The sequence below is a fragment of the Ischnura elegans genome, chromosome 5 (genome assembly GCF_921293095.1).
Source record: "Ischnura elegans chromosome 5, ioIscEleg1.1, whole genome shotgun sequence".
In the NCBI taxonomy this organism is placed as follows: Eukaryota; Metazoa; Arthropoda; class Insecta; order Odonata; family Coenagrionidae; genus Ischnura; species Ischnura elegans.
The window spans coordinates 127406482-127694839 of record NC_060250.1 but is presented as its reverse complement, the minus strand read 5'-3'; the positions used below and the strand labels follow the sequence as shown (position 1 = coordinate 127694839).

General features: G+C 38.4%; 6 protein-coding genes across 7 annotated transcripts; 5 read left to right on the top strand and 1 right to left on the bottom strand.

The window, feature by feature from the left end:
* Positions 1–53962: 53962 nt before the first annotated feature.
* Positions 53963–55537, top strand: LOC124159777. The gene has a single exon (XM_046535694.1). It carries the CDS (start codon positions 53963–53965, stop codon positions 55535–55537), a length of 1575 nt encoding a protein of 524 aa, XP_046391650.1.
* Positions 55538–72292: 16755 nt separating this feature from the next.
* Positions 72293–74687, top strand: LOC124159537 (UDP-N-acetylglucosamine transporter). Its single transcript, XM_046535417.1, has one exon. The coding sequence runs from the start codon at positions 72756–72758 to the stop codon at positions 73746–73748; it is 993 nt and encodes a 330-aa protein (XP_046391373.1). The 5' UTR covers positions 72293–72755; the 3' UTR covers positions 73749–74687.
* A 19968-nt stretch (positions 74688–94655) lies between these two features.
* LOC124159535 (b(0,+)-type amino acid transporter 1-like) lies at positions 94656–187544 on the top strand. The gene is made up of 12 exons (XM_046535415.1): positions 94656–95086; positions 132689–132804; positions 134572–134739; positions 138082–138183; positions 172399–172728; positions 174973–175098; positions 176619–176718; positions 177671–177715; positions 183492–183615; positions 184459–184809; positions 185509–185677; positions 187353–187544. Exons 2-12 carry the CDS (start codon positions 132768–132770, stop codon positions 187415–187417), a joined length of 1617 nt encoding a protein of 538 aa, XP_046391371.1. The 5' UTR covers positions 94656–95086; positions 132689–132767; the 3' UTR covers positions 187418–187544.
* On the top strand, positions 128345–128689 carry LOC124159776. The gene has a single exon (XM_046535693.1). The coding sequence runs from the start codon at positions 128345–128347 to the stop codon at positions 128687–128689; it is 345 nt and encodes a 114-aa protein (XP_046391649.1).
* LOC124159536 (ZZ-type zinc finger-containing protein 3) lies at positions 185932–196607 on the bottom strand. The gene is made up of 9 exons (XM_046535416.1): positions 196513–196607; positions 196073–196404; positions 195878–195994; positions 195619–195804; positions 195416–195518; positions 193749–193870; positions 190862–191038; positions 190207–190344; positions 185932–188083 (listed from the first exon to the last, which is right to left on the bottom strand). The coding sequence occupies exons 2-9, from the start codon at positions 196349–196351 to the stop codon at positions 187769–187771; spliced, it is 1437 nt and encodes a 478-aa protein (XP_046391372.1). The 5' UTR covers positions 196352–196404; positions 196513–196607; the 3' UTR covers positions 185932–187768.
* Positions 196608–196892: 285 nt separating this feature from the next.
* LOC124159534 (next to BRCA1 gene 1 protein-like) lies at positions 196893–223139 on the top strand. 2 transcript variants are annotated; one of them, XM_046535414.1, is made up of 12 exons: positions 196893–197185; positions 197494–197556; positions 197725–197766; positions 201068–201502; positions 202993–203219; positions 207656–208058; positions 211568–211685; positions 212834–212943; positions 213064–213154; positions 214886–215212; positions 216933–217546; positions 222154–223139. In XM_046535414.1, the coding sequence occupies exons 1-12, from the start codon at positions 197042–197044 to the stop codon at positions 222382–222384; spliced, it is 2805 nt and encodes a 934-aa protein (XP_046391370.1). In that variant the 5' UTR covers positions 196893–197041; the 3' UTR covers positions 222385–223139. The 2 variants fall into 2 exon arrangements, with proteins under 2 accessions (XP_046391370.1, XP_046391369.1); XM_046535413.1 differs by having other exon boundaries at positions 196894–197185; positions 216933–217639.
* The last annotated feature ends 65219 nt before the right edge of the window (positions 223140–288358 follow it).

The following is a 288358-nucleotide window of genomic DNA, read 5'->3' as shown; positions in this document are numbered from 1 at the left end:
AGTTAATTAGCCAGAAATTTTGTTCGGAGGGGGTCCAACTAGGTAGGAAAGGTTGAAAAAATAAAAAACAGGGTAATAAGTACATGGTGTACAGCTAATTTTAACACTTATCATAATCGAAAAAACTTCATTTTTCATAGAAAATTTTGTTAATTCATGATTTTCCAATATCTTGATATATTTTATTCAGCGAAGTAATTATTTTTTTAATTTACGGGGGTTTCCGGACCCCCTCAACCTTCCTCGTGGCTATGCAAATGTCATTTCCTTTTCCCCAACCTCGGGAACCCCGTAGTTGCCTAGGATATGCCTGACGAAACGGCTACAGGGTAATCAATATACAGCAAAACGCACTTCCGACCACTGACTGACTGATTCATAGAAATGTTTTGGAGTGAACGAGACAATATACAAAAAAAGTCGTCGAATCGATTCCCTCCGAAATGGTCTCGAACCCTGGGATAAATTATGAAAACACTACCAACTCTTTCTATAACATTGTTGCCTACCCCTGCCTATAATTTTTTAGAGTCAACAAAATCGTTTTCTAACGTAATATTTCGATTCCAGACCACGTGATGCGTCGATAATCCGATTTTCAGTCCAATAGGAGCAATTCTGGCCAAATCGTGCAATTTCACTATTTCGTGAATTTTTATCTCAACAATGGAGGCAGGTAAGCTGTTGCGTCATAGGGTCAAACAATAATTATAAAAGCTGGCGGAGTGACCGGAAATGCGGGAAGCTTTTTTCAGGGGAAGAGGGTCTGGGGGGAGCAGACCCCCTACAACGAGAGAAAGCGATTACAGATGAACGAATGATTTTAAAAATAACGTATTTTTCTGACAAGGAGACTTTGCGTAAGTGATGTCGAGAAAGAAGACGAAACCTTTTTTATTTGAAAGTAGACGCTTAGATAGGAATACTGGTGAAGGGTTTTGTCCATGTTAGCCCGGGTTTGAGAGAGAAAAGCATTTAAAAATTTAATAATTAGGCTTTAATTGGATTTTGGCAGCAGCCCCGACGAACACTAATATCACATATGTGCTAATAGTAGGCCTATTGAAACACGAAGTAAAAATGAGGGACGCGATTCGCATCTGTTTTGTTGTTGTGGCATTAGTCGTGAGTTTTGGGAGGGCGGTCAGTCGTCTTGGAGACAGGGAGGGGATGGAACCCGTACAACGATTGCAGTTTCACATGAAACTACACGGTAGCTACATTCTTTCACTCACGTAATCACGAATATTCCTGTTAATTTCAGCAAATAGTGAAATATGCGAATGAAAATAATTAACATGGAAGTGAAATATATGAATTTCTGCTCCGCGGGCATTCACGTATACCAATAAGTACGATTTTAATTTTAATAATATGCAAAGAATGCTCTTAGAAATATTAATAATAATATACAGAGCATATATTAAGGAGTACAATAAGTTGGTAGTCTACAATATAAGTTAACTAACCTATTTCTAAGTAAGTCCTAACGCTGCCTCTATAGCCTCGTCTTATCTATCGTGGAAAAACCGACATTCTGAATCAATGTGTCCTACAGTCTATATATCTCTGTTATTTTATTTTTATTATCTGATCATCCGTAGTATGTTGGCGTTCGTAATATATCTAACTCCCTCTATAAACATTCTCATTACTTCTTTACATGGATACAAAAATTGTGGGACCAATAAAAATAAATTGTTTTAGATAAAATTTGGGGGGTTATAACAGCCCCCCCCTACATACTTGGTTAGTCGCATCTGTTTTCGCAGGATTTGGGCGTCAGTGAGGGTGAGTTGTAGTACAGCTATGGGGTTGGGGGGTTGGCACCCCTGTGTAGATTGCAATTTCAAATGAAATTTCAATTTTCTTCACTCACGTGTTTACAATTATTTTCCCTGAATTTCTGCTCCGATGCCATACTCGTACCAAATATGGACACCGTATTTTCCCTTGCTTATTTCTCATATCCGTGATAGCAGCCCAGACCAACACCAGGATCAATGCCCAGGAAAAAGATTGGTACTGCATCACTGTAAAATTACACCAAAGAAAAAATACAGCATTAGGAAGGTTTTTGGAAGTAGATATAAGTATTGGACCTTGCACGAAACCAGTAGCTGGATTAAATGTTACAGAATTATCGTAAAGACACAGCAGCTTATAGTGAGGCATTGAATTGTTGCGTTGGGGCATAGAACTATATTTGAGGGGATTTACGAGAATATAATTATAATGCCATCGATATCTCAAACGCTGCCTCAAACGGGAGGTTGCTATGGATAGACGTAAACATGGAGAGGGCATACCACTTGAACAGCTCATTCCGTACTCCCAATTCTCTGTAGGCAGTAAAGCAGATCAACCTTAGGATCATTTCCCGGAAAAACGGCGATGAAGAATTTACCTGTAAAAATGCACACAAGAGACCGACACGTACAGCCTGTTTTCACGGAACATCAACCATTACGACTTAACGTCTGAATGTATTTGAACGCGTGAATGAACACGAAAGTGCACCGGATAAACACCCAACTTAAACGAATGCATGTACTGAATAAAGAACCTGTTGTAATTTGGTTCATTCATTCGTGTATGTTCCGTACATATCGACCGAATTCGTTAATGCATTCACACGTTACCTCGTTCGTGTTAATGTACCGTTGAAAGATGCCTTTAGAGAGAAATTCCAATGAAAGAGAAACCGATTTTCCCGCAGATAAAAAGCAGGGCAGCCAGATATTTGTGATGAGATGTCACGTCAAAAAGTGCAGCAAATTGAACCATATAATGCCAACAGTTGACCGTATTGATGTATTTAGATTGGCAATTTGCCAATCAACGACGAATCAAGCAATGGAATGCATATTATACGATGGCAACCATAATAATAATACACATTAATAATATTTTACTCTCGTACCCAAAGTCTTTCAATCACGTTAATGTCGTCGCAGCAAGCCGCTGTTTGCACCAGGTTTTCTTCCAACTCTGACCTCGCATGCACACGTTATTTCACTGTTTTTAAATTTCTCCATCAAACTCTGCGTGTACGTAAAATAATCACGATTCCGCATCCGTGTGTCCATTGGGTTGTCATACAGACGTCAATGGAGTTAGAAACAGTTGTCCGTTGATGTAGACAATGTTACGCTATCGGTGAGCAAGCAGTTTGAAATGACACAACGAGTCCTATGGTGTGATGACGGTTAAGAAGACCGTTGAGTTGTGGATGGGGGAGGAAGGTCAGGGAGGTGGGGAGGAATTGAAAATGGAATGAGGAGTTGAATAGAGCATTTAAAAAACCGTCGGAGAGTCATGAGGGCCCAGACACTGAGACAGCAGAACTTGTTCACAATGAAAGCAGACGTGACGTCAGGAAAACAAAAGCCAATCGGTGTTCGAAAGCGTTGATCAAAAAGTGGCGTAATAGTTTTTAAAATTATTTTAAACGATTTTCTTTAAAAATATTACATTTTAAAATTAATTTAAATTGAATACCACTTATTAGCTGAACACTGATACTCTTTTTTTTTATTTTTTAACTAAATAAAGCAGACTCAAATTTTCGTGACGTCATAAACGTCCTTCACTCAGGTGACGAATCGCACCCGCGGAGCTCCTATCAGTTTCCTGCTAACCGCCGTGGAGTTAAGACGTAAGTAGGCAAGCCATTCATAAGTTTATGTTTTTATTGTGTCATACATATGTCATTGCTATAACATTTTATTGTTTAATATATCAGTGAATCTGCTTTTATTAGTGCTTATAATAGTTCAAGAGTTTCTGTGCTTTATTGTGATCTATCCCGCCGTTGATTATATTTATTACCCTATGCAAAGAACCTCAAAGGTTTGAAGGTAGCGTAATTGTGATATATTCGCCAGTGATTTCTGTGTTTCCATTGTTCCTGCCAAACGATAGGACTTTATTGGGGATATATCCTCTCTTTTCGATTGTCAATTCGTCCCCTATTCATTACCGCTTTTTCGCTTTCACGACTTTGAGAGTTATTGCGAGTTTAAATTGTTCATAAATTGAGCTCGATGTCTAGTTATCTAATTTAGGTAATGTCGTCAGAATGTCTCGCATATCAGATGTTCGTAAATAGTACGTTGCAGCGATCATATTGCGATCTTATTTTCACTAAGGCGGATTCTGATTGATTAGCCCTGATTGCGATAATATGTGAATTGCTTACGAAGTGCTTTTCCCCAAGGCTATGCGTTCTTACTACTCCGGTGATTTCTTTAAGAGGTTTTGAGAATAGTTTACATGAAGGAATTCGTCCCGCATCGTGTGTTTTAAGCGATTATTATTATCTAGCATTCTCGTCTTCGTAGCTATTGCCGCAAGAATATTCCGAGTTCTGTGGGGGTTGTCACCGAGGTGATGAAACTCTCGCAAGGCTGCCCCATTTGACCGCCGACTGCTACGCCCAGATGTTTTCAGTCACAAGATGTTGGGTGGATATCTCACTGGATTCATTCTTTAATATTTCGTGTTGATATTTGAAGTAGGCGTCTCTCTCCTTTGTGTCGTCGGCAAGCAGTTGTGATCGCTTAAATTTATCGCAGTTATTCGGATATTTCGTCCGAATGCAACCGACAAAAGACTTCTTCGCTAACTTTCTCTTCTTTGCCGTTGAATCACACGACTGTTGCAATTAATAAGAATTGAATTGAATAATTAAGTGGATTAAATATCATTTTTCACTAATTTTTAATTTCCGATATAAACTTTTCCGTGTTCACAATAGCCGGACGTTCCTTCGATAATATTTAATACTTCGTATTTTGTACTCTTGGTTTCTGCTTGATGAAAGCATTATGTTAATATGTGTCTATTTCTTATTATTTTCAGTAAATTGTTTCCGTGTGAAAATAGTGCAGTGTCAGTTATACGAGTATGGAAATTCTGGGAATTATATGTATTATGTCGGAGGGATATCGTGAGGGGAGAAATGGTAAGTGGATTTCATTTTTTAATATTATACATTATTTCATTATGTTATATGCCAACAAGTTGCTATTGGTGTGCTAATATTTACTTGAAATTGAAGAAATTGTTTTTTATTTGCACGGGATTATATGCTTTCGTATACGAATTGAAGATTTTATTTTTCTTTGGCTTCTTCCTCCGTGAATGGAATTGTTAGCACCATTGCAGGGAAAATACAAAATAAGATCGATAGATCGTTTTATGCGATTAGATTTTTTTGTGTAGATCTCAAGATGGAGGTGACGGATTTTTTTTCAATTTCCCGTTGCATGGTTAGTTAACTTGTTTCGAAGCTAATCATTTTACCACTTAGTAGCTTCTAAAACTTGATCTACACTTGAGTATTCGTCATTGATATTAGCGTCTTATGAATGGGCTTTATGAGTGATCTTCTGGGTGTTATTTCACTTGGTGAAGGATTGGCCTTATTCATTTCGCTGTTGATATTATTTGGGAACAGTGGATTGTTTCCTTGGTGACATTTAACACGTTTATGCCTCAATGCTACTTATTGATTCACCTGCTGTTATTCGATAATATTCTAAATAGTGATTAAGTAATTTAAATAGTCTTGTCTAGTTGGCATTTACTGAAAACCTACTCATTAGCCTTTAATGAACTCCCTTCTTCGCAAAGGAATTACCTTTTCATATGTTCTTGCGTCGATCTCTAGTGTATGTTTGAAATCATGGCGAAGTCTCCTAACATTAATTTACTTCTTCCGAATGCCTTCTCTTATTAAATCAGTTAAAGAATTCTTTGTCATTAGGAGATCCTTGCTACAGATATACAAGGTTAACTCCCAAACCACCTATCCAGCTGTTTTCAATTAACACTGCGAGACACCTACCGTCACTTTATATTTTTACCAAGTCATTCTAACGGGCATTCTTTCGTCGCAAATTCCAGATTTGGAGTTAATTGCCTCCGCAATAAAAAAGGCAACATAATGTTAAGCAAAATATATGGTTGAGAGTACGATTGAATGAAGATAACTTGGCTGCTTACTACTTTACGAAAGAGAGAGACGATGACCTTCAGATTTCTTGGCTTGAATTTTAGTCTTTCGCAAAGCCTCGCCGATTGAAAACACTGGTTGGTTTAGGTTCTTCTTCATTTGAAGGTCAACCTTGTTGATGCAGACATGACTCCAAACTTAACTGCATTTTCAACCATTTATTTAGTTTTTTGAATCATTGTTGGATGTGAACTCATTTCTATCGCAAACACTTTTACGTATGGAATTCTCAATCGTCATTTTTTTCTTTTTCTACGAATTATTACATCTGTAGTACTCTGCATGAAGACGTACAGTCTCAGTAAGTGACAGATGAATTTTCTTTTCTCTTGGACTATTATTCTTTCTTTTGTTATGCAAGGAAGGCGTGTGGCAGGGGGTGTTACGACACCAGCCGTTTACACAAACAAAGAAAATGCAGTAGCGAAATTACGACTAGCCTTAATTAAAATTTTTAATGGTTCGTGAGAAAAATGAATTACCATATTTATCCGTTCGGCAAAACATCTCTCTTAATTTATCGCTTCTATCGGACCTGGAAATATAGTGCGGCTCTAATATTATGCCCTCCGTGTCGCTCTTAAAGATATACAATCAATTGTTCAAACAATCTAAGCCTAGCGCGCATCCTCCGAGTCTCCAGCGGTTCCCAGCCTAATTCGCTTAACATCTGAATGACGCTGTCTGTACGCCCGTAGCAGTTTTTGACGAAATGCGTTGATATCCTTTATATTTTATTCAGTTCGCGGATTAAGTCTTTCTGCAACCGATCCCATTTGATATCGCTGCATATTCAAGGTGCGGTCGGAAGAGTGCGAAATAGCACCTTTCTTTTACTTTCTCATCCGAAAATATTCCCACAATACGGTTGACGAATCCTAATTTCTACAGGGCTCTGCTTCAAATATTCCTTATATAAATTCCACACGACTTGCCCCCTTTTTTATCGCCTGCGTAATAAGAAAATAAAACACAATGTTCTGCAAAATATGGTTGAAAATACGATCAAATTATTGTAACTTGGTTGCTTACACCTCTGTGATAGAGAAACGCAGACCTTCACAGTTAATCGACTGGATTTAAGTCTTCGGGAATCTTTGCTGGTTCCAAAGACTGGTGAGTTTAGGTCTTTGTGTGTTGAACTTTTAAAGGTTGTTTTGGTGTAGATGCCGTGACTACAAACATAACTTCATTTTCAAACATGTCTTCATTTTTCTTTCTATAGTTCGAAGTGCATATAAGTCATACCACGAAAACTTCTACGTATGAAGTTCACAATCTTCATTTTTTAATAGTTAATTTCTTCTATAATATTCTATGTCGTGAAATATTCCATGTGTGAGTGACAGATGAATTGCGATTTCAGGTGGAATATGCGTATATAGGTACTCCCGTATTTATCGTACATCAATGCTCTTTATTAATTTGTTTAGATATTTGTTTTTTTGTTTTCTGGCCCATGGATACCTTTGTTTTGGTTACTATCGTAATGAAAACGGTTCTGACAATTTTTGCTTCGTTCACTTTTATAGGCGGTGATTGCGTAAAATCAACTACATTCTCACTTTTCATATTTTATCATTGATTCTTTCACAAATTGGACGTCATTTGGTATTTGCTCAATTATTTTTCTTTAGGTCCACCTTGTTCTTGTACGTAGCCTCAAAAATTAAATTCCTGCATGTTTATATGTGGTTACTTACGTTAACCATATCGTTCATAGTGTCCGCAATCATATCCATGCATCAGCACACAGCACAAAAAACTATTCAGGAATTTCTTCATAGAAACAGGACTAATCATAGTGAATTGTTGCGAATCAACATCTTGCGAATTAAAAATGAGTGACTGTTTGCATAGCATATCCATCGGAGAATAGAATTTGTTACATTGTTTTGATCCGATGAATGATCTTCCATTGCGGGTATTTGTCTATTTTTAGTTTGAGTTTATAGTGATTCCAATCCAATGAAGATGTTTGTTTTAATTTCTTAATTATCCCGTGAATAGTGTTTTTGGAGTCTTTCATATGCCGTGGCCCTTCCAAGGTAATGCTATTGCGTTCTATTGCGCGTGCTGCTAATACTCTTTGGACAATTCCATTTGTGACGGAATTACCTTTAGAGAAAATTGTGCATGATCAAGAAACATTTATGAAGGTGATTTTCATGTACATAAGCAAAATTAACTACCTATCGAAATACCTTCTAAACAAGCCCATAATTAACATATGACGGAATTACTGCGAGTTCAACCTCCAAAGTGCAATGATTTTAAACATCTTCAAAGGTCTGTTAAACGAAGTATAGTTTGAACACTTTTAGCAAGGCTGTGAATAATATTTCAAACATTGATTTCTTGAAATTCAATCAATTAGCTGTTGATTTATGAAGATAAAATATTTCCAGCCTAAATTTTAATTTGTGAGAAAAAGTTGACATTTTCATGGAAATGCCCATATACTAATCTGGTCACCTGGCTTGAGTCTCGTGTACTTAGGGCCTTTTGGAGGCCCACTAAAGTACCTTGAAATTTACCACGACCACATCCTTGTCCCTTGTGGACATCACACCTTGTGAATTGGCGCAATCGAACGCCTTTTGTCAAAATGCCGCGTAATTCCTTCTGTATTACCCTCAGAACTTTGCTTAGAGTCGCATAGTGCCTCGCGTGGTTGACTTTTGTATCCTTGGACATGAAATCAATCAGAAGGACACACTTTCTGACCCAGAAGACGTATACCAATGATCATGCCCGATGATTTGAGAATAGGGAAGTTTCCTTTCATTCCTTCATGAAAGAAAACGAAAGGCATTGATTGCGATACGTTATCCAACATTAGTGCATTCATAATATAGGTACAAATTATTTGGTTTTAGAAATCCCAGTTTAGACGAATGTCTATGGTCAATTTTAACCGCATTTTAAAAAGGCCAGATTCCACTCCATGTGACGTCTCAGGGACCTAGTTTCTATATTAAATTACTAAAAATTATTTCTGACATTTGCATGGTGATGAGGTGCAACTTTGCACTCACATTCCTAATTATAATTTATTTTGTTTATTTTTTGTCGTCCCATTTGCGTAAATAATAGGTATCACGAGTTAATCGTTTGACTTGAACCGATGCCGCTTCAATAGGACAGTTTCCTTCATCAAAGAAAACGAAAGGCATTGATTGCGATTCGTTACCCACCATTAGTGTATTCTTAATATACAAATTATTTGGATTTAGATATCCCAGTGTAGACGAATGACAATGGTCAATTTCAACCTCATTTGAAAAAGGCCAGATTGGCGCCCATGCGATGCCACTCCACGTGACGTCACAGGGACCTAGTTTCTATACGAGCAGATAGGAGTTTTACATCGTCTGAGATTACCAATGCATACATGAGGCACAGAGCTCAGGGAAACATGTCTTAATAATCACCTATTAAAACTGCTTATGGTCTGAAAGTTTTCTTCCTTTGATAAGGTATTAATATTCCTTATTTAAACCATGAGCTACCTGCTAGCTGGGTACTCTGCTACCTGCCAGCAGCCTACAACGTAGCGGAGCTCATAGCGTCGCCCCAAGGTCACCTCACACGACGGCAGCGGAAAGCAGAAATTCGTCACACGGACTTTTCCCATCATACATACTTAGCCGTCGCGTTTTCGCGCGCTTAAAGATTTTCACTTTTCATTAAATCGCGAAAAATAGATATCGTCATTTAAAAATCTAAAAGCATGAAATGCGTATTCCAGGAGTAATAATCTTTCGATTTACGCAATGTAAAAAAATAATAGGAAACCACCCTTTTCCAACGAATTTCGTGAACGTTGAGATGACGATCAGTAAATTTTCTGCACCGCTTCCGAACATTTTTCAAGCGTAAGCACTTTGGGTAGTAAACTTCTTTCAAATTGATGATGAATTTCAATCGAAGCAACCATTTTTGCTTGCAGAAACGTAATGACAGGCAGCTGTTCTCACGGCAATCGGGACGTCATCGCGAATGGACGCTGCGCCGATAATTATCTTGCCAATGAGTAACTTAACCCAATAGTGCACAAGGTCCGATATACAGAACGCGCGTATTTAATTTCTTTTCTGGGTTCTAATTGACTTGCGCTACATTTTGATGATATATTAAGTTCAAATGGTTGTCTGTCTTCACCGCCACGCTAATATTTTAGTTATATACTTGAATTTATCGACTTGAGAAGCATTTATGATATACATGGCATTGAAAGAACTTTCAGTCACCCGCACGGGGTAGGCAAACTATTTTTTATTGCAGTATTTTGCTCATTATTATGATAACTCTTATCTAATTTTTCTTCGTAATGGTTGATCTTTTTATTTTTTCTATATTATCAAGTTTTTTCGTAGTATTTTGAATCTGTAATCAACACTGAAAACTGACAGTCCGATACATTGGCGCAGTGAGGGGAGGGGGGGTTTGGGGTATGAAACCCCCCCCCACCCAGAGCTCACAGAAACTTTTAAGTTAAATCTATTTTACTTAATTGGATTAATATTGATTATAGAATAGGGTGAGGATTAAGAAAATAGCCATCAGAAGGCCGTGAAAATCACCATTTTGAACCATTCATCTAATTTTTATAACCTCCATTTCAACCTCCCGCTTACCCTGGCGGGTATGCAATACCCCCAAGCCCCCCAGTATTAGTTTCGCCTGAAACCCCCCCCCTCTAGCCTTAATTCCTGGCTGCGCCCCTGGTCCAATATATCGGAGCGGCTGTATAATTTAAACTATTGATTTAAAAAATTGCAGAAATAATTTAAAATGATCCTCATTAACCGGAATAATTACTTTTGAAATGAATATTTGAGAAAAATGACTTTGTGCACCAATGGGTTAATGCAACGCCGAGGGGAGAGGACATGCGACAGGTGGTACACGATAGGGAGGCTAGTTTTTGCGTAGTGCTGTATTCGGCGACTGCAACGCTTTCGCTATAAAAACGGCTTTACCCAAAACTACTGATATATATACTTGCAAACATAGGATTCATTGTGCTTTCAAATCCTATCGGATTCATTTCCCCACTCTATTGGTAAACCTCTGTAATCAATGCTGTTGGTATAAATAAGACGTGCTGCGCCCGCTCCCAGCGGGCTTCCCCCGCTCTTTTCAATGCAGGTCCACTGAGGGATGGGCGCGTTTCTAATTTTAAAATGTAGAAAAATAGGCAGGGTCTTATGCACAAATTTAATTGGAATGTTCATGTACAAATTGAGGTCAGAGGACCTCTTTAAACACAACATTAGAAGTAATTACACTATCCTCTGTTAAACGCACATGATGCCTAATACTTACGTATCAACAGGAGACTTGAATGTGGAATCAGCCGCATTTTGATAAAAGTTATTTAAAGAATGCGAGATATTGTTGCAAATGAACAAATGTATCAGTTTGTGCGCCGTTAACGTCAGGAATATTTACAGTTTTTTTTTATCATTAAAAAACAAATTTAGGACACAGTAGCAATATTTAGGAAGTGAGATATGCCGTCGCATGTTTTCTGATAAATTCTGTGCATTTTGGTACCTCATTTGTAGAGTTTGGTTGCGTATGAGTTGAAAAAAGGTATCTATACAGTAGAAATAATATAGAAGATGGACTCATTAAAATTTTCCATATTCATTTATCTGATAGGTATCATGGTTAAGCGCAATGTAAAAAAACAGTTCACTTTTTACTTGATCGAGTCGCAGGTCGAAATAATAGTTCATGTAGCTGCGAGAGTTCAACCCAGGAATGAACGCATTGGCTTTGACGGAGAGTGTGAGAGCAGACTGAATAGCGATTGATTGATTAATTTATTTAATCAGCCAAAGTTGATTCGCTCTTTTGCTATAAATCGGTGATGTGGTTTAAAAAATCGATTTTTTAGGAAGCGTTGCGAGGAAGTTAGATCGATTACGTAATAGGGGACAGTTTCCTTCATCAGAAAAAACGAAAGGCATTGATTGCGATTCCTTACCCACCGTTGGTGTATTAATAATATACAAATTATTTTGTTTTTGAATTCCCAGTTTAGAAGATTGTTAATGGTCAATTTTATACTCATTTGAAAAGGGCCAGATTGGCGCCCATGCGATGCCACTCCACGAGACGTCACAGGGACCTAGTTTCTACACGAGAGGATAGGAGTTTCACATGGTCAGGGACCTAGTTTCTACACGAGAGGATAGGAGTGTCACATGGTCTGATATTACCAATGCATGCATGAGGCACAGAGCTCAGGGAAACATCTCTTAATAATCACCTATTAAAATTACCTAAGTTCGGAAAGTTTCCTTCGTTTGATCAGGTACTAATAATCTTTATTTAAGCCAAGCGCTACCAGTTAGCAGGGTACTCTGCTACCCGCTATAGCATCCTGCGTCGTATCAGCGCTCAGAGCCTCGCCCCAAGGTCACCTCACTTGGCGCGGAAGCAGGAACCAGAACAACGTCACACGGGGTTTTCCCAGCATTCATATTTAGCCGTCGTGTTTTCGTGCACTTAAAAATTTTCAATTTTCATTTAATCGCAATTAATAGATTTTTTCGTTCAAAAATCTAAACGCGTGAAATACGTTCTCCAGGAGCATTAATCTTTCGATTTAGGCAATAGAATAAATAATAGAAAACTACCCTATTATATGCTAAGATATTTTGTCTCGTATTACGGACTTCAGAAATCAGATCGAAGTGGAGGATACTGACCGAAGATTTGTGGTATCTTATCTCAAGATATTTTCATTTCACTTGTGTTTATTGTACTCCAAGGCCAGAAAATATTTTCGGGGGGTTTATGGAATAGTAGACAAACAAAATTATTTTTATAAGATAAATAAAATAGCGTATACGGTTAAATATACATATTTATTATAAACCCTTAAAGAAAAATATAAAAATATTACTGTAAAATTTAACTTAACCTTCTAGCTTTTTTTTGCTGCGACCAAATGAATTAATTCCTCGGTGTCGATGTCAATTCTGCGGTCCCTCAGGAGTCTCATAAGTCACTCACCTCTCCACTAATTTACAGCACTTTTACTTCACACACTGCACTATAACTGCGCACACTGCAGCTACAACTCCACTAGATAAATATTGACGCATTGGACTACTAGATGTCCTTGGGCCGCTATATAAATATCGTCGTGTGAGCACCAAGCGAGCATAAGTATCTTTTTATTTTTTTCATTTCGGGGGGGGGGGATAAATCCCCCTTTACCCCTCACCCTGGCTACGGCCTTGTTGCACTCCTTAATCGAGTGGAGTTTGGTAGGCATTCTAAATGGAAACAAATACGCGAAATTTGAAATTCTCCTCGTGATTAGATGTCGCATCGAATATTTTTCCATATGCCCCTCGTACGTATCAAATATCCGCCTCAAAATAACTGCAAACGATGCCACTGTGTATTATAAGTCAGTTTTTTTCATATATAAGAGATAACTGGTTCCTTCCCTTGCATGACTTAGGAAAGCTCGTAAGTAGACACTATATGAATCAGTGAGTATGCTGGCTTGGTGTTAAGTAGAGTATATAGCAATATGAATTCGGATGATTCCAACCTCTCCGATGAATTTTTTTCTGAGTCATAAGATGGCAGGAACATATTTTTGTTACCCTTTTTAACGAATATTGACCACTGCTGTCCAGGGCCGCTTCATCAATTAGGCACAGTAGGCACTCTGCCTAGGGCCTACGGACTTTTCAAGGGCCTACGAATGCCAGAACATAAAGTGAAAACAAGTTCAGAATGCCAGGAAAATTCAATAATGTTTTTATCAAAGTAACTACATATATCCGTGTGAGATGAGCCCCTGAGCAAGTCAAGCTGCAGTGCTGTAGATCTGTAAATTACAGTATGTTAACTTTTCGGCTCTCTGTCTCAGGAAAGTCACATATGACGTCCTCAAATGTCATTTCCCTCGTCAAATCCTTTTCAATTGAAAGTAATGCCAGGGAGGATAGTCGTGTTTGTCCCTTCGTTGACCGAAGATACGTTTTCATCAATTTGAGTTTAGAAAAGGAAACTTAATTTAAATTTTCTTAAGAAAAAAGAAGCACACATTTAACAATAAACAACGAATGCGAAGCGCATGACGTAACACCGGAATTACAACATCATCACTGCATAGAATAATTAACAATGCGGAAAGTTCATTTCGATGTCCAATAGCAACGAAGTGCGGGTGGGGTTTTGAAAAATATTAAAAGTGAAGTCGGGGAGGGCCTACGACTTTGAAAGTGCCTACGACGACCTTAAAACGGCCCTGCAGCTCTCGTTATAAAATTTTTCATGACGAAAATTCATTTTGCATTCCACGGATATCGTCATTCGAAACAAAGTCTCATTTCAAGAAGAATTTGGGAAATATTCGAGACAGTTATTCTTGTCCATCATGTTCTTTTTCGTGTTACTCGAGTGCTCTATTGTTTTCAGTAATATGTAGACACCCTCGAGACCCACTTAACTGATGGGGCCGGGTTGGTTAAAAAGTTGTAAGGTTGGCTCATGAAGCAACCTGCATCCTTAGCCTTCACGGCACTTAGAGACTTAGAGACACGGGAAAGTTCGTAATGAAACACTATTGAAAGCAGTGAGTGAGTATGCTTAGTTGTAAGGCAGATGATTTTTCACAGTACTATTGCTAATGCTAATGCTGCTAATCCCATACTGTTTTGGTCACCTGGCTCGAGTCTCGTGTACTTGGGGTCTTTTGGAGGCCCACCAAAGTATCACGAAACCCTGAAATTTATGACGAGACTTTTCTTTAGATGAAGCGCTTTCTTGCCTGAGGATTTCCTTCTTTTGACCTCAGAGGAACAGTTGATATTATGTTCGGGGAATTTTCACACCCACAACAACACAGTCCTTGTACGGTCGGATTCAAAAGTCTTGCAAAGATTTTAGCGGCTCCACTTTCGCCGCAGTTAGGAAATTGAGTTTCGTTATTGTCTATGGTACCAGTGGGAGAGAAATTTGAACAACAATCCCATCTCTCGCAATATATTCATCATTACTACATCTTAAAAGAGAAATTCATACGTGATATGAGCAATATTTAATGCTACATAAATTGTATAGCTCATGCTTGGTAATAAATCCACCTTCGCAACTTTAAATCACTTTTTCATTTAAATTAGCCTATCCGTCGAAGTACATTTCCTTACAATTAACTGTGTAGCTTTTCAAAGAGAGATAACGAAAATAAAATACGTATAAAATAATCGCCGAACCATCACTGCAAATATTGGCAATGCGTGCTAAAATTCAGTTTGATTTAGTGACACTAGAAGACTGGTTCGTTCTCTTGAATGACTTAGGAAAGCTCGTAACGAAACTATATTGAAATCAGTGAGTGAGTTGGCTTAGTGGCAAAGCAGATTATTTTTCACGGCAGCAATTTCAAGTTGGAGATTGAAATTTCTCCGAAAAAGTATTTCCGAAGCATATGATGGCGGTACCATATTTTTTCTTATCCACTTTAACGCAAATTAATCACTGCTGTCGTTTATAAATTTCGAATGGCGTAAATTCATTTTCTTTTCCACGGATATCGTCATTCGAAACAAAATCTCATTTCAAGAAGAATTTTGAAAAATATTCCAGACAGTTTTTCTTCTCCGTCACGTTCTTTTTCGTACAATACGAATGTTCTATCGTCTTCAGTAATATGTAGACAGCGATGACTCCCACTTAGCGGATGTAGTCGAGTCGGTGAAAACGTGGGAGGTTGGCACATGAAGCAACCTGCATCCTTAGCTTTCGCGGCACCAAGAGCCGACGAGGACGGAAGCGGACGAAACTGAGCTACCGAAGCAGGAGTCAAACTCCAAGATCGAATGCCCAATCGAAATAAATATCATTGGATGGAATGCACTGAAGAAACGCACGTCCCTGCTGGCATTTGGGCCGTCGGAGTTTTTTTCTTTCGGGCTCCGTGGCGAGGTTTTTTTCCTTATCCTTAGATTCACATTACGTCTTGCTGTTTATGTCTCACTAATACTCAGTTCAGTAGCCGATTGGGTCTATGCTATGAGTAGTAGATGTGGTAGAGCTCTGTGAGAGATGGAGTCCGAAGTAATTACACGTTTTTCAATTTTTAAAAGAGGCATTTTTAAAAATGAACATATTGTATATGCACATTGCTCAAAGAGGATGTAAATGGCGAGTGTATTTAAACGACGAAAGTTATTAAAGTAATGATTCCATGTACAGTTTGTGGATTGGATTAAGTAACATGCTAGGAAAGAAAGGTTAAAGGGTTCAAGTCACGACTATGCAAATAAACCTACTAGTTGGTAATAGGAATTAGCGCCGTGAGAGATTCATGCAAGAGTTATAACATGTCAAGAGAAGCATGCAAATATATCAAGCATTAGCGAAGCATAAGCTACTAGTTGATAATACTAGCTATAGCTAGCATTGACAAATATAGTATGTTATTAACTGTAAATACAGAGCCTATTTAATTCAGTCCGAGTAAAGTTATTCTAGAGCTAAACTATTAAGTCGTGTGAGGTGTTGGGGATGTCGCATGACTACTGAATTCTCAAGCGATTAATTATTCGTTGAAATGTTAAACTGCTTCCTTACATAACCGTTCGGGCGGTTGACTGTAGAGTGATTTTTGACGACCTTTTCTGCATCTTCAGGCCTTATTACGGTCTCAGTAACGGTTCATATGCGATGCATCACGGCCTCCGCCATTTCAAGGACAATTTCTTCGAAGTTCGGCGGATAACAGAGGATCACATTAACATAAAACCTTATTTTTCAATTTTCAACTACATGGTGTGTGCATGGCTTATTGCATACAATAGGGTGGTTTCCAATTATTTTTATTTGCCTGAGTCGGAAGATTATTACTCCTGGAGTACGTATTTCACGCTTTTAGATTTTTAAATGATCTGTCTATATTTCGCGATTAAATGATATGAGAAAAATTGTCAAGCGCACGAAAACGATACGGCTAAGTATGAATGCTGGCATTAGCTCGTGTGACGTCATTCTGGTTCCGGCTTCCGCTGTGTGAGGCCACCTTAGTGCGAGGCTATGAGCGCCGCTACGATGCAGGCTGCTAGCAGGTAGCACTTGGCTTAAATAAGGATTATTTATCCCCTATCAAACGAAGGAAATTTTCCGACCATAGGCAGTTTTAATAGATGACTATTAAGACATGTTTCCCTGAGCTCTGTGCCTCATGCATGCATTGGTAATTTCAGGCGATGTAAAACTCCTATCCTCTCGTGTAGAAACTAGGTCCCTGTGACGTCACGTGGAGTGGCATCGCATGGGCGCCAATCTGGCCTTTTTCAAATGCAGTTAAAATTGAACATTAAATTGACCGTCTAAACTGGGATTTATAAAACCAAATAATTTGTATATTATGAATACACTAATGGTTGGTACGGAATCGCAATCAATTCATTTCGTTTTCTTTGATGAAGGAAACTACCCTATGATTCCGTTGAGCTGAAGAAATGATACTTTTCGAATGAGTCGCTATGATACGGTCACTTCCCGAGATGAAAACTTGGATAATTCTTTAAAATCAAGAGGGAAATTATGAGCGATCGTTTAAGAAACAGGAAGTGGGTCAATGTGGTTTGGATCAAGGACGAATGGTGTTAAATGGACAAGGAGAATTCGCTATGGCTTTTTGGAGCACTTCAACTCACCATTCACATTTTCCTTTCCCTTATTTCGGCCCCACTATAATTGTTATTAGTTTCATGTGCGATGCATCACGGTTTAATCCTCCTCATCCATTTCAAGGACTAATTCCTCGAATTTAGGAGAAAATTAAAATATGGAGCCTCGTAAACCCTCAGTTTTCGATTTTGAAACTTCGGGCGTCCGTACAATATTTGTATTTCATCCGAAAAATTGAGCTAATTATTATGTGAAAAGAAATGAAATCTGAAAAAATGTGCATTGCGCTTTAATTAATTTTTAAATATTGTATCAACACGAAGGTAGTATCGTAATTTCGAAGTCTGAGAAGTATTTAACCCTAAGGCGTTTTCTGTTGTTTATCTAAACCAGATTTTACAGATTGAAATGTATTGTTCAACTGAACGGGTAAAGCGTGTCAATAATATGGATATTAAATTATGATGTTGGTTTGTTTACCAATTTATCACATCTACATACATTAAAACCTCTTTACATCGTAATGGAGGGGACCAAAATTTGTGCAATTTGATGCTTGGAGGTTTCTGTGATAGTCACCATTTTTTTCATATCTTTCGGAAATGAAAGGCACTACGTCTTCTTAACAATTATATTTATGTGTTTAAACAAACATGCATGTATTAGTGAACATATATTTATCATCTAATAATTACAGAAAGCGAGCGCTATCACGTGATTTTTACCATGATTCGGGAGAAAACGATGTGATCTCTTTTAATTCAAATTCAATGTATAAAGGTTCACTACATAGAGGTTTTACTGTATATTACATATGATTTTTCTCATTTAAAGTTAAATTACTTAGTTACGAACCGAAATCTTGCAACTAAAAAATGAGTTATGGATTACAAATGCGAGGGTCGTTCGATAATTCCTTAGAATTTCCGAGAGATGGCACTCCTTATATCAGAAATTATTTTTTCCCCTGTAAGCATCGTTCTTGACTAGTCAGCTGTTACAGTTTCAGTTTAATCCATGTCACAGTTTCATTGTTGTTGCGTAGTTATGAAAAATTAAAAAAGGTTCAGGGAATTTCTTTTCAAGGCCTGTTCACACAATACATTTCTGTACATGTTCGAGTTAAGGTCTGAATGTATGAACTCGTGAATTAACACGAAAATGCACCGTTTAACTTGTGCGAACGCATGTACTGACAATAGAACCTGTTCTGATTTGGTTCATGCATTAGTATTCATGTTCCGTTCCGGTCCACGAAAGGCATTCACGCAAACAGACATTAAGGAACTCGTACGTGTTAATGTATCGTTTGAACAGACCTTTTGTCTGAACACCAACGCTGATTTTCACTGGGAGATTTCTCTTAAAATGGAAAGGGTTTTCTTGGTTTACGCTATGCTTTATTAGATGTCAGAGGACCGTAAGTTATTATTCTCCAGTGTAATAACAGAGAGGCAGAACTTCTTCCTATTTCATTCCGCCATTTAATAGATTCGTTACCTGCGTGCTATGAACCCAAGTTGACCTTGCTGGGCTACCGGTTGTTACCTCGTTGGATGCCATGGCACAATCGTGAGAATCAGTGGCGTAACTATGGGAATTAGCTTTTGGGGGGATGACGGAGCTTTGGGGGGGCATGAGGGGGGTTATTGGGTGATACACACCCCCCCCAGGAAACGGGTATTTCAGGAAAAGTTTTGAAAATTAACAGCCTGAAAATGCATTTTACACCTTGTGGCACTTAAAATTTAACTTTTAGCAGATACAGTTATTATGTATCAAATCCAGATAAGATTGTCATATAATTTTTTGATTTCTCAGAGGGTTTGGGGGGGTATTGCATCCCCTCCTTCCCCTCTACAGTCCACTGATGAGAATCATTTGTCAATTACAAAGAAATGGTATAACAGGAGTTGTTGGGCGACATGGAATTCATTGTGGTATGCTTGTGCATGTCTCTCATTTGCTATAGTTTAGTGAAGGAGAACCACTGCAATGGAGAGAGAACAGGAATTAATTGTGGCTTGCCACTATATTGTCACACTTGTTGTGGGAAGGCTGTTATAATTCCCTTTTTTAATGTTTTTTGGCCATAATTTTACGCATAGTCGAGCCACAGAGTAAGGACCATATCTAAACTGTTATTCTTCATTCCGAGAATCTGCGTCAAACGGAAACTAAGAGATGTGTTTCTGGGAAGCATTCATTTGTTTATTTATTTATTTCATCGCCAAAAACGGCACAAAGGCCTCTACATTGGCTGTTCATTAAATAAATAATACCTCTAAGATAACAAACAATAGCACAAAAAAATAAAAACTAACAGAAAACAAAATTCTTAAACATAACAAGGGGCAATTAGACAATGGTGAATTATTCAGATGGCATTTTAAGGTGGCTTTGTAACTAGTGGCAGAGGAAAAGAGGTCCAGGGAAGGGATTTCTGAAGCTATGGAGTTAAAACAAGGAGGGGATTTGGTAGAAGAGAGAGCGTCGAGAGATGGAAAGACGGAATCGCGGAATGTGAAGCAGAGAGTTATTTCGTAAGGGGCGAGGAGGAACATGAAAACGGAAAAGAGGGAGAATTTCGTTTGTCCGCAGAGAACCGCTGAAGATTCTATGCAGAAACATGAAGTCAGATAAGACACGGCGGCTTTTTATGCTAGATATCCTGAGGGAGGAAAGGATAGCGTCACGAGTGTAATATCTGAGTGCGGGGATTCGATGGCGGGCAACAGCAAGAAAGAAGTTTACAGGACGATTGAGCAAGTTTAGAGTAGTGGGGCAGGCGGTAGACCAAACTGATGAGCAGTATTATAGCATGGGGAGAATACATCTGAAAGAAACTCTTCTTAAAGCGGTAGGGTCGTGAAGGTCTGTTAGTCGATATAGCATACCATAACAATGGCCATTGCTCTTTTCACGATCATCGAAATATGATCCTGAAATTTTAATTTGTCATCAAAGATCACACCTAGGTCGCAGTGGGAGGTTACAAGATGGATAGGCTTATTTTAAAGGCTGTAAGTTAAGTAAGCTATTCATCGTGTCATGCTAATGCATCACAAATATCTTTTTTCTCAGAAAAATAATCTTTAATAAAAAGAAATAAATTAAATATTAATAAAAATAGGATGAAAAATTACTTAACGAAAATAAAAGTTAGCATTTTCGAAATCTCCCTCCCCATCGCGAAAAGTGCATGAAAACCTAAAAAGAATAGGGGTCATTCAATTTTTTAGAGTTACCATGCATACAAATATCTTTTTTCTCATAAAAATAAGCTTTAATAAAAAGAAATGTAAATGATTATATTCATCATTAGTCTCCAAAACTAATATTTTCAATTAAAACTAACCTCTGACATCAGACAATAAATATTTTTATTTTTAGGTATATCAAATAGAACTATTTTCATATTAATGAAACACCCTATATCTATAGGAATTACCCTTCCTCCTAAAAATCTTAAAATAATATCATTTAAATACAAGTACTATTAGTAGGAAATTAACCTACATTGATGAATTCTAAATCCATAGCACTTTTCTGCCAAAATAGTAATAAAATTCAAAACATAAAAATTTTTTTCAATTATGGTCCTTTCGTACTAATAACTGATATTAAATTGGGGATAGAAACCGACCTGACTTAAACCGGTCTGAACTCAGATCGTGTAAGAATTTAAAGCTCGAACAGACCTATTAATTAAGCTACTGCACCTAATTATTATCTTAATCCAACATCGAGGTCGCAACCCTTCCCGTAAATATGAACTCTGAGGGAAGATTACGCTGTTATCCCTAAGGTAACTTAGTCTAATGAATTGTCCCACGAATCGCACCTAAATGTGATGACAATTTCTTGTTTGCTATCAATCCCACTTCTTATACTCCAGCCGCGAATTCCTTTCTCGCCGCTGTGATGTGATGATAGTCCTTCGCCGTTAGGCCGCTTTTCCACAGTCTCGCTGCGAACGCTCGTCTTTTTTTTCCTTGGACTGTGGGTACCGGGGTCGCTCGCTACGAGGCGTTCGCGTCGCACAATTCGACGCGAGCCGTGGCCGTGCGCTTGTCGGTAAAATTTGAAAAAGGAAAAAAATTAAATACCCATTAAATTATAATCATACATCTAATTAATCAAGGTGTTTTTTCAATCGCATGCATCGAAAAAGTAGGATAAACACGCAAAAATAGCGCGAGAAGTTTTAATTTGTAGCCGTGGGGCGCTGGCCAGAACGTCCAAATCCATATTAACAAACAGTTACATGATATTGTGGTAGTGGTGGGGGCTGCTCTTGCTATGACGCGTCTAAGCTTGTGCCTTGTGGGAGTCTTTGGACGCCGTCCGAGCATGCGCAGAGCGACGTATCTAGTGAGTTGACACCGCCGCGACGCCCGGTGGCCGTATAATCTTGGTGTGTTGCAGAATACCTTGTTTTGGTGACCACTTGACTTATTATTTGTAAATTGTTTTAATGTTAATAGGCCTAGTTGTAGTTGAGTTAATCGAGTTGATGATCGTTAGTGTTTTTGTGTTAGTGATTGTTTTGTGTACTAGTAGACTCTAGATTGATTGAAAAACTCATTAAAATACACAAAATATTCAAAAATGTTAATGGTGGAGTATGCCCCTCCCTGTATTTGACTCACGAGCCGCCACTGTGGATACCTGTGACGTCTGCCTCGTACCATGAAAGCACAATTTCTGCACTGCAAACCAACGAACCTCCACAACGAAACTGTCACCATGGATAATGATGTCTTGATCAGACAATAGGGTAGTTTCCTTCATCAAAAGGAAACGAAATAAAGTCATTGATTGCGACTCCTTACCCACTAGTAGTGTAGTCATAATATAGGTACCAATTATTTGGTATTACAAATCCCAGTTTAGACGAATGTTAATGGTCAATTTTAACCTCATTTGAAAAAGGCTAGATTGGCGCCCATGCGATGCCACTCCACGAGACGTCACAGGGACCTAGTTTCTATACGAGTAGATAGGAGTGAGTTATACCTTGTCTGAGATTACCAATGCATGTATGAGGCACAGAGCTCAGGGAAACATCTCTTAATAAATACCCATTAAAACTGGCTAAGATCGGAAAGTTTCCTTCGTTTGATGGGGTAATAATAATCCTTATTTAAGCCAAGCGCTAACTGCTAGCCGGGTACTCTGCTTCATGCTAGCAGCCTGCGTCGTATCAGCGCTCAAAGCCTCGCCCCAAGGTCACCTCACACGCCGACAGCTGGAACTAGAAATACGGCACACTGGATTTTCCCAGCATTCATAATTAGCCGTCGTGTTTTCGTGCACCTGAATATTTTCACTTTTCATTAAATCGCGAAAAATAGATATTGTCATTTAAAAATCTAAAAGCGTGAATTAACGTACTCCAGGAGTAACAATCTTTCGATTTGGGCAATAAAAAATAATACGGAACCACCCTATTAGTGAAGTGTAATGAAACTAAACGTTTAATGTGGGGCTCGAAACACCCTGAATATTATGATAGAAAAACAAGAGAGAAGACTTGTGGCGGCAGCTAGTTACACGTTTCTAAACGTCAAAGACTTATTGTATTTACTATGAATTCGGGTGGTTCGCAGTGAGCATTCGTGGTTACAAACTATACTGAAGAGCGCGTGCCTCACCCTGAGTCAGAAAATACGCATTCGCAGCGAACAGCCTCTCACTGTGGATACCGGCCTAAGCGTCGCTCTACATTATTCCGTCTGCGGATGGCGATTTATTTTATTTTTTCATTCAATTCGTGCGAACCACTTCGAATCCTAACACTATGCGTGCCATTGCCATAATATATTACGTCCTGCTAATCCTTCGGAGGATTGTCTGTGAACGTAATATTACGTCCATCTATTTTATTGTCTTTGTTTGCGTGAAGCTGTGATATTTCGCCCATGGTACTTTTCCAGTTTACTGCTTAGTGGTTCTGTCTTTTCAAAAATCAACTGCTCGATGGAAAAAGACTTCTTTCAATGCCTTGAGGACGGAAAGCCCTCTGTAGCTACCGGCACCCTTATCTCAGCCTACTTTGTGTGAAAATTCTTTGGAGGATAGAACCGTTCATTGAGGGTGCAGTGACCTTGTTTGTCATCCAGGATTTATAATGCTATGCTTGGAACAATGCTTTTTTATGATTTCCTTGCTTTAAATAGTTCAAATTGAGCGTAATAAAAAACTTACTATGCATGTTATGGCGGTACATCATATGTTGCAATTTTTTTTATTTTTCAAAAACAGTAGGTTTTCATTGTTACTTTATATATTTAAAAATTAGCAATAAATGTTGTTCAACTCATTCATGAAGAAGAGAAAAGTCCATTTTTACTGAAATACACATCGATATAAATATATTTTTGATGCTAAATTTAAAAAACAATGTACGAATTTAGTAAAAATGGTTGGATTTTTCAGTAGGGCTTAAGAATTAGCAGCCGGAACTCAAAGTGTTAGTAATCACCGATAAATCAATTAGATAACCGTGGATAGCTTCTGACTTATCCATTTACACATTCGTAACCCATTGAATCTGCTAGTCCCAGCGGCGCCAACTGCATGGGGCCTCAGGGGGCCCGAGCCCCCCCAAAAATTCGTTACAGATGTGAGGAAAAAATGTGTCAGGCTGGTCAATTTTCCCCGTAGTGTCCAGATATCGAGATTCGAGTTATCAGGGTTCTAATGTTGATCATATGCCTGTTCTAAAAAGCTTAAAATTCACTACTTATAAAATTTACCGGGGCAAGGTTCTCGGTGTGAGCCCCCCCAATATTTTTTGTAAGTCGGGACCCCTGGCTATTCCACTGTCTTGTTCGCTCAGAAGAAATCTTTCTGTGGTCTTACGAAGTAGTGGCGCAGTGAGGGGGGGGGGGTTTGGGGGATAAACCCCCCCCCTCGACTCAGAGAAATTTTTAAGTTTAATCCATTTCACATAATTAGATTGATATACCTACCAAAAAATATCCCTCAGAAAGTCGTAAAACTCACCATTTTGAAGCATTTATCTTTAAAATTCCGCAATTTATTAATCTCGCACTTACCGCTTATCATGGTGGGTATTCTAAACCGTCACACACCCCGGTATTAGTTGCACCTCAACCCCCCCCCCCCCCCCCAGCCTTAATTCCTAGCTGCGCCCCTGTTCCGAAGGGGAATGTTGAGGAGATGATCAGGTATTTTCGTTTCTCTGAGGCACATGAAGGAGAATCCAAAGGAAGGCTACCAATGATAATTATAATGATTTATAATAATTTGTACTGTTGCCAAGGAGGGCTGTTTTGTTTTCAGGAATCCAAGAACGAGACTGTGATTGTTAAGGGCCTTTCTTAATGGCCATTAATAAACTAATTAGATAAACGTGGACGTCTTCTGACTTCTGACCGTCTCCGCATGCATAGGCCATCTAATCAGCCAGTCGAATCTATTTTTCTCTCAGAAGAAATCTTTCCGTTATCTTCCGAGGTGGATGTTGAGGAGATTATCCGATATCAGGTATTGCCGTTTCGTTGAGTCACATGAACGAGAATTTAAAGGAGCTTTAAAGAACTATGTCGTTTTAGATAATATGTAGACACCCACGAGCCCCACTTAACGGTGAGAACTAGGAAGGTTGGTACTCAAAGAAAACTGCCTTCTTTGACTGTACGATGCAAAGATTGTGTCTTAATGTCGGCGTCAAAATTTTGTTCAGCATATGGCTTTAGAAACCGCCTATTGTCTAAGTTTGTTATGTAGCCAGGTGGGTAAGGGATGAGTATCGACCGATAGTCTCAGGTTCGTTTCTCGGAGTCGAAATTTTTTTTCACAATTTGTTTCTACTATTCATTTCACAGAAGCCTGCTATTCAACATCATTTTCATGATTTTCACTGAAAATTTTGTTTTTCCGCGTTGAAATATTTTGTTAGCAATACGAAAGAGTCCGCTGTTTTCTTAAGTCAGTGCACGGGAGAGAACCAACCTCCTAGCATCACAAAATCCAACGAAATTGTAACATGACGTTATATTACTTGCCGTGAAATTGCCGAAGACGTTTAATATTTTGTGCGTTCTGTATGTCCCATCACGAGATTAAATTGTTAATCGTAAGATAATATACCCCTGCGTATCGGCCTATTTACGAGAGAAAGTAAAAGTTCTGGCGGTGGATTTTTTAATATACCATGAGCTGCACATTTATTCATGTAGTATAAAAACATTTGACATCATCATCACCGGTCAACAATCCTAGGATTGTTTTGACGCAGCTATACACTCAATTGTTTTATCAGCTAATCTTTTCATACCTACATACGTATTCCTTCTCTTTCACATCCTTCTAACCTTTTTCCTTCTTGCCATCTACTTTTCCCATGGCAATTGTTCAGGGATGCCGACTTACAAAAAACTTTGGGGGGGCCCAAACCGGGGATCTTGCCCCGGAAATTTTATGAGTAGTCAGTTTTAAGTTTTTAAGCATTTAAGAAGAGTTATATGATCAGCATTGGAAACCCTGATAACTCGAATCTCGATATCTGGACACTCCGGGGAAAATCGACAAGCCTGACACTTTTTTCCTCACACCCATAACGAATTTTTGAGGGGGTTCGGGCCCCCTAAAGGCCCCATGGAGTCGGCGCCACTGCCATTGTCTTCATCAGGCCATCATGTCTCAAGATTTATCCTACAAGGGTGTTCCGTCTTCTTGTTAAGGTTTTCACGAGACTTATCTTCTCTCCTACTCTTCTTGGGACTTCCTCGTTACTAACTCTGTCGATCCATTTGATTTTCATCATTCTTCTGTAGCACCACATTTCAAAGGCCGCTATCATTGCTTTCTCCGCTGCTTTCATTGTCCACGCCTCACTTCCGTATCGGAGCATACTCCAAGTGTATGTCCTCATAAATTGTTTTTTTACTTCCATATTTAAGTTTCCCGCTGTAAGCAGGTCTCTCTTTTGGTGGAATGCTCTCTTCGCCTGGGCTATTCTGCTGATAATTCCTTTCTTACTTCTCCCGTCACTAGTTATCTTGCTTCCCAAATAACCGAATTCGTCCACCTCCTCTATCAGTTTTGCTTCCCTATTTTAGTGTTAGTCTTGACTTCTTCTCGTCTACAAACCTCGTGGTTATTCTCCTGGAATGCTGTAGCGATAAAAATATTACAGGAGATGTGAATGTTATTCAAATTTCCCACCTAAAGATTCCACAGAAAATAATAGAACTCCATTTCCGTACTGCTGTGAAAGTGCACCCGCTCAAATTCGTTGCGATATTTTTCAATTCGACTGTACATAATACCCCGCAAGCCGAATCAATAGGATAATTCTTCGTTTTAACTTTTGCGTCGCGTCTATTTTTGGGTGAACGCAACGTTTCCGGACAGATGCTGGTAGCTTTCTCAAAGGAGAGCTCACCCAAAAATCGGACCTGGAAATATTGTGTGGCTCTAATATTATGTTCTCTGTGTCGCTTCTAAAGATATCCATTCTCAATTGTTCAAGCAATCTAAGCCTAGCGCCCAGCCTCCGAGTCTCCAGCGGCTCCCAGTCCAATTAGCTTGACATCTGAATAACGCTGTCTGTACGCCCGTACAGTTTTTTGATGAACTGCGCAGCTTTCCTTTGTATTGTATTCAGCTCGCGGATTAATTATTTCTACACCGTATCCCATGTGATATCGCTGCATATTCTAGGTGTGGTCGGGCAAGTGCGAAATAGCACCTTTCTTTTATTTTCTCATCCCAAAAATCTTTCAGTTTATTTCACTGCTATTTAGTTGAACCAGTTGAAGAGTGTCCTCAAATTTACAGCACCATCTTGCATACACTGGTGTTGCTTTACTGAAAACCAGACGGGAGTGTGTACTTATTTAACGGAAGTTATTGTATTTATTAAGTTTACTAAGTATTAAACTATTAAAATTTTTGGTGGTCACGCAAAGCCGTTGGCCATTGTAGGTAAGCTAGCGGGAATAGGCCACTTTTCTCTTGGTTTTTATAGCCAAATTTTAGAATCAAATTCCTTCAGACACAGCATTGCAAACTTACACTAAAGATACTGATGATCGGTGCTAAGTCTATTTCATTCAATATCGGGAGACAATGTTGGTTGTTGATGATAAAGGATTAAACCCAAACGACACATTGTTCACATCTTTCTCTGCCATTAATTACTTCATTGGGTTTCGCTACATGATTTCAGCGAACTTATTACTTCACCGAATACCGTATGATGGCAGCACCATGCAAGAGAACGATTCGAGGTCAGTAAAGGACCTGACCTTGGAATGTTTACTGACCTTGGAACGTATGTCGCAATTCATTGGAAGGAACTGGGTAGTATCGTGATGTTCGGTTTTGAAAAATGTTTGTCTTTTATTGGAATTTCTTTGAAAATTACTAAAACCTAGGCCTAACACCTATTGCCATGAGCCTCGGTATATTTGCCATGGGAATCAAAGAATCTTGATATCGTAGTGGTCTGCGTAGTGGCCCGGAAAGGCAAAGGTCCTTGGTTCGATTCCCGGTCCAGGGGAATTTTTTTCTCATGGCAATTCTTGTATATAATCTCTTTTTGTTTTCATGTTAGCTTGCATCTCATGTTTTTGCCTTTGTAAATAATTCCGGTCCAATACCTTGTCTTGTCGATGTTATGATTTCTGCGACAACTACAGTTTGCGCCGACGATAATTGCTTCTGTTCGGAGTGACACGCCGATTCGTGAACATACGAGTGTATTCAGAATGTAACGGGAAAGATTAGATCATTTCTATATTCGTGTACATAAATGCTGTCACCTTCAAAATATTTCTTATTAAATATAATACACTTGTGAGAGCTCTTCTTCCAATCCTCGGAAAAATTGTTCTTTCGGATTAGCCTTTAGCTCCGCCAGTGGTCTCTTTTAATTCCATTTTATGCTTGTTAAACGACAATCCTTTGATATTCTCTTTATTTTTGGAAATCGGATGAAGTCCCTCGGAGCCATGTTTAGCGAATACAAGGCTGGGTGGGGTGTAGCTTATTTTTTAATATTTTCTTTATTTTCCATTTTACCTCTTACAATTTTCTACGTGTGCAAAATGGATGTCCTAAAAATTTCTGCCCTATTGTTTAACATTTAGAGGTCACTCACAGAGCAAAAATAAAAAAGCAATAAATTTCCCCAATTTTAGAAAATAACGTCATTTTCAGAGGCGGCGCACAGTTTTATAGAATTTCGGGGACAAATTTCGTCCCATTATTTCGTCCGCTCAACAGTCTTCCAGGAATAATACAATAATTTTCCGCTACAGCTATAGCCGCGCGTCACACCCCTTCGAGGGTCAGCTGGTCGCCGTACTAACGGTCAGCTGATTGGTCCTGCGCTCATATAGCTACATTCCTATTGGCCAAATAAATCACCAACAAACAATCAAGTGCAAACGGAAAAAATGCCGAGCTCATGAAAACATGTCTTACCTTTTGCGGCTTCAAAAAAGACTAAGTAAACAATGAATGCAGATTAAATTATTAAAATAAGACATTGCAATATTTCCACTGAAGGAGACGTCGCCAAAGTGATGTTCAGGATCTGGATACGGATGTTATTAACTGAAACTATATAGGTAAGGTAGGAAAAGTGCCACGGCTTTCTTCCACATAGACCCGGGTTCGATAGATATTCGCTTGTAAAGACTTCGCGCAACATGACATCCCTTGAGTAATCGCCGTGGTAAGGCACAATTCGGAGTTTCGTTTAAAATCCATAAATTGATATTAAATTTAAAAAATCGCGAAGTAACTAAATAAAACGAATGGGGATAAAATGTAACAGTGATTTCAAAAATTATAAGAGAGAAAAACACGACCGTAGATAAGAGGTAGCGATTACTCAAGGGATGTCATGCTGCGCGAAATCTTTACAAGCGAATATCTCTCGAACCCGAGCCAATATGGAAGAAAGCCGTGACACTTTTTCTACCTTATCTATATATTTTCAGTTAATAACATCCGCATGCAGATCCCGAACATCACTTTGGCGATGTCTCCTTGTGAGTTTTAATATCACACAACGCGTTTCTAACGACGAGTGTTGTTTGTAATTATTGTTTGTAACGACGAAACGCGTTGTGTAATAATAAAACTCAGCGAAAATATTGCAATGTCTTGTTTTAATAGTATTTAGAAAACTTCCACCATATCGTGCCCAACATCATGCAAGATATGCAGATTAAATTATTTCTGCATTCTGCAGGTGCATGTTTACCAACATAATGAAACAAATTTGACAATCAGACTATCCAAATTCCAATCCTTTAATTTTCTGAGAACACGCCTCGTACTCATGCCACAGTTGGCAATGTAAGACGCGTTTTCCCCGCAGAAGGCCCAGGACTGATTTTAGTTGATAATATTCATTTTATGAGAATCGTGGGGATATGCCGTTTCCTATAATGTTGAATTTTCTTCCAACGTCGATTAGAAAAATTCTTGATGCTCACTTATTTTTCCCCTCGAAATTTGACGATGACGACTTGGTGCTCTCCGAATATTTAGTTTAATTAGTTTCTTCCACAATCGTCAAGTTTCTGTAGCATCCATTTCATGGGAGACGAGATCACGGGAAGAAAAGATGTGAAAAACGCTGTGGTATTCATCGTTATACTTCATCTCCTTCCTTGCGCTTCGAGGAACTCATTTGTGTAGAGACCGGTTTTTGTCTTCAAAACATCAGGGAAGTAAGGAAGGTGAGAGGAAGAAAGCGATGATAAGGAAGTTGACAAGAACGTCAATTTGAAAACAAAAGAATATCGAATGCACCACAACCATTATAGAGACCACGCTACGATGAAATTTCGCGGAATTTGATTGTAGCTCAAGTTTCCAGCTGTTTACTGAGAAGTTCTGAATTTTGGTGGTTTCAGTTGATGAATTTTCTCTGTATGATCATGGCATTGTGTCGTAGGCAATATAGACTTTGTGCTTAGCGTATGCTGATGGGGCATAATTCCAAAGAGTTGTTAAGAGTTCGTTTTGCATAGCAGCGAATGATTTCTCGAACCGGGAAAAGTATGATTTGAAAAAGGATAAAGAGAGGGGTTAGTTTTAGGTCTTTCCTAATATTTTTGTTTGACATGAACCAGGTTGCTACGACAATGGGGTGCTCTCATTATAATTAAAAAGGTAATTTTTTTTTACAAGTTTAGATAGGTGAGTTGAAGTTATTAACGTATGCCAAATATGACTTCATAGTTCTCGATATTCCTGTTACTAGAGAGCTTCAAAGTTCGAAAACATTACTAAATTCTTTCGCGCTACAAAAACGCCCTGATACGTCAGAATGCGAGTAGGCAGTTTCGCTCCATGGCAATAACAAAACAGTAACGACGATAACAAACAGCCACGACGATACTGATTCATAACGTGGTGGGTGTGTGAAAAACAGATGTGAACAGTTTAAAAGTTTTTTTACGGTACTTGTATTGCGCAATGGTTGACTCCGGCTTCGTAAAGACGCATTCTGGGAACATTCTGAAGGTAGATTAATTCATGGCCGCTTATTTCTTCTCCAGTAGGTAATGAACATTTCTCGGCGCGGAGTTGAGGGGCCGCGAAATTGAATTGTAACATAAATTAAATCAATAATCTCGTTCGCTAGTAATCTAAGGCTTGGTTTGTCTTTCATTTAACTACTGTCATTTGCTCATTTCTTTTGATGTGTTCTTGGTGCAATATTGGAATAGGTGAAGTTAACGTTTTGGAGAAATAAAGCGGATCATATTTTACGCCGATTTACTAAGCATTCATTATGTCTGGAAGAGAGACATACCTATGGTGTTTCAGCAGTTTGTTAGGTTCAGGTGTTAATAAATTTGAGCGTTGGCACTGTTGGGGCTAAAATAACACCAGAACATTAAGTGAGAACAATAATCTCACACTGTGGAAATCGCCTTTAGTGGATGAGGAGGATGAAAACGTAATAAGCGCTATTTGTCAAGATTGTGCTGCATCATCCAACATGCATACATTCTTTATACCTGTCAATTATTCAGGATAAATATTTCACATGATTGATGATGGAATTGACATATAAAAAAAATTAACTTTATAGAGAGATACATAGGTTTTTCTAAAACTGGGGCAAACAGTCTATTGGCACCACGTAAACCTATTGTTTACTGGACTCTGACGTCACGCTCAGCCAATAGGGCGATGGGTCGTTTTGAGCGCAAGCTTATTATTCAATTTTCAAATTGGAATTTTACGAATAACAAGCAGGTTAGGGAAGAACTGCTTTCACTGTAATTTTCAGCGCGAAGGATTTTTTTAATCGCATAATCATCCATTTTCAGTGGAATTCCCCATCGATGACGTTTTTTGCTGATTGAATGGAGACCAGCACGAATTAAGCTTGCAGCGGATGAGCAGTGTACATTCCGTCAGAACCTTGGTTGCTATAATAAGACCTCAATTGAATTTCTACCGCCTCGTTCCTGAGAAAGACAACCTTGAGAAGGAAAGTCAATTTTCCCGCATTATAGTAAGGCACAGAGCCGCCATATTCGTGTTGAAATTATTTCGTTACAAATTGAAGCGTTTCCAATATGTTTGGCGAGTTACCTTGGGAATCTGTACCAACAATAAGTAAATGCGGAGAAGTTTTCTTTTCTTATGCTAGTGGACGAGAAACACATCCTTTGTTTGCCGTCTTAAGGCTGGGACACAATCAACGCTAACGTGAAACGGTATACGGGATCCGGGAGAACGTGAGACGGGGAACGCCACCGTGCGGTCACCATTGACGTACCCGTGGCCGGAAAGAAAATAGACTAACGCCCGCGCAGTGGTTTTGTTTGTGGTCTTCAGTCTTCTCGTTTGTGGGTAGGAAGAGTTTTGAAGAATGTTCGAAATCGACGAGGATAGTATGCACGTAAATTAAATTAAGTAATGGCTTACCTTAACTGACTTCCTTTCAGCTCACGTTGCACAACAACTGCTATATTCAGCAATGGGCGCCAACAATGCTATATCGCTGTAAACAGATGGCTCCCATTTTCGGGCTCTTCTGATTGGCTTTCCGTATATGGAACACGGGAAGAGATGAAAGTTGCCCATCTCTCGCGTTTACGTACTCTCCGTAAAAGGTGGTTGTGTCCCTTCCATAAGCTTTCCCTTCCGCCATATTTTTACCGATTCCCGATAATGGCTCGCGTCTCACGTTAGCGTTCATTGTGTCCCGGCCTTTAGTAAGGTATACGTGATGATTTGACGACAATAAAGGAAATAAAGAAATAAATAAATGTAATGGAAAACAGAGAGATTTTTAAATGTCATTCTTTCCTCGTGCTATTGAGGGTAGCAACGGTGTCTCGATTAATAAAACAAATGGCGTCACTCGCTTGGTCGTATCATTGCATGTTTTTTTCCTTCCATTGTTCTAACTTTGAATAGATTCATTCTAGGAATTTAAGCAATCTAACATTTTCTGATATTTTCAGAATGATACCATTAATTTCAAACAATTGGTACACCAGGATATCTTATATATAAATATACGTAAACGGCTGTTGTCGTAACATCCCATGCCACCTACCTTTTATGAGGATTTCGGGATAGAACGTAGATGTAGATGAAATCGACGAAGATGGCAGTTAGAGCGTTCTCTAAGTCTAATTTAAAAGTTCGCTTAATAGTCTTCGTATATATTTTGCTCCGCAAGATGCATCAATAGGCTTATGGCAGGGGATGACAAGGCTTTTAATAGACATTAACCTAGAGGAGAGATTTAAGTGTGTGTTGTGGGAGTTTTGACGCTTGTCTAGTTTATCTAACAACTAATTAATTGTGCGCAGGAAATCACATTGCTATACGTATCTCTTGGGCGAATTATCTCTCGAATTGTCTCGTTTCTGACCGATCTGAAATTATAGTTCGGTTCTTGTATAATGTACTCTTTTCCACACATTTTAAGTGTCCTCCCTCGATTTTTCAAGCTGTCAAGAAGTGATTTCCAGTTTTTTTTATTATTTTATTTGCCCATGTCACACTTTATATTTACGGTGTGTGCTAGCATTTCGTTTGTGGGTATTCATTTATTATTGAAGTACTTATTATAGCTTGTGTATTGTGTTGGCAGCGGAACCGATTCGCGATCTCGCATGTTGTGTGCAGACGGTTTTGCTGAGCGGTCGTATTCGTGAAAGCAATGAAATGGCGATACTCTGTCACATTGTCATGGAATAAGTTTCTTTTAACAATAAGGGCATGAATTGTGTTTCATTAACTATATATTGCTTCTTCGTCAAAACTTTCGCGGGTGCTCGTCATTATGATTAAAAACGTTTTGGGCTATGTCGCCGCGTCAATTCTTTGGGTGGCCCCAGCGTTTCCCGACAGACGCTGGTCGCTTTTTCAAGGGACTATGAAGAGATGAGAATTTAAAATATTTTATATAGGAATCTGTGTCAGTTGGTGGGGGGAGGGGAGCGGGAGGTTGGGGGAGTGTGTTGCTCCTTGTTTTTTTCTCACTACGGGTTGCCAAGTACGGCTAATTTTAATGCCGGTACCCCTTTTAAAATTATTCTTATCTTCTTTGGATATTTCAATAGCTTCTCGGGCGAGTCTCTGTTTTAAACCTTTTTACTTTGGCGAGGATTTCGGCTTCCTCGAGGTCTATTGTGTGCCCAAGCGCTGCGTGTTCGGCTACCGCGGACTTTGTTGACTGTCCCATTCGAATCGCTCTCTCGTGCTCCTCTAGGCGTTTTTTGACCGACCTGCCTGTTTCGCCGAAGTAGCTCTTCCCGTACGTCTGGCAAGGAATTCGGTAGACCCCTCCCACTTGTAGTGCAGTTCTATCCTTGACGGTGTTTAGGAGTTGCTTTATCTGTGTGTGAGGCGAGAAGATAGTCCTTATCTGGAATTTTCGTAGGATATTTCCTATTACGTCAGTCGTCCCCTTAATGCATGGCAGGAAGGCTTTCTTCTGGTCGCTGAGGTCGTTTGTGGATGAGTTCGCGGCTTCTGCGATGTTGTTTTTGATTTCATTTTCTTTTTGATGACTTCATTAAGAGTGCGAGAGATACCTCTGTCGTCGAATCCATTTCCCCGTAGAATGGCCTCTAGCTTCCGCCTCTCTTCGGCAAAGTTTTTTTCTGGTCACTTATCGTGTAGGAGCGGTGAATCAAAGTGTTTACCACTCCATTTATTTGGGCTGGGTGATGGTGAGATAAAGCGTGCAGGTACCGATTTATTGCTGTTGGTTTTCGATACAATGTATGCCCAAGTGTTCCATCCGTCTTCTTTTCCACGAGAACGTCCAAGAATGGAAGTTTTCCGTCTTCCTCCACCTCCACTGTAAACTTTATGTTGCCGTTGATCCCGTTCAAATAGGTAAGGTTGGGTTGATAAAAATTATCCCTCCAAAAAAGTGCTCTTAAGGCAAATCTTTGGCGATGATTTCTCCGAATCTGTCTTTGATGACATTTACTGCCTCGTCACAAGTAATATATTTGTGAAGAGCGATGTCACGTCAAAGCTGACTAGGATGTCTTCTTTTTTTGACCTGGATGCCACTAATAATCCGAAGAAAACGTTGAGAGTTTTCCACGTATGATTTCGCCTCTTCTACTGCGGGCTGTAAAATCGGCGCCAAGTATTTCGCTAATTTATATGTTGGTGAGTCAATGGCGCTGACAATGGGCCTAAGGGGTACTCCTTCCTTATGAATTTTTGGCAGGCCGTAGATACAAGGAGTTTTCGGATCCTGTGGGTTGATTCTTCTTCTTTCGGCGGGATCCGGTAAACAAGTCTTTGTTATTTCTGTCACTATCCTTTTGTATCGGGAGGTTGGGTCTCTGTCGATCTTTTGATAAGGTCCTTCCGCAAGTAGTTCTTCCATCTTCTTATCATATTATTCTTTCTCTAGGACGACAGTCGCCTTGCCTTTGTCTGCTGGTAAAATCACGATGTTGTCATTTTCTTTCAATTTTCGAAGGGCTTCTCTCTCCGCCATGGTGCATGGGCGATTGCATCCCCCACTTCTTTGCCAAAATAGTTAGGCATAGAGTCGCTCACTTATCTTGTTTGTTAAAGTTACGCTGTGGAACAAATTGATTCCGGAAGTGGTTACAGAGTGGCCCCTTGATTGCAAAGCTTAAATTTCTGTTAACCTCATTTTATCTCGTTCACTCAGGCAGTATATTTTTCCGGATGCAGTATTTCATCCTCATGCCCATTAGTCTTACATTGTCTCATGGGATACCTTGTGTATGGAGGAAGTCTTATCTCATTCTGTCCTCTGATGCTGTATTGTCTTCTCTTCCCTTGTCTAATCTGCAGAATCTCAGACATAAAACGGACTTCAACTTTGTACACAACATCTTGAACTCGACTTTTGACTGCCCTGAACTCCTCTCTCAGTTGAATTTTAGAATACCGACTCTTTCCACCCGCACGCTCTCTCCCTACTCCATCTGCCTGTTATTCCTAGGATTTCCCTGACCAAGCGCTCACCCTCCTCCTCTTCTTATATCGCCTCTCCTCCCTTCTAAATTTGCTCCCTCCTTCCATAGATCCTCTTTACCTGTCACGCAAAAAATTCACCGCACAAGCTATGACCCATATGTCTGCTAATTAAATGCCATACATCCCTTCTGGTTAATTCTTTGTTTGTTTTTATGTTATTATTGTATTGTGTCTAATTCATGTCATTGTTAAAAATTTCACTGTAAACTGGCGTTACGGCCGTATGTGAAATTTACTTAAATAAACAGATAAATGGTGGTAGTGTGCTTCTGGTTTTTCTTATTCATTCTGAGGATTCGGCAGGCGTCTTGTCGAACCATCTCAGCCACGCTGGTTGGTAGGTGACCAATCGCGCTCTCTACTCCGCTAATGATTTCTTCCACTGGAATTTTCTTTGGCATTAGCGCGTAATTGAATCCTTTTTGAAGGATCGACTGGGCGGCCGGGTCCAGGGGGTGTTTTGAGAGGTTGACGATGAGTCGTTCCGAATGGAGAAAGAGTCAACCGCCCGGTATACCCGACAGCAGTACCAAAATGGATAACTAAAGAACTACGTGCAAATACGCAGGGACACCACACAAGCAATAATAAAGCAATGGCGTGGAATGGACGAAAGGTTAAAGAGGATTAAGAAACCATTTCATTGAATGAAACATGTTAATGAAGATATTGTATGTAGGGACATGAATTACATTTCTATAACAATGTGAGCGAAAGAGTTAAAGTATTAGATTCGCTCAGCTATAAACAAATAGGTAACTCCTCTTTAATGCAATGAAGATAATCGACAGGGTCAACATATTCGGTAGACTCATAGAATTTACCCATTTCTCAGAATTTGATAAAAATAAATCAACAGAGAGAGTCAACCTTTTTTGGTAGACTACAAGGTTTCATCAATTACTTCTTATGAAATCAAAACAAATCCACAGAAACAGTCTACCTTTTTCGTAGACTACTAGATTTCATCAATTTCTCAGCATGTAATCAACACAAATCCACAGAAAGAGTCAACATTTTTGGTAGACCACTAGATTTCGTCAGTTACTTCTTATTAATTGCTAGCTAATTGCGAGAAAACGGCAATTAGAAAATGGAAGCAGTACCAATATTAGCCGTACGTGGCGCTGCCGTCGGGAGGTTGACTCTTTCTCCATTCTCTAAGACTCGGTTGGACGACGACCTGTGCCTCGCCTTGTGGATTGTGTGGTTTCTGCGAATTTCGTAATCTTGTGAATTTCCTCTTCTGTTTCTCCCTCGTAGTCTCCGCCACCGCGATCATGTGTGATGCCGTCCTGTCCTTTCAAGCCTCTCGAAATCTTCCCTCTTCATGGCATTGGCGAGAATATGTGTACGTTGAAAGGCTCCCTGCCGACGTGGTCCAGTTCGCGGCGGGTCCCTTGAATAGCTTGTCTCGTAGTAATTGCATTGCATTGCATTGCATAATTCATTGTGAAGAATCCGGGGTGTGCGTCGGTTGTGCTGCAGTCTCAGAAAATATGGCAGGATCTGCTGGTCTCGGCAACGTAGTAAAAAAAGACAGTTGGCACGGAAGCGATGACTTCCTGGTTCGCAGTTTGTCGAATTCCTTCGATCACTGTCGGAATTCCTCCCCATGGAGGCGTCGCAATTCTTCGTTAAAAACATTCGCGAGTACTCGTCGTTATGATTAGAAACTTTTGGGCTATGTCGCCGCGTCAATGCTTTGGGTGGCCCCAACGTTTCCCGACAGATGCTGGTCGCTTTTTCAAGGGATTCTGAAGAGATGAGAATTTAAAATCTTTTATATAGGTATCTTCGTCAGGTGGTGGGGGGAGGGGAGCGGGAGGTTGGGTGGGTGGGTTGCTGCTTGTTTATTCTCACCACGGGTTGCCAAGTACGGCTAATTTTAATGCCGGTGACCATGTTGAAATTGTTCTTCTCTTCCTTGGATATTTCAATAGCTTCCCGGACGAGTCTCTGTTTCAATCCTTTAACTTTGACGAGGACCTTGCCTTCCGTCTGGGGCGCCGGAAGGCGCTTGAGGGGGCTTACAGACTTGGGTCGGGAGACTATACCATTTTTCTTAACTGACGGCGGCTGACCTTGAGCGTACTCGAAACCCACCCACTCTTCTAACCAATCACGGAAGAGCGACAGGAGAAAGTGTGGAAGAGCCCGCAGTCTCTCTCCGGACTCCGTGCGGTGCACATCGCTCTCCAGCTAGCAGTGTTGCCAAGCCGAATCTTTGGAGATCACACAGTGGCCGTTCTGCCTCCCCCGAAAGTACCGTTATTCCCAAGGCTGGCAACGCCGATCGGCCATATGGAGGGGAGCTGAGGGGAAAAGGGAAGGGGATGGAGGGGAACGGAGAGGTGGAAGGGGCAGCGCTTCTCATTGGCTAGTTTCTATTTTCCACCCAGCCGCCGTCAGCTCGGAAAAATGGTATAGTAGTCTCCCAGGCGACAAATTGTCTCGTTTCTCCGGCGGGACGCGCTAGAGACTTGGGGCGGGCGAAAACTCTCGCGCAGGCGCTTCACAAATCTCATTTCTCCCATTTTCGGGAGAAAACAGAGTTACAGACTTGCCCTCCTGCTAACCGTTGCAATGTGTTCAACCTTCCTCAAAGGAGTCAGCCATGAATGACCCACCATTTCTTAACCCCCTGCGTAATATCCTCTTTTGTAACCTTGTTGGTGATTCAGCATGATTTGTTGTTTGTACATGTGTACAAATTGGTATTTGGTGAGCGTGTTCGGCTGTCGTATTAGTCTTACTTGTCTTTAGTAATTCATTAGGGGCCATCCTTTGCCTTTGATCCCTTCAAAGTGTCAATCCACAGTTGTCTTCTTTAGGACATCATACCTATTGATGTGGCTGAGGTTTTTTTTAGAAGATTTCTATTTTCTCCAACTTTTCTTTACACCTCCTCGTTACTTACTAGGTCAATATGTTATGCCGTCATCATTCTTAAGCTGCACAATATTTCGAATGCCTTTACTCCTGAATTGGTATTTGGTACATTACTATAAAAACGACCGTTGTCAACTGGCCTTTCAATATGTATAAGAGGTTAGGAAGTGGAGGCCATTGATCATCGAGGGCCCTTGCCTAGAGATGGAGATTTTTTTAAGAGTCCGTTTTCCTACTTTAAGCACACGATTCCACGAAGTCCATTCTCCGTAGTAGTGTTTGGAATGCACTCAAAGAAAGAAAACCTTTCAGTGCACCTTTTGCAGTGCCCAGTGATTGCATAATAAGGATTTGCGTCGATTTTGAGGTTTTGGCCAGCTTTTTAAACGATTCTAGTCCACTGTGCGTCTTGGGGCCATTTACCATTTACATCACGCGGCATACACCCGTACTATGTACCCGTACCGTAATCACCTCGATCTAAGAAAGCTTTGATCAATAAATTACCGAAAGCAAATTATAATAGTCGACTAGTAATTCATCTCTCCATTGGACAAAATTATGAATCCTTATTACCTATCATTCCATTTTCAAAGCTTTGACGGCACGTAATAATTGAAACAGAAATAGTATACAGTCTTATATGCTCTGTACTAATAAGGAATATTTTTTCACTGTGGTTGTGGAAGATTTCTCAGGGAAAATCAAGGCTATTTCTATGGTCTTTAAAGCAATAACATTACTGTGATTAATTAATGAAATTGTAGAAGATTTGTTGCAGAAGATTTTTCCGAACAACGTTTATTTGTGGAGCCAAGAGTGGGAACTCGAACTTAATCGGAGCAAATGCATGACGGTACATTTCTTAAGGCCGTTTTACACGGTACACGGAATTGCGCAGTCTGACGTACGTGTGAAGGTGCAATCAAAATTGCGTCGTGTAAAGCGGTGAATTGCTAGAACACATGCGAGAATGCGTGGATGCGAGACGGCAAAATAGCCCCTGTTCTAATTTCGTTCATGCATTCGCGCAATTCGACGCCATTTTAGAAATTAATGCAGCTCTAACCTGCGCAATTCCGTGTACCGTGTAAAACGGCCTTTACGAAATTCGTCCGACGATAACCATGTTTATGCAGTGGATGGCATTAACATGAAGGCGACAGACGAAATGAAGTACCTGAGAGTTAAGATAACCTGGAACTTCTCGTGGGGAACACATATAAGGAATATCTGCGGCATAGCCCTGAAGAAATTAGGATTCGTCAAGCGTATTGTGGGAAGATTTTCGGATGAGAAAGTAAAAGAAAGGTGCTATTTCGCCACTCGTCCGACCGCACTAGAATATGCAGCGATGTCACACATGGGATCCTGTACAGAAAGACTTAATCCGCGAACTGAATAAAATACAAAGGAAGGCTGCGCGGTTAGTCAAAAAAACTGCTACGGGCGTACAGACAGTGTTACCCAGATGTTAAGTAAATTAATTAATTTAAATGATGAATGATGAAAAAAAATCTTAAAAAACCCTTCAAATGGGAGGCGAAGGATTGTTAATTAAGATGGTATAACATCTTTCTTCAATAACACTATTAACGAAAACACTGCATGAGGATGAATTTAGCTATTTTTACTCTCAATTTACACTCACTTCAAAACAATCGATTTTGAGGTTTTGGCCAGCTTTTTAAACGATTCTAGCCCACTGTGCGTCTGGGACATTTATCGTTACATCACGCGACATAAACCCGTGTGTCTTTTTTTAAATACTTATTGTAGTATCTTTTTTTTACAAATCTTAGATTAAACCTTTATTTTATCCTAAGAAACCTTTCACGACAATTGTAAAAATTTTTGCTATTGATCTTTTATTACCGCATTTGACCAAAAGTTTTGTACAAAATTTAATTTCAATCAGAAAGAGATAAAATATTTATTCATGGGGGCGTTGAAAACATCCTTCATTGTCCTGAATTTGTCCATCGTTTGATGGATTACAGCAATCTATTTTGTTACCTGATTAAAATTAAGAGAACACATAACAAATATTAAAAACAAATTGATTTGTGAATTACTAGCATAAAATGGCAAAAAAACATTTGGCATATAACCTAATGCATTGATTAATATTGATATTCACCGATAGGTTAAAAAATAAACTTAATTAAAATTACAACATCATTTTTATTTATTTCAGGGTGAACAAAGACAGCCGTTTTCCAGGAGTAAAAAGATCGTGCGGTTATCTTAAGCAATAAGAAAGCTGACACAATCAAGACGATACAAGATGTTTCTATGACAACGGAAGGCGTGTTTACAGCTGATGGATCTCCTATGACGTAGATGGTTTTCAGTGATGAGCAGAAGGCTGCCAATTGCTGAGGTTATATTTTATTATAATTTAGTTATTCTGATTCATGCTGTTAATATACCTCGTCTTTCCCTACAGAATTCATCGGAAGATAAGCTAATTAGCAATGTTATATGTACCGCGGTATGATGGTAAAATGAAGTCTCTCTCTTTGATGATTGTAGTTCAAGAGGGACGACTTGGTATTATGAGGTATGAGTTGAATTCAGCTCTTGGTTAAAATCGGATCCGATGAGGTTATTATATGGTTATAGACCTATATATAAAATGGGTATTCTTATGAGAATTCTCGTGAACGGAAAGTTCACAAAACAGCAACTTGAAAAGAGTGAAATCTTAAAAAGGCGCCAAAAATACAAATGGTATCAAAAGTTGCAAATAAAACAGGCCTAAAATACAAAACTTAAGTTGGGATGGATAAAGGTACCATGTTGAGTAATTTTTAATGTGTGAATAGGTTTTGCTTTGTTATGCGATGCATTTTTGGGTTACATGTATACTTGTATCTCATGTTCATGAGCACTAATCAGCTCTGTTACAGGATGGAAGAGAGAATACAACGATGAGATCTCGAAGAAAAAAAGCGATACGACATGCGTGCGTACACGGCTTTTTATCCAATGCGTTGCGTATTTGAGCGAAAATTGCGTTTTGATCGTACGAACGGCGAAAAGATTGGAGTGATTCGTGTGTCCTCCACTTTAAGGAGGAGAAGAAAGAAGACAACAAAAGAAGAGGACATCGCGAAGAATAAAACGAAGGAATTAGAGTGGATTTTGGGCCTTTAGGGCCGTGATCATTGCGTCGAGTAAGGCTAGGGTTTTTAACATGCGTTAATTTTAGTTTTTTTTTGTGTCGAACCGAGGTCTTACATGCGCTGTAAACCATTGCATTGTACGGGGATGAAACTGTGTCATTTGATTGGAAAGTGGTAATTTCCTCCTTGTGTCACGGTGACTTCCCGTGCATTGCAGTGGGGCGTATGCGATTCCTTGGGGGAAAGGTCATTTATTTTCCTTGTATGTATTCTCTCCCTCTCTCCCCAGGGTCTAGGTCATCAGAACTTCACGTGAAGAGGACCCCAGCTTCAAAACTAGGTTAGCTTTTGGGCCATTATGGCTATGAATCATTGCGTCGAGTAAGGCTAGGATTTTTAGCTTGCGTTAATTTTAGTATTTTTTTTGTGTCAAACCGAGTTGTTACATGCGCTGTAAACCATTGCAGTGTACGGGGATGAAACTGTGTCATTTGATTGGAAAGTGGTAATTTCCTCCTTGTGTCACGGTGACTTCCCGTGCATTGCAGTGGGGCGTATGCGATTCCTTGGGGGAAGGGTCATTTATTTTCCTTGTATGTATTCTCTCCCTCTCTCCCCAGGGTCTAGGTCATCAGAACTTCACGTGAAGAGGACCCCAGCTTCAAAACTAGGTTAGCTTTTGGGCCATTATGGCTATGAATCATTGCGTCGAGTAAGGCTAGGATTTTTAGCTTGCGTTAATTTTAGTATTTTTTTTTGTGTCGAACCGAGTTGTTACATGCGCTGTAAACCATTGCAGTGTACGGGGATGAAACTGTGTCATTTGATTGGAAAGTGGTAATTTCCTCCTTGTGTCACGGTGACTTCCCGTGTATTGTAGTGGGGCGTATGCGATTCCTTGGGGGAAGGGTAATTTATTTTCCTTGTATGTATTCTCTCCCTCTCTCCCCAGGGTCTAGGTCATCAGAACTTCACGTGAAGAGGACCCCAGCTTCAAAACTAGGTTAGCTTTTGGGCCATTATGGCTATGAATCATTGCGTCGAGTAAGGCTAGGATTTTTAGCTTGCGTTAATTTTAGTATTTTTTTTTGTGTCGAACCGAGTTGTTACATGCGCTGTAAACCATTGCAGTGTACGGGGATGAAACTGTGTCATTTGATTGGAAAGTGGTAATTTCCTCCTTGTGTCACGGTGACTTCCCGTGCATTGCAGTGGGGCGTATGTGATTCCTTGGGGGAAGGGTCATTTCTTTTCCTTGTATGTATTCTCTCCCTCTCTCCCCAGGGTCTAGGTCATCAGAACTTCACGTGAAGAGGACCCCAGCTTTAAAACTAGGTTAGCTTTTGGGCCATTATGGCTATGAATAATTGCGTCGAGTAAGGCTAGGATTTTTAGCTTGCGTTAATTTTAGTATTTTTTTGTGTCGAACCGAGTTGTTACATGCGCTGTAAACCATTGCAGTGTACGGGGATGAAACTGTGTCATTTGATTGGAAAGTGGTAATTTCCTCCTTGTGTCACGGTGACTTCCCGTGCATTGCAGTGGGGCGTATGCGATTCCTTGGGGGAAGGGTCATTTCTTTTCCTTGTATGTATTCTCTCCCTCTCTCCCCAGGGTCTAGGTCATCAGAACTTCACGTGAAGAGGACCCCAGCTTCAAAACTAGGTTAGCTTTTGGGCCATTATGGCTATGAATAATTGCGTCGAGTAAGGCTAGGATTTTTAGCTTGCGTTAATTTTAGTTTTTTTTTGTGTCGAACCGAGGTGTTACATGCGCTGTAAACCATTGCAGTGTACGGGGATGATACTGTGTCACTTGGATGGAAAAGTGGTAATTTCATCCTTGTGTCACGGTGACTCCCCTTGCATTGTAGCGCGGCGTATGTGATTCCTCGGGGGAGGTTATTTTATTATCCTTGTATGTACTAACCCGCTCTCTTCATAGGCTGAAGATATTCCCTTGGCCGAATATATATGAAGACTTCTGAAGATTGAGACCTTCAGTTAACTGAAAAAAATGATCTGAAGATAAATCAACCAGGAATTTCTTCTCATGGAAATCGGTAAGAATAAAATTTGAAATGTATTTCTCTATTTCTCTGTTTTATGTTGTTTTGGTTTTTATATTTTATCACATCGTCAGATTAATGGTATAATGTTTTGTGAACGAGTTGTATTTATAATGAACAATTAAGATCCTCAATTTATTAAGCAATTCACATGCGATCTATCTCTATTTTCTCAGTTGAGTGCCAATTAAAATTGACTGCCCCAAAAATCGATGCTAACATTACAAATTGGTATGCAGGTCTATTCAACATGAGTCATTGACAAGCTATTACGATTTAAATTTATTTTAATGTATCCAATTGAGCTTATATTTTTTTTAAATTCGTAATGCATATTACACCATTTTGAATATCCTAATCATCCCTAGCTATTTCTGCGTCTATGATTTGTGACATCTTATATTTTCTGAGATTAATAAAGCATTTAAATGAATTCCTTTTTTTTAAAGATCTTTTTTCCTCGGGTCACATGTATACGTCATGTTCAGTTTTTAAAAATCTTTTTGGAGCCTTTTTTGAATGCTCAACCTCTGCATTAATCTGTGCAATCATTTATCCATATTCGTGATTTATTTTCATTCCTTATTTAAGAAATCGACTCTTTCCTAAAAAAATTCCAAAAGTTTTTATTTTTCTGAATATAACTTTTTTATTTTTGTATACATATTTGAATACCTTTGTATTCGTAGATAACCCTTATCCTGTTGGCTACTCAAAATAACTATTCATTGGAAATGGTTTTAAATCACTTTAACACACAACTTTTCAATTTTCAATTTTACACCGAGATTAATTCAATTCCGTTTTCTCTCTCTCCTCAGCTACAAGTCATCGCTGATGATCATGGAGTAAGCTGGTGGGAAAATGGCGCTAATCCGGATTGTAATACTGTACTGATATCACACCAAAAGGTAAGGAAATCGTTCTAATACGCCTTTTTCTGCGTGTCCGTTAATTATTTCAAAAGTGTGCTATGTGAACATCTTTAAAAAAAGCGAAACAAGATACTTCTCTTCTCATTAAATGCTGTAATATTATTTTTGTTACACTTGTTCGTTGTGGTATATTACAATTGATCTGCTGCCTTTGGAACGAGACTTAAAGTGCTGCAGGCAGTAAGGGATTTTTATTCGGAGACCTAACCATTTCCTCAATTTTCGTCGTTTCTTTTAGAGTGCAGGGAAAGTAGAATTTATTAATGAAGTATTAATATTTAAAAAAAATGAAATCATTATTCCGATCTCTTTAACTCTTCTATAGCATCCCTTTCGGTTACCGTTAATTTCAGTATTTTTCATTCAGCCAGGGTGGATATCCGAAATTCAGCCCAATATAAGTTTGGTAATAACTCTCTCAGCTGAATCAATTTCTGCTGAAAATAAGCATTGAAAGATGAAGAAATTTTCATTAAAAATTCTCTATTTTTTCACAGTGTTTTTCCATACTTTTAAAAAAATATAAGATCGGCAGCCTTTAAAAATAGTTCATCAAGTTCGCAGCATGCTCTTCTGATTTCTTTAAATTTTCCCTTCGATGTTTCATAAATAAAAAAAAATTATTTTCACAAAACCATTGTCGCATGTGATTTTATAGTCGTTCCTCCACCGTTTTATCAAAGTTGTCAATTGTTGTCAGGTCGTACGAGTATTACTTCCAGCTTTGTGAAATTAGAATGCCAAAATATGTATACGTGATTGTAATTTGATCTGGAGAATTGAATTCTTTGGAGTACCTGACCGAAAAGTCTAGCAGTTATGTGAATAGATAATTTAAGGTGCTCATAGATAGATTTTTTGTTTTGGTTGAGAAGAAATTTCGTTGTAGCTTCATTTGGCATCAAACTCTTTAATGGTGCCATAAATGGGCATAATTTAATGGACAAAAATGGGATGTGTCTATCAATTTTTGAAATCACACGACGGGAGAAGATACGATTTAACTCTAAATAACTTATAAAATTTAATATTATTTCGTAAAATATTGGACAGGAAAAAATTTAACGACGCCTTTCACACCATATAATTTTTGGCAAATTCTAAATGTTTACGTGCATTGATAATGGTATCCAGAAATTTTTAACTAATAAAATTAATAATTACACAGTAGTTGGACAATAAAAATTAATATTAATTTCCATAAAAGTCATATTTTTCATATCCGTTTCATCCAAGATGATGATTTATGCCTCGTGTTCTTAGGAAGAAATGATTTTTCGTGCACAAAATCTTATTTGCTTCAATTGACTATTGTGCAAACTACGTGACTACAGGTGAATTTGGAAGTATCGCGATGTTCACATTCTTTTGTTTTGTACGTCTTTTTTGTGGAATTTGATTTTTTTTGTAATATTATCATGAGAATGTTATGATTATCATATTTTACCACTGCGTATCAGTGAATCTTATTTTTTTCAAATCGGTACGTTCCAAGTTTTGTTGTTTAGTACTTTGAAAATTGCAAATTATTTATTTTTTCAAGCTTTAAAAATGTCAGTTAATCCTTTCATACGTCAATTTTATTCTCTACTTCGCTTCATGAACCCTGAAATCTTGGCGAATCTATGAATACTATAGCTGAAATTTCCCCTATCATTGTACAATCCATTTCTATTTAATCCTGAGGATGTTTTATTTACGCTTCCTTAAAGATATCCTGCAAGCCCCATCAGATGAAAATTAGTTTTTTCAAATGATTTTCGTTGATTCTTATACTCTTGTCTCCGTTTTGCTTGTGTTTCCAAGAATGATAAAATTAATATTTTAGATAACATAAACTATAAGCAGGAACCTAATATTCAGCAACTACCCGGACCAAGTTTTTCCGTTATTTCTAGAACTTAATCATGTGGGTCAAATCCTTTTTTATTTACAATTATGTTCTTATTCTTTAGCATTTGTTTATTTCAAGAATAATAACCTTTGTGCCGTACAAGGTGACCTTTCTTTCTCATGGATGAGTACATAGGATAATCTGTTTTATCAGCAGGGGGAGAAAGGGAGGCAGCTTGCAATGATGGACATTGAAGACGGAGATTTAGGAATGAAATAAACGTGGAATGCCTCTACATCCAATGGAATTGACTCAGGAACTCAGCAATTATGAAGAAGGAAACGAATTGTGTATATTCATTACTGAAGAACTGAAGAGTCAAGAGATGAAGACACGATAGGAACATATGACCCATTTGAAGATTCAAGAGATGAAGAATGGCGGCGATCAGAAGTCTGAAGATTTAGATTATATTTTGCTTCGCATATTTGTGTCTATTTCGATTGTATACGTGCCTTTTGTATTTTTTGATGAATTTGATTTAATTTGTGTTTTAATGAGTGAATAGGATTTAGTTTGTGTGTGAGAATGGTATTTAGTTTATACGTGTATATGAGAGTAATTGAGTCAGTGTGCGATAGAGAACGTGCTTAATGATGAAAGAGTGTGTGTTATTAATTGTGTAATGGCGTTGTTACTTTGTGTGAAGTGCATTATTTCGTGTGAATGAGATATGCTATATTGTGTGAATGAGGTATGCTATTTATAGTGAATGAGGCATGTTAATTCGTGTGAATGTGGAATATTATTTGATGTGTATAAGATATGCTATTTCGTGTGAATGACGGATCTTATTATGTGTGAATGAGGTATGTTTTGTCGTGTGAATGAGCTATGGTTTTTTGTGCGAATGAAGTATGTTTTTTTCGTGAATGTGGAATATTATATGATGTGTGTTAGGTATACTATTTCGTGTGAATGACGGATCTTATTATGTGTGAATGAGGTATGTTTTTCGCGTAAATGTGGAATGTTATATGATGTGAATGGTGTTCGCTATATCGTGTGAATGAGGGTGTATTATTTAGTCTGAATGAGTATGTTATTTCGTGTGAATGTGGAATATTATATGATGTGTGTTAGGTATGCTATTTCGAGTGAATGATGTATGTTAATTCGTGGAATGAGCTATGTTTTTTGTGTGAATGAAGTATGTTTTTCGCGTGAATGTGGAATGTTATATCATGTGAATGTTGTATGCTACATCGTGTGAATGAGGTATATTTTTTTTCGAATGTATAAGGGTATATTATGTAGTCTGAATGATGGTATGATATTTGGTGTGAATGAGATATTAATGTGAGTGAGATTATTAGTTCGTAATTTCAGTTTGAGCGAGATTGTGTTATTGAGTGTGAATGAGAGGGGATTGTTTATTATAATTAAGCGTTTATTATCGATATATGTGTCTGAATGATGGTGTGATGTTTATATTGCGAATGACCTTGTGTTACGTAATGTGTGAATGAAGGTTTAATATATTTGGAGTGAATGAAAGTGCCATTTAGTTTTCATTGGAGGAAGCCATTTTCTGTTATGGCTGAAGTAGAGCTTGTTTTTTTTAATCGTAGAACTTGGGTAGCGTAGATAGTAGATGGTAGAGTAGAGCATGTCCCCCTCAAATCCAACTGCGTCCTCAACGTGGAGAGGGGGTGTAACAGCGGACAGTCATGTTTCAACGAGATTACCATGGTGATTTCAAACAAACTTACGAAATTTTGCGCGGCAGTTTTTCCTGCTAATTTTTCTTTCACAGAAATTGCCGAATTCTTTGATTGCTTGCAAACTACATTGATGGTTTCAAAATGTAAAAACCGGTTATCTAGTTTCTATATGCATGACTTTCCGCTGGCTAATGCAGTTGGTGACTTTTGTATCGGAGTGTGTACGCTTTCATTTCTATTGTTCACAATTGTAACTGTTTCAGTTTTTTTAATGTCAATTTAATTTCATTCGATTAATAATTTCTTTTTCCTCTTGTTAAATTAGCCCGTCACTTGCAGTACTTCAATTCAATGTCCAACCATTTTTTTAATGTAAACCTTGAAAATTCCAGTACAATTGTATGATTTACTAATATTTCACTTTGAGAGTTTCTTTACTTCGTTCGCTTCGGCGAAAAAAATTTAAAACTACTCATTTATACCACGTAAGTCTTACAGAAGCATTGCATGTATATTTTTGTGTTTGATTTTACATCACATTATCTTCAATTAAACCTAATAAAACAGCCATAATTTATTGTAGTAATCATCCACTTAAACCATGGGTTTAATTGAGTAATAAATAATTAAAAATTGTCTACTATTAACTGATTATGCTCGTCGACAAAAACCAATGTACTTGATATCATTCAATAGTCAGTGTTTTCCTTGTTTTTATCAATATAATTCAATGATGCGCCAATATCTAATTTAAAAATTTGTATTTATGCATGTATAGCAAGGGAGAAAAAAATAATTTAAAAAAATCCATTTTCTAAATCTGCTCGGCGGAAAATTATATTTTTTTATTTTTCTGTTAATGTTTAGGTCTAGTTAACTATTATAATAATTATTTCCAATTTAATAATTTTTTCCAATAAAATATATGTATAATGTGTGCTTCTATGTATAACTTTCAAAATCTGCCTCTTTTATTTGTTTGAGTGAGAAATAAGAATTCTAAAGTACATATTATATTTTATAATTTACGGAAACGTTTTCTAATTGTTTAATTTGTAGAAATGGTAAATTTCATTGTATTTCACTTTTTCTATCGAATAAATTTTTTTATGTATCTCTTTGAAATAAATTTCAAAAGTTCGTATTTTTATTTTGCACATTATAGCCTCAACCAATGTAGATTTTTCTTAAGGGTTTGATATGAATGTAATTAATGTAGTGTGAATGTGAATGTACAAAAGTTTGGAACATGACATTGTATTTGTTAGTACGAATCAGAGTATGTAATTTATAGTGATGATAGTGTTGCTATGTATGAATAAGAATGTATGGTTAATTGTGAATCACTGCATTTAAATGATTGACATGATATTTTATATTTTAGTGTATGTAATCTAGGGCGATGTGTTCTATTAATTAGTGCGAATGAGATTACATTAAATGTGAAAGAGTGTACGTAGGTTAATGAGATCAGAGTATATATATTTTTTTAGTGTGAATACGAGCACGAAATTTAGTGCGATGATACTGTTTTTATTATGAATTATAGTGTATATTAAAGTGTGAATGCAATTTGGAAGATGTTTATTGGTTTGAATGAGTGTACTTAATTTAGTGTGATGTGAACAAGTTGTATAGTTTGGTTGAGGGTATATGGTATTTAAGTTATAGAAGTTATATTTTTGTGTGTCTGAGAGTATATAATTAAGTCTGAACGAGAGTATTTAATTTAGTGTCATGAGTGCTTTTTAGTACGAAAGAAACGCCATAATTAAGTGTGAATGAGTTTGCATGAGATAGTGACTGTTTTTGTGTGAATTATGGCATGTGTGATTTAGTGTTAACGAGGAAGTTGTCCTTGCTATCATTAAATGTAAGTACTAAGGACTAGAGTACACATTAAGTAATGGACAGAATGAATGAGGTAAGGGAAAGAAACTAAGGTTATTACTCAAAATCTTGGTAATCGTCCTATGATGCAGGTGATCTGAAATTAGTCTACCATCGTAAAACTTGCAAAAAATTAATAGTTTTGACTTGACTTATGGTTTATTTTTCCTGACCCAGATGAGATCACAATTCAGACCCCTGCTACACGGATATTTTTAATAGTATTAGTCACTTAAATAAGTTATTAGCACATATCAGCTTCAGTATTTAGCACGCAGGCCAATTTCAGTTCACTGTGTAGCTGATGGATTCGAGCCATAAGGACGGCCAATTGAATTACTCAATCCTCCGTCCAACAATAGGGTAGTTTCCTTCATCAAAAAAAAGAAATAAAGGCATTGATTGCGATTCGTTACCCACCATTGGTGCATTCATTATATATTAATCATTTGGTTTTAGAAATCCCAGTTTAAACGAATGGCAATGGTAAATTTTAAACTCATTTGAAAAAGGCCAGATTGGCGCCCATGCGATTCCACTCCACGTGACGTCTCAGGGACCTAGTTTCTATACGAGTAGGTAGGAGTTTTACATCGTCTGAGATTACCAATGCATACATGAGGCACAGAGCTCAGGGAAACATCTCTTTATAATCACCTATTAATACTGCTTATGGTCTGAAAGTTTTCTTCGTTTGATAAGGTATTAATATTCCTTATTTAAACCATGAGCTACCTGCTAGCTGGGTACTCTGCTACCTGCTAGCATCCTGCTTCGTATCAGCGCTCAAAGTCTCGCCCCAAGGTCACCTCACTTGCGCCAGCGGGAACCAGAATGACGTCTCACGGGCTTTTCCCAGCATTCATACTTTGCCGTCGCGTTTTCGCGCGCTTGAAATTTTTCACTTTTCATTTAATCGCGAAAAATAGATATCGTCGTTTATAAATCTAAAAGCGTGAAATGCGTGCTCCAGGAGTAATAATCTTTCGATTTGGGGAATAAAAAAATAAACTAAAAATATACTTGGGAACATGTGCTCAGCGATGGTGGGTTTTTGAGGGGATAAAAACTCCCTTATAGAGATCACAGAAATTTTTAAATTTAATCGATTTCACTTAATTTCATAAATATTATTTATTCAACTTTTAATGAAAGTTACAAATAGGAATAATTATTTACCGAATTAAAAAAAAACGATAAAATTTGTAAACATAATCGACTTTTTCTAGACGATAGCTTCCGCGGCTCATGGGGATTAAAGAGAGACAAACGCCGCCTGTGAATGTCACGTTATGTCACGGAAATAGGGTGGTTCCCTATTATTTTTTTATTGCCCAAATCGAAAGATTATTACTCCTAGAGTACGCATTTAGATTTTTAATTGACGATATCTATTTTTCGCAATTAAATGAAAAGTGAAAAATTTCAGGCGCACGAAAACGCGACGGCAAAGTATGATTGCTGGGAAAATCCCGTATGACGTATTTCTGGTTCCGGCTTCCGGCGAATGAGGCCACTTGAGTGCGAGGCTATGATCACCGCTACGATGTACGTTGCTAGCAGGTAGCATAGTACCCTGATAGCATGGTTATCGCTATGCTTAAATAAGAATTGTTAATACCCTATTAAACGAAGGAAACTTTCCGAACTTAGGTAATTTTAATGGGTGATTATTATACAGATGCTTTCCTGAGATCTGTACCTCATGCATGCATTGGTAATCTCAGGCGGTGTAGAACTCCTATCTACTCGCATATAAACTAGGCCCCTGTGACGTCAAATGGACTGGCATCGCATGGGCGCCAATATAGCTTTTTTCAAGTAAGGCTAAAATTGACTAATGCCATTCGTCTAAACCGGGATTTCTAAAATCAAATAATTTGTATATTATGAACACACTAATGGTGGATAACGAATCGCAACCAATACCTTTCGTTTTCTTTGATGAAGGAAACTACCCTACTCAAAACCCTAAAGGGATTCATTGTACCAAATTAAGTACGATATTAACAAATATCACGATAAAAATGTTCATATTTTACTGAGCCAAGGCAGAAAGAAACAAGAAATGCCAATGATAAGAAATCTCCCAAAACAATGTTTTAACCCTTTTTTCTATCGTTGAGCACGAAAATTTTAAAAAAATTCAAGGCCCATAAAATGGTGAGATCCATATACAGAACACCCTTTTTACCTGACCGGTACTCTAGCACTATTATCGATCATTTGCTATTGATAGTCACTCTTTGAAACAGCATTAAAATATAATAAGACAAAATTCGCCGTGTACACAGTTCCCTTGTCTAGCTTCCTCCATCATTTTAATTGCCTACCTCATATTTTCGAAGTCGTCTTTTTTCATTTTCCTAAGGAAAATACTTACTTTTAAAACAAATTAATCCACTTTCGTATTGCTTCTTCGCCTTAAACGAAAATTCTCATGTTATATTCACGAATCTCGATAAAAACTTTTCAAATATACTCCACGAAACACGGGTCTTACGAGAGACAACGTGTTTCCACGGGAAGAAATAACAGGGATTGTGCGATGGTGTAGAATATTCTCATTTCATCAATTAACGTTACATTAAGTATGAGTTAGAAATTCCCAAAATCGAGGAAAAGGAACATGAAATAATCAAATTTTGCCATTCGAATGACAGCCCAGACAATCGACGACCGGTGGCGCCGGTTGGGAATAAACAATTGACTAACAAAATTAGCAAAGCAGAATTTTTTCAACTTGGATATTTCGAAGTACGGATTTTTGCCTCGTTTTATTGGTATTTATGCTAGTCCCCCGGTTAAACATTATTGTTCCGTAAACAGAGGTATTTAGTTCATGCAACTGCCACCGGAGAGCGTATTTGTATTTTGATGCTCAGTTTTTGTGTGTGTGTGTGTGTGTGTTACGACAAGCCGTCGTAGTTCTCGGTGTGTGTTGAGTGTGAGCAGTCAGCGAACCAAACCCAAGGTGAAAGTGTGTGGTGCCAGCAGTTGCCCCGACCACTCCCCCGCCCCCCAAGTGTGCGCACGTGTTGGCAACGACAGAGGAGGATCTACTGACTGACTGATGGGTGAAGTTGCCCCACTATTATTATACTGACTAGTGAAAGTTATTGTTATTCATTGCCCTTTTGATATTGTTTTTTTTTTTTGAGAATATATGTATTTTTTGGAACGTTCAAAAATTGTGTTTCTCTGGTCCTTCGGGTGAAGGTTGAAGGAACTTCGTTCCTTTTGTCCCGCAACATATTTTTGGTCCTTCGGGCCGGATTTGAACCAGCGACCTATGGATAACTCAGAAGAAAGATCTCAACCAGACTCTTTTGTAGGATTTTCTTCAGCGAAGACAACCGCCTCTGTTATCCTGGCCACAACATTGGTGAAACTCTCCACTCAGGAAGGGAATTCTTGTGTAGTACGAGGCGTTTTGGACTCAGCTGCTCAGACCAGCTGTATATCTGAGCATTGTGCGCAGCTTCTCAGAGTAAAACGTTTAAGGTCTATCAACCTCCTTAGTGGACTATCTCAAGCTAGTCTACGCACTCGAGGAATAACCAATTTAAATATAGATAGTTTGAATGGACAATCCCTCGCGCAATCCCACTTTGTTCAAATTGTTGACAACATTAGTTCAAACTTACCCCAAACCACTATTTCGAAGGAAGTGAGACAAAAAGTGTGCTCACTAGTCCTAGCAGATCCTACCTTTGATGTACCATCTCCGGTGGATATTTTGATTGGAGCAGATCTTTTTGCACTTGCATTCACGGGCCAGCGTCTGCCTCTTGGTCCTGGTCAACCAGTTGCATTCGGCACTATGTTTGGATTTGTCCTCATGGGATCTTGCTGTGTCGGATCGCCTCAAGTTAGCCTCAATGAAGATAAGGTATTTTTTACTATAACTGATATGGACCTACATAAGTCCATACAGAAGTTTTGGCAAATTGAAGAGCCACCAAACCCAGCTCTTTCTCCGGAAGAAATTCATGCGGAACGGCACTTCGCCACAACATTCCAAAGGGATCCTTCGGGGAAATACATAGTCAGGCTTCCTTTCAAGAAAGCTCACCCCAATCTCGGAGACTCTGCAGCCATTGCAAAAAAACGATTTTTCTCGTTGGAAGGAAGATTCTCATCGCAACCTTGCTATAAGGATCTTTATGTGAACTTCATGCAAGATTATTTAGATTCAGGGCATATGACTCCATGCACCTACAGCGCGCTTAACTTCTCTCATTACTTCATTCCTCATCATGGAGTATTAAAAAAACATGACCCTACCAAAAAACTTCGAGTCGTTTTTGACGCTAGTTCTCGCACTTCCAACAATGTCTCATTGAATGATATTTTGCTATCAGGACCGAAGTTGCAAAACAGCATTTTTGATGTGATTTTACATTTTAGACGGCACGCAATAGTATTCTCATGTGATATCACCCAGATGTTCCGCAACATCATGCTGCACCCAGATGACCAGCCATTCCAACTAATTTATTGGAGATCGCAGCCATCTGAACCACTTCAACCGTACAAACTAGCAACAGTAACGTACGGAATGACATGTTCGCCCTTTCTTGCAATTCGAACTCTTCAACAATTAGCCCATGATGAAAGGGAAAATTTTCCTCGTGCTGCTGAAGTGCTCCTAAAGCAGACTTTTGTCGACGACATAATAACTGGCTCGGATACGTTGGAAGAAGCTCTCAATCTAAAAGATGAACTAACCGAGCTACTTCGCCTTGGAGGTTTTCGCTGCACAAATGGTGTAGTAACTCACCCCGTCTGCTGGAGTCAACCAATTCACCGCATTACTTTCCCAATCCTCTCCGTTCCAGTTCTACCCAACTTCATGGAATATTAGGACTGCAATGGGACCCTAATGAAGATGTTTTCTCGTACAAAGTAGAAGTTGCCCAAACTCAATTCACTAAGAGGGCAGTCCTGTCATCCATCGCGAAGTTGTATGACCCCTGTGGATGGATAGCGCCAATTGTATTCTGGGCTAAGTCATTTATGCAGATGATTTGGACTTTAGGATTAGCGTGGGATGATCAATTGCCTTCAGAGATTATTAATAGATGGAAGCAATTTTTAAATGATTTGCCTCATATTGCAAACATAAGGTTACAGCGTCAGCTTTTCATCGCTCATCCAGTAATCATCCAGCTGCATGGGTTTTCTGATGCATCTCAACAGGGATACAGTGCTGTAATCTACGTTCGCAGTATAGATGGAAGTAATGCAATAAAATCCTCAATTCTTAATGCCAAAACAAGAGTTTCTCCACTAAAGCGCATTTCCTTGCCTCGCTTAGAGCTATGTGGAGCACATCTTTTAGCAAAATTATTAAATTATTCTTCTCTTCAACTTTCTCCTCACATTAATATTGAAAGTACAACAGCATGGTGTGATTCTACAATTGTGTTAAGCTGGATTCAAACGCCTTCTTACCACCTGAAGACATACGTCGCTAATCGTGTAAGTCAAATACAAGAATGGATACCTTCTCATTTATGGAACCATATTGCCTCTGAACAAAACCCTGCGGATTTAGCATCCCGAGGACTCGCACCTTCGCAACTGCTTGACAATCAACTATGGTGGGAGGGACCGAAGTGGCTAGTAATGCCACCCCAAGAGAGGCCTGTATCTAAGTTTGCACGAATTGATGATGAGTCACTACCAGAAATTATACAGACCCCACTGAATATTATGTTGAGCCAAGAATCGATAGAGTGGGATTTACTTACTAAATTCTCATCGTGGAATAAGCTACTACGTGTATTCGCCTACACACTGCGCTTTATTAATGCTTGTCAATCTAAGATAAAGGCAGAAGGATTTCTCACTTCATCTGAGCTGAAGAGAGCCACGATTAATATTTGCAGAATTATTCAAACTCACTACTTCAAAGAAGATTTGGCACTACTTCATAAACAACGTCCCTGCAGTCTAAGAATCCGTTGTCTCTCACCATTTATTGATAAAGATGGGTTACTTAGAGCAGGAGGCAGATTAACTCACTCGAATTTGGACTATGAAGTCAAGCATCCCATAATTCTGCCTAAAAATCACCATGTAGTCAACTTACTAATCGATTACTACCATGCTAAATATCTCCATGCAGGGCCTCAACTTTTACAATCCATCCTTTGTCAGCAGTTCTGGATACTATCCGCTCGATCAGTGATTCGAACTAGAATTTTTAAGTGCATGCGATGTTATCGATGCAAACCAAAGAGCAATCCGCCTTTGATGGGAGATTTGCCTGAACCCCGTGTTACACCAGCACGCCCATTCCTTAAAAGTGGCATGGACTATGGAGGACCGTTCCAAGTAAAAGTGCACACCCTAAAAAGAGCACAATTGATCAAGGTATATTTGTGCATATTTGTCTGCTTCTCGACGAAAGCGGTTCACATCGAAGTCGTTAACGGACTCTAAGCAGAGGCCTTCATCGCGGCACTTACGCGATTTATATCCAGAAGAGGAATGTGTAAAGACCTATATTCGGATTGTGGGACAAATTTTAAAGGGGCTTCAAACAAATTGGCCTCATTGATAAAGAAAAACCTTTTGTCAAAAGACCAACGAGAAAAGGTACATCAAAATGTTCAAGAAAACTCCATTAATTTTCACTTTCTTCCCCCGGCGTCTCCCCATCAGGGAGGTTTATGGGAAAGTGCAATAAAGAGTGCAAAATATCACTTAGTAAGGGTAATGGGAAGAGAAACTCTTACGTTGGAGGAGTTCATCACGCTTTCAACAAAGGTGGAAGCAATGCTTAATTCGCGCCCCTTGACACCGCTGTCTACTGACCCATCCGAGACCACGGCTCTTACCCCAGGCCATTTTCTTATCGGTTGCTCCTTGCAAGCTCTTCCAGAAGAAGATTCAACGGATATTCCTCTAAATCGGCTCTCTCGATGGCAGATGGTACAAAGCCTATCTCAACGCATATGGAAGCGCTGGCATCAAGAATATCTGCACACCCTCCAGCAACGATCGAAGTGGACTCTACGAGGAAGTGGATTAAAGGATGGAGACCTGGTGCTGGTGCATAACCCTCATGCACCTCCCCTCCAATGGTGTCTTGCCCGTGTCACCAAAACCTATCCAGGAAAGGACGGGGTCGTTCGCGTCGTGCAGCTACGAACGCAAGAAGGTACCTTTTCCCGCCCAGCCACAAAATTGTTCCCTCTACCTCAATTCAATTAAGCTCAATTTCTCTTTTTTTTGTATTTTTTATTGATCCTAGCGGATCAAGGGGGCCGGTATGTTCCGTAAACAGAGGTATTTAGTTCATGCAACTGCCACCGGAGAGCGTATTTGTATTTTGATGCTCAGTTTTTGTGTGTGTGTGTGTGTGTGTGTGTGTTACGACAAGCCGTCGTAGTTCTCGGTGTGTGTTGAGTGTGAGCAGTCAGCGAACCAAACCCAAGGTGAAAGTGTGTGGTGCCAGCAGTTGCCCCGACCACTCCCCCGCCCCCCAAGTGTGCGCACGTGTTGGCAACGACAGAGGAGGATCTACTGACTGACTGATGGGTGAAGTTGCCCCACTATTATTATACTGACTAGTGAAAGTTATTGTTATTCATTGCCCTTTTGATATTGTTTTTTTTTTTTGAGAATATATGTATTTTTTGGAACGTTCAAAAATTGTGTTTCTCTGGTCCTTCGGGTGAAGGTTGAAGGAACTTCGTTCCTTTTGTCCCGCAACAATTATCGATTATTACGCCGCCAATATGGCACCAAAATTTTATACATTTAGTATTTTTGGGTATTTCAAAATAATTTTTAACTCCAAAACTAAATTTATATTTATTTATACTAAAATTTTTTGAATTTCCCCTCTTAAATTACTGTCACAGCTTTTTGCTTTTATCAAAAAATAAAACTTGCGGAACAGTGAGGACATCTTTATTTCGTGAACTGGTGGAGGGCAATTTGGAAGCTGCTTCCTAGCAAAATCGGCTATGTATTCCTTCCTCAAGTGGTAAAGCAACGTGGTTTCATGTTGACAAGTCGCATTAAATGATTTTACGTTCAGTCTCGCCCTTTATTCAGATGAACGATCTCGTCCTCGTGTTAATTTGCGTGTGGAAAATTTCACGCCATGGAGTGAGTGCTCACTCCATCCGCTAATGCTTATTTTAACAAGCATCCCTCCGTGGAATCCGTGATACGTTGATAATCATGGAAACCTCTGGCTCTGGATATTTACCATTTAACGTTGGAGAGACTGATGTCTGCAGGCTCTGCATGAAGACTCGTGAATATTACCTAAACCTTTTCGTCTCGAATGAAGATTTCAGCATGTCCATCGGCGAGGCTGAGGAGGATTTGTTCGATATAAGAGTAAGCGGTGTACTGCAGTGAATTTGTGAATCAATGGTTTCAACGCGGATTAAAAATGAGTTGAATTGAAAAAAGTACTTAGAGAGTTAAAATACCCAGAGTCATCTTAACGTGCTGGATTAAAGTCTTTTTGTATTGTAGTTGATGAATAGAATTAAAGAACCCCTGATAAAAATAAACTCCACCATAGTAGCCTTCATGGTGGGTAGTTACCCTTGAACAACCCACGCCCTACCCACCGTTAAGGGTAAGGAAATGGTAGAAAAATCCTTCGTGTACCCTTCCTTGGAATTCCTTCCCTTACCATCCGTGTACCCTTCCTCTACCCACCATTAAGGGTAAGGAAAGGGTAGAAAAATCCTTCGTGTACCCTTCCTTGGAACTCCTTCCCTTACCATCCGTCTACCTTTCCTCTACCCACCATTAAGGGTAGGGGAAGGAGAGAAAAATCCTTCGTGTACCCTTCCTTGGAACTCCTTCTCTTACCATCCATCTACCCTTCCTCTACCCACCATTAAGGGTAAAGGAAGGGTAGAAAAATCCTTCGTCTACCCTTCCTTGGGACTTAGCATTTATAACTGAGGAAAACATATCCTGAAAGTGTCTCCTCAGCTACTTTCACCTGCTAAAGAGTATTGAGTTCTGTACAAGAACCTAAGCAGTCTTTGAATGCAAAGATAGACGGGCTACACAACTAATCTTTAAAATTTCCTTAAGGAAAACAATAATATACATATTCAGTGGCGTAGCCAGGGGTGGGTTCCGGGGGGTTCGGACCCTCCGCCCCCCCCCGAAATATAAAAATACAATCATTTTCCTTCATAAAAGAAATCAAAATATTGAAAAATAATGAATTTAAAAAATATTTCTTTGACTATTGAAGTTTTTTCGATTATGAAAAGTGTTTGAATAAGTTGAAACCCAATACTTACTATCCTGTTTTTCAAAATTTTCCCCACCTGGTTTTGGACCCTCCCCCCCCCCCCCCGAACGAAATTCCTGACTACGCCACTGTACACAATAGTTTCTATAATTGTGTAAAAAAAGCTCATTTAGAAGTTCTTTCATACACGTTTTAGCCTATTTGTGTGGCTGACAATGATACATTGCGAGAGTGATGTTTGGTATTTGAATGCCGATCTTATTTTCGCAAACGAAATAGGTGTGGTAGAAGAAAGTCACAGCTTTCTTCCACATAGGCCCAGGTGCGAATCTCATCTTAAGATTTTGTAGTATAAGTTCTGTTGAGAAGCTATTCCTTTAAAGTACCCCGATAGCTGAGATTTTTAAATTACGAGTTCATGATCTTCCAATATACAAGTCCTGGGTTCAAGACCATATGAAGGCTAATTTTTTTTTTTAACTTTCGAAATCACTGTTGCAACTCATCCCCATTCGTTTAATTTAGTTTATTAGCGATTTTTTAAATTTTTATGTTAATTTATGGATATTTAGTTTTTATATTAGTCTTACCCTTCCCGTACACTCCAGGAAGGAGAGGGCGTACCCACCAATGTTCTAAAATACCCTTCGTGTACCATTGCTGAAGGGTATAGGAAGGGTACACCTATCGTTCCCTTACCCTCAATGGAGGAGTTCATTTTTATCAGGGGAGGTTTTTAGGAGCTCTTCAAAGTTGTTTAAATCCTTCTCGTCATCCAGAGAAGTTTTGGCATATTAGCTGCTTCAAACATCTCATCTTCTGGAGCAATATAAAGCAAATTTTCATTTCCTTTTCCTCTCCTGCATGGTTGCATTCTCTTGTCTCGTTTGTAAAAACAAGCGTAAATAATCCGAGAAATGGCACATTACAGTGAAACAAACGCTCCATTGTTGATTTGAAATGAAGACCGATATTTATTATTGGCTATTATTCCCGTAGTGACGCACGTACGAGCTCTCACCGAAAACATTATTGAAAACGTGGAGAGGCTTAATTATTTCTTACGCAAATGCAGCAATCAGCGATGATGAGTTATTAAAAAAAAACCGCGGCGCATTCTAGTTTAGAAATGGCGCGTCACGGGTTTCCCTCGAAATATTTTGGCGAAATAGATTAGTTCCCGGGGACTTTCTTGCGGTAAAAGCAAATAATAGACCATTTTTAAGGAACAGTTATCATATAATGTCATTAAATCTCAGACGAAAATCGATAAAAATATCGAGAGCAAAAAAATCACGATAAATATCATCCGATATCCATTAAAATATCACGATATATATCATCCGATACAAATATCGGGGCCCATAAAAATCGCCTACCGATAAAATACCACGATGTATCATTTCATAAAAAAATCTCCAGCCCGATAAAAATTTGCCTTCAGATAAAATATATCACGTTATATAATTCGATGAAAAAATACCTCCTATTTAATATCGCGATGTACCATACATTAGTAAGTTTTTAACGCACCGATTTATGGCCTCGCATAAACAAAGGGCAACCCTACACATATTCCAGCCATAAACATTTTCCCAAACTAATTTCCCGATGCCAAAATATGATAATTTATCGCGCGCAACGACGCGATCGGGTGATAAATCACGATGCTTTATCGCGGCTGCGGCTTTTATGAGACAACAAATCGTGATATTTTATTCAAACAGCAATTTTTATTGGATGAAATTTCGTGATATTTTAGCAGTGCTGATTTTTTTATCGGATTATCAAGCGTATAGTATTTTATCAAATGGCGATTTTTATCAGGACCAATATTTTTTATCAGATGATATATCTTTATATTTTATCGAAAGGATATTTCTACCTTATAATAGTAGTTCCGTAGTATTTTATCGGAAGACTATTTTTAACGATTCCGATATTTTTATTGGCTCAGTTAATTTACCGCACCCGATATTTTTATTGGACGATATATCGTGATATTTTATCGGTTCCAATATTCTATCGGTCCCGATACTTTTATTGGGCCCAATTTATCGGACAATCATTTATCGATAATGTACAAAACACAAATTAGTATTCCAGATATAATTAATTATCCCGATATTTCATCATATATATAGCCCAGGGCAGTTGGCGCTGTCACGTCTTGGGGTACCAATAGGGGAAGGGAAGGAGGGGAGAACTTTAAGGGGCGCCGCCTTTTAAATTTAGGCCTAAAACCTGGCTATGCCATTGAGTGACCTATTGGATGTAGCCACTGACTGTTGGCAGATGGGTCCCAGGAGTTCAAACCTGGGGTGAAACTTTGGGCTCCCCAAAATTATTAATTATCTGTAGAACTAGCCCCGGGAAAGGAACTGGCCCCCCTCCATAAGGTGTGATATTTGCATGCGCGGTTGTGTGATTAAGTGTCAGGGGTGAGCTCTACCCTCACCTTTCCAAACCAACCCTCAGATTAGAATGCGGGGAGAGTGAGTATCGTAGAGAATATTTGACAATTTTTTTTACAGATTCTCACTTTTAGTGAAAACTTGTACAAATGAATTCAAAGTCAAAATGACGTCACTTTGGCATCAGAATGACCCGCAAAAGTCACCTTCACAGTCCTGACTGAATAGTGACTTTTTGTGGGTCATTTTGAGGTCAAAGTGATGTCATTTTGACTTTTCTTCCTCCTTGGGTGGGTTAACTTCTTGGTCAGTATATTAATATGAGATTCCCAAGTAAGCATCAAGTTGTAGCCCAAGAAATTTCACACATTCCACCTGGGGAATTGCTTTTTGATTAATGTGAACACTAATAGAACAGTTTGTTTTGTTCTTATTTTTAAAATAGACAATTTGGGACTTATCAACATTAAGATCAAGGAGGTTGTTTGAGCACCAGTTTCTTAGATTATCAGATACTATTTTACATTGATCAGACACAATGTCTAAGTCAGTTGATGAAACAAGAACATTAGTATCATCCGCATACAGAACAGGATGAGCACCCAGAATGTTTGAGAGAGTGTAGGATAAATCATTAACATAGGTTAGAAACAAAATAGGCCCCAAAATGGAACCCTGTGGGACACCCTGAGTAACCTGTTTTTTTATGTGAGGTGTAACAACCACCATTCACTTTGATAACAACTTGCTGGGATCTATTGCTCAGATAGGATTCAATCCAATTATTAGCAATACCACGAATACCAAGACCATAAAGTTTTCTTAAGAGTAGTGGGTGATTCACACTATCAAAAGCCTTGCTGAGGTCAAAGAACATAGCAGCAATTTCTAACTTACTGTCCAATGCGAACAGAATATGATTAATAACATCACAGACAGCAGAGATTGTGGATTTTCCTCGGCGGAAACCATGCTGATCAGAAGGCAAAAGCCTATTGCACTCCAAGAATGATATGAGTCTATTAAAATATACCTTTTCAAATATTTTAGAAAATACAGATTGGATTGAAATTGGTCGGTAAGAATTTAGATCGGAGGTATTACGAGTAATACGAGTACGAGGTAATACGAGTACGAGGTAATACGAGTAAGAAGCTATAGGGTTCTATTCATGAAAGAAAGAGTTTGGGACACAAAGATATGAAGGGACGAGGAGAACAGATCAGGAGGTATGGTTGAATGTGCCAGTATTGTTTTCCCGTACTCACCAGTACACATGTAAATACATAAATGTTTCCCATAGTCGTAGTGTTAAACAAGCCAACAATGGTTATGTTTTCAGTTTTTTATTATTAATTCACAATATTTTTTGTCGATTTCCAAATCCTTTTTAAAAGAATGCATAACAGAATTTAAATACATGGGGCTAAGTTTTGACACCAAATTGTTATGGAAACTACATATATGCAAAAAAAACTGACAAAAACATTAAGGAACTAGGTACCTCTCCCTATACATAAAAAATTTTGACATATCATTTGACATAAAAAATGTCCCCTGTCTTTCTTTAAGTTAATATGTTCAGCCCTGGTTGAAATGAAGTTAGCCTATGGTACAGAATACAAGGGAAGTTCACATAAAGTATATATATATCCAATAATTTATACCTACATAGAAGAAAATTGTAAGCATATATGTAGTATAAGCAAAATAACATATTTTGCCACAATTTTTCTTTCTTCATTTTTTTAAGTTTAGACAATAGATTATCTGTATTTTAATAAAGTTTCATGAAAGAAGTGGTACTGCAGCCAATCAGTTACCGAAGAAAAATTTTTCAATTTGTGGAAAAACATTTCTTACCACTGCCAAAACCATGCACGCACACTTACTCAATTATGTTTTTCATTTACCAAATTAAAATATGTAATGACTTTTCTCCCAGGTACGTGCTATAAAAACAGAAAAAAACCTTGGTAAGTTTTTGAGGGACGTTTAAAATAGTTACCAGGTATTGGTGATTGTAGCGTTCGAATATCTGCGCACTACTGCGGAAAGGCATCACTGCCTGGTGGGAGACAGACAGAGGACTCTTGGTGTCGGTAGGGTATTCATAATATACAAATTATTTGGTTTTAAAAATCGCAGTTTAGACAAATTTTAATGGTAAATTTTAACCTCATTGGAAAATAGCCAGATTGGCGCCCATGCGATCCCACTCCACGTGACATCACAGGGAACTAGTTTCTATACAAGTAATCAGGAGTTTTACACCATCTGAGATTACCAATGCATGTATGAGGCACAGAGCTCAGGGAAACATCTCTTAATAATCACCTTTTAAAATTGCCTAAGGTCGGAAAGTTTCCTTCCCTTGATAGGGTATTAATAGTCCTTATTTAAGCCCAGTGCTACCAGCTATAGCAGGGTACTCCGCTACCAACTAGCAGCCAGCATCGCAGCGGCACACACATCCTCACCCCAAGGTCACCTCACACGGTGGCAGGGGGAACCAGAATGGCATCACACTGGCTTTTCCCAGCATTCATACTTAGCCGTCACGTTTTCGCGCGCTTGAAAATTTTCACTTTTCATTTAATAGCGAAAAATAGATGCGGCCATTTAAAAATCTAAAAGCGTAAAATGCATACTCCACGAGTAATAATCTTACTATTTAAGCATTAAAAAAATAATAGGAAACCACCCTATTTTCATAGTGCCAATAGTATGAACCATTTTGTTGGTCTGATGGAAGTTGCTGGGCCAATACTTAAATCTAGTATGCATGAGGGCAGGGGCGAATCCAGGATTTCTTTCTGGGGGGGGCACAAACAAGGCCATGGTTCCCCATGCCCCCCCCTAGATCCGCCTACGCATGAGGGCATGTCCAACCACAATCTACCAACAGTTCCCAAACTGTGGACCAAAGGTCGATGCTCCTTGGGTACACTCACTTGCCATCAATGATTTATGGAATGCTGCATACTTGCGGAATCAGTATGCTATAGATGTGGCTTCCAGGGAGGGTGCTTCACAAGGAGAACAAAAGAGCCAGTGGGAGAAGAGACCATAGCATCACATTGCCCATTTGCGCAAATCCTTGTGTCGGATCAATGATGATATGCGCATAGGGAATGTCTACAGTGAGTGTAGAGGATGCCACAACAACTACCTGCCATCTCCAAGGAGTATAAGGGGTCCATCAAATATGCGAGGTGATTTTGACGTTTTTTGACGTGAGATTTGTCCCCGTCCCTCTAATCTGAGAACTGAGTCATTTATAGTAGCAAACAGACCCAAGTTAACTTTGTATAAACACTGTTTTCTTTATATGGGGCCAAAGATATTTGATGTACTGCCCACTAGAATTTAAAAAATAAAACCTCAAATGTAATGCTAAGACTTGCTAAAGACTGGCTCCTTTCTCAAGAAATAGTTGAAAGTTTATTTTGATGTTATTTATCTAAAACACTCATGCACCACTTACTGCATTTTATGTTTATTGGCACACATTTTGTTACTTCATGATGGCTCAATTCTGGTCCTATGCCCTTGGAGACCACCTAAAGCTCCTTCTCTTGTTTTTTTATGTATTAAGATGTAAAAACAAAATGTAGGAGTAATAAATTATTATTATTAATCTCGCGTGAGATTGTTCAACATGCGTATTTTTAATGTAAATACGTCAATCTATGCTTCGTTGCATTGGATTAGATAAAAATCTAATAATTACATTATTTTTATTTATTATTAGTGATTACTAGTATTTAAGAAATCTAATATCGCAATTTTACAGATTCTTGGGGAAAAAATTACGTGATGCCTGCCAGGACCCCCCCCCCCCTAACCTCCACGAGAGATTGGGCGAGAATCAGCCTTACCCCCTCATCCCCAAATGCCGCTGAGTTAATAGATGCTCCCTAAACGTGTTGCTGAAAATCCAAATAAGATAGAAAAAAATATAGAATCTTCATGTCTTATGGCTAGTTGATTTGCCGAAAAATAGCAAGAATATTTTTTTGTTTTCCTTGTAATTATATATTCATTTCGACACTTTATGAGCATCTAAAATGAAATCTTCTTGACAAAATCATTGATGTACTTAAGAAACTTAATTTATTATAGAGAGGGAGGTGTTTGTAGGCACTATTGGAACCCACAAGAAAAAATCCTTAACACACCCACGGGCACCTGTGGGACAGGGGCAGATCCAGGATTTTTTTCTGGGGTGGGCACAGGTGTCTGAGACGCAAACCATCTTCTCATACTTGAGATTAAAACAACATACAACAATTACTGTGAGAAATATTCTCTTTATTTCAATATGAAAGTTATTAATATGAAATTGAATGATTGAGGCTCTGTATTACACAAAATAAAACAAGCATAATAAGAACCGCGTAAAAATATTTTGTCTATATATTTTAAGTGCCTGGGGAGTATATCCGCCTATGCCCATGGGTACCGTGGCAACCCAATTAAATGAGACACTGTCATACTTCAATACTATGGAGACAAGACCCTCTGATAAGAAGAGGAGGTAAAAGACAATTCATATTTTCAGTTTGATTTTAAACAAAACACCAAAGAAATTGGCTAAAATTTACTCACTTCAAGTGAGACAGCTAATGCACATGAAAGATAATTCGGGGCAGTGACTTAGCAAAATGAATCTAATACAATTTATTCTAGCCCATACACTCATTAGCCCTTAGATTCTCAAGATGCCAATATATCGTCCCTGTATATACTTAATCCCTTAATATATTTAATCCCTTGTAAAGAATTTTACTTATTAAATTTCAAGTTAGTTTTACCTTTACAACAGAGATTATATAAATGTTTATCACTTCTAAGGAAATAGTATTTCTTATACAGCATTTAGCGTTCTATAAAAACAAAATAGAGTCTCTTATTCGAAATGCCTGACATGCTCCTGAGAGTGAAAACAGAAAGAGCCATGAGAAAGTATAAAGTATTAAAAATTATTTACATATTTACATCATGGGGACTGGTTATTGGCCATTTTTTTGCAAAAATTAATTCACTTTTTGAGCTCGAATATTTTCAGGGAATTCTATAATTCCAGATATAGATTTATATTTACATTGATAGGCTATTTTGATGCTTTGATTAGTTCACCATCATCAACATCTTATCATTCATCTTGAATCACATGCATTACGTTGGCCAGCTCTGACTTGCTTTTCAGGGACGCCGACTTACAGAAGATATTGGGGGGGCCCATACCGGGATCTTGCCCCGGGAAATTTTATAAGTAGTGAATTTTAAGTTTTTTGAGCATTTTAGAAGAGTCATATGATCAACATTAAAACCCTGATAACTCGAATCTTGATATCTGGACACTCCGGGGAAAATCAACAAGCCTGACACATTTTTTCCTCACATCTGTAACGAATTTTTGAGTGGGCTCAGGCCCCCTCGGGCCCCATGGAGTCCACTGCCTCCATGCCTGTATTGCGCCACTGTTGCTTTTACAATATCATTCATAGAAATTCAAAAAAACGTTCAAGTTACTAGTCTCTCAACAATGAAGAATCAAGTGTAGTGGGATGTAAACACATGGCACTGGATAGGTGCCAGCCATTGGTCATTTAAGACACTACTAGCATCCCAAAATCTGCACGACACTTAAATTCAGAGCACTTTGTGGAAATTTGGAGGAAATGACATTTTTTTAGCTTTCTTGGAAGCTGCATATGTTTAAGCTTGCACATATATTCATACAAATGTCTCACTGAAATCAATTTAAGTCTCTCTTAGATTAACCTATAGTTTCACCACTGATTGGAAGGTGGGTTCATAGCTCATGGCAATGGAATGAATCCACTACAGAGCATGAAGTCTTAAGTAGGAAGGGACGGTTGCCTTTTCTCCCCCTCAAAATAAATAAAGCTTGGGCCTCAAAGATATGAAGGAACTGGGAGAAGGTAAGAAGAGATGTTCCAGCACATGTACACGTGCATTTTTTGGAAGGGCTGATACAGCGGCAAAAGAATCTTGGAGTGGCAACATCTCAGTGCAGGTTCCACCTCAAAGGCTTCAGTCAGGTCTTAACCATTTTTTTAACATTTTGCCAAACGGATAGGTCGATAGGTATAGGCATTTGTTATTCCCCTGTGTGATGAAGGATTTTCATAGATGCCAGGCGGATCTTTGTACTCATATGTCCTTGTTTTCGTAAAAGACTGATGTTGTAACACCACCCACTACATGTCTATTGAGGTGGCTTGCGGGGTAGGAAATGAAACCTTCAGCTGCAGTAGGTAGCTAGTTAGATTCTAGAGATAACAAGTCTTCCACTCTCTGAGGGAAACTTTAGCAAAGAGGCCACGGCCTTTTTCTTAAATGAATGGTCAAATCATGTAAAAGGCCCTTGTAAGTCCCTCCCAAGCCTCTTTCCGAGAGCCTGCAGGGAGGACTCCACCCACAACGGAACGTGGAATTGTGAACTGATGAATCTTTTTTTTTTTTTGCTGTTACAAGGGCTTTCCTGAAAGTAACTAGCACCGCTATCTTAGTGTCAGAGTTTTTCCACAGTCAATATGCAACCAGCCGGGGTATGTTGTGCATCTTGCCAATCATGCTTTGCAGGGGCGCAGCCAGGAATTAAGGCTGGGGGGGGTTAAGGTGCAACTAATATCAGGATGTTTTGGGGTGTGGAATACTCACCAGGATACGCAGTAGGTGCGTGCTAAATAAATTGCGGAATTTTAAGATAAATGGTTCAAAATGGTGAGTTTTACGGCTTTCTGAGGGATATTTTGTTAATACTTACACTATTCTATTAGTAATATCAATCCAATTTAGTAAAATGGATTAAACTTAAAGATTTTTCTGAGCTCTGGGGGGGTTTTAACCCCCAAAACTCCCCCCTCGCTGCGCCACTGGTGCTTTGTATATAGTGGAGTGTTAACTTCTACTCCACCAGATGCAACAAGGCGTGGGTTGAGAGCATTATTCTTAGATGATATTGCAAAATATTATTCATTGGAAGGCCTTAAAGGGAACATAAAGTTTGGGCAGATACGCATTCATTCGGCTCTAAGCTGTAAGTAAAGTTTTCAAATTTCTATTAATTAAATACTTCAATGAGACCAACATATGTCAGAAGCTTAGGTATTTTCCTTGAGAGCTATCAGCAATCCCTCCTTGCATTTTGTTGAAATTCTTGCAAGGACATTACATTTGTTATTTTGTGCTGTCCAGCGCCCAGAATTGAATTATGCTCTCTAGTCTCTTGGGTTGTATTCAAAGTTAGTACCCTCCCTTTCAATACAACCCTAGCATTCAATTATTTTTATTGCCATTCCTAAGATTTTCAAGATTGGCTGTTGTAAAAAATATCATGAGGTAATTTCTGTTTTCTTTGAATGACATTTAATTATTGTTGTGCTTGCTTATTTCATTAACATTTGAACTAAACTTTTATTTCTCTAAAGTAAAGAAACCACTCTCCAGCCTTAAATTTATCAGGTGGATTTTGTGGGAAAATTAACTGCTTACGCCTTAATTATCGAGGTCATTTCAAGATCTCATGTAATGACAGTAATGATAATAGAATCGCTCAAGAAAATGACTAAGTATATGCAGCCAAGCTCATGTCTCAAACCCTTGTTTGTCATTTCATATGAAGTAATTTGCCAACTCTTGCCTCATAGAAAGTCCAAATTTGTGGGCTCTGACCTAGGTGGCAAGTGTAATACTAACCCAGCTGATTTCATCAGCTGACCATCACATCTTATTGGTTATGTGCATCTATTTAAAAATGGCCCTATAAAAACTACTGTCTTAATTATATTATAGCCAATTTACTTCTCACCTTTATAATAAGATGAAAAGTACATTATACATATTTTTTAGTAATGTAAACTTCTTCTGGTCCCATAGTTATTTCTGAAGACCTTCTTCAGTATTTAAAGAGAATTGAGAAGACGCAGCTGGAAATTTTAAAGGAAATTCGGGCTTTGGAAAGAGCTAAGTCGAACTGCCAGTTGCCAGATGAAAGTGACAATAACTTATTATTGACCTGGAAATCCCCCATGGATACAATGGAAGAATTTGATGCCCTGGAGGAGGAACTCCTCAAAAAGCCATTCCACGCAGCTCTGGTAAAATAAAACTCTTGGGTGTCATTTGTTTGATGGGCTTTTATAAGCAGCTATTTGTGAGTTTTTTTGCGTTGTAAAAATTCCTCTGATTTTTCAGACTGTATAGAGTTATGCAGACGAGGTGGGAATAACATTACTGAGGGTGTTTTCAGCATGTTATACCACCTATTTACCAATAACCTTGGTCGGAGATTTTCATTTTTCGGCCATTCCAAAATGAACACTAAAAAATCCAGTTCTGTGCCACCAGATCGTGTGCCTGTATTATTGGTATGTTGTGCTTATAAAATTATTTCAAAATGGGAACTGTTCAATAAAACTACTTGTGTCTAAAATCCTTACTAAAATTTAATTTCAGTTGCTTTCCGTTGCAAGCCCACATTAAAGGAATATGCCTATAAGCTCATAAAGGAGAAGGCAATTGACTGGTTCAGGCCCGCTGAGTCAAGGCATCAGAGGGTGGAGGAAAGGAAAAAAAATTGTAAATAAGGAATAATAAAAAAATTTCATTTGAAACGACACAATTTAAAGTATTATTTATTAAAGGTTGCATCACGTTACGCTTCTGCGGTTGCGAAGATTTGTGAAAATGTAGTAAGGATTAAATTTTGGCAGTAAATTGGTTGACGTGAGACGTAGCTGCAACGTTGTGGCAACCTATATGGTTTACAGAAGGTTGCGGGCACGTTGCAATCATTTTACGTGTCACATTGCAAAGATGTTGTGAAGACGTTGTGAAAACGTAGTACAGAGGACGTTTGGCAGTAAATAAGACGTTGTCACAACGTTGCATGGAACTCCCAGTTGGTTGCCGTGAGATGTTGCTGCAACGTTGTGGCAACCATTATATGGTTTACAGGGTTAATCCCACCAGTTGTCAAGATAAGTTTTTTGTTGGCGAAAAATCACAAACCCATCGAAAATTATAGCCAAATTTGATATGTGTATTGTCAAGGAACAATCACTCAGAAAATTGGCGTGCGCAATACAAAATAATCATGGGGGAAAACTCAGAAAGAAAGTTTTGTTTCTCCAGGGCAACCCTCGTCCATATGGCAATGTGAACCCAAAAGCTGGTTTGGGATGGGAAGTCTTCAATAACTCGCCATACAACACGGATTTAGTGCTGAGGGACTACCACCTGTTCCCAGCGATGAAGATGTGGCTCGACGCTATGCAACGATTTGACATTGACGAGGAACTTCATGCCGGTGTACCAAAACCAGTGATTATGCTACTAGTTTATAAACTCGCACTCGGTAGATTTCTATAGAGAGGCTATTGAAAAGCTTGCACCACGTCATGATAAATGCGTGATTTATACGGCGATTATGGATAAAAATAGCCAAAAAGTTAAACTTCAAATTGCATATGATAAAAATTGTTATTTTCACTTTATTTATCTTTTATTTCAAAAAGTATGTTGCTTTCCAGACAGCCCTCGTACTAAAGTTATAAGTGCAAATATTTAATTAATAAAGGAAACCCACATTAGACCCTGCTTATTACATAACAAATTGAAACAAAAAATGAAACATTCGCAATGAATTGGAAAATAAACATTTAAACCATATCTATACTCTTATTTAAAAGTAATTATTTCCCGCCGGTGTCACGTGACTCAAGTTCTCAAACGAAAGGCAGAAGAACAAATTGTACCAAATAACAGTACCTACGAAATACTTATACTTAATTTTTTTTAAATCTGAGATTAATGGAACTGAGCATAAATAATAATTCCCAAAATATTATTGATCCTCACAAAATAACGCAACTAAAAATTACAGAGAGATAGCGATTGTAAGAATGCAAGCACATGAGAAAAGTTCTTATGTTGGTAATGCCACGACAGCCGTAAACCTCGAAAATTGTTGACATCTGAAGGGAGCAAAGCCGCGTTGACTGTACGTGACAAAATTTGTAACCTGTTTTCCGTCTAATTACTCTTAAAGTTCACTTTCCTCGTAATTTATGACATTGAGGCAGGAAAGAGAAGATAAAGCACTTTCATGGAGACTCGTATCTATTCGGAACTGCTCGCTGTGTCGTCTTCTGTGCGTGTCATCTTCACCACTCAGAAGAGAGGCGGCTTTATGAGTTTTCATTCTTTTTGGAAGTGAAAGTGCGGGTGGATCTTCTCTTCGGTGACACAATTGAAGTTTTTTGACCATTACTCTGTTGGCATCAGTGAAACTCGGGTCGTGTGCTAGTTATTACGGCCCCAATTATCATACGTCGGCTAATGTAGCTCGTAACTGAAGTAGTGTCGAAGAAAAATATTCACCTGTGACAATGGCCACCGAATTTGAGAGTAAACCGCGAAAAATCCAGTACATGAAATCCGTCAGTCTCGTCACTCTCACACTTCAAAATGCTGCCCTTGGCTTAAGTATGCGCTATGCTCGAACAAGACCAGGGGACATGTTTTTGGCATCTAGTGCAGTTCTGATGTCAGAGGTGGTTAAACTCTTTACGTGTCTGGTGCTGGTCTACCTCGAGGAAGGAAGCATGAGAAGTTGGACATCATCTTTATACAACACGATAATTAAGCAGCCCAAGGACACCTTGAGGGTGTGTGTTCCGTCACTTGTGTACATAATTCAAAACAATTTACTTTACGTTTCTGCTTCTCATTTAGATGCAGCCACTTATCAGGTAACATATCAACTTAAAATTCTCACCACTGCAATGTTCAGTGTTGTAATATTACGAAGAAGTTTGCTTTTAATTCAGTGGTTCGCGCTCACAATTCTCCTGACCGGTGTTGTTTTAGTACAATTAGCTCAAACTGAAGTTGTACACACTGCCACTAGCATGGAACAAAATCGACTCCTTGGCTTTGGTGCTGCCCTTTCCGCCTGCTTTTTGTCTGGATTTGCCGGTATTTATTTTGAAAAAATCCTGAAAGGTTCAGACATTTCTGTTTGGATGAGGAACGTGCAATTAAGTTTTCTTTCATTGCCAATAGGGCTGATAACTTGCTTGATAAACGATTGGAGCAGTGTTAAAAATCATGGTTTGTTTCTTGGGTATGACTATTTTGTAATTTACTTGGTATTTTTGCAAGCGTTGGGCGGTCTTGTTGTGGCCATGGTCGTCAAATATGCCGATAACATTCTGAAAGGCTTCGCCACGTCATTAGCCATAGTGATTTCATGTGTGTCGTCCATATATTTATTTAACTTCCAAATGACATTCCAGTTTTTCCTAGGAGCAGTATTTGTCATATGTTCAATCTTTATGTATAACTATAAGCCCAAACCCGACCCAACTTTGAAAGTCTGATAGTTGTGGAACTTAGATTTTATTTAGCCCTCTGTGAGGTTGTACATCGCAAACACTGCATTTAAGAGTGTACTTAAGTATTTTTCTATTTTCGACTCGAATTTCTTCAATGAGTTTTGATAAAGAGTGTATTTTATGTGAATGTGTGGTACGATTGAGGCTGTGCAATTCACACCAATGCTTTAGTTATCATTTAAAAAGGAGTGACTGCTACTTCGTTAATTATGCTTGTGGTGCTTGATATTTTTATGCAGTTCATGTTAATACATCAAAATACATTTTATTCATAAATTAATGTTTGATCTGACAAATGCAATAATGTAAATATTTGTATTGCTCTTTGAGGTAAGGTAATAATAAAGATCCTTGTTTGAGGATACTCGATCGGGCCATAAATATGTCCACAATATTTTGTGGAGTTAAGGATCAAGAACTAATTGAGTGTTACCCTTCAAACATCACAGTTTGAATCCAGTGATGATGCAAATAATAAGTATCATTGTAATATTTATAAATATTGATTTAAAATATGCTTAGAAAACCATGTTATAAATGGTGATGTGGGCAAGTATTAGTACCTATCAAGAAGGAAATGTGTAAGCTTGACTAAGTTCCAAATAAGTATGTATTCATGGGGATGAATTTTGGCTGTCATGCTTATTCGGCTTGTGAAACATTATACCTACTCTATGACCTCTGGTATCTAAGTAATAGTATTTTCTTCACTGTGTGAAAATTGCTCCAATCCAACTATGTAAACAAATTTGAATTTTAAAAACAAATTTGTCTCTCAAAATTCCATATATGAGATTTGCAATAAATTCGTGTTACTTCCTTCAGGATTACTATGTGACTTTTTATAAATATTAAAGCAATGCAGATTCAATGTTGTTGTGAAACAGAACTAGTTCAATAAAGTATTGAAATTTTTATACAAAATGCCTTTGACCTACAATCTTTTGTGACTGATTCCATGAAAATATTAACTTTATATTTGTAACCAATTTGGTTCCTGGAGAGTGTGTTAGCAATTGCTACTAACATTAGCATGTGAATGGGGGAGGTAATACAGCCTGTTAGCCGTATTGTTGTTCTTCCTCCGTTAAAGGAGAAACACGTTCTTTCGATAAATATGCATAAGAAAACGCAAATATGACTTAGTAAGCCTCAAATTACAGCATAATTGACAGCTTATCTAATGCGCACACTATTGGGAAACAAAAAAATGTGGTTGCTCAATATGGGTTTTGAAATAAAAGAGATGATCAGCTAGTAAGATGGATAAAGTAAGCTGGAAACCAGATAAACTTTTCTGCAAGTAGAGGGGAGCTGGTGGGAGACTCCTATTCCTGATCCCCTTCCCAACCTATTCTGTGTCTTACGCTTAGACCCAAAATCCCAATTCATTAGCACATTCGCTGGGGTGTGACCCTATTGGTGGGTCACATCAGGCTTTCTCAATCCCTACCCAAATGAGTCGATGTCATGAGCTCTTGCCAACCAGGTAACCCAGTCTTAGCCACTCATTGGCCTCCAACCATTCATTGTTCTATACAATCTTGTGAGCTTTTCCATCCTTCAATCAGCGGTTATCTCTGATCTGGTCAATAATATGAAATGCTGAAGACATCTCCAACTCAAGAAAAGTGGGCAGCAACTTCACTGTTTTTTTACATCTTGAACTTAAAAGTGAATGGCCGAAGGGAGAAGATTACTTTTTCTTTGCAACAAACCTGTCCCTACTATCAAATGGATTATTTAAGTGGATTGCAATGTAAGGTCTGAGAGAACGATCATGCTATTTTGAACGGTTCAAACACAATCACTCGAGGAAAGAGGATGCCTCATTAGCTTAAATGGTATAATGGCTGCAACTAATTCGGAGAATCAAAGTTTTAACCTCAGTCGAGCAAATGATTATTCCTCGATGAGATATATGCTCTTGTGGATGTCTCCATGGAAAATGATTTTTTTCTCAGAGAGATTTATGCACCTCCAGGTGATTACGTCGAAACAGTCTTAGAAGGAAAGGAAGAAGAGGTGCAAGGGGCGGCCCCAAATGAAGTACATAAGACAGGTTTATTAAGTTTGAAAAAGAAGAAATATGTCACCATGAAAAGGCTAGCAGATTGGAGAGCTGTATCAAACCAATCTTAGGATTATTGGCTTAAGATGATGGTGAAGAGGTGACTCCATTAAAGTACGCCACTAACTAGCTGTCAATCAATAATTTCAAGGCAATTGGACCTAAAAATGTCAGGGGGTGCTTTGACCCCCTACCTACCCTCTCTAGTTACGTGCCTTCGGCTGATATACTAGCAATTCTTATCACTAAGAGAGCATTCGAGTATTGTAAAGGCAGGTTTGTGACCCCTATCTCCCCCTAACAACCAAAAATAAACATTTGCTGCCTCCCTAACTGCTTATGTGAGAATTTTCAGTTTTTTAGATGTTTGTCCTGATAAAACTAAGTATTTTACGCTATCATTGATGTGTTTCCCTAATAATAATGGAACTACATAGCTTAGTTACCTCCACAGATTTATTAGACACAACCAACATCAGCTGTTAGGCCATTTTCAAATACATGATCCTCAGATGGTAAGCCTTATATATCTTGTGAGAGGGGTGGATTAGCCTTATCCCCTCTCATACGATACATTCAGATTACGGATTCCTTCCATCACGTAGCAGCTTCAAGCTTTGACTAGCTCCTTTATCAACTGCGCAAAAATTATTATCATGAAGTACATACGTATGTAGTAATAAATACTGACTTAAATTAATTAAAGTCATTATAAATAAATAATTACTTATTGGTACCCATAGGGCTGTATACTATCTTAGCATTCTGTGTAGTGTGGAAAAAATAAACTTGGAGCATAAAACTAACCAAACTCTCCACTTGAGCTTGACTCCTTTCTTCTGTCTTATGTTAGCAATGCAGAGACACCCTCCCCTCCTCTCTCAAAAAGCAAACTCATAACGCCCTACCAAAAGAGTGCTTACATAATATGTTTGTACATGAACATCCTCAATGCTGATTTTTTTCATTTCATCTAACATGGAGTTCCACAAAGTTGCGCTTGCCACCACCAAGGAAGAAAGGGTTGTACATACAAAGAGGTCGTTCATGCATGCACTTGCGTGTACTGTGGGGTGAAAAGTATCCCAACCACACTTGTGCAGCCACTCATCAGCAACTTTCATTCTGATGACATATTTTTATTGAATGCCAAGCTAAAGACAAAGGACTTTCAAACACCTCATATTACCTTCCTTTTTCAGAGCCAAAAAAGGGATCTAGAGCATAACGTAAATCATAATAGGGATGGGGTGGGAAGCAAAGATTCAGAGAAACTCATGAATTACATAGTGATTTAAATTCATCAGTGCTTGAGGATTCCTTATGTTGGTGGTAAAGAATTAATTGTTATCTCAATGAAGACAAAATACTTAGTTTTCAATGGAAATATATGATTCATCAAGAAGTAAGTATTATTTCAGGAAGGTAACAACAAAATGAGGATTTAGATTTAAAGAGAATTACAATGAAAAGGATTTAAACTAAGATTATAAGGATTAAAGATTCTTCTCTTCCTTTAAAGTGAAGAGATACAATACATGTATGAAGCTGCAAAAGAGAGCAGGTAGATTTTCAGGTTCACTCCACCATTCTTTGAATCACTAAAAATTCATAGAAGTGAAAAGGATTTTGAGATCCTTGATACATAGAGATACTTTTACTTTTGAGACACATCATCTGCTTCTCACTGTTCGTGAGAGCTCAAGATTTCCTCCCCATCATTCCCCACTATTCTCCCTGAGGTTTGAAGAAACTGTTGATTGATGGTAGAGACATCGACAACAAATGGAAAAAGTGTGAAGAAGAATAATTCTGAGACTCAGAACCTCTCAAAGCAGCTGTCCCAGATGACCAAGCGGAGGAAGACAAATGTGGTCCAGGAATGCTAAGAAGAGAATTTTAGAAAGCCACAAGAGACTTAGGGAATAGATGAGAGCCAGGAGAAGAAGAAATCAGCATAGAAACAATCACAGCACCAGGAGAGAAATTGCAAAATGCACTATATGGGATATTTCCAGACTTCTACAAATACGGAAAGTTGCTGAAAGAGTTCAAGAGCAGTCAATAATGACCCCACCAAAAGTGTAAAGGCTGACAAAAGGGGGAGCTCTGAACCCCAAAAATCTATCTTTATCCCATTAATCTCTCAGATTAAGAAGTAATAGCTTGCTAAATCATGCAAGATAACTTCATTTTTGGTCTATTTCTTATTTTTTATTTTTGGGATTAAATTTTAAGTTTTAAATAAGATAGCTTGGGTTCCAATGTTACTATTACACCCCTTGGAGATCAGGGGTAGTTACCATCAGTTCCCTCCCTGTGGGGCGTGGTTCAAATCCAAATTTTCCAATTGACAACTACCTCACTCAGTGCCTTATGACCAGCAGTAATACTATTTGGCCACTTTGATCATCTCTGTTACAAAATAAGGGATGGAGGTCATAAAGCTCTGACTACAGTGGCGGATACAGAAAAAACTCAAGGGGGGGGACGCAAAATATATCTTGAGCTAACTTTAAATTTTTGTGCAATGAAAAATTACGTCACATGCAAATTTTAAGAAAGTTTTATTTGATTTGATTACATACATACACAAGATGATGTCATCGTATGATATAAAAAAGTTACAATTGTGGTTCTGCAACGTTAGGCAATGAGGGTGGCCCCCCACAGGGGGAGTGCATGCCCCCTGCACCTCCCATATATATCCGCCACTGTCTGCCTACATCTTACATGTTTAAAGTGAAATTGAGATTTTAAAATCAATCCATCATATCATCTCCTATTCTCAGTTTAGGTTTGTGATGATCAAAAATAGAATCTTTACGTCATAGATTAAAAAAGAATAATCAGGTATGATGATGGAAATATCAGTGCAAACTCCATGAGTTTATCCATGAGTTCACCATGATCACAATGAAATTTATGATCTATCCACTTTAGTGAATACAAATATTCTGGTCCGCTCACTTGACGTGCTCATGGCATTAAGGATAGGGGGTTACCTAAGGATTGCCAAGATAAATATAGAGCGTTAAGAGCCATATACATATTAACATACACATATAAATATTGGATGTCCATTGCTTATTTTGGTGTTGTTTAACCAATGCCTCAAATATCAGTTGATCAATATATTACATGACGTGTTACACTTGTATTGTTCCAAACGTGAAAAGTGGGAGGATCAGGTTGTTGTGGTGGCTAAAGCAGGGCTAGGCAGTATTTCTAGTACAAATATTTTTAAATATGTAGGTATTTGAAATTTATTCATAAGTTTTATTTGGTATTTCAAAAACACGAACTGAATGTATCTTGTATATCAATTACAGAATTTTGGTATTTTCCCATTCTAAAACAAAAAATACATTCGTAAAATACTTTAGAAGTAGCTCTAATAACACTTCTGTACCATAATACTTCAGAGATTACTTCATTTTCGATAGAATCATTTTCTTCATGGTTGCAACAACTATCTGTAACGTGCCAAGGAAGGTTATAAATATATTTTTTAAGATCTCTTAGTTTCCATACAAATAATGTGCAGTTTTGTATTTTAAAAGGTATTTAAAATACTATTTTGTAGTTTGTTTTTCAAGTACCCGAGTCATAGGTATTTTGCATTTCAAATACATTTGGAGCTATATTTAGCACTTCAAATACTCCTCAGCCTTTATTTTTCCCAGCCATGGGCTAACATTTTGGCTTCCCCGCCCAGTGGACCCTGGTTCAAACCCTTACAATGGCACAGATTTTTTTTCAGGGAATGCTCAATCACTCTTTCAAAGGTTCAATGAGGGCACTAAAATACAGAACTCATCCATCGGGAAGGATACTCTGCACCTTATGAACAAGACCAGACTACAGCCAATGCCAGACTTATCTCCACTCTTTCTTCTCCACCCTTCTTAAAAGAGGTACCAAACATGAGTAAGAGGTTGCTGTTTTACAAAATTACTTTTTCTGAGTCCTAAAATTCATGTTTTCAGCCTCAAGAATCCCAACATTTTCCGGGGAGGGACCCCAGGACACCCCCTTGCCATGAGGTGTTTTCCATACAATTCAGAAGGACCCTAAAATCTCCGGTAAATCCCCCCCCCATTTCAAAATCCTGGCTATGCCACTGCAGTACTAGAGAAAAGGAAAGCTTCACACCAATTATCATCCTAAACCGCTGCCAGCTGAGGGAGTCTACGAAATAAGTCTATGCATCAAAGTCTACCTATATTTGATGTCTATGAATGAATGAAATAAGTATATCAATGAAAGTCTATCTATATTTTATCTATGAATGAATGAATTAAGTCCATGAATGAAACCCTACCTATATTTGAGGGAAAGTATAGATTACAAGCTGATGATGTGTTGTATTATGCCAAAGTAAAGTCTACTGGTTACTCCTTAAGACACTGATTGCTTCATAGGACTCATTCACCAATTTTTTTATTGTTAAATGCTATATGCAATTGGATAAATAAAGGGACACATGCTTTTCTGTTTTTCAATCCATCACCTACTTCTTGAGATAGATATTCACAGTGAAAAATCATCAGCCTTAATCCTTTTTTGTTAAGTTGATGATATAACGAACTCATGTAAAGCTGGTCCTCCAATTACTCAGCTTTATGTGTGGGCTTCACATGAGATGTTGTTGTTCACATTATCGGGAGCAATTTCTTCTTTCAATGTAATTTTTTCCCTGAACAAGTAAATGGATTTCTACGGATTTTGCTAACTCATGAAAATAAAATGGTTCTTTTTTCTCTTAAACAGAAGAGAGAATGGCCCCGTGTTGAAGGTTTTTTTCACCGTTATCTGACTTTCTCATCCATCCATTGAATTCTGCAAGGGATTGTGAAAAAGGCAAGTGCTGACTTATAAGGGGAGATACACAACGTTGGGTTTCAATCAAAAAAACAAACACAGAAGCTCTTTCCCTGCTGAATGCCCATCACTCTTATACATCTCACTTAGTTCCTTGTCTGTATTTTCTTGTTCTTACCCATGCAATTGCAGAATTCTCTAGGATTGGATGCATTAGGGTTTCATGCATCATGTCTCTTTTACTGTTCCTGCTGCCCCATCGTTATTCCTCATTGCCCATTTTTTTATTTCCGTAATTACTTCCTGGTGGTCATTACCATGTGATTACTTATGTTCGGTAGAGTTTGTAAAAACATTTTAACTCACGTTTTGCGAAGCAGTCCTCTTTAACCTTTTCATTTTTTTTTTGCAAATGGTAAAATGTTAATAAGCTCACTGTGAATAATGCTCACTCAGAATATGATTAAAAATACAATCCTTTCACAGGCAGATTTAGGGGAGGGGCATGGAGGCACGTGACCCCCCCAGATGCTTAAAAAATAGACAAGATTTTTAATATGCTATCATTACATTCGTTTTGATTTGTATATTTCAGAGCCTCAATCATTTTATCTCATTTTAAGTAATAAATTTTCATATTAAAATAAAGAGAATATTTCGTACAGTAATTGTTGTATGTCATTTTTAATCTCAAATATGAGGAGACCGTTTGCCCCCTCCCCCCCCCCCCCCCCCCCCAGAAAAAGTCCTGGGTTCGGCCTTGCTTGTCTGACCCTTGCGCCCCCCCAGAAAAAAATCCTATATCCACCCCTGAATCCTTTCACTATTAATGCACTTGCTTACTCAGATTCAAAATTGTAATTTTCTGAAGCAATTTTATAGATGGAAGGGAAAGATAAACAATGACGCAAAATTTTGTTCTCCACTAAGCCATTCTCTTGTAACTTTAAAATAAATTGACGCCTTGTTGTGGCCCACATTTCATGAGTTGGTGACTTCATTAAGTTCTGGTTCAATTATCATTCACGGACAAACTGTCACTGATGAAGGAATTGCTCACTAGATTGTAAACAATGACAAAGCATGAGTGGTGCATGCCTGAGTTCAAGGAGTGGGTGAGAAATGGTTACCTCCTCAGTTTGAGCTTGTGACATCATCAACTTATCTGTGAAAGGGTTAAGCTCTTTGGTTTTTTCTGCAAATAGTTTGAGGAGTACACGTTAGATCTTTAAATGGGGACATATGGTTCTCATTATTTGTCAGACTCTTTCACAGTTAGCAATTCGTAAAATTGGTGGAGGGGCTCATTGGCGCCTCTGCTTGATTGTGCATACTTGACAGAAAATCCTGCCGGCAGAAGTTTACGATATGTTTTGGGTTAGCCTAGACATGCCCATTAAAACAGACAGTAATCAGTGTGAATTTTGTTCTATGTCAAGAAGTTGACTACTCAACATCTTGACATAGAACAAAGAAGACAAAATTATACCATGTAAGCCAGAATTGTTCCTCTATTTTATCCACATAGCAGAAATTTTCTACCTATCTACGTTCCATTGAATGGCCTGAGGCCAAGTAAACTTGATAAACAAAAAAATAGCATTCTGTAAAAGTGTATCATTGTGTCACCGTTCGGGAGACCTTTGACGATTGTTGGAAAAACCTATTTTATTTTATTTTATATTATTAAAACCATCTATTCCCTTTTGGTTGTTGTCTGACCAAAGGGAGATGCATTTATTATCTAGACAATAGTTATAAATAATTATATTATTTCTCTGAGGCTTTGGGAGGGGGGGACTATCCCCTCATCCCCCCCTCCCCCCGATAGTTACGCCACTGCGGCAGGGAATCGCAAGTACAAAGTAACCGCTACTCGGTGCTCGATACTGATCAATGTACCACTATCAGTTGCAAGCGATACCGGAAAAATAATGTAGTACCTCATTCTTTAAAGTATTTCCCCGAATACATAAAGACCGATGCGTGCCTCACTCACGGACTCACTCCTGGATACAAATTCCCCATCACTCCCAGATGAGCTGAGGGTTGAAATTAAGCAGGGACGCGGGGAACCAGAAATTAATCGGAGGAAAAATACGAAAACCGAAAGTTTTCATCTCCCGCTATTGCTGCGACGTTAAAATGGCGGAAACTTCGGTCTTTTTCGGGACGGGCTTTTGGATTTTATTATTATTTTAATACTCCTGGACTGTGCATCCGTTACGGATGGTTGTTGTAATTAATAAAAGGAAATGAATGTGGTCACGTTTTCTTGTGTTTTTTAGTGGTTTTCGAAGTTCGTTGTTGCGGAAACGGGTAAGGCGATAGAGGGGAATGGTTCGCAAACGCTGGCTATCCCCTCCCCTCTTTTTCAGCCGTTACAAATTGCACCTTGGACATCTCGTGATGTCATACAACAATTAATGAAAAAAATCCAAAATAATTACATTTTTATTTAGTTTGAATGAATGTTATCGATTTTTCTTACATTTATATATTTCTAATATATTCATTTCAAATATTTATTTTTATATCCATACTTATCATTTCTCTTATCGATTTTTTACAGCAAATTTGATTTCTCTCGTTTTAATCACATATTTTTTCATGGAAAAGTGGAGAATTCGAAGTATCTCTAACTAAGCTTATTCGAACACCCACACAATTAGATGGCGAACTCGGCTACGGGCTACTTAGCGGGTCTATAATATATGATCACTTCACGTGACCTTCGGGCCGAAACCGTCAACGCGCGGCGCGGCGTCGCCTCAATAATGCAGACGATTTAAAAGTGAGGACGTGAAAAGATGCGTGGGAGCGTTTTTCAATTGTTTGTACAGAACGAATTATTCGAAGATTCCGATGAATTAATAATTTTTGTAACCTTAAATGTCTAAAATTGTTTAATTTTTCCTGTTGTTAAGAGTAAAAATGAAATGAAAAAGGAAATAAAAATGAAAAAGGCTCAAAAAATGGTTATTTAAAAAATATTTTCTACGGGAGCACGTACCGCTCTATGGTACGAGAGAAGGTGAAGTGGACGGAGAGGAGGAGGAACGACGAAGTGCTGGACATGGTGGGTGAGCAGAGGCAGCTTTTAAATGAGATACGGGGGAGGCAGAATGTATGGATAGAGCTAGTACTTAGCGGGGATGGGATGTTGACAACAGTGTTAGAGGGAAGAATGTTAGGTAAACGAGGGAGGTGAAAGAAAAGAATAGGATTTTCAGATAGAATGAAAGGTAGTAGGTATTATTGTGCACTGAAGAGGGAAGTGCATGATGTAAGGGGAGTCTCCCGGAATTCTTCATCAGCGCTCCATGGAAACCTACCTTAACCGGTAGAATACTTTAATAATGATAAAATCGGCTATCCAGGATTAAAATTTCTTGATACAATTTTTCTCCACTCTGTGATAACTCAATTTTTTCGTGGTAATTTTTCAATAACTCGCTCAATTTTTCTCTTCTCTGTATCTTTCCCTGATTTTCAACTGTCCTTTGGTTCCGATAGGTTACCACGCCTTCAGCAATTCTGGACCACTCCGCGCCGCCGGAGCGGGGGTCGTTATTGCTGCGGGAGGGGATGATTGGCGTGGGATGATGCCCCGCCGTGATCTGCGTGGATTTCGGAGAGGGGTCGGGGAAACAAGGGGATGGAATTCGGGCCCGCTGAATTGAGAAGACGACTCGCAGGCAAACGCGATAGCTGGATGGGAGTGGACAGCCCATTATTTTAATTTCCCGTCTCCGATCTTCAGATGTTATTAACTATGACGTCACCCTGGCCTAAAGACATGCAGGAGTGGGGGGGGGGGAGGTTCAGTCCCCTCTCCCTCCTTTCCCTGACCAGAACTGTTTTCCCTTATGGCGACTGCCCGTCATACACACATGCATACACTAAGGCGATAACTACTCCAAGGGCACCGGTCTTCCTCTGACTTTCTCTCGACTAATAAAAGTTGTGGACTGAGATCAGCGTCTCAGATCTGAAATTTGCTCATAATAATCGAACATTGTTAAAAATTCATCCTACATCCTGGTGTGCATCCTTAATTTTTTTCATTTTTATGGGGGGTTTTATTAAAACTAACTCGCTTTGCTCGCTGGGGGGGGATCTGCCCCCCCTAGGCGCCCCCGAAAAAGACCTGCGGCCTGTTATGCTCACTGTGGGAGGTCTTACACTTTTTGTTTGCTACTTGTTACTTAAGGATCGTTTACTTTTAAGCTGGCTAGCTTAGGTATAAGCAATATTTCCACTTTCACGTAAAACGAGCGCATGGTACGTAGGCTACAATATGAATGTAAATATTTATAAAGAGAAACGTTTTTCTGAGGGGCTAAAAAAGTAAAATAAATTTCTACGAGTTTCTCTCACTTATTCAATTCAAATACAAAAAACGTTGAGACCACGATCCACTGTAACACCCAATGCATATGTAATACCATAACATAACGACTTTACGTATTACAATGAAAAACACGTTTCTTAATTATTTTCCACAAAAAGTCAACCAAATTCTTGATATACGAATAAGATGTAACAGCTGTTCCCCTTCGTACGCGAATTACGTATGGACTGAATATCAATATCTAGAACAAATGCGCCTTAGTATGAATTGGGGCTAGTATGACGAATTTTATCGAAATATTATTTATCGTGTTCGCGAATGATTTTACTTCAGAAATACCTCTATTTAAAGTTTTAATGAATCGGGATACGCAAATATCTCAGCTTTAATATCCAACGCAATGCGCAATAAATCTGGTGAGTAACGGATCACAGCCTTTGGTGTACAAGACATTGTGAATGTCAAGATTTCGATAATTTTCACAGTTGAATAACTTAGTCACTCAAGGTTACGTGATTTTCGCAAGACAAATAATTGAATAAGAAATACCTTTATTTGCACTTATCTTCCATATTGTATTATTCACTGCCTATTCACTCCTGCAGCTCACGGATAACATTGTACATTAAAAAGGACATTAACGAAAAAAAAACGTAAACATAAATAAAAAGTTATCACCATCTCAAAAAATTAAAATAAAATCATTTTTACCTACCTATATTATGTAAGACTTATTTAAAAGTCTTTCTACTACAATCGTGTATCGCCAACAAGATACGAACTATAGTCAACAGCACGAAATATAAACAGCAATATTTATAAATTGGCATTTAGTGCACTTGCTAACTTTGAAATTAATAACCACCACACTTTCGACGTAATATATCAAAAACAACAAATAATTTCCTACTTTATAATTCTCCGCTTTTCATTTGAATGCGCTTTGATTTAAACAGATGTTTGTTCTTGCGGAAAGAAGACGCAAAGAAATAGACACTTCAAATGTAACTTTCTTAATTTCCTTCCTTATATTTATCAGTTTTTCGTTTTAATTCCTCCATCTTCTTTCCCAATTTAGCTCTTCTTGTTTGCATAAACAAATATGTTGCTATGATTGTTCGTTTGCATGACTGCCGCGCCGCCATTGGAATTTGGTGGCTATTTTTTGAACTAATCCCCATACTCAATTTTATATGAATAGACAGATAAATAATTGTAAATTTAGTGTTTTCATAATTTTCCCTGGGGTTTCAGACAATTTTAGAGGGGGTCTTCATTAGACTTTTTGCCGTATCTCGTCTCGTTCACCCCAAACATTTGTATGAGTGAGTGAATGAATGAATGAGTGGTCGTTAAGGGGCTTTATGATATATAGATACCCTTCATACAAATTGATTACCGAACACTCTAGACTTTTCCAACTAACTTTTCAAAGAGTATGAACATCATTTACAATTAAAACTGAATATTTATCATCCGATTCTAACTGCTAACTAACTAACTACTAACGATATTCTAACTGACTGGAACACTTTTCCAAGTGTACTTATAACCCTTTGCATCACTTTTCTATCTATATAAGATTACAATTTCCCAAAATCAAGGTGAGGGGCTTAAACATCTGATTTTGTCATATTTGTGGAGTATTGATGACCTAAATGTTATATCTAAGGGTTATTTATATCTTTCGATTCTGTCATTTATGAGGTGAATTGTTTTCCCAAATATTTTTGAACTGAATTCATTTTACAGATGTCAGAGTCACATCCGATTTGATTATTTTTGAGGTCTTTTATCAACACAATGGGGAACTTGCATGAATTTTTTTTATTTCATAGGCGGACAGAAAATTATTTTCTGAATACAACAAAGAAAACCGCATGTAAATCTGAGTTTTCCTTCGCGAGATATTTAATGATAAATATTACGAATTTTAAAGCGCGGGAAAAACTCCCTCACCCCCCAAGCCACTGCCGACGAAGCCTCGATGACGTCAAAGGTGCCTAAACACCACGCGAAGCTATTGTTGTGATTGTTTGTAATAGTTGCCAGCAGTTGTGAGAGCTTCGTTTGTTAGACGTGTTGAATATTTTATATTTAAAGATAAATATCCGACGATAGAGGTTTGGAAGCCCTCGTATTTTGCATTATTTATAATATTAATATCTGAGTAAGGGCATAAAATATAAAACTGGAGCAGTTAAACCAAAAATTTGATAATACCTAAATAACATCGTTGTAGGAGTCTGAGCCACGGCCATTGGAAAGGGGATACGTTAATTGTAAGTTGATGTTATCGACGGCATATCATTCATTTAAGTATGTATTTAGAACGATTTTGATGTTTACTAATGTCCGCTTAGCTTTTATATACAATAACTTCATCCGTTTATTCGTAGGTACCGGAGAATTCTTCGTTTAGGACTGTCTGTGCTTGTATTATGAGGTGAATTCCAGTCAATGCAACTTTTGCTCGCTGATTGGAGACATCTAGGAACATTTTTGTGCCAAAATAGTGTTATTTTCAACGTGACATCTCCCGTTAAGCTACTGCTAATAATCACAGTGCCAGTGGTTGTAATGCACAAAGTTTGACAAGGTTGAAAAATATCGGCCATGAGTTATCAGTGTTCCATCGTGATTGAATTGTAAAAAGTGCTACTACGCTATCGATAAATGTCTAACAGTAGTGTAAAAATTGTCAGTGGCGTGCTAATCTCCGTTGTTCGCCGTAGATATGACATTTCACGATCACGCTATTGAAATAAAAACTGTGTGTGAAGTTTGTTATTCCATTATTTCAACGAATAGTAGTGAGAAATGTCACCTGTGTCACTTGTGTGGGATAATTTAAGGGTTTAAATCAGTGAATAAATAGTTGTATTCATCATAACGAGTTCTGTTATTGTAAGTTGTACGTGATGAATATAAGAATGTGATAGTGACATCCAGTTTTTGATAAGAGTATTTGCCTATTTCCCACTATATTATTATGGTATATGCTAGTATATTGTTTATGGATTTACATATATTATTGAAATAGGTTGTAGCTTGTGTGTGTGTTGGCAGCGGAACCGATTCGCGATCTCACATGTGGATTGTGTGCAGACTGTTTTGCTGTGAATTCGTACCGTAGGGCGGATAGGACTACCTTCTCCGTTAATCCGGCGTTGCCAAATTCAACAGCACAGCTTACTCTAATGTCAACAGCACAGCTTACGATCGTTATCCTCCAGTATTACAAGTTTCTTTTACAACTCGATTTGCCGCCGACGTATAGCAATAATTTGTCTTAACAAATTCCATGAGGGTCGTGGCATCAATTTTTGGTGTCCTAAAAAAAGGCTGGTGTCCTAACACCCCATGCCACACGCCTTTTAGGCGGCTTGCGGGGTATTATGTAGACGTAGATGAATTTCAGGTGTACTATTCGAACGAGTGGCAACGTTATCATCCATTTTTCTGATAACCAAAACACACGAAGTGAAACGCTTGTACTTCATCATCCCGATGCCGCATTATTAATATCCCAAGTAATAATCTAGGCACAATAGCAATAGGAAAACTTTCCCAAGAATAACAGAACAAAATAAAGTGACGATGAGAGGCTAAATACTCCCTCAAAACAAATTTTACACCATGCGCTCAGCGTATTTCCCTACTCCCTACGGTTGTTTAGGCACCTATGACGTCACGCCTGGCCTCGGCAACGCTCGGGCGTCTTCGCGCAGTGGTCGGCTCAGAGAAATTTTTCTCGATTTTAAATGCAATTTTTTTATTTCTTTTGATGTTGAATGGAGAAACTGAAGGTATTTTTGCGAGCTAATGTATCCATTTGACTTATTCAAAATAGTTTTTAGAGCAATCTACGACCCATGCAAGTTCCTCATTTTCTTCCTAATATTTGGAATAATTCCCGCACAACTCGCAATTAATCAAATTGGAATGTAATGGCCTTGAAAAAGCGGTCCAGTATGTGAGAAAATCAGCAAGATGAAGTTAATTGTTTGTGATAATATAAATGCTTAAAAATTCCGTCAGAAGCCTTATGTTCAATTTTATTCGAAAAACTACGAGGATTTCGGATAAATAACGTCTAACGAAACCAAGCCGTAATAATTACCACCGTTTGGATAAAAACCAAGGTTATCATTTAAACGAAATTTATAGCTTATTTAAGAAATACATGTTTACCTGAGGCGTGAGCATTGAAAAAAGTTTCAAGTATTTAAGGCCTAGTTACACGATACAACCCGTACGAGTTTATGTTTAAATGCATGAACGCGTGAACGAACGCAAAAATCGCCCAAAAATCGGGTAATCACCCAACTTGTGCAAATATGTGCACATAAAATAAATGCTGTTTAAATATATTCATGCATTCGTTCATTTTTCGTTCCAGTCCAACGAAATCAATCGTGCATTCAGAATAGGTAAGACAATACTTCAGCTATTTGTCGATACTTTAAACTAATCATACAAAGAAAAACAACCGAATTTAAATTAAGCATTTCCATATCCTTCTCCTAGCAAAAAAGCGGCTTTAATAAAAAAAATGCTGAATGTGACAATCATGTGATACGAAAAAAAACATTTTTCGTGCACTTAATACAAGAATTTTGATTTCAAATACACATCACAGAAAGGACTTAAATGCATTTATCACTGCCCTACTCTGCTTAAAATATACCGGATCTTATTGTAATTCTTGGCGGGAGAAAAATTTAACTGCCAATTCTGATATGTTCAAATGGTTTTATCTCCATACCACATTACCTACCTTTCCTTTTAAGAATAAAGAACCCTATTACTCTACTTACGCACGGAAGAGGTCTTATAAAGACTACGGTAGCTAGAAAAAATGACTGTTGGCGCTCTTAGTTCAATTTATTTTGACTCAAGTACTCGTAACACGTCATTGATGACGTAATATTATAATGAAATAAAAAAAGCGTGTCAGATGCAATGGGTGATAGGTAATAAGATAACAAAACTCTCTCAACGAAAATTAATAAGCTGCCCCCCCTGGAAATTTCGGGAAGCCTTCACTAGGATATTACGCTTGGAAATCAGCATTTATATTCAGTAATAACATGACGTAGAGTGAGGCTTAATCTTTAGGTTGTCAACCAAAAACGCTCGCGAAAATTTACAACATCAAATATAATAGGGATCACACTTCAAGTAAGATTATTCGCACAAAACCGTTTATAAATCTGAATATAAATCGAATAAAGTTTGGAAAAATTCTACTCACCAAATCGCCAGCTTCCATTAAACCAGTCCACGCCCCTACGGATCTGAGGAAGAGATTTCAAATGATTACATTCCAGTCATCTGCCTGAAAATGTTAAGGATTAGCAATATGATTTCAGGCTATAACTTCGAAAAAAGGTTGCATAAAACGATCTTTTATGGGTAATATTTTACTTTTAACGGGTAGGAATACAAATTAACCTATATTTGCCAAAACGCTACCACAAAACTCAATCAGATTTCAAAGCTATGAGGAAACTTCAGGACGCACATTAATAGGGTAGTTTCCTTCATCAAAGAAAACGAAAGGCGATTGCGATTCGCTAGTGTAGCCCGCCATTAGTGTATTCATAATATGCATATTATTTGGTTTTAGAAATCCCAGTTTGGACGAATGTTAATGGTCAATTTTCATCTCATTTGAAAAAGGCCAGATTGTCGCCCATGCGATACCACTCTACGTGACGTCACAGGGACCTAGTTTCTATACGAGTAGATAGGAGTTTTACATTGTCTGAAATTACCTATGCATGCATGAGGCACAGAGCTCAGGGAAACATGTCTTAATAATCACCTATTAACACTGCCTAAGGTCGGAAAGTTTCCTTCGTTTGATAAGGTATTAATAATCCTTTTTTAAGCCAAGCGCTACCAGCTAGCAGGGTACTTTGCTACCTGCTAGCATCCAGCGTCGTATCAGCGCTCAAAGCCTCGCCCCAAGGTCACCTCACTTGCGGCAGCGGGAACCAGAACGACGTCACACGGGTTTTTCCCAGCATTCATACTTAGCCGTCCCGTTTTCGCGCGCTTGAAAATTTTCACTTCTCATTTAATCGCGAAAAATAGATATCGTCATTTAAAAATCTAAAAGCGTGAATAACTACTCCAGGAGTCTAAATTCATTTAAGTTTTTATTGCCTAAATCTTACGATTTAGGCAATAAAAAATAATAGGAAACCACCCTATTAGGTTTTGTACGACGATTCTACGAAAAAATTAATGAATAAATTATCATGGAAAAGTATTCCCTTTTTACGAATGATGTAAAATGTATCCTTGATAACCAGGGATTTTTTTCACAGAAAGAAATAATTATCTCTACTCACACTTCAAACGACCATATTTCCAAAGGCAAATCTCCTAATTTTTGGGAGATTTGTCATTGGAAAATCTCCTAAAAACTTAACGACTCATCTTTAACGACTGGGCTGGACTACAACACTAAACTCAACAATAGTGCAATGACGATCGCAGTATCACACATCGTATGGTACGTACCATATGAAGCCAGTCCGGGAATAACCAGCATGGCTCGTCTGTACCATGGATTTTAAATTAGAAAATGCGTACCAAAGGAATGTGACGATAGTACTTTTTGAATTGCTTCATTACCTAAGCTGCCATCAATAAACTAATCATATTCGTTGTAAAACTAGGTGTGTCAAAATTATTGTTTCTTCATTGAATAATTTATAATTTAATTGTTTTATTTTTTATTTCACTTTGTAAAAAAACATTGCAGTAACATTTCATGGCATTTTTATTAATTAATTAATTTATTTATAAATTATTCAACGAAGAAACAAGAATTTTGACACACCTACTTTTACAGTGAATGTATTTTGTTTATTGATGGTAGCTTAGCTAATACAGGCCATGCTAATCTACCAATTTTGATTCATTAAATTAAAAAAATTTCTATGTTTGATCTTTTATTGCAACTGTTTTTGTTGTTAAAAATATGCATCGCTTCTTTAAATAATGTTTTTTAAATTACTTTCAGAATCTTAAATTTAGGTATTTTCGAAGTCAAAGGTACAGCTGTGGATTTTAAGGAGTAAATTTGGAAGTGGAAAGTGATGAGGATGCGAGGAATGATTAATTTTAATTCAGTGATGGAATTCATGCAGCCAAATAAATATTCAAGCCAGAACACGAGGAGAGAGGTTGGTACCCTGATGGACCGAGACTGAAGGAGTGGATTAGTCTGGCGACACGGTCACAGCGGGAAGACGCAGACCTCTCCTCCAGACAGAGCGAAGGCCTCACGCACGCTGATCACAATTAAAGGGAGCGAAACATGCGTGGGAGAGAAATAATTCTGGCAATGGGTCAGCTGGTATACTAATCAGCCCTTGGGGCAAATTATTCTTCAACTTCACGAAAAGATCAAGTTTTCGAGCAAGGACACGCGTCTACAAGATACAAAATATTAATAAAAAATTATCATAAAAACTCTCAAAAAATATTGTTTTAAAACTTAATTTTATGAAATGTACATCTTAATTTTATGGAATAATATTTTTTCTTACAATACATCATTGTCATCGTTATTAGGATGCCACGGTGAAAGACGAAAAACTATCACCATACCTTTAGAGATTTCGCAAAAAAAACATTTAGCCACCATTGGGATGTAAATTTTACTGTAATAGTCACTATTTTAACATGCAACTTGTACCTTATACAGTTTCCAAACACGTTTTAAATCAAACAAATGAGTAAAAATGCTATTTGAATAATGTAACGATGTACCGGCTGACATTCCACACGTTATTCTTTCCTCGAACTATCGGAGATAACAACCGTTTCTCGATTCATGGAAATGACGGCGACATTCTCTGCGGTACTAATTGATTGCTTTTCTTTTGCCATTTTATTTTTTATTCAAACTGCGTTTTCAGTATATCTTCCTACTTTATTTCTGAGTTATCCATTCATTATTTACTATTGTTTGATCTTTATTTCTCCGCGGTAAACACTTTGCATTATTCTAACCCTGCATATTTATATCTGTATTAATTAATAGGCGTTTGTAAAGTTTTATCTTTCTTTGAATGGGTATTTGTGTGATAGTCTCGCGTTTCATGGAGCGACGCATGCTTGGTGAAAACTCACACCACCTGCAAAAAATTTTAGTTATTTTTCTTATTGCATACTATTCATCACATGTAGCGTGCATATAGGAGATCATTTCACCTTGGTGATTCATCACTATCTGCCAAATAACCTACAGGTGGGCCAACGGTGTTTCTGCAAAAACCCGCATAAGTCAAACTACCTACAAAACTACATATTTTAAAGAGATTTCAACGGGTGACAACGGTCTCCTAATTTAAGCAACCCGCAACACGCCGACTTCAATAATTATTTTTTTCAATGACTTTCGAATGAAGTGTATGCTTGAAATTATAAAGGCCGCTTCACACGGTACACGGAATTGCGCAATCTGACGTACGTGCGAAGGCGCAATCAAAATTGCGTCGTGTAAAGCGGTGAATTGCTAGAACACGTGCGAGAATGCGTGGATGCGAGACGGCAAAATAGCCCGTTCTAATTTCGTTCATGCATTCGCGCAATTCCGCGCCATTTTAGAAATTAATGCAGCTCTAACCTGCGCAATTCCGTGGCCCGTGTTAGACGGCCTTAAGATAGAATCGTACGATGATCACTCCTATCTCTACACGCAACGAGTTTCCTGCTAAAATCCGCATCAGTAAAACTACCACTGTAATGTATAATTTTTCGAGGCCTGCCACGTTATCGGCGGTGCAATATGCACGAAAAGCCGCGAGAAAAATTCCCCTGAAATCGAACCACGGACCTTCGGCTTTCCGGGCCACCGCGCAGACATCTACGCTATCCAGGTTATTTGATTCTCATTGTAATTTTATGATGATACTTGATGGACAAAGGTCCGTCCCAGTCCAGGGGAATTTTTTTCTCATGGTAATTCATACTAATTCATAAGAGACCTAATCAATATTTTATGGAGACTTCAACGGGAGACCAAGGTTTCCTAAATTACGCAACCAGCAACACACCAACTTTTCATAAATTATTATTGTACGACTTTTGAATGGAGGGTAAGCTTGAAATTTGACAGGGCTATGGCTAATCGAAAATGCTACTCGGTTAACTTCGGAAATCTGGAATCTCACAATAATTTCCCCCAGAAAATATTCAGAACTCTTTTAAAACTCCGACGAGGGTTTTTTTGGGGGTGGCACACACTAAAGGAAAGTGATAAGTGTCGCGACTGGACTTGAGAGAAATAATGAGAGAGGGAGAGGCAAGGAAGAGAGAGAGAGAGGGAATGTAGAAAAGAGAGACTAGAGCGATAACGAGCGTGGAGGGGAGGGGGAGATTTAGGGGGGGGAGAGGGTTGAAAGGGAGCGGAGGGGAGGATGGAGCACGTGGTATTCCTCGCGAGTTCAGTTGCATCACGAGCGAGTGATTTGAAGGCGCCCCCGCGGGAATCGCACGAGCGAAAGAGACTGTTGCTTCTGCCGCCAGGGGGAAAAGGGTGGTGGGGAGGGGGCGGTGTGCTAAGGGGAGGTGGGGAAGGAAGAAAGGGGTTTTGCACTGAATACGGGGGAGGGAACGAACCACCGACCGACCACAAAGGCGAAGAGTCTTTGCAGTGCGGACGATCGGACACTTCACTCACACTCCGAGCCGAGGTCTCCGTCTAGCGAGACAGGAACGAAACGCGGGCGGGAGGCTACGAGGGCGGAGACGGCGTGAACGGGTGACACTCCCCTCCCAGGGTGCTTTTGGTGATTCGAAGGGAGCCTCGAGGAGGAAAGACGTGGGGAAGGGACCGGCGACATTACATTTGTGCAAGTGTTCCCTCCTCTTTTCGATTTAAAGCGAGTGTGTGGAAAGGGCGCAGCGGTTCCCCCTCAACAGTGCTCCTTTCCCCTGATTTTACCCTTTTTCAACGGGACCACTGTTTCTGGCGACGACGGCGCAGCGAGTAGCCTCCAGGATCTACTTCCCTCCACCCGAGAGAAACCTGCCAGCGGCAGCCAACAGGTAGGCGAACGACTGAATCCGAATACTATCCCGCAAGCTTTCGGATGAAAAAGTAAAAGAGTTGATGTTATTCCGCACTCTTATGGCCACACCTTGAATATACAGCGAGCATATTTAATCCAGCGTAGAGGGACTTAATCTATAAACTTAATAAAATACCTACTAAGGAAAGCTGGGCGATTCGTTAAAAACTGCAACGGGAGTACAGAAAGCTTTAATTGACTTAGATAGGTTGAACAATTAAGAGCATCTCTCATAGCGACATGGAAAAAACTATATAAAAATCCCAATGTGCTTCTAGTTCCGACAAAAGCGATAAATATAGATAGACATTTTTCCCAACAGGGAATTCGTTTCTTCTCCGAACAATAAAGAGCTTGACAAAATGCTAGGCGAACTGTCGTTAGAGGATATATGTAAACGACTGGTATCCTAATAACCCCTGCCAAACGCTTATTGAGGCGTCTGGCGGGGTATTATGTAGATGATTTCGATGAAGCTACCTCAACCGGCGTGTGGTGGGAGTGGTAGGACACCAGCAGTTAACAAAATAAAAATGAAGTTCGCGTTGGAGATATTTGAGAATTGCTTTGGCATTTGAGATTTTATTACTGAGTCCCACCTAACCTAATTCATTAACCCCTCGTCAGGCGCAATATTGCAATTGCTGAGTTCAGGCGCAATGCGTCTGACAGGCAGAGGAGTGAAAAAACATTATTGACTCTTGGCATGGCTCAGTGATGCATCTTTAAAGTTTAAGTCACCATTATCAGTGTACTCGAACACATAAATGATGTCTTTCATACTATGCATATACAGTCATAGAGCCCAGATTAATCCAGCAAGGTGAGATTTAACGTTCCTACTCCTTAGGCTATTAAGTAGTATTATTATATGTAATGTATTTTAGCATGTGAATTCTTTAATTTCAGTGTTTTCTATTTTCCTAACTTATTTATCTAATAATGCTTTTATATCGCTTTATTGTGCCATTATTTTTATCAATTATTCTGAACAATCAGCCACTGATCAGTCGGCATAAATGCGAAAAGAGAAAGGATACAAAGAGCGTGTGAAAACAAAAAGCTACTACAAGCGTCAAGGGTCTATACCGCCTCGTGGTGAAAAGAAATGAAAAAAAAATCTGCGCTGTGCCATGGAAGGTTAAAGACATTCGAATTTCGGCAGGAATAACTAATCTCTTCGCATATCCTTTCCACAAAAATTTCTCCTATTTCATCGTTTGTGTTGGGCATCGAAATATTGGGAGTTTCTAAGTTCAAGCAATCTACACCTATCACGTACCCTGCGAGACTAGCAGCCTCCTATCTAATTCTTATACAAGCTGTGCAAAGTTCTCTGTTGGCTCGTTGCAAGCTTTGACCAATCGCGGGGCTTTCCGTTGTATTTTATTATGTTCGCGAATTAAGTCGTTCTGCATCGGATCCCTTATACTCGCCGCGTATTCGAATTTCGGCCTGACGAGCGTGAATTTGCATCTCTCTTGCTCTTTTTCCTCCGAAAATCTACCCACAAAACGATTCACGAATCCTAGCAATATCCAACCATTTCCTTAAGCGAACATCAATTCGTGATTCAAGATCTATCGGTTAACATCCGATAAACTTTCATAAAATTGGTGCGTCTAATAACTTCATTATATTCCCAGTAAAATAAACTTTCTCACCGATGAGATTGGGTAGAAAATACCAAGAAATGCTTTAAAAATTTTTTCGCGGATTTTGCTGGACTATAATATAAGAGTTATTTTTTTCCTTGCAACAATATTGTCCCTAAAACCTTAAAATATTTTTTTCTTGCCCAATCTTCAGAAATTCTGATGATTTTTGCCTATTGAACTTGGTTCGCTGGAAAGCATTAAAAAAAAAAAAAAACTGGACAAAGCCTAAGGTCAATGAAATTCCTCTATGACGCCTACTTGGGGATATTCCGGGAAATGAATTTTTATCGGCACTCCAAGAAAAAAAATTGCTAACCGAAAACAGTGTCGTTACCAGGTTTGATTATGCGTTTCGTGTTTCATCATTTGTCGTCCCTAAATAGCAACCTCGAGGAAATAACTTCATCCACATCTACATACTACATTTCAAGCCGTCGCAATAGGCGAGTGGCGGGGGTTGTTAGGACGCCAGCCGTTAAAAATTCAAAGGTAATGCTCCAACGAAATTCCGCGTCGTATTTATCTAAGTCCTATATTGTTGGTATTATTGGAAAAAAGAATTCCCATACCTATCCGTTTGGGAAAATATCTCTCTAAATTTATCGTTAATGTAGAGCGGTTTTAATATAATGTTCACCATGTTGCTATGAAAGAAAGCTGTTCTTAATCGATCAAGAGACCTAAGCCTAGCAAGTAGCCTTCAAGTAAATAACGGTTTCCAGCCTCATTCATTTAAAATCCATGTCGAGCCTTGAAGATATATAGTATTATAGCATTTTCCCCAGCAATCGTGTAAGTTCAGTCTGCTCTCGTCATGATTTTATAAAGTGACTCAAAATGAATAAACTATGAAAATAAACTAAAACTTTGCCTACATTTTCATGCAATATGAAAATGTCTGCAAAGGTGTGTAAGGGTACGAAGAAGATTAGAAGCCAAATACTACGAAAACCCGGATACAACTATTTATTTACTGCCGGTATTTAAATTTTATAAGAAAAGAGAAATATAATATCTCCTTGGTATCTATCTAGTCTTTGCTCATGGCCCGAAATGCCCATAATTCTCGATAATTCATTAAATTAAGATTTAAGTGTCTAGCTAATAATGTCTGCATGCCTAAGCCGAACATCCACATTTCCAATCATTGCTCAATAAAATCCACTTATGTCAACATTAATATTTTGGCATTTATATGATTAGGATCAGATACACTACAAAGTGACTGATTCATTTTCAAGTGTTATAAACGTAGAACTATGATTAAAGGACTCTTCTTCATCAATAAAAACCGCCATAGAAATAGTTTTTATTTCTATGGCGGCTTTTATTGATGAAGAAGAGTCCTTTAATCATAGTTTTTTTTGTCGTCTAATTTCCAGGTATTCTAAGAATCGGATTTTTGCCTGATATCCTACCATAAAATTCATAAGTATCATAATATACACCTACATAATTCCCGGCAAACCGCCTCAATAGGCGTGTGGCGGGGGATATTAAAGAGCCGTTTGCCAAATTAAATACAAGAAACGGCTGAATGTTGATACGTGGCTAATTAGTCCCAAAGAGAATTTATTTAAGTTCTTTATTGTCGGCGTAAAAAAAATAAAACCCACACCTATCCATCCGTTCGGAAAACTATTTAATTGTTTCTTTCGGACATGAGAGGCAGTGCTGTCCTATGATGATGCCCTTTACATAAGTCTGAAAGATATTAGTTCTATTAGCTTGAGCAATCCAAGCCTAGCACGTAGCCTCCGTGTCTCCAGTGGCTCCAAGCTTAATTTGGGTAAAAGCTGCGTATAATAATGCAAATTTTACATCCAGCTTCGACAAGCAAGCGAAAATGGGACTAGCCTACGGTCAGTGAAATTCCTGCGTGAGGATATTGAGGGAATTGTTGTCCTCTCGGCCGTTAGGGAAAATATTTCGCAAACCAAAAACGGTTCCGTTATCCGAATGTTTGGCAAGCCCCCGGTTAAAAGGGTTAGGGAGGCCTGCGGTCAGTTTGTCGACTTCTGGAGGCCAGCCCTCTTCCTATGGGATCTTTCTTTCCATTCGGCGAGCTATGGCATGGTGTCGTCATGGAAGAACGGACCACGTGATGAAGATAAAGAAAATAGATTTAAGATGCATTACTTACTATCAGGGATGGTAACGATTTCTCTACCCATATCAGGTACAGCAGCATTGCGTCACGCTAAGAAATCTACATAATACCCAGCGAGCCATCTATAGGGTGTTTGGCAGGGGGTGATCAATCGCCAGCATGCAATAGGATTCCCGCATGCACACCACACGGTCAAAAAAACCTAACGCATACTAAAAAAATAAACTACCACATTCGTGCAATGGAAAAACTCGCCAACCACTCATTAAGGTAATCCGCTAAAAAAGGTAGAACACTCAAAATATGATGTTTGAAGACTAAGAAAATTCATAAACAATAAATAAAGAATACATAAGTTAGTCGGCTTCAGTACAAGTCATCTAATGTATTTGTCAGTTCTTACGGTGCCGTTATGATACCATATTGATTGTGGAAAAAACGACATTTTGAATCCAATTGATTTCATACTATTAGTAGTTTTAGTATTTTATCCGTAAAATTTAAATACGGGTCCTTAGGCTAAGGATTTATTTTTTTCTTATTAGTTCGAATAAATATGAGGTTTTCAGATTTTTTTTATTTACTGTAACATTATTGCTAACCTCGATTGCTTGCATTCTCTCAACGCCGAATAGCCGGAAGCTGCTTTGACTTATCGCAAATCGTTAAATTTAAACAGTAGCAGCTGAGCGATTAATACAAATGTTCAATTCTCGAAACGGCAGCTCACGCTGCCTCTTAAGAACTAATTATGGCGTAAGAATTCTATGCCATTTGGTATTAATCTGTGCTAAAAATTTTAAGTTGGCTAATCTGGAAGTAGGTTGCATTTTGGAAAAACAAACAGGTAGGAAAAGAGGATGACATTAATTACTTCAATAATTTTAAATAATATTATATTTATATATTCACATGGACAGGGAAGAGGTTAGTTAACACACACTGTACGTAAAATTTAAATTTATTCAATCCGAGCCAAGACGCTTTTCCGACCTCATAAGTAGACGTTGACATCACCTGGCATTCTATTCTTCGTGTTTTTTTTAATCTTACTTGATTCAAGAGAGCTAGTCTTTTTTATTCTGTTTTTTTAGTCTAACATTTCACATCTCGATGCGGCTGCGGTAATTTTACTGAGTTAATGCACTTGAAATTACGGCAAACACATTTTAAGCCAGAAAATGGGTGTTGAACAGGAAAATTTTTATGTGAAATGAATTTGAAATAAAAGATTTTGAAATTTCTGGTCGGAGCAAAAATTCATGAATGATCCATGCACAATTCCAGGGACTAAAGCATTACGCACAATTCCCGATTTTCCCGGTCGCTGGACACCCTTTAAAGTTTAAACATAGACATGGAATAATACGTAGAAATGGCACAAATGTGACTCACAATACAAATGCAGCGTTTCGTAAAAAGGATTTTGAAGGAATTCTAAGAATAGAATTATACGTACCAATTAATTCCTGTCAAAACGAAACTGATGCCAAGAGGGTATATAGTTCTTGCTATTTGATTAAATAATTCGTCTTAAGTATTCAGTTAAGTTAAAATAAAATGATAAAAAATCTCCGTGACGGATATATACCACACTAACAATAACGAAGCAACCGACTAGGACCGATCAGTAAATCATGTCAAGATGAGCGTTTGAGATTATTCATGCTAGTTATCAAGTGAAAGAGGATTTTGAGGATAAATTTCCGCTTGGATTTTTCATTCACAAGTTTAAAGCCCCTCACATATTTCCCCATCTGAAGGTCATCATATAATCAGCAGAAGAAATTGATTAAACGGAAAGTTTTAAAATATCGCATTTTCCTCGTTAAGTAAGGGACAATAACAGAAACTCAGCAACACAAGCTTAAGTAACTCTTAACAGTATTCCACTCATGTTCTTTTCACTGAATATGGTCACTTTTGGGCTGCACTTTGGTCTTACTAATTAATTCATATTTCCTCTCAAACGTAAGTAATTTTTAGTAGTTCTACGACACAAGGTGCATTTTTAGCCGTAATTATTAACGAAGGTGAAGGATGTGAATCCTTAAAGGAGGTTAGTTATGAAGTTCATACCACTAATAAGCTTTGATGTCGAGGGGTTCGTCAGCGTGACATAAAAATATTTAGAATGTCTTCTAAATTAACGCTTCAGTGTCTCATTTTATTATATACAGCATCCTCTACACACAAACGCTTACATGCCGCTTTTTTGTTCCCATATAACGAATTATAATCAAATTATGATTAGGTAAACTTCAAATGTCAGCAATAAACGAATAAAAACACCAATTCCAATTTCTTAGCCTTCATCAAAGCGCGATATAGTTTATTTTCGATGTTAATTAGGAGTTTTACGCCAGCATCGCCATTCGTGTCTTCATATTTTCATATTGAATTCCAAAAATTCTGAAAAAATATTAAAGTCTATCCCAGTAAATTCCTTCATCAAATTAAATGGGAAAAACATAATATACTGTATTGTCAAAATAAACTTATCTTATACAACGTATGCTTTTATGCTATTAGAAAATTGAATTTTCGAAAAATATTAAAAATTAAAAACGCTGACAATGGGTATGGTTAGAATTAGGAAAGCCCGCGCATACAGCGGAGAAAAAGTTTGAAATGGGAAGATTGTGCATGGACTGCAGCATGATATACATATGAATGAATTGCTGGATAAAAATATAGAGTGCCATTTAAAAAAAACATACCGCTGTTCATATCTTAGTAAATAACAAAGCTACAATGAAGGCAATCATGCTGATTAATGTCCCCCGGACGGCTAATGAACATTTGCTAGACAAATTTTGAATTTGCATCTGGACAAAAAGTTATTTCGGGTGGTCAAAATAAATGGGACACCCTGTATATGAATATGCAGATCCTTCGAATGCATTATGATGAAGATCGAAGTGTCGATCTAAGAGAGCGGGATTGACCAATATACGGCTTGATACGATAGAATACAACCAGATAAAGCCTCAAAGCACTCATTCCATATTAATTCGTCCACTGATGAGTTACGCAGCTTAAATATATCCATGGTCAATATATGCAAAGGATGTAAATGACTGCGCATTCAAGTTCAACCTGTGTCCCGAACAAATCTGATGAAGCTTAAGACGCTAAAGCTGCGAGATATGTCGGTCATCGTTGCCGTGGAAAAAAACGACTTAACTGGGTTGCTCGCGATTCAATGATTTGGCGCGACCCGTACCTCGCGAGAAGCCACAATAATACTTTCAAGCAGGCGATCGGTGAGCCTGGGAGTTCACTTCTGCTGTTTACTTAACGACGAAGTGTGTGGATGCAGGCCGATGACAGCGCAACCATCGGATGGAGACTCGAATGATTTTTCAGGTCTGATCAGCTGATACATACATACGTCATGGCGCATGAGGTATTTAATTATCATTAATAGTTGGTAATTACAGCACAATCGGCGTTGATCCCTGTTCACAATAGTGTAGTTTAGCGCTAGAGAATTGAGTGAATTTCTTGCGAATAATCCTCACGATTGTGCTTCGACGAAAATTTCGTAAATTCGATCGTATAAAATAATTTGAGGCATTATACTTTCTTAATTCTTGGCTAACTTAATTTTCAGCATTTTTCATTTAAAAAAATTTCAAACTAAGACAAAGCATATTTTTTATAGGATAAATTGATTTTGTTAAAGCAATACATTACGTTTCTTTCCGTTAATTTAATAAAAGTATATACTAGGGATAGAATTTCGAAACCTAATCGAGGAGGTCCTCAGCTGAATGTACACTATGAATTACTTGCCAGAAACCCCAAAAATACGTTTGAATAATGTGATTTCTACGAATATTTTGTGATCTCTATATTTCTCTCCTGCATTCGAGTGGCCGATGAAATGGATAGCGAAAGGGAAAAATATTAGGAAAATATATTTAATCAAGCCCCCTTAAATTCCTATCACGTTTTCGTAAATTTAAACCGAGACAGAATAAAGTGATCAGATTAAGGAATAACGTTATGTTTGAATGACTAGGAAGCCAAAACCTCAAAGAGGTTAGGGATTCTGCTACCTGAGTAGCCGTGTGACCAGCGACAGACGAAGCAAGAAGGAAATAATCAGTAGAGTAGCCTAAGCGAAGAGGGCATTCCTAAAAAATGGGAGATTTTATCACTATCGACGGTAATAATTTTTTTGTGAAATTTACGTATATATAAATTGGACGACCGGGTGATATCGTACCGCGACAAAACCGGTAGTCCAAATTGTAAATATTTAGTCAATTTACAAAGTTTTTAATTAAAAAAGAAAAAATTCAACCATTTCCTAAAACTATTGATTAAATGAGTTCAAACCTTTTCTAACCCAGAGCTGCTTCTGGAAGAAATTAAATTTTAATACTTTTCATTTTTTAAAAGTGAAAATTTACTATTCAACCATAGTTATTGTGGAAGCTCCATATTTCACCATTAAACTTTACAACACAAAAGAGCACGTAATGAAAATATTTTCTGAATAAAGCTGTAAATCTATACATTTTTGATGTTACTTAGAAGTAATATTGGGATATAATGGGTTATAAAAAATGGTGAAAAAGCCCATTCCACGTTAATTCAGCATCTCACTATGAACTCTAAAATTGCATCCCTCGGGAATTTCTGTAGCACGGCAGAGTGGAGAGAATGGGACCAGGCACCAGAATCGGATTGGATGACGTTATGCTTCGTTCACATTACGATTTTCCGAGCGATCGTCCCAACGATAGTTGGCCGAACTAGCCGTGTGAATGCATGTCCTGACAATAGTTGACGTAGTTGCTAACGTTTCCACTTTACGATGGTTAGGCGCTGGGAGACCGGAAACGGAAGCGACAAGAGAAAGACGAAAAGCTCGTGAAGCTCTATTTTTTTCATGGATTTGTCCCAGGATGGAAGAATATGGGCGGAAGAAAATTATTCGGTAAATACACTTTGAACACAGCAATATATTGTCCCCGCATACATCAACAGCTTTGCTAACCGTCAATTTCCCGTTCACTCTATATGTCAGAACTAGAGGGCAGCACAGGTTTTAACCATCGTCGTGTGAATGCACGATAGTTCCGACAATCGCTGGAACAATCGTAATGTGAATGAGGCATTAGTCTCTTCGTCTCACCTGTTATTAATCGAACAGAAAGAACCCTCGGATTGTGGGGGCGTTGGATTATTCAAAGGGTCCACTCTTTTCGTAGTGTTGACCCTTCCGAACCCCTCGTCCTTGAAGATGTCCACTTCAGCACTGTAGTCGATGATGGGGACACAATGCAACATTCAGGCCATGGGCCACGTCGGGTCATCGCAGCTGATAGTACACCCTTACTGACACCTGGCTTAAAGGTCTGTTCACACGATACATTAACACGTGTCTTTTTGCCTTTTTACTCGAACGATTTTTGTGAACCGCAACAGAACATGTACGAAATTAGAATAGGTTCTATTTTCGGTACACACTTTCGCATAAGTGGGGTGGTTACACCAAGGGCGTACCCAGTATCATAACTAGGGGGGGGGGGTTGCAAGCCATGGTCTAGGGAGGGACAAGCCATGGTCTTGGGGGGGGGGGGGGGGGGGGGAAACCAAGTTGTGACATTAGTTTATGAAATTATTTCCTTGAAAAAATAGCTTTATACTAATGCAAAAAAATTATTATATAATTAAGGAGAAAGGTTATGTCTGATTGACTAAGAAACCAAACAACCCGTACATAAGGCTCAGTTGCCTAGTTATAGCCGATTTCCCCGTGAAATTTGGGTCGCTCTGTCGCCAACGACACGAGTAGTAAAACATATCTTCCACCTTATGACAGACAATTTAAAACACTTCCTGAAATTTTAAATAGTTTTAGCGTTTACTAGCAGGTACTACCCGATGTTGCTCGGGAAACATAGTGCTCAGAGAAGTGGGCAACTTGGAACGCAGAAATTCATGGTCCCTTAGCACGATTTTTTACGTTTTCTCTTTGAGCGTGTCTAACCACGGAGGTTGTATGATGTGACGTGAGAAACGGTAATGAGAAAATAATGCAAAGGACGCGTCGACCGCAACCGAAAGTAGCACCACGGGATTCGATAGAACACATGCCCATATTTTCGAAGTTCTTTGTTTAAATCGCAGGAGCCTCCGACTCATTTCCTTATTGAGCAGTGTACAGCACACCACATTGCTTCCAACACCATCATGGGCGCATTACAGAACAGGCCACAGGCTAACAAAATGAATTATTTACAGTGCGAATAATCCACAGAGAAAAATCATTCGCCTTGACCGGGATTCGAACCCGGATCCCTCGATTTCCGGCCGAGTGCTTTTAGCACTTTAACCACTCGACAGGAAATTGAGGGATCCAGGTTCGAATCCCGGTCAAGGCAAATGATTTTTCCTCTGTGGATTTTTCGCACAATCTGTGCATTGCGGGTGAATCTGTAAAAGTTATCACCGTGGCTAGTCCCGGTATACTTAAACATGAATTATTTACAGTTATTATACTAAGAGCTTCCTTAACTCTTTTGTCTTCAAGCAACTATTGCCTCTCAAGCTGAACTGATAGTTCTTTCACGCCATTAGGAATTCACCACTCATGTATTTGTACCAAATTTAATAACTACCCTTAACTACACAAGAAAGAAGCTATTGATAAAGGTCAGTTACATTTGGTTTCGGAAATACAATATGAATTTAGAGGCAGTTCTTTTTAGCACTTTCCTCCATGGATCCCTTAAAATTAAAGCGTAGGCAATGCGAAAGACATGGAGTAACGAACGAATAAGGTAGACCGAATATTGGAAGGGAGGACAACATTTTTTAATCATAACAGAAACAGAAGAAATTCTCTCCGTTCTTTAATGTCCGGGTGAATTAACTTCCAGCACCCTGATTATGTAACTGTGAGAAGGGTGAGAGCGATGTCGTTGCCAGGGGCAACGCGATTCCCACGACGGAAGGTGATAGCAGCGATTATGAAACCGTGATCGCTCTCTTTATCACACTGCGAGCGTCATCGGCCTATAACGTTCGAAACCCATGGTGACAAGCATATGCTGACATAAAAACGAGCACTGAATGCATATGTTAGCAAACATTTATTGTTTATTTAATTTCAAAATGCCCTATAATCGATTAAAAACCAATATAATTCTTAATTATTTCAACTGGAGTGCTCTGTTGACTTTATAGTTGTCCACGTTGTTCAATTGTTATATGCGCATGGTGGTGAATTCGATTGAGCAGCTTTATTTTCACACGGCAAATTGAAAAGTACTGCTAATTGAAGTACATCCGTGATTCAAACGTCAATTACTTTATATCGAAGTTAAATTATCAACATTTGCCAAGTACGTTCTCCAACATATCAACATCGTTAAACTCCTTTTCGATTTTTAATCATCATAAATCAACTGTTAACTACTTACATTCAAATCGCTAGCGCGATTACACGTCCATTATCATTTCAAAATTAATTAGTTTCAATCCAAGGTCACGACTTTTCGACCATTCTCTACGATATAGCAAATAATTTGCAGCATCTCCCGGCGAGCATTAGCATAATAGATTACGTTATCACACATCGAAAAGTAATACTACACTTTCCCCATAACTTTACCATAATACGGGTACGTAATGATAATATTATCTATTGGCGAAGCGAAGTACTTAGCTTTGAACTGCCTCCATTTTATGTTTTAGTTTGTTATTGTTATTTCAAACTCTCCGCAGACGACGCATTCTCGGTCGATGATGTGTCGAAGGATTTCATTGGCTCTTCAGATTTCTCAATGATACCAACCTCACGCGCTCGTACCTGTATGATACGCGCGATGACGGTGGCTTACATGATCGCGTGATACAGCGGAACGTGATAGGAGAACGTGATGGTCATCTATCGCCGTCGTCGCTGTCACATTTACATAATCAAAGTGCAGAAATAAATATTAAAAAATGGCATACAACTTTCATTATGCACCCATGTACTAACTTTGGTCGCAATCAATGCATGGAAACGCATAGCGGAAAAAAACTAACACACATCCTCCATTTACTCCGATGTATAGTAAATGAGTGGATAAAATAGTCGGTAAGGATACGCAGCTTTGCATGAGGTAAAGTGCGTGATCCCCACGATAGGTTTGAACCAGTGCCATGAAATGTTTGCAAAGAATATAGTGGACAAGGTCCCTTGACATCAGTCTGATTTCTGACGCTCACCCATGCTGAATGTACACCGCAGCTGCGGGCGCGCAAAATAATAAATAAACCTCGAGCGATTCCCAATCATTTATGTGTACTCGTTCACTTAGCAAAGCGAGATCGGAGGCCAAGTGAGACTGAAGGTCGGAGAAGTATGAATGAAATGGCTACCATGATTGCAAATCTGGCCATACCATAATCATTCGTAATCAATTCCGACATTTATATCGGTATCACGGATATCAGACTTTTAAAGTTAAACGAAGATATCGTATTGCCCACAATTTATTGACAGGGTACTCTTTGAAATGAAAAATACACAGCATTGGTAAATTTTCACTGTAAATTATTTATTGGTACGAGGTACACTTGAGAATGACGCCTCAGCGTAGAAACGCGTCGTACAAATAAATAATTTCCAGTGAAAACTGACCAAGTTTGTGTATTTTTCATTTCAAACATGGATTTTCACAAAGTTAAAAACCCGAATTGATTGATTTCAGAGTACTCTTTGCTTAACTTAAGTTATATTGTTCCACGATATCTCTCAGAATAAAGTTGACTTTATCACACCTATCACTGACCTTTTCTTTGAACTCTTACATAATGATCCTCTCATGAGCTTCTTCCTGTTCATGAACGCCTCCTTTGCTAATGCAATTCTCTTTCTGATGCCCGTAATGATGTACCCGTTTTCCCCCAATGTTCTGCCAAATAGTTGACTTTCTCCACCCGCTCAACTTGTTGGCCCACCTGATTATATCATGAATCTCACGTTCCTAGCTCGCGATGCTAAAAAAAATCGCATAACCTTCGTCTTCTTGTGATTAATCCGCCAACCATACTCCTGGCAACGCTTAACTAACGCATCCACTAGAGCCTGCAGCTCTCTCTCTCTGGCTGACTAATCAACGCCTGATCATCCGCGAGCCTCACTGATTTAAACATCATTCCCCCAATTTCACTCCAGCTTACAACACATCCAACGCCTCTCTTACCATTTGCATGTAGCCATTACTATCAACTTGGGACAGGGAGTATAGTAATATAAAGCTGACATATTACATCATATATATATATATATTGTGCACAACAAGAATTTATTGAACAGATCATCCATACCCGTTCACATTCCTGGTGACAAGATTTCTGGATTTCCCAAACACAATTTCACATTTTTAGTGCTCGGAAAATTTATGAGTTTTTAAATATTCCGAGGGTATTGTGCTGACTACGAGTTATTATACCATTTTAATATAGTACATAATATTTTTATTGATCATAATTCGTAATCAATATTAATTATGATTAATTTCACCATTGATAACGAATTGTTATATGAAAATTGAATTTTAATATAATAATTCGTAATCAGAAAATACGAAGACTTTTATCATTACAAGTTGGGTGGTAACATGATGTATTTTGGCATTCATTCTAGCGTGCGTGCATTTAGACGAGTTCCGTGTGAAGAATTACTTCGTCTTCATCACCGGCTAAAACCTTATTAAATGTCCCGAGGGCGGTTATCCGGTTCCGTCGAAGCGAAGCGCCCGGGTTTGGGATTGAGAAAACATCGGACCAGGGGTCAGCAAGGATAAGATAAGCCTCAGTATCTTCCGTTTCCAATGAATCGAGGGAAGTCCTGAGCAAACACTCGTTAACGGTTTTGGACTCTCCTCGATATTGCTGAGCTGTTCGTCTGCCATTATCGATTGTCGTGTCCTGATGGCCGATCTATTTACTTTCCCATCTGCCCCTCTGTCATAACTGTATTTTAATTATCGCGAAATTTCTATCCTCAATATGCACAATACCCTCATATGAACCTCTTGATGGTGAATGCTTTGTGAGTTTTTTTTTGCGAAACATTATGGAAAATATAAAGGAACATACTGACTTACCACGTGATGGGAAAAATGTAAGGGAGAAGTAAAGACGCTGCCGGGATTCGAACCTGGAATTTTATGATCCGTAGTCCGACGCGCTCTCCAGTGCACCTTAGGGCCTCTTATTTAATTTATTTATCTTGGATCTTTACCACCCCGAAATCGGCGCATTTATGCAATTTGCAGCAGGATAATCTATTAAATAAAAACGTGGGATGATCACAAAAATCTTTAAGTAACTTACCCAGTCGGGGCATGAACCACTTATCACGATCCTCAATTTCAGCAAATATTGTAGTGATTGAATAAAATTTGAAATGAAATTAATCGGCAATGCATACCTACATTGACTGAATGAACTAGTTGAGCTCATATTTCCAGAGGTTAAAAAGTCATTTCGATGCATAATTGGGCACACTGATTTCATTAATTATGCTATCGAGAAACTCAGAAGGCTGTTCGATTCAAGATACACATTTGGGTTTCATGCAACACTAAGTATATCATAGCGAATTGAACCTGTACAGTTATCAAAGTACAGATCTCCAAATGCCTTTAAGCGTATTCGGATTATTCATCACGATCCTAGGTAGGTGCGTACATTGTTGTGATTAAGTAACATATTATGAAATTTTAACTGGAGCAGTTGATCTCATTCATTCTCTGTATACCTCGGCATTTATTTTTATATTCTAACATTTTGGTAATTATTCCGAAGCTTAATTATGTACAACGATTTAATTTACTCTGCGATTGAGATAAAAATATTTTAGGAACAATCAAATCAGAATGAATTTCTAAAGCGCCTAGAGATGATTACTTGTGATATGAAATGGTAATTATTTCTACCACTAAGACTGTAGACTTTTATTACTATCTACTCCCACTTTTCTTAAAACTCCGAAATTACTTATATCATTGATTCATCTCATCGACATCATTCTTCCCTAACACTTTTCTTTCCTAAAATATCAGGTAATTATAATGTAGATATCTCGTTTTTATGATCCGAGGGTTGTTTATCATATGGTGAGAGAAGAGCTTGCCTACGAAGGCACCGAGAATACTAAAAAAGTGATTGGCAACTTTTGCATTCTTTTCATTTTAAAATTACTAGTAGGCCACCCGGGATTTTTTGGCAAGGCTAGCACCCAGAGAAGTGGGAAACTTAATATTATAATAATGCTACTGTCTCAGTTTTATGATTCGAGGGTTGGTTTTAATACGACGAGAGAAGAGCTTGCCTAATAAAATTACCGAGAGAACGAAAAAAGTGAATGTGTGGCAGAGTTAAAAATTCCTGAAGAGGAAGGGTGTACAGAAGTGATTTTTCAGGATTTTCCGGATTCATCCCTAATTGGGTGATTTGCGGAGGTCTTTTCAAGTGCAACATTCCGTCCGTCCGATGGGACGTTCAGCCGTTGTCCCCTTGCCGCCTTTCGTTAACGGCACGCTAATGCCGACGCCGGGTTTCTCTCCACCCTCTCCGTGCCTCACGGCGCAAATGACCTAAGCTGTATCAAACTACTCAAAGGAATAAATTGAATGACATGTCACAAAACAGGGGAATTTGCGTAAAGTAAGACAGCTTTAAGATGATAAGTATCCACCACAAGGAAAAAAAACAATGCCATCATTTCACGATCGTATTAAAGGACTCACTCGGGACTATTTCAATATTAACGAATTTCATTGAGTTTGAAAATAAATATACCCGAATTTTTCCGTTTATCCTCGAGCTATTCGTGACGAAAACTTTATGGGCTTAAATAACCCTTTCGCAAGTGAGTTGATGACGTCCTTGACTCTCTTGCCAAGTGGCTCACCCGCAACTTCTCTCATCGGTATACGTCGCACGTGGTTCGTTTATATCATCACTCCTGGAAACGATTCTTTCCATCAAGTAACGAGTCTCTCTCAACAATCCAGAACTAGAATGACGTCACCAATTCCTGAAAAGTAGGCGGTAAATTTAGCATTTTTTTCATTTTAAAATTTCTAGCGGGCTACCAGGCGTTGCTCGGAAGGCATCAGATTATAATCAGCTTCATAACAATGATAGTTGTATGTGTCCGTGCGTGCGTAGACCAAAAATGTCGCGTGAACGTAGAACCCAGAAAAAAAGGTTTGCACCGAGAGGATTAATAGGTAACCCTTTGAGTTATGTTTTCCCTTTGAACGTGCCAAGAGGTGTGCCTACCCTGGAGGATGTCCAACCGCAGAAATTGTATGACGTGACATAACAAACAATAATGAGAAAACGACGCGAAGGACGCGTCGGACACAACCAGTAGTAGCACTACAGACTTTGGAATCATGAGATGAACCTACGTACAAACTTTATTCGCAATCCGGACAGCCGATTGGAAACGCATAGCGGACAGATAAACAAACATCCTCTTTCAACAGGGGAGAGTGGGTTATACTTAAACATTTTTGTTTTATATCCTTAAGTTGAAAACTTCAACGAAAGAGACAATCATATTATTTTGAAGGATATTCCATTTCCCACCAATTATTTGCTTCATATTTGGAAAATTCAACTTACTTTGAGTGTTACACTTATTTTACGAAACCCTTACACTGCACGGTTTATTCAACGGTTCCGCTTTCCTTCCGCTGCGCAGCAGTACTTCCCCAACATTCACAACATACTCCAGCGGATCTTAAATTATGGTGCACGGTATTGCCCCGTCATACGGTATTACCCCCGGTCTCCCCTATTGGCGTATGAATAGAATAGATAAGGAAATAGTTGAATGGTGAAGACTTGTTTTGGTCGCCTTTCCCTTCCGTCGTCTACCGAATTCTTTCACCAAAAAGCCATTTCAGGTCTAATTTAATGGCTCCATAATACGCATTGATGGTCTTCGCGGACGTAATCTGTCAATACCAAGGACTTCGCGGAAAAGAAGGAGACTGAAAAATAGCATTAAAATTTATATTTAATGTCGGAAGTGCATCATAAAACAAGGTTCAGCCGTGCTGACGCATTGAAATGATAATCGCATCCGTTAATGCAGAAGAAGGAGTAAAATTAAAAACAGAAGTCCATCATATTTATCACAATCGTAAAATCAGCTCATAAAATAGATGTTATAAAGACTTGGAGCATAAAATTTCAAGAATCCAAAAAGAAATGTCATTCTAAAAATATCAGGTTTTTCGCGTCTGAATATGGAAGATATCTTTGGCGTAGCATCCAAATATTTTTTGTTAAGCAACGTGAATTAAATTCAAGCCATGATGGCAAAATTTAAGGAGAAAATCAAATGAGAAATCAAGGAAAAAAATGCTTGTTAATCTAAATTTGAAAAAACAATCTATAGAAAAGATGCTTTTAAAGAAGAACTGATCCATTGATCCGCATCTTTGGGAGGGTTAAAGGACAAACCCCCCTGCCAAGGAAAGTTAAAGGACAAGCCCCCCCCATTGGGTCGAAGCACACACAAGATCGAAATTAATGGAGATGGCCACTTTGCACTACAGTACAAAGTTATATTTTCCAATACATCAACCTACTTTAACGAATTGAAATACAAATTATCTCTAAACGTAGGCCCCATTTTACACGCCTTTGGTATGTTACAATCCAGTGGCAGATCTAGAGAGGGGTTAGGGCAATAGCCCCCCCTCGGATATCCCTTTCCTATTATTTTTTGGTTTCCTATTATCTTTTATTGCCTAAATCGAAAATTATTACTCTTGGAGTACGTATTTCACGCATTCAGATTTTTAAATGACGTTATATATTTTTCGCGATCAAATAAAAAGTGAAATTTTTCAAGCGCGCGAAAACGCGACAGCTACGTATGAATGCTGGGAAAAGTCCGTGTGACGTATTTCTAGTTCCAGCTGTCGGCGTGTGAGGTGACCTTGGGGCGAGGCTCTGAGCGCTGATACGACGCAGGATGCTAGCAGGTAGCAGAGTACCCTGCTAGCTGGTAGAGCTTGGCTTAAATAAGGATTATTAATACCTTATCAAACGTAGAAAACTTTCCGACCTTAGCCAGTTTTAATAGGTGATTATTAAGACATGTTTCCCTGAGCTTTGTGCCTCATGCATGCATTGGTAATCTCAGACGATGTAAAACTCCTATCTACTCGTACAGAAACTAGGTCCCTGTGACGTCACGTGGAGTGGCATCGCATGGGCGCCACTCTGGCCTTTTTCAAATGAGGTTAAAATTGACCATTAACAGTCGTCTAAACTGGGATTTCGAAAACCAAATAATTTGTGTATTAAGAATACACTAATGGTGGGTAAGGAATCGCAATCAATGCATTTCGTTTTCTTTGATGAAGGAAATTACCCTATTTTCACAAGATAGAATGGTAATTTTGTTCGGAACCCCACCACTGCCGCGAGATTAAGCCCACTTAGAGCTCCATAGCTCTAAACGTAGGCCCCATTTTACACGCTTTCGGTATGTTACAATCCAGTGGCAGATCTAGAGAGGGGCCTCTTGTCCTTTTCCTGGATCCGCCAGTGAATTATTGTAAACGTAACTTCGAATGACATATTCACATGCATACACAGAAATCACTGCAATAACAAAACGCAAACTTTCGCTTTTTCGCGGTCTAATTTGAAGCTATGAACATCCTCTCTCTCTCGGTTCAGTGAACCAAAAGTAAAAATCGAAAAATATATTTTTGTTTACGGCACATTATATATTTCTCATCCAAGCGAATATTAAAATCGTTTTGCTTGAAGGTTCCGTAGGGGGCTTGAACGACGAATATAACATAATAGTATCTCTTGACCTCAGTGGTAAACTAAATATATAGCTTTCTTCCATTCCATTCATTACCATCTTCCGTGCATCACTAACGCTTGGAATAACAGTGGCTAAAAACGATGACAATTTTTTGCATCGTACGATCAAGCGATCTCAAAAAAGGCCGATGTTGAGCAATATCTGAATTCAAGCAGAGCTTAAGAAGATTTGTATGAATACGACTTATTTCCTCTGAATCACCGAGCCGAGTTTGGAGCCTAGCATGTGACTAAAAGGGCAAAGTTTATCACCGTAAACCAATACGAAAGTGAATATGAAAGGTGAATGAAAAATTATATGAAATCAATACGTCGCAAAGAAGTAAAAATAGGCACACAAAACAAAAATCAGTAATTATCTGCGGCTGACAAGCTCGCAGTGACAAATCGCTTCATTCGTGGCAAAATTAATAAGTGATTTAAGCACTGGGCAGTATTTTAAGCATTCGTTAGCGATTTACAGAGGGTGTGTTGAATTATTTAAATTGGAACTTTTCCAAAGTAATTCACTTCTGGAATTCCCACTCAAATCACAGCCTTAAATTCGTATTAGGCTTTTCATAGGATGTGAATTAATCATGCTCACACAGTTGTTGAGTGTTTTGTCATAGATTAACACCAAATCAAAGCGCTAGAAATGCTCTCTTAAGTATTCTCCCATTCATGGAACCGTGATCGCAGAGGGCTAGGGAAAAGAAAAACTGACGATAAACATCGTATGCTGCCAATATGATATGAATAATGTCTAAACGAAGACTTAAACAAGAAAACACTTACAAACACCATCATATTTAGGTCAATTTTAAAATTATAAATACAATCTCCTAAGACCGCATTATTCCCTTCCAACGTAGTATTGCAATCCTAAAATATTTTCACTGCCCCCCTCAATTCCTCCTTATCCAAAGCCAGTTCTTTCTCCTCCCTGAGGTTTTTCTTCTCCGTATCCTTCTTCATCTGTTTCTTCCTCTGGGGACCTCTCCATCAATTTATCATTCCATTATGTTTCCACCATACCTAACCGCTGTCTCATGTCTGTGTTCTTCTTTGGCGCACAGCGAACAAGCAAACAAAAATTAATATAACAACAAGCAAAAAGACTTTATATAATTAATCCCTGATGATGGTATAATAATATTAAATGAAAAACTATCCCTTGTAAACAAAAACTAATTAATCCTTAATATGCAAAAATCAAAATAAAAACTTACTTAGATTTATTTCATCAAAAGTGTAGTCTTCAAGGACACGACTTTACCCATTGCCATCCCCATCAATCAGGTCGAATGCAAAAACTGACGTTTAAAAATTTTGTAAGCACTGATTTTAAAAAATTCCAAGTACCTACTTGAAATGGAGTTAGTGGTATCGATAAATATGGAGCTGAAATCGAAATCAGAATAGCGCAGCGATGAAACATGAAATCTATTGCGGCGACAAATCCCTTTATCTACGTCATGCGGGACTGCTATCTGATCGCCTGCATCCACGGCGTTGCCGTAAATGATGTTACACAACTCGCAGTTGAACTCTGACCTTGAATCTTTGACTTAACTCGATTTCTGATCGTAACTTTGATTACATATGTTTTAACTTCATCTCTAAATCCACGGAGAAAAATAACATTATGCGATTTGCCGATGCACATATCAGTCATATCAGAAACAGGAGGAAAGTGATGATGATCAAATGGATATATCGTGAGCGTAATATGGAAGTTTTAAGAAGAGTGAGAGAGCAGAGTAAGTCTTTCGGAAACATTTAGAATGGTCACATCATGAGGCGCGACGCTCTTTGAAGGACAAGTGGATGATAAGACTTACTTTCATTTCTGATCCAAACAGTTTAAAAAGGCTTTCATTCCATTTATAAATCCATTGTAAAAAAATACCAAGTTGCGTTTTGGTGAAGATATAGCAGTCATGACAAAGAGGGATCTGAAGAAAATTTTTATAAATATGGAAAAGATAATGACTAGGTATAGGCTGATAATCAAAGTAAAGAAAACAAAAGTATTGGCCTTCAGTAGAAGAGACGAAGACCAAACTGATCCTAGGAAACCACAAAATTGAGGAGGAGAAGTTGTTCTGATGCCATGGTAGCAGAGTGATTAGCGACGGACAGTGCAAAAAGGAATGAGTCACCAGAATAACCCAAGCAAAGAGAGCATCCATAAAAAGTGGAGTCTGCAAACAGCTGCAAATATAAGCATTGAAGTAAGGAAACAGTTAATTAGGAGCACGTTTGTTTTTGGAGGTGATACATGGACGATGACAGCAGCAGACAAATCAAAACAAGGCTAGAAGATTTCGAAGATGAGTTATAGAAGGACGATGAGGGCAAAATGGATAGACTTCGTGAATAATGCGGAAGTTCTGAGATAAGTCTTTTGAAAAACTTATGACACCTTAATCAGCCACGACACAATGCGTAAATGAAAATAACCGATGTAGGAAAGGTGGGCGGGAAGAATGCCAGAGGAAGGTCTCGGTTGAGAAGCGCAGAGCAGGTGCTGAAGCATGCAAAACGGGAGAATTATGTAGGTGTTGAAAGATTAGCCGATAGGAGAACGGAGTGTAGGTTTGCGCTAAACCTATCTTCGGATAACTGACTCATGATTATGATAAATAGTGTCCTAAGATGCAAATTAAAAACACTATTTGGAACAAAACAATGAGATATCTTCTCAATAAAAATGTAGCCAGTATAAACAGTTTTGCCAAAACAAATTTTTATGAATAATATATTATTCCATTTTTAATGGGTAAAAAATTCAGACATTCATTTATTTATATACTAGGCTGGTTTCCTATTTTTTTATAGCCTAAATCGAAATATTATTACTCCTGGAGTACGTATTTCACGTTATTAGATTTTTAAATGACAATATCTATTTATCGCGATTGAATAAAAGGTGAAAATTGTCAAGCGCGCGAAAACGCGACGGCTGAGTATGAATGCTGGTAAAAGTCCGTGTGACGTCATTCTGGTTCCGGCTACCGCCGTGTGAGGCCACCTTTGATCTACGCTATGAGAGCCGCTTCGATGCAGGCTGCCATCAGGTGGCAGAGTACCCTGCCAGCAGGTAGCGCTTGGATTAAATAAGGATTATTAATACCCTATCAAACGAAGGAAACTTTTCGACCATAGGCAGTTTTAACAGGTGATTATTAAGAGATGTTACCCTGAGCTCTGCGCCTCATGCATGCATTGGCAATCTCAGGCGATGTAAAACTCCTATCTACTCGTATAGTAACTAGGCCCCAGTGACGTCTCGTGGAGTGGCATCGCATGGGCGCCACTCTGGCCTTTTTCAAATGAGGTTAAAATTGACCATTAACAGTCGTCTAAACTGGGATATCGAAAACCAAATAATTAGTATATTAAGAATACACTAATGGTGGGTAAGGAATCGCAATCAATGCCTATCGTTTTCTTTGATGAAGGGAACTACCCTTTTATCAGAGAATCATGATATAACACAAAATGTTCAAGTTTTATATTTGATACATTATCGAAATCAAGCAGAACTGTCTATAGGACGTGTTCAGATCCAGCGACGGAGAGATCACAAGGAGAAATCATTAGGCACGTAGAAGAAGTTGAACAAGAATATTTACATAAATTCTGTTGATTGTTGATCGGTAAAGTGAATATAATTAGAGGAGGAGAGGAATGGCTATCGTAAAATTAGGATTAGTAGTGATTAAAAATTAAAATAAAATAATTATCGATGGGTAAATTCAACAGCACAATATAGTAGAGCAGGCATAAAATGAAAAAAATTGCTGTTCTTCTTAACTAATACAGATAAAAACTAGTTTAAACGCTTTACATAATTAGTGCCTGTTACGAAACCTGAAAAAGCTGATAAGGCCTACACGATAACTGAATGCGACAATAATTAACTGGGCATCATGCACAGATTATTATAGTATCGTAGTACTGATGAGAAACGAAATGCAATGCTGAATACAATTACGCGTGAAAAACTTTTTCGGATCTAAATTCTGATTTCTTTCAATGGTGGCCTTTGGTATTATAGGAGTTCTATCAGACGTCCTCTAACTTTTAGTTGTGGACCCTCCATGGAGATAAAGGCCTTGTAACTGAGATGAAAGCCAGGCTTGAACACTAAGACGCGAAAGAAAAATTTCCCTACACCCTACTGCGGCTAGAGACTTTTCCATCCTCGGAAATAGCGGCGACTGTGGAAAAGTACTACCCCCACCCCGTCGCCAAGCAACCTCGCAACTCACGCATCCAAACATTTACCCATCTTGATAATTTTTGAGTGAGTTTATCTGCCTACTTCCATTTTATCACCCTCTTAAAAGAATTTTCCTTCAGTAGTTTCAAAACGGATGAGCCTTGGGCGCAGCATTAATTTTTGACCCGATTGGGGTCAATACCGGGTGGGACTTCAGTTCATCCGCGGTCATTCTTCGGCAAGGAGGCGTGGCAGGGACTGTGAACATAAGGGCAAGACAGCCGCCACGGCGAAACATGTTCGATGACTGCTTAAAGAGGGAAAGAGTAAGGTGGGGCCATGTGAATCCTGGGGTAAATATCCCAGCCCTTCCACTAACGTCATCTATCTTCCGACCCTGGCGACGCTGTTACATACGGTCGCATAACTTTTGTGACGTCGGGATCCCTCAAAAAATATAAAATTCCATGAAATCTCAAATTGCCATATCTCCTCCATATTACACGTCTCCTCTCTCAACTTTCTTTTTAACAAACCCCTTCCTTTTATCAACAACACAAAGCAATGTTATTTTAAACAAACAATAATCAATCTAAAACATCAAACTAGCAAAACATAAATTAACATAAAATAAATTAATACGATGAACACCAAAATAACGAACGAAATAAAAAAAATAAAGTGAAATAAAATAAGTACAAATTGAGTTGGACAAGGCACGACATACCACTTTCTTTTCATCTTTCAGCTCTTTCTGAGTTACTGACTGCGCGCACCTCTGCTTAGCAGGCAATTGTTCTTTCACGCTATTATTCAGTATAAGTGCTTTACCTCTTTTCTGTTAATCCTTAAGTGCTACAATTATTCAGCCTCAATGCAACAGAATGAGTTCCATTAAACGTGGTGCGAAATTGTATCCGCAATCTCGCGAGATGAATGACAGTATCAACCAGTTCTTCAACAAGAATGGAAAAGCGCAGTGGGCCAAGAGATGATTATAGAAACAGAAATTGGAACCAGATAAGCGCAAAACTCCTCTTAAATAGACGACGATGACAGAGGAGGAGAAGGGTTTAGCGTCATTTACACTGAGAAATGGCGAAAAATTGATTATCCTGATTCGGGTTGCAATTAGAATAAATTCAGGGTAAATTTACGTAAGAGCTAGGTTGACACTTCTCTTTAGCTTCATTTACCGAAAGAGGTGTTTCAATGTCTTCCAATATCGTTCAGGCGTTCTTAAATGGCATGAATACTATTATTTACGCACCGAAAGTGTGGTAATTATGATATAAAGCATGAAAATGCAAAGTACCTTAAGCATAGATGCGATAATAGAAAACAGTATCCCTCACCATGACCACTGGTCAACAATCCTAAAGGTACGTTTTCATGAACGCGTTTCAGGCGAACCGACGCGAAAGCGAAATTTTCAGCCAATCAGAAGCCCGGATTTCTTCGTGTGATATCGCGTACGTTCGCCTAGCTTCGCGTCTCCCGAGATGAAATATGTTCAACTTTCGACGCGTGGGACGCGTAGAATCTCAAACATGGCCGACCAGCGAGATTTTGTTGATGAAGTTATCATTTCGGAAATCCGGGTAATTTGGTAGAAATGATTTTGTTTTTATTATTTGTGATGGCGATAAAGTTTTAGTTTTATTTACGTTCATTTTTCTGTTTATTTCTGCTTTACATTGCAATGTTATCCGTAAGCCGGTGCATCAAAGACAATGATTGAACAGCGTATTATCATGGATATTAAAGCTGTTGGGAGATGTTTGTGTATTTCGACACATAAAAACCTTAATTGGAGGTATTCTTGAGGCATAATCATTCGCGATCATGTTGAATGACGTGATTAAAGTCGTCATACTAGACGCAATCCATGCTAAGGATATCACCCAGCACGTTAAAATCACCTCTAGATCGATGTAAAAAGCGTACAAACAAAGTTTTCTTGCGCATATGCACTAGATATGGATATGGAGTAACTACTTAGTGCAATTGTGTGCATCAAGTATTACTCTTAAGCTTACAAAGGGAAAGTTTAATCACATCTTATTCACATTTCAACGCAAAGGTTAATTATGAACATTAATAAAATATTACTGTGTTTGTGTTGGCATTTGTTATGGCAACCGGTGTAGCCCAGTGGTTAGCGCCCAACGCTACCATGCGGAGGGCCCATGTTCGATGCTGCTAGCAGGAGTATTTTTTTTTTTACTTTTTTATGTATATTTTTGGCATAAACTTACGTTTAACTATTAATTTTATGATTTTAAATCATAAGAGAGTTTTATGGATTGAAAATATTTCACATGTGCACGCTACGTATGTTTTATTATCTTTTGATTTTGATAGTTTTTATCGAACTGCTGTGGCCATTTCGGTATCAATTACCAGTTTGATATAATTTATCAAATTGGTTTGGTAATTGTTACTAAATTTTTCAATGAGCCATATGACGACCGAAAATTTTGATAAATTTCATCAGAATTCGATAGTTCTAACTAAACCATTTCTGGGGACATTCTTAAGTAGTTAAAAAATGACTCGCGGTCGTTAAGCCTCATCTCTTGGAGGAGATGATGGTAGTCTCCCTGCCTTCTGCGTTCCTCAAATATTGGGCGAACCACCACCTTTTTCTTGCATATCGCCGTCTTCTTAGTAAAAAAAGGCCCAATAAGGCATTAAACCTCCATTCCATTTGTACAGGATTCAATGGCAGTACTGCATCCATTTCTTCCCTTCAAATATGTTCGCAGAAATACACTCCAACTCATATATCTGAAAGTTAGTTTGCAACATTCACACACGGTCGTGTCGTTTCTTTTTTTTTATAATTTCTTCTTTGCCGTAGAAGTCGCGCAAGCACATCCTACGCGCAGGTTCGCTTTCGCTTGCATGTGAACGGTTCACGCGAATACGTGACGCGTATCGTCGCGCGCGTGCGCCTCTGACGCGTCTATGAAAACGTACCTTAAGATTGGTTTGACGCAGTACCCCACTCAGCTAATCTTTTGACATCTGAGTATCTCTTTTCTTTCAAATCCTTTATCTCTTGATCTATCCTCTTATGATAGTTGTAATAATATAATGATAATCCAGCAAAAGCATGTATCTCAATCAGAGGCGTAGAATTGGAAGGGCTGTGGGATTTGAGTAAAAAAAAGGGTTTCCATCCAGATTTCACTAAATTACGGATCAATGGAGGAGTAAACAATGCTCTTAGGTACTAAACATTGCTGTCTAAAATATGCAATTATTTCATATAGTAAAGAGTCCAGTGTTCAAACTCTGTCTTTTAATAATCCCCCTTACCTCAGAGTGGTAATTTGGCTACACCACTATCTCACTGAGGACCGTACCCAATTAAGTAGCTTTGATTAACCAGTAAGACACAGAAATAGAGAAATACATTTAATATGCACACTGCTTCTAGTAAAATATGATTCATAGCATGGCAGAAAATTTAAATTATAGGAAACAGCCAAGATATTTTAAAGATAAGTTTAGATAAAATGAACATTGAGGACATAAGACTGGAGAAAAATTGTAGATATGGGGTGTAGCAAAAGCAGTTAGAAGAAATTCAAAGAAAAGAATCCACAAAAATTATCGTGTAAACAGATAACCTGTGGCTCAGAGGATTGGATGTAGGGGAAAAGAGAAAAGAATTTGTTACAGGGGTGGGAAAGAAATATTATTAGGAAAATATGTGGACCAGTCCATGAAGAAGAATATAGGAGGATTAGAAGAAAGAATAAGAATTAGATCATCTGCATGGGGAGGATGGAATTCATTAGCACAATCAAGAAATAAATACTTCGTTTACACTTTCGAGGGTAATCGTCATGTCATATAAAAAAAATTTTGGGCTCTGTCGCCACGTCAATTTTCGGGTGGCTCCAGCGTTTCCGGACCGATGCTGGTCGCTTTTTCAAGGGAATCAGATTCAGAAGTTTTTTTTAAAAACGAGAAATATATAATTAGATGGGTAGTTGATGAGCAACTACTGGAAGGGGAAAGTGAGGCGAAGAAAGTTTTAGAAGAATAGCCGGAGGGAAGAAGAATTGGAGGAAGACTCGGAAAAGGATGGGTGGAAGATGTAGAAGAGGATTTGAAGAATGTGGGAGAGCGGAGGGGGTGAAAAGTAGAAAAATGACAAAGAATATTGGAAGGAAGCTGTGAAGAAAGTCACGGTCCTGTATGGGCTGCAGCGCCGAAAGTGATGGGTGGATAGGAAGACCTGCCTTTAATCAAAAAATAACGTACAGGTCGCCCGTGGAATGCAGAGCAGACGGAATCCGGCGCAGAAATACATAATCCGTGAACTAAATAAAATTTAAAGTAAAGCTGCACGATTCCCCAAAAACTGCTTCGAATTTTCAAAGAGCGTGACACAAATTTGACACGAATCAGGCTGGAATCCGCTGCAGATTCGGAGGTCACGTTATATAGGTTTAGATTTTTTGAGCTACTAAGAACAAATATGTTTCACAGCGGTACGAAGTACATAATTTTGGAACCCAATTATATTTCTAGGCCCGGCAGAAACAATAATACATGGTAGATATTTTGCCCATCGGATAGGTAAATATAGTTAGTCGTTTTTCCCCGGATAATAAATGCCCTTAACTAATGAAAGTTTGGGCTTATACCTCAAAAAACCTACAACGCGCACCATCCTTTATTTTCTTATTCTTGCTAGCGGCCGTGGTATCAACAACCTCTGCCATAAGTCTACTGAGGCAGTTAGCGAAATAGTATGAATTCACATGTAAATGAATATCTTCGACTTGCACTACATAAACCTAGAAGCGTTCATTCTATATCCATCAGGCTACTTAATTAGTACCTATGCAGCCTGAATATAACTGTGATCACTACAAATAATGCATGCCTTGAAGTTATTGAAGATAGGCTGTTTATTTTTTTAAGTCAACAACTTCTCTATCCCATGATTCGTAATTTTATTTTTTCAGTGCCCGGTTTATTCTCAAGTGAAATAAAGTATTATGATGCATAAAAACAAATAACTCAACACAAAAACAATCAATTACTCGTAACACAAATATACCAATCTGAAAAAGTTATAATCCATCCACCAGCAAAATTAACTTCTTAAAACTGAGATCTATTTTTATTTTACCGCACATTATACAGTTTCTTGGACAATTCCCTGTTACTTCTACCACCACTTTTTTAAATAACGCGACCCAGGTTTCGATGAGTAATCATCATCTTTAGGTGTAAATTATGACCTATTTATCTTATTATCGTAACCTAGTTACCTAATGGAGGAAGAGATGAATTTTAAAACGGACGCCAGAGTAGGGGAAAAGAATGAATAAAGAGATTCGATTATCACAGCGCTGTCCCGACTTTCAATAATTTTTAAAATTTCCAACTGTTCTCGAGATTATAATTCACGGTATCTTTGAATATCTTTACCTATGCTTTTCCGCTATTCTGGCGTCCGTTTTAAAATTTATATCTCCCTTCGTTAGGTAACTAGGTAACAATAATAAGATTAATACACCATAATTCACGCCTGAATATGATAACTCATCGAAACCCGGATCGCGTTCTGTAAAAAGTAGTGATATAAGTAAAAGTGAATTGTCCAATAAATATTATAATAGGTATCAGAAGGTTAAGAAAGAGTTGGTGAATTTTGTACTATATACAATTGACGTATCTGATCATTTATTTCAATAGCCATTCCTTTACTTAATTTTCACTTCCTTTATGTTTTTTTTACCTCGAATATATTTAGGTAATTGGTTCAACAAGTTTGCTATTTGGAGAGACCTTTTATTTTCTCCCATATTTAAAATAAAGTTTCGGCACAATATACAAATTATGTATAACATTGACTGTGATCACTTTGTCTCCCGTAGTAGTTATCATCTTATTACATTAATGTAATAGTTTTCAAATTTACAAATATATTTAATGAGTTTCTCAATTCAGACGAATATATGGATTAATCGCATATGCGGACCAAGATTGTTGGTCAATGGTGTCTGATTGATTGGTCGGATTGCCTGCGCAAGGACGGCGTTATTCCCGCCAAAGACGGAAGCGTACTCCGTCCTTGATTTGGACCAGAAAAACGCGCCGCGCTCATCACTGCTACCAACTCAGTGTCAAGGTCTATCACATGCAAGGGAAACAGCTGTGACGAAGACGCAATGCGATAGATGGAGATAAATATAGGCCCAGTTATCTTCATCCTCTCCTAGATTCTCGCATCTGTTCGTTCAGTACGCAGACTCGTGACCTGCCGAGTTCAATTCTACCACTCGGCACCCAAAAAAATATGTCAAGTTAGCGTATCTTTTACGAAGTAATTTTTTGATGAAAATAAAATTTAAAAAACACGCTTTTCCCAAAAACAGTATAAAATGCATTAAAAAGTGAAAATAATCAGCTTTTCATCACTCGAAAAATAAAACATGGATGCTGTTCAGGTTTATAAGAAAATAAGTGTAGAAGAGCCTGAGAGGTGAGTAAGGATTACCACGCATTATTAATATCTAAACCTAATCAGCACCGACTATTTATTCTCCACGTGATGAAAAGCTCATTTTTTACTTTTTAGCGTACATTATACTGGTTTTTTTTTTAGGAAAAGCGTGTTTTTTAACCATTTAAATTTTGTTTTCATGAAGTAAGTATCTCGTAAAAGTGGCGCTTTTAAAACATTTTATACGGTTTTGGGGAAAGTAAGATTGTTTAATCGTTTTCATTTTATATTTATCGCTTCTTCTTTTCCAATCATCTTTTTCGTTACGTAACAATTACAGTTTTCTTCGTATTTCTGACGGGGCTCCTCCTCGCACTGATTCTCTTTCATCGTTCGTATTACATTTTGGTCTTCCACGATAACTTGTCCCACGTCCTCGTTCAACAACACCAATGGAATATGCTTGAACTGGTTTCCTCCGACAACTTTCAGTGTCACAAGTTCAGGAATAAATTGACGCTTTCTAATGAAAAAATTTAAAACTGTAAATATGGAAATTTATTTAACTAATTAGAACAAAATGAAACAAAATTTCATAAATTTCCGACCATTGAACATTGAATTTCCTTCAGAAGCGAGCGAGTGTGCAATATTTCAAGCCGAATCGACATGGGAAGTGTGTTAAAAATCTATTACAATGGGAAGCGGGTTAAAAATCTATTACAAGATTTCTTCGATTAAACAGACGAAGCAAGTTACGACAAAGCGTGTGAAAATGAAGCTCGAGATATTCGAAGAATTTCCTGCATCAACACCCAAAAAATTAATTCTATACAAAGGCTACTTCAACATGAATTGACTTTTTCAAATCTAGATATTTCAATCTGCTAAGCATATTGCAGCCAGGTACATCTGCGTTCGTTTTGACAATTTTCGGAAAGTATTACGCTCATGGGCTCAAGAAAGGCATCCGTTAAGTTTTTTGATCGTATTTTTTTAGATTAAGTGTTTCAATGAGTTCCACTGCCACAGCCAAAGCGAGATTAGGGGAAAAAACAATTTTCAGTCAATATATCATTTAACTTGCAATAATGGACCATGTGGTATCTGAGAGGATGTTCGTTATGCTGGTGAAAACCGTTATTGCAACCAATGGTAACTGGTATGACTAATAGCGCAACTAAACACAGGTGGACTCATATTGATGTATTTACTTGAAACTTTCCTAAATTCCTAGCAAAGCCGCATAGAGAGGGGTAAAGTTACTCGATATATCAGGAGTAATAGGCGAAAAACAACGCTCCAATAATGATAACGTTCAATGGCATCAGGCCCAACTATGTGGAAGTTGATTTTCACAAATTAAAAGACGAATTCGTTGATTTTCACTGATTTATTTTATTGGTACGGCACGTTAATATCGATATACAAGTACTTGAAAATGACCTCTATGGATCGAAACATGTCGTACCAAGAAAATAAATCACTGAAAGTCAACGGAGTCGTCTTTCAATTTGTGGATGATAAAGATATATACGGAACCAGTCACCTTAATTCTCTCCAAGACTCTCACATCAGCTAGTTCTCCACGCAGACTTGTGACGTACCTAGTTCCATTTTGCCACTCAGTAATGCCAAAAATATAGCGCCACTTTTACGAGATCGTTTCCTAATAAAAAATACCACATATAATTCGGTCCTTATATGCAAGACGTTTCCATCAAAAATCAAATGTCACTGAAATCTCTATAACACGGCCGGGCGTTTCCAACCTCATGTCAATGCGTCACGCGGAATTCAGCGATCCCACGTCGGGTGGTCATTTCCAAGCGGAATTTCAATCGGAGCGAAAAGCGACTGGTATGAATAGGCCGCCGCCGCCGCAGCCGGCTTGATTGAGCCTAATTGAGAAACTGATGAGAATGAATTGAAGAGGAGTAATCCTTCCGCGCGTCCGGTACTGACCCATTTATGACCACTGATTAACGGATGTGGGTCAGTTCGAGAGCCGTGCGAAAATATTTCGATCTGCATTTCAAGGCACATTCCTCATGGTCGTTGACTTCTCAATTCCCCAGGAGTGAGACACTACATTAGTGGCAAAAGACATTCACAAAGCGGTCAGTCAATAATTTGAAGTCCAGGTTCGAGGCAGCAAATAAAATTCTAATTACAGACATATGGAACTAAGATACAACTGACCCGACTACGTATATACACGGCTTAATCAAGTATTCTCTCTAATGAGACATTTCTATGTCTTTCTACTGAATATAGCTTAAGTGAGTTAACTTAAAGAATCTACATCTTCATAATATCCCGCAAGCCGCCGAAAAGGCCTGTGGCACGGGGTGTTAGGACACCAGCCGTTTACAAATAAAAAGGTAGTGCTCTCATGAAATTACGACTACCGTTTACTGAAATCCTTTATGGTTCGGGGGAAAAACGAATTCCCATATCTATCCGTTCGGCAAAACATCTCTCTTAATTTATCGCTTCTATCGGACCTGGAAATATAGCGTGGCTCTAATATTATGTTCTTCTTGTCGCTCTTTAAAGATATCTATTCTCAATTTGACGAACTGCGCAACCTTCCTTTGTATTTTGTTCAATTCGCGGATTAAGTCTTTCTGCACCGGATCCCATACGCTCGCTGCATATTTAAGGTGCCTTCGGACGAGTGTGAAATAGCACCTTTCTTTTACTTTCTCTTCCGAAAATCTTCCCACAATACGCTTGAAGGTACGTAATTCCTTCAGGGCTATTCGGCAAATATTCCTCATATGTGTTCCCCACGAAGAATGGTGTTCATCGAAATTTTTATGATGCATTGTATTGAGTTAAATAAAAAAATTATTGATCAAATTCATCGGGAAACTAAATGATTAACTCATAAAGAAACGATAATTCTCTCACTGAGACAATTAAAATCAACGTTTACCAACAAGACGCTTATCGTGATCCTCTTGTAATAGATGGCTTGCATACAGATGAGTGACTGCTCATAGAGCTTCCCGCCTATTTTTTTCCTTTCATACTCCGCAGAGAGCAGTAAGTTCAACTAATAAAGCAAACAGATTCGAAAAATAGGCTTGAATTTTAATAATGTGAGTCCATAATGTCATATCGAAACATAGAAGGAAACCAAGTGCATGTGTATCGTAGCAATAAGTCGTGTTCGCGATACGGTCGTAACATAAATTAAGGGAGGCTTCCGTTTAAAAAAAAAGGAAAACATCAGACGACGCAAAAATTACCACGCATAAAAATAAAATTCTCAGTTAAAATTATGAAAATAATGGCGATTGACGAGTTTTTGCAAAACGAATTACGAAAAGAGTAAAGAGGAAATAAAAATGAATGATGAAAAAAAGTGACACATTTGAATCTCGATCGTGGGATCTCTTCATGGCAATCGCACACCGTAATCACTGAACTATGACAAGTGAATACATTTGATCTGTGAATGTTTAAATGCGTTTTATTGTTTAAAATATTGATTATCTAACACCATATGGGGATGACTCGAGAACAGCGCTCGTCGGACTATAACCTTGCAAAAGGTAAATGAACGATTTACGGCCGGCAGTTGAAAGAAAATAAATTCCCCAAGGCCGAACTCTTTGCTAGGCATTAAAGGGTTTTTTTTGGGAAGTTAGAAGGATGGCAGTGGAGAGATACGCAACAATTTAAACTGAAACACAATAAAATAACAGAGTCCATAAAGCAAATCAGGTATATTATCAACTTAGCAGATGAACTGTAGGCAAGATAAAAATACCGGAGAAAGCAAAGATGAGGGTGTACAAAACCCTTTTTTCCAGCCAGTATTGATGCATGAAACGGAGAGCCTTACCCTTCTAGATAAACAAAGGAGAAGATTCCAAAGCTGCGAGATGCGATATCTCAGACGTGCATCAGGACGCACTAGAAGAGATCGAGTAAGAAATACAACCATCAGAGACCAATTCCAGCAAGACTCAATCACAGAAGAAATGGAAAGGAAAGCACAAGGATGGTATGGACATGTGGCTAGGATGGAGGAGGACAGGAAGCCAATAGAGGTGACGATGGAAGCAAGACCGGAGGGAAGGCGAGGAAGAGGACGGCCAAGGCAGGAGTGGGAAGGAGGCTATGTGGAGAGAATGGCAGCCCAGCGCGGGATGAGTATAAGCGATGTGAAGCGGCTCGCATTGAATAGGAGGGAATTAAAAAACTGTCAGGTGGACCCCGACGCCTAATAGCAAAAGGGGATAAGAGAAAGAAAAGAAGAAGAATAAGGCACTATAAACTAAACAATCGCGCAAGCTCCCTCACTCACCGAGCAGATTTGCCGAAGGGAACGAATTCCGCGTAGGTTTCAATCACACCTACATGGTGATTAAGACCTACGCGGAATTTTGTTCCTTACAGCAAATCCGCGAGGTGCGTGAGTGTGAGCGTGCATTGGCTAATCTCATATTTTTTGTCTATTTAATTGGTGTGAGTGGGTCACTGGCGTAAGCGGAAGCTTCGCAAACGTGATTGGATGTGTGATAGAGACCCACGCGGAATTTGGTCCCGTTGGCAAATCTGCTAGTTGAGTGAGCTTGCGCGATTTTTTCTTTCATTGTGTTTCAGTTTAAACTGTTGCGTATCACCCCACTGTCATCCTTCTAACTTCCCAAACACCTCCCCCCCCCCCATTTTTCCCAGAAAATAGTATGCATGGCCTTGGGGAATTCATTTTCTTTCAATTGCAAAGTTTGATTGAACTCTGAGTCACGTTTTTCGGATACTTCGGTTATTAGAACTTTCGCATTACTTTCACGATCTATAGGAATGGAATATCTGGTCTTTTTGCCGGCGAATAATGGTAGAAAAGATTTGTTAGTTTTCACACAGGGTAAGGTCCTCCATATTTCATTCGACCATATTTCCTTCGAACTTTTCGATTAACCAACTCACCCTTCGGACGATGGCGATAGACGAGTTGGTCATCGAGACTTCGCAAGAAAACCAAGGAGCAAGAAATACATTAGAATGCAGTGGATGAAAAGAAGTCAAGGCTAACATTTAAATAGGGGAACAAAAACTGGAACAGATGGAAGAGTCCTGCATTTTAGGAGGCAGGATAATTAGCGATGGGAGAAGCAATAAAGAAATTATCAGCAGAATAGCCCAAGCGAAGAGAGCATTCCACCAAAAGAAAGTTCTACTTAGGGAGGGAAAATGTAAACATAGAAGTAATGAAAAAATATACCCGAACTTACATATGGAGTGTACTTTTCTACGGAAGTGAGGTACGGACAATAACAGCAGCGAGGAAATCAAGAGTGAAGGCTGTGGACATATGGTGCCACAGACGAATGATGAGAATCAAATGGATCAACCCTTGCGAACGATTACGTAGTCCTAGGCGTAAAAGGAGAGTAGAGAGGCCTCGTGAAAACCGCGGTAAGAAGACGAAACAACATAATCGGCCATATCTTGAGACACTATGATCTGATGAAGAGAATCTTCGAGGAACAAGTAGATGGCAAAATCGGGATAGAAAGACCGCGAAAAAATATATGGAACAGATAAAGGAGGATGTGAAATAGAAGAAATACATAGGGGTGAAAAGATTAGCTGACAGGAGAATTGATTGGAGAGCTGCGTCAAACCAATCTTAGCATGTTAGAACGTAGGTTTCCGCGGCGATGGTTTGATCTCTGCATTTCTTCAGGGTTTTCTTCCGCGTCAGCTTGTTCATAGACAACAGTTTCACTGGCTATCCTGCCAGCGTCTTCAGGTCGAAGGTGTCGGCTGTTGGTTTCTGCCTCGAAATTGTTGTCTATAAACAAGCTGACGCGGAAGAAAATCCTGAAGAAATGCAAAGTTCAATCTTAGTATCGTTGACCAGCGACGATTATGAGAAAAATAATCGCAAAAATCAGCTGTTATCCTACATTTGGAATACGAAGGAGTGGAAAATAGCCTATGATACCACAAAAGTTTCCTTCAATCCTATGCCACACGACAACAAATAGGTGGGAGAAGTTAACTCTTAAAAACTTGGAAAAAATGCGGAGCAAACGGGATCATAAAATATTCTCGTCCTCGACTTTTAAAACCATGGTTTCCGGCGCAAGTGGCCATTATTCAAATGAGGCTCAGAATGATGGCATTAACTGATTGACGCAAGTCCTTGCCGTCGCTCGGTGAGCTCCTAAAATCACGAGATGCCGTAATTAGAAGATGACTACTTGAGCTTGAGATGTGAGCGACGGAGGTGACGAAGGAAATGGAACGCTCAGATTCACTTGACGCTTGGCGATAGGTCCAGCATTTTTCATGCGATACACCGCACACTTGAGTCACGTTCAAAAATCTTAATTCGGAGCATCTTCACCGCAGAGGTTTATGGAGTAAGTACTTACATTTAAGCCATTAGAAGCCTCCCCAACAACGACGCGCTTTTTTTCGGCCGCCATAGTGATCTACCCAGCTTTTCGTTTCTTATGAGAGTGCGCTTGTTGGATTATTCGTCAATTTTGCTGCATTTCGAGGCTTCCAAAGCATCCAGAAGGCAAAATTTGACGTAATTATTTCCCAGCGAATTATTTGCATGAGGCCTTATGGGGATTTCACCGGTTTAATTCGTTGTATACCGTCAACGTTTTTAAGGGAAGACTCGTCCATCGCCATCCAAAGTGCACGAAAAATGAATTAATTTTTATTTTTGATGACTTCCGTTGAAGCGATTATGATATGCCACGAATAGGGTAGTTTCCTTCATCAAAGAAAACGAAATGCACTGATTGTGACTCGTTACCCACCATTAGTGTATTCATAATATACTAATTATTTGGTTATAGAAATCCCAGTTTAGACGAATGGCAACGGTCAATTTTAATCTCATTTGAAAAAGGCCAGATTGGCGCCCATGCGATTCCACTCCACGTGACGTCATAGGGACCTAGTTTCTATACGAGTAGATAGGAGTTTTACATTGTCTGAGATTACCAATGCATGCATGAGGCACAGAGCTCAGGGAAACATCTCTTAATAATCACACATTAAAAATACTTAAGTTCGGAAAGTTTCCTTCGTTTGATAGGGGAATAATAATCCTTATTTAAGCCAAGCGCTACCTGCTAGCAGCCAGCGTCGTATCAGCACTCAAAGCCTCGCCCCAAGGTCACCTCACACGCCGACAGCTGGAACCAGAAATACGTCACGCGGACTTTTCCCATCATTTCTACTTAGCCGTCGCGTTCTCGCGCGCTTGAAATTTTTCACTTTTCGTTTAATCGCGAAAAATAGATATTGTCATTCGAAAATCTAAGAGCGTAAAATGCGCATTCCAGGAGTAATAATGTTTCAATTTAGGCAATAAAAAATAATAGGAAACCACCCTATTAAAGCGGTAGAAATCCTGAGAAGACTTCACGCTCATTCTGAAGGAATTGAAATGTATGCATTCAAACAGAATAATGGATAATTATCAGTGATGAGAAAATTATTGAAAAAGTATTAGGACTCACTTACTACTATACCGTCAAATTTTTCTTTAATTACAATTATGCATCACTCTTTGAAAAAGTTACTACAAATATGACCATTAAAGCTACTTTTAATTTTGATCCTGTAAATCATCCATCGCTGTGAATATTTTTTCAAACAGGGAATCCAAACATGCACACCAGCATTTTAATTATAAATTAATGCCGCTGCATGAAATTATAGTTAAAACGTTTCATTAAGGTTCTTGAGTTATAAATAAATACGTTCTACCCAAACAATTAGCCGTCCGGGCTAATGTACCAGGAACTGCATTTCAATAATCGCTAGCGGAATTCTAATTGTCACTTTTAATTACTAAAATGCAACGACTACTCAAATGTAAACGTTTATCTCACCAGATTTGGATTATATTACAAGTAAAATATACAAGAAGTGAAATCGTTAATAGTGATTCGATAACTTTTACTGCGTTATATGGCATGATTGATAATTATTACCTTTCTCAAGCAATTGAAAATATGTATCTACATTTTTTTTTGCTTTACGTATGTGTTGAAAAGGATTTTCATATTGTTGTGAGAAAAAATATAGAGTTTTCGTGGCTACACACGTCGTGTATGCAAAGTAGAACAATATGGCGGAACCTTGGTTTTGGCTGGCCAATGTAGTAAGAATAGCTCAGGCCCTCTCAGGAATTCTCTCTGATCCAAACAACCACATTTCACTGATTTTGCAAATACTTTCCATTGCAGATATTCTGGGAGCGGTAAACGCCACCTCAAAGTGCGCAAGTCTTCTACCACATATACTTCTCATTATTAAACCACAGCCATGCCGAAGATCGGAGCAGCAGAACTAGACACCACAGGTGAGTAACCAACCAACGAGCTGGTAGCACAATGTGCAAGGTGATGACACGGTCTCTGATTCTGTAACCACGGAGGATCACCTACGCTCATGTGTTATATAGCAATAATGTTTATTCCAAACATTACAATTTTAGTGGTACATATGCATTTATGAGCATAGATACCCCGTCAGAATCAAGACTCCGATTTGGTTTTACCTACACGTTTTACATTCGGAATATTTTGGAATGAGTGCATATCCTGCCAGTTACAAGAGAAATCCACAAGTTTAACCAACAAATTTAAATTTTCTAATGAATTATATACATAATAAATGAAAGCACCAAACTAGGGTATTTGAAATTGCACTGATCTACCTTATGTATTTGATGGTGTAACAAGAATTTACTAATAATTCTTCTAAATTTGGGAGAATTTCTTGGAGATAATATTACGGGATTACCCGAGCACGATTTCAGATTGCTACTGCTCGCGAAAATATTGAGTTTATATTAATTCCGAGGTCCGCGTCAACAGGTTGCCGTGCCACACTTTTCAGCATTCTGGACCACTGTGCGCCACTACGCGTCGCGCTGTATGACTCCCACTTACAATTAGTGTACCCCGCTCACGTGCTATCAATACTCAATTTGTAGATTAACCATCGCAGATACGACGATATGCAAAAAATTATAGTCCATACTTTCTGAAAATAGGCAAAATACATACAGAATGACTATGAGCATCTCTCTTTTTAGATTTTCAACCCCCATCGCTATAAAAGATCGTTGAGATCAAAACGCTTTGAAAGCTACAGACTTCCATAAGGAATATTATTTCGGCAACTTCGAATTCTTTCATATGCCTATGATTTCTAATATGTTCATATCAATTTTTCAAATGTGTTCGTTGTTGCCTTGGCGGTTCAGCCAGCTTTGACAATAATTTAAAATAAATTGCAAAATAATGATACAACTAAAAAAAAAGAAAATGGCAAAAACGATACAAAAATACAAAGATTGAAAACTGCATTTAAAAAAAACATGCAAATCAAAGGCATAGGCAAACGCAGGCAAAGCATTCGAAGTCGTGAATTTTCCTTGAAATCCGGCAACAGGGCTAACTCGCGGCCAATCGTAGCACTTGCCTCCAAGTTTATGTAGTTTAAAAATTGTGCGTTTTCGACCTAAACATAGTCAGCAATTTTGGCTCCTACTGGCATCAGCTATCGAGAGTTTAAATTTTGCGGCATAATTTTTCTCCGCTCTCTGTAATGCCGAAGATCGGAGCAGCAGAACTAGAAACTACAGGTGAGCAACCAACCAACGAGCTGGGAGCACAATGTGCAAGGTGATGACACGGTCTCTGATTCTGTAACCACGGAGGATCACCTACGCGCATGTGTTGTATAATAATAATGTTTAGTCCAAGTACAATCAAAATTTTTAGTCGTACTTACGTATTTATAAGTATAGGTACCCTATTAGAACGAAGACTCCTTTTGGTGTTATTGACTCGTTCTACCTTGGGAATGTTCTGGAATGAGAGTATCAATGCTGGCAGTTTCTAGAGAAATCCACAAGTTTAACAAACAAATTTAAATTTTCTAATGAATAATATATGTAATGTATGAAATCACCAAACTAGGGCATTTGACATTGCACTGATCTACCTCATTCATTTGATGGCAGTATTCGTCATCGTTCTATTCACGTACATCGCCACATATGTGTGAAACGAGCTGAAATCGATGGTGTACAATGCATAATAAATCTTTCCTTTTGCAGATGAGGCCCGCAGCCGAGTCGCTCAGACGAAGGGGGGCGTGGCACAGCAGGGGAACGAGGGAGGGGGCGCGGCCGAGGCGGGGGCAGGAGGAGGAGGGGGCGGAGTTCAGCTGAAGAGGGAGCTGGGTCTCTTCAGCGCGGTCAACCTCATCGTCGGCGTCATGATAGGTAGGCCCTCCACGTGCACTCTTACACTGACCAACCAAACTCCTGCATTTTTAACCCTAATATTTAATTAATAACTAATTAAACCCATTTCCACCCACGTTAGGAAAGGTACCCCCCCCCCCCCCACTACCTTGAATGGATAACAGTCTAGTTTTATCGAATGACCAATTTCACTCGGATTTTCACGAAATTTGGGATTTTTCACTATTCTATCGTTCCGAGCAATGGACGAAAGATGAATTGAATGAAATGAAAGAATAAGATGAAAGAGTGAATAATAATGAATAAGATGAAAGATAAGAAAAATTCTAGACATTGACGAAAGCGCTGCGAGAACAATTCAGTTAGTTTAATACATGGTGCTCCAAGAACGACAACAAGACACGTAAAACATCATGGGAACAGTGGGAGAGATCCAACACTTATCTCCTCCTGCTTCATCCAATTTTCTTTTCTTTCCAGGTACCGGGTGACATTTTCTTGTAATTACCTGTATTTGTAGACATGCATGTTTGCATTTGCTCTTTGTCAGTACGTTTTCGCAGGTTTTTCACGACCCCTTCTTTTGTTTTTCAATTACATTTTAAATGCCGTCAAAATTTGGATATCCGTTCGCTCGAACTTTATATAATTTCGAAAAACGAATTTTTACATAAAATAATTCCTTACATCTTAATATTAGCTTCTTGTTTATTCAACGCTCTATTTTCATGTTTCATGTAAACAATATACATATGTATGCATGTACATATTTCCTCAACATAATAATAATAATTCGACTTTATTCGGTCAGATTGGGACTATAAAGTCCCATCTTCCATCTAACCCCTTGTCATGCATTAAATATTTTCAGTTTACTACATTGCAAAGTTACTCTTGAAATTGCATGAAGTCGGTTATGGCAAAAGATACAGAATTTACGCTTTTGAGAATCAACAAAAAAAATTCAAAATGAACAAAGAATACCTGGTGTAAAAATATGTGAACAAACGTGGGAAAACCTAAGGATATTGAATTTCGTCCTTATTGGAAAAAAACCCACAGCACGAAAAAATCAACAAGATGGGGGCGTGAAAAACCAACAAATAAAAAAAACGCACAGAGAAAGGCCAATGCAAACATGGATGTATACAAATACGAGTAATTACAAGAAAATGTCACCCGGTAACTGGAAAGAAAAGATATTTAGATGAAGCAGGAAAAGTTAAGTGTTCAATCTTTCCCATTGTTCCCGTGATGCTATGTCTAGTTGTTGTTCTTGGAGCACCATATCCAACATTGCTTGGGATGATAAAAAAGTGTAAAATACAAAATTCGAGTAAAATTGGCCATTCAATAAAACTAGATGAATTCCATATGAATATTATTTTCTCGGCTCGAGATAATTCATCTTCTTCTGATAGTACCCGAAAGTGCACATTTACTCTTATTTTCTTTCATGCCGCTGAGCCACCTTTTGATTCGAACGTCTGCTGTCGTGTCGTGCTGTCGTCTTTTATGAAAGTTGACGTAAACGATGTACCATTCCCTTACTGGAATAAGCACATACCTGAGATAAATTTAATTGTGGCCGCATCGTTTTCAACCATCTACAGCAAGCAATGTTTAGAAAGTGAAATACTAAAATATCATGTTGGATTTCACTTTTTCCCGGCGAATGGTGGCAGTGAATTCTTTTATGGATTTCATCCGGCTAATGTCCTCAATCTCTGCCGACGTTCCGATGAAATCCACCAATTCGGCGGGTGACAGTCTATTTCCATCGCATTGCCAATTGCTGTCGCATTTTCACCAAACTTAGGATTTTTCAGTGGCAGTAAATTCTTCTCGGATTTCATCCGGGTAATCTCTATCGCTGCCGACGTTTCGATGTGATCCTTTTCATTCATCATCTGAGCCGATGATGCAAATGATGATACCTGGGTCGATGTTGACAACATGGGCATCATCGGCCTTGATGACGATGGAAAAGGATTTCAGCGAAACGTCAGCAGCGATGGAGATTGAGGAGATAACCCGCATTGAATCCAGATAAAAATTTATTGCAACTGAAAAATCTAAAGTTTGGTGAAAATGCGACAATTATTGGCCATGCGATGAAAATAAGCTGACACACCCCGAATGTGTGATGCCTGCAGCTAAATTTATGTTATACTCTAGCTTCACCTATCCATACAAACTTTCGGGTTTAAACACTTATTGAATGGTATAATTCGCTCAGTGGCGGCTCGTGAGTCAAATGCTGGGAGGGGCACACTCCACCGGGGGGTCAACATTTTTAAATAATTTGTGTATTTTAGTGAGTTTTTCAGGCAATCTAGAGACCACTAATACACAAAAAAATCGCTAACACTAAAGCACTAACAATCTTTAACTCGATTAACTCAACCACAACTAGGCCTATTTACATTTTTAAAAATTACACATAATAAGTCAACTGGTCACCAAAACAAGGTATTCTGCAACACTGTAAGATTATACAGCCGCCGAGCGGCGCGGCGATGTCATCTCACTAGATACGTCGCTCTGCGCATGCTCGGTCGGCGCCCCAAAACTTCCATAAGGCACAAGCTTAGACGCGTCATAGCACCAGCCACCACCACCACCACTCTTCATATAATTGCATGGCTATGGATTGCGACGTTCTGGCCAGCGCCCCGCGGCTACAAATTTGAACTCATCGCGCTAAAGCTTTTTGCGTGTTTATCCTAAATTTTCGATGCTTGCGATTGAAAAAACACCTTGGTTAATAGATATATAATTACTAGGGATGGACGGATCCAGCATTTTTTTCGGATTCGGATCGGATCCTTGATTTTCGGAGCCAGATCTTTCGGATCGGATATTTTCGGATCCAAATGCATTTTCAAAATCCTGACGCTGAGATTCCCCCGATGATTGTTCATTCTCTTGGGAAAAGTTCTATGTGTCAGTCGTATTTTGCCTTCTTTATTTTCCACGGCTGAAATTCTGCTACGTAACCTCTGCGAGAGCTTTCAAACAAAACGGTTCATGAGTAGGACAAGAATCGCATGCGACGGCGCATTCGAAGAGAGAATCGGAACTCTTTCCACCCTTGCGGGGCGTTGCATTCACTGAAGCTATCATTTAAAATTTCGGATCCAGATCCGATGTCTTCCGCGACTTTGGATCCGATGAAGGGCAATATCCGAGGATATTTGGATCCAAGGTATCCCATCCGACCATCCCTAAAAATTATAATTGAATGGGTATTTAATTTTTTTCCTTTTTCAAATCTTCGGGAGGGGCGGCGTCCGAGAGTCCTTACGGGCAAGCCGCCACTGATTCCGCTCCTATCCTCACCCTCCCTCCTCTCCACAGGATCCGGCATCTTCGTGTCCCCGACCAGCGCCCTCCAGCGCTCCGGCTCCGTGGGGATGTGCCTCGTCATCTGGGTCGTCTGCGGGTTCATCTCCCTGCTCGGTAAGCACAAACGACTTAACTCTTTCCCCTTTTTTTCAACATCAAAATTGCAACCGTTGAGACGCTTATTTATCCAGAAAGTCTTCCATTTATTTTATCTAGGAGGAAGAACACCTTTGCAAATAACGAAATAAATTTCACCGTAACTAAATCTAGGTACTTTGTGCACTCTATTTCTGAACAGAAAACTTATTCGTTTAAAGATAATAGAAACCGCGTTGCAAACAAAAAAGCTTAAAAAAGTAACAATTTTAGTTTAACAAGTTTATTGACCCTTTTTACAACGTTGCGTCACGAAAAATCGTTAAAAAAGCCCATATATATAGCGGCTCAAAATTCTTATTAGGACATGCATGTCTCAGTACAAACCGCTATAAGGTGAAACCGCGAATGGCTCATTAAATCAGTAATGGTTCCTTGTATCTAACCCACGCTTACGTGGATAACTGTGTAAATTCTAGAGCTAATACATGAACCTCGTGCCCCGACCAGTGATGGGAGGGGTGCTTTTATTAGAACAAAACCAAGCGGCTCGTCCGTTGCCTAGGTGACTCTAAATGACTTTTGGCTGATCGCACGGTCCTGGCACCGGCGACGCATCTTTCAAATGTCAGCCTTATCAACTTTCGATGGTAGGTTCTGCGCCTCATACCATGGTTGTAACGGGTGACGGGGAATCAGGGTTCGATCCCGGAGAGGGAGCCTGAGAAACGGCGACCACAACCACACCCAAGGAAGGCAGCAGGCGCGCAAATTACCCACTCCCGGAACGGGGAGGTGGTGACGAAAAATTAAAAAAACCAAAACTTTCTGGGGAAAAATATAACTCTTTACTGGACTGAAACACTATCACTAAAGGCCGTTTTACACGATACAGGTTGGAGCTGCATTAATTTCTAAAATGGCGTGGAATTGCGCGATTGCATGAACGAAATTAGAACAGGGGCTATTTTGCCGTCTCGCATCCACGCATTCTCGCATGTGTTCTAGCAATTCACTGCTTTACACGACGCAATTTTGATTGCGCCTTCACACGTACGTCAGACTGCGCAATTCCGTGTACCGTGTAAAACGGCCTTAAGGCAAATTCCGAAGCGGGAAGTGCGAAATTATTGTTACGCGAACACCGAGTTAGATTTGCGGCGTTTAAGCGGAAAGAGTTTAATTAGAATATTTTATCAGATTAGGACTCTAGGACCAATAAAAAAAAATTAATTTGTGCGGAAAAAATTAATCACATGATGATTTTTTTACGGAAAACCATTGCGAAGTAGTCGACGGTTCAATTTATTTCAATCACGATGCTATAGGGAAACAAAATTCGCTTTTTAAGTTCCACACATAATATGTATTAACACCGACCAAGTTTCCAAAACTGCTTCATCATTTCATAGAGTTTAGTTATACTCGCTTTCTTGCTTGTTTGCCCTTCCGGACAAAATCTTGCGACTCAAATTTCGACCATTTCCTGATTAGTTAGAGCGCTGAAAAATTTCAGGACATCTCGGAACTGGATGGCTATGCAGTTCTTACACTTTTACCGCGATCGGAACAGTATCTTGAGTAATTTTCAGCAATAAAAATTAAATGTAGAGTTCCAAAAAATGGCCTCTAAAATCCAATGGAGGCGCTACAGTCATAATAGGAGTAATAAAGTATTTGTTAGTAAAGCGTGAGTTATCTGTGAAGTTTTTTGTTTATCTTTAGCAGAAGCCCGCGATTTACCTTTCCATTTATGATTAGCCGTGAAAATTGTACTTTTCCATGAGGAATTTTCGTCTTCACACGTAACTTCTGCCGTCCCTATGCTCCATTCAGCAATCAAAGGAAACAAAAATTTGCTACAAAACTAAATTTTCAAATTTAAGGAAGAATGTATGTGAATTGAATTTAGAGGTGAAAACATTTTATAGATAAGAGAAAGTGAGCAACTACATAAAAACTCAGTGTGTTAAGACATGAGGACAAGGTATTTTGGCAAGATAAAGAGTCTAATTAGAATATTTTATCAGATAAGTCCTCTTGGGCCAATTTTTAAAAATTAGCTTTAACGGAAAAAATAAATCTCATGGTGAGTTTTTACGGAAAATCAATTGCGAAGTTATCGACGGCTCAATTTTTTCTCATGGCTTTTCTCGTGAAGTTCATGCTAAGATTGTCGGGTTTACCACACATAGTGCTGGACACGATGACATTGCATGCACTTCATTGTATGTGACAAAGGAAGACTAGCCGAGTTACATCAAATGCCGAGTCAATGGCCTCGAAAATACTACCGGAAAATCTCGTTATCGTCAGAGTGGTACGGTGATGCGCACAACTGCTGACCGGTGACGCAAGGACCGATGCGAGCAATGCGCCGACCCTCAACACTTGACATACGGCCAACCTGTGATCTTCACTCCACCAATTACCCATCCTCTGTAGTCACTAGCCGTGCCAACGTTCGCATGAACTAGACGTATCTAAGCGACTGAGAAATTTTCCGTATCACTTCGTACCAATAAATTTAGTTCTTATTTTTTTTTATGATCAAAACAAAGCCGATCACACATTTTAAACTTCTAAATTCAGCAAAACAATCAATATGCTCTCAACGACGCCATCCATGCGTGAGCTTTCATTTACGCCATGAAAAATGATGCAAACAATTTTATAGTTCGTTAGCGAATTCTTTCGCACCCGTAGGGCACAGCTGATCAATCAAAAATCAACAATCAAAAACTGATAGAGGTGGATGAATTCGGTTATTTGGGAAGCAAGATAACTAGTGACGGGAAAAGCAAGAACGAAATTATCATCAGAATAGCCCAGGCGAGGAGAGCATTCCACCAAAAGAGAGACCTGCTCACAGCGGGAAACTTAAATGTAGAAGTAAAGAAACTATTTACATGAACCTACATTTGGAGTGTGCTCCTATACGGAAGTGAGGCATGGACAATGACCGCAGCGGAGAAAGCAAGGATAGAGGCCTTCGAAATGTGGTGCTACAGAGGAATGATGAAAATCAAATGGATCGACAGAGTTAGTAACGAGTAAGCCCTAAGAAGAGTAGGAGAGAAGATAAGTCTCATGAAAACCTTAACAAGAAGACGGAACAATCTTATCGGAGACATCTTGAGACATGATGGCCTGATGAAGACAATCGTCGAGGGACAGTTAGAAGGCAAGAATGGAAAAGGAAGACCTCGACCAAAATATATGGAACAAGTAAAGAAGTATGTGAAAGAGAAATACGAAGGTTTGAAATAATAAGCTGATAGGAGAACTGAGCGGAGAGCTGAGTAAAATCAATCCTAGGATTGACCAGCAATGATGATGAGGATGAGAACACAACAGGGGATTTCTTAGTGCTGTGCGGTTATAATCAATCGTGTTCCACTTCATTTTTTGCTTGTTCTCCTACATGAAGTTCCCACCTACTCCAGGGTGTTCAGCCACTCAAAGCAGAAAAATTCATGCATAATTCCCGGTTTTCCAAAAAAAATTACAAAATTCTAGGTTAATCTTCCGTGATTACTGTGGTAGATACGAAAGAACACAAATGGTAATTTTCACGATTTTTAATTCCAAAACTCAACAACCGACCCAGGTTTCAACACATTTTGTCTATTACAAGGTGACACTATGTGTTGAAACCATGGTCTGTTGTTTTGGAATGAAAAACTGTGGAAATTACCATTAGTGTTATTTCATCATTGGTGTACCCATCGATCTTTCACCAAATCAAGCCAGAAACGACTTCATACGATAGGCACGAATTTAAAAACATCAAAAATTACTACAATACTTTTAAATAACATTGTGTTTACATGGACAAGTAATAGGTTAGTAAACACACACTGCATGTAAAATTTGAAGTTGTTCAATTCAAACCAAGAAGCTGCATCGACCTCATAAGAAGATGCTGACGTCACCTGGAATTCTATTCTTCGTGTTTTTTAATCTTACTGGAGTCAAAGAGAGCTAGGACATTTCAATTCTGTTGTCTTGTCTGATATTTCGCGTTTCGATGCGACTGTAAAAACTCTACCATAAGCTACTACACTTTAAATTACGACAAACAAATTTTAGGCCAGAAAATGGGCGTTTGACTGGAAAAACTTTATGAGAAATGAACTTGAAATAAAAGATATTGATATATTTCAGGTTGGAGCAAAAATTATTGAATAATTCATTCCTATTTCCAGGGACTAAAATTACCGCACAATTCTCGATTTTCCCGGTTTCTGGACGCACTGTACTTCAATGAGGGTCTTTATGGAGAAAATTGGAATTGGAGAAGCATTCAGTTCAGCTTAATCCGAAAGCGTGACACGCATTTAATCATTTGGGAAAACTTTTAAACTGTATCCTAAACTACCGCCACCAGCAATGCATAAATTTACCTTATTGTTTAGAGAAGACACATTCAACCGTTAAATTGCTAGCAAACTTATGGAAGAGCTTTAGCGACACCATTAGCTTCAGCCTCATGTGCCGTGTAGCGAGTTAACGTCAGTGGGGAAATGGGAGTCCTTTCCACCCTATGGAATATACGCACGTAGACATAAACACACATTTGAACAAAAGTTATATATGTGCCGTTGCAAAGCCAAATAAGAGTAAATGTGGTATGCACCGTCAATAATAAGGCAATCATTGATGGTGAAAGATGGTCAGATGGTGAAATTTCTTTATCTTTAATGAAAAAAAGCTTAGAAAATTGCACACGTTTAAATTTGGACGACCAATTTTGCCGCGGTGCGAAATTATCTGGTATAGATACAGCAAATATCAACTCTTTAACAATCTAGGTGAATGGCAGCGGAAGCACATTTTTACGGAAAAACCCTTTCGTAATGACAATGCAACAAATTTTTGACAGTGTAAGAAGGTAGGCATCCGTCTTCCTATCCTTCCGCCAACACTGATCTAGTGTCTATAAAGAGTTGGTATTTCCTTCAGGTATACCTGATAATGTCGCGCCGCGAAGAAACTATTGTCCAAAATTATATACGATCGAAATTTACTAAGTTTTTTTATTCAAAATAATAAGGGAAAAATAGAATTTATTGAGTCCTAAATTTTCCTATTTTTCCACCCCGGTAATAAAGGTTGATCGCATGAGAAAATTTTTGGGCAAAAGTTATTGTCAAAAATGTTGGAAAATTGCAATTTTCCTTTATTGATTTATCAACTCATAAACTAAGGGAGATTATTTTCCCTTAGTTCTAAAATTAGGAAAAACCTTTCCAGTTTTAAACCACCACTTTATTAAATTTAATTATATTTTGAAAATTTTTAATTATGTCCAAAACTCTTCGGTGACTTTTGACTTTCGCAGAGTGTGGAAGTCAATTGAAAAAATTACGTCCACCACCATGTCCACACAATAGTGATTACTAATAATACGCATGCACTTTCTTAGAATCCGCGTAATGTCTTCGTTCGAAATCCTACAAATGTGTTTGATTTAGGCTTAAATAAAATAGCGAGTTCGTCTAGTAATCTAATCTAGTGTCCCGTTGAAAGTTGATAAAATTGGATAGCAAAGAATAGCAATCAGTTCGGAGATGCATTGTGGCTGGGTTGAATTTTTCAAAATATTCATGACGATAACTTTAATGCGGTAACAGTTTCGCAGGGAAAGCAAACTTCCTCAAACATGCAGTCTGATTGAATCGTTGACAAATCTACCCAAAGAAATGACGCATGACGCTTGGAAGACAGTTTGACAAAAAAATAAATAGGTAAGGTACACGCATACATTATTCGTAAAATCATAAATAGCTTACAAGAATTAATGACTGAAGCAGAAATGACAACACGCTATCACTACAGCTGTTAGTCTATGTAACAAGGCTCATTAAAAAGTTACAGTCCATGACGCAAATTTTCTAAAGCTGACTTTTCTTCTGTTGACTACTAAATCATTAAGATTAAACCAAATTCACCAGATGTGGCAAAATTTTAAATTCATAAAAAATGGAGGCATCAAGAAGTGAAAAATGGTCAATGGCGACGGATTGCTCCAATAGGGTAGTTTCCTTCATCAAAGAAAACGAAAGGCATTGATTGAGATTCGTTACCCACCATTAGTGTATTCATAATATACAAATTATTTCGTTTTAAAAATCCCAGTTTAGACGAATGGCAATGGTCAATTTTAACCTCATTTGAAAAAGGCCAGATTGGCGCCCATGCGATTCCACTCCACGTGACGTCACAGGGACCTAGTTTTTATACGATTAGATAGGAGTTTTACATCGTCTGAGATTACTAATGCATGCATGAGGCACGGAGCTCAGGGAAACATGTCTTAATAATCACCCATTAAAATTGCCTAACTTCGGAAAGTTTCCTTCGTTTGATAGGGGAATAATAATCCTTATTTAAGCCAAGCGCTACCTGTTAGCAGGGTACTCAGCTACCTGCTAGCAGCCTGCGTCATATCAGCGCTCAAGCCTTGCCCCAAGGTCACCTCACACGCCGACAGCTGGAACCAGAAATACGTCACGCGGACTTTTCCCATCATTTCTACTTAGCCGCCGCGTTCTCGCGCGCTTGTAATTTTTCAATTTTCGTTTAATCGTGAAAAATAGATATTATCATTTAAAAATCTAAGAGCGTGAAATGCGCACTCCAGGAGTAATAATCTTTCGATTTAGACAATAAAAAAATAATAGGAAACCACCCTATTAAAGCAATAATTTTTCGATTCAACCATGGATGGGAAAGCACTGTTTATTATGATCGACTGGAAAATACTTCACGAACCACATCTGCATCGATAAAAACAAATGTATTTCTGTTCATCTTCTCTTCATAACTACACCATTCATTCTATAATCATAGCGCTATGAAGCCTTTCCACGAAAGGCTTCATGGATTATTAAAATTTTTGTCAAAATTAGCCCTCACGCTCCACGTAGTGCCTCCCGCGGTGTTCCATACGCAAAAATTGCGATCTGTGCAACGGTTTCGTCTGTCAATTTTTAAAAGTTCTATTGTTTCCAGAAGCCTGCATGAATTTGGTATTAAGGAGACTACATGGAAGAGGCCCCAATCCATTTCATATGATGCAGTAGTTAATTGATTTCATATGAAGATCATGAGATGTGGTAGTTAGTAAGAATTACACATCGTATGCTTACTGTTAAGATGCTCTATTAATATTATTGTTTAATAATTTATAAATTAATAGTTATTGTAAAATGATTGAATTAACAAAATTAAATATTTTTTAAAATAAACTTTTCAAATTTTGGAGCCCCCAAGAAATCTGCCGCCCGAGGAACCAGCCCCCTCAGCGCCGCCCAAGTTTCGGGCCTAAATAGCATTCAGATGATATGAATGTGATCGATCAAATAATCGTGAATATAAATCGCGATTAAATTCACCAACTATACCTCGTTTCCGCGAGAAAATCGGATCGCCTTGCCTGTCAGCGACGCAAGTGGCGACTTTTATAATCCTATTTAAATCTGACAACACATCTTAGACGCCAACTTGAGAATCCCCTGTTGTAATATTCGTGGCATCCCTGCTACGGTAGAGTGAATTGGGCTAATTTACGGAAAGAAAAATCTGGTGGGTTGGCACACAGTCGAAGTCTTACGACGGGACAAGAATATCTTGAGTCAAACACCAGGGCGGGATGCTCCAGCGAAAGAAATTTGGAGATAAGGAACTTTGTGTCCACGCTCGCGCCGATCGGTGTTTTTTTTTATCTTTCGGGCTATCATGACGTGTTTCTCTCTACGCGAAGATGTTTGCACCGTCATAATTTGCAGATCATACCAATTTCACCAATGATAACTTCTTATATAAAATAAAATAAATAAAATGAATCTCATTAATGATATCGAGAGTAGGCCGTAAGGTCGGGTGATTAGAAAAGCATTCTTTGTCAACCTTTCGGAATTAAATTGTACGTTGACGACGAGAGAAAGAAGTGGGTCAAGCGACAATGGACAAAAATTCTGGTTGACGTCGCGGAATGAATGGGAGGGGGTATTTTAATGAAAATGGTGGCATCTTACGCGTCGTCGGTCCTGATTTATTCGCCGGAAGTACTTATAAGTGTGTTGGCAATCTGTGTGAAAATTTAAATTTGTGAATAAAAAGAACGTATCGCCGCCCCCGCCATCGTCGTGAGTACCTTTCATATTGTGTTTGTAATTCATGATAACTAAATTTGTGAAGCTGCGGTACGTGTTGTCGGCCCGATTTTCTTTAATATATTTTTTTGTTAATTTGAATTGTGCTTTACATTTATGTATACATCTAATTTGTGAAGTTATCGAGAAAAATGGGTATTTTATAAAATGAATTTCATCTCCAGTGCTATTAGTTTCAGTGCTTAAATCATATTAGGTAGGGCACAACATATGCATCTCAGAGCTAACTTAACAAAATCCACATATTCACTTAGACAATTCAAATTCAGAGTAGCGAAGAATATAATAGATGAATCAAAGAAGGACGGTTACCTAAAAATTTAATTCCTCTTAAAATTCGATCGATTTTTTAAAATTAGCTATGAGATGCATCAGTTGCACCCTCATATGACTCCTAATGATGGAATTCATTGAATGCCGACACGTTGGCAAATGATGATTTTTTAATCACTGACGACCTATTATCCATATTTTTATTTATGGATGTATAAATCAAAAGATCGAGATGGAAGATACTGAAAATAAAGCTATTCAGTAAATAGTGCCAGGAACAGATAAGAATCCAGGATTGGCGATTCCCTCTTTTCCTATCTCCTTTCAGAATGCATTGCTGGTGGTGTCGAATTAGGACCACAAAAAACATGCCACGAAAAACGACATTGGTTAACTTACAAATTGTGTGTGGCGACGCAATATTCGCAAGGTAATGTTTTTCCTCCGTAATAGAAGAGAGCTCATTTCTCTTAAAAGGCCACCGCAAATAGATGATAGTAAAATCTCCAAAGGAAAGTTTGAATAGATACTTCGATCTTAGACTTTAGTGCCATGAGGCCCAGGCGACGCAGATTAGTCAATATCAATTTAAGTGGTCACATTCACGATGCCAAACTATCTACACCCAGAGAAAAATTTTAAAAAATCTGAAACGCAGATCAGCATCAGCAAAATTCACTTAAAATACGGAATTTAATATGATGTTAAGTACAGAAGAATCTATGAATATCCCTCCGAGGAGTACAAGTATTTCTGACACTGAATTTGGAAAACTCATTGCTATTCTTAATTAAGGGTTTTTATTCGAGTGAACTTTCCTTGAGGTTTCCCACCAAGAGTACCGTGATCGATTATGAAAACGTAGACAGAAATAACAAACACTTACCTGACGCAATGCACGAGAAGTTTCAGTTTGCAGATGCGCCGGGAGAACTCCAATTCCGCTCAACCGTTCGTATTTTGTCTTTTCAGCGACGCATGACTTGTCCAAAACTTAACGAATCATGTTGACTGTTTTAGGGTGCGTGCTGATTAGATATTATTTTAAAAAATTTCTCTACCTTAAATCTGATAATTTTATTTCAAAGACTTATTGAAGTAAAATTTTCAAAGGTGAATACTGTCAAAGGTGCATTTTATTTATACAGAACATTTCATGGTGATAATTTTTAGTTTCAAACAAGAAATAAGTTACGAATAGATATTATTTAAGCGAAATTTATACGTTTATACGTTCAATTAATACTTCGCTTTCTTGCAGGCGTACATCATTTTTTACATAAGAACCATTGAAAAAAGCTGCACCAACAACACTAAATATTTGAAACATTTGCCTATGAAACATTTGCGCGGCCTATCATAGGACACAGTGGTCTGTTTAAGATCCTATTTGGGACAGGATTGAGTCTGAAGCTGCCAAAACAACTGATATTACCACACCAAAGAATGGTCGAAGAATATAACGTTATGTTTTAACGATTAATTGCTGAAGAACATTCCTTATTACATGACTCCCAACGAGCAGGCCGAGAGGAATAATCTAACACCTGAATACTCCTATAACCGCGAGGCGCTGTAGAAACAGATTCGTCAATATCAACGGACGCGGTCAAATTCACGGAGCGGAATTGACTGAACTGATAGAGAATAGATCGGGTAGGCAGATCTCCGCGACCGGCAGGGCGTTCGTTCGTTTTCGCAGCAATTCCCCGCTGATTGTTTTGAAGGGCATTCAGGGAGTGTTTGTTTTCCATCTCGTGGCATAAACCTCCTCCCCACACAGCTGTCTCTCTCTCTCTCTCTCTCTCTTGCCAAGGCCGCCTCTCAGTGCACACTCCCGCCACGCCCTCCTCCACGCCAAAGACACTCCCGACAATCCACGCCACACTTCGCCGCGACGGAAGCGGCAAATCTTGCGAGCCCACTCAAGGAGTCCCTCTTAAAGAGGATCAACTGTCTGTCGCGAAGACAACTAACACAAAGACAGGGGCGGTCTGGCGGCAGGTCGGCCATCGCCGAGGGTCCCGAGCTTACGGGACCCCCACAACGGTCGTGTCTATAGTGAAGCCTATACGATAGGTCTATAATAAAAAAGACTCGGATTACATGAGACAAGGTTTTCTTGGCAGTTATAAAATTCTACGTTTGCTTATTTACTTTATTTACAACATACTTAGTGCAAGAAGAACATATGAAAAATAAATAAAATCAAATTGTCAGAAGATAAAACAGAACCTGATGCTTTTTACGAAGGGTTATTAGATAACGTTACCTATTTTTGATTTTTTTAGATTTCCTAGCAGTTTCAAAGAAAACAATTTACTAAATAGATTATAAAATATTAAATTTCATTAACTGTGAGATTCTCACTTTCCGTTGTATTTTTTCTTGCGAAATTGCTATTTTTATTCAATTTTATATAGTTTTTAAGAGTTAGAATAGCGTCAAAATCCATTTCCGGACATGCAATTTCATAAACTTTTCCGGAGGAAGACCCCCGAATCCCTCGGTACGTGGGACCCGATCATGAGGCCTGAGCGAGGGTCCCCAATCACCCCAGACCGCCCCTGCATACACAGCACCTCGAGCCCCGCTAAGCGCCACCTAAACTCGACAACGTTCTCTCGGCTGGGGTTGGAATTGAATGTGCACCTTAAGAGCCTGAAATTAGAGATCAAAACTCACACACGGCAAATGGGACAGACTGCATATATGCACTTGAATCTCTGAGGGAACCTCAGGAAAATAGACTGCAAAACCGAGAGATTTGACAATCGTTTCTGTCGCACCTGGGAATATAGTTAGTTACTAGTGTATAAAACGCGTGCGAAGTTGCGCTAATATGTGGGAGGCCCGTATGAAAAAGGAATGGTTTTCGATTTATAAATAGAATAAAAATGATACCAAAAATATTCGTTAAAATTACTACGATTAACTGAATTGCAACTAAATTTAAATAGGAATTTAGAATGGGAAAGTCTAACCTATCGAAGGGTAAAATTTAAGTTTAATCTTTTGGGGAATTATCAAGAAAAAAAGTTTTTTCCTGATGTTAAAGATATTTTGAGAGAGCCACATTATCATGGTAGAAACGATCACAAGGATATGATTTGGGAAATAAGTTGCAGAAGCGTCATAATGCCGCGTTTTCGGCGTATAACAAAGGACCATAATACTTGCGACAGTGTAGCTCTAGGATAGTTTGACTCGGACAAAGTAATATAGGCTCTGCATGTGTAGTTAATAACTTATTAAATTTTTAAATACCATCAGTGTGGATTTTTTGGCATGTTCTAACTCGTGCATGAATATTTTACGATACTAACTTTTCGTTTTTTTCCATTACTAACTAGTAGTTTTATTTGGATGGTAGCATGTTCGTGTCTTTATCACTCTCCTAGTTTCCGGTCTGACCGCGTGTCATTGTCCTATGTGCTTGGCCTGTGTCCGACGAACGAGCACGTTAGGCTAGGGTGAGAGCTGCATAGTGCATGCCTGGCGTGTAATCACCCCGTGCCAGACACCCAGGTGGTGGTTTGCGGTGCACCTCGTAGATATAGATGAGCCCAGTGCTGTAGTTGGGCCGGTACGGCGTGCCCCCTAAAATCCAAACTCGTGATAAGCGTACCGGTAAAACTACCTTTTTAAACTGTAAAAAAATTGCCCTACTTTAAATTGTCCAATGGATTTCTGAAAGAAAAATCGGAAATGATTATTTACTTGTTCAGAGTTATCTCGTGACACAACTTGGAACTAATATAAGATTTGGAGTTTGACATTTCAATCTCGGCCGGATGTAAAATGGCAGCTGTTGGCAAATCTTGGTGAGTACCGCCTAAATGTTTTCCCAACTACAGCCCTCGATGAGCCTCGAGTTAACAGAGAGTGGCTGTGAAGCGACTTCAGGTGATTGCAGAGACGATGTGCCATTTGATCCCATAAAAGTTGATTTCCGTTGCCACCTCTGTCGTACTTTAAACGGTTTTCAAAAGTGTCCGCTATGATATTTTTGAAATCCACTTTTTCTCCAATATTTTGCAGTTTAATGTTTCCAATCGCGAGGAATGGCACTTAAATATGTGAATTTGATACGTCATATATCATCATGAATAATATATATGTGGGTAATTACCCCAAATTATACCTCCATGAAACTCGGATCATTTTGCCCCTGAGTGGTGACTTGTGTAAACAAATTTAAATGCGCTGGTGGGTGATAATATATTAAGATGCCATTTTGGAGGATCCACATTAGTAATATTCGTGGCTCGACCGCTCACTCGCCTCGAATTCGCCGTCAACCGACGAGATTGATTGCCTTCGGGCGACTCGTCAATTACTTAGGAGTTCACTTACAAATTTGCTTTGCTCAAATCTGTCAACTAATTGGAGAGTTCTCAGGAGCTGCGAAAAGTGAGGCACGATATCTTAGGCGGCGGGTATGACTGCACTCCACGATTCGCCGTCGAGCGGTCGATCCGTACTCGGCCACAGGTTTCCGATTACTATACCATAGGCTCTTCGCCCATTTCTCCGTAAAAACATCTACATCTACATAATACCCGGCGAGCCACCTCTAGGGCGTTTGGCAGGGGGTGACCAATCACCAACATGCAGCATGCAAGAGGACCACATGCACATGCACACCGCACGGTCATAGAAATATTACGCATACCTACTAGCAAAATATTCATGCATATTCGTTAAAAAAAACTTGCTAATGGTTAGTAATTCCTAGAGCAAATGGATGCAAGGTTAGAACTATGGAAAAATACATGCAATGAGTCATCCTAGTGAGCGATGCCATTAATCCTATCAATTAAGACAACGTTGCTATAGTACGAGGGAAGAATGACATTTTAAATCTCTCTATTTTGCAGTCTATTTCTTTCACTTTACTCTCATGATCACGTCTACCATAGTACGATGGTAAACGAAGGACATGATCTACATATATACATACTACCCGCAGGCCACGCAAATAGGCGTGTGGCTAGGGGTGTTAGGACACCAGCAGTTTTTTTAATCGTATTTTTTACCAGCCGTAGTTTCTGGTCTGACCATGTTTCGTTCTCCTGAGAGCTTGACCTGAGTTTGGCCAAAGAGCGCGAGTCTGATTTAGGTTAGGATGAGGGCTGTGTGCCTGGTGCCTCATTAGGCGTGTGGCTGGGGATGTTAGGACACCAGCCGTTTATACATAAAAAGGAAATGCGACATAAATCATGTTTCTTCATGGAGACATAGGACCCGCTCGGCGTAATCTCTTTGGATAAAAATATAGCGATTAGAGCCCTGCAAAGCGAAGATTCTAATAATGACTCACTGGCATCCGAATGAATGTATCCAAGTAGCCGTTTTGAAGGGCATTAATCGTTATATGTTTACCCAAGGAGATAACGTATAGAAGAGGCCCCTGTGTCTACATGAAGAAAATTGATTTTCGTTGCCGCTTTGCACGCATTTGAATTGGTTTTCAAAAACGGCGGCAACTCAGCGATGACTATGGTGCGATCCATGTTTTCTCAATATTTACCACAGATACAACCACTGCCACTTCCCCTGGTTATTTCCTTTCAGTGAATGAATCTGGTAAAAAAATGTGTTAACGTAAATTGATGTAATAACCTTTGTAATAACTTAAGTCGCTTGAAAAATCGGTATTAACTTTTTTTGTGTCTTTTGCATTGATTGTATTGATGCTAACAATGCATATTTCACAAGTATATGTAATTAATTCGGACCGGACTATGCTGAGAAAAAATTAAGCTGCAAAAGCTCATAGAAATTTTAAGTCTTTTTAGGTTCAATAAAGATATTTAAATATACACGAGGAAGCACAGCTTTCTAACAACATCCGGTGGAATGAAATATTATGGGCGGATTTTGATATTTTCGCGGAAATAACGCTTCTTTTCCTCGTTTTCAAATATTTCTTAACGAGTCACGAATCATGATCACATACTTGTTATCTTATATTTCCTAGCAAAGTTTCAATATCATTTCGCCGAAAATGGAGTTAACTTCTGCTCAAGTTCAATTGTCTGCAATGTATTTTTTAAGCACTTGCCATCAACAGACAAATGGGCTCCCACACCAACTGAAATACAAAGAATGGAATGCAGTTACAACCTGCCCAATTGAATGGAAATAATTGCACCCGTGGTCATCTTGAGAATGAACGCCAGAATTGCGCTACATTTAAGCGCATGAAAAAACGCGCAACTTCGAGTTTTTTCTCAGCTCATACAATTAGGATGATACTACGATTTGGAAGATAAATTAATTAGATCATACAAGAAAGTTTTTTCGCTTCAAAATTGCACTTTTCTTCGGATCGAATTTTGTGCATTTTCCCATCCAAAATATTTCATGGGGGTCGGCCTTTTTCTGAGGACCCGGACGTATTCAGCCTGGCCTTCAACTACTCCCGTGCGCGGAGCATAGCGACCAGACACTATCTCGAGTTCAACAATTCTGTATTGCTATCGAAGTGGTGAAGGACGTTTTAAATGAAGAGATCCATATTTTTCTATTTTTCGGTTCTTCACCCACTCCTCGAGGCATTGGACGGCTTCAACCCTTTCAAAGATTGGTTGATGACGTCACAAGCTCATGCCGATCGGGTGGTCTCTTCTCGGCCACTCCTCGGAGTTGTGCCGGGTCCGGGTGCCGACTGTCCATGTTATTTACACTCTTTCTAGCGATTCCTTCTCTCGATAAAAATTTCTCCTTCAATGAGTAAATGAACCAGATATAGACGACATGACAGTTGACGACAATAACTCATGAAAAATGGGCAGAAGCATTGCCATTATTTTTTTTTAATTTTTGACTCACGAGAGAATCGCTGAATGCTGAATATTTTTTCCTTTGTCACAAATATATTTGTTGGAGTATACGTTATTAATAAAATAAGTTCTTTTGTGTACATGTATAATGTGGTTGCAGCGCCTGGGTGGAGTTCGGAAAGGCGTTGCCAAGGTTGCGTTTATTTTTGATGTAACTGTATTTTTTTTCTTGGTGTAAGTGTACGTTATAACCTCTTCTGAACAAAATGATTTTTCCTGCGTGTGCTAACAATATCCATTCTATTTTATGATCCTTTTAATGAATTGCGACTTAGGGCCTGAGCAAACGACTCGAACGCAGAAAGAACTCAAACGGCTCCGAAGCAGAAGAATTCGAAAATATTCGAGCAGGGAAACAAAACAAGAAACATTTGTGTTGACTTGCAGGTGTCGCGTGAATGCGAGTATGCGTGACGTTTCTAGGCACGGTGGCGTGCTGTAGACACAGAGCTTAAGTCAGTGTAAGTCACGCATGCACATCTTGGATCTTGCCAATGAGAAAAGACAACTTGTTCTTTGAAAACGCTGGGATAATCGAGCTTGATTGGCTCGTATTACGTGAAAATCATATATTTTAAACATTTTTCCGAAATAACTATATCTACATACTAAGTATCCCGCAAGCCTCCTGTGTAGGTGTGTGGCGGGGGGTGTTAGGACACCGCCGTTAACAAATGAATAGTAAATGCTCTAAAGGCCGTTTTACACGGTGCACGTAATTGCGAAGGTTAGAACTGCATTAATTTCTAAAATGGCGTGGAATCGCGCGAATGCATGAACGAAATTAGAACAGGGGCTATTTTGCTGTCTCGTATCCACGCATTCTCGCATGTGTTCTAGCAATTCACTGCTTAATACGACGCATTTTTGAATGCGCCTTCGTGCACACGTCAGATTGTGCAAGTACGTGCCCCGTGTAAAACGGCCTAAACGAATTTCAACATAGCATCTTCAAAATTCACTAACTCTTGGTTAACTATGTGGTATTCCATTATTTCCTGGATATAGACAGTTACTTATACCACTTATTTTATGAGAGCAAACAATAAAGATGGAAAGAGTAATTTTGCTAAGCACTTAATATGTAACTGCCACAGAAGCGATTTTAAAATGAATATTTTAAATTTTTGCAATGACCGCCGAGAACTGGATTCTAGGGAACAGTTAGAAATTTTAAAAATTATTGAAAATCAAGATAGTACCCTTATAAATGAATACCTCTACCCATCCTTTTCACCTATTCTGGCGTCCGTTTTAAAATTCATCAAGTAACTAGGTAACAACAAGATTAACAACAAGATAAACAAATTATAATTAGCGCCTGATGATGATGATTACTCATTGAACCCCGGGTCGCGCTCTTATAAAATAAGTGGTATAAGTAACTGTCTATATCCAGGAAATAGCATCTTCATTTAAGTCCTTCATAGTTCGGGGGAAAAACGAATTCCCATACCTCGTTCCTGTTCGGCAAAATATCTCTCTTATTTATCGTTTCGGTCGCACCTGGAAATATATAGGTTCCAATATTATGTTTTCCGTGTCGCTCTTAAAGATGTCTATTCTCAACAGCTCAAGCAATTCAGCTTAGTAAAACCACTTGTCTGTTTCCACACGCTTTTATTTAAACCGACCATGGTTTCGGCAGCTCGTGCCATTATCAAGACCTTGATAGCGTAAAAAGATGTGCTATTTCGCATTATCAAGGCCTTGATAATGGCACGAGTTGCCGAAACCATGGTCGGTTTAATTAAAAGTGTGTGGAAACAGACAAGTGGTTTTACTAAGCTGAATATCAAAGATTTCCACCATATCACGCCGGACACTGTAGCTCAAGCAATCTAGCCTAGCCCGTAGCGTCCGAGTCTCTAGTGGCTGCTAGCCTAATTCGTTTAACATCTGTACGTCCGTAGCATTTTTTGACGAATTGCTCAAATTTCCTTTGTATTTTATTCAATTCACGGATTTAGTTTTTTTTCCCGCACCGGATCCCATACGCTCAAGTTGTGGCCGGACGAGCGCGAAATAGCACCTCTTTTTACTTTCTTGTCCGAAAAAATTCCCACAAAACGCTTGACGAATCCTAGCTTAGGCTCTGCCACAAATATTTCTATAAGCATTCCCACAATTAGTTTCAAGTTATTCAAACTCCCAAATACTACACTTCATCTGTCGCCTTTATGACCATCCACAACGTATCCATGGGGATAGTTGGTCGTCCTACGCAAGAAATGTAACGCCGTACAATAGCTCAGATTAATTCATTATCCCCATTCTTTGCTCCACACATGAACGTTTTTTTTTAAATCCGATGATAGAATTTCCAATTAAGTTTCAATTTCAAAATAATATAGCCCACCGGGACGTGCCCAGGTGCTGAAAAGAATTATATCGCTTTGCAAGTAGATGTGATGTTAGGAGTGAAGATTTGAATTAAAATTATACATTTACTTATGTTTTTATTATATATATTTGAGCTTTGAAAAATCCCGAAGAGTCACGTACTTTCCCCCAATTTTTCTATAAATTCCGTGACAATTCCCCCGAATCTCCCACTGATTGGGTGGAATTTAACTTCATCTACAACGGCACCCGTTTCAACTCGTACACCGCCCCCAACATGTTCCCACCCCGTGCCTGGCATTGCTAAATCACCTTGACACGCGTTCTTAGCAAAAAGTAAAAGAAACGAGAGAAATAAATTTTCAAATCAATGCACTAGAGAAAAGATAAGCCGAATAGCTTTCTCACGAAAGACCCGATTTAAAATATCGTGGTATTTTATTAGGCATTTCCAATGGTTCATTTATCTTTCGGAGAAAACGATAATATTCATTTGCATTGACCAGTTTAAAATTCCTTTTTCCGAAGTTTATACATTAGATAAAATATCCGGTGAATAAAAAGTTAATCAGCGATATTACCGGGGAGCTTACTTAAAATACGAGGAATACAATTGAAACAGATAAGCGATCAAGTGCATGGAAGTGACGAAAATTAATTACTGTGAGCAGCATTAGCAAAAAGAGAAGATTAAGAATCTAGGAATTAGCGTGCCACGTGGTTAATTAGAAACAATTCATAATTTTCCACTCTTTCAACGGTGTGAAGAAATACTGGTACGTGAGACAATTATTTTTTCAATTATTATTTCATGGCAGAATACTCGCTCAAACCTCGGGCTTAAACATGAAAGTTTTCAGGGTATATTAAGCACATTTTAAGAGGAGTCTTCTCAAGGATGAAAATATAAGCTTTGAAGTTATTCCTTTAAAAAGCCAAACGTGGCGTTATTACTATTACTGCTTGCGACCATGCGTTCTGATCGGCGAATGGTTTCTATGATTTCGGCGGTGGAAAGAGGGACGCGGTGAGTGGTGGAAAAGGGGGTAGGATTCCCATCAGCCATCTTGAAATATTATCACATAAAAGGGATATTTTCCGGCATCATCAGAGCTACAGCTCGAAAGGGAAGGGAAAAAAATGATCGTGCGTTTCAGGATAAAAAATAAAATTAAATCAATGGCTTGAGAGTTCATTTCGCGGAATGGTGACATGATAGAATCGAAAATTAGCTTCTTTATATTCCACGCAGTACTTACTAAAACTCCACCAGTTTCGACCTTTTCAGGTCATTATCAAGAGATTAACAGGTTTCTTCTATCTTCTTGATAATGACCTGAAATGGTCGAAACCGAAAGAGTTTTTAATAAATACAGTGTGAATTATAACAAAGTTTATTGTTGATTCTATCATTTAAATAAAATATTATGCGAAATTTATTCCTTTTAGGCAACAATAACTTCGACGGCTGGGAATCCAAAAACCCAACAGGAAAATTTCACTGGCATCTTAGCACTAGGGCACACTCACCTTACACATACCTTAGCCGAGCACTTGTTGGATTGAAACCTGTTCTCCTCCCCGTAGATAATTTAAATTAGAAAATTTACTATACAAATTTCCATATCGGTTATGGATCGAGCATCGAACAGATGGCATATTTTTTTTCTGTGAGCCATTCGTAAAAGAAAATTTTACGATGAAATTGTATTCAATCGGTGATAAAACGGAAAACTAAAGGAAAACGGAAGGAGATAGAGAAAAGCCAGGGATAGTAGGAGGAATCTGGTAATGACAGTAGAAGAGCAACACGGGGTTGGGGGATGGGAGGAAACAATGGAAACGGGAAGGCTCCTTGGTTTTGCGTGTTCTCCCCGCCTTACTTATGTTTCCAACACCTTTTTCAAACTCATCAAGTCCTCCCTTCATATTCCTCGAAATGTATAAATGTGATGTTCTCGTGTATTGCGATGTCTTATGACCTCTGTAGGTGACTTGATGTTTTGCTTTTAGCCTTGGACATATTGCTTGAATAACTGATGGGATTGTTTGCAATGTATTCCGTACGTGTGGGCACTTTGTGCGGCTGGATTCCCCGCTTTCGGGATGCAAGCGTGTGTATACTATGTGTTTTTATACGTATATATCTCTTTTCTTCTTTTCTTTGTTTTTCTTATTTGTATTTTAACTTATTGAGCCTTGTTTTCGAGTTTTTTTTGTATCCCTGATCATTGATTTACCTGAATTATGGAGTTATTGTAACAGATCTCACAGGCCTGAAAGACCCACCGTAATAACCGTAATAAATGAATTGAATTGAAATTGAATGTCATTATCAAGCGTCCAAAAGTATAGTGATGCGTTTGTCTAGCGATTCAATTGCGAGCGTCAATCAAGAGAGTAATTTTCCACCTCACGTCTCCATTGAGATGTCGCTCGCTTGCTCCTATTCCGGATTGTACCGCTCGAAACCACTGGCAACGGATGACAACGATGACGCGCAAAGTGGCCATTATGGCTATCATATGGCTGCAATGAGTAGTCAGTGGACGCGAGCCGACTTTCGACCACCCCCTCCTCCCTTAAATAAGGTAAACTAAACCCTCATGTGTCCCCGTGAATGGGGGAGGGGAAGTATCATCTCCAGCGAGATGGAACGGACGGCAAAGCAGCCTCCAAACTTGATTCCAGCGAAGGACACATAGTGACCTACTACATCTAATTCGTCGCAAGTGGTTGTAGCTTACAATTAGTCAGGGGTTACCACCTCAAGAAACGATTACGGGAAATAGACTGCAGAACCGATAGATTTGAGATGTCGTTTTTTAATCATACAACGAAGGACCATAATACCTGCGATAGTGTAACTCTATAACTCTAGGATAGGTTGACTCGCGCCAGGTATAATAGGCTCTGCATGCATAGTGAATAGCTGAGTATAATTGTCAATACTAGTTATCTGTATCCATTTATGGGCATGTTTTAACTCATGCATGAATCACTTAATAAACTAACTTTTCGTTTTCTATTACTTACTATTAGTTTTTTTGCGCGATAGCATGTTCGTGTCCTCAGCACTCTCCTAGTTTCTGGTCTGACCGCATCTCGCTATCCTGAGTCCTTAGCTTGCGTCCGGTGAACGAGCGCGTTTCTGATTATGGCAAGGATTCAGAGTGATGCAGGTCTCGTGTGATGCAATCACCCCGTACCACACACCCTGGTAGTGGCTTACACGGTACCTTGTAGACACTTTGTTCTTCTCAGCCTCGGACTTTCTCCTCTTTGCTTCGAAAGTTCCGCAATATTTCATGAGACGATTTTCCACGTTTTGATGACGAATTCAATATATTACGTCGAAACGCATAGAATCCATCGCTTATATTTACCTGTTGGCGGTCCAGCCGCTTTCCCCTAACCACTTGATAACCGCTTTCCAGAAGCCCATCACGTCTCGAGTTCCACTTCAGTTAAATATAAGTTCCTCAAAAAACAGCACGGTCGTCGCGATTTCAATAGACGGGCATTCATTTCAATCCCACCAAAACTGTTGGCATGGTCACCATTGTCTGACCATCGCACAGTGGTCCAGAATTATGAAATTGCGGCACCTATTGAAACCAAAATTGAGTAACTATATGTTTTTGAGGTCGCTGACAAAGAATTTGACCTCTTGAAACTTAAATAACCTAAGATTTTACGAACACCAAACATCTAAATGCCGTTTTACACGAGGCACGTACTTGCACAATCTGACGTGCGTACGGAGGCGCAGTCGAAATATCGTCGTGTAAATCGGTGAATTGCTAGAACACATGCGGGAATGCGTGATGGCAAAATAGCGCCTGTTCTAATTTCGTTCATGCATTCGCGAAATTCCACGCCATTTCAGAAATCAATGCAGTTCTAATCTGCGCAATTCCGTGCCCCGTGTAAAACGGCCTTAAAATAGTATTCGGTCATTATCGAAATCTCGTCACTTGGTTATCCTTGTGAAGGCTTTCACGGTGTGGTGAGCATTCAGCGTGGAGGTTTTCGGGGTTACTACCGTGTAGATTCATCTCTGCAGACGACAGTTTCGCCGGCATTGCAGCCAGTGGCGGCTGGTGGTAATTTATCAAGGGTGTGCATTAGAGCAGATATATAGGATGATTTCATTATATTATGGTAATCCTAATCCATGAGCATCATATTTCGTCGTAATAGAATACATAGCAAGCAAAACATATCACTGGTACATTCTACCCTTAAAATTGCATGAACAGAAATAATATTAGCATGCATGAAAATAATTATTCTCAACACACCTTTACAAGTGACGGTAGTTGAAATTCATTCTCTTTTCCTTACACCCTATGAGGAAGTAGTGTAGAAAACGACCATACAGATGGCTCTGTTGACGGACTAGGATCCTGGGCGCAGGTTATGTAGGTGGCGGCTACACCATTACACTACCTGTTAGTCAGTCACCAAAAACATGCGCGTGCGCACTCGCATCGTTTTGAGTCTGCTCCCATCACCCATTTGAACAGCACATACCCCCCCGCTTACCTCGTCCCGCCAGAGCTCCCTCAAGCGATCGCACAGACCGAAAATGCGCCCGGCATGATGCCACGGGATCGCACACCTGTAGAGCGGTGAATTCGAAAAGGAGATAGCTGTAGCGTTCGGAGGCTCATGTTTCTTGCACATGCAGACAGTACTTTTATCCTTCTCGTTGCAAAGGAATAGTTTTCTTTTATAATTTATTCATCTTTGGGTGTGCACTTGCTAACATGCGTATACGCACGCGCCGCCACTGATTGCAGCAGGCTTCTTCGGGTCAATGAAGACATTGCAGCAGGCTTCTTCATTGACCTGAAGCCGGCGAAACCGTCGTCTGCAGAGATGTATCTATGCGATAGTAACCCCGAAAACCTCCACGCTGAATCGTCACTTGGAAAGTTTACCCACTTGGGGGAGATTTGTTCCGTTTGTACGAATCAATGATGTTAAATAGATAACTCAAGCACGATACTTATGATTACCTGAAAAGTAGATATCAGCTGCCTACTCCTAAATGTAGAGCTAAATTTTAAATATAAATAACCCGTTCTATTTTTCCACCTGAGAATTGTTTTAGTAAGCGAGGAAGATTCACATAAAACTCAGCAGTTTCCTTTCCGCGGGGCCCTCATTTAGGGTGCGATTCATAGACGACACTGAAATTGCTCACTTAACAAAGTCTCTCTTTACGGTAAAGTGAGACTTTAGCTAAAGTTCGATGCAGAGTCGTTTCAAGGATCTCACTTTATAAAGTGGCACTTTAGCTCCTAAAGTCTCGATCATGCATTGAAATTTTGAGTGTTGGCAATGAACGCTGCGAAAAAGTGAAGAAAAAGATGACACACGATTTTAAATGCGTACTTGTTTACAATTGTTTCTAGCGACTGGGTTTTCGTGTTGTATTTTGCTAAGATTTTATTAAGCTGCATTTTCTCGTTTTCTCATATTATGTGCGAATGTAAATGAATACTGCATCATTGAAAGCTTTTCCCCACTACCTTTTTTATACGTTAATGACTGAGTTAGCTGAATAAAAGCTCACTTTTAATTAGCTTCGTGCTTTGGTAATGCCCTTCAATGTTTCCAGCGATGTAAATATTCAAATGATGATATTTTCACGACATTTTCTATGATTAACTGCAAACGGTTGTTAGGACTACATGCTAGGAGAAGTTTGATGGTGTACTTTCATTGAAGGTGGGTGAAATAGTGAAATTGTCTCGCGTTAACTTGAAACTGTACCAATTATTTGAAGATATACCGATCAGTGGTTGTCTCAGTTGGACGCATATTTTGAATGAGGTATGGGTGTTTGCGGATTTCTTTTCTGCTTACCAATATTTTAATTCTTAGAATGTTGAGCTAAGGCGTTATATACTATACTAGAGAAATGGACATTCAAGAATACCCACATCATCAAAACCAATGAATGAATGGCCACACAATGAAACATTTTGAATGTGAGAATGGTTTTATATCAATAAATATCTCTTTGTCTGCTTCAAATGATGCCTCGACATATGTGAATACCTAACCCGAGTATCCATTCACGAATTTTGTAGTAAAAAATGTCAATGAAGTCTGTGATGCTGTGTAAATGAAATTTCATAACAATCCTACATCCTCGAGAAAACATTGCTTTGCTGCAGATATAATATGATTATGAAGGAAAGTATGTTTTAATTTTTTTGCTGCCTTTCATGACGAGATCTTATATCATCATTATAAACATTCAAATGCATAGTCGAAAAAGGAAACAGAAACTCGACTCAATATAGTTTCAAAATCACAGAAACATGTTAAACGTGATATGGAGGCATACGGCAAGAGTACATTAAGCTAAATTTGAATAAAAACGCTTAAAATGCAATGCAAGGTATAGAAGCTAGCATTTGGCTGACCAAACGACATGAAAATCAAGTCTTCGCGTACGAAGGCTATTGACGCCAATATAAACAGAATTTTGCTATCATATTCAAATATCTTAGGAAAATCATGGAACATAAACGCATAAATAACAGAAGTACTTAACAATTAGCTTGTGTACAAATGCAACATAAATTATGCCAATATGTCCAACCACTTACTGTGTTGTAATTATCACACGACCGATAGAGTTTAACTTCGAAACATAAGAAATGGGTCATCTCAATCAATACCGACACGATATATTTTCAGGGAAAAGACATATATTACGTGTCTGGTTATTTCTTGAAACACGCCACTCTGCTGTTGTGTTCTCACCAAAAAATTAGTTCCTATTCATTTCCGTAACCCAAATATCTTCATATTTCAACTTCAATTACAGCCGGTGCCGCCATATTTATTTATCCGTAAAGGACACTTTAGCCCTAAAGTGAGCTCCGGTTGGGCACTTTACGGTAAAGTGACGATTCGGCCATTTTTCTTCTAAAGTGGCGTTTATGAAACGGAAAAAGCAGACTTTAGCCCGGCTAAAGTATACTTTAGCCTAAAGTGCCGTCTATGAATCGCACCCTTAGCAACTAACAAAGTAGTTCACTCAGACACTCAATCGCATTTCATTCAAAGAATTCGGTAAATACGGAAGAGGACCTCAAAAAATATGACGAAATGAATACCCCCCCATTCAGCAAATTACTATTATACCAATAATAGTGACGTAAACGACTCATTGTTAAAGGTGACTTCGGTCACCTCGACCACTAAAGAGTGGCTACGCGTTATTTTTACCTTTCAAAAAAAATTTCCTTAATTGGTCTAAAATACAATGCTTTTAAAATAATCTAAGCACTGCGTGAAACAAATAACTTGGAACGCAGTCACGCGCACGGAGCAAAGACCTATATACACCAAGGATGAAATTCACCATGAAAAAATCATTTGGTTCAGCCACGGTTCGAACCCGGATCTCCCGATTGCAGATGGCGATGATGGTGTAACTTGTAGCATACCTGAACGGCAATAGGGAGATCCAGGTTTGAATCCCGTCTCAGCCAGAGGATTTTTCATGGAGTATTTCATCCTAGTTGTATATTAAATTATTTTTTAAATACACATAGCAAATATTTAAAAAAATAAAAACATTTGTAGAAATTATGTGAATAAACATGACAAAATTTCTTCACGAAAGTAAGGTAGTTCAATTTTAACTGATTCTAGGCCAATACGACGTGTCTTCGAGGTAAAACGTATTGATTGTGTCATTATTTTTTTAGCGAAACTTAACTAAAATCACGTAACTGAGGTTTTTCATGGCAAAAAATCGCATTTTCATTTAAAATCAGTCATTTGTATTTTAAGTATGTCATCCGCAATCGGGTAAATATAAGATGCAAATGGTGAAGCATGGTCTGTGAGACCATTAATGGCTCTGATGAGTTCAAATGCTTACACGGAGTAACGTTAAGAGAATGTATGGGGCGTAACCAGGACGATGCGTAGGGGGGGGGGGGGGGGGGTGGGCAGGACCCAGGGTCAGGGGGATGGAACCCCCCTCTGGAGAAGTGTGAATAATTTTATCCCCAGAAATCATATTTTATGCTATTTTGACACTTAAAATTACACAATTGATGGGTCGTCGGGAAGCTTTTTTGCTAAAACATATTGGTGGAGTAAAATTAATTAGTATTTGGGAGGCATGTGCCCCCTACTACTATCCTCCCCCCTTGGCCACGTACCTGCATGGATTTCAGCATGACATCCTTCGATTGCATTTAGAAAAAGAGCGGATTGTCGACCTGAGAGACCAGGCATCACCAATCGGAGATTAAGCTAAGCGACGTCACTAGGAGTGGCATCGCATGGGCGCCAATCTGGCCTTTTTCAAATGAGGTTAAAATTGACCATTAACATTCTCGTCTAAAGTGGGATTTCTAAAACCAAATAATTTGTATATTAATAATACAATAATCGTGGTAACGAATCGCAATTAATGCCTTTTGTTCTCTTTGATGAAGGAAACTACCCTATTGAAAAAAAGACGCGAATGATGCCGCCCATTTTTCATGAGTTGTTGTCGCTATTATTAATCTACATTTACAAACTAAACCACACGCCGCCTCAATGGGCGTGTGGCACGGGGTGTTAGGACATCAGCCGTTGACGAATAGATAAGAAATGCGCGGGCGAAGTTCCGCCAAGCATTTATTAAGTCCTTACAGGCCGTTTTACACGGGGCACATACTTGCACAATCTGACGTATTTACGAAGGCGCAGTCGAAATTGCGTCGTGTAAAGCGGTGAATTGCTAGAACACATTCGAGAATGCGTGGATGTGAGATCGCGAAAATAGCCCCTGTTCTAATTTCGTTCATGGATTCGCGAAATTCCACGCCATTTTAGAAATTAATGCAGTTCTAACCTGCGCAATTCCGTCCCCGTGTAAGACGGCCTTTAGAGTTTGTGGGAAAAATTAATTCCTATACGGATACAGAAATGCGCCATGCAGTGTTCGTGATGTAGACATTTTTGAAATCCGAATGGTTGCGTCCTTGTAGGCAACATGAATGAAATTTCAACGGAAGGCTTAAGCACCTTCTTAATGTAGTGCACCGTTAGCAGAACACCTTTTTCCCTTCCGAATGCGTCGATGAATTTTGGTATTGATGATGCAAGGCCGAATTAATGACCACGCTACGTCCATTTCCGAGGACATTTCTTCCTCGGAGTTAACGGACCCGTGCTAATGCGTCATAGACGCAAAAGAAGAGGTCGCAGTTATCGTCTCCGTTCTGAGGATGCCGACGCGGAGTTACCTTGGGGCGGACGTAAACAAGAACGTCATGGGAACTGCGGACCGTTGACGGCTGTGGATCGTGAAGAAAACTTGTAGAGGAAGCAGCTCCACCAAGCTCATTGCGCTTTCATTGTTTTTTTTTGTTTCACGATTTCTGTGTTGTATCGCGGCTTATGGCAGATATTTTATTTATATTTTTAGTGAGCGGAGGAATTAGTAATATCTTAATAATAATATGCCTTTCTTCGGGCGACGTTGAGGCTAAGAAGTCCCCTCTTCCACCACCCCTCGATAGCGTCAACGCAAACATATTTTTAAAAATGGTACAATACAAAAGATACACAACATACACTATTAGTGAAATGTCAAAAAAGATAGTATGTGCGAAAATTTTGTGTAAAAAAAATATTTCTGTTTGAGGGAAAAAACATGAGGATAAGGGTGTAATACCCTTCAGCAAAAATACCCACTGCAGGAAAACGCCCACACAAGAAGGGGGCGTGAAAAGCATGCGAAAACCTACTGAGCTTATGTCATGTTACATGTAAAATACAACATAGTTAATGAGGTACAAAGTAATATCTTGTATCTTGGTGGTAAATGGGTAAATGTTTTATCCTTGGATTCTCGACGGTCTGTGGAGCTGCAAAGAAAAAGAACAAACTTTCCGGAGTAAAGGCTAAAAGTTTGTTCTAAGCTAATGTAATAACCTCGCGGTATTCGACGCTTACCGCATGGCAACTAATTCTCTTCGTAGATGTTATTTTATTTTATCCATTGCTTAAATTTGATTTATTGAGGCAAAATTTTACAACAATTATGTATCTGTTTTGAATGTGACAGATTTCAACCAGATAAAGTTAGTAAAACGCATTTTAATCCACTTGCGATAATATCATTTCCCACGTTGTTAGGTGCATTCTATCTACGTCACAGTGACGTAACTATGGGGGAGGGGGGGATAGATCCCCCCCAAAGCCTCATAGAAATAAAATAAATATCTAAAACTATTGTCTAGTTTTGGCATCTAATAATAGTCGGCCTAAAGTTAATTTTTTAGTGCGAAAATGATGTGAAATGTATTTCCAGGCATGTTATTTTTCAAAAATTTTCCTCAACGGGAGTGGGGGATCGCCACCCCAGGCTATCCCATCCCACCCAAATCATAGTCTTAGTTACGCCTCTGATACGTCATACCGCATGCAATAAACATTATTGCCCATCTGACACAGTCTAATTTACGTCTTACAGTTAGCTGGCCGTGATTAACCTCTGTTGGAAGTTAAAATATAAGGAAACTCCGTAAGTTTTCATACTATAACTCGTCTGTTAGTAGTCTCCCATGGAATGGAGGCGCCGCTCAGCTGCCGGCTTCAGCAAAGAAATCACGGCGAAGAGCGTCGTCTGCCGTCCTTTGCTTATTAGTACTCAAACATTCGAGTATCCTCCAAAAATGAATCAATGGGACAAAAACCCGAGGAGAATATGGTCGTCAAACCGCTTCGGAATCCTCCACATTAACCTTAAGAGCTTACCTGGCATGTATGCAACGCGGTAACCATGACAAGGTGTTCTAGAGTCACCACAAACAACTTCAGGGAAGACCCAGGGCGAAATACGCAAACACGATGTCATCACAGGCTGGACTGCAGCGACGCCCGTTAATACGAAGCTCACGCACACAAGCATCCGAAAAAACGTATGAGAAAGTCATGACAAAATATATAGCACACGTACATCACGGTACGGTAACATGGGATTCAATTCTCTCACGGCGATCTTACGATGAAAATTTTTCACCGCACAGTTTCCGACGGGCGTACCCAGGATCAAAACTAGGGGGAGAGGAGAGGGGGTAAGCCATGGTCGTTCAAGTTGTAACATTTTAGTATGAAAAAGGTGAACGGAAACGAAACCAAACATTTAAAGATAATTATAACAGCCCTTTATTAGTCAATAAAATTATAAGTAATTAATTGAAAACTTTCGTTTCGATCCAGTCCTTATTTTCCTATTAGAGTTTTGCGTATTTTTCCTCTAGAGGGGTGGGGGCAGCAGCAGCTGCCCCCTTCTGGTCCCGCTGGGTACGACAATGGTTTCTGACAGTTATTAATGGACAAGACTCACTCCCTATAGGTATGGATAGACGGTACATTAACACTTACGATTATGTATAAATGCATGAACGACTTTGGTGCACCAGAACGGAACATCATGAACCAAATTAGAATTTTCCGTCCATGCATTCGCACAAGTTGGGTGGTTACACGGTGCATTTTCGTGCTAATTCACGCGTTCATACATTTACATTTTAACTCATACGTGTTAATGTATCGTGTGACCTGAAGACCTTAAGGTTGGTTTGAATAGGTGAGGTCAGAGCTCATCCCTGACAAAGCCACAGGCGTGTGATTCCACATATTCAGTTTTAAGGGGTCAGCTCCTTTTCCTGGGTCACCTTGCACTCAAAGAGCATTTATTTTGGGGGGGAGGGAGTTTCACCCGGGATTTGAGCCTTTGACCAGCATCCAAGCATTCTACCAGCAAGGCTACCATGCTCTCACAAAAAATTCACAGGGCAATTGCTGGTATACAAATAGTAAATCTCTTGCACAGTTACAAATTGTACTAATATTTGTAAAACCATAGTATTACCGTTGCATTCCAAAACCTCCAAACAAATCAGTTGTAAAATGAGTGTAAAACCAAACAAAAATAAGAGTGAAATCAATTTTTTTTAAACCATTGTATTTCCTTCGTAAATTTACATTGTATACTTTTGTTTAAACAAGAGAAATACGATCGTACTTATGCTTTTAACGAAGCACTCCGCCACCGTTGCCGTGAGTTAGATCAGCAAGTTCTTGTGCGCACTTACTTTAGTTCAAAGATTTTTAGTTCTTTTGAGATCTTATTCAAGACGAATAGGAAGTGCGATTGACGGATCTCCGGTTTCTCTCCGCCAAAATGAAATCAGGAAGAGAAATCACAAGAAAGTTTCATATATGCATGCACATGTTTTATTGTTTTATACAAAGGCAAGGTACGAATCAAGAGGTCATTACCCTGCGATTTAGCTCGCGGCACTGAATGAAAAAATTAATGGCAACGACGTTGATTCCAGGTCCATCGTTGACAGTTGCCCATTAATGGGTGACTGTTAACTACGGCTCTGGAGATAACACTGATGAGTCTAGTATTTGCAGCTTTAATAAGGTTGCATTACCAATGAAATACAATTTGTAATACATTCATAATTCAGCTTTGTAATTAAATCGTAGGTAACACAATTGTTTTAGAGGACATTTGACACTGCATTACAACTGTAATACAACATACTCCGTTTCGAAAAACCTTCGTAATACGATTGTATAAAAAAAATAGCCGCCACCCTAAAGGAAGCATTGGGAGACGGACAGCTATCTCCATGGCCTCAACTGTCAACCTGGGGAGAGCGGGAGTCGTACGAGTCGTACTCCATTCTCAGGGCTGAATACCTCATCCTCATTCACCCTTTAGGATGGAGTACGACCAGAGCTGCAGTTGAGAAAAAATCTAGAGGTACTCAACAAAAATTGCCAACAGCTGTACATGTATTATACATTCAGCCGCGATTGAAATGTTAAACTTCAACCCTTATATTAGTTCCTAATTGTGCCACGAGATAACTCTGAGCAAGTAAATGATCATTTCCGATTTTTCTTTCTGAAATCCGTTGGACTATTTACAGTAGGGCTATTTTTCACAGATTTAAAAAGATAGCTTAACCCGTGCGCTTATAACGAGTTAGGATTTTAGGGGGTACGCCGTGCCGGCCCAACAACAGCACTGTGAGTAAGACTTGAACCCCCAAAAGTCGGCAGCCATGGAGGATTTTACCCGGTGGAGCACTCGAGCAGCCTTAACTACCAAAAAAAACTAGTGTTGGCGCAATTAAAATTGGGTGGATGACGAGGGAAAGACAACCTTTTCCACAAATGAGCACAGGCAATGACCCACCCTAATGGGATTTTCACCAAATTTTTGGTTTTTCACCATCCGATCAATACTAGATATGGACGAAATTATGGCCATGGCTTATTAAAATAGGCCTATATGTTCGCAATTTCAATGATCTAATGTTTTATGCAGTCAATAAGATTGTTAAGCAACCGTTTCCAACAAAAATGTCGTAAAAAAGAGAAATATCAGGACTGACTAGGCAGGGGCGCAGCTAAGAATTAAGGCGCAACTAATACTTGGAGGAGTGGGGTATTGCATACCCGCCAGGGTAAGCGGGAGTTGCGGGGCCCTCCTCTAGAAATTTTTTCAGATAAATGGTTCAAAATAATGAGTTTTACGTCTTTCGAAGGGATGTTTGATTAATCCTAACACTATTCTATAAGTAATAATTATCCAATTAAGTAAAATTGATTAACCTTAAAAATTTCTCTGAGCTCTGGGAGGGGGGTTATCCCCCAAACCCCACCCTCGCTGCGCCACTGTGACCAGGTAATATCACACAATATCTTATTTTTTCTGAAACCACAGGTCCGCACGTTATCCATTGCTATTGAGTTTAAAGCTAATATTTGAGAACATAGGAAAACTAATAATCAGCATAAAAATGCATAACGATCTCTGATTTTACCATTTACCATTACCAAATACCAGTTTGGGGTCACGGCGAAATTCGCCACAGCGGAGCAGAAAGCCTGCGATTGAAATTTTGAACAGCGTTCAAAACACGAATACTGCAAAAGAGGATCCTCAATTCGGTCCCTTAACGTATTGTCAACCACGGCGTATTTAAATGGGTTTACAAAAGTCGCCACTCGCGTCGCTATGGACAAATTGATCCGAGTCTAACGGAGAAATAAGGTATAATTAGATGTATTAACCGAAATTTGTACACATTTTCACTTGACCTATCAAATTAATTACTTTTCAATGCGATTCCTCGCGATGGTAAACTTCATAATGCAAAATATTGGAAACAAGTGAATCGCATTGCGCTCATAACAGCGCCGCGGACATTTTTGAAAACCTATTCAAATGCGACCGAAATCAGGCTAGTGTGGGATGGAATCGGGCCTCCTCTATGCAGTCACCTTTCTTTAAAATCAAACCGTCACTGGAAATGACGTCGCAAAGAATCATCCCCATAGCGGGCAATGTCAATTGTAAAGTGAGCCACGACCTCTGACTTCTGAGGGGGCGAGGCCTCCAAAATCGTCCTTCGGGGGAGGGGGTACTAAGCCGTCCCTTAGGGTCCCTCTACCCCTCTCCCTTAGTTGCGCCCCTGGTTAGAGGTGTCAAAAGACTTCACACAGGTGGCGAAGATGCAGAAACCCTAATAATTTCGATCATCATCCAGTGTTGCGCATCATTTCTCGCCAAAAGCGGTCTGTGAATGCTGGAAAACAATTTCATTGTCGACAAGAGGTACTATCAAATACAACCGGAATGATTGTTGAATCGTTGACAATAATTGTGTAATTTTCCACCATCACTCTAAAATAGATCTCCCGTGAGACTTGATGACATATAACAGGCACGGGCGGATTCAGGATTTCTTTCTGGGGGGGGCACAAGCAAGACCGTATCCTGGATTTTGTTCTGGGCCGGGCTCAAGGATACCTTGTAATACAAAACGAACGCAATGATAATGGGACCGTATTAAAAATCTTGCATATTTTTAAGGGTGTAAGGGGGGGGGGGGGCACGTGCCCCCAGATCCGCCTATGATAACAGGTTTACATACGAAATAGCACTTCTAATTCTAGTATTCTGGATTCGAGTAAAATTTTCTCTAGTATAAAACTGTATTGAGGCAACGACATCAAGCTTTGTCTACTTGGAAGAAGACGAAAGATTTTCCTCCGCTCTGAACAGCAAATATTGTCTTCTGCAATGCCTATTATGCCACCGATTCAAAGGCTAAGTGACAGCAACGAATCGTGCTTACATTAGGTTACCCTTCGATGTATCATTAACTAAATGAATTAATACAGCAGGAAAAATTGAGCATTGGTATATATCGATCGAGGGGACAAGTAAGTGACTTAACTTACGAACCATCATTTTATCACCGTTAAAAACGGTGTAAGGCCTGTTTACACGATACATTAACACGTACGAGTTAATGTAAGTTTGCGTGAATGATTTTTGTGGACCGGAACGGAACATGTACGAATGCATGAACCAAATTAGAACAGGTTCTATTTTCTGTGCATGCATTCGCACAAGTTGGGTAGTTACACGGTTCATTTTGGCGTTCATTCTCGCGTTCATACATTTAGACATTAACCCGTACGTGTTACTGTACCGTGTAAACGGGCCTTAAGAGGGTAGAATGTTTGGTAAACGAGGAAGGGGAAGGAAGAGAATAGGATTTTTAGATACATCGAAATGGAGTAGGCCTTACAGTGAATTAAATAAGGCAGTGCTGGACGGAAAGGGAGGCTCCAAGATCACTTCTTTAGTACTCCATTGAAACCTACCTTATCGGTAGAATACGATAATAATAATTTCATCAGACAACGGAGATTCCATTGTTACTCCATGCGGTGAAACAATGAACGGTTTATGGCTAAGAATGACGAAAAGTATGACTTTTTCCTTAAAGAAGTTATAACTGAGCTTACCTTCAAATATGGAGCAGATGGAAATATAAAATGCAGCATCCCGTTTCGTAAATAATTAAATATTCGCACCACATGGTCTAACAACACAAATCAAAACATCCACCGCACAAACTAAAATATAAGAAACTGACTGACGAAATTATTTCAGAACACAGCGCCTTTGTTTGTGCGCTTTTCGTTATGAAAAAAACGTTATTCATAACTTCGTTTTTAATGAAATTATCGGAAACTACCAGATTTTGGACTGCTTTATTATCCATTTAGGACCTGTAGATGACGAGAGGCTTCAAGAGAAGTTTATTTGGAATCATAAAGTTGAGAAGTCGTCTGTCTCATCTCTGAAATGTGCGAAATCCATATTATATTTAACAACTTGTGATGCAATAAATTTAAATTTCAGATGCACCTTTGTAAATTACTATGCATCAACATCCCTATTATCTGATGTTATTCCCGTGTATCAGAGAAGATGTAAGAACTAACAATGTGCTCGAAATAAATGCCAATTTCGTTCATAAGAACGTTGATAAAACATTTAGTCGACTCGGAAACACTGAGATAAATAGCCTAACAGGCACTGAGGCACTTGAAAGCGTTTGCATGTACGATTGAATTGATTTTTTATCAGAAAAGTATCGCTTATCATATAACTGAATTTGTGAAGTGAACTCTTCTGATTCGAATTTTTCCATCTCCCACCACAGGCGCCTTGGCTTTTGCCGAACTCGGAACGGTGGTCCCGCGATCTGGCGCCGAATACGCGTACTTCCAGGAGGCCTTCGCGGGAGGCGGGATCGCCGGTGGAGGCGGGAAGATTCAGACTGGGAAGACAGCGAAATGGGGTCCGCTGCCCGCGTTCCTCTGCTCGTGGATTTATGTGTTGGCCCTCCGGCCCGCAGAAATCGCTGTCATCATACTCACCTTCTCGGAATACTCCATACGACCTTTCCTGCCCGATGGGCCAAAAGTTGAAGTGGAAGAGTCCTTTTTCTGCGAACAAACCGCTACCAAACTGATGGCCATCGTTGCCGTCGGTTTGTACAATCACACTATTTCCAAGTATAATAAGAAATAATTTGATCAAATGCCTTTGATGTTTCGAACATTCAATGGTATCTCACAACACTTATGAAACATGCATAAGCTGGCACACAATTGATAACACAATCGAGGGATATTTTAAGTTACCATGGTAGGTGGATAGGGGAAGCAGCCCCCTCCAAAACGAAAAAAAAATCAAGAAGGCACCTTAATATTACTTACAGTGACTACAGCTGTGCTTTTATGAAGGCTACACATGAACTTCATGGATAAATATTGTGATTTGTATATAATGAACTGACTTGGAATATTTAACCTTTTTACTGCCAGCCCATTTCAGGTGGGATTTGCGAAGACTGCAAAGTCTATTTTCCGGACTTTGTAACATTTTATATTTAACATTTTTCATCTACTTAATTTTATTTAATGCATCCAGATTTTTTCGCTATACTTCAGATAGATTTATATATTCTAACCATAGATAGATTATGGGGGTTTACTTACATTACAGATGTTGAAAAGGCCACAATCTCGAAAAAAAAGTCAAATAATTCGGGCCGATAAACCAGACCCTGGCAGTTTTTGCTCAACCAGCTAGGGCCGATATATCAGCTCATTGGCAGTAAAAGGGTTAAGCATTGCTTAGAGAATTATTGCATCTATGGAATTAATCCCCAGAGGATCAAATGAGTTGAGAAGGAGCTGGCACAGCTCCACACTAAGCCTTCAGCTGCATCAGTTGTTTTGATCATGCCCTAAGTCTAAAATTGTCATGCTACTTTAGGAAACAGGAGATATTAAAGTACATACGTCTATCATCATAAGCAGATACAGCTGGTGGGGGCCGGGGGCACGTGACCCCCCTCCAGATGCTTACAAAATGGAGAAGATTTTTGATACGGGCTCGAAAACTGTCGTTATTATGTATAAATGCAACTTATTAATATTTTCATGTTAATAACTTTCATATAAAAATAAAGAGAATATTTTGTACAGTAATTTTTTAATTTTGTTTTTAATCTCAAGTATGAGAGGACTGTTTGCCTGTTAGACCCCCTGAAAAAAAATCCTGGATCCGCCACTGTCTATTATATCCCCAAAGTGAACTGGAGTTCGGCCTAGGTTAAATAATATCATGCATGAAGGCAAGACATCGAAATAATATTCAGTTATGCGTCTTCCCAATGATTTCATTACGAACATAAAACCCTCCTAATCCCGGCAAGGGTTAATTAGCTGAGACTTATTATTCCCTAGCCGTACACTATGTTATATTCCTGATATGTTCCTGCGCACAATGGGCAAATATGGCGTTTCAGGGAGCCCTCATTAAGTTAGCGCTATTCTATCTCTGCACTGCACTTAATGGAAACTTGGCGGCTCGTAATGTTGATGTGATATGATTTGCATATCGTGTTAATATGCATTCGTATACAGTGTTACAAAACCGTTAGGTAAGGACTCATCGGCATAGATACGTTACCTGACTACCCTGGCCAAGTATGTGTATAGATGGTGGCTACCTACATTCAAAGTTATTTTTTATTCGTTTGATGTATCAAATTTTTCAAGGCTCAGTCATGGATTCGCTCCAAAATACTCTAAGTGATAAGTTGCCATTTTAGTTTTCGTATTTATATAAATATAGTTTTCTTACTCTAAATGATTCAATCTACCTTAGGGCAACTGAACAGAATACTACACACAATCCAGGTTCCTAAATTTCCATGGCAATTTTACTGAGGTTCATGGCACTAAATATTTAGAACTTGTTCATGGCATGGCTGTTTCGAATTTTAGCTTCTTTCTCAGTGCAACTCATGTGGTGTGTGATGGCAGTGGTCCAGAGCAAGCTCCGAATGAAAAAGTTTTGATGCTGGGTTGCCAAAGCAAAACATCTACTGTTAACATGACCAGTGTTGAGGAAGCTCATAAGAAAAAAAGAGTTTAAATCAAAAGCATGTTTTTCCCCATTGCAGTAGCGCACTTATTTATACATTTATTTAGACTAGAAATATAAATTGTCTTAGCTTTTTTATTTCAACTCATAAATGTTTCCATCATTTGATAATATCTTCAAACTGCATCTTTAAAATGCTTCCTCAGCAAGATGACATAATGAATAGATATCCTTGTTTGCAAGGCATTAAAATAAGTTGTCAGAGAATAACTATATGCAAGTCTCATTTCCACAGTGAAATTTGATATCTGTTACATTTTGCTTTTCTTTGCAACAGGCCTAATGACATACATCAACATCGTTAGTGTCAAGCTATATGTTAAAGTACAAAATGTCTTCACTGTGTGCAAGCTTCTTGTATGCTTTGCAGTTATTGTTGGAGGACTCTATGAACTGTGTATTGGTGAGTATCTTCATCACATAGAATCCCTTACAGTAGAGCTTCCATTATCTGCCCAGTGAAGGGAAAATCCAAAGATAACAGCTGACAATTCAGTTTTTGCAAAGTGTACACAAATATCATTTTTTGATGCCCTTGACACCCCATAAACAAATATTAAGTGAAAAAGTAGCAGTTAGGTGAAAACACCAATGAGATTACCAATGCATGCATGAGGCACAGAGCTCAGGGAAACATCTCTTAATAATCACCCATTAATATTGCCTATGGTCACAAAGTTTCCTTCCTTTGATAGGGTATTAATAGTCCTTATTTAAGCCAAGCGCTACCTGCTAGCAGGGTACTCTGCTACCTGAGAGTAGCCTGCATCACAGGGGCGCACATATTCTCGCCCTGAGGTCGCCTCACACGGTGACAGCAGGGACCAGAATGACATCACACGGGCTCTACCCAGCATTCATACTTAGCCATCGCATTTTCGCATGCTTGAAAATTTTCACTTTTCATTTAATCGCAAAAAATAGATATCGTCATTTAAAAACCTAGAAGCATGAAATGTGTACTCCAGGAGTAATAATCTTTCAATTTAGACAATAAAAAAATAATAGGAAACCACCCCATTATTAGTTGTGTACATTTTAATGTAATATGGGATGATTTTGTTCCACATGAGTTATGCCAACCTTACACAGAAGTTCCCTTTACGTAATCGATCCATTTTTCTTTACAATTTCTAAGGATGGTAGGCATGAGAGGTGGAGGGGGTTAAACCCGAAAGACCAAAATCGCCTAACTGAATTTGACAAATATTCCTTAAGAGTCGTCACAGGCATGATCATCCCTTGTCACTGCGGTTTGGCTCTGTACTGCAGCATAACCAATTTTTTTGTAGCCTATGGTAGTTCTCCCAGGGATGAATCTTATTCTCAAATAACATGCAAGCTTACCATGGACTTGCATTATGCTTGACATAACCATGTCATGGCATAGTTGCAGAAGGAAGTACACATCAAATTTACACAAGCAAATTAGTGCTTCAAAAACGCAGGAACAAAGAGAAATGAATGGTAACGGCTAGCATGTTATCAGTTTTACATAAATGACAGACCCGGCAGGAGAACCCGAAAACAAGTAGCCATCGTGAGTGAGAAGAGTTTGAGTCAAGAAAATTTTACCTAAGTATGAAGTACTCTATAGGTTGTATTTTTGCACAGCTGGCCAATAGAGATATGAAAGCTCACCTTTTGCTAATATTCTAAGCTGTGTTATTATTCTATTCCGAGTTGCTCTTGCTCAAGGGAGAAGCTCAAGTCCCCTTTCCTCCCAAAATGAGGATCTTAGTATGCCACTACATTACCAAATAATCCAACAAACAATGGATAGTAAAAGCTCTACTGTATTCTTGTTAGAATGTCAATATCCCCACATAGTGCTTATGAAGAATGGCCCCCTTGATTTGACAGCCATATCTGAGCTGGGTAACGCAATAACTTATGATACTCATTCATGATCTTAACTTACAGGCAATGTCCAACACTTATCGAAAGGATTTGAAGGTACAACCACCTCCCCAGGTGATTATGCTTTAGCCTTCTACAGTGGATTGTGGGCATATGACGGATGGTAAGACCAATGGTCAGCCGCTTGGGGCCAGCACGGAACATTTTGTGGAAAAAATTACTTGAAATAAAATTGGACATGCTTTTCATTCAGCTGTTCCTTTCATTCAAGGTTTTTCTTTCTCATTTGCTCAAACAATGTAAATTGTATCAATACAAATTCATCCAATTTTTGTATACAGACTATTCCACACCAACTTGAACTAGAGTCAAACATTGGCCTCACAAATTTTGACGAAAATTCGTAAATATGCTTTCCTCCAAAAATAATGAACACCATTTGAAGTGCTTTGTGAAAAATAGCTGAATTATGGCTAGTGTCAGAATTGCAGCATCTCATGAAACACAAAATTTCTGATTTTTCATTTTCAAGGTAGAAATCAATGTAAAACTAAGTTCTTTAATTTTTTGCTACATTAGTCAACAAATTGACATTCAACGCTTAAAATATTAGCCCTTATGTCCTTATTTTCGTTATATTTTTCATTTTTTTTCATAGAATATATGTAGTATGAAATTAAGTTCTGAAACATTAGTTTACATTGCTTTCTTCTCAAAATACATATATAAAATCAAACATTTGGCATTTGTGAAAAATCACCATTTTGAGAAATCCCACCATCAAGCTATTTTTTTCAATTTTTGTGAAGTACTTCAAATGGTATTGTTTTTTTGAAGAGGTTATAATGAGTACCAATTGTCATCAAAATCTGAGAGATAAAGGGTCAAGTCCAGTTTGAGTTGCTTTCGCACATATTTTTATAAATAGTAGAGCGAATCCCCCATTTTCTGTAAAAATTATTTTATGTTTTTAGTATATTAATCATAGAATTATAAATTAATACTTTATCAAAAACTTGTACAACATTGTTAATATGTTTTTTTGGATTGTTGAACATAAAAATCACATGAAAAGTTTTAAATTGTTAGAATAATTAGTTAATTGTTGATTTCAGGTCAACAGTGACCGTGGTGACTGAGGAAATAAAAAGGCCAGAGGTGTAAGTGATAATTAATACATAAATACCTCTCATTAAAGGATCAGTATATACTAAAAATAGGCTCAGGTGGAATATTCCAACCATGATGGTAGAAGAGCAAACAAACTTTTGTAATTTTCCATGATCTAATCAAACTCTCTTTGACTTAGGCTTCAATGGATAACTGATATTCTCATTGCATCCAACACCAGCCAAGTACGAAAATATATACATACCTGTTACAGTTGAAGTGAGGGAAGCAAAAATTCAACGAGAGTCAAGGGGGATGAAGAGGACATACAATTTTTATAATAACAATCATTTTTTAAACTCTTTCGGTTGCCATTGCTGAGTGTTCAAGGGGGTATCTAGGATCAAAACTAGGAGGGGGAAAGCCATGGTTGATCAAGTTGTAACATTTAAGCATGCAAAAGGTGAATTAAACCAACATTTTAAGAAAATTATGACAGCGTTTTATTAGTTTTTAAAATTATTTGTTTGAAGAAAAGTTATTTTAGTTACATGTCTTATACTACTAATATCATTTTAAGCGGGTTTAACACGTTCGCGGCTATCGTGAAATTTGCCGTTTCTTCCCCGTGGGCGTCAATTTTCGTAAAAATTAAATCGATCCAATCATGTTAAAATTAATGCACACTTCTTTGGTATAGTTGAAAATGATGAATTGCAATAAATTTTGGAAAACCTATGCACAGATATTTAGTAATAAATTAATCCCCTTATGTGTATGCAACCACGCATTACACGTTTTATTTTCTTCTGTATTTATTTATTGTCGGCTGAAATACCTTCAAAACGTACAAAATGGAAACAATGAAATAATTTATACACTTTCTATTATTATAAGCCCAGAATGCAATATTTAGCTATTAATTAATCCCCTTTTGCATATGCAACAACGTAATACACGTTTTATTTTCTTCGATATTTCTTTACTGTCACGTAAATACCTTCAAAATGAACAAATAAGGCGTGCTTTTAGGTATGAAAACGATGAAATAATTTATTTACCCTTCTTATAAGCCCACAATGGAATAATTCAGTTATAAGTATCGGAAAAAATTCGGTATTTCATATTTTTTTGCAACTGTTTCGAATTTATCTTCTGAGCCCTCATTACCCTCTTTCTATTTCGCTGTGATGCCTTTCTTCGGTTTTATTGCTTTGGGAACAAAATGCAGCTGGAGGAAATCATACATCTCGTTCCTGTTGTCATTGTTAGAGGTTCTATGCTTTCAGAAAGTCGCGAAAATGATTATCCCCAAAAGAACCGGGAAAACCTCTACCTTTGTGACGCTGGCGACCGACCGCTCAGTCCGTAGCACCCGATACGAAACAATGGTTTTCCCTTTCTCTCGCCTTTCGGGGAGGACGTTCCATGGGATTTCGTAGACTCAAGACAGGCCTAACCGCACTTGTCCGGCGCTTAGAAAAGGCTAGGGCTGAGGATATTCCGCACCCAACCTCACGCCTCCTAGGAGAGGGGTGGTGGTTGGGGTGGAACTTTTGAATCTACTATTTCCATAGTCTGCGGATAAGAAACCAAATTATTATTGGCATAGGTGAAGCTTTGCTTACAATTTTATTGCAGGCAGACCCACTCGTGGGTGCAGTTATTATCGTAAGCTTACCCACAATTGGGTGTTGCAAGTAACCCTTAGGAGGCTAATCCAACAGTTTCGTTTTTGAATAATCTTGTGCGGCATCGCTTCTCACATAGTGGCCTTGTCGCAACAACGCAATTCACACGTCGAGTTTCAAATTAGTCGAGCCGAGCGGAAGGCCTTACATGTACAATGGTGACAAAATTTTCCTTGCAGTGAGAGAAGAACTTTCAGTCTTGGCTAATAAACGAGTGCCACTAGATATACGAGTCCATTTTCCTTGTCTTTTTGTGGAGCAGTGATTTTTGTGTTATTAGTGGCAAAGAAAAATTAGAGGAGATGGCTTACTCAGATGCATCTCAATTTAGTTCTGACTCCGATTATTCATACATTCCATCCGATTTCGAAGGAGACAGTGAATCTTCATATTCAAATTGGAGAAGATTCACCTGAAGAGGAAGAGCATGCCGCGTTATCAAGCTCCGATGAATGGGGAGACTGCACCAATCGTACAGATGGTACCTTGGAGAGGTCGATTACATTTTAGGCAGTACCTGCCTGGAAAGTCTCATAAATATGGAATAAAATGCAACAACTGTGTAGCCCTGACTCATTCACGCATAGTTTGCAAGTGTACTCTAGGAAAAGTGAAGTGCCAAACACGAAGGAGAAGGTTGGACATGGACACAAAGTTGTACTGCAACTGATGGAGGGACTTTTTGATGCTGAGCGGACATTGTGCATTGATAATTTTTAGACAAGTATGGGCCTAGCTGAAGACCTTTTGGGTAGGGAGACCTATGTTTGTGGCACAATGCGGGCGAATCGGAAAGGTAATCCACCAGAGGTTCGTCAAAAAAGTTGAAAAGGGGGGAAATTATTGCAAGGCAAAAGGGAAAAGGTGTTAGAATGATGAAATGGCAGGACAAAAGACCACTTATGATGATATCCCCTAATCCCGACCTTGGTGAGATTTTGCAACCAACCACGTCGAAATCTAAGCGAGGGGAAATAATGAAACCAAAAGCCATCATAGTCTACAATAGCGCGAAAAAGGGGGTAGACATTTCCGACCAAATGTCTGCTTATTATAGTTGCATCAGACGATATCTCAAGTGGTATAAGAAATTGGCATTAGAACTGCTTCTTGGGACATGGATGGTGAATTCATAGGTTTTATATAATAACTATGACCAAAATAAAAAAATGGAAATGCTGAATTTTCGAGAGAAAGTTATTGATGGATTATTGAAAGAAGATGTCGTCTTTAGCGATGTGGCTGGGGGAGTTGTTCCAGCTTCGAAGAAGTGGAAGTCCTTGCACAACCTAAGTAAATATGAAGGTACTGCGAGGATAGGTAGGAAGAGATGCCTCAATTGGTACGAGAGAATACGTAAAGAAAAGGGAACGAAAGAGGCAAGAAAGAGGGCAAAAAAAGTGAACACATTTTGTGAGGAATGTGATGGACACCCTACAATGTGCTTGGATTGTTTCAACAAAATTCACCATTGACATTGTCAAAGAAAATAAGTGAATATATTGAAAATAATGTAAATAAGTGATTATATTGAAAATAGTTTGAAATTATATTTGAGATTCGGCAAGTTTTCGCTGTGCTCATTTGTATTCCCCATTTAGAAAATTGTTTACATTGACCCAATTAGGATATCCAAACTGAAAATGACAATTATTATAGTTTTGAAATGTTTTCTCCATTTTTGTTTTCAATCTAAATAATTTTTCCGGTGTGTGCTACCCTCTAAATATCTACGGAAGTGGATCATCTTCGATACGTGAAAGCCATGTAATTGAAACGGTGAGTGTAGTAGTATTTCAACGTGTAATCAAGGAAGGTAATCGTCCTTCTTGTAGGGCCATCTTACAGTCTTATGGAAAACGAAAAAAGCATTTCTAGCGATGCATAATGCCACGTAAATAGTTGGAATATTTTAGTTAACCTATCTTCGTCGTAAAATGTGAATAAAGCCAAACCAACTTCATTTATATTTCGATATACTTGATAGACGATGCAAAACATAAAATTTACGTCTAGAGATTGCCGTGTCATAGAAAATAATGGCTCAATAACGAATCAACTACTTATATGTAGCTCTCGTCTTACCTTCAATATGACTGCAATATTCTTTATTTTCTTTTATTATTGAATAAGCTTCATAATACTGCCTGTGGAATTGATATGAATGAGAACTTCGTATGTAACACAGCTAGAATTTTTTAAAACACCTTTAATCGACGGATAGGCAACCCGCAATGCAAGAATTACGTATTTCATAAAATTATGGAAGTTGATTACCGATGATCGAGTTCATTTGAATATCTTTCCGATTAGTTAAACTAAAATGAAAATATTTCACGCACAAATGCAAATACAACATCAAATACTGAATCTTTACATCATTGCCCGTCATTTTACTTGCTACCTTTCTCTAGGCAAAAAGTTCGGTTTGGCATCAGTAAAATGTTTACTAAAAACACCTTCATGGGCGATGAAGAACGTAATAAGTCCGTCCTCATGGGCGTACGTGGCCAGAAGCTCCTTTAATTCGCATGGGAAACGTGACCACCGGTGGGTCATGCCGCCCATAGAGCTTAGAAACGCATGACCCACCGGTGGGTCATGCCGCCCACGGGGATAGACCAGCCATGACCCACCGGTGGGTCATGCCGCCCTGAACGTGTTAAAGAAAATTTGTTGAAAATTTTCGTTTCAATCCAGTCTTGATTTTCCTTCAAGACTTATGCAATTATTGCTATCGTGGGGCGGGGGGAGGGTAAGGGGGGCAGCAGCTCCCTCCTGCACCTCGCTGAGTACGCCCACGTGTGTGTCAGCACTCCTCAAAGGAATCGGCCATGGTTGAGTAACCAACCTTTCCTTCCCATTTTGCCTTATCTTCTCTTTTGTGACCTTCAAGGCCTCATACCACACTAAAGTGTTTTGTTCACTTGGACTAATTGGTACTTGGTTAGCATGTTTGGGTGTCATTTACAGAGAATATCCTCATCGTCCCCCTTGTCTCCACCCCTGACTTTTGGTTTCCCTCCCACCCAAACTGTAACGGGTTATATATTTTGGTACATAATTTGCAGGTACACTTTGAGAACAATGGTTATCTGTTGAAACCTGGGTTGGTGTTGTTTGATTAGAATATGGAAAATAACAAAGGTTGGTTTGCATCAGTAAATGCCTACAAGGTTGAATTCAACATTTATCATATTTGATATATCACTAGTTAAGTCATCCATCCAAGCCCTATTGACCTCATATATTTTGACACGGATAAGTCCTTCAATGCAGAACCAAAATATGTGCCCCCAGAGTGTAATTAGGAAGGAAACAAAGCTGTACAAAATATGAATGAAATGGTGAACTCTCATGGCGGTTATGTTTAAAACCTTGTCACAGGTACGGAGTGATTTACTGAGCTAGTTTGCAGGACCTTGATAAAACACAGTAGGTAGTTATGTACCAATCACAGCCAATCCAATGGAAACCCATCACAAGCACACTCTCAATTCATAAAGATCTTAAGCAATCTTTGATGGGACCCTGCTGAGGTTGCCTGGGCTGAAATTCCAATCACACACACTGTCATCTCGACTGTGGCAGAATGTGCTCAAACTCCAGTTACGGTTGAAACGTAGATAAGATTCAATCCTTTGCCATGCAGAGGAGAATAACATTATTACCCAACATATCCACACCTTAGGTACCCTAACATCACTTGAGTTCAAGCACATTCTCTACATGCAAGTGTGTGCTTGGAATCTGAACCCAAGCAACCTTGTCAGTGTCCCTCAGCCCTTGCAAAGGATACTTATGCATGAAGGGTTTCCAGGGGAGAAGTTGTGGTTTGTCACTGCTGCATATTACACCGTTCCTGCTAACCATGCGTAGATCAATTCATACTTTTGACTACATTTAAAATGTTACAACATTGGAGTAGACCCTTTTACATCACTTCTTTGAATCCTTGATAGCCAATAAATGTTCTAAACTTAAGCTTTTGAATTCATAATACATTTCCAATCCTGTTGCAGTGAAGTTTTCCTTACTACATCTATATCAATGATAACTCATGCCATCGATATTTTTTCATTTGTAGTGAATTGAGTCACATAATAGTAAATATTGAGTTTCAATTTTTTTTCAGAAACATTCCACGGAGTATAGCAATAGGTGTACCTTTGGTGACATTAGTATACTGCCTGATGAATCTTTCATACATGACAGTTCTCAGCATTCCAGAGATGATCAATGCCCCAGCTGTAGCAGTGGTAAGGGTTCATGTTAAAACTAGAAGTCTTAAACATCTTATTCATCATTGTTTTAGTCTAATAAAATGAGAAAATATCCCTTATAGCTTTTCAAACTTTCTTTTATCTATGATTCATATTCCTCTAGGAAAATGCTGAGTGCTATTCATTTTCGCTAAACATTTTGCTCCTCCTCATAGAAGCATAATCAAGAAAATTAATTGTTTTTGATTCACCCTGCTCTTACGTTTATGATACAAAGCTGAAAGAACTGTTGATGACGCCCCCAATAGAAGGAGCAAAACTTAGTGCACAATTGAATAGCATGCTGCAGTTCCCAGAAGGGACACCAATGACTGAAATAAACAATGGAGTCATTCCCTCAGGCCTGAAAAAGCATTTCATATAAAGAGTTTGATAAATGGTAGGTTGAAAGGTAAAATAAAAATCTTTCCAATCCTGCCACTCCCTGTTATATAATTTTAAAATAAGAAAACATGAAAGTTGTTGCCCACCCTTCATGAGGTGATGACATCATTTGAGCTCTGGTTCAGGTCAGAATACCATAAACAGTAAACGAACAAGTGAATGGAGGAGTAGCAGAGGAGTAGTGAACCACTCAGTATGATCTGCTGATAGCATCAACTCATTCGTGAAAGAGTTAAGACAGTCAAGTTTCCATTTTGTACAGCTCGAGAGGTAGCAGACCGATAAAAAATTGGAAAAATAGGGGTTTCCTAATACTACACCCTCTAATGAATTTAAAAAATAAATAAGAAGTCGATAAACAAACCATTTGTTACAGCGATTCTAATTTATCTATGGTTTACAAATAACTTTAAATCATATTATCTATATTAACAGGTATTCGGGGATAAAATCCTAGGAGTGATGACATTCATCATTCCATTGGGAGTTGCCCTCTCAACATTTGGCTGTGCTCTCGGCATCCAATTCAGCGTGACCAGACTATGCTTTGTAGCCGGACGGGAAGGGCACATGCTACAAGCACTGTCTTACGTGCACATGAAGCGCTTCACTCCAGCCCCTGCAGTCATACTTCAAGGACTGCTGACAGCCCTGTTCATTGTTGGGGGGAACATTGTGGAGTTGATTGATTTTGCCAGCTTTCTGGTCTGGATATTCTATGGTGGTGCCATGGTGGCATTATTGGTGCTCAGAAGGACAAAGCCAGAAGTTCACAGGCCATACAAGGTACACACGTGGTTCATCACTGCTTCATTTATTGTAATTAACCTAATCGCATTGCAATACGTTTTTTCTACTTATAATACACCTCTTTTAATAGTAATCCTTCATAAATACAGAGGGTAAATGACAAATTACTACCTCTCAACTAGTGTCCTAGTTCTCAACTGTAGTGTCCTCAACTAGTGAATGCAAGAATGAACACGAAAATACACCGTGTAACCACTCAACTTGTGCATGTGCATGCACAGAAAATAGAACCTGTTCTAATTTGGTTCATGTATTTGTACCTGTCCCGTTCTGGTCTACCAATGTCGTTCATGAAAACAGACATTATCTCGTACGTGCTAACGTACCGTGTACCCAGGCCTTTCAACTGTAAATACTTGTTTACTTAGGAAATGTTAAGTTATTTTTTTAATGCTCCACAACATTTACACAATCTTTAAGATGACTTCTTCTTTGGTTTCATACTGTGTAGAGCATGCATTTTAACGTTTTTTGGTTTTACCTAATTTATTCAAATTTTCACTTAAAAATTCCAATTCGTGCGCAAAATCTTTCATGTGACCCTTCCAGCATGCAAGTGCCAAAATTTTGCAGCCTTCAATATCAATTTACAGATTTTATAGCATTTACTACATTTTCCACCAACTCACTAGAGTATAAGCATTAATTACAGTGTCATTTACCATATATTTCCAGGTTCCAATAGTTATCCCAATATTTATACTGATAGTGGCTCTGTACCTCGCGATAATACCAATAGTCACCGATCCTTCTGCAAAGTACTTGTTTGCTGTGTTCTTGATAGCAATTGGAGTGGCAGTGTACGTTCTTTTCGTGCAAAAGAAGAGAAAACTGCCGTGCATAGGTAAGTCTGCCCATCAACTACAAATTATGAGAATTAATGCATTCAAAAAGGAGAGGTTCAAGTATTACAACAGCACTCGTTCGCGTGGTGGGGCCAATGATTCAGAAAATGCTTATTTTCGCTCACACGGGGATGGATGGGGAGAGGAAGGAGTCAAAAATGGCCAAAACTGTGCTTACATAATAATTGAATGCTATCTAAACAAACTCCGATCCGAAATGTGCATAAAATTCAAATAATGCAAGATAATCCTCTTGATTTTACTAAAATAATTTATTGTTTAATTACATTGTTTTAAATCAGGCACTCACTGGATTCCTCTTTTGAGGCAATTATGTGTATAAACTTCCTTTGCCTAAAGAGAGAAAATATTATATGATGCAAAAATAATGGTAGGCATCCATATAGCACTTTTATTACTAAACCTTTGCATTGATTTCACAGCCTCATTAAAATGCAATATCTTTCCCTGAGTCTACCATCTTGCAAATAAAAAAAATTCTGTATATAATTTATCATACAGCAAATGTATACATTTTTTATCTCAGACTCCATACCAGGGATCATTTTGCAGCCATAAATTTGGCTAAAAATACTATCAGAGCATTCAATGCCAAAAAAAATAATACCTGCTTCATATAACTCATGCTCCTCCTATTCAATTTTTATATAATTTTCCTGCTTTATGTTGAAAACTATATATTATTTAAACAACAACGATCAAAACATTATCATAGAACGTTGCACTCACAGTCAAAACTAGCTGTCTATTTAAATTGTTTAGAAAAGTAGAAATTTGCAATTCATTCAATAGCCTCCCAGTGTGTCCATGCGAAAGGAGACAAAAATGACAATAATATTTTTGTTTTGTTGATATAAATGACAATATGTAATGGTAATATAGTTTTTAGGGGGGTTACTAGAATTATCTCATGGTAACCTGGTGTTTGAGGTTTCCACGTTTGTTCTTTTCTACAGTGAGTCTAATCTCATGATATGCAGCTAAATATATTCCTGATAGAAGATGTCACAATAGAATTAGAAAACTACAAATACCAGCAGTTTATTGCACGTTTAAATCTTGGAACTCTCAAATAATGCTAAGCAATCAAAAATCTTATTTTAAACCATAATAAATTTAGTTTTTAATGGGAAACAAACGTACCATTGAGTTACCAATCTGGCTGATTAAATAACTATATTTATATTTTGTGATACTTCAATACATTCTGAAGAATCCTCAATTATGCATGAATGATATATTATGTACGATTTTGAAATTGAGAATTTTAAAGAGTAAAAATTGAAAATTTCCAATCATTTATGCCGTGTAGCTTTTGATAATGTGAGTTATCAAGGCCGAAAACTATTTTCTTTCTTGTCGATGGTCAGAACAAAAAAATATTTTCAGAAGTAGACTCAAGGTACAAAACGACATAGCTAAGTCTTTGTAGTATGGCTAAGTAATAATTTTCTAGGTAAAAAAGATAATATTTTGTGGACAAAGTATAGTGTGAAACACCATGGACATACCCAGTACATGATGGAAAAGTTACACTAAAATGATCATTGGACCTGAAGTGATATTAATTTATCTTCTTTAACCTATTTATTGCCTTATATGTCAGATGGCTTATGAATAGTAAAATAAATTAAATGCTTCTCTACTCCACAGATTCATTAACAAGAAATATCCAGCTTCTAATGGAAGTGGTACCCTCAGAGAAACAACTGGATTGATGCCAATTAGATCTCTTCTATGAGGGATGATGCTCAAGAAATAGCTTAGTCACACAAAGACAAAATGAACTTGTGATATATCTGTATATACTTCAATACATTTTTAATAAACTTGTAAAAAAGTTAATACGTGATGATTGAAGGGTGTGGAGATGAAAGGAACAAGTTATAGTCTCTACTCTGACTTACTCTAGCATAAAATTCTCAGACCCAAATAATTGCATCCCCCTGAAATTGAATCAGGCAAGTGCAGTAAATCCCGAATCACAGTTGTATAAACATTCCACAAACACAGTAGCAAAGACTGAGCGGAGAAACATGGAGGAGACCAGTCATAGTATCGACTTAGACTCACTCAGGCATGAAATTTGGATCCAGATAATTGTAACCTCCAGAAAAAGAATCGGGCAAGTAGTCTGGATCCCAGACCCCGGTAGTAGTTTTTCCCGTCTGACCTCTGATTGGTTGCAAATTGTGATCCAGAGGATGAGGGTTACTCAGGGCACCCTTTGGCTTCATGGTGATGGAAGAAAAAGGGTTCTCGCTGTCCTCCATAAGGGTGATGACACAGTCAGAGCAATAGTCGATCGACAGACCACCAGAAGACATGCACTCATCACAATGCCAACGAGTTCCCAGGATTGGCTCCTCCTTGCAAAATTCACACTTGAAAGGGAAATTAAAGCAGATGATAGAAACCTCAAACTAAAAACTTTAATGTCAGATTTTAGATTTCTAGAAAAACCATTAAGTGACCAATTCAACTCCAAATTATATAAAATTCCAATTATAACCAAGGAAACTTCTTCCAAATTTCATTACTTAGGCCCCCTCCTACTTTCTTAAGTTCCAAGCCGCATTATAGAATGTTATTTGTGTATATATTTAATAGATTCCCATTTAAATATTCAACTAATTTAATTTCAATATGCAACTATTTCAATAATACAAAATAATTTAAATATTCAACTAACTAACCATCACATTACATCAACAACCCTTAGGTGACTTAAATGTGATGCAATTAAAATCACTTTGGAAAAGTAATTGAACCAAATAGGCTAGTTACATAGTATTTTTTAAAGCAGCATACCACAGCAGAGAAATTTATGAAAAAATGGTTCTGCTCAAGTCAGTAACAAATGCAAAATCAAAAATACAACAGGAAAAGTAGAAAGTTGAAAACTGCAAATGAAGTGAAACCCCCAAGTGACAATTCATAAGTTTATTTACATCGTTAAACAAACATTTGAATTTATTTACAGTAGGTATTTTACTGCTGACAGTAACTACCGCTCAGTTTTTTTTTCGTATAAGTTGAATCCCTTAAGTTTTAAGCTATCCCTTTGCAGTTTCTTAGCTGTTCTATGGCTTTTTAGATGACAAGAGTCCATTTGACCTGGTGCAGTAGGCTATAGAAATATTAACGTTTTTCAAGAAACAATCAGTTCTGTTGTATTAAGGGCACTGGTTCTAACATGTAAATATTGCATGCTGAGTTCTGCATATACTGATTTGGTGAATGCTCCTAAAGGAACCTGCTTCACTATCATTTAAAGTTTTACCAATTTTAGATTTTAAAAATATAGGTAACTGGTAAATATAATTTTTGAATTGGCAATAAAAATGTCATTTTTTTAAGCATAAGAGATATCGCCAGTGATGGCCTGTGGGCTATTAAAAATAGATTCAAAATGATATCACTGTGCTGTCTTTTGGGTAGAGTTTTTTTTAACAGGAATACAAAACATTATCCATAAATATCATCAAGGTATCAAGGTTATAAAAGAGAAGGCATACATAAATATGAAAACAATATCTGATTCGAACAAGAGGTGAGTGAAGAGTTGCATGAAATTAATCCAGGGATCAACAGTGAATGATAACAAAAAATATTATCTCCCAAATCCATAAGTGGTCATTCATGTGAGTACATGTTTGAATGCACTGCACCACAGGTAAGAAATCAATGGTCTAGGAAATTTTCTAATGCAGCCTGCATAAAAATTAGGAGGAAACTGTGATACCTTGGCTAATCATGTTCTTAAAAATAGAACTTATCATATTCTTCAACATGTGTTTGGAAGTTCTGGGCCTTCCACCTAGCTTCACAGTACAAAGTAGGGCTTACAATCCACTCAACATTCTGTTGTGTGCTTTTTGGCTTCATAAAATTTTTCTCCCATTACATGTGGAGCTGGGCAGCATTCTGAACAATTTACTGGCTATCTAAGGGTTATATGCATACATACAAAGTTACTTTAACGATTGGTACCTCAGGCAAAGATGGTCATTAGGAGGAGGCAAATGCTTATTTGTTAGTTTTTCTTTCTAGTAGTGATACAAGCAATAAAATTTTTCATTAATATTATTTTGAGGTCAATAAGAAAGCAGATGAAAACTAATTAAGTTAAGGGGAAATACAAGTGTGGATGATTACTCAAGAAGTGTCTGCCTTGGTATGATAGAAAATTTTCATAAAATAAACCTTAGTCAATTGGTTAAAAAATAGATATTAGAAATTTTAAGCATTAAAAAGATCCCTTGAGTACCCTTGACAATTCAATCATAAACCAAGGAAAAAACCTCAGGTTTATCACATGCCAACTAAAATGATCCACAACTGCCCACCTTCGATCTCGAAAACATAAAAAATAAGAAATACACAGTACACTGCCACAGCAGTTTGTAAGCTGAACTGGTTTTGAAAAAATCTTCTGAGTACATGTATCCTTTTTTGCCTGTTCAAGTTCCAGTTTAATTCCCTGATACCAGGAAATTTCACAAACCTTAAATCCAACATGTCGAAATTTGGGCCCACTTGATGTTTTTTCCAACTCCCTCCAAACTTTCTTCATCATTTCCAACTTGAGTTGCTCTCTCGAACACTTCTCCTTCTTCAACGTAGGCCCCACACTTTCTTGGTCCTAAGAATATTTCAGGTGCTCAGACACTTATTCACAACCAAAAATGTTTAATAAAACATATATACACAACAGATGAGCATTTTGATTAAAAACTTTTGGGCTATGTCGCCACGTCAATTCTTGGGTGGCCCCAACGTTTCCCGACCGATGCTGGTCGCTTTTTCAAGGGATTCTGAAGAGTTGGGAATTTAAAAACTTTTATATAGGTTTGTATCTGTGTCAGGTGGTGGGGGGAGGGGAGAGGGAGGTTGGAGGAGTGGGTTGCTGCTTGTTTTTTCTCACTACGGGTTGCCAACTATGGCTAATTTTAATGTCGGTGTCTCTGTTGAAATTATTTTATTCTTCTTTGGATGTTTTCAATGGCTTTTTCACTCTTCATAATCCCTTGAAAAAGCGACCAGCATCGGTCGGGAAACATTGGGGCCACCCAAGAATTGATGCGGGGACATAGCCCAAAAGTTTTTAATCATAATGACGAGCACCTGCAAAAGTTTTAACAAAGATGAGCATTACTTACTGACAGAGAATCTTTGTTAACGTCATCCGGCACAGGATAATCTTTAGAAACCATAGCCCTCTTGGGAAGACTCACTTCATCATCTGAATCAGACATACCCATTGGCACATCGTGGGAGGGGAAAAATGTAGAAGGCCTGTACAGCAAGTGGTTATTGCGCTGGTGCTTGTGCGACGACTGAAAAGACAATTCAGGAGTGGATGATGATGATGCAAACAGAAGTAAAATCAACTGCAGTGAAAACTCTGTTAAAGGACACCTCTCGCTCAGGGAGAGCAGGGTTTGGGTTCATATTTCAATTTTGAACTCTTGATTCAAACTCTTAAAATGTGCTAATAGGGAGTAGAAGCAAAATCCATCAATATTTTCCAGCGATTAATCTGATCAGAATTATGAAAGTGTGTGATTTTCACATTCACACAAGCAAATTACAATTGCTTGGGTGATAATGTTATGTGAATAACACTGGATGGCAAAAAATAATTTTTTCTCGAGCCCTGATACTATTCCTGCTTATACTTATGTAAAATGACCTCTTGAATCTGAATATGACACCCGTTTTCCTCCATCACCCACCATTTTTGGGAGAGCTCCCCCCCTCCAATTTTTACCACTTTTCGGTCATTTGGAGGTATTAAAAGGATTATATTAGCATTTATATCTCTTACTTGGTTTTTGAGAGGTGAAAAGTTCTACAACATTATAATTAATGGTAAGGATGTAGATTTGGGGGGATTCTCATCCAACCCGAAATATCCCAGGTTGGGATATTTCGGGTTGGATAAGAAGAAATGGGAGTTGAAATATGAAGAAAATAATGAAAAAATTGTGAAAAAAAGGAAAGGTTGAGAATTTTAATGCATTTTTATACAATTTACGTAGACTAACTCCCCCCAAATCTATATCTTTACCATTAATATTAATTTTTTAGGATTTTGCACCCCTCAAAACCCCTAAAAAAATTTAAATTCTAAAATAATCCTTTTAATACCTCCAAATAACCGAAAAGTGGTAAAAATTGGAGGGGGGGAGCTCCCCCAAAAGTGGTGGGTGATGGAGTTAAAACGGAGTTCATATTCGGATTTAGGAGGTCATTTTGCACAAGAATCAGCAGGAGTCATGTCAGGGCCGATTTTCATGCCGTCCAGTGTAATTCACATTCTGCTATTACTGTACCTGGAAATCATTCCCCACGCTCTAGCTAGGAAAGTCACGAGGACGTAAGACACAATAAAGGGTGCATGAGGAATCAAATTTATTTTTTTAAGCATATCGGTTCTACTTTCCAGGGCATATTTGAAGAAATTGAAATCAAAATTTGAGAAAAATAAAATAATAAGCCACACCGTAAGGGACAATTCTGAATTCCTTAGCAGAAGGAAATTCTTTCCCATTAGGATTGAACCTCTCACTCACACTCAAAATTAACCCTTTCGAGACGGCGGAATTTTCGTCTTAGCATGACTGCTCTACTGAGCCCCAAGAGACTCTTCTTTCTTGTGGTACGGAGCATATTTGGAGGACATTCGTTAAGAAGGGTCTCGCTGAACCTTTTTTGACCCCTCCCCGCTGGAACTTCGCATTATCTCGGACTCCGAGAGTAGTTGTGCTCCCTCATTTCCTGGTTTACGACCATACCTGCAGCATTGGTTCGTGGTCAATTTATGTATTGCTTATATGTATTTAGCAAATGGATAATTGTTGCTTGCACGTAAGTTGCAGACTTTGAATTGAATTCCTCATTTTTTTCTGAGCATTGTCAAATTTTAAACAAAGTTTTAAGGTCAATATTAATGCATTTGATGCAGCAACAATTTCCATGTTGATGCTTATATTTAACTCAAGATATAAGTTAATATTTATCGTAGAATTTTGTTTAAAAATTGTAAACGCTGCTCAAAAGAAAAATAATTCAATTCTTAGTTTATTTTTTACAAGTAATGAACAAATATTTATTTTGAAAACTGACTGGATAAACAATGGTACGACCGCTGTCCCTCACCGCTAAGAATGGTTATACCTGCTCCCGGATTCCGAGGGTAAATCCTAAACTCTCCAGGGTTGGGTCCCAAGACAAAGACAACGTAAACCCGCGACCGTCCTAAAAGGGGGAGAGCTAGAAAAGCTGAGCTATATACATGGCTTTCGTTAGCCTGGCCAGGAAAATCTCACACGTAAATACACGGCCGTCATCTCCCTGGTCAGGAAACGTCCACACGTATATATACGTGTATAGTAGGGAAAAGGTTAAGAACATGGATAATTTTTTTGGGCATATTTTCTCTATCATACCGACACCATTGGCAAGGATGAAAAATCTTTGGTCTAGGCAGGGTTTTGTTATGATTAAGGTTTTACAGGTTGTAACCTAGGGCTACCACAACTAGTTGTAAAAAGGGGAAGGAAGCGAAATTGAACCTTTTGGTGTAAGAAATGGGACGGCCATCTAATAATTCCAAAGCACCAAATAGTTTTCGCATGGCACTGGCTATCACTGATATTACTGAATTGGTAGAATTATTCCCGAATTGTATAAAGGAAGAAAAAGTACTTCACTTCAAGCATTTCAAAACTCGGAGCAAAAATATTTGCAAAAAAAAAAGGAGTAACAAGCTCAAATTGAAAATGTTATCAAATACAGCATATATAAATATTTTACAAAAAATCATTAAAAATTAGAAAACTCTAGACCACTAAAATGCCACAGGATATTTCAGATCGCATTTCCTTTTTATGTATAAATGGCTGGTGTCGTAACACTCCCCCGCCACACGTATTTTATGGGGCTTGCGGGGCATTATGTAGATGTAGATATCACATTTTTAACTATGCAGTATAAAAAAATAACTTTTTCAGCTATGGAAAAGGAAAAAGATGATGGAATTACCTTCCTCCAATTAGTTTCATTTTGTAGTCGAGGACACCGCCCGGGAATAGGAAGACCAGCTTTCTGAAGTTTGATGAAATATTTTTGAACTCTGCTTTGAACTTGTTTTGCAGTCCTGTTGCCTGTAGTAAAAAGAGAAATTGCCACTGTGGAAATCTTTCAAGAAGATAAAAATAACAATCTGACATGCATTAACAAACAAAAGATAATCCAGAAAACTGAAAAAACATTACACACTACATATTTACATTTGACCTTATGCATTACATGCATGTGTAATGAAAATTTACAAATTCCATACCTATCCCTTCAGCAAAATATCTCTCTTAATTTATTGATTCTGTCGGACCTGGAAATATTGTGGAGTTCTGATATGTTTTCCCTGTCACTCTGAAAGATATTCATTCTCAATTGCTCAAGTAATCTAAGCCTAGTACACAGCCTCCGAGAGCCCAGCGACTCCCAGCCTAATTTGCTTAACATCTGGGTAATGCTTATTTTATGCACACTGTAGATTTTGACGAATCCCACAGCTTTCCTAAGTATTTTATGAATATCATGATTACGTCTTTCCTCACCGAATCCCATACGCTCACTGCATATTCAAAGTGTGGTTGAACGAGTGCAAAATAGAACCTCTCTTTTACTATCTCGTCCGAAAATCTTCCAACGACATGCTTTTTGAGCATTGTAGAACCACAATTGCTCACCTAATATCCACGGTGTGGCCAGACGTGTGCAAAATGGCACCTTCCTTTCATTTTTCCATCCCAAAATCTTCCCACAACACATTACACTAATCTTAGCTTCTTCAGGACTCTGCTGCAAATATTTCTTATGTATTTTCGCGACAATAATATAGAAGGTATCGTAACTCCCACATACTACTACTATCTGTCACCTTTATGTTGACACCATTGATGACATATACAAGAGGATAGTAGGACTGTCTACGCAAGAAAGGCACCGCCTGATTAAGACAATAGGGTGGTTTCCTATTATTTTTTGACTGCCAAAATTGAAAGATTATTACTCCTGGAGTACGTACTTCACCATTTTAGATTTTTAAATGAGGATATATATATTTCCCGATTAAATGAAAAGTGAAAATTTTCAACTGCACGAAAGCGCGACGGCTGTGTATGAATGCTGGGAAAACCCCATGTGACGTCATTCTGGTTCCGGATGCCACCGCATGAGGCCACCTTGGTGCGAGGCTATGAGCCACTGCTACGATGCAGGCTGCTAGCAGGTAACTTAGTAGAAGAAGGTAGCGCTTGGCTTAAATAAGGATTATTAATACCCTATCAAACGAAGGAGACTTTCTGACCATAGGCAATTTGAATAGGTGATGCATGCATGCATTGGTAATTGTAAAACTTCTGACTACTCGTATAGAATCTAGGCCCCTGTGATGCCTCGTGGTGTGGTATCACAGGGACCTAGGCGCCAAGCTGACCTTTTCCAAATGAGGTTAAAATTGACCATTAACATTCGTCTAAACTGGGACTTCTAAAACCAAATAATCGGTATATTAAGAATACATTAATGGTGGGTAACGAATCGCAATCAATGCCTTTCGTTTTCTTTGATGAAGGAAACTACCCTATCATCAAAGGACAAAATGTTAAACAAATTGCAAGTTTTCTAACTGACAAAAATACTACCTAATGCCTCCGCAATTTTTTCCCATCGCCTTGTTTCAATCTCTTCAGGAGGAAATTCAAGTAGAAGTTCTTCAAGTCTCCTTTGTTCCTCGGTAGTCCAAAGCTGCATGCAATGAAAAAAAACATTCTCATACGATCTAATATACAGATCAATACATTGGCATATTAGCAACACATTCATACTAATATTCGTTGAAATATACCTGGTTAAATGTCTGAGGTTTGCTGTCATCAAACGCTTTGCCTCGAACAAGGTATTTGGAGCGTTTATCACTGTCCCAACTTTCTTGCTGAGCTGAGGATTCAGTTTCAGTTTTGATTTTGCGGCTGAGACGGTAATGGTCAGGAGGTGTTGGTAAATTATACCGACTCCAATCTATACTGGGCAACTATTACGAGAGAAAGAAAACATAAATGACCTTGAATTAAGCGCCAAATAGGCAAAAAGAAACCAGTACCAACCTCTGGAACTTTTTGTGTTTCAGGCATACCAAGACTTTCACCTTTTCTTAACTTATCAATGAATGCCTTTGGATCATTTTCTGCTTCTTTGAGCACATCAGAAACTTGTTCAATGGCCTGTAAAATAAAAAGAAAGGGAAAAATAAGGTCACTGATGCCATGCGAATGAGGCAATAAAAACATTCTCTTCCTCACTTTTATAGCCATTTCTCGCTGCGCTTCTAGAATTACTATGGTCCTTAGTAAATTGTGATAGTCCTTGTTTGCTTTCAAAGCCAATTGGTCTGTCTCGAAATAAAACACCCCTGAATCATACTTGTCTTCCTCTTCAGGTTGCTCGGAGTCACCAGCAGTCTCTGGGCAAACAAATTTTTGAGCGAAATCCTCCTCATCCTTATCAATTTCCTCTTTTATCTTCACCTCCGAAGTTTCTGTTTCTAAATCCGTAGATTCCATTTCTGTTTTAACTTCCATCACCACATAATATCCGGGCTTCTACCAGTAGAAGAACTAAAAGACAATTTAACCTGCAACACAAAACGAAAAACAGTCAAACTCGCTTTTTCACAAGATTTAAAACATGTTTCAATTATCATTACTCATAAAACACGTTCACTAGCACAAAAACAACATACTCCAAACTTCCAAATTGATACGCTCACAAATTCCACTGATACAGGCCATGCCAGGCCATGCTGCTCTTAGATGCTGCTTGTGAACAATCGCCTGCCGATCGCCTGCTACCCCTGCTACCAAACCTGCTACACTCATGAGAAATATATCGAATCACATTGAATATGAGAAATTCAGCCAACAAAATTTCAATAGGTCACATACGTGACACATAATTACTGCGAAATGAAATAAATATAAAGAAGATTCTCTCACTTCTTAATTTTTTATGTTGGATTAAAGTTTCTAGTTGCTTTATTTATTTATTTAAAAAAAATAGAGAAAGTACGTGACGTAGGCTCGATTTTTATTGTTCCTATTTCGACCTGCCTATTTCGACCTATGATCTCGGTCCAAGAGTCAACCTTGTTGATTGTGGACGGGTACCAGCTGATTGCGACGTTGGTATTTATTTTATTGACGAAGGGGGAATCGTGCAGTTGAAACCCTCGATTGTTTGTTATTGGATGCTAAAAATACCAATAACCATTAATGTCTGAGGATATGGATACCAAAGGAATTTATTTCGATTTGCAATGGAAAACAAAATCTGGAAATGCAGTGGAGTTTGCCAGCATAGGCATCTGGGAAGTTGATGATACGTCTTTGGACTGGTTTACTTTTAAGCCATATTTGGTCAGTATTTTATAATATCTACATCTAGTTACATTCTACTAGTAATTGATATCCTTGGGTGTGCATCCTAAATGCGAAAGCGTTTTTCAGGATTTAGTTTATTTGTATCTCTGCTCGTGAGTGTATTTTAATTAGCTTACTATTGTTGTAAATAGGAGGCATGCATTTAATATTTTTTGTCTATTGTGAGCTGTAGCATTTAGAAAACTCTTCGAAGTATTTACTTTTATGACACGAGTTTTTGATCGACTGCGTAAGTGTAGAGCGGCAGTACGCAAGATAATGTTTGTTATTACATTTTATTTCAGTGTCAAGCCTTGGGGAATTTGGGGAATATATCTATTTCTTATGTCGACAGTGATGGCGATGAGGTACGAAGGTCTTCTTGTTATAATATTATTTGTAGTTGTTTTAATTTCTTCTGTTATGTTTATAACGGTGTGGCATGAATCTATTATGATGTCATCATTCATGAAATTGTGTGCGCTTAGTGAGATAAATTTTTTTCAATGATTTGTTTATACGTTAATTTGTTTCAGATCCCCATCGATAGCGATCTCGAGTTTCAAGAAGCTCTGAAGGTGAGGTTCATATCATTTATTTTGTAGCGCCTAGTTGCTTATTTCCAGCATGTTATATGTGAAGGCATTCGAGTACTTTCTGCATACGCTATGGCCGTTTTCTCTCTTAAACTTCTACTAATTGAACTGCTTTACTAAATATTAACATCATGCTTACAAAAACGGATGGCATGGGAACGAAGTGGAAAATTATTGCTTTGATACTCACGTGTGCATTTACCTAATTTAAGCGTATTGAAATATGAATTTGATCATTTTATCCCAGTTTAGTCATCAAGTCATGAAATTAAATGCTATGTCACTGCAAATTATGCCACTTTCTCTTTCAATTGAAAATGCTCACATACAACGAGTTGATTGATTTGTTAACGGATTTGTTTCTTTTAAACAAATACGGGAGAATTAGCATTGGCCTTGTTTTTTCATTGTGATTGCTGGCTCTGTAGCAAATATTCTTCGATGATCTCTTGGAATGCAAGTTCATACCATTTGACAAGCAACATTTTTGCATTTGCTGAAAACCATTATACAATTTCGTTCCCATTTATTTTATGGTATTGGAATTACTTCTTATGTTACTTTATTGTTCTGATCAGCGAGTTGATAAATAATTGAATTCTTTAAGCTGATTAATTAATTGGTTAATACTAATACATTATTAAGCTTCATGGTTGTAAAGTACAGGTATGCAGTTCAAAAAAAAGGCTGAAAGATGACTGTAAAGGCCTGTTTGCACGATACATTAACACGTATGAGTTAATGTACGTTTGTGTGAATGATTTTTGTGGACCGGAATGGAACATGTACAAATGCATGAACCAAATTAGAACAGGTTCTATTTTCTGTGCATGCATTCGCACAAGTTGGGTAGATACACGGTTCATTTTGGCGTTCATTCTCGCGTTCATACATTTAGACATTAACCCGTACGTGTTAACGTACCGTGTAAACATGCCTTAAGTCTATAATTAAAGCATATTTAGGAAAGGAATGTCATTGAATATGCTTCTTCACCATTAGCAGTACTGACATTCATTTTAGCTACCAATCTCAATGTGGAGATTCAATGGTAAAATAATCATGTTGAAATGCGTAATTTGCAGAATGGAGAGTGAGGGAAAAGAAATCTTTGATACATTTAGATACTTTACTTATTTTTCCTTGTTGTAGTCTAAGGCTGGAGATTGTTGGCAGTTTTCTCTCATTTTTAGGAAGTAAAATGTACTATGTGGAAGAAAAAAAATTCCGTTTTCCTATTTAAACATGTAAAAATGTTTTCACTTGTACAAGATTTTAAATTTTTTCCTATCCTATTGGGTTATTATTAAGACCCTTGTACTCCAAAGGCATTGTGATGGTAGTCATATTTTGTGTCAATGGGTCAGTGGGTATTTTGTAGTCTTATAATACATTAAGATTCGTGTTATACCTATTCTAGATTTCTTGCGTCTTTTAGGAGAATGGTATTCATTGAGTTTTTCTTTCAATATTTTTTTTTGCTATGAAATATGGAAAAATGGAGGTCCCACTTAATTTCTTCACCTGCATTTAACACATTAATTTCTAGCAGATCATTTGTGAACTTACTTGCTGTTCACACTCCAATTTTGCCTTTCTCCGAGTATATTGAAGATGTGCTGAAGATAAAATGAAGTAGTAGGTATGCTTTCACGCTGTAACCACAATTTCAAGCTGAGATTCCTCTAAATATTTATTTTGTTTGACACTTGTCAAATGGCACATTGAAGACTAGTTGCCTGTGACTTCCACTACCACAGCCTTTGTCCTTCACTGACCAACATGTATAATTTGACCTCAGAGTTACCTCAAGCCACTTTCAAGACTTCCTTACTATGATGATATGTTTACTCACAAAAGGAGACCAAGGGTGTTCAGTGACATAGGCTGGCAATACTGGGGACCAATTTTCCAAAATTTGGAGTGATGAATCACAATTATCGAGGACTGCTGCATATTGTCATATTCATACCACTTTCCCACATTAGTTTCTGTCTGCCAAATGCTGATTTCCTGAAATTCTCCAGCCTAGCCATATTTATTTATGTTTTATGTTTCTTAAAACTAAACACATCCTTACCCCTTGCTAAGAATTCTAGTTTCTGTCTTGCCTGTTGGCATAGTCAAATTATGAGCATGCATATCTATTTTTTTTCTATTAATGTATTTCCACTAAGTCAAAAGTGCTATAAAGGATACATTTTATGTATAGAAGATTATAAAATTTCTCACTCAGGAATTGAGTTGATGGTTTTAGATGACTTTCTGGGCAAAGACACCTTTCTACCCTCTTTTACTTGATAAATGTTTTCCTTTAAAGGAATGAGTTTATGAAACCTATTTGATTTTGCTCCCATGTTTTCAGGGAAGAGATAGTTGATAGAATAGCCCTCTTCCATTCAGGAAGTGTTTTTTTTTCATGACACCATTATTTGAACTACCTTTCTTTGTCTCTTCTTGTTCCTGACCTGATTCTTAATTGGATTGGTCCATCGTACACACCCCTTGATTTACCCACCTGCCTCTTGAAGACATGACACAAGCACATCACAATTAAGGAAGAGGCAGCCTCCCATCCATTCATATTCTGGACCAGCATTCCTTAAGTGGCCCCACATAACCATCATTTTGATGTGGTCAGTGGCTAGGTTTATTGCAGCTCTAAGGCTCGCAAGAATTCGCAAGGCTTTCCATCACAGGAGGGCTGACGTTGATAATACGTGATCCATTCAAACCCTCAGTCTCCTTCCTATTTCCTCTACAATTTTAATGCCTTCTCCCACAATATCTAGATATTCCGTGTTCCTTTTTGTCTCCATTTAACTTTCTTCATCAACCTCCACTTCCAAATTTCTAAGTCTTCCAATCTTTTATGGTCCTCTTTACTAAGGACCCCATGTTTTTGCACTGCAAAGCATTAAATTCAAGATAAGACTTGCCACTAGTGTTTCCCTTATGATCTTACACTGTAATATGTACTCTCATCATATCTTTCCTGTTTGTGTCCTCCTTTGCTAATGCAGTTCTATTCCTGGTACCTTCATATGGTAACTAGTGTGTCCATATACTACTCATGTGCTTCCCAAATAGTTTAAACTGCTCCATGTGCTCAAGATTGTTGCTACTTTAAGTAAAGGAAAGATATTTGCAGTTCATGCTTTGAGTAATTTTGACTGAGGGGGGGTGCCTATCTCATCATGCTGATTCTAAAGTGAAATGATGGTTAAGGTGGGGTTCTACAGTTATGCTTTAATTTCTTAGTACATATCCTTTTTCATTTCAGTTTGCTCGAAGGAAAGCGGCCTTCCAGCAAAAGATAGTGCTGAAGGTTGAGAAGCAGGATGACCAAGCTGCTGCTTCTTCTGGAGGAATGGAGCTTTTGAACAATCCCATCTACCTCAAGTCCTCCAGTTTCTTCAAGGAGAGACTGAGGATCAATTCGAGTGGTGAAGACCATGATGCACCACATGCTTCATTTGGGGAGGAACCAATCAGAGTCAGCAGTCCATCTTGCAAAGTGAAGACCAAGCCGAAGGCCAAAGATATATTCTGCCCACTTCAAAGTTGTGATTCACCTCATGCTTCATCTGGGGAGGAACCAATCAGAGTCAGCGGTGCATCCTGCAAAGTGAAGACCAAGCCGAAGGCCAAAGATATATTCTGCCCACTTCAAAGCTGTGATTCACCCCCTCTTTGGTTCAAAAAGTACATGAAAAAGGTAATATTCCTAATGCTACTTTGGTAAGTCATGCGGGAAAGGTTTACCAGAATGAAAAAGTTATAATTATTGGAATTGGTTTACCCAAATACACTTAGTCCTCTCCATAAGAACAGCATGTGCTCCGAGACCTTGTTCGTAAGTTGAATTTGTTTATAAGTTGAAAACCCTGAGCATGGCAATAAATAGTGTAGTTATCCCGCAGAATACAACACTGCGTTGCAGTTGGTCACACTAACTCAAAATGGTCACTAACTGATGCGTGGGAGGTGGCTGGAGCCGAAAAAATTTCGCTGTCTGCAGGAAGGAAGAAGGGGGGAAATGCTGAACAGTTCCTGACTCCACAATGGTTTAATTGATAATTCGGTCAGACTATGCCCAAAGTAATTTCTGTAATTCTAGGATATATTCGATTTATAATTGTCATTTTGTGCCAGAAAAGCTTGTTAAAAGGTATGTATAAGCACAAGAAAGAAAAATTCCATAGCAGCTGAACCATCCACACAACAGATTTCTCTGCACTCTTTTCAAAAATAAAAAAAATTGAACTTTTAAGAAAGCATTTGAACTATGATAAAAAAGAAGCAATTATGAAGGCTTGTATGCCACTTGAAAAATAGAAAACCATGCATTAAGATGCTTTCTAAAATGTTTGTGAACAGTATGAGGTCAGCCATTATTTTTTCATATCTGGGAAAAGTTATGTTCAAAGAGGGGAGGGTGGTAGTCAAGTGGGTAGAGCACTTGTTTGCTAATTGATGGGTTCAAATCCAAGGGGAAAGGAACTGACCCCTAACCACGAGCGTGTGATATTCACTTGCCTGGGCTTAGTCTGGGAGAGCTCTAACCTTACCTATGCTAACCAACCACTGAGTTTAAATAAATAACCAATAAATCAAGGAGTGAATGATATTTTCATGATCTCCATATGATCACAGCAGAATTTATGTGCTAAAATTTTGTTAAGAAACCCCCAGAGATGCAGGTAATAAGAAACCAGAATTAAGTATATATGGAACTAAAAAATTACCATATCAATGAAAAACATGAAGTAATCCCAATTTTAAATTTTTTTGGCCTCTGTCTGTGTGCTTGTGAAATATTGTCCACCATAATCAGATTTACCCACCAGGGTACAACCCTGAACCACCAAGTTATGACCCACACATCTTACTTTTGCTTCTACCAACTTCTCCTCTTTTATTTGAATCCATTTTGATCATTTTGTTAGCCAAAAAGGTTTTATTTAATGATATTACTTACCGATTTTATTGCAAACTAAATATTTATACTGATTTTTGTCCTGTTTACCACTTTCTGAGGTTTTTATTTACCAAAATCTAGGATCTCTAATAATAATTGAAGGGTTAATTCAAATCCCATGCCTGTAAAGAAGCACTCCTGGCCCCAAAACCATGTTAGAATGCCCTCGACTGGTGAACAGAAGTTTCTTCCAGCTTGGTGACACCATTTCCATTCCTTTGATGCAGATGAAGTCTGAGATAATTAGTGAGGTGACTGCCAATGTGAACACTCAGATGAAGAAAATCCTGCTGGAGGTTGGGCAGAAGACACAGCCAGTCATCTTTCCATCTACATCAGTGACTTCAAATCCTGGCCTTTGCTGCGAGAGCAACGCATGGATTGTTACTAAAACCAAGAAGAAAACTTCCGATGGAGAATCATCCTCTGATGGAGCTCCAAAATTTGAAATCAGGTATTTACTTTACTGCATTGTCTTTCAAAAGAGAAGGGTATTTTATGTGTTCAGAATCTCCATCCAAGTACTACTTAACCCATTGGCTTAAAGAGACGGCGATTCGCCGGCCTGCGGGACTTTGCCGTAAACTAAAGAGCCGGCGATTCGCCGGTTGAATGCAGCGCTGTCTTTCAACACGCCTAATTAATCAACGGAATAAAATATTTAGATGAAATCTTAACATTTGCATCACAGAAACATTGTTCTTTAGGTCAAATGCATTTGCAGCTATCATTTTACAGTATTTTTACTCTTTACCTCGCAATATATAACTGCCATTTTTAAGGGGTGCGTCTTTCCGCCAGTTATCTTTACTTACAGATGAAGGCCTACCCGTTGCCTTTCATAGGCACTTATTATTCACTGTTTATGCAATTGTTTTCAAAGTGATTACCTTAAGTATTTATCAGAGGAGATTTTTTTGACTGTCTATTCATCTCTGCTGACGATAAGAAGGACGCATAAACGAGACGACTTCGTTTTCGTGGAATCTGACGCACCCATTGAAATGACTGAAATTTTGCTTCGTGTGTTTATGACAAGACTGACAGACGACTGTAATGATATTACTTTGTAATGTCTAGTTATCAATTTCACGATTCACTTAGTATTATTGCCTTGCAAGTGAGCAGTTCATTTCGGATTATGAACCTCTCTTTCTCCCGCAGATGGCCGCAGAGGCCCGTCTCCCTTTCAAAATCTCCTATCGGTGTACTATCAATGTTGACGTAGTGTTGTGTTTCACTTCCACTGCAGGTGCCTAACCTGATCCTTATACAGGTGTTTTACTTCTTTATACTTTGCTGACAATTGTGTTTTGATATCGGATTCATGTCTCTGTCATTATAATACGCAGTTATTTGAGAACCTTCTTTTCTGGGTTGAAAATTGGTGAGAAGCAATTACTTTGTTATCGTTTGCTTTTTCTATCAATTTGCTTCTTACTCAGAACTTTGTTGCTCACGTTTCATTATCAGAACTAATCACATTGTAAGACATTCTTCTCTTCTCAACGGCTATATAAACCCTGGGTTTGGCATTCAGATGGTCAGTTCGGAAGCACGTAAGGCTTTGTTTCGTCGGTGTTTGTGCTCCTTGCGAAAATGGCAAGCAGAAAAGTGAATTACTGTGAGAGTACCGATGTCGAGAATGCTCTGTTTGAGAGTGATAGTATGAGTAGTGGTGATGAAGATTCGTCCGATGAGCGGGAGAGCACCAATGAAACCACGGACTGTGAGACAGGTAGCGAGGTCTCTAGTGAAGAAGAGGTTGAGCGTCAACCAGTCAAGAAAAAAAGTAAAGGAAAACAGCTGCATGTGGAATACATGTAAGTAATAACCTCGTGAAATAGTTTAATTTTTGTGGTGCACCTGGCATAAACTCGAGAGTGCTTCGGCATTTACCGGAAAATACCAATGAACAGGACTTTTTTTACGCTTTTTTGCAACTTGACTTTTGGGATTTGATCTGCCAACAGACTAACAGATTTGCTGAAACTTTTTTGAATGCAGCGAGGAATCGCAGAAGTAGTTTGACGGGCGAATGGTTTCCAACCACTGCTGAAGAATTACGAGCATATTTTGCATTGTGTGTTTTGATGGCTCAGGTGAAGAAAAATAAAATTCAAAAGTATTGGAGTCCGCGAGTGGTCACTGAAATTCCTTTCTTCGTAAAGTAATGCCCTATTGACGCTTTCTATTGCTGTCTAAATTTTTGCATTTCACTGATAATTCAACTCTCGATGAAAATGACAGGCTAAGAAAAATTTCTCCCATCATTCAGTACCTACGTGAACATAAAATTTCAGTCTACCCTTCACAAAATCTTGCTGTTGATGAAAGCCTTATGAAGTTTCGCGGCAGACTTAGTTTTAGACAGTATAACCCCAACAAGAGAGGTAGATTTGGGATAAAGTTTTACAACATTTGTGAAAGTTCCTCAGGATACTGTCTCCAGTTTGAAATATAGTTAAAGTCAGTGGTACTGTAAGCAGTACTGTGTTGCTCTTCAAATACCCGAATGCTTCAAGGATTTTCATACCAAAAAACCATGAAGGTAACGAAATTTACATTAAATAGTATTAATTTATATAATTGTTCAGAGTACCTACCAACCAGAAAATACATTTAACATTAAATACGCATAAAAACAAAGTACGATGGCAACTTTTACTCAAGGAACTGAAAAGTCAAATTTTTTTTTACAGATTTCCTGAAATGAATTCAACGTTTGATTGTTTCCATATCAGTGACTTGATCACTGTTAAAAAGAAATATATATAAAAACACACATATCACTATTACTTTTTCCAATTTTACCTTCAAAATTTCATTTTGCTGCATTATTACAACAATTGTTGTAAAAAGTTACAATTTTGCTATTGTTAATAATATCGCTTTGTAAATTCAAAATTCTTGTAACAAAAAATTAAATAACGTTCAAAATTATTTCATTGTAGATAAGTGAAATTTTCAAGTAAATAGCAACATTATATGCATAGATAAAAAATATTATTCATTTAAATAATTTGACTGATATAAGTCGTAATCCTCGGTAAGGGAAACGCTGAAAAAATACTAAGCCAATGGGTTAAGTACTGGATTGCGATGCGCATTTAATAATGGCCATTATTACCTTGTATGGAAATGGAATGTACAAATATGCAAAATTTTGTTGCATACATGTTTATGATATTGTGTTTAAGATGTTGTGTTTCTACTCGAGATATTTTTGTTGGCGTTACTTGTCTCAAATTTTTTTCTTGTTCTCGTATTCAGATTGGAGCTACCATTTTCTGAGTGTCAGAAACTATAACTTAAAAAAATACATGTAAAATAATCATTAATGCAAGCATGTCATGCTAATATACTGGGTGGTATCATCGGGGAAAACCTGAAATTGTCAGGCTATTTTGAAATTCTGGAGTAGTCGGGAAATTTTCATGGAAGTCTAGGAGAAGCATAGAGAAAGGCTTCTCCTTAGTTTACTACCAATATGTCTACATGTTTGTGTATGTTATTGATACCTTATAATTTATAATTGTTTTTTAGCCTGGGACTACATTATTGAGGGAAAGAATTAATAGCATATAGCAGAACCTTGTTTATGAAAGAAAGAAGCCAATTTTTGAGAACAGTTGGATTATTAACAGCAGTTTTCAGGCAATTCATTTTATTACCTGTACACAAACCAAGATTGGAGAACGAAGAAATGAGATAACCAAGGAAAGTCATCCAAATTAACCCCATTATTAGGGAGAAAATTTTCACTAATGTATAACGAAGTCGTAACACCCTGTGGGCAGGGGCTCAATTCCTGGCAGTGGCAGATACTTACCAGAGATGGCCCTGTCCCTGCTGGAGTGTTGCGTGAAAGGCACTCCCAGTGCATCACTCCTGTTTGGCAGTTGGGACTTAAAGCCATGGTCCCCTTGGTGCCTTTCGTTACGAGCTGCCTAATGCCAACACAGGGTTTCTACCGAACATTCCCTCCCTACCCTTACCTCATGGCGCAAGCAACCTCAACATTCAGTTACCTCCTCAAAATACCATACCATGGAATTATTCATGGTATGGTTCGGGATATCCCAGGGTATCCCATGTGTGCTTACACGTGGGACTTTGGATATCCCGAAATTAAGATTTTTCCAGTGTTTACATCTCTTTTTCAAAGTGAGCAGTTTAACTAAACGCGCAAATGCTGTTACAACTGCGAGCGATGAATGAACAGAAATAGCCTAAGAGCCTAGAAAAATCTACCCTCTTTGAATATCTACTCATTAAAAAAGAATATTCCGATGAAATTTTAGCAAGAGTAGAAGAAATCAACCGGGCAGTGCTTCCCTATTGGCATTCTTCTGCGAATACAGTGCCGGGACCCTTGACTCCCAAGAAGTGTGATTTGTCTTCACGTTACGTTTTGCTCTCCCATTTCTGGTTACAACACCGGAAAATATTTGTATTTAATGTGATCTAATGGTGCTAAGCCATTTGTGAGTCAAAAGGAACTGTGGTGTATTTTATGTCTTGAATTAGACTTCAATGATTACATGATGTGTAACGATAAAAGTTATTCACTGAGGGCATTCCCTTAAACTCCCGTTATGTTAAAAATAAAAGCTTTCCACCTTTCAGAGTTAAGCTAATAGCTATTCTCCCCATCAACTTGGGTCCCCATTATAAAAACTGCATGCCCGAGTCTTGTTTCAACGGCCAGGCAATCATTATCAAGGTACATTTACAAGTCAGCGTATGCACACAGAAAAGGAGATTATGGAAGGTTAAGTTGGGGTGGTTATTTAGTGTCTGACTTTACCAGGGTCAGGAGGAGAGTTTTATGGTGTGGAGGGTACTTAGTGAATATCTTAATCATGTCTGATAATTTTTTCTTGCCAGGGATAGTAAGATTCTGAGAAAAATAGAAAAGCTGGACAGGCGTGAGAGGAAGCTGGACCATAAGAAAGAGAAACTGGAACAGAAGACGAGGAAGATTGCAGAGCGGAAGGAAAGGGAATGTCTCTCCAGGCTGAGGTTGGAATTGGCTGGGTGCAAGGGCTCTAGGATGGACAGGGGACATTTCAACAAGCTAAGAGAACCAGAAGTCGTTTCAGTCCCAAAGAAAAAAGTGAGCGTGAGCGAGCCGATTCAAAATCCCGTTCCTGCTGCTCCTCTGGGAAACGCTCCAGTTGGAGTAACTCTCAACAATGATGACATGCACATGATGACTGTGAAACGCAACTCTAACTTCACCAAAGTTTGGAAAGTCACAAATTCTGGTGGAGTAAAGTGGACTGATGAGGTGAGAGTTTACTTATTAATTTCACTGAAATGTCTGTCAATCAAAGAAGAAATATTGGAATATGGATGAAAATGTAAATAATGGTATACTGTTTGCATTCTCTTAATTTATTAGGAACACATGTTAACACCTTGCCAAAATAATTCATTTATAGCCTGAAATTTTGTGATAACAAACCTTCTCTCTCTACTTTTTCTTGTAAATTTTGTCAGGACTATAGAAAATTTTTCATAATACAGTAAACTCTTGATTTTACGAAGTCAATGGGACCAGAAAATTGGCACTTCGTAAAATCGAGTTTCGTAAATTCAAACCTTTTTCATAAGTCACGAAAAAATGTTTGCTTTTGTTTCTTCCACCGTTTTTTGCCTTTAGTGGTCTTATTTAAATGTTTTCGATGGTTATTCTCGGTATAATTCATAGAAAAGGCTTTTTGTTATTGATTTATGATGTGAAAAATCGTTAAATAATTATACAACCATAAAATTCCCATTTCTTGTTCATACTTCAACATCAACGATCGCTTAAGAAATTCCCGACCAGTTTAGAAAACGTAATCAAATAATGAATAGCAAAGTTTATTATAAGAATTTAATGTTATAAATTTGTGGTTAGGAGCGAATAACAACTATTAAGTTCGCGTAAGATAGATATTTGTTTCCAGCACTCACGGAATGTTAGCGGCAGCCGGCCTAACCGCCATTTATGCCGCCCTCTATCACTCAGTGACGAGAAAAAAAAAAGAAAAACGAGGGCCTCCACCCGTTTCCAAAATAACCTTCGTAAGTTAATATTTCGAGTTACTCTGTACATTCAGTTGAATGTGCTATATTTTCCATAGGTTATTTTTGTTGAGATTCAGTTACAATTCTAAATTACGTAGGATATGATTATCATCCGGCGAATATTTGAAGTAAATTCTGTTTGAGCTCTCCGTCCGGATACTGTGCTCCATCATCTTCGCAGACGTTGCTACGAAAGACTTTATTCTTCATCCGGACCATATTCTTCATACCGGGTGTGAAGTGCTATGTTCATATAGTATTTCTCTCTCTTCTTTTATGCCGACTGGAGCAAGGTTCCAACCCGAAAACGACAGGAGAAACATCTTCCATTATCGGAGAAAGAAAGAGGGGAAACGTTATTATCCGCATTGATTGTTTTTCTACAAGAGATGTTTCATCATTTCTAAACGTGTGTGAAGTATTGGTTCACTTGCGTGAATTCCCAAAAATGATACGAAAAACCTGTACATTCACCTCATTTACTTTCCATGTCCCTTTCTCCTCCGTATTGAAAGTTATGCAAAGAATCATTGACGTAGAGAAAATATTTTCTTAGCTTTAGCACGAAAAAATAGTTGCGCAATAATCGTTAATAAATGTAGTGAGGAAAGAGCAAAGAAAATAATTTCAATTGAAACGTCAGCAGAGAAGAAGAGAGAGAATTATAAGCGCGGCACCATTTCCCTGAAAGTGGAAGATACTTCTTCAGCCTCTCTCCGGTTAATAACTTACCCCCGTTGCAGGTAAAGATGAACCATGCCCTTCTCCACAATCGGGGAACGTTCCCAGTGGGTGGGGTGAATAAGAGTGGGATGGGGATTGCCTGAGGAAAGAATTGTGGTCAGCACAAAGGAGAGGTGAACAGTGGTGAAGGGGGCAGGAGAAAGAAGGGTGGGGAAATGGCCTTCAGCTCTGCCTCGGTCTAAGTTTGGGGGCCGTATTTTTTGGGACGCACTCGACCTCAGTCACCTTAGGGGGGAGGGAGTGAATGGGAAATGCTGGGGAAGGAGGGGTTTGGGATGCGTAAGATGGGTGTCAGTAAGATCAGCAGAAGGCCGCGGGAGGAAGTAAACAACGACTTTGGAAAGATAGATCTCTCGGCATGGGAAAACGGGGAGACGCGCTAGAAGAAAGTTCACGGTTAGAAGTGCGTCTTCATTACGAGTAGCCTGAAAAATAAGTTGGTGGTTAATAGAGCCCAATACTTAAGATATTTAAGTTGTTTATTCAGGAAGGCTATTATATGCACTAAAAGATACTACTAAAATATCAATTATTTTTTTCCTTTTTGCCCTTCTCCATCGCCGCTTCCACCATGGTTTCTCACTTGCATAAATGGGAATGAAAATGGGGACCTAACTCGTTAGCCAGATCAATATATCTTAATGTTTGGAGGGCAGCAGGTACTTCTTTTTTATTTGGTGAAATTACTATGTTTCAAAATCATCTTTTAAGCCTCTAATCTCCTCCGCGATTTTATCCGCTGCAGCTTCCTGAAGGTATAACGTAACGAATCAACCATAGCCGTGATATTATAGCAGTAGAATTACTAGTAGGCTAGTTGTATCAATTTCCAACCTCGAGAACATCCTCATGATGCACTATCAAAGGGAATCCGGCCGATTCTCAGCAATTGGCGATTGTAGTGGAGGAAATAAAGTACGTCTTTGAACCGTGTTTCTGCGATGAAAAATGGCAATTTTATTAACTTGGCCATTTTAACAAAGTTAACAAAGTCGTTACTCCTCATCACAGAAACACGGTTCAGAAACATACTTGAATGCCTGATAGGCAGGAGTGCGATGCAAACAATTATTTTTGATGATGGCATTGATTGATAGATTTTCAAAATGCAGTCAGAGCGGTCACTTTTGGGGAGAAAGGCCCCACGCTCAGAGGGTCAGAGAGAGGGGCCAGCGAGGGTGAGCTCGTCGAGGAAAGGGTCCCGGATTGGGGACCCTTCGAAGTGCTTCTGCAAAAAGTAGTCAAGTAGTCTTCGAAGTACGTTCACAGCAGCCTGCCTTGCGAACGTACCAGGTACGTTCACAGCAGAGTAAAGGGTTAATTAGGAGTGCACGAAATACCCCGCGCGACCTTCCTGACATGTTAAACTACGAAGTATTGTCAATGTGATGTTTACGAATAGGCACGTAAATAGGGGCATTATGTAAGTCGCGATATTTTACTTAACTCCTACTTCCCCTAAATTCCCACCGTGAGGTTTTAGGCGAACCCTTTCTCTCCAAAGTTGCACTATCATTTACGATTTCACACTTTTGATGAACCACAGTTGGAAGCGCTGATTTTTTTTAGCTACTTACGCCGGCGTAACTAGTTTTGTTGACAAATATTTCGCCAGATTTCGTATAAACGAATGCCTTTCGCTCCTGGGACCGTTCCGAGGTTCGTAAATTCGAAACATTTCGTATAATCGAAACTTCGTATAATCGAAACTTCGTATAATCGAATAGCACCATGTATTTACCATAGGCTTTTCGCCGGGACCGCACTATCACTTCGTATAATCGAAAACTTCGTAAAATCCTGCTTCGTATAATCGAGAGTTTACTGTAGCAAACTTTTGTTGCTTACGTGTTTATGATATTGTGTTTAAGATGTTGCATTTCTACTCAAGATATTTTTGTTGATGTTACTTGTCTCAAATTTTTTTCTTGCTCTCATATTCAGATTTTCATGGTATTTATTTTTTAAATTGTGTTGCAGACTGAAGTGAAGCTGTCTTGGGGAAATGCTGGGCTGACACCTGAGGTTTCCTCCATGAAGTGTCCACCTCTTGCTCCAGGAGAAGAGGGAGAAATTGCAATCAGTTATACCTCTCCAAGTAAGATGATTTCCATTCGATTGATATGAAATCTGTGAGTTCAGGGCTGAGTGCCAGCTCTAATTTTACTACAATAATTAAGTTGAGCAACTAATGGGCTTAAGTGAGTTCTTCCTTAGAAAGGAAAACCAAATTCCAATTAAAGTTGGAAGTATAATATCTCCAAAACTGGTTCCTCGATTGTCTATGGTGATCCTATATGGGGAGGAGAACAGGTTTTAACCCACGAACGGTTAGGCTAAGAGGCATGTTTTACTGTCTGATACCTGTGTAACAGAATGAAGGGTTGCCGTGTTTATGTTATCTCACTTATGGTGGTGGCTATATATCAATAGTAAACCGCTGTTTTGTCCTCCATTGGCAAAATCAAGGGGGGATGGGAGAACAATCAAAAGATATAAGCAACCGGGTTGTCATCACTAAGGCCACTAATGAAAAAGTCTAACGTGTCATCCGGAGAGAAAATGGTTGGGGAATGGCGACGCAAATGAACAATTAGAGGAGACTCTCATGCCATAAGTTAGGAAGTCACTAGATAGGCTCTTGAATCACTCAAGGGAAAAATTGCTAAGTCTGTAGACTGGCTATTAAGGAATCCCAGCAAAGTCTCCAATTGAAGGTTTCCAAAAAGTTGAATGCAGAAGAATATATCCACTGCCATTGCAGGAAAGGTGAATGATACCTATTGCTCGAAGTAGCATACAATCTGTGTGGTACAACTCACTGTGGTAACTGTAAAGTTGTTTATATTAAGAAGTCTGTAAATCCAACAGATCAGACACTGGCTCAGAACTGTTTACAGTGTGTTGAGGACTGTTGTGAGAAATAATTAAAGGTTAAATATAATTATACTAAAGCCTGGATTGGAGTTTTTTTGGAACCAATGTTTTATTACTAATTTCTCTTAGAAAATTGGTTTAGTTGTGATGGCTTAATTTCTGAGGTGGTTAACACCTGCTCTCCTCCCCCCTGATGACCCATGACGATCGAAAAATTTATTTAAAATTTTAATTTAATTCAAAATTTTAATTTATTATGAATTTATTTTAAATTGAAATTAATTTTGGAGATATTTTCCGTCTCACTTCAATGGAATTTCCTGTCTTAGGATATGTTCATGATTTTGCGATTCTATTCTTCATTTGCAGTGTTTCCTGGAGTATTTGAGTCCCATTGGCACTTCTATCACAATAATGTTCGATTTGGAGGAAGATTGAGCTGCGTAGTGTCTGTGGATCTTATTCAAAGAGATGAAGAGGTAGGATTGTCTTATGTTACCTTTATATGCCTTAAGAGAAATTGGAGTTTTTAGCAATAGATGTGTGAAAATTATTGTCTCTGAGGAAGTTGGTCTAAATATGATCACTTAATTTTTCAGCCAAATGGTAGTCCTCGTTCTCAAAGTTGTTTGTCTCCGTCAAGTTCAGCCGAGTTTGTCGTGGTCCATCCAACATCAGTTGGCGATGACGGTAGGATATCTGAGTGTAGTAATTTTTTGGTATTAGTTTCTATTTTATTTGCATGTGATTGAGATGGGGGATGAAAAGTATCCCATTGAAGTGGTGTCACTATTTCTATGGGTCATTGAAAAATTCAGTTTCCCTTCTGAGGACATTTTTTTCTCTGGCCTAATTATGATAATATTTGAATGTTGGATATCTGGATATTTAAAATACGGTAAGTCCTAATCTTACCGAAATATGTCAGAGACAGAGTACTGGCAGCATGCCTGCCTGAAGTATAATTTTTACTGTTCCCAGGAATGGTGGCACTTACGATAATCCTCATTTAATGCCTTAGAAATTTCATTGTTAACTCTCTTGCGTAAGTTTCCCTGCATTTTTTATCATTCCCCTCTTATTTCTTCAGACCTTCCACCTTCTCTTGTTCAATTTGCAAGGTTCATTGATTCATGCAGAATCAACTTTAACCTAAAAATGCTAGAATGTTAAATTTAAGGTACCATTAAATAAGGCATGAAATAAGCAATTCTTAATTCACTTCCATCCTGGTGTCCAGTGAAAATCACACTCAGGAGGTGAACTGCCGTCATTTCATCTCCGACTAATGCGTTGGAAAAGGAAGGCAAAGTTTGAATTTCCCTTGTCATGAATTAGATCTAATTGCATGCCATTGAATGGATACATACTCATTTTCTCATAGAACAATAATGGCAGCACAAAATATCCACTAATCATGCGCCATTTTTGATCTATAATGTCATTTCAAGGCTGTGCAATTTTGATGAAATGTGGCATGCATTTCAGATAAGGTTGAATGTTTTGTTGGACGCAAACTATATTTTACAGTATTAACGTTTTGATTCCATAATGTTGGCCCAACCAAAAAATCTACCAAAAGACCAAAAGAATAATTTTCTGACTAACAATCCTTCCAATCAGATTTTCTGATGTTAGTGATGGTTGTGGGACCTCCCCCTGGTTAGCCAATTAGGCCATAGCCATTGTCACCCATGTGGGCCCAATCAATCCCTTCCCTGGAACCTTCCAGATGGCAGTGATGGAACCAAAGCATAATCTGACTGCTTCCATTAGAGTTTCTACTTGAATTCAGATTATACAATGTAGCTGCTCGTCATGGCTTCCATTGTTATCCTTGTTGGATGGCAATTACTCTGGTTTTTCAATTCTATGATTAATTTTAGGGATTTGATGTGCATAAAGAGCCATACGAAACCACAGCCACTGAAACATGAAAGGAAAGAAAATAAAGAGGCATTGGAATTAGCCCCAGTGCTTGTCGCTAGTCCATCCTCAGCCACACGCTGTCGCAAGAAGGGCTGCTCATTACTCTAGCAGAATGCAGTACATGCTAGAGGACTGAGCTGTCCTCTGAGGCTCAGTTTTTGACATAAGTTCTGCTTTTCTCCACACGAAGATAGTTCATTTTTTTTGCTCAGGACTGTACATACACTCTTATTGCAATAAATACTGTGAGTTGTCTAACCCTAAAGTTAACATTGGCCCAATCTAGTTTATCACCAATGGCAGCAAGCATAAACAATCATTCATTTATTGAAAATTTTGAGCTACCTAGGAGTTATTTGTGGTTGTAATTATTACATATAAAGTAAAGGCTGAGCAGGAGGTCAGCTAAAAGTGGAAAAAATTGGGCCAAAGTATTGTCTTTATTGTACTCAACAATTTGTTATCATCTCTTGTGTGTTAATATTCTTGTAGGAAGTTACGGTGTTACTGGAAATAAGGATTCAGAGATAGATCTGGGCGTCATTCCCGAAGTAGCTCCATCAGAATCTGCAAACAATGATGAGCCATCTGAAAAAGCTGAAGGATTCTCACTGGCCTCTGGACCATGGATGAAGGATGAGAAACTTTCTGCAGAGGACAAGTGTTCATGCAGTGGTGTGAAAGATGAGGAATTGAATAGCCTCACAACCGATGGCTTCAGTGGAAGCGATCACAGTTTGGGATCAGATTCTGATGAGAACTTTGTTGTCGTTCCAATGCCACCCTGCTTCAGGATTGATATCCCTCTGACTTCCGCAGGTTTGTATGGTGTTTTTGTTAGTTCACTGACAGAACCGAAATTTTAACAGGATTTTATGAATAATTTGTGGTTTTTATAAGAAAGAATGGGAGTCACACGTAAAAGATTATAGATTGATGATTAATTTAAATTTAACTCCTTCATTTAAATTATTGAGAGCTGTGGATGGCAAATAAGACATCCTGTTTGAAAAACTCACATATTCAGTAAATGCACCTTAGCAGCGTCCGGTGTTCAGACGAAAGAAGGTCCTAAGGGCATTCGCATATTAAAGGATTGGTATGGTATTCGGCGTCCGGGCAAGAGCGCGGTTGGGTTGGGCCTTTAGTTGGCCCTGAATTTTCCAAACGTTGATGTCATAACAGATATCACTTTTCATTGCTGCATTTACATTCGCGGGGTATGTCAAGTACGTTAATTTTCAGTTAATATACGGCCGGTGATTGTCTTATTTTTGACTTGTAAACGGACCATGAATATGACGACATTGAAAACCTGAAAAAAAACGTGAAAACCTGGAAAAACCATGAATTTCATCATTTAGGTAGAGTGGGAACCCTGTTATCGCAAAACTCTCATGTGCTTCATTGCAACTAAACGTCAATCGTGGAAATCTAGTCATGGAATCATGACAGTGGAAACGAAACCCTAGGGCAGGCTCGCGGGGATACACTCCTGGGGCAGGGACTGTAAGCGCTAGCTCATCACCTCTGCACCCAGAAGGGGAAGGATGGGAAGCAACAAGGAAGGAGGCGCCACCACGATGAGAGCCCAACGACGCCTCCTGGGAGGGGATAGGGAAGGAAGGGAAGGGACGAGGAATCCCGCACCGTCACAAAGGCGGGTGGGCCCTACTAACAGCGAAACCAAGCGAAACGCATTTAATATTCTACCGATCCTTTCCTATGATCGATGGATTTTCCTATGAGGAAGAAAAATCCATCGATCGAATCTGTAGATATGGAATCACTTAGACTGGAAATTTAAACTTTTTCAATATATTGTATAAATTATTGGGTATGTGCGTGTGCACATTACCCATAATATTTAGTGGCCAACATTTATAGGTTTCAAATTTTTTGCTTTCATTGTAAGCAGGCCCTATGCCAAGTCTCCGCTATCTTCCCAATTATAGGGGTATAACTAAGAGATCTCTCGATATTTTATGGCATGACATCATGAAATTGTTATTATTACTTCACTGCATCTTATCATATTGCAAGACCCGGAAATAATAATACGTCATCTACAACAGAGACCTGGAAACATTTCAATACAAGCTCAAAACTCAAGACAATGTTTTTGAGCTTATTAATCTCTAAGCTGAGTGGAAGTCAAGCATTACTTTATTCAATGTCAAATCTCGGAAAGTCGAGACTTAGTAGTGAATAGTCCTACATACTATTTCCTATCTATATGAAGTAATTTTGTATGGCTGTGCTACTACCAAATTTATAATTTGATTCAATCTGGGCTAAAGCTTAAGGTGAATCCAGATGAGTTTAAGTTCAATTCTCCATTTAATGATTTCAGTGAAACTAGCATTGATGTGTTAAAATCTTTTAATGCCCTTGATGATGTCAATCCTTGACAGAATCTGAAATGTGCGATCAAGTTTTACATCTGGAACAATGTAGTATTTATGCTCATTTTTAGTTTTTTATCAGGCCATCTTCCACTGTCGTCTGTGTAATTTAATCAAATCATCAAAAATTTCAGATGCAGGAGCCCCAGAAATCAATGCTGTGCAAAAAGAGGAGTGCGTAGCTGAAAGCAAAGCCCCGCCTGCGAAGGAAGCCCCTGAATCTCCAGAGCACATGCCGTCAGCCCCTCCTCTTCTTGATCCACTCCACGCCAGTGAGGCCAGCAATGCCCAGGCTCCTGGTTTCGCCCATTTTAGTGGCGTACCACTGCAAAGAGAAGTGTCCCACGACACAGGAGAGGTGATATCTGTGCCTCTGATTCCTCCTCAGCCAAAACCAAGTGCATCACCATTCCAGCCGGCCGTGACTCCACCCAAGCGCAAGAATCCCGAGCCACGAGTCATCATTGTGAACAAGCAGTCCCCTCTCTCCAGCCCCGTAGCTACGCAACGAGCTGCTTCCCCGGCAAAATCGTCAGGTGACCGCTCGCCTGCTTCGGATCACACTTATGCTTCCAGCTCCTCGTCCGAGAAATTCGAGTCTTCAAGCTCGCTTGAAAACAAGCGGCGCAGCGAAAGGGATAGGGGAACTGAACGCCCTGCCAACATTCCACGTCCCGAGAGTAATCCGAGGTCCTCTCCAAGCAGCTCTCGGCCTATTGATTTACGGCCGCCCCAAATTGTGTCTGAGGTAATCAGTGGAGCAATCAATGTCACCTCTTCTGCGATAAGTACAGCTTTTGCAGCTCTTGATAGCATTCTTGAGAATCCAATGGGAACCACCGTAAGTACTGCATAATCTTCACTCTTGAATTCAGTTGAGTTATTGGTGAATCAGGGGCTGTCTTTAAGTTTCTCCAATGAATGAAGATGACAAGCAATAGGCTGCAAGTGAATATTTCCTTAGTTAGGCTCAATCTCTGAGCTAATTGAATAAGGAAATGAAATCTCTGAATCTGGTTTTTCAGCTGACTTAGGTGGAGGTAGAGCGTTTAAATTTGAGGTATAGGAAAATGATGATAAGGGCCTTCTTTATAGACCCACAAAGTTACAAGAAATCAGAGGGTGAGTAATCAGTCACAAGAAAAGACTGATCGAACAGGATGCATGCGTCCCCTTAATCATATCACGAGGCATTGGGGACCTTACTCGCGAGGCATTGGTAAATTCTTTCGGCCATCATCTAAGTGTTGCACGTGTGTATCATTCCAGAACCTTGTTCATAAACACAAGCCAGCTGAGAACCAAGCTAAGCCGCTTAGCTATTCTGGGTTCTTGAGGGTAGAGCCAGTAGATAGGGAATTTGTGTAAGAGGTGCACCCTCATTTTTCTCTTTAAACTGAGAATAGCAGAGAAAACATTCCCCTGGAGTGGGAATCAAATTCGATCAGGAAAATATATTTCATTGATCAGGTGTATTGGGGAGATGTATATCACATAAGGGTGGTCCTTATTTTTAAAGTTTTCGAATTTCGACCTACATAAATAAATAAAATTTTATGTGTAAAGTAATTGTTGTAGATAAAAATTATTGCTAATTTAATTATTTAATCAAGCCCTTGTTTGCTCACTTGCACTGCACGAGCGCATGAAACGGTAGCGTTTTTTTCTGAAATTCACTGCTCCACTACTCTAAATGTAGTAGAGTCTAAGTCATAATATTATTTGGAGATGTTTTTATGTGTCTAAATAACATTATGTAAAATTTTCGCTTGTTTTCACTCAGTCCCTTTTTAGATATTGACCTGCAAAAATTGACGTTAAAAGGTTTTCAGCCATTTTTGATAACCCGTATTAAAAAAAGGAGTGCATTCTCAGAACTAAAACTTATGCTGCAAATAGTTATTTAAGTATTTAACACAGAAATAAAATTTGATTAGTGAGTCTCATTTCCTTCATAAAAATTTTAGGTCTTAAAAAGTTAATATTGACAAATGTTTCCCGAGTTTTTGCAGAAAGAGTTTGACTGACTCTCTTTCATGATAGAGCAATTAAAGCAATGAATTCCTATAGCTTATTTCATGCTAAACTCACTGGTTTTTGAATTATTCTGATATCTTTTAAAATAGCTTCGAAATTTAACTTTATGCAAACCACGTTTTTCATCAAAATTTGCCCAGCCGCCCTTTTAAAAATGGCTGCCAAAAAAAAAATATGGCTTCTAAATTTTTTTCAAATAGTGTTTTGTGACTGTCTACCCATAGGGAACTCATGATTAAAAAATCAAGAAAATTAAAAATTTTGAGCAACATAGCCTGGGTGATTTGAAATGGATTGACCCTAAAACGAATTTATTTTACATTTAAATCATAGGGTTTAAAATGGTTCTTTGGGTAGCTGTCGCTAATTCGAGCTTGTCGCTATATCCCGTACTCGTTATTAGGGGCTTCCACTGTAGTTTGATCAAAAAAATAAATCCAGGTGATTACTAAGCGATCATTGACAATTATTTCTTGATCATTGCTCAATAATGCCTGTGTGTGCTGTTGGACTTAAAAAAATTATGCAGCCTAATTATCTTGCAATGGGAGATTATGCATCATTCACCAAAATGAGTATTAACTCCTTGGATGACTCCATCTTGAATTTTCACTGTGAGTATGCCTATCCACCTTTGTGAGTGCTGTCCATTTTCATGTTTGGTGGTTTGCTTTGCTTTTTGTCTGATTTATGTCCGACTCGAAGCACTGTTCCTAAAAATTTATTGACAGCCCTTTGATTGCATGAGTAGTGTCATCTAGCATGATATTTTATTCAGTATGCATGCATAGATTAGAATATAGCTGTTAAAGCAGGTGAGGAAAACCATTTTAATAATTGACTGACACCAGTTTTTTGAAACAGTCCATGCATGCAAACAAATATTGGCTCTCTACCCACGTATAATATTTCTATTCATTCAATATTACGTTCTTAAATTTTTATGATTATCTTTGGCAAGTTACTCATTGTAAATGGAGAATTTAATACTTTGATTGGCCATAGAGGATTTGTTGGATCTCCTTAATTCAATAGGTCAGTGGATTAAACATCATGTTGTATTGAATTAATTATTATTCACTGTTAGCAGTCTGTGAATCATGACAGAATATGTGATTGAAATCCTATTCTTTTGGAATTTCCTGTTTTGTCAATGCTTGTCCTGCAAGGTACAAATATTGAGGCATTGAGGTGAATTTAATTCTTTAGTATACAAGTACTACAATAGAGAATTCTGTGGTAGGACACAAAATTTGCTGCCACTCACCAGTCACCATGCATTAAATGGGTTTACTAAGGTAAGATAGCCACTTGCATTGCTGATGGGCAGAGTGATTCAAATTTCTCAGGAAAACAAGCTATAATTAGGGCTGTCGACCAAAATTTATATTTGTGATGGTATAATTTATGGAATTAAAGATTTTTAATGTAATTCATCATGAGTTCAAGTTCTCTATTAAAAAGATAGGGAATAAATGTATCGCTTAGCACTCTTTGTTGTGTTGTGGATATTGTTGAAAACTGATTGAAAAACAAAGTGACAGCATAAATTAAGGCTATGGGACAGACTTGGTCCTCCTCTTTGCAGTTCCAATGTTTTAATATATATTAAATGTGTCAGTGTAGATTTAATGTCACCCCAGGCTTAGCGAGGGGGGAGGCCCGGAGGGTTCAAACCCCCTTCTCAGCCCTTCGAAATATAAAAACACAACTACTTTCCTTCATAAAGGAAAACAAAATGTTGAAAAATCATGAATTTACAAAAGACTTCTTTGACAAATAAAGTGTTATTTGATTGTGAAAAGTTAAATTTAGTTTAAAATCCTCTACTTTGTACACTGTTTTTCAATAATTTTCCCCCCTGGTTTTGGACACATCCCCGGACGAAATTCCTGGATACCCCACTAACCACAGGCTTGGCTTTTTTATATTTTAATTGCTGTCATCAACTGTTGTGGGTAAAATATATAATTTGAGGTGATGGCTGTGAATTTCAAAGTACATATTTGTGTTTAGCTTTATGCTGCTAGATTAATTGAATCATAGACTTTGTCTTTTTATTGCTTCATTTATTTTGTAGCCTAGGATGTAATTTAGCGTAATGTGAGGATGGGTCAGTTTCATTCTTGTTTCCCCCAGTTTTTGAGCTTAGGAAGAACTGGAGAGTTTTACAGGCCATTCCAGAAAATGTTTTATGGCAAGTTGTCATGAGATAAATTACCACCATGCTCGTAGAAGGTTGCGTGGGATTTCCGCTGCGATGGAGAACCTGACATGGTGGAAATCCGGAGTAACTTTCCACGACACATACTCGAGGAAAGCCTGCTATATTTCTACCTCGAAGCTGTTGAGTGGCTGAAGGCTTGTTTTATACAAAAAGATGCAAACTATCCTTGTTATACAATCCATGCAAAAGGTAGACAAAAATTTAAATAAGTAAACAAAGATCTATAGGTGACTCGAGCATTGGCACTGAAGTTGTGGATGAAAGCTAAGATAATATAGTTTCTAGTAATGTCTCAGGGCAATTACATACAAACCGTACAAACTGAAGTCTAATTATACTATGTATGTATATATATTTGATTGGCTATAGTGGACTTAGGCTCAGTTTGAGTAGAAATCGTAATTAATGGCAAAAATAAACTATCCACTGCGATTTTACAATGATTGAACGAGAAGATATTAGTCCTGTAGTAGTTATGGTTTTCCATTGATTGTTGAAATTTGATGTTGTAATTTTACTGAAAGGTACATACAAAGGATTATGCTAGTGTTCTTTAGTATATTTTGCATGAAAGAAGCGTTTACCTCCTTTAATGCAAATTAGGGTGAAATATTCTCACTTTTTTTATGAAAATCCAATTTACATAATGAGTTAAACAAGAATTTAAATGTTTGTTTAACATTTAACTTTTGGCCGCCTAGATAAGCAAGTTTGTTGGCCAAAGAGATGAGGGGTTTTGCTTCATCCATCGCATGCTAAGTGCACTTACATATGTTACTGTGCTACCTAGTGAGCAAGTTTAATGTAAGCGCTTTTGTTTTGGAGATATTAGAATGGGATACAAAACACTTTAAATATGATGCCAATGATAGCAACTTATAGTGGTACCAACTTACATCCATGGAACTATGCTTAAACTCTTCATAATGGTATCAACAACTTGATTCAGAAATCGCATTGCAATACAACACGAAAAAAATGATTATTAAGCAATGTAAGGAACTTAACCGGAGTTTGAACTGACCCATCCTTAATTTAATCCAATGATGTTCTAGTGATAAGTTTCATGTTCTCTTGTCTGTTAATTACAGGTCACTCCTGGGACTGTGTACCGTGAGTCTCCTGACAATGGACGTCAAAGGTCTCGGAGAGTAAATCATGAAGATCCTCCTCCACCTCCGATTGATGCCATCATGGCTAACAGTCTGAGAAAATTAGCCAACATGGGCTTTGTTGACCTTGAGCTCAATCAAGCTCTATTGAGAGTATATAATCATGATTTAACTCAAGTAATTGAAGCTTTACTAAACGGGAAGCCGTAATTTTTCTAAGTCAGAATTAACCTGTTGCATTCTGATTTCCTGTTTTGAACGTTCTCATTATGTTTTACCATTGGATGACTGCTTTTATGATATTATTTCTATGATGTAGAGGACCCTTAAATTGCTTTTGCATTCTTATTTCATGACACTTACATTATCAGAAACTTAAGCGTAAGGTTTTGGGTGACAGCTACTGTTTAAATATTTCAGTAGCTTCTATTTTGAGTGCCATTTACTCGCTAACCCTCTTGATTTCTTTGCTCAGAAATATTATATTTTGGTGCAAGGTTTTATTAGATTCTCGTAAAAAATTAGAGTAATTTTATCTGAAGTGTGGACTAAAAGATGCAGTCATTTTGTCAGAGCTTATCACTTTCAAATTAGATGGACAATTATAACTGAAATCTTTCACGGTAATTGAGTATGACGAGTCAAAATAAAGAACTGTTTGACAGGAAATTGAATTGGAATTGCATTCTCAATATGATCAGGTGTAATAAGCTTTTGGTGGCAATATTATTTATGAACTATAGTCAGTGAAAGTCCTATCACCATTTTATGTACAATCATTGATTTATTGTTCTGTTGTTATAGCCTTCACAAATACTTAATTCTGTTTTTTCAGAGTATATTTTTCTTACATTTCCTTAAGTGATGTGTCAGTGTATAAATATTATTCACCTTCTAGTGCAAGTCCCTCTTTTTATGGGTTAATGGGATCCATGAATTCGACAAATAAAGTAATTATCACTGCACTGAAATGTAATTTTTTTAATCCCTGTGGTCAGAAAACGAGTTTTCCTGCTTTTGGGGGCAAGGTTGTTGAGGTTTCTTTCCCTATCATGGCAAAGTCATCCATTCACAACTTGAATGTCTGCTGAGTATGGGATAAATACATTTCTATACTTCCTCTTGGTTCAGAAGGTCACCTATTTAGCATTTGAGGTGTGCCAATGTGAGCTGAGGCATCATATGCATGAACATTATAGTCGGCATTAAAAGTATTGGAGCAGAATACAGTAGAATCCTGATTTAAGGTTTTTCAGGGGGGACAAAATTTAAAACACTAAATGCGGAAAAACACTAAATGAGGACCTGCCATTTTTTTTCAGGTTTCAGGGTCTGTAATGATTGGAATGGCTTTTTATGAATAAAAAATATTATTTTACATAGCTAAAAGGTGCTGAATGCAGCAAAAAATTCATTGATTAAGTGTTTTCAGCCCTATGAAGGTTGGATAATACTTTTCAGGAATCAGCTAAAAAACTTGGTAGTAAAAATAAGTAATGAGAGGATGACAATTGTTTTAAAGAAATATTTTAAGAAAATTTTAATATGCATCAACTGAAAAGCATTCCCACACGGAATATTATTATGGAAATTAGTGATTCCATTTTTACGTACATTTCAGTGGTCTCTATGAAATTTTAAATTTTTTTCTGTAAATGCGACATGTAGGTGACTATAGCATTTCTAATATAATAAGAAAAGGTGTAAGTAGGTACTCGAAAAATCGTCATTGCATCTATAAAGATGAGTGAAATAAAGGGACAGCAGACGATCGCTAATCTCGAATTCTAAACTACCGAATTTCTAGTAAAAGGGAGGTTTTCTGGAATTTTGCCAACTTAACGTTTTCTGTTGCCTCGGCGATATGAGGGATTTATGAGCCTTTAAAAAGCCTCCTGTGCGCACATTTTGGATTTCGAGGTCATCCAAAAAAGGAGAATCTTATTTCTAGTATGCCTACAAGTCGATGGTGATTCAACTGGATGATAACACCAGATTCGTTGTCATATATCTGCGGCCTTATGGAGCCGGGAGGAGTCGCTTACGCGGCGCGCTGATAACCTTGACACCTTGTTTCTCGGCAGCTTTTAATAAAATTTGGTTGGACCTTGAATAGCGATTAGCTAAACTCTGTCAAGTGAAAAGTTTTAATCTTCAATAGAACTGGATTTCATTGACAAATTGCATTGCCTCTGGAGTTTGGCAACTTCGTCCGAGTTATGATGTCGAAGTCAAACACCAAGGGATTCCTGCTGGATTTTCGTATTTTTCCGCGCTCTATCCGCGATCTTTTTTTTACGGTGATTATGCGGTGATTTTTCCCGGCATGAGCGATTTATTTAGAGTCATGGACCGTGATAGTTCGTCAAAACTCCGATTGTCATTCTCTTTTGACTTAAAATAGCCCCAGATAAATATCTTAGAATCGACAGCGATATCAACCAACCGCATGTCGGTAAATGGGCTCCGGGATATCTAAATCACGATGTAAAATGATGTTGTTCCGTAGGGAAAGAATGCTCACGATCATGACAATGGAAACACTTCCTCGGTTCTTTCGCTCTTCCTCCGTGGAGACTGACCTTGGAATGGATTATAGAAAGAATCTTCTTGTGAACTGCGCAAATGATATTGGGCCTCCTCTTTTGAAAAGAGAAAGTAGCCGAAAAATATTGGGCTGACAACGGACTGCCTGTATGGAGTAGAGTTGAAAGGGGCATAAGCCATCAATTGAAAACATTAGGAGAAAACCGTCATTGTAGCGGCCCTCGGAGAATAACTTAATTGTGTCATCAGTCGTCACGTATCATCGAAGTCAAGTTCAAGAAATGAAGGATATAGTAGTTAGAGGTTATTAAGGGATGACTTAGCTCCATTAGATCGGATCTGATTCAAAAAGTGCCTGGTGTCTGGATCAGAAGGGGAACGAAACATTACGAGAAGACAAATCACCCAGCTTGCGAGTTGAAGGTCCCAGCGCTGCATTCGCGGAAGAAAGCAGTTGAATAAGCGTCCCCCGGTAGATTCTATCGACTCTTGGTAAACTTTTACGGGACTCTTCTTTTTGATGAGCAGAAATTCGAAGATTTGGATAATCATTTGCATAAACCGTCATGAAAAAACGTTAAATCGGGCAAAAAATCTTGTGCGGGAAAATTTTTTACGACCTTAAATGCGGAAAAACGCAAAATGCGGAAACACTAAATACAGATTATTTTTACATTGTTATAATAGGGAATGAATCGGGACCCAAAAAAATAAACGCTAAATGTGGAAAAACGTTAAATGCGAAGACGTTAAATCCGGATCCGACTGTATTATGAATGGTACGAAGGTTCAACACTAAGAAATAGATTTTATAATAACTTCAGCATAATATTTTGAAGTTAGGCAAGTGAGAGGGAGTCTCTTCTCTACTTCGTAATAAAACAAAAGACACCCAATTTTGTGGAGCCTTATTGTCCAAACGAGAATGTATTATGATCACATATTTCAAAAATTTCCCTGACCATTTTTATTTCTTGTACAACTTTGAAAAAAGTACCAGTCTTTTGCATGTAAAATGTAGTTAGCCACGAGTTTAATGATTCACTTTATCTTGTTATGGTTTTAAAACTTCCAAGATATATATGTATTCTTATTAATTCTTACTTTTTACTCAATAAAATGGTACAAATACATTATTTTATAGGGTATAATGAGCCAAACCTGAAAACCACCATTGTATTTTATCATAAAGACATAGTGACAACTGTATTGCCACTGTTCCACCAAGGTGACATGCGCCAAGACATCCCATACCCAGGTGGTTCACAGTGAAATGGCCGCAATAAGATGTGCCAATCCAAATTAATATTATGCATGTATAGTTCATTGCAGGATTATGGTCAGCGGGTGAAGCACAAGATGCAGATGTTGGAATGTACCTTTGGAAATATGTTCTCAGCCTATCAAAATTATGTATGATTTTGCAGGTAAAGTGTGTTTTGGGGAAACTGACTAAATGTAGGGAAGAGGGTAAAGGCACATTGGAGCTGAAAGTTTTCCGTTCCGAAATATTGGCGGAAGCAGAACGCAGCCACTCATATTACTGTCTTTATGCATCATTGAAACATGCTACTTGACCACTGGAGAAGTAATTTCGCCATCTTAAAATTTACTTGATATTGCTAACAAATGAGTAATATGTATAAATTAATTGCAGCAGACTTTGTGTATTTTTAATGCATCTAGTGAAATATTACGTCCTTAAAATCCCAGAGAAAATATGTATGCATTTTCAACTAGACAGCAAATAGTGGAATCATGGATTGTTGCACTCCCATTAATCGCTGCTTAAAGCCATCAAATATTCAAGTTCCAGCCTACCTTAATGTTATTTCCATGGAGAAGACTGGCAGAATGGGTTTTGGCATGCTTAATTCAGCTGATCCCCGTAGGTTGAAAAGAAAATTGGGCATTCAGTTTGGTTCCAGTCTGCTAAAGCTCCTAGACTCCTTGTTTTGGCACCAAGCTGGTTGCTCACTGGACAGCTGGCGACTGGATTATTGCAATCCTATGAAGTTGAGAGTAGAGACGATTGCAATAGATGAGGATGTCCAGCTTCCTTTGAGTTCATAATATATATGTACTATAATCCTAAGATTGATATTCTGCAGTTCTACATTACACCCTTTTTTAGTTCCTTGAGGGTAGAGTGCTTGGCTGCTGATCAATGGGGGCTGAATTCAAAAAGGAAGGAAGAAACGCTGACACTGAATGAGACAGGAAATGAGGCAAGGAATACGACAGCTGCAAACTTTTTTTCTACCGCACCGAAAGAATTTGCTCTCCTTTCCAAATTTAGAGGGTTAGTTGGTCTCCGATATGGAGGCGTGGTTTAGTTGAATTACCAATTCGACGATAATACAGGACTTGTTCTTATAAAATTTTCAGCTCTTAGGTGATAAGATTATTGTTTCCTCAACTGTGCTAAGGGTTGCTTTTCAAATTGCTAAATAGGCACCCATTTCTTCATTGAAACCTGCTGAAACGTCCGTGGTCCATGATAATAAGTGAGCCCATAGAGTATTACATTATTTATGAGTGAGACGTACAGCTGCGAGCAGACCTGACCTGGGAACGCATTTATGGGGACCAGTGGAAAGGGTCTCAGGGGGTACGGAAAGCTCAATAAATAGTGATAGGCACAATGGGGACATTCACAAAATTATTTCTCAAAATCTGTGCTAGTTAGTGAGTCTTGAGGATTTAATAAAACCTAAATATATTAAATAAAAATGTAAGAATATATGAATTGCAAATCTTCACCTTTAACGTCTCATCTATTTGTAAAATGATATACATAGAAATGGCTCAAAAATCAATAGCTCATAAACCAAGGGCATACCCAGCAGTGGTGCAGTGAGGGGGGGTTTTGGGGGTTAAACCCCCCCCCAGAGCCCTGATAAATTTTTAAGTTTAATCCATTTTACTTATTTGGTTCAGTATTACTTGTAGAATAGTGTTAGAATTCATCAAATATCCCCCGGAAAGCTGAAGAACTCGCCATTTTGAACAATAATTCTTAAATTTTTTCTGGAGGAGGGTCCCCGCAACTCCTGCTTACCCTGGTTGTTATGCAATACCCCCACACCCGTAAGTATTAGTTGCGCCTAAACCCCCCCCCCCCAGTCTTAATTCCTGGCTGCGCCCCTGGTACCCAGGATCATAACTAGGGGGTGGGCAAGCTATGGGATTTATGAGATTATTTGTTTGAAAAAATAGTTTTATTTTAGTAACATATCTTGTACTAATATATGTAATTTGTGTGGGTTTAAAGAAAATTTGTTGAAAACTTTCGTTTCAATTCAGCACAGGTTTTGCATAAAGACTTACGCGATTTTAAACGTGACTTTAAATAGAGGCAGTCAATGAATGTCAAGAAGTGCCGCGTGCAATGCACCTTTTGTGTACAGGTTCATCATTTTTCTAGCCGTCCTTGTCCTATCACGTAGTTCATGTTCACCTAATTCCTCAGCGGCAGAGCGGTAGCTGTCTGACGGAAAATGTCCACTTGGGTCTGACTTAAGTGTCTTCGAAGAGTTTATATGAGTGCGGAGATCCTTACAGCTTCCATCTGTGGCTTAGAGTCGTCTTCTTTTACGATCTAGAATTTATTTTCTATTTTATCATGGCAATGATTTCGAAGACACGGTTATTCCGAGTGCGGCCCGTTGGCGTTTCGTGTGTTTACCTCATATGAATCTTAGACTCAAGGAGATGGTCCGTGACGTCTTTTGTTTGCTTGAATGCCTTTGCTGACCTTAAATTCGTCCCTCAGCTGAATCAGCATTAGTGGACCACGGCTTCTATCTTCCTTGAGTCGTCCTAATAGTAACGGAGGGACTCTCGGAAAGAACGGAGTGAAATGAGTTCAGACATCATTTTCGAGGAGTTAACTGTGCGTACTTGCCGATTAAGAAGTTTCTTAGTGCTGTGTGTATGTACACATACACATATGTGAATGTACATTCAAGAAGACAATTTTGAATTCATCAACAGCTGTTAAAAAGTTAACTTTTAAGTACCAAAATGATGTAAAATGCATATCCGTGAATGTCATTTTTCTAAAATTTTCTCCGGCTCCTATTGCTTGGGGGGGAGGAGTCGCCCTCTAGGCCCCCCACCCCCCAAAGCATATTCCTAGTTACGCCACAAAATACAACCCCATTCACATTTTACGGTGACTTCTTCACTCCGTTGCTAGGCTCGAGGAAGAGCGTGGAAAGTTATATTCAAATATATAACATATAAATAACATCAAACATATAAATCAAAAAGGAGCACTAGTGCTCCTTTTTGTTTCATTGAAAGCGGAAACCTGAGCGCAAGTACCAGACGATGACCAATTTTTGCAAAATTGAGATTTCAAAAAACACATGAAGCTCTTCCCCCTTGACTAGAGGACATATTTTTTGCAACTGTAAGCTCCAAATAAGTCCAGCAGAAATTGTCGAAATCTACCTTCTACTGATTTTACCCTCCGAGTGACCATTATTATTTTCTATTTTTCTCAAAAATTCACCTTTAATTATTATCCGGTCCTTGAACTGTCATTAATTACCCATATATTTAATGCTCTAAATTCAAATATAACGATAATAGAACTTATAGCACAGCGGAACTTCCCCAGGTCGTACCTTCAGTTTTTGCTTCCAAATTTTTTTCCCAGTTTTCTCTATATTCAAAAAGTGAATGGGATAAATTTCAGATAGTGGGTAGGCCCTATATTGAGCAGTATCCCAAGCCTACAATGATGTCGGTGCGTCACTGGGGGAAATCTATGCGGAAGCATCTCCACTTGTTCCAATATGAAATAATCAGGTTGGGGAAGGGCGTATGGACTACTGCACTTCAATGTCGTAGTAGGTATTACAACTTTTTGTTTTGCGAGGTAATGGCAATTTCCACCTCGCTATATTTAAAAATATAAAACGTGAGTAATCAAACCACTTTTTTATGGTTGATTTCCTCCGCTAGCAATAATAATTGATATAACTTTATTCAAAGGTAAATTGAACCAGCTTCTGATTTCTCACATGAGAATAAAATTTAAAAAATCAATAAAAACGAGGGATTTCAATTTGAAATCAAAATAATTTTTGATCCAAAGGATTAATTATTGTTTTATACCATGTCTCTTTTAAACTTTATTAATCTTATGATTTCCCTAAAATCTCAATCACGCCGGAGGCAACAATTGATTTCAAGTACCCTTCACTCGTTACCATGGATGAGATGTTCAAGGCTCTGGCGCTGAGCAACAATGGGAGTTCCATGGAGACCACTTCTCGGGTTCCTCATTTGCCCTTGATAGCTGCTTAGTTGTGGACTTGTTTTCGTTAAGCCATTTCTAAGAGTGAAAATGGGCTGCGTTCTTTGCTGCTGCCGACGCCAGGAGGAGGAGGTGACGGTCCTGGCTGAAGCAGTGGTGGAGGGAGATGATTTGAATTCGCTTTGAGTCGCGACGCCAGGAGGAGGAGGAGACGGAGGAGGAGGAGACGGAGAAGGAGGTGACGGTCCTGGCTGAAGCAGTGATGGAGGGAGTTGTGGAGGGAGGCTATCTGGGGACATAGAAGACGAAGGAGAGGAGGAGCTTCTACCTGTCCCCCACGATGGCAGCGGTGAGGGCTCGGGGTCCTATCACCACTTTCAGCCGCTGGTTGATCGGGGCCATGGGTCTTTCGAGCGCAGCCTGATGGCTGGAGGTGACTTCTCAATGGATGACATCTTCCACGAGTGGTACCTCCATAGCCTTCTTTAATACTAGTATTAAAGGAGGCCATAGGTACCTCAGTCAGCAAGCTGTGGAGTGAGTGAGAATGAACGGGGCCAGAGGAGGGTCACGGCCCTACTCTGACCTCGGGGGTGCGTGGTATAGGCCTGACCGGAACCGAAGGGGACCGGAAGGGGAATCCCCACGTTAAACAGGATAACGAGCCGAAAGCGCGGCCTCCTGGGATCGGCATGGAATGCGCTGAAGAAACGGTGGAACGCAACAATTGTTCAACCCAAATAAAATTGAAATCAATCCATGTAAATTAATTACTCAAATAAAATATATTTTCGTCTGTGTCTTGCCTTTATTAATCCTTCGTCCTTCAATTCCGACGAGAGTAATTGGATGTCCATGGGTTTTAAATATCTTTTATATTTCTCTGAGGCTTTGGAGGAGGATCTATCCCCTCACCCCCCCCCCCCCCATAGTTACACCACTGTCATGAGACATCAATGTCTGATGGAGTCGAGGTACAACTGAATGGCAGGAATGGAAAAGGAAGACCACGAATATACTATGTGAAACAGATTAAGAAGGACGTGAAATATAAGATATACGTAGTTGTCAAAATATTAGTTGACCAGAGAATTAAGTTGAGATCTGTGTCAAACCAGTCTAAGGATTATTGACCAGTGATGTGATTATGACTTGGAAATACCGAAGCTGCTACGAAAGTTGCTTCCATGCGACCATTAACCATTCTTTTGCAATTCATTTTTCTGTCGATGGTATAGAGATTAATATTTATTTTTATCCCTATTTCAAAGCTGTTATGAACATTTTCTTCGCATTTGACACAGATCTCAACTTAATTCTCTCGTCAACTAATATTTTGACAATACGTATATCTTCTATGGACTTCTGGTGCACTGATGGACTGAGATGGACTTCTGCTACAAGCAATACAACGAAAGGCAGGTAAGTAGGGTATTTCATATTTTGTTAAAAATGTGTGAGAAATGTTTAATTATTGATTTGAAATCATACTGTATTCAAGAAACAACGAAAACACAGCAATCGAAGGTTACATCTGCAATAACAAAGCGCGCGCATTCTAGAAGTGTTTATTGCCTAGTGGAGGTCATTGACACTCCCCTCCCTCCTCAGGTGTTACAAGTGTCATTGCTACCTAAATAATTGCAAATATTGTATAGATTTGACAAATAACGCATTATGATTGCAAAAACGAAAAAGAAGTCTATTGCGGGCATATCCGCGCGAAGAATGTAGGCGCTAAAACGCAAAGTTACGTATTTTCGTTTGTATTGGTAAAATATCGCAGCAAATATATTTTTATTCTTCAAGATCATTGATCAGTACAATCGAGAGTCCGGACTAAGCTGATCCGTATGACCGAGAGTCTACTGCATTTAGTATTTATTAATCAAGCTTTATTAGGAAAACTAGGTATTTTTGTTGAAAAAAACGGAGCATATGGTATCACAAAATTTTATACCTATATTGCCTTAAAAAAACTCACAAAAATACATAAAATATTAAAAATATATGACCCGTCGGTGGAGATTGCCCCCCCCCCAGCTTTTGACTCACGAGCCGCCACTGCGAGATTTGAGTTATCAGGGTTCTAATGTTGATCATATGACTCTCCTTAAATGCTTAAAAAACTTAACAATCACTACTTATAAAATTTCCCGAGTGATCCCCGGTTTGGGTCCCCCAATATTTATTTTGTAATTCGGCATCCCTGCTCCCTACGCCACCACTATAATAAACTACATACAGCTATTTTTTTTGAATTGCGGTAGTTGAAATTACCCACCGTAAGTTAGCTATTAGTAAGTTTTATTAATATTATTTATTAATAATTTTTAAATGGTTTAATTAAAAAAATAAATACATTTTTAAGATAAACTTTTCAAAATTTTCCGCCCCCTGTAATCTGCCGCCCGGGCCACGTGCCCCCTTTGTCCCGCAATAGTTCCGGGCCTGCCGCCGGATCTTCACTCAAGATCGGCCATAATCGGTTATGTCCGCCCATCTTCGTCCAGTCTGAAGCCTTTATGACACTTTCCAATGTATTTATGGCCAATAAATCGGCGTGCAATATTCTTTAAAATAAAGGGCGTTACGTACCATAGGAGAAGAGTGCCACACCATAATAGTATTCTAATGTCCCGCTGGAGAAGGCCATTGTATTTCGATGATTTTACGTTGTATGAGTATCCGTGTGATTTGTACGCTTCAATCAACAGTGAAACAACTTCTTTCGTCCACGTTTTATAAACTTCAAGGGAAATTTTGGAAACAAACAATGTTTTACAGCCAAACATGATGTTTTGCAAAGAGCTTCTTGTTTTGTCCACTAGGAGTCAACATAACTGACTTCTGATTGGAGATTGGCCGCGAGAAAATAGAACCTGTTCTAAATTCCAAATTGGGCAGGAAATTGTCTCCAACACTGTGAAAAGGATATTGGAATAGAAATTGGTGTGTGTCGGTTGGACCACAATCCAGCTGGCGGTCAGTTTTCCCGCGAGCTTTGAGTTACAGTTTATCTATTCATTGCACGGCATTGCACCATCACCTCTTAATGAACGTAGCTGAAAGATGCGTATGCTGTGCTACGTTGGTATGCTGCAGTGGCGCAGCGAGGGGGGGGGGGGGTTGGGGGATAAACCCCCCCCCCCCAGAGCTCAGAGAAATTTTTATGTAAAATCAATTTTACTTCATTGGATTAATATGGCTTGTAGAATAGTGTACTCGCTGCGCTGCGCGCGCTCGTAGCGATGAGTGGTAAGGCTTGGAAATGCGGCGGAATTCTGACGAAAAGTACCCGGAAAGGCTACTTATATGCAAATTTTTAATTTTTTAGGGGTTTTCAGGGGGTTTAAAGATGACAATATTTTATGGTCACATTCATTTACTATCATATCTAAGAGAAGTTGCCCCTATGACATCCATATTTCGAGAGTAATACAATAAAAAGTAAATCTCTCCCCGGAAAAATTAGTAGTGCCCGCCATTTTTATTTTTTCGCGGTTATATTGATTAAATCATTTATTAAATGTTTATGTTTTCTAAAAGATAATGCATAGGTGTATGTAACTATTAAGTTTCAAAGAAATCTGAGAGGTAAAAGTTGACAAATCCTGTGTTCATCTTTTGGAAATCGTAATTTTTGGTGATCTTCGGAATATTTTAATTTTTTACTGAGTAACCAAGAACGACGAAAGAAAATTGTTACATATATTTCGTAGAGGATGTAATGAACATATATAATAATCATTTTCGTTGTCCAACTCACAAAATTAGGACGACGGCAGTGGAAAGTATGACATATTTTCCGAGAAATCAATTTTTGGACGCCATTTTAAGAGCATTTAACTTGGAAATTAACTTTAAAAATGACATAAGTAGGTGGCGATATTTATTGGCTTTCACAACATACAACAACGGTCCGTGTGCCGGAAATGTATCGCCTGTATAACGATATATAGTAAACGGACTCCCGGGAAAAAATGGGAAGTGTCCGCCATTTTTAATTTTTTGCTGATTTATCGATGGCAAAATTGTAAAAATGTTCAAATTTGCTAAAACAAAATGCATACTTTTATGTATATACAAAGTCTAAACGAAATCGGTCGTGTTAAACTGGACGAAAACTTGTGTTAATCTTTTGGAAATTGTACTTTTTGGCGATTCTCGGCATTATTTAATATTTTTCTCGGCAACCAATGGTGACAAAAAGAAATTGTTGCCTAGGTTAAATGACAAATCACGTAAGCATATATAATTATCATTTTCATTGTGCAACACTCAAAATTAGGTCGATGGCAGCGGAAAGTATGAACATGTTTCCGAAAAATCATTTTTTGGACGCCATTTTTTCGGCGTTAGACTTAGAATATAACTTTAAAAAATACATAGGCACGTGGCAGCATTTATTGGCTTTCTAAATGTACAACAACGATTAACAAAGCATGCCTCAGAAGGCCGTGAAATCAACATATTGAACCATTTATCTTAATTTTTTCTGGCGGAAGGCCCCGGCACCTTCCGCTTACCCTGGCGGGTATACTACACCCCCAGGCACCCCAGTATTAGTTGCGCCTGAAACCCCCCCGAGCCTTAATTCCTAGCTGCGCCCCTGGTATGCAGCACGCTATTTAACAGTAACCGCAAGGCGAGACGAAAGGGTATTGATAACCGCAATAATGAAATTAGAGTAAAGATTAAAACGCAATCCATCACTTTAATCTTTTGAAAACACTTCAAGACAGTGGTGCGTACCGGGACATTTCCTGGGGCCCCGGAGGACCAGGCCGGCTCTGCCTGCGTGCCGCGTGATGAACTAGGTTTTTTGGGCCTTACGCACAGTGGGCTGAAATTGAAATAAATGGACAAATAAGAAATAGCGTCTTTCGAGGAAGGAAACTGAAACTTTGCAACGATATTCAAAAATGTATGGTAATCAATGAAACGAATATTAATTGGTATGTAAATTCGTTGTTACTTAGATACAGGCCTCAAAACATCTTAAACTTTCTAAGGAACGGCATTTTTCTGTTTTATTGGAAAATCTTCCTCCTGACACCATTGAAAATTTTTAAACGGGGTAAAAAATGGTAAAATCTACTCTCACATGATTAGAAATTAATATTAAAGTTAAATAATAATAAGCTTTAATTAATAAGCTTTGGGCGAGAATCTTCAACACCATTGCGCAATCTCACGCATTTCGAGGTTCAGAATTATGAACGCAAATTTTGGTCCAACCTAAATTATTTACTGCCCAGATCCAGAGTATGAAATAAAATACCAAAAAGGTTGGTTTTTTGGTCTTCTTCTACGAGCTCATTGCCGGAACACGTTTAATTTGTATCGAGAAGGATATGAGTCCTTTGTTTGAAATGTGGTTGACTCCAGGCAAGAGGAGGAAAGTGCATGCATTCGTAGGCTTAGTAGAGGTGGGATTAACAGCAGCTGAAATATCTGGGAAAATGACTTTAAATAGAAGTACCATGTACTACAGGTGGAGAATGGCTGGAAATTATGTATCCTCGAATTCGATTATGAAAAACTATATGACGCAAAATAATTACATCAATTCTTTACATGCTCAATTCTGCGTTTTTTCAACTAAATTTTTACTATATAAACATATTTGAAGAGTACTTCTCACGATTGAAATGAAAATAGGTACCCCCTTTTCAGGCAGTGAGCACTAGCTTTGGAAACCCATAACTGGGAAAAAATTAATTGTAACCGGACTTTAGCGACAGCTAAATAGAATACATCTTTGGAAGAAATTGTTTTAAGTTTCCATGGCTTGCCTGATTCAAAAAAGAGCAATTACCAATTGGTAAAATGCTGGCAAACGGAACTGAGGACACGCTTATTAGTCTCTCGCTCTGGATCCCTTCGTAATCCATATTTCCACGTTACTTATTTATAATTTGTTAATACGTCAGCCAAATTTAATAAGTCAGTTAAATTAAGTCAGCTAATACCTATTATTTGTATCGATTGATATTTATGCTGACCGAAGTGAGCGTATTAAGCAGATGATTAGTAAAGCTGTCATATACGGATTACAACGGCACCAATAATAAAGAAATAGTAACTGTGACTCGAGTTGAGAATTCATAGTTAAAACCTTCTTACTTAAGATCTTTAGCAAAACGGCTTTAACTATGAATTCTCAACTAAGAGACGATTAATTATTAATAAATAAGATAACTACTTAAATGTTCTTACTAAGAAAATGAAAAACATTCCAAAAAACAATCAACGTACATTACGTTTCTCGAGAATTTTATTTGTAAGCAAAAAAAACAAATAGCCTCTTTTGTTAGAATGATTCGTTGAAGTATTGAGTAAATATTTCTTTACGTTATTTATAAATTGAATTACTAGGATGATATGGTGATGCGTTTTGAGGCATTCAGTGTCATTCTTGAAAATTTCAAAGACGAGAGAACGAAGTAGTGGCGATGCAAGGTTCTTAGAGTACAGTCTAAGAACCTTAGTGGCTATGGGCTTGGTCCCCCTTTTTACGTGCACAAGAGTAAGCGCGTAGCGTCGACGGAAAGGAGGGTGAGACGGAGATAGCGGAGAAAAGGAATGGGCGAGAAGGAAGTCGAGAGAGTAAAATAGAACGTAAAGTTTGAAGGACATCGAATGCACCGCCAGCGACATCGCGAATTACACTTGGGGACTAGCCGCGGTGATAACTTTTACGGGAGTCACCCGCAATGCACAATCGTGCGAAAGATCCACAGAGAAAAAATTATTCGACTTGACCGGGATTCGAACCCGGATCCCCCAATTTCCGGTCGAGTGCTTTAGCCAGTTAAGCTACCGAGGCTGTAGATATTTTCGGATACTACCGGACAACATGTTGCTGGACTGCAGAGCATATGATGCCACAAGCAGTCCAAATCGTGCGCACAGCGCCACAGCCGGAGAGCTCTGCTCATAAGAGTGGATACAGTCAGTCAATTTTCCAGCTGAGCGATAGTGGTGGCACACATTTTGTGGGTATACTTCTCTCCCCTTAGATTAAATAGTTGGCGTAAAGATGTATGAGCTGTCCTTACCTTGATAATGAAACTATGTGTTGAAACCATGTTCGTTTTTTTTAACAAAAGTTTAGTGTGGAATTTTAGCTGTTTTCGCATTTCAATATGGATATCCAGAATTTACACAATGTTACGTTATTTTATAAGTCGAAACGTTGCATTGCGTTGCTTTAACTCAGCTACGTCGACGATACCTCAGCCATTTTTCTGATCCGGAGGACAAACCTCCAGGAATTTCAATGAGAACTGAAAACAATTCACCCTCCCACTCAATTCACAACGGAAATGTACAATACGAATATGCACCTTAATTGTGTGTTTTAACTTCAACCGCGCACATTATATCATCCCCGGTCCCTCAGACTTACACCACAGCAGTGGCGTAAATATGAGGGAATGAGGGGCATATTTCCCACCCAAAGCCTCAGAGATATAACAAAATTATTTAAAACTATAGTGTAGTTTTGAAGTATAATAACTGTTTATGCTGAAAGTTATAGATTACGAGTGAAACCCAAATTTTAAGCGCCAAAATTATGTAAAATTTACTTCCAGCCATGTCATTTTTCAAAATGTTCAAACATTTCCCGGCCCGGTGGAGGGGGAGGTCGCCCCCATTGCCCCTTCATTCTCTCAAACACATATTCCTAGCTGCGCCAATGCACCCCAGGGATATTTACAGTGTAGAACGGGCATTAGAAGGTTTATTTTAATGATTCACTCGTTTTCACATGGTTAACCGTGTCCGCCGAAACAAATAAATCGGTGCAATCCCACTCGAAATGTTTGGGAGATACCTTCAAGGGCAACCTATCCAAAGGAATGCCTTCAGAAATGTAACCCCTGCCCAAGAAGACTACCAATTTTTCTCTGATTACAGCTATCCAAAAATCTCACTACAAGTAGCAAAGAAGTTACAACAATCTGGCGTGTTACCTGCGATTTGCAATATTCCATCCTCTCCAGGCGTATGTAAAAGCCGAATGACTGGAACTCTGATTGCATAAGTCATTTCTCTTTCGTGATTTATATGTAACAAAGAAAACAGAGCACACCATACTAACACTCCAAGATGCATTCACAAATACGCAATCACAGGCACTGAAGTTAGGACTAATTACCTCCATGTGGCTCACTGCAATCATTCAATTCGAGCAACGAACAATGAGCGGTTTTTTTGAACACGTACATCACTACCCTAATGTCAACTTTCACGCGGCTGAACTGAAATACACGTCTTTCATACGGCACTTTCACTTCCATTTATACGCCACAACTGTCTCAAGAAATACTGATCTGGCGACTGCTTTTCCTCTAGCGGCTTCGTGCCATTACAAAATTTTCCATCTCTTAGTCTTCTGCGCCACGCGAAAAGCAGAGTCATATCGATGCCTCATGAATGAGACCTAGCTCCTCAACGTTTCCACGGAGTCAAAATCGCTAGTTGATTCCCATTCACAATATTGGAAAAGGCGCACGCAGCGTATAGCTCAATTCGTGCGTGATTGCTCAAATTTTCCCTTTCGTTTATGTGACGGCGCGTCGCGCCAGTCACAGATCACTCACCTTTCGCATACAGCCATTCAATTCTGTGTCTTGCCGACTAAATAAAATTCTAGTCCCATCATTCTCGGCGTCAATACCACACTTCGTCCTGGGTAAATTATAAATATACTGAAATGTCAGGATTAGTCACCACCAATGGAGAGAAAATTCAGGATTCTCTGGAGATAGAGAATTACGGGAACTTTGGGACCTCTTATTTTCTACCGCTATTCCCGGAGATGGGCACCAGGGTTTAAGTTACGCATAAAACATCTAGAGAACAAATTAGCCAACTTCACGATGCTATTGCTCCAATGCAAATGCTGTCAAACTCACAGGGAACACATACGGAATGCTCTACGAATACAAAGGCGAGCGGATCATTCCCGAAAGTTATTTCACAAGGCTCGACCAGCAAGACTACGGAGAGTGGTAAACCGTAGACTGTCATCCCCAAATTGCAAATGCAGGGACGAAAATTGCAACAGAGGATTCTCCAAATTTTTGTTTTAAGGTTTCCGCAGCGATTAGATGAACTATTACAATCCATTTTCGGGTGTACGTCTGCGGGCTTAATATTTATACTCGACGTTTCGTTCATCCTGCTGGGAACGTCGTCAGAAGACTGAAGATGTAAATATTTTTCTCTCGTACCGTTGGAATACTGGCACATTGTTGTCAAGGGTTTAAAAAAGTAAATAAAATAAAATAAAAACAATTTCTTTTAAACGTCAACTATAAAAATGAGAGGAAGAAAGTATTGGAATAATGTTATTGGGAGGAACGAAACTTCGAGTTTTATATATTAAGCACGCAGACGTACACCCGAAAATGGATAGTGATAGAGGATTCTCCAGCCCGTCGCTTAATGTGCAGTCACTCACTGCCAATCTAAATGATTTGCCTAAGTCGCAACTCGTGACGCTGGCGACAAAGCGATCCATATTTCACGGGGAAATAAGCTGTAAAAACGATTATAACTGTATTATGTTTTTGGTCATGTTAATTATAGCTTTGCAACCCACCGTAGGGCGCGGCCGATCTCACAGGCTAAGTCACGGGCTTTTCTGGGCGATTTTTACACTTTGACTTGATTTGTGTTTTTGCATAAATAAATACTCAGAAAAAACATGTTTTCCCATGCTGCCTACATCCTGCAGATGATTGGGAAGTATATATCGGCACACACATCAAAAGTAAAGATTTTCAAAAATCGCATTGATTGATGGAACTTTTGAACCAATAACGGTTATTGCACTTTTTAATTATTTTTTTTATTGATGTGATGATAATTTGTGGAGATTTGTGTCCCTCCGGACGATGTGAAATCGATTTTTGGCCCTTGCATTAAGAAAAGGTTGAAGACCCCTGCGCTTCGGCATAGCAAAAACTTTATGAGTGAAACGGAGGGCACTGATGCGTGGGAAGCTTCCTAAAACTCGGTGATAATGCACAATTTTGCGTTTTCTTCTTCCGTGTTTTTTCTTACTGAAGGAGACAGTTCAGAGGTTATTGTGTTCTTTAATGAAATTGATGCTCGAAAACGGTTCTACGCAGAGGAGACTTGTGTGTCCGGTAGACGCTGCGTTTATATATCACAGAATATATTACATCATATATTACTCGGGCGCATTTTAAATGGTTTTCCAAAATGCTCGTATCTCGGCGATAAGTACAGATCGATCCATTTATTACCGATATATTTCCGAAAAACAGTATTTGCAATCGCGAGGAATGGCGTGGAAAGGAAATGAATTCGATACATTATGTCATCTCGAATATTAATTTCAGTTAACATCCCTAATCTGTATTAGCTTATTTTCCCGTGAAATTCGGATCGCTCTGCTACTTTGTTTTAAAACCAAATTCAGAGCATACGCGGTGAGTGGCAGCTGAATGGAGAATCCCCTATTTTTTTGTGACATTCGTGTGTCTTACTTTGGAACATGCCGTAGCTTTCCCTTTTAAAATAATGAGTCGTAGTATTCATGCCCACGTATTATAGTGCGTGGTAAGTAACTCGCTACGTTTTACGGGCGTCTATGCTTCAGGTGATGGTGAAATACCGCGATCGCTATTCCATTGCATGGATTTATGAGTCTTCTTCTCACATTATATGTACTTTTGATTTCTAGTTGCCTCCATCGTATGCCGCGGTGAGGGCTAGTCTGTTATCCCTAGTTCATATTTTATTTGACAATGCTCTCGAAGGGAAGAATATCTCTGGATTCCGTACGAAGCCATAATGAATAATCGCTAGCATTTGCACATGCGATTAACACGACGCATCACTCCTGCTTAACCGGTCGTATTTGCTTTATGGTTTAGGGAATATAAAAGTTGTGAACTAAGGTCATGTGCTAACCTCAGGAAGAGGACGTGTCTTTAGACCGTCATGACGCAATTCAGAGTTGAGGGTGCAGAAAATTTCGGATCTGTGCGAAGCCACTCAGAACATAGTTCAGTTGCTGGATAACCGTGAATTGAGAGTGTTGGCTTTATTTCGGAGTGGTGTGTCTTTCCCGTCTTGTGAAGTAATAATTCCCAATTTACTATAATAATAAGAGTGATTTATGCATATTAAACACGTAAATTGTTTGTTGCTTATTGCGAAGAAGTGAATTGGTCTCTGCGGAGTAAGAAAAATCTGAATTTGGTATTTACTGGATCAGCGCATAGCATATTGTTAAGTGTGTTCAATGGTGTCGGTGTGGTGATTGTGTTACATTGTGTCGCTTGTGTTACAATCGTGTGGTGATTGGTTTAGATTGTGTCGCTTGTGGTGTTACCATGGGAGTTACAGAAAGGGAATAATATTACAAATGATAATCGGATCTCATGATTTGGCTTCATTCTTGTGGAAAGAGGCAAATTGCTCCATATTAAAGGAAATAACCAAGTAAGTATAATTTTCACCTTTTATGACTAATTTTTATCTTTATATATTGAGTTTTTGCGAGAAAACAATTATATTAATTATAATTATTGCACTGAGTGTTCTTAGAATTATTTTCCGTCACGGTGCAGCATTAGAATGAACGATAGAATCCGAAGACGAGGTATTTTTTGGGTGATATAAAAGTTGGCTTAATTTCCCTCCTATCGTAGCATTTAGCGCAAGAGCTGAACGCGATTGATTATTTTATTTTCATCGTTTTGTTATTGGTGGAAGGTTCATTTAAATAAACTGTGTTTCCGTCTTAGAGTATGGATTAGTAAAGAGTGCTAGTAGTTAGAAACCTCTTCAGAGAAAATGTGTAACCATCATATGCATCACGTAACGAAATTTACATCTACATAATACCCCGCAAGCCGCCTGAAAGGCGTGTGGCAGGGGGTGTTAGGGAACCAGCCTTATACATATAGAAAGTGTAGCGCTCTAACGAAGTTGGGACTAGCGTTTATTAAAGTACTTTATGGTTCGTGGAAAGAACGAATTCCCATATCTATCCGTTCGGCAAAACATCTCTCTTAATTTATCGCTACAATCGGACCTGGAAATATAGTGTGGCTCCAATATTATGTTCTCTGTGTCGCTCTTAAAGATATCCAGTCTCCAGCGGCTCCCAGCCTAATTCGCTTAACATCTGGGTAACGCTGTCTGTACGCTTGTATCAGTTTTTGACGAAACGCGCAGCCTTCATTTGTATTTTATTCAGTTCGCTGATAAAGTCTTTCTGCACTGGATCCCATACGCTCACTGCATATTCAAGGTGCGGTCGGACGAGTGTGAAATAGCACCTTTCTTTTACTTTCTCATCCGAAAATCTCCCCCACAATACGCTTGACAAATACTAATTTCTTCAGGGCTATGCCGCAAATATTCTTTATATGTGTTCCCCACATGAGGTTAAAGGTCTCGTTAACGTAAGCGGCCCGGACGAACACTGGAATCATTGAACAGAGAAACTCTTAGATCAGCTTGCATGAAAAATTTCGCATATTTATAACGACACTTGAATGTTTCTCGGGATTAGCTCTTGGTCTGAATCCCGTGGTTTGAATACATATTAACTATCAACGATATCTACATCAAATATTGTTAGGTATATATTGAAAAGATGATTATTATTGATACCTAATTGATAAGAGAACTATATATTTATAAGATTTAATAATCAAAAAAGTACCATAAAATGTGAATTACATTTTTTTAATGTTAATTTAATCTTGTTGAGAAAAAGGAGGTAACCCGAGAAATTTAAGAGACACTTCTAAACTTTAAGGGACTGAACAGTGAAAACCATTCCGATAATCCAACCAATGAATGCCGATAAGGTCAGGGAATAACAGTCGGTAGTGCCCATTCATGTGACAGCGCGTATCGCGCCATTGGAAATTTTTGGTGGGGCGTAGAACTATAATTTAGGGGGTTAAAAAAATATAAAAATGTCATTTCTTACTCTCATCTCATCAATCAGAAGGTTTGTTTTGAAATTAGGAATCCATGATGACGGCATAAGTCACTGGTATTTAAACACTCACGTAATCATGATCACTTCCGTGGGTTTCTGCTCCGAACGCACGTCTTCAACAAATCTTCCGCGCACTCCGAGGTGCTCACATCCTTTGTAATCAATAAAGCAGACTTATAGTAGGAACCTTAGGGTCATTGCCTAAAAAAACGGTGAGGAAGAAGTTGTACTGTGAAGAGCCGTGGCGGCGCTAGGAATTCGGGGCACCCCCCCCCCCCCGTGAATAATTATGTGGGGCCCCTAAATAAGCTGTGTTTACATAAATGGAAATGAATTAAAGGCTTCCTAATATACATAGCAACCTATATATGATTTTATGACGAAGAAAGAGTAGTTTACGGCATCATTTACGGGTTATTATTTTTCCTCTGCTCGTCGCGGGGTAGGCGGAGCCCTTAATAGCACTACTTCGTAAGAGAGACACACTGAGAAGGTTTTGAGAATCCTGAGAATCTACGAAAGCATTCCAAAGTTTGAAGAAATACAACTTTTTACATATTTAACTTCTTGAGGAGCTATTTAGATGACTATTTACTAATGAAATTGCATCATAAAATGCCAACATTCGACCATATTGCTGTATTTTGATGGCTATTTGCCGAAAACCAGGGAGCAAAGCAATGATATGCAAATAATTATGGCTATAAAAATCAACGTAAATAATATTTTACTCACTCACTTAATGACGATCAATCACCCGAATATCATCCCAGCAAGCCGTTGTTTTTTCGCCTGGTAATCCTCTAACGCTAAACTCAAATGCACACAGTTTTTCTTTCCTTTGAAATTCCTCCAGCGAGCTCTGTGTGCACCAAATATTCACGTCGCTGCATCGGTCGGGCGTCACACCAGTGTCGGTGAAGTTAAGGACGGTGGTCCGTTGGTGAAGACAGTATTACGCTAACAGTGTGGAAGTAGTTTGAAATGACAAAGGAGAGCGATTCATAGTCTTTTCACGGTCAATAAGACAGTTAAACTGGAGTGGGGGAGGAAATACTCTTGTGCCGTGAAACATTAGGAAGTGGAGTGGATCAATAATGTATGAGACATTGCAACATATATGGCATTGGGACCTGGTCGAATGGAGCATTGAAACAGTCGGAAAATCAAGAACAGGTGGCGTTATAGAAATACGTTTTTTTGGAAAACTAAATTATTTTAAATGGATATATTTAAAATAATTATTTAAAAATTAATTCCAGTGAAATTCTATTCTCTCTTTTAAGGCTGAAACTCTATTTTTATTGTTTATATAAAAAAATCGGACTCATATTTTCGTGACGTCATTGGCGTTGTTCAATCACATGACCGTTCATTTTCGGGACCTATCTCAGTTTAGTGACAACCGCGGTCGAGTTAAGAGGTGAGTAACCAACTTATATTTGTCCTGAGTTACCGATCCCCGTTACTGTGCCATTACCGTTCCATTTTAGTGTTTAAGATAAACGTAAATTTTCTGCGATTAATGCCGATGATTAGCGGTGAGTACACTGCTTTATTAAACTAATTATGCTTATCATGTTTTACCGTTGGCATCCTCAAGGTTTGAAAGAAGTGTTCGTGCGATATCTTTGCCAGTGAGCTATACGCTTTCGTTATTCCTGTATTAAATACGAGGATAGTGTTTATATTTTCTAATCCGCCCCTTGTTTTTACTGCTTATTCACTTTCACTAGTCCGATTTCAATTGTGAAACGATATTGAGTGCGATGCCTTGTTAACGAGTCAGTAATGTTGCCTGTATGTCTCACGGATCAGATGATGGTAAATTGTCCCTTGCAGCGATTAATTGGCTATATTGTGATAATTTTGTCGCTAAGGTGGACTCTAATATAGTTTACCTGTTTTGAGTATCCAGCTTTCGCCAAGGTCATTCGTGCGTGCTACTTGGGTACCTTAAGGACTTTGAGAACAGCTAAAATATTTAGATTCGTAAATGTGATATTAATCGAGTTTTCACGACTTCGTAGCAAGAAAATTCTGAGAGTATTTTCGGGCACTTGCAACCAAAATAATTGACGTTTTGTAATAGGGTGCCATTTGACCGCAGATTGCCTTATGTTGATGCTATTAGACACATGCTATAAGGGGAGCGCCTCCAAGACTAATTTATCCATACCTACACATTTCGTTTTGAGTATGGAGATAGATTCCTCTACTATGTGAAGTCGGCAAGCAGCTGTTATCACTGAAATTTATCATAATTATTCGGGAATTTTTTCGGAATTCAACCAACCTTTTAGGCTTCCTCTTTAATTTTCTCTTCTTGGCCGTTGGCTTATATCACATTAAGAATCCACAAGGAGATATGATTGAATAAGTTAGTGATTTAAATATCATTATCACTAATTTCATTTCTTATCTAAATATTTCCACCGTCGTAGTTGCCGGAGGTCGCTGCTATAAAATTTCGAAATTGGCTTTTTATGTATTTTGTTATCTCGGTGTGTGCATGATGACAGAATTGTGTTAATGTGTGACTTTTTATATTTGTTTCCAGTAAATTGAGTCCGCGCGAAAGTAGTGGTGTGTCAGTAATATAAGTGATATTCCTTGAAATTATTCTGCATTGGAGAGAGATCATGAGGAATTAATGGTAAGTAAATTTTTCTTATTCAATATTATACAACATTTTACTATGGTACCTACATGCCAAAAGTTGACACTTGTATGTTCTTCTTCGTATTCTTAACTTCGAATAGAGGCTATTTTCAGTCAAAGTCTTTGGTCCACGAACAAACAATTTTACTTTTGTTCGACTTGTTCCTCCGTGTATGGATTTTTAAAACATTTGAAATACCAGGGAAAATAACAATCCATGAAAATTAATGCGGTCAGGTTTTTCGATATAAAGCTCCATTTGGAGATGACATATTTTTTTAAATTTCCCTTTCATAGTTTACTTGTTTCTATACATAAAATTAGACCTCTTAGTGACTTCTTAGGGGCATCTGCCCCCCCCCCTAGAAGCAAACATTGCAAAAGCCTTTCAGCAAAATCAGTACTGAATTGAAACGAAAGCATTCAACAAATTTTCTTTATACCTATGCAAAATTATGTAATATATTAATATAAGATATGTAACTAAAATAAAACTATTTTCAAGGAAATAAGCTCATAAATCCCATGGCTTGCCGCCCCCTACACCTTCGCTTGCCCGCCCGTAGACCATGGCTTGCCCCCCTCCCCCCCACCCTTGTTATGATCCTGGGTACGCCCTTGTCTTACACAACAGCATCCTGAAGTTTGCGAAAATTAGACTGAATTACTGATGTGATTATTATTAGTCTTTTTCATAGCTTCGGTGGTTCGTGAGACTGATTTGTTTAGTTTTTTTATTCTTATAAACATTGCCATCGTTGTTGCAATCAATACTCTCAGACTTTCAGTTGCAGACTTTCAACATAACTCCATTTTCAAACTTTTTCCTTTTCTTATGCCGTTATTAGAGGTGCATTCGCTTTCTATCGCTATTTGTCTTTTGCCAAGGCTTCTTCCTCACATAATATTCTGTTCAAAGTTATGTTGCGTGAGTGAGTGGCCGATGAGCTTTGCTTTCTCATTTCCATTTTTTCCATTAATCCTTTTCCTTATTGGACTATTGTAGTTGCTCAATTAGTGTGCTGTCGGTTCACCTAGATCTCGCAATCCTACTCCAAAACAACATTTATGCTATTTCAAGTTTGGTTATTACGCTCTCCCTTAGTGTCCATTCTCACACCCTTGTTTCAGAACACTACACACTCAAGTATTTCTTTCTTGCATCAACACCAATGCAGATATTATGGATTATTTACCATTGGCTTTGATCTCGTATTTCCAGGGCCTTTTGGAGCCCCACTAAATTACCATGATCCTTGACATTTACTAAGACAATTTTTTAATGGAAAGGGTTTACTGTAAACGATTTACTTCTTTTTACCTCAAAGAAACAGTTGATATTGTTATCTAGAGTGCCTGAGTAGTAAAAATTCTTCTAAGTTTTGGTTTGAAAAATTTTTTTTTGAGTTTCAAGCATTCGAATTAATTATTCTGTGCCAGCTAATAAAGCTAGGAATGTCATCTGCAAATCTAATGCAATGAAATTTTTTAGGGTAATAGAGGAATATTATATCTGGAAGTCAGTTCACACGAGGTTCGAAAGAACGGAGGGAATTATTTCTCTGAAGATAAAATTATTTAGATTTTTTGTCTTACCTGCTAATATTCGGCCTACCTTATTCGTTCGCTACTTCACGCCTTTCGCCATACCTACGCTTTTACATTTATTGTACAATTGATCGTGACGATGGGGAGTGCTAAAAAGAACTGGCTTAAAATTTTTATTTTCTTTTTTAAACCAAATGTTTCTAACCTTCGTCAATTGCATCTTTCTAGTGTAGTTATGGGTTGTTATCAAATTTTGTACAAATACATGAGTGGTAGATCCCTTACGGCGTGAAAGAAATATCAGTTCAGCTTGTGAGGCAATAGTTGCTTGAGAAAAAAAGAGTTAAGGGACCGTTTAGTATATTAGTAATAAATAATACATTTTGTTAGCCATGTTGGTGTTGGAAGCAATGCGGTGTGCTGTACACTGCTCAATAGGGAAATGAATTTTCATTGGAGGCTCCTCCGATTTAAACAAAGAAGTTTGAAAATATTGAAGTTTGTGCTCCCAAACCTCACAGCTACTTTCGCTTGCATCAGACGCGTCCTTTGCGTCGTTTTCTCATTATCGATTGCTTTGTCACGTCAAACAACATCTGCGGTTGGGCATCCTTGCGGATAGGCAGTGGCGTAAATAGGAACATGCTTTAGGGGGATTTGAGATGGCCAGGGGTGGCGACTCCCCCCTCTCCCCTTGGGGGGTTCGGGAAAATAAAGAAAATAACATTCCTGGAAATATATTTTACATCATGTTGACACTAAAACATTAACTTTAAGCAGATGCAGTTATTTTAAGTGAAAACTAGACAATGCTTTTGAATATTTTCTTTTAATTCTCTGAGGTTTTGGGGGGGATCCATCCCCCTCATCTCCCCCCATAGTTACGCCACTGCGGATAGGCACACCCCATTGACACGGTGAAAGTGAAAACGAAACTCTAAGGATACTACACTCGCCTATTAATCCTATTGGTGCAAACCTTTTTGCTGGGGTATGCGTTTACACAATGTTTTTGGTCTATACACGCAGTGGCGCAGCGAGGGGGGGGTTTTGGGGGATAAACCCCCCCCCCCAGAGCTCACAGAAATTTTTAGATTAAGTCTATTTTACTTAACTGGATTAATATTGCTTATAGAATAGTGTGAGGATTAATAAAATATCCCTCAGAAGGTCGTAAAAATCACCATTTGTAACCACTTATCTTAATTTTTTCTCCGGCGGAAGGCCTCCGCACCTCCCGCTAACCCTGGCGGGTATGCAATAACCCAAGCACCTCAGTATTAGTTGCGCCTGAAACCCCCCCTAGCCTTAATTCCTAGCTGCGCCCCTGTATGCACGTACGGACACATAGCAATCAATGTTGTGGAGCTGATCCCGAGCGCGGTAAAAGGAAATAATTATTTCAATGGCTTACTGCTCAGATCATCATTTTACTTCAATTTTGAGTCAACAGTGAAATATGCATAGGTGGGGGTAGGCTTTCTAAGTTATTTCAAGGATTGTCGTCGGTGGCTCCCGACCAGTTCCAAACGCGCGGTAGGGCCTACCGAAAATTATTAAGGCAATATAGTGGACTTGTTAGCTTGTGGCCTGTAATATAATGCACCCCTGTACTATAATGTTGCTGCTAATTATACTTTTCGTCCCAAGCTGATGCTTTTGAATGATAATCTCCGACGCTAGAGACTTGGAAGCGCTCACGTTGTATGTTATTTTAAAATTTATTTATTTTATTTTATTTGTTTTGATTTTCACAAAGTAAAGCCAGAAACAATCAAGTTTATTTTAAATATTTAAAAACATTTTAAATATGTAATAACCGTAGAGGGAACAGTATTTAGATGTTCCATTGTTACAATGATATTAAACTATGTATTCCAATACTTTTACTATTTTAAGATCTCTCTAAATTTTTTTAGCATATTGCTTTTAATAATGTACACACATACAACGTAATTGATGGCTTCACAATTCTAAGCAATCATCTTTGGCATCGGCCAAAATTAATGACTGTTATTTTCTTCGCACGTTCAAGTTATAGCACATGCTATCACGTTATCGTATAGGCCAAGATATATCATAGCTGGGATTTTGGCTAGCTGTAACTCACGGATTAATTACTCATTAAAAGAGACGATGTGTATCCATAGTTGACTACGTAAGAGTTTGGTTCCGAAATTATATTGGATTTTAATTTTTAACAAAATGCGACTGGTTTGCAACGTGAGAAGACACAGGCACTGCAAAAATTTTCATTCACATTCTGTTTAATGTCCACTCCAAAACCCTTTGAAAGCCGCCGAGAATGGGCTTCACAATGAGAATACCTTTCACTTTCCTGCCTTCGTTTTGAACACAAATGCCCTTCGTGCATTCGTTCTTGGACACAGAAATCTCCGCTGTATATGAAAATACATTTTCCTACCACATTCAAGAAGAACGCAAATGGCATAACATGGATCCGCACACTCATTGACGCCGCTATCGGTGTTCATGAATCCCGTTTCAAGCAACATATCTTTCACATATTAACACGCTGTGCCCAAGTATTTTGAGTAATAATATTGTCTATGTTTCACTTTAAATGTTAAATGCTAAATTTTATGTTCACATGCGGCGTGGCAAATAGATAGCATACTGGGATTAGGGGACTAGGAACCTACATCCAAAGTCGTAGGCGGGATTGTTGTCTCGAGGATAAATATTATATTAATATTCAGTTAGTAGATTTTGAAATTATCATACGGTTGCACTTTATATAAACGTCATATTTATTCAATTTATATGTAGGAGATAGTTCACGGTAATTAAGGACGAGGTCCGTGTTCGTTTAGATACTTCATTCATTTTATTACTGAAGACATCAACCTCAATTACTACGGCGATACTATACTATTTCGGCGATTTATAATTATTTTCACGACGCGTATGGACCGGAAAGTTGAATGCCAGATAAACAGCCTTCTCTAGCAGTTTTTTTGTTTCCTAAGTCTAATATAATGCTAATTTTAATATCGTGAATCCACTATTTTTTACTTAGATCCATAAGCTTTGGTAGTTCATGCATCATACCAAGTCATCATCACTGAACGCATATACAATACTGAGCGTCAATTTGGTTTCCTCAATAATGCATCGTGAGTCTATATACTGTATTTCTAAAAACATTCATACGTTTTTTTAACCATATCAAATAAGAGTTTTTGATAGTCATTATCATCATAAGTTCCTAATCCAATCCTATGCTGGTTTGATGCAGCTTCCCATTCTTCTCTCCTATCCGCTAGCCTTTTCATAGCTACATATTTCTTCTCTTTCACATCCTTCATATGCCCTATGTAACTTTATGTGTAGCTGTCCTGTGTAACTCATTCGGGGCCATCCCTTCCCCTAGTTCCCTTCTACCTGACCTCCATAGATTGTTTTCATCAGGCCTAATAATTTGTCTTAGTTCACCCGTCTTCTCATTAAGGTTTTTATAAAACTTCTCTTTTCTCCCACTCTTCTTAGCACTTCCTCATTACTTACACGGTCGATTCATTTTCATATTCTTCGGTAGCACCACATGTTCAATGCTTCTCCTACTGACTTCTCTGCTACTGTCAACGTCCAAGCCTCGCTTCCATAGAGAAATATTCTCCATATGTAGCATCTGATGAATTTTTCCCTCGGTTCAATTCTTCAGATGCTACATATGGAGCATGCTTCTATATGAAAGCAAGGCTTGGGTGTTGATATGTGACGCGGGGAAGTGAGGCTTGTACAATATGTAAACATGTGTAAAAATTTGTCTTCGTTTAATTCAGACATTTTCTGGGTTTTTCACGAGAAAAAATCCTCTATCTTTTAAAATATTGGTGTGATAATCCCATAGAACTTCAATATTTACATTTAATTTAGCCACTTAGGACGCTTATTATTCACAACTTGTGATTAGATTTCAATTAAATGTGTCTGTTGCTTAGAAGAAATGCATATTCGAAGCATTTGACGATTTTAAAACCGCAGGGTACATTGTATCTTAATAGTTTTCTCGTGTCCCCAGTCGGGTGGTAGAATCTCTCTGGCTTATCGTTCCGAGATCCGTCACCATAGGTGGATTTAGGGGGGGGGGGCACGACCCCCCTTCCAGGCGCTTATAAAAGACAGCATTTTTTAAATGGTTATCATTACGTTCGTTTTGTTTTGTTTAATACCAAGCCTAAATCATTCAATTCCATATTAATAACTTTCATATTAAAATAAAGAGAATATTTCGCATGGTGATTGTCGCATGTTGCTTTTAATCTCAAATATAAGGAGACCGGCTGCCTGTGAGACCCTGGTGCCCCCCTCCCCAGAAAAAAATTCCGGAACCGACCTTGTCCGTCACGACCTTTTTTTCCTTGGGTGATGGATATGGTCTTATTCTCGGATTATTCAGTGAGGTTGGGGGAAGTAATAGACCTCGATCAATTCGCTGGGATAGCTCCCACAAGGGAAGTTCCTCCAATGTCACCACTAGATTACGTTCATATGTTTAGTTCATATCCTTGATGGCGATACGAAATACTATGAGGTGTAGTTTTTGTTTCAGCTGCCGACGCTCAATACCTTACGATATATTAGCGAGGGAAAGTACCAGCGAAACAACCAAATTTATGCAGCCCACAACACATCAATACATCTCTTTGTCCTAGCAACGCAGTAATCCTGGCTCTTGCTGCACTGTGGGTTGAATAAATGTAGGCGTTTCCCCATTACTTTCCGTCACTAATATCTCGAAAAGTGCTGAGCGTTTGCGGCTTAAACAAGAACTACACATCATGGGTATACCTACATTTCCTATCACCTAGCAAAATTTGAATGAGATCGGTGATGACCATTGTAGGAATTTCGTTTCTACACTCTTTCCTTGCCTCGTCTTATTTTTACATCGTTCAATCGTCGTTTTGAAAAGGGTTATGTTTTTTTCACCATGTGAGGTATGAACTCCAAATTGTAAAATAATCGATAAACTACTTCGATACGATATTTCACAAAAAATGTCACTTGAGTTGCTTCAAATAAAATGTTGCTTAATAATTCCAAGTTGAAATTGATTTATGAGTTTACTTAAATATGAAAATTAGGAAATGATGTCCACCTACGCCTGCAGGCCAGGCCAAAATATATTTTTTTAATTCCAAACTACTGCCTGATACACCGCGATTTGAAACGTTTTTCTCATGCAATGGCCTTTACTTTCCTTCGTAAGTATTTACGTCGTGGCCTTCACTGGTATAAACCGCGATTACGTAATGCACTTGGAAAACCACAGGAATGGAAATGATGCATTTTTTAGATATAAATACAGACTTTACTGGTAAAGTGTATACACCACATATTCTGATATTTTCATAACGATATCACAAGTTTTCAACAAATAGTGCCCCAGTACATTCAGAAAGATGGCAGGACGAGCGAGTGTGAAGCGTTCTGTCTTATTTATAATAACATTTTGTTTTATAAAATAAAGTTTTAAGTTTTTAAAGTATTAAGAACGCTTCACTTAATTTTCTTCGCGTCTCCATTTTACACCGCAAGATGCACCAACAGGCATGAGGCGGGGTTAAGGCTTCAAAGAAACCTTAGCCTGGAGAAGAGATTTAAGTGTATGTTGTAGGAGTTTTTACTGCGGCCTATGTTTTTAAAACAACCTCTCAATTGTTCGCGGGAAATAGAATGCCTACACGTATCCGCTCGGTGAAGTATCTCTCTTGCTGTATCGTTTCTGCCTGACCTGAAAATGTAGTTCAGTTCTTGGATTATGTCTTCTGTATCACTCTTGATGCTGCCGCTGCCTATCCTCAATGTTTGAAGCTGTTTAATTGTAAGCCTAGAACGTAGCCGCTGAATCAGTAGTGGCTTCCAGACAAATTCGTAATAAAGCCGCATAATGCTATTTGTTCGCCAGTGGTAATTTTTAATGGATTCTCTCCCTTTTCTTTGATGTCCTATTTCTTTGTATTCGTACGATATGCATGCCCATTGCCCAGGGACTTGGCCGACGGATTTAATTCATTCCCCGTCTTTAATTTTTCAATATGTTTATCAGTCGTCCGATTTAACTTCCGCCTACAAACTCCTTCCTTTGACGTAATATCGTTTTCAACAGTATGTGTGCTGTCCATTGATGCGACTCACGCGTCGACGAGTGTCGACTCACGGAAACTGTTTATAACTCTCCAATTCCTGCGCGTAATCGTTTGTTGACTTTGTCACAACAGTCGGTGACACATAGAATGGAACACGACAACCACGACGTTAGTCGACTTGGGTCGACGTGTGTCGATAAATGGAAAGCCCTTTATGTTGACTTCCACGATTCCCACTTAACTGATGGGGCCGGGTCGGTGGAAACTTGGAAGGTTGGCACATCAAGCAACCTGCATCCTTTGCCTTCACGGCACAAGAGCCGACGAAGACGGACGCGACCAAGTTAGCGAGACTGGAGTCAAACTCCAAGGTCGGGTTCCTAGCTGAATTAAGATCACCGGATGGTATTCACTAAGTAAACTCGCGTACACGCACACGCTAGGTCATAGAGGTGTTTTCTTTCGGGCTCCGTGGTGAGGTTTTTCCTATCTTTGGATTCATGTTTGGACTAACCGTTCTTGTCTCACTAATAGGTGGCTCCGAAGACGATAAGGTCTATTCTGTACGCGATAGTTGCGGAAAAATTCTGGGAAAGTTCGAGTGAAAAGTAATCATACTTTTTTCATTTTTTAAAAGAGGCATTCTTAACGTCAACATATCTATGTAGATACCGAGAGAAAAATTTATTAATGGATTTTCTTAAACAACTAGAATTATTTTAGTAAACTTAAAGCCTCCGAAGTAATCTGCATTGCGATAATTTTTACATAATAGGCAACTTAGGAGCTGTAATACCGGAAAATAACGAAAATTCCAAAACGCATACTGAGAGGAAACAATTATACCAAATGTAATAAGCACTTCCAACGTTATTCTCCCAAATAAGCTTGTAACCAACCTCCGTTATTCCTGCAGGATATTAAATCTGAAGATGCGGTCGACGCGATAGGAAAGGTGGTGGAGTTTTTCCAGCAGTTAAATCACATTAACACCACACCACCCATTTAATTACTGACAATGAAAGAAAAAGTATATGACTTACAATTAAACAACAGAACGAAATGGGTATACATGTTTGCTCTTTTTATAGGGCTCCTAACTCCGAAGTTGATATTAAATACCAATTAGAAAATCAAATTTACCCATTTACTTTGAGAGACAGCGAAAGTGTAAAAATTTTAATCTCTCATCTTACATTTGGATTCGGATAAAACCGAATTCAAGAAGTACAGGAATCAGCAGGATCTTACTAAAATCAATGGCAAATCACTCACTTGCACAAGAACTTTACTAACCTACGAGAAAAAGTAAATTATTGGCTAATCAGCAATGCCATCCTAAGTTGATAAAAATATCGACATTATTGACGGTATGAGTGATTAAATAGTAGAATTTTAGTTTTCCTCGGCGTACAGTTTGAAGGTATATTTCTCGGGCTTCCCATCGGGAACAATTTTAGGAAATTGCTCCCTACATTTCGAAGGCTGAGTTTGACATCGTCTTCAGGGGTTGAGCCTTTACGGATTCTGTTTATTTACCTATTTATATTCTTGGTTTCCCTGATTGTATTTTACGTACATAGCGATTATTTATGACATCCCACGCATTGCTTAGTTGGAAGTTTTTGCCTCTCTTTAGGCTCTTCTCCTCTACGTTAATTTCTATACTCTTTTACAATGCAATCATCGCGTGAATTATCATTCGCGCGACACAAAGACTTCGTATCTTTATAATCCATCCTATGGCAAAGCAAATGCTCGGCTACCACCGACTTCAGTGGATAAAACAAGGTGATGCATCTTTAACGCTCCGTCAGCCGTTTTTTTTGGTTGTGCAGCCAGTTTCCCCAATGTAGACGTGACCGCACTCACTTGGGACGCTGTACACACCCGAGGTTTTTAGGCCCAAGTCATTTGTCGGTGTCCCGATGAAGGCTTTAGTTTTGGTGACAGGCATGTGAATGGTTTCTCTATCTTTTCTTCGGAAACCTTCAGATACCATTAGGCTAATTACTCGAATAAAATCTGAAATCATTTTATTCGCGTGTGAGTGAGATCCAAGGAAAATATTTAACCGTAGATTCGCGATTTGATAAAGATGGGAAACTTATCACCTGAAATATTCACAAAGGTACCATGTTTTATTCCCACTTCGAAAAGGTATGCACTACAGAAGATATTTCATGTAATTTAGACATTCCATTCATTGAAGAGCCGATAAATGAAAGCTTATTCAGCGCGATGGCATAACTAAACCACTATAATCGATAACAAATACTAAATCTTCCGACCCAGAGGGAATACCCGCGCTTGTTCTCAAAGAGTTAGCACCACAGATCACACCGTTCTTAGGGATAATAATCAAGAAGTCATTTTCTGAAACAAAGATACCAATAGACTGGATAATTGGCACAGATAATCAAAAAGGGAACCAGACATGATCAAAGGAACTATCGACCGATTTCATTATCTGGGGAATTCGTTTTTTCTCCGCAAGGATAAAGGACTTCATAAATGCTAGGTGTAATTTCTTTAGAGAATTTCCTTTTTATGTGTGAACGGCTGGTGTCCTAACGCTTATTGAGGCAGCTTGAGAGGTAATGTGTAGATGCATTAAAATTATGATGAAAAACTATTAATGATTTTAAACTTATGACCGAAATAGATGTCACCCATATCTTCAAACTTATTAATCACGCTCACTCGTGATTTTGCTGTGCTGCATTTGAGTATGGTGAATGAGCCGGCCATAGCGATTTTCTTTAGCCGCCAGCATTGAAATCAGAAAAAAAACAATTTTCACCTTATTCTTAGAGATAATCGTAGTTCCCACACCCTTTGGAATGAAAGTATCGCATCGGTTCTTTTAATCACGTAGTTTCCCACATTTTTTCGTGACTAAATTTGAAGATGATTTATTGGTCGAATTAAAATTATTTTTCTTACTCTAGGATTATCAAAATGATTCCAACTGCGAGTGTTATGGTTATTTTGCGGGAATTATAGTAACCACAAGTAGGAATTTTTCTGAACGGAAATTGGCAGTAATTAGCCGAAATGACACAAAGATTCAACCACTACCACCTCCCCTGCATATTTCCTCTCCGGGAATGATAAGTGGGGCTCGTGGGTGTCTACATACTTTTGAAAACGATAGTACAAAAAACGTTACGCATACTAACAAATAGGGTAGTTTCCTTCATCAAAGAAAACGAAAGGCATTGATTGCGATTCGTTACCCTCAATTAGTGTATTCATAATATACAAATTATTTGGTTTTTAGAAATCACAGTTTAGACGAATGGCAATGGTTAATTTTAACCACATTTGAAAAAGGCCAGATTGGCGCCCATGCGATCCCACTCCACGTGACGTCACAGGGACCTAGTTTCTATACGAGTAGATAGGAGTTTTACATCGTCTGAGATTACCAATGCATGCATGAGGCACAGAGCTCAGGGAAACGTCTCTTAATAATCACCTATTAAAACTGGCTATGGTCGGAAAGTTTCCTTCGCTTGATAAGGTATTTATAATCCTTATTTAAGCCAAGCGCTACCTACTAGCAGGGTACTCTGCTACCTAATAGCAGCCTGCATCGCACCGGCGCACATATCTTCGCCCCAAGGTCACCTCACACGGCGACAGCGGGAACCATAATAACGTCACACGGGGTTTTCCCAGTATTATTACTTAGCCGTCGCGTTTTCGCGCGCTGGAAATTTTTCACTTTTCATTTAATCTCGAAAAATAGATATCGTCATTAAAAATCTAAAAGCGCGAAATGCGTACTCCAGGAGTAATAATCTTTCGATTTAGGCAATAAAAAATAATAAGAAACCACTCCATTATACTAAGTACCACATTCATTCAAAGGTAATACTTGCGAACTACTCATTAAGGTTTTCTGCCAATAAAGCTAGAACACCCAAAGAGTAGAGTTATAAATAATAAGAAAATTCATAACTTGTCCACTGGGGATCCATTTGACTTGGTAGGGTTGTGCAAATGGTGCAGTTTGACAATTAACCCGCGCCAAGAGCCCCGAGCATGATTTCAGAGATAGGAAGGCTTCGTGAAACCTCTCCCTTCCACCACAGCCAAACGATTCCACCATCGAAGAAAGCGGAGAAGAATTCAAGTGGTTTTCCGGAGAGTAACCCTCCGCGCGAGGAAGAGAGGGGAACAGTCTTCGGTAAACAGAGCCGAGTCTTTTGGTAAATTTATTCAACATATATAAAAATTTCGGAGCATTTCGAGCATTATACTCCAGTATTTTTTACTCCACATCGTCTTGTTAAAAATAAATATGTACGCCAATGTTAATATTGTGTTACATGTATGATATCACCAGGCACCTTTTACGTCTGATTGTAACGGAAAAAAAGAAACGAAAAAGGGTAAAGACTTTGTTTGATCTCTCAATGAAAGGGGCAAAGATAAAAGATATACTAAATGTATGATGGTAAGAAATAGTCAAACCAGTCATGTAAATAATGCTTACGATGGTTTTTTTTTAACTATAGAAAATGTGTTTATGATAACTATAAAGACATTTGAACTTTCGATGAAAGATGTGGGACTAATTACTTACTGATATCTGGAATATTTTAAGCAACATATAAATATTTACTCGGAAAAATGTTAGTAGCGACTGAAATAAATATCATAACGAAGTAACCATAATTATTCAGCGCAAATTGGTATTTTTGAGTTCTAGAGTGATGAGACACGTAGGAAACTGCAGGATAATACTTGTATATCCCAAGAAAATTAAAAAAATAATGAATGCGCCTATCAGTGTATCTGAAGTACTTGAAAATAGAGCAATTTGCATTGATGGTGTTTGTTAATAATGTGTTAAAGGCATAATCTAGAAGGTTATTTGTAAACAACTTTTAGAAAATTCTTTCAGCCGCAAATTCCGATTTTCGTTTCTTCCTGGTATCTGCGTTGCGACGCAGATACGTATCGGTATTTTTTAGTACAAGCCAGGCTACTCATTGTCAGACTAGCTATCTCGATTACTATCAGGGTGAGAATCGCGTGATGGAGAACTTAAGCTTCGCCTTGTATACTGACACGGGGAGTAGGGGAAGTCGCGCAGAATTTAGGAATAGAGAATGCCTCAGTAAGACTTACTTGGATGGGTAGAGTAAGTCAAACTGACCCTTTCGAGGTACAGAAGGCACAGGCAATACCCGAATTTCGGGGCCAGCGAAAAATGTAGTTGTTCGCGCTGGTCGCGGGGACCGACTTTTGAAAGTGACTATACCTGGCAGCTCTTTCTTGCACGCGCTCTCTGTTTTTATGCCTATTTGAAGAGGATTCCAAACACTGGCAGCGTATTCTAAATGGGGTCTAACAAAGGAAAAGTACCTAATTTCTCTCACTTTATCGTCGCACTTTCCTAATATTCTTTAAACAAAACCCAATTTACGATTAGCTTGACCAGTTACTTCCCGAATATGTTTGTTCCACGATAGACCATTATATAAGATATTTCACGGATTCTATAGTCACTCATCGGTCTCTCATTCTCTATACCCTGAATAGCTATGTTGTGGGGAATTATTTTTTTCCTGAAATCCATTACTACGCATCAGAAATTCACTACCATACTGCATTCCGTCCGCTAATCTTAATTGATCGTATTAATTATTATTATCTTTTGTCCGTGGAGTTTGACTCCAGCTTCGGCACATCAGTTGCGTTCGCGTCCGTCTTCGTTGACTCTTGGTGCCGTGAAGGCAAAGGATGCAGAGGCGCAGCGAGGGGGGTGGGGTTTGGGGGATAAACCCCCCCCCCCCCGGAGCTCAGAGAATTTTTTAAAGTTTAATCCATTTCACTAAATTGGATTAATATTACTAATGAAATTGTGTAAAGTTTAATAAAATATCGCTCAGAAAGCAGTAAAACTCACAATTTTGAGCCATTTATCTGCAAAATTTTCTTGGGGAGGGCCTCCGACATTCCCGTTTAACTTTGCGGTATTCCACACCCTTAGAAAATGTTAGCTGCGCATAAAACTCCCCCTAGCCTTAATTCCTAGCTGCGCCCCTGAAACCTTTGTGCCAACCTTTTTTTTCACCGACCGACCGTTTTCACCGACTCGGTCCCACCAGTTAAGTGGGTTTCGTGGATGCCTACATAGATACTATGGAAAACAATAGTACGTCCAGCAACGGCCTCAACTTCGGCAACGTCCGGCAACAACGAACGAATGACCTCACCTCTGCTTTAGGCATCTTCGTGGCAATAGCCATCCACCTTAGTGAAAACTTGAGGAGAGCGTTTATCGTTTCAAAAGAAATAATTCCGGCTTAACTGTAATTTGAATTGATCAATAATTTACCATCTAATAGACGCAGGTTTAATTTGGTGGAATTTTTCATTCATGATGGTAGAAGAACACATAAAATTTTGTCGTTTTACACTCTTCAATCACACAACTTACGTTTAACACAAGCAGGACTGGGTTGTTATGGCTACTTAGAAGAATCATTTCCCGTCATCAAGACGGATAATAATTATTTTAAATATTTCTTCGTCTATTTTTAAATTAATTGACTTCACTAAACTGTATTTAATTAATTAACTTCACTTGACATAAATTTTTTCTTTATTTGCCAATACAAATGAGTAATATTTTACCAACCATTTTACAAAAAAATAATTTAAAATGAACAGTGGCCACGTAGCTCATCCACCTCCTACCTTGGCCTACCACTCGACACTCGCAATGGCAGATATACTGCTTATTTCAATCCAAAATGTAATAAACAATGTTAAATACATAGATGTGCTAACTAAAACATGAAAATGACCAGACGTAATATAGTGTAGTGATTTCCTGAACAAAGCTCGTATTACCGTTTAGTTACCGTTAGAGTTAAAATAGAAATGCCTAACCCATCATTTTGACGGGCGTTCGTCTTTTGTGCTACACAGGTGTAATAAATCTATTTCCATGTGAATAAATTTAACTATCCATGATAAAAAGAAGAACACAATGGTAATTTTGACACTTTTAATTTCACAACTCAGCAACCGACCATGATTTCAACACGTGTCATTTTCAAGGTGAAAAAACCCAGTACTCTCTCGGTATATATACCCAGGCTAAGGTAGGAGGTGGGGGCATATGGAATTAGGTGTGGGGGAGTGGGAGGGGAAACGGTTTTGGTGAACAAGTGAGTGAAGGACGAGAACATACATCAAGTGGGTCGGAGTGAAGGTCAGGGTTTTGACGTCATGGCGATGCATTTTAACAAAGGAGAGTCAGTACAAAATAAAACCTCATTACGAAGTCCATCCGGGCTATTGGCAATTTCGAATTTTTCCATAAAATCTAGTTTAAGCCCTTTGTCAATACAATGTAAAATATGAATGTCAAAATTGCTAAAATGGTTACAGAGGCATAAATGATTAGCGAAAAAGATTTCACGTCATTGCATATAAAACTTCTTCTATGTTCCTTCACTCTGTTTTTGCACCTTCTTCCACTCTGACCAACATAACAAATTCCACGAGCCGGATTCGATTTTATAAATTTAATTATGTTTTAAAAGTAAGTACCATAAATATTAACCGAAAGTCAGAAAAAGTTAAGACGGCAGAAAAAAACTTCTAGACAATATGATTCAATAATTAGAGGTTATCCGTCAAAATGACGGATCTGGTCCCTATAGCGTTAACAAAAAAGATTATTTACGGAGGTTTCTTATCATACTACCATGTTTTTTACTTCTGCTTGCCGTTACTGTGCGTTAACCTTCCTCAAAAGAATAATCTACATCTACATACTACTCCGCAGGCCGCCTAAAAAGGGCGTGTGGCAGGGGGTGTTAGGATAGCAGCCGTCGACATCTAAAAGCAAATGATCAAACAAAATTATAACTAGCATTTATTAAAGTCCTTTATGGTTCGGGGGAAAAAGGAATTATGTATTAAAAGGAATTATAAATAGAGGATAAAAAGGAATTATATTATATCTATCCGTTCGGCAAAATATCTCTCTTAATTTATCGCTTCTGTCGGACCTGGAAATATAGAGGGACTAAGGTGATGTTCTCCACGTCGCGTCGCGTCGCTCCTCAGGACATCTATTCTCAATTTTTCAAGCAATCTAAGCCTAGCGCGCAGCCTCTAGCGGCTCCCAGCCTAATTCGCTTAACATCTGCATGGCGCCGTATGTTCGCCGGTCTATGATCCATGCTTGACTCACCATTTCTTTCCACCCGGCCTTATGTGAATAAATGAAATTTTATATTAACAAAATACGTACCATAACAAATTAATTATTAAAATTAATTATTAAATTAAGGTCATTTTATGACTTTGTTGGCCTTTTATCCTCCTCTGGTGTTTATGCATGAGAAATTATTGGAATATGGCTAGCGTGTTTGGGTTTCATACGCAGTGTATGACCACATCAACTCAGTTTTGCCCTCACCCATGAAGTTTTGCTTCTCCCACCTCAACTATAACATGAGTTTATTTTTGTACTTCACTGGTGTTCGAAACCTATAGAATGATGGTTATCTGCTTTAACCGAGGTCAGTGTTAGTTTTACTTAAGCGTGAAAAACTGAAAAAGTTTGTCCTTCTATTTTGTGGAATGGGCATTTGTTGAAAAAATCACAAATTTCTTCTAAACCTCAGTTTTGCAGGCATAATATATACCATATGCATATCATGCCATATTGAGTAAAGTGATAAGGTCGATCAGGATTTATTTCATTGTGTGGGTGCATTTTTACCAACATTAGTACCTCTCTTTTCTCACATTTGGTGGCTAAATAATTGGCGAATCGCTGGAAACCTTTGATGCCTGTTGAATTGAGGTTACCGGTTGAATTGAGAATAATGAGGTTTCGTGAGGTGACGTTCCAATTGGATACGGCAGCTTTTTAAAATCTTATCGGCGTTGAATCGACGTATAAAAGTGGTTGAAATATTATTAGTATCATCTCCTGGTTCGAAACATCTTAAAGCGGCGTAACTTAATTCAAAATGATATTTAATTGAAAAAAATACAAATTTCTCGAAAGTAGTGAAGAAAGCGATAATATCTAGATATTAACAGTCATGGGAATTACCTACATTTCTCTCAATTTGATTTCATTATTTGTAGATACAATTTATGAACTGCGATTTTCACAATAAATCGCTTATCTAAATAGTATCAATTCAATTAACGTCCGAATAAGTTATTGTGAACTGGACCTTAAAATCCCATGCCCCCGTCCTGTTACTTCTGTGATCATTTAGTTCTCTGATGGAATGTCCCCCTGTTCTTCATCATCCTTACGAGTTCATACAGTAGCATTTATTCCCAGAAGCAGCAGTAGTTCTGAACCAAATCCATGTGAAAACTGCCTAACGTTCTTTCGTCGTTCTTTGTGGTTTTTGAACCTATCCCACCGCTTTAATTTCTCGCCGTATTTCTTTCTCTTCGTCCGACATGCTTGCTCAGAGACCTATTATCATACAGATTGCTGAACGTCACAACATCCCCCATTTCCTTTTTAGATTTTCTTTATTAAAATATTTTAGAATAGCTTGTCATTATGTTATGTGAAGCTGAACGCATCCTTGATTTTCCTGAATTTTTGCATTTAGTTTATTAGAAGTACGAGAAAACCTTAAATAAATAATTCTCTGACACTTCCACATTTATATCATGAATTTGTTCCAGCCTTCCACCCGGGGCCCACTTCTTAGCCAAAACTTGTGGTTCCACGATTGTGATTCTGTCAATTATAAAACAATATTTTGCTTTGAGTATTGATAGCAATTTTGATTCTGATTGGTTAAGTACTGCAGTAATCTCCTCGTTCCCAACCCAGTGCAAGTTATTTTGATTGCAGGAGGTTCTTCTTGCTTTTTTTATTTCCTGATCTGCCGCAAATACTTCACTCTTGGCCCTCCTCCCTTGTCTCTCATTTAGATTCTCTTTTCTCCCATTCTTCTCAGCGCTAGGCAGTCCCTCGTCAGTAACTTGGTAAATACATTTTATCTTCATCATTCTTATGCAGCACAACATTTTGATTGCCTCAACTCTGGTATTTCATATATTTCACCCGAACTATAACACGACCTGTACATCGTGCGATAATTTATTGGAGGATATACGGAAAACATGGACTTTCTACATTTCATCACGGTGGAACAAGAAATAATGATTTAACCTGATATCCATCTTAATGTAATAATCTTAATCAAATAACCTGTTTTCAGCATTTTTCTTCTCGGGTACCTTATTTTTGATATTTCATCTAGAGTTTAACTTCATATTAACCAATTACGGTGTTTTTTTTTACAAACCATAGAAATAACCCTGAGATATATTTTACAACCATCATGAAAAAATGTATTTTTAAATATTTTAGAATACCGCGTCATATAGGGACTTGAAATTTGAATGATAGTTTGTGAGCAGAGGTAAAACTAACGTTATGGGAAGCTGAACGCGCCCTTCATTTTCCTGAATTTTCGCATTCTTTTATGCATTAAAAGATCCATTTAGTAGAATAAAAGTAGATACGAGAACACCTAAAAATAATAATAACAATTTAAAATGGAATTTACAAGCCTATAATGACATAAACATTTGGGTATTTAAGTTTAATAGAGTAATTAATGTTAATATTCATTTAATTTTATAAGCAAATTAATCATCTATAAAAATATAATGTAATTATTATTTTTTTTATATTCTAGGATGGACAAAGGAAACTGAGTTTACGCCGAATTAGCCAGGAAACCAATCGTCAATTTAATCACCACGGATGCCTCAGTAATAATGGAAACTGCATATCCGGAGTAATAAGATTGTGCAGTCATTTGAATAATCAAGTATCCTCATAGAATGAAGGATTCAATTTGAGAGACGTATCAAGAACAACGGAAGGAGTGTTCGCGGCAGATGGATCTCATAACAAATTGGGGTATTCAGTGATGAGCAGGACGCTGCTAATCGCTGAGGTTTTTTTATGATTCAGTGATTTCTACTAAACCATGAATAATTTGCCTTTCCTCCCACAGAGTTCATTACAAAAAGCTCATGAGCATGGTATATATCAAGGTATTGTGGTAAAAAAGGTTTCTCTTTGATAAGTGTTATTCAAGAGAGTCTGTAAGGGTAGGAGTTGAAGTCAGCTCTTGGTAAAATCGGGCCTGATGAAGTAGTATGTTACAGACTCACGAAGCACACACAAATCTCAAGAGATATCTCGAGAATCAAAGGTTCACAAAAACCTATGGTTAAATGAGAATATTAGCTAATGAGCGCCAAAAATACCATAGGAAGAAAAATGAGCTCATTAAAAGCCCGAAAATAAAGAAATGAAGCATGCTTAGGGTGCACAAAAATGCATGCGTAATGGTGAAATATATATACTGAGTGAATGAATGTGTACAATTATGATTTATTTTATTGTTTGAGGCATTTTGAGGTAGATAGAAAAAATGCTTTATTGGGAACATGTTTACTAACCCACTCTTTTTCAGAATGAAGAATATAAGGCGACATGGAAGAAAAAAGAGCGATATACGTTGCGAAAAACCTTGCGTTTTTTCCGGTTGCGTAGCGTGAGTGAGCGAAAAAAAGCCTTTGGATCGCACCAGAGACAAAAGGTTGCGTGTGATTCGTGTGTCCTCCAATTTAAGGAGGAGAAGAAAGAAGACTACAAGACAAGAGGAATACTTAAAGAAGATAGCGTGTGACTTAGCTTAGCTTTGGGCCTTTAGGGCTGTAAATAATTCCGTTGAGTAAGGATAGGTTTTTTAGGAGCGTTAATCATAGTTTTTTTTGTGTCGAACCAAGGTTTTGCTTGAGCTGTAAACCATTGCAGTGCACGGGATTAGAACCGTGTCACTTGGATGGAAAAGTGGTAATTTCCTCCTTCTGTCACGGTGACTTCCCGTGTATTGTAGTGGGGCGTATGCGATTCCTTGGGGGAAGGGTAATTTATTTTCCTTGTATGTATTCTCTCCCTCTCTCCCCAGGGTCTAGGTCATCAGAACTTCACGTGAAGAGGACCCCAGCTTCAAAACTAGGTTAGCTTTTGGGCCATTATGGCTATGAATCATAGCGTCGAGTAAGGCTAGGATTTTTAGCTTGCGTTAATTTTAGTTTATTTGTGTCGAACCAAGGTTTTGCTTGCGTTGTAAACCATTGCAGTGTACGGGATTGTAACCGTGTCACTTGGATGGAAAAGTGGTAATTTCCTCCTTCTGTCACGGTGACTTCCCGTGTATTGTAGTGGGGCGTATGCGATTCCTTGGGGGAAGGGTAATTTATTTTCCTTGTATGTATTCTCTCCCTCTCTCCCCAGGGTCTAGGTCATCAGAACTTCACGTGAAGAGGACCCCAGCTTCAAAACTAGGTTAGCTTTTGGGCCATTATGGCTATGAATCATAGCGTCGAGTAAGGCTAGGATTTTTAGCTTGCGTTAATTTTAGTTTATTTGTGTCGAACCAAGGTTTTGCTTGCGCTGTAAACCATTGCAGTGTACAGGATTGGAACCGTGTTACTTGGATGGAAATGTGGTAATTTCCTCCTTTTGTCATGGTGACTTCCCGTGTGTTGTAGTGGGGCGTATGCGATTCCTTGGGGGAAGGGTCATTTATTTATCTTGTATGTACTAACCCGCTCTCTCCCTAGACTGAAGACGTCCTCATGGCCGATGAATTGAAGACTTCAGAGAAGGACATCAAACAACTTAATGAGGAACATGCCAATTCAGAAATTCTTTTGGTGGTGCCACTTGAAACGGTGAGAAAAAGAAAAATTTATATTTTAAAAGTATAGTTTTTTGTTTTCTGATTTTTATAATTTTTGTATTTTCAGTAAATTTTATTTTTTCTAAAAGCATAAAAGTAAATCTATGTATAAGTTTACCTATGCAGCTCAATTTTGATCTTTTATTTCCTTTATCGATTTCCCCTTGATGGACAATATATTGAGTATTAATATCATATTTCTGAATATGTTGATATACATATAAAGTTATGCTTACTGCAATCAATTTACAAGGTCTATGACTTTTATACTACTTAACAGTCTACCACGGTATCCAATTGGGTTTGACATGTTTTTCATGATGCTTTCTCTGCCATTAATAATTTTTTCAAATTTTTGAATTTGCCTGATTTTTGCTTTATTTGCACCAATGCAAGACAACAAATTATTCTTTCTGTTTTTACAAATAAATGTAGATGTTTAGGTCCTAAATTTTAATGCTTAAATAGTCAACAATCCGGATTAACCAGATATGTCATTATCATAACATGTAATAATCTGCCTCCTTCCATTATTTTAATTATTTATGAATTCCCATTCACTGCATTCATTTCAAATTAATATTCATGATTTTTTTCCATTCCTAATTAGTGAATTCAATTCTTCCCCTGAGGAAATTTCAAAAGTTCTTTTCAGAATAGTACTTATCTTTTACTTATGCGGATGCCTTCAATTTATTTTCTAGACATTGAAATGTTTCTAATTAATCCTTATGCACAAAAGAATTTGTATTCAATCTTTTATTGTTTTGCCTTTGTATTGATTAATTTTATGGTGAAAGCAATTGTTTTGAAAAAAAACAGTTCTATAGAAAATTCTTGTTTTAAAAGTGAAAAATGCTCATTCAATTCACTGCCAATAATCAAGGTGCCCTTCATTTAATCTATTTTCTAGGAAAGCACTCTATGTATTTGGATTATTACCCTCTTGTCTACATTGCTTTTCACAGGAAGTAGCTTAAAATGTTGTTTTACAAAATCAATGAATTTTATACAGCCAGTAATTTATTGCACAAAAATGAACAAGTTACCCTCAGGTTAGAGATTAAATTTAGTTTACAATTTAGTCAACCAATTTGAAGAATTTCCTTCTTTTTATTCTTGAAATCAGACTTAGATGCTCATATATCGTTATCAAAATAAAACACGTTCATATAGCACTATCATTGAATTTACGCATGGCTGCATATGAATTCGCTCCTTGTTTCCTATAGAATTTAAGTGCACTGTCATGGAGTATGTGTGAATCTTCGAGTGAAATTCAATTTGTTCTATATTTCTGATTCCCATAGCTGAAAGTCGTCTCGGAAGATGTGGGCAGATTGCTGATGGAAAAATCGCGCTAATCCGGATTCTGAGGGTGCACTGACCTCGACAAATGGTAAGAAAATAATTTAATTGCATATTTTATGTTGGTCCATTCATTATTCATGAAAAGTGTGATGTAATAATGAAAAAAGTGGAAGGATTTTTTAATTTTGGTTAAAGTCAGTTTTGTATTTTTTATTAGAGATGTGTGTTTTTGGTATATGGTGATTGTGATGCTACCTTTTGAACAAGAAGTCCTCCTGGCAATAATGTTTTATGGTTAGGAGACCTTGTCATTATCCCTAGTTTTGTTATTTTTATAGAGTGCATGGAAAAGCAAGGGAATCAAATGAATTATAATATTCGAAAAAAGGTTTTAATTATTCTTCCAATCTCTACAATTCTTCTGGGATAGCCTATAAGGTTGATTGATGTTATTATTTTTAATTCAGTCAGGGTTGATATTTGCAATTCAGTTCACCACAAGGTTCACAGCATAACTGTCAGCTGGATCATTTGCTGCTAATAAATAGCATTAGGCGATTAAAAATAAGAATTTACATTCTTCCCTTGTATCTCTCAATGTTTCCCTCACTAAGCATCTTCCTTTATGGAGAATATTCACTTAATCTATATCACTCTCTTTTCCTGAGGTATTATTATAATTTTCCGTGTGTGGTTTTCTAGTAATGACTGAATTTCATCATCCACAGCTTTGAGCTGTATTCCTTTATACCATATCTTCTCTAGCTTATCAAAAGACTCAGGGACCCCATAACAAAAAGATATTGCTTTCAATACACAACATGATTCAACATGGTGATAGTAGGCATGAATTTTTATTCTCTGAAGAAAATTTTCTCTTATCACGAGTCTGTAAAGGGAAATAACCGCTGAGGTAGCAATTGTTGGATGCATTCATGCTCGGCCTGAGACCCAGGTTAGTGAAACCTTAGGGTCACTCCTCAGCAACTGAGCCCGACCCTTCCACTTATTTACAATCATCTTCACTGCAGGAATCTGTTGCCATATTGCCATTGGTTTTTGCAATGATGTATTTTGTTGCACACAACAATTTTTTTTATACTTTGAAATGAATTCTTTGTTTTTTCCTGTTTGTAAGTAACTTTTAAAGGAAATGTTAGTGCCACAAATATGTAACGGACTTCTGGACTTATTTTCCTAATACCTTGTGTTCACTAACTTTGTTATTATTAACACTAGAAATCTGTTTAAAATTCCACAATGCTTAAGAAATGGTATTTAGACCTTTTTAGAGGAGTAAATTATTGAAAATCAAATGCAATATTTGGTTGAAAAAAGCACTGTTAATGCAATACGTTAACCATGGATTTGTGCTAAGATAGGGTTAGAGGGTTTAGTTCAGTGGTCGCGGTAAAGGACAGGCATCTTGTTGATTTGAGTCCCGAATTGGAGGGACGTGAATACCACGGCAACTCCACCCCAAAGAACTCTGCACTGAGAGGTTTAAAATATTCTCATGCCTCTCATAGCGCACAAAATGTTTTCCTATTGTAGGAGCCGGTATAAAAGGGTTAATCCCAGGGTATATGCTATCCCGCAAAGTCTGTCTCAAAGCCTCATTATTCTATGCTACCACTAAACCACCCAAACTCTCAGAATCATGCAAATCTACCATCTCAGATTCATCACCTTGCTTCTCATCATCCCTTGAACTTTCCTGTGTTTCTTCCCACACATCATCCCAGAATTTGGTTGAGAAGAACTTGCTCCTGATTTCATCAAGCCCATAATCTCAAGCAGAGGTTATTTTTCTATAGGATAGGCTCCATAATATACAGCCATTAGGACAGAAATGAAGCAAAGTAGATTCCATTCTTCTCTCATCACATTTGCTTGTTGATTCATATTTGTTCTTACACGAAAACGCCACACATCCAAATACTCTTGACTTGCTTACATCAAGATGGAATCTATACCACTACAACCCTGGCACCTTGCCATTATCCAATGCTTTAGTTGGACTCCAGCAAATTAAATAAGCTGCTCTCATTGCAGCATTCACCCAAAAAGTCTTTCTTACACTGGACCCCAACAGCATGCATGATGGATCTATTCATCCTCTCCTCTCAGCAACTCCATCCTGTTGAGGTGTGAATGAAATGGTTAACTCAAACTGAATTTATTTCTCCTGGAAAAAAATCTTGACATTCTCATTTACTCGACTCCAATGTCACATCTGAGCTTTCATATTTTTGTAGAGAATCTGCTTGTTTCCATCACCTCATAAATTCTTAGATAATTTATTACTTCTCTTTTCCTGTTTAAACCAAACATCTCGAAGTGCCAGATCGTTTGCACACAACTTGGCTTGCTTAGTCAAGATGTGCCTTTGGATAACCTCAGTAACCTTCAAGGTCTTAACCCTTGAGCAACAGGTGTAAAGTCTTCGACTAAATCCTCCTAAAGAATATCATTGCGGCTGTTGAGGACTCACCTGATTTGCTAGGAAGAACTAACTAGACTCTGGTGCCCTGAAATAAACTAGAACCAAACCACTGCTTGAGAGGACATTTTGCTCTATCCAATATTTTTACCTCAGCACCATAACTTCACCAGTTAGGAAACAGCCTTCCTGATCACTTTGATTTTTTCTCTGTATCAAAAGAGATTTTTAAAAGGAATAGAACTTAATTAGCTACCTTTTGGATTCCCAATAGCTTTTAAATTACACATACATAACTCATGTGAGGCCCTTATTCATCATTCATGTTGTCCACTTGTACTTTCCGGGATGCCGACTTACAAAAAATATTGGGGGGCCCAAACTGGAGATCTTGCCCCGGGAAATTTTATAAGTAGTGAGTTTTAAGTTTTTAAAAAGTATTTTAGAAGAGTCATGTGATCAACATTAGAATCCTGATAACTCGAATCCCGATATCTGGACACTCCTGGGAAAATCGACGAGCCTGACACACTTTTTTCTCACACCAATAACGAATTTTTGAGGGTGCTCGGGACCCCTCAGGCCCCATGGAGTTTGCACCACTGTGTACTTTGACTATAATCATCATCGGGGTACCACACCTAATGATGTAGCCAATAAAGTGGTCCCATCTTCTTCTTAAGGATTTTAAAAGACTTGTCTTATTTCCAATTTCTCTCAGCACTTTCTCCTTATTGACTCGGCTCCTCCTTATTGACTCGGCTCCTCCTTATTGACTTTCTCCTTATTGACTCGGTCCATTTTAACCTCATTATCCTACGCTACCACCACATTTCGAATGCCTCCACTCTTGCTCTCCCTGCTGCTATCAATGTCCATGATATCAATTTTCCTATAATAATACATGCCCATGGAAGTATTTGATGCTGTTATGCTCATGGTTATAACATATTTACAGTTCCCTGCTGGGATAAGAATGATGCAGTTCTTCTCAAAATTACTAGGAATATCCCATTGAGCACATCTCTTGCTCTGCTAAAATATCATCTACTCCTGATAGCAGTGGTGCAGCAGGGGGGGGGGGGGGGGTTTGGGGGATAAAACGCCCCCCAGAGCTCAGGGAAATTTTTAAGTTTAATCCATTTTACTTAACTGGATTGATATTACTGATAGAATGGTGTAAGGGTTAATAAAATATCCCTCAGAAAGCCGTAAAACTCACCATTTTGAACAATTTATCCTAAAATTCTGCAATTTACTTATCTCGCACCTACCGTTTATCCTGGAGGGTATCCCATGCCCCCACACACCCTGGTATTAGTTGCACCTAAACCCCCCTCCCCAGCCTTAATTCCTAGCTGTGCCCCTGCCTGATAGGTTATTCTTTTGTTGGTCTTATGTTCTGATCATAAGATGACTGGCTCCCATGTCATCCTTTCCTACTTCACTTTATCATTTTCGTTCCAATGTGTCACTTCATTCTCTTGCTATTTTCAGAATATGAATTTCCATTCTTGCCATTTTTGGGTTAACATCTTGCGGATGGTTTCTAGAAATTTTCCCTTGCCTCACAGCACCATTTTATATTTTCTTACCCTCCTACCAATTTGATTTCTTCCGCAATATACTCAATTACTTCTTTTACCACCTCGTTTTCATAGCCTGACCAAGGTCAACCATCACCTACAGGCCACTTCACCCACCCTTTACCTTGTCTTAAAATTCTTCGCTAAACCAATAAATGAAAAAAGACATCACAGTTTGTTACACAACGATGTGGATAAACATGAGATTCAAAGCTTACATCATGGAGGATGCATTCAGAATGACAATTATAAACTTATCAACATTGGCACCACGAACCATAGATATGAATTTTAGAAACTAACTTAAGCTCAACTCAATTGAGTTAAATCAACTGCGATAATACCGTATTTTTCGGAATTTAGTCCCCCCTTTATTTCCCAAAATACTCACGATAACAGTTAAGTGGGGACTATATTCAAACCTATTTTTAAAAATTTTTTTCCTGAAACTCAAGCCTCAAAATTAGGGGGGGACTATATTCAGAGGGGGACTATATTCGGAGGAATACGGTATTTAGAAAACAATGTATTTACCTAAATTACTTTCATTCATAACCAAACTAGCATTACTGGACGTATTTCATGTTTACAAAATGAGGGCAGTATTTTCTTTCATTTTCTCCTTATTACCGCAAAATATCACATCTTGGAAATTATCGACATAGTTTGAAATGAGACCCTAAAGGCTGCTAATGAATGAAATGAATGCATGAAAGACAGTGAATGATCATGCCACCATTCATGGGATAATGCGAGCAAAAATAAACATGTTCTACTTTTCACTGAATGATCATGCACTTGACACTTCCTTCGTGAATTTTTCCATTATTGCACGACGAATGATTTCATTTGCATATTCATTCACCTTGTTGTAGTTGACGTCCTGTTGTAGAAACATGGAAACCGAGTCCCAAGCAAATTAGAATCGAGACTTGAGTTAGGAATATGGCCCTCAGTCTCATTGTTGATGAGGGAAAATTTCAATAAGTGATAGTTCACCTCCTATATAAAATGGTCGATCACCTTCTTGTTGCAGAATATTTTGATCTAATGATTAATGGTTACATTTCTTATAATGCAAGCCTTTAATGTAATCCTTTAGAAGGTGTGATAGGTGCTACAAAATAATTTGGATTACTTACTGTCATTTATTTGAGTACATTTGATATTGCTTTTTTCAATAGGGGGAGTATAGCAGCTTGCATTCATGGAGCAGGAGACAGGAGCCAGCAGTAATAAATGGGTGCAGACTACCTCTAAATAGACTTAGTGAAGAGACACAAAAACTCAGCAAAATGAAGACTGGAACATTAAATACATACTAGTGAGACTTGAAGAACTGAAGCGTCAAGAATTAAAGATACAAGAGGAACATTCAATAATTGAAGACAAAAGAGTTGACAAATGGCAATCTGCAGTCTGAAGAGTTTAATTTTATTCCATGTTTGATTTTGAGTGCCCATTACAAATTGATGTGCTTTTTGTATTATTGATGACTATGTTTTGGTGTGAATGAGGAATGTGATTTTGTGTGAATGAGGAATTGGATTTTGTGTGAATGAAGAATGTGATTTTGTGTGAATGAGGAATGTGATTTTAGTATTATTGATACTGTGTTTTGGTGTGAAAAAGGAATGTTATTTTTGTGTGAACGAGGAATGTGATTTGGTGTGAATGAGGAATGTGATTTGGTGTGAATGAGGAATGTGATTTTGTGTGATTGAGGAATGTGATTTTTTGTGAATGAGGAATGTGATTTTGTATGAATGAGGAATGTGATTTTGTGTAAATGAGAAATGTGCTTTTAGTATTTTTGATGACTGTGTTTTGGTGTGAAAGAGGAATGTGATTTATTGTGAATGAGTGTATTTTAAGTATGGTATTAAATGTGATTTTCAATTTTGTGTGGATGAGGGCATATAATTTATTATAAATGAGTTTATCGTATTCGGTGTGAATATAGTTGTGTTATTTTGTGTGAATGAATGCTAATTTGTGTGAATGTAGTGCATTATTTGGTGAGAATGAGGGTAATTATTTGGTGTGAATGAGGAATGTGATTGTGTGTGAATGACGAATATGATTTTGTGTAAATGAGAAATGTAATTTCATGTGAATGAGGAATGTGATTTCATGTGAATGAGGAATGTGATTTTGTGTGAATGAGGAATGTGATTTTGTGTGAATGAGTGTATTTTTTGTGAGAATGTAGTGTTTTATTTGGTGAGAATGAGGGTATATCATTCGGTGTGAATGAGGAATGTGATTTTGGTGTGAATGAGGAATGTGATTTTGTGTGAATGAGTGTATTTTTTGTGAGAATGTAGTGTTTTATTTGGTGAGAATGAGGGTATATCATTCGGTGTGAATGAGGAATGTGATTTTGGTGTGAATGAGGAATGTGATTTTGTGTGAATGAGTGTATTTTTTGTGAGAATGTGTTGTTTTATTTGGTGAGAATGAAGGTATATATCATTCGGTGTGAATGAGGAATGTGATTTTGGTGTGAATGAGGAATTTGGCAATATTAGTGCATATATAATTTTGTGTGAATGAGAGTTGGTGCATTATAATTGTGAATGAGTATTAGTTATTGAGCGTGAATTATGTTTATGTTATATTGTACGATTATGGTTATGTCATTTGGTGTGAAAGGATAATTATTTAGAGAGAATGATGGTATTAATTTGGTGCGAATCATGGTATGATATTTAGTGTGAAAGAGGGTACATTTTTTGTCTGTAATATGGAATTTATTTAGTGTGAATGAGGGTACATTTATTCATGTGAATGAGGATATATATTTAATATGAATGAGGGTATTAATTTGCTATATGAATGAATGCGCAACAAATGTTATTAAAGTCGTTGAATGAGAGAATGAAATTTAGTGTGGATGATGGTTGTGATGTTTAAGTGAGAATGAGAGCATTTTATTTTGTGTGCTTTATAGTAGTATAAATGAGTTTATCCATATTTGGCGTGAATATAATTGTGTTATTTTGTGTGAATGAATGCTAACTCTTGTGAATGGAGTGTTTTATTTGGTGCATATGAGGGTATATTATTCGGTGTATGTACATATTGAGTGTATGTAATTTGAGAGTTAGTGATTGCATTATTTTATTTGTATTGGAGGACATCATTTTGTGTGATGATGAGAGGGTTATTTTAGATATAAATGGAGAATTATATTTGATGTTTATTTTGCATTTTTATACTTTGGGATTCATAAATATGTATAGAGTTTGAGTTTGTGTGATTGGGAGAATCCTTGAATGAAGTATGAATGAGAGAATGTGATTTGTAATGCATTTGTAAATGATAAAAGTAGAGCTGTTTATTACTGTGTATCTGGTTGATTAGTGTAGAAAGTAGTGTAGTGCATGTCCCCCTCAAATCCAACTGCGTCCTCAACGTGGAGAGGGGGTGTAACAGCGAACAGTCATGCTTTACCAAAGTTTTGAAAGAGATGTACACCAAACATCCACATTTTGTTCGGTGTTTTTCTAGCTTGTTTTTCACAATATTAGCAGTGTAATTTGAGTTTATGCAAGCATCATTGGTGTTTTTCAAATGTGAAACTTGTTAAATAGCTTACACGCATGACTTTCCGCTGGCTAATGCAGTTGGTGACGTATGTGATGATGGTGTGCAAATTGATTCCAAATTGTTAAAATTTTCATTTTTTTATGTATTTGTCGAAATCTCAAGTCATTTTTATTTATATAGTCATAGAATTTGTAATTATTATTGTAGAATCGGCCTGTAAAAGTTGTGCATTCCATCTGAAATAATATGTATGTATATTTTAGTGCACTGCACCTATAGATGTTGCGAAAAATAAAATATATTTTTTATATTTCAATAACTGACATTGCCTTACATCAATATCATCCATAATTTTTAATGATAATACTGAATTTTTAAAATTCTCATTCTTGCATATAAAGTGTAAGAAACAAAATTTGAAATGACCTCTATTTCGATCTGTTTACGACCTTTGAGGAAATATTATATTTTCAATATCCTGTTTAGTTGTTGGTCTTGCTAATTTCAATAAAACTATGTATTACCAATATTTTAATTCTAAGTTCTTTTTCCACTGTGAAAAATGAATTAAAATTAAAAGCTATCCATTTTTATAAATTGTGCACTACAATTTTTTTCGCATTGTACATATTTTAAATGTATCTAACTTTAAATGACCAATAGTTTTATGTGTTACAAAGAGAAATAAAGAATTTTTTATATGTATCTGTAGTACCTGGCCCTTTAAAAACTAGTGCAATTTCTATTTACAAATGCGCATCACTATTTGCAATAAAATAGTTTATTGAGATGAGAGTTTTTTGCCAATGAAGGTATGAAAGTTAGTGTGAGTGATTGTTAATAAATCACTGTGAATGGAAGTATGAAATTTATTGTCATCAGATTATATGTATGTAATTTTATGTATTGAAACAGTCTGTAGTACCTGCCTAATTTTGTATGAATGAGGATATGAAGACAGTGTGAAAGAGAGTGCATAAATTATTGTGAATGAAACTATGAAGTACATTGTTATGAGAGTGTTATTTAGTGTAAATATTATAATGTTATTTTGTGTGAATGAGGATGAAGAAGATAGTGTGAATGAAGGCATGCAATGTACATATGTTAGTGTGATGAGAGCGTGTTGTGTAGTGTGACGTACATGCGATGTCTTGTGTGAGTACCAATATGTAGTTTTGGGTGATCGGATCTTTTAGTGTGAATGAGGATAAGATATTTAGTGTGCTTGAGAGTAAATTTAGTGTGAACGAGAGTGGTTATTTAGTGTTATGAGGACTTATGTTACTTTTAATTTAGGATTGAATCAGAGTAGGTCCATTAGTATGTGTGAATGAGGGTTTTAATTTGGTGTGAACGAGTGCATTTGAATGAGGGCGTGTATGTCATTTTGTCTGAATGATGAAGTGAGGTCTAACTTGGTCCCACATTCATAGTCTTTGTTTTTGGGGTAACCTAGGTCTCTCATTGGTGGAATACTGCTAGTGCCATGATTCCCTGTCCTAAGCGACAAGAAGAAGTACGGGATAATAGTAGTGATCCTCTTTGATAGTGATTAAATCAAAAGACAGGGTCAATCCCATAGTGCACTCTTCCATAAGGTTTCTGATGCTCTATCGTTCATGTCAATTTGAAAAGCAGGGCCAGAACTAGGAGTTTTGTTGGGGGTGGAAGATCAGTTTGCTTCCCCCCTCCCCTGTTTATTGATTTAATTTTTTAATTTACCTTCTCCCTCCCCATACCATTACAATGTAATGCATCCGTAAACTATTTTTTTAGAAGCGGTAGTTGATATTATACACCATATGTTTGCTATTATGAAGTTTTATTAATTTTAAAATCATTTCTTAATAATTTATAACTTAATGATGATTGCTAAATAATTAAATTAGAAAAATTAAATAACTTTTTCTCACAAACTTATCAAATTTTGCCGCCCACTGAAATATGCCGCCCAGGGCACGGTCCCCCACTGCCCTGACCTAGTACCAGGCCCAAGCAAATGGTTACCGCATTATATGATTGACAATGGTAAGGTAAGCGGCAGAACTGGAGCATTTATTTTGAATGGAAAATATTGTTCGATCTCATCATGCTGTGGTAAGAAAATCGTGTGAAATTAATGAAACGATGATAGCTCCCGATTCAGAGAAGAAGGCGTAAGAAAATACAGGTAAGACATGATTACTTCAATATACTATAATTACTATAATTCAAGTCATTTTTTTGAAAGAATTAATGAGCAATTACCAAGTTTTTTTTTTTAGACCTAAAAGACTTTAGAAAGAAAATAGGAATTTAGAAAGAAAATAGGAATGAAAATTTCGGCATTAAATTTAACTCTTCAGTATAGTGTAGGCGTGCTTTTCAACATGCACAGAATAGTTATTTATACTGCCCACTCACCTTCCCCTCCCCCCTCAGATCCCCATTCGCCTTCTTGCTCCCCTTACTGCTACAGTCATAGGCGGATCCAGGGGGCACAGGGGCACGTGCCCCCCAGACCCTTAAAAATATGCTAGATTTTTAATACGATCCCATTATCATTGCATTCGTTTTGTGTGACGAAGTATCCTTGTGCCCACCCTCCCCCCCCCCCCCCAGAAAGAAATCCTGGATCTGCCCCTGGCTACAGTGTAATGCATCCGTAAGCTATTTTTTAGAAGCGGTAATGGATTTTATACACCGTATGTCTGCAATTAAGAAGTTGTATTAATTTTAAAATAATTTTAAATAATTAAATTAAAAATGAATGCCAAATAATTAAATCAGAAAAATTAAGTAAGCTTTTCCAATAAACTTACCGAATTTTTCCGCCCCTTGAAATCTGCTGCCCGGGGCTCCGCGTCGTCAAAACCATTGTTTCTCCACGTACCTTTACCGATCACAACCCAACCAACCAACAACAAAATAAGGGCAGTATTAGTTTTCTACTTATTTCACGCATTAGCCCAGCCACCACGAATTCACATGGAAAAGGCAATATCTATAGCACTTGTGTTTGTAATTCAGAGTTAATTGAGAATTCAAAAATGGATGGATAAATTATTAGTTTGAATGACAGCTGGTATTGGAGATTTTACTCTAAGCAGTTAACACCAGATATTTTATCATACTAACACTATTAATGTTTTAAATTTAATATTGAATACTGTCCCTTATGATGCAAATAATTGAAGTGTCAGCGCAATTTCCCGGAATATTTCTCGCTTTACGCTTGATGTATGTTACTTAAAGCACTATGGAATCGACTAAAACCTTGTACTACATTTTTTAATTTCAATTGGCACGCGAAACAGCAATTATTATCAGTTATCATTCAGGCTTATGAATTCGCTTATTCTCGTAATGACAAAGTGCTATAATAAACGGGAAAAAATCATTATCAATCAAAATCAGGATCGAAATCACTCTAACGCATGTGACGAAGTGAATTACCTGGGCAGGGATGCCGACTTACAAAAAATATTGGGGGGGCCCAAACCGGGGATCTTGCCACAGGAAAGTTTATAAGTAGTGAGTTTAAAGTTTTTTTAAGCATTTTAGAAGAGTCACATGATCAACATTAGAACCCTGATAACTCGAATCTCGATATCTGGACACTCCGGGGAAAATCGACAAGCCTGACACATTTTTTTCTCACACGCATAACGAATTTTTGAAGGCGCTCGGGCCCCCTCAGGCCCCATGAAGTCGGCGCCACTGTACTTGGGAGTTACGATAACTTCAAACCTATCATGGGGAACACACTGTAAGAAATGCTTGTGGCAGACCCCGCAAGAAGCTAGGATTCGTGATGCTTGTCGAGGGAAAATTTTGATGTAAAAGTAAAAGAGAGGTGGTATTTTGGACTCAATGTCGATCGAAGGAAAACTGCGGGAATCATCAAAAACTGGTACAAGCGAACACAGTATTACATAGTTCTTACATGCATTCGTCCAGGAACTGCAAAAAACTTGGAGGCTACGGGCTGGGCATTAAATGAGCATTTCACAATGAGTATCTTTCACAGTGACTCGGAGAACATCATCTTAGAGTATCGCAGTGCTTCTGGGACCAACAGGACAAATAAAATGAGGATTTGCCGATAGGATAGGCTTATGAATTCGATTATTCCCGGAATGATAAAGTGCTACAATAAACGGGAGAAAACCATTATCAATCAAAATTAGGATCGAAATAACTCTAACGCATCTAAATAACATTCATTTTTGTACGCGGGTGTATTTTTTTTCAAACAATCCCCCTCCACATGCCTATTCAGATATTTTGTGTGGTACTGTGTTCTAAAACATCTATTCTCCTCGTAGCGTAGATTTTGTCAGTTAAATTAACTAATGAAATACTTAAATTAAAACATAGGATATTCACATACAAGGCGCGCGAATGAAGCATCTGATTAAAAGCACAAGGTTATTTTTCACGTTTTTATTTTTTTGGAATTATTTTTTTACTATCTGTGATGCTATCAAATTTTAATAGGGTGGTTTCCTATTATTTTTTTATTGCCTAAATCAAAAGATTATAACTCCTGGAGTACGTACTTCACGATTTTAGATTTTTAAATAACGATATCTATTTTTCGCGGTTAAATGAAAAGTGAAAAATTTCAAGCACGCGAAAACGCGGCGGCTAAGTATGAATGCTAGTAAAAGCCCGTGTGATGTCATTCTGGTTCCGGCTGCCGCTGCATGAGGCCACCTTAGATCCGAGGATATGAGCCGCCGCTACGATACAGGCTGCTAGCAGGTAGCAGAGTACCCAGCTAGAAGGTAGTGCTTGGCTTAAATAAGGATTATAATTATTAATACCTCACCAAACGAAGATAACTTTCCAACCTTAGGCAATTTTAATAGGTGATTATTAAGAGATGTTTCCCTGAGCTCTGTGCCTCGTTTATGCATTGGTAATTTCAGACGATGTAAAACTCCTGACTACTCGTATAGAATCTAGGTCCCTGTGACGTCACGTGGAGTGGCATCGCATGGGCGCCAATCTGGCCTTTTTCAAATGAGGTTAAAATTGACCAATAACATTCGTCTAAACTGAGATTTCTAAAACCAAATAATTTTTATACTAAGAATGCACTAATGGTGGATAACAAATCGCAATTAATGCCCTTCGCTTTCTTTGATGAAGGAAACTACCCTATTAAAATCAAGGGACAAAGGGGAAGTAAAGCGATGCACGATCAAGAATGAAGGACAAAATGTTAAACAAATTACAATTTTTCTAACTGACCAAAATACTACCTAATACTTCCGCAATTTTTTCCCATCGGCTTGTTTCAATCTCTTCCGTAGGAAATTCAAGTAGAAGTTCTTCAAGTCTCCATTGTTCCGAAATAATCAAATATTGCAAGGCAAAATTAAGTGATATCGCTTTCACATCAGCAAAGGGATGTAGGAAGTTAAATGATATGGATGATATTATATCCTTAAGACGTAGAAATGACGTATAAAAATGTTATGTTCTTTTGACGGCAGTGACTTGGCTTCCATTCCCCTCCTATTCAACCTTCCGCTGGAACCCTTCCTCCCTTTCATAAAAGAGGAAGATTTGCGCGAATGAAAACACGGAAAGCGAGCAAATCTCACCTCCCCGTAGCCCCATTTCCATTCGCCTGTCATCGTCTCTTTTGTCGCGCCCAATATTGCCAGATTTAAAGCGTCTCACATCCCCCCTGGCGGCGCTCCGAAGAACGAGGAAGAGGTAAAAAGAATATGAGCCCATTCACCCCCACTCTTTTCACATCCCCCACTCTTTTCACATCCCCCACTCTTTTCATATCCCCCACCAAACTCTCCCCAACCCCTTCGCTTCCCTCCCCCGTTATTAGCCTGGTCCCGTCATTGCATTGCATTGCCTGCGGGCAGAAATGTGCACACACGTCACGAATGCACTTCCCACACACGCCACCATTCACACCTAATAAAGCAGCATGCGAGATTAGGAAGGGTTGCTTAACGACACTCGTATCCATGCAGCCTATTTCCATCTCGGCGTCTTTCCCGATTTCCGTAATGTGTTGTGTTTTCAGCGTTCATCTTTATTTTTCTCAATGATATTTATTCTCTTCGTTTTTTTCGAGAAATTAATATTTGCCTTGGGTTTTTAAACGAAGTTGTCGTGGTTGGCAAGATAACAAATACTTAGTGAATTTCGACAATTAAATTAGTGCTATGTTTAATGTGTTAATCTTTATTTTTCCTAATCATATTCATTTTCTTCGCTATGAGAAATTAATTTAGGCCTTGGTTTTTTAAAACTAAGTTGTCGCGGTTGGAAAGAAAAAATTACTTAATGAATTTCGACTGAAAATTAGTTGGTAAAAAAAATGTTTTATGTTCAATTTCAATATGTAAACATAATCGTTTATACATTTTTATGTGCCAGAAATATCCCTTTTATATTTAAAGGCAAAGATTGAACAAAGGCAAAGAAGAACCAATTTAATAAAAACAAACAGTGTTAAGTATTTTTCGCCTTGTATCTTTCCTACTTCAAGCGGAGAATCCGCAGCAGTCTTTAAATAATCATTCAGGAGATAGACGACTGAATAAGTGACTAATAGGCTGAGTATATTCGAGTATACTGAGTATCGATATGAAATGTAAATCTGTGTCATTTATACGAAAAAGGTGGGGAATTTCAAAAATGGGTTTAAATGTCAATCCTTGAATTATGGCTAAATTACCTATCCATTAAATGCCAATGACAATTTTTCATAGCTATGAAAGCATTCTCATAAGAGCTAATAGAAATTTCGGATTTTCAATAACATGTTTCAAAAATTTTCAACTGGTTTTCTATTTGACAATAGACAAAAAAAAACAATCCGCATGCTTTTAACGTAAAGCTGAAGGTAAGTGGTGTTAATTATTTGTTTAAATAAAAGCACCACTAGACAAATCCTTTCAAAGTAATATACAATACTAATAACTATAAATAATAAACTGTAATGGTAAATTTTAATACTAACAAATTTTATAGTGATAACAAATTACTCTCGCGGAGAATCATCAATTAAATACCGAGCCTTTTATGGTAATAATAAGAAAAAAGTTATTTTCGGCTAAAAGTTTGACACAATTAGTCAGGACCTCTGATTTTATAACAAAGAGGGACGCCCACGGTAGCGTGATCGGGATTCCGCACGCCACGCCTTTCAGGGTACGATCCCGGGGCATCGAGGAGGAGGGATAGCTCATGCACACCTCCCGCTGTTGGGGTGGATGACGAGTGCTTCCATTGTGCATCGCCCGGGGGCGCCAGATGCACTCCCTCGCTGCATTCCCAGATACCGAATCGAGGATAACGCTCCAGGGCGATTGCAGGGGCAGACAGAACGGCTTGAAGGGTGTCTAACGCACTGGGTGCTGGCACAAACCCTTACTTACGTCTCATCCCTTCCGGACAACTCTTAGGGTACACCGAAAAAAGGAATGTCCTTTTCTTCTGACGAGCTAATCTTCCTCTCGACCTCGGGGTGTCCCAGCATGTCTCCGAACTGAAGCGTTCTCCTCTCTCCTGAACACTTCATTTTCTTTCCGGAGACGTCATCGCCATACACTCGAAAGAGGGCCCACGCCTGCCGCGGGGCTACCGCGGAACTGTCTCCACTTTCTCGATCTGGCACGACCAGAATGGAGGCAGATTAGCAACAGCACATGATAGAGAAACCAAGAGGACTACTGTAGGCCCCCTGTTCGTCACGTAGAAGATTGATTAGTGTACTAAATTTCGCCACGTTTTAATTAGTTCTCAAAATTGCCCGCAATGCGGCTTCGAGGGAAGAACGGTCCATTTATTCCCAATGCTTTCAATAGAGTATTTGCTCTTGCGGGGAATATAATTGAAGATTAATTGCCGGAGTCGTTGGCGGCGGGGTTAAGTCATCGCCTGTCAATTAGGAGGTTGCGGGTTCGAGTCCCTCCTGGGTAAATTACACCTATCCAGGGTTTTTTGTGTACATTAAACATGCTTTTCCCCGATTTTAAAGGCCGTATAGCGTTGTTTCCCTTAGTATGGAATATATGAATAAATAAATAAATAAACAAATAAATAATATTTGAGAATTTTTAGATATCTGTGATGAAAATTGCAGTTACTTGGGAAACATAGTGGAATAGGTATTATGGAATAAATGAATAAATACATAAACAAATAATATTTGAGAATATTGGAGAATTTGATGAAAATTCCACTTACTTCGGAAACATAGTGGAAGGATAATTTGATGGAAAAGTCCCCACAGGGAGACCAAGGGACAAGTTCCTAGGGCAGTTATGGAAAGTTCCTGGATACGGAAAGCAGAGCCTCATGGAGATATAAAAACTAGCTTAAGGTAAGGAAAAATTGAAGGCTGCAGAAAATATACAAATATTAAAATTGCAATAATATAAGCAGTGGATAATAATCATCTCTATTGCAAATATAGATTCTCCCCAGGGAATCTTTATAGTAAATTTCCTTATATAATTCGGATCGCTCAGCCGTGAACTTCGAGAGCTCCGATTTTTTACCTTAAATACCCAATGTTGCTTCTAAGCAACATCAAAAATATTTAAACTTTCAGCTCCATTTAGGAGATATCTAAAATAAATATTATTTTGTTGTGTAAATTTTAATGACGAAATATTCAGCTGCCAGGATAATTATCATTGAGCGTAAAATTTTCATGCTTTTGAAAATGAAAAATCTTGAAATTTGATTTCTTCCTGAAAAAGCTCTGGGTTAGAAAGGGTTAAAAAGTCATTTGTATGCGCGGTGGGTGACAGAGCGTATAATAGCCATCAGGAGAATCCTCCAATGCAATGTTCGTGATTATTAGCAATATCCACACTCGGGTTGTGATCATACATGGCGCCAAGGTGGTGTAACAAAACATCGCCTATACGGGCAGATGCCAATACTTCCTCGACCCGCCCTTAGGGCAATTGGGATTGGGGGAGCGAAGATTTCTCATTATTTCCGTTGTCAAGGAATTTCTCGAAGCAAAAAAAAGCGTGAGTTGTGAACACTTGATTCCCAGAGAATTCTAGGGCGAAATTTGGAACGAGAGAAGAATGCCTGCATGAGGGCGTTATTTTGGAAATATTTTTCATTAGTTTTCAAATAGCGCTCCCGGGGAAAAGTCCAAGTCTTTCCGAGTATTTTTTTCTGGGGTTGCAGAAAAAAACCTCTTCTAAGAGTACCCGAGGGAATCGTTGCTGCCCCACTCATTTTTCTCGTATTTATAAAATATATCGGTCCGTATATTTTAAGCTCACAAACGAAGCTGCAATATTGAGAAAAAAAGTGTAGCATTAATGATAAAAATCAGGCCTCGCTTTGAGCCTTGCCAAAACCTAACGTGGACTGAGAGTAAACTGGAAAATGACGAGACACTGCAAATTAATTTAACTGTCTCTCCTGAAAATTATTTTTTAACCTCCTCTTCACACGATCTGTATAGAATTGACGTACATTTAATACGCCCACCCTAATTCAAAATACTGAGCATAAGCTGTCATTGGTTGATCATTCATCGCCAAAATTTGGAACATTTATGAATCTCACAATCAGGGCTTCGAATTTTTGCAAAGGAGTGCTGATCATCTTAAATTTATAAAAAATCGAAACTCTGACGATGGATTTCATTAAATTAAGACGTTTAGGCGAATTTTTCGAACTTTTTAATAAAATCAATGTGTGATGTATCTCGATATTTTGCATTGGATTGCATTTTTAGAGAGAAATCGATATAAGAATGCTGTAAAAATATACTTTATTTGGGTTAGGCAGAATTATTATCACCATAAATTCAAGGTGAGATAATTGAATTCATGGGGTAAATGGCAAAGCTGATTGCAATAAAAAGTTAGTATGATGAATTATGGTAGTACGAAGATGCAGTTTAAACATTTAGACTATTATACAAATTTTAGGAGCGTTGTAAGTGTTTAAATGGCGATTAAATTTTTATTAAGGCTTTTTGTAGTCGCAGATAAAACCAAACTCATGACCCATCTCTTCAAAATTGTCAGTATCTTAAATCTTTTCTGACCTAGGTACATGGAATTAAAAAGCGGTTTCAAAATAGTTGCCCCTGAAACATTAAAAAAAAGTATGTTCCAATATGCACTTGCTATCTAATCAATGCTTTTTTACGGGTTGGCAAAAATTCTGGGTTCTTAGTTAAAATATTAAAGCTGCTATTTAAGGAAGCCAACGCTTGTGGACAAATGTAAATGCTAAATACCTGTCCGCCCGCTTCAACGCTATAGAAACACCAGCGAAATCATCAGTATTATCTACACACTTGATCAAGAGCGGTCAATCGATAGCTATCTCCAGTTTTGTACACGCCTTTTTTTAAATGTTTGTGGGTCACTTTGCGAAATACAATGATTACATTCCTCTGGATACCATAACAATTTTACATGAGAAGTATTCTACAGAGTAAAATAAGGTTTAATTATAATAAGTGCTCCATCAGAGGACACATAAAGCCTTGAATCTCTTCTCTCTTGAAATTAATACTCCGTATTTGACTTCATCTTTCTCAGCGAGTTTCCTAGCTGGGAGGGGAGGAAGGGCAACCCACTAAACGATCCACGGTCACCTACGAGAGCCGTTTTTTCAGCCTCCGATGGGTCATGATAGGAAGACGAAGTGATTGATTAGAAATTATTTCATTGCTAAATGTTGAGCACACTTGTGTTGTCCTTTCAACATCATCGCCTCGGCGACTGAGGAATTGGTCGTGCCTGTGGACATTTTACTATACTTTCTTCATGGAATGTTGCCGCCAATGACCTCCAATAAATTATGTCTTTGTCCTGAAGCTCATCGCCCGTTAGAAAACGCTTGCAATCTAGCCTAAATAAAAGGCCTCGACGTATCCTCGAGTAGGTATATATAGTCGTTTATGTACCGAGTGAGCTTCCTTATTTGACCAAGGAATAGCAGCGCCTCACTCTTACGCCAAAGAAATGCGGGTCGTCGCATCGCCAGGATAATGAACCTACATCAAGTTGGTCGCTTTCACGAGCGCATTTTGCATAGCTATTCCGCATTGGTCTCATGCCCCAATAATACAACCTAGGTGAGTACCTTAGTAACCAGCCAGCGTGCACTACCACAACCGTGATAACACAGTGCAGTCCTCATATGCCGCAATTTAAAATATATAAACGACCAGTGGCAAACAAATTCCATTACACAGCATCTACCTTGAAAATCACCTCTACTTCGTTGAATTTTCTTCGTCTATCCATTTCCGCACTGAACCACTGAAATGATCATGTAGTCCTTCTCTTCATACTTCTTTTTTCCGGTTTCAGCTGCACTAGTTGAGTGGCTAAGTTGTACAGCTACTCCGATATTAGTAAGAGAATAAATTCACTAAAAGAAATTTATTGAAGATATCGACATACATCTGAAGCAGTCTCCAAAGTGTGCTCCTTCCAAATCAAAAATTTTCCACGCATCCAAAGCTCCCTGGAAGTGAAAAATCGAAAACCTCTTCACAGCGTGCTTGCAAGCCGCTTTGATAGCACGTGGTTACTGAGAACCTGGCACAAAATGGCGTCGTAACGATTCGCCAGTCACCCTACAGCCCCAATATATTGCCCCAGCAAACTTCTTACTCATTCTCAAAGTGAAAACGGACCTCAAAGTACCCAAACAGGGGACTCTGGATGCTGTCAAAACAGATTTCACGCTTGTTCTGAATGATGCCTCGGTTTTTCACTTCCAGAGATCGTACTGAGGGTGGAAAACTCGTTTGCAGAAGTGTGTTTATGCTAAAGAATCATACTTTGGAGACTGCCAGAGTTTTGCAAAGTTATGTCACTTAAATTTCTTCTAAATAATTTATTCTCATTACTTAACCTGAATATATAATGGGCACCTATACTTTAACTCTTCGTTAAACTCAACTTTGACAGGTGGAAATCACTAAAGGTATATCATAGAAGTATGAAGACGAATAGAATGTATGATCTTAGGTTTTCCCGGCGTATCAGCTGCAGAAAAGTTTCTCGGGTTTTCCAACTGGTTGATGTTCTCGATGTCTCCCGAAGTTTCGAGCAGCGACTTGCTGTTCATCCTCAGGGGATCTTCCGAATCATCATCATCATTAAATCATTTGGAATCATTCGGATGATCCCCCGTGGATGAACGGCAAGTCGCTGCTCGAAACGTCGGGAAACATGGAAAACATCAACCGGTGGAAAACCCGAGAAACTTTCTACAGAAACAGCAACTTCTTGGCCAGGTGAATAAGTATTCCATGTGTATTTAGATTAGTTGATGCACTTTTTTAAAGGAGAACATGGATATGTTTAAATATTCGATCATTTAAAATCATACAATATTTTTTACAATCTTAATTCAACAGAAATAGATTTTTATTATCTTATCATTGAAATGGATAATAATGGCAAAAAAATATGCCAATGCATGGACGATAAATACGGAAATACGGTTTTAAGTTTTTAATGAGAAACTTCAATTTTTCAATATAACTTAATATTTGAAGCCAATACTTGCCTTCGACGAGGGAATTTGACACCATGAGCACAAACAGCAGTTATGGTGGCATGATTCGCCAGAGTTGAAACACACTTATCTTAGCCGCAAGGTCGCCAATGAAAAATGACGTCTTAGTATCATAATTGGTTTAAACACCCAGAGCCAGTTAAGACGGTCCCTCTTCACTCATAGCCAGATCTCGTCTCTATCACCGCCTAGATAGAGGGCTTTCCATTAAGTTAATACAAGAAACTGGCAATGATATTATAAAATAACTATAATACTTGCTTACAAGTTAGTACTCCTAGTTTGAGGAAATGCTGACTGCGATTGAGATGAGCAGGATCAAAATTAAAAGTAATTGTAATGTGTATACCAAGATGGATCAAGACTTCAATGAAATGGAGGAGAATGCTTTGGGTGTCAATACCTATGGACAAAAAATGAGCATGCTACCATTTTCTGACGACATAGCACTCATAGCCGAGACAGAGAAAGATTTGAAGAAGATTTTGACAAATATGGAAAATACAATGGTCAGATATCAGCTGGAAATCAACAAAAATAAGACTAAGGTATTAGTGTACAGAAAAAAAGAGGAGGCTAAGACAAAAATTAACCTAGTAAAGCATAGGCTTGAAGAGGTGAGAGAGTTTTCTTACCTGGGAAGCCGAATTACCAATGATGGTCGAAACAACAAAAAAATAGTCAGTAGAATAGCGCAAGCGAAGAGGGCTTTCTACAAAAAGAAGAATCTTCTTACAGTCGAGAATACAAGCACAGAAGCATGGTCCTTATATTTAAGTTCAATGCAAGCAGTACATCAGGTGCTACTTAT

Coding starts and splice junctions, on each gene's coding strand:
- LOC124159776 (XM_046535693.1), top strand. CDS start 128,345: ATGCGATATCTCAGACGTGCATCAGGACGCACTAGAAGAGATCGAGTA.
- LOC124159537 (XM_046535417.1), top strand. CDS start 72,756: ATGGCCACCGAATTTGAGAGTAAACCGCGAAAAATCCAGTACATGAAA.
- LOC124159777 (XM_046535694.1), top strand. CDS start 53,963: ATGGATAACTCAGAAGAAAGATCTCAACCAGACTCTTTTGTAGGATTT.
- LOC124159536 (XM_046535416.1), bottom strand. CDS start 196,351: ATGGAAGTTAAAACAGAAATGGAATCTACGGATTTAGAAACAGAAACT. Junction 195,805..195,877: donor AAACACAAAAAGTTCCAGAG/GTTGGTACTGGT, acceptor CTCTCGTAATAG/TTGCCCAGTATAGATTGGAG. Junction 188,084..190,206: donor TTCGACATGTTGGATTTAAG/GTTTGTGAAATT, acceptor TTCCCTTTCAAG/TGTGAATTTTGCAAGGAGGA.
- LOC124159535 (XM_046535415.1), top strand. CDS start 132,768: ATGCCGAAGATCGGAGCAGCAGAACTAGACACCACAG. Junction 172,729..174,972: donor GATGGCCATCGTTGCCGTCG/GTTTGTACAATC, acceptor TCTTTGCAACAG/GCCTAATGACATACATCAAC. Junction 184,810..185,508: donor AAGTTCACAGGCCATACAAG/GTACACACGTGG, acceptor ATATATTTCCAG/GTTCCAATAGTTATCCCAAT.
- LOC124159534 (XM_046535413.1), top strand. CDS start 197,042: ATGTCTGAGGATATGGATACCAAAGGAATTTATTTCGATTTGCAATGG. Junction 197,557..197,724: donor TCGACAGTGATGGCGATGAG/GTACGAAGGTCT, acceptor AATTTGTTTCAG/ATCCCCATCGATAGCGATCT. Junction 211,686..212,833: donor AATCAGTTATACCTCTCCAA/GTAAGATGATTT, acceptor CTTCATTTGCAG/TGTTTCCTGGAGTATTTGAG.